Genomic DNA, 279,790 nt, shown 5'->3' with positions numbered 1-279,790 from the left:
AATTGTTAATTTTGATCTTTTAACAGGTTCTTAAATCATTGTTCAATGTTCGCAAAAAAAATTTGCCGATCGTTCCGTGTAAACAGTCGTCGCGCCATAGTCTGGCCACCCGCAGCACTGCCAGCCGCCTGCAGCCCGGCCCCCCGCTCATCCGCAGCCCCCTGCGCCGGCTCGATCGCCACCCCCGCCGCCGCTCTAATCACCACCCCCGCCGCCACTCCGATCGCCACTCCGATCGCCGCCCCCGCTCCGATCGCCACCCCCCCGCCGCTGCTACGATCGCCCCCGCCACGACCATACTTTACCTGCTCCGCGTAGCAGGTCTTCCACATCCCCGGCTCCCCTCTTCAATTGCTTTCTGAGTCGTTTGTCTTTCAACATGTTGAAAGACAAACAACTGCAACGATAATCCGACATCGTTCATATCGGCTGATCTTTGCCTTCTTTTGCACGGGATGATTATTGTCTGAATACTGCCGATAATCGTTCTGTGTAATAGGGCCTTTACTCTCTAGGCTGGTGCTCAGTACATTTGATTGCAGGATTTGGGCTCACTGCAGACTGCACTACGAATTTGCATCAGCAGTGCATGGTAATTCACTGACTGTTACATAGATGATAGTGATCCATGCCGCAAATGATGGTCGTACTAGGAAACATACGGACGTTTGAACGGAGCCATTGAAATACGTTCTGCCCGCAATGGCAAACAGAGGACAATTTGATATTCAATAATAATAATAATAATAATAATAATAATAATAATAGTCCTGCCCCTGCCAATACGACCTGCCCCTCCCCCTTTCTTCTGGTCTGTGAACATGCTTCTGTGTAGTTCGCTTGCGCAGTTCACAGACTGGGAGACAGATATGTGCTGTGCAAGGCTGACAATCATATGACTGCCTCACTCGGGTGCACACATGGGGTAGAACTGCCTGCGTCTCGACCTTTTTTTTTTTTCTAACAGTGTCAAAATTTCTGCCAGTATAAGGCTATGTTCACACTACGAATATGTCCGGCCGCATATTTTTTGCGGCCGGACATATACGTGTAAAACTCCGGCCGGAATTTACGAAAGTTGCGGCCGGCTACGTACGGTCCGCGAACTTACGCCCGTAAGCTACGTACACCTCCCGAGCGGCGTACGTAGCGATCTCACAGCGGTATTTTACTGGGATATCTTCGGCTAGCCCTGGACACCCCACAGAACCTTTTTGATCAGCAAAACAAAGTGGAAAAAAGAAGAAATCACCACTCCGTACGGGACCGCATGTTACGCTACGGGCGTAAGTTACAGTATCTCCGTCCCGAAACAATGGTCTGGTTCATTTTTTACGGCGCCGCATACGATCCGGGCGTAAGTTCGTACGTAGTGTGAACTGTTCAGCCGTAGATCGTATACTTTCCATTGTACGCAAACTTTATGTTTATCCCTGAGGAAGGGTGGTGCTTTTTTTAGTCCCCCGATACGCGTTAGATAATAAATGCACATTTTTATATGACAAAATTGTATACCTACTATTCTTTGAAAGAAGATCTGTGAAACTGAATCCTGAGCTCAGAGAGACGCCCTGCAGTCATGGACAAGGCAAAGCTGAGGTTAAAAGGGCCGGTGATACAGCGGTACATGCGCAGGAAAATGCTGCAGAGAGTTCACTTACAAAACGATCCGGGGGGGACAGTGTGTTACATACTCCCTTCAAACAAGTCAGTTCAATCCAGTAGAATTTTTACTACGAAGTCAGCTTAGGTTGTGATGATTTTGATGTCTATATTTTTATCGCTTATATTTATGCCGGAGGATCCTGGTGTCGATCCGGAAGGATAGCAGTGGATCTTCTTTTCCATTATCTCTGGGCGTTGTCATACAAGGAGTGGTGAGAAGTTCACCACTCACCAAGTGTAAGTGTTTTCACTGATTTGGTTGCTGTTCACACCATAAGATCGGATCCGCTCCCGATTTGTGGGGGGTTTTTTTGTGCTTTTACAGATAGGTTAGAATAGTGATATCTTCGCCTCAAACAATTTAATAAAACAAAAAACAGCAGTAAATATACCTCAACAAGAAAATGGCTCAATAACTTGTCATGTGCTCCTGAGCATTAACTACAGCTTGACCAGTGGCGTAGTGACCGCGGTCCCCGCTGCGACCAGGCCGCTACTAAGGGGGGGCCCCGCGAGGCCCCCACTTGCCACTGTACTGCTCCCCTCCCACTGGGATGGGCCCCCGGCTGTCTTGCGGGTCCCCAGAGAGCTCTGTGTGCGCGGGGTAAGTACTTCCGGCGGAGGGAGCATTGCTTTGGGGGAAAAAAAAAACAGGTCCCGTGAAGCTCTGCCCCCTCTGCGGGAAGCCCGCCAGCGCGTGTTACTAGGAGACTAGAGAAATCATTCAGGTGAGTATAGATTTTTTTGGTTTTAAAGGGGATGATGAGGGGTGTAGTGGTATGATGATGGAACAAGAGAATGATGGGGGTGTAGTGGTATGATGATGAAGGAACAAGAGGATGATGAGGGGTGTAGTGGTATGATGATAAAGGAACAATAGGATGATGAGGATGTAGTGGTATGATGATGAAAGGGCAGGAGGATGAAGGGGTAGTAGTATGATGGAGGTGGTTGTAGTATGATGATGGAGGAGCAGTAGGATGAAAGGGGTAGTAGTATGATGATGGAGGGGGAGGAGGGGACAACATGGGGGGCCATCTATATGGGGATAACATGGGGGGCATCTATAAAGTGGACTACACGGGGGGTGTATACAATAGGGGGATATGTACTATAAGGGTGATCACATAGTGTCAGGGCTACCTACTAAATGAGGGTGTAGAGGGGCCAATACAGATGTGTAGTGTGTAGAGAGATGAGGATGGTGAGGAGCGAGGAGCCTAATATCTTTCTCTGGCAGATTCTGTGGATTTGTGGTTGGGAGAAGTTCTCATAACGGCCCAGGGCAGATGGAGAAGATGAAGTCCCCTGTGAGTCACTTGATATAACTGCACTGTAATATATATGGTGTATAGAGCCTGTGTAGAGTGTGTCCACCTCTATATGACTGTATGAAGTTATATTGGTCTTTGTACAGAGGATTTTATCCAGTAGCAGCGGTGGTTTAAGTCAGTATGTGGTAAGGGGGGGCCCAAGTTGACCTCTTGCACCAGGGCCCAAGAGACATTAGCTACGCCCCTGAGCTTGACGACAACGTTTCATGCTGTTTTCGAGATGACTTTGTCTGCTGAGGCATGGCATCCCACCCTCCTTGAAGGACGGTCAGGGCATGGAGGATCTGTGGTGCAGAGTTATGAGACTCTACACAGCTACTCAGCTCGTGCCATAGGTTTTATTTAGGATTCTGAAGTCTGGAGAACGTGTAGGCCACTCCATTTGCTGTACTCCAGTCTCCTGCGGCTGCTCCCTAATGGTGTGACTTTGATAAGCTGGAGCATTGTCGTCCATGAAGATGAAATTTGGTCGGCTGTGTTGTTCGTAAAGGGGCACAATGACTGGATTCATTATGTTTCAGTAGTGGCAGTATTCAAGTAGTATGGGCCTGTCACTGTACATTGACTAGACACTTTTGCCTACATTGTAAAGTGGTTGATGCATAGCGCCTCTAACATGATAGCATAGGCCATCATGTAAGAAAATTAAAGCTAGAAAAATGTACATTTTTCATTAGAAATTTATAAGGATCACAGCCTAAATTTACCACTAACCTAAAAAACAATATGTCACAAAAAAATCGATTGGATAAGTTCAACATCACGAAACTATAACTGCGTAAAGTGAGAGAGGTCTATTTGAAAAATTGACTCTGGTCCTTAGACCTCCTAAGAGCTAAAAAAATAGAATACTCCTAAGCCTAATCTTACTCAAGTATGCAAAAGAGGAGTCTGTGGAGCCTCATTGAAGAATCTCAAAACACAGGACTAGCCAGATATCCCTCCGGGAAGGACCCAGCCAAGTGGCAGCTCCTGTTAGGAAACCACCAAATCCACCATATTAAGTGGCCCTATAAGTCAGTGTAATGACAAGGGATAAACCAAGGCTAGGTAACCATCCACAGACAGCTGTTTCGGGGTGTTGCCCCTCATCAGTGTGGAGCAGGATTCTGGCTAGGTGGGAGCAATGCCTAGTAGAGCCATAAGAGAAACAGATTGCTGAACTCAGGGAGAACAGCCAAATGACAACACTGCCGGCTGCTAATGAAAGCACTCAATGCAGTGAAGTCCTAGGTGCATTGCCCCCTGGGAAACATGAGTATGCAAAAGAGGAGTCCGTGGAGCCTCATTGAAGAGTCTCAAAACACAGGACTAGCCAGATATCCCTCCGGAAGGACCCAGCCAAGTGGCAGCTCCTGTTAGGAAACCACCAAATCCACTAGGCATTGCTCCCACCTAGCCAGAATCCTGCTCCACACTGATGAGGGGCAACACCCCGAAACAGCTGTCTGTGGATGGTTACCTAGCCTTGGTTTATCCCTTGTCATTACACTGACTTATAGGGCCACTTAATATGGTGGATTTGGTGGTTTCCTAACAGGAGCTGCCACTTGGCTGGGTCCTTCCCGGAGGGATATCTGGCTAGTACTGTGTTTTGAGACTCTTCAATGAGGCTCCACGGACTCCTCTTTTGCATACTCATGTTTCCCAGAGGGCAATGCACCTAGGACTTCACTGCATTGAGCGCTTTCATTAGCAGCCGGCAGTGTTGTCATTTGGCTGTTCTCCCTGAGTTCAGCAATCTGTTTCTCTTATTAATCTTACTCAAGTCACCCTGAGTATTTTAAGCCACCTTCTGTCTTTCTAGCTGCTGCTATTCCTGAGTTACAAGTTTTTCTAAAAGCTAATCTATATCCAAGATAGCGCCAGCTTGGAAAATACATTTCTTATGATGCAGTGCTTCTCCTTGATTGGTCCATTTGTATACTGCCCCTTAGCTAACTTTCCTGCCCACTGCTGTCATAACTATTGCACAGTAAACACAGGACTGTTTTTTTTTTTTTTCACAGATTTTGCACCACATCACCCCAGTATGTACTGTATTCTATACTCGCTAATGTAACACAGCTAATCTGCACATGATCACATTATGTAGCAGAGCTGGTGCATGCATGAACCAAAGCAGTGACAGAGGAGAAGGAGAGGCTGGAGGAGAGACATGCAGATTCCGAACCCGAAGTATGAGAAAAAAACAGGGAAAAGGTTCAGGATATGTATTAGACGTATTGTTTTTGTTACCTGGATAACCTCCTAAGGCCAAATTTCGCCCGGCTCTGAAGGGGTTAGGAAGAGTGGGATAACATACTGTTAATTTGTACCATTATTTATCATTGACGTAAAATCTGTGGGCCCAATACATGTTTTTCCAAACATAACCAAAACAAAGTCACTCATCTTTCCCCAGAGCAGTATCCTTGTAGTGATGAAAAAGATACAAACGCTGTACCAGACTGCAAAACCTTACAATATATTGGGATAGATATATCTAAAAAGACTTTTTACACAGAAATGTGTAGTTTACAGTTTTAGGCTGGGTTCACACTACGTATATTTCAGTCAGTATTGTGGTCCTCATATTGCAACCAAAACCAGGAGTGGATTGAAAACACAGAAAGGCTCTGTTCACACAATGTTGAAATTAAGTGGATGGCCACCATTTAATGGCAAATATTTGCTGTTATTTTAAAACAACGGCTGTTATATTGAAATAATGGCAGTTATTTACTGTTATATGGCGGCCATCCACTCAATTTCAACATTGTGTGGACAGAGCCTTTCTGTTTTTAATCCACTCCTGGTTTTGGTTGCAATATGAGGACCACAATACTAACTGAAATATACGTAGTGTGAACCCAGCCTTAAGTTACTCCGGGCTCTCATACTGTAGGGTTCTTAATAGGTGCAAAACAGTTGTTGAGTCCTGTGCCGGCCCCCTCAATGACACTAAGTAGTATGGGCACTGGGGTGGGTGGTGTGTGAAAATGCCAGAAGCTAAAATGGCCACCGGACTAGAAGTGATAACTGGATATCGGTTTCTGCAGAAACTTTTTTTTTCCCTCTAGTGGCGAGGGACAGGTGTGATGGAATGTGATCCAGAATTATAACAAACATGATGGTAGTTAGGATATTTTCACACCATAAATCCAGTATTCACCTGCTCTCATCTGATACACATATATTATACTTATTATGAACACTTTCTGTTCCCCCATCTGATGCAGGTCTCTCGCTAATTCTGCATCAGTTTGCTTTTCTTTCTTATCTTTTCAGAGCTTTTTGACAACTTCCACCTGCAAGGAGACACGTTACTTTCACAGTCCCTTCTAACTCGCAACATGTTTTTCCCTTCTCTCCAGGCTACCAGCTCGACTGGGCTTTCATACCTTTTTAGGCCAACTTTTGGCTTGAGCAAGGACAGTAGGCTTTCCATCACACTACTGGTTTCTGCTTCCCTCCTGGGGCGAATGTGACTGGTTTCCTTATCTGCGCTCCTGAAATCAGGACACTGCGTTGTTCCAGGTGTCAAGCCTCTCCTACGTGATTCAACTAGAGCTAATCCCGGCTGTCTCATTAGGCAAAAAAAAATAAAAAAAATCCTGCTTATCCCGAGCACCCGACATCCAAATACAGCAAAAATAAAAATCACAACCTTATCAACAGTGTTCACAATCCAGTCACAGTCGTCCCATCAGAGATTGGAGTACAGTAAACTCCCCCCAGAAGCTGAGCAACTGATCAAAATAAAAACCCTACTTTCGCGTCACACCACCAGCCACCCGGTTGTCCTTGTGACGTGACCGTAGCTAATCTAGCAATCTCAACCGGGAGGCGTCTATATGTGGAGTCTGATTAGCGAATTCTCCACAGTGTTAAGCCCAAAAAAGTAAAAGAAATTTGAACAGCGCTCCATAGCACAGATCAGGAGTATAAGGGGTTGGTGAGAGAAATAGTATGAAAAACTCTCACCTGATAGAGTTGTGCAAGAAGAGGCACAACACTCAATAACCGCATGTGTTAGGATCGCTGCCACTCCCAGGTAATACCATACAAGAAGGATAGCATAGAACAAAACGACCTCCCTCCAACCAGGGTAAGTTAGGGCGCAGATCCAAAAAGGAGATGTAAAATAGTCTTTAAAATTTATTGTTAATTAAACATTCATGGCGACACAACGCGTTTCCAAACCGAACTGGTTTCTTTCTCAAGTGTCATCTGCCTCAAAGTGATCTCCACCTACATATATACCCACCTACTTGATGACATCAGTATACAAATGATAGGTTAAACACGAAACTAGCAGCCATTAACCCCTCATTAACCAAGGAAACAAACATCCAATTGTATAAAAATATATAGAAAACATATAAAAAAAAAAACCTCTATAAAGAATGCATAAAATATGTACAAAACATTAATTTCAACGAACAATCTCAATGGTTTCATTCAACCCATGGGGTGATAAAGTGCATAATTTAAAAATCCAGTAAGATTCATGATGAATAAGGTGCCTGTATCTATTAGAACGTGTCTCTGGAATATGCTCTAAAATTGTTAGAGTAAGGTGCCTAGAATCACTGTTATGTTTCAGAAATTTTTTTTGGAGATACTATGTAATAAATATCCTTTACGAATGTTCGATCGATGTTTATTCATGCGGGAACGCACTGTTAAAATATGTGGGACGCACTGTTCAGACATAAACATCGATCGAACATTCGTAAAGGATATTTATTACATAGTATCTCCAAACATTTTTTTCTGAAACATAACAGTGATTCTAGGCACCTTACTCTTACAATTTTAGAGCATATTCCAGAGACAAGTTCCAATAGATACAGGCACCTTATTAATCGTGAATCTTAATGAATTTTTAAATTATGCACTTTATCACCCCATGGTTTATCACCCCATTGAGAATGTTCGTTGAAATTAATGTTTTGTATATATTTTATGCATTCTTTATAGAGGGTTTTTTTATTATGTTTTCTATATATTTTTATACAATTGGATGTTTGTTTCCTTGGTTAATGAGGGGTTAATGGCTGCTAGTTTCGTGTTTAACCTATCATTTGTATACTGATGTAATCAAGTAGGTGGGTATATATGTAGGGGGAGATCACTTTGAGGCAGATGACACTTGAGAAAGAAACCAGTTCGGTTTGGAAACGCATTGTGTCGCCATGAATGTTTAATTAACAATAAATTTTAAAGACTATTTTACATCCCCTTTTTGGATCTGCGCCCTAACTTACCCTGGTTGGAGGGAGGTCGTTTTGTTCTAAGCCCAAAAAAGTGGCACCGAACACAGTAAAAAAAACTAAACAAAAACAAAACTAGGACAACCGTAAAAACATCAACTTAATATCAACAGATAGTCAGTTGGTTACAGCTATATATATATATATATATATATACACAACAGCTATATATATATATATATATATATATATATTTTTTTTTTTTTTATTTATTTATTTTTTTTTCTTTTCTTAGGACAGTACAGCGGAGACACATACTGGCCGTTCAGTGACCTCCAGAGATTGACACATGCACCCCCAGTCTCAATCAGAACAGTCTGACACACTGATAAGTCACAGATTCAAAGAATCAGTAGACGGTGTTTCAGTGGAGGTGATCAGTCTCCTATGTCAGCCAGTCCTGTTTCCTCTGGTGGATATCAGGAGGTCGGTCTCCAGAGCTCAGTGTCTCCTTGAGTACTGTCCCCGTATAGGCCACCAACTGTTAAGGCGAGATTTGCTTTTTATCTGCCTTATTCCCAAGTGACTATCCCTGTCTAAATTAAGTAAGCTGAACGCTAGCAACGAGGATATGATACCCGGTACAACCTCCTCTCTCAGCAGAGTCCGGAGTTCGCACTCAACGCTTTATTTATTTTCACATGAAATATATAAACTTTCATTACAGGTGGGGTTTCAAGTCACAAGACACATACATATCACACTCTTCTAGGTCAATCCATAGATGGTCAGCAGTTTCCTGTCCTGCGCAGTCAAGCTGGCACAATGTGTTGCTTTACCATATACAGTGGTGCCTTGGATTATGAGCATAATTCGTTTCAGGGCCATGCTTTTAATCCAAATCCACTCTTTAACCAAAGCAAATTTTCCCCTAAGAAATCACTGATATGCAGACAATTGGTTCCGCGCCCCAAAAATAATGATTTATTATTCTGAACAACATTAAAAACGGATCAGATGAAACAAACATTTAGAAACAGCAGAATATGTGATATTATTAGTTACTGTACAGTAATGGAGAGGATGGGAAACAAAAGGGCTGACAGAGACTGCAGTGAATATGAAGGAATGAGCAGGGCATATGTGGGCACAGTATAGCAGCATTGTCTGTTTGGGGAGAGAGGGGTTACAGCTATGGAGAGATTACCTCCACAGTCCTGTCCCCTGATTCAAGCCCCAGCCTGAAGTGGATCTGCTATGATTTCGAAGGTGAGGGAGACTTCCATGGTCAGAGTACAGTGCTGTAGACCCCGCTATGCAGACCATGCCCCTCCTACACTCGCGCTCCTACCCAGTAGAGGGAGCTCTTAAACCAAAACAATGCTCTTAAACCGAATCAAAATTTTGAAAAAACTGTGAGCTCTTAAACCAAGGTACCACTGTATTGTTTATACAAAAGTGTCTCATTCTTGTTTCTGTGTTGTGGCTGCGATGTAGGTTCATGGTGCTGTGCTCATCGGCGTTCTGCCAGCATTCCTCTCCTTCTTCCAGAAGCAGTTACAAGACTGAAGCCATTTTAAGGATTACAATGTTTTTACCCAAAGTAATATCACCTTTATGGTCCCCTTCACAATACCTTATAAGACAATAAGTCGACTTATATTCGACCTAAGTGATGCAATGGGTTTTGAGTAGGGATAAGCAAATTTACAGTTCTAGCAAAGCGCTTTGCTAGGCATGGCTGTCGGATTGTGAGACGGCTACCTTTGAACTCCCTGCTGCTATACTCAGCTCCACCAGGAGCTGTGTGGCACAGAGTTTAACATCTTAAGGACCCATGACGTACCGGTACGTCATGGATCACTGTCACTTAAGGACCCATGACGTACCGGTCCTTTAAGAGGGCGCCGCGGACCGGCCGCATGCGATCGAGAGAGATGGCCTGCAGAAATACACTGCAGGCCATCTCTCCCTGTCGGCATGGGGGGTTGTTAACCCCCCCCATGCCGACGATCGCCGCTATTGGCTTATCAGTTCAGATCAGCCAATAGCGGCGATCGGAACCTTTCCGGGCCATCGGTGACCCGATGACCTGGAAAAAATGGCGGTCGGTGCTGTCCGAGGACGGCACCGACCGCCATTACTGTAAAAAGTAATGGTGGTCACGGTGCCACCGGCCCGATCACGGCGATCAAAGTCCCCAAAAATTAAAAATACCTGCTCTGGATCCCTCAGCTAGGTAGCTGAGGGGTCCAGAGCAGGTATTTGTACATTACTCACCTGTCCCAGGGTCCGGGACGGTGGGTGCCAGCTGCGGAATGCACAAAGGGTTATCCTTCGCCATTCCGTAGTGTGCACGTACCCTTAGAGTGTATGAAGGAAGAGACACCCAAATCCAGCCCCCACAATGCCCCCCACCATCCTCAGAGTTAGTGGGGAGATCATTCGGGAACTGATCTTCCCACTGTTGGACAAAGGTCACCACCCGTACGGGGATAACTTTTATACCAGCACCCCCCTCTTCTGGTCCCTCGCTGCCTGAGCTACTGTAGCTTGCGGCACGATCCGAAAATATCAGAAGTAGTAATAGAGCCCTAATATTTAGCAGCCATGGAGCAGACCCAGCGCTTCTGGATATGAAGGACCCCGTATCGCACCAGGGCAACATTTTCCATGTGACGTCCCCCACACACAAAGGAGAACGGGAGACCCCAGAAGAAGTGCAGAGTGTGGGACGCCATTTTCCAGTGTGACGGCTGTCCTGATCACCCCGGCCTCTGCATACTGGATCGATGAGGCTACTGTCGTCTGCCTTACAAGGTTTTTTTTTTTGCCTTCCTCTGGATCAACAAAGGTTGAATTTGATGGACACCTGTCATTTTCAACCTTATAAACTAATAATTGGCCTAATACCCCCAAATAAATTAGAATTGTCCCTTTTCCCCAGCTAAATAGGTATGGCCGCCATTCCGATTAGAGGATACCATGATGCAATTATAAACCCTCTGTGCTGCCAGGGCAGTAGAAACCCCCCACAAGTGACCCTATTCTGGAAACTACACCCCATAAGGAATCTAACAAGGGGGGCAGCGGGTATATGGCCCCCTGGTGACGGCCACATTTGGGACGTGAAAATGAAAAAAATTGTATTTTTTATTTTCACGGCACATGTTCTACACATGTGCCCATCACCAGTGGGGTCCATATGCTCACTGCACCCCTCGTTAGATTCCTTATGGGGTGTAGTTTCCAGAATATGGTCACTTGTGGGGGGTTTCTACTGTCCCGGCAGCACAGGAGCTTTGTAATTGCGACATGGCCTCCATCCTCCATTCCAGCCTCTAAATGGCGCTCTGTCCCTTTGGTGGCTTGACTTATGCGCATATGGCACATTATGTCCACATGTGAGCTATTTTCGTACTCAGGGGAAATTACCCTACACGTTTTGCATTTATTTTCTTCTTTAACCCCTTGTGGAAATGGAAAAAAATCAAGGCTAGACCAACATTTAGTGTAATTTCTTTTAAATTTTTACTCTAAATCATTGATCTTGTCATGATTTTTCATTTTCACAAGGGGCTAAAAGATAAAAAAAAAACACAAAATGTGTAGAGCAATTTCCCCTGAGTACGTAAATACCCAACATGTGGACATAAAGCGCCATGGGGGTGCAGGGTAAGCCTCCAAAGGGAAGGAGCGCCATTTGGTTTTTTGAGGCTGGATTTGGCTGGAATGGATTTCGAGGGGCCATGTTGCATTTAAAAGGCCCCTGTGTTGCCAAGACAGTTGAAACCCCCCACAAGTGACCCCATTATGGAAACTACACCCCTCAAGGAATGTAACAAGGGGTGGAGTGAGCATATGGACCCCACTGGTGACGGGCACAAATGTGGAACAATGTGGCGTGAAAATGAAATATTACATTTTTTACACTATAATGTTGGTCTAGCCTTGAATTTATCATTTTCACAAGGGGTTAAGCAATTTCCCCCGAGTCTGTAAATACCCCACATGTGGACATAAAGCGCCATGTGGGCGCAGGGCAAGCCTCCAAAGGGAAGGAGCGCCATTTGGATTTTGGAGGTTGGATTTGGCTAGAATGGATGATGATCGCCATGTCGCATTTACAGAGCCCTTGTGCTGCCAAGACAGTGGAAACCCCCCACAAGTGACCCCATTCTGGAAACTACACCCCTCAAGTAATCTAACAAGGGGTGCAATGAGAATATGGACCCCTTGATGACGGGCACATTCCAGTGAAATCCAGCTTCCAAAAGCCAATTGGCGCTCCTTCCCTTTGGAGGCTCGTCTTGCGCCCGCTTGACACTTTATGTCCACATGTGGGGTATTTCCGTACTCGGGAGAAACTGCGCTACATGTTTTGTGTTTTTTTTTTCCTTTTATCCCTTTGTGAAAATGAAAAATTGAAGGCTAGCACAACGTTTTAGTGTAAAAAATACTTTTGTCTTTTTTCACGCCACATTGTTCGGAAAATCTGTGAAGCACCTGTGGGGTCCAAATGCTCACCGCACCCCTTGTTACATTCCTTGAGGGGTGTAGTTTTCTAAATGGTGTCCCTTTAGGGGTGTTTTTTAGTTTTTGGCACCCCAGAGCCTCTGCCAACCTGAAGTGGTACAGTCAGAAATGACCAAATATAACGGAGCCATTGAAATTCACTAGGCACTCCTTTATATCTGAGGCTTGTGGTTGCGTCAAATAGCGCAATAGGGCCACATATGGGGTATTTCTATAAACTGCAGAAACGGGGCAATAAATATTGGGGTGCATTTCTCTGGTAATAGGTTCATAATTATGAAAAATATTGGATTACAATAAAATCTCTGCACAGAAAATAAAAATTTTCGAATTTCTTACACACTTAGCTTTTATTTCTGTGACTCCCCTAAAGGGTTAAAAAAACTTTCTGGATGTGCTTTTGCAGAGTTTGGGGGGTGCAGTTTCTGAAATGGGGTGCTTTGTGGGGCTTTCTAACACACAGTCCCCTCAAATACACTTTAAACCTGAACAGGTCCCTAAAAATATCTGATTTTGAAATTTTACTGAAAATTTGGAAATTTGCTGCTAATGTTTTACGCTTTCTATTGTCTAAAAAAAATGAAAGATAGTTTAATAAATGCCGCCAACATAAAGTCAAAATGTTGCTAATGCTATTTAATATATAATTTATGTGGTATAACCATTTTCTGTATAAGCAGAAAAGTTTTAAAGTTGGAAAAATGCATTTTTTCACAATTTTTCACGCTATTTTGGTTTTTTTCATAAAGATTCGTTATAAGTATCGATTCCATTTTACCAGAAATGTAAAGTACAATATGTCTCGAGAAAACACTCTCAGAATCAGCCAGATAGGTAAAAGCATCCCGAAGTTATTAATGAATAAAGTGACACAGGTCATATTCATAAAATTTGCTCCAGTCCTTAAGGGGTTAAAGTGTCACTGTTGTTAAAAATTTTATTACAGAAATCAATAGTACAGGCGATTTTAAGAAACTTTGTAATTGGTTTTATTATCCGAAAAATTAATTTATATAATGAAAAAGCAGTTTGAAGCTCTCCCCCCTGTCTTCATGGTTTTCTTATGGAGAGAGAAAGTAAAAGCAGCAAAACAGGACAACAAAGAGTTAATTTACATTCACATACGGGCTCTTTCCTTTGACAGGCACCATGGACCTCTCTGACCTCTCTGACCCCCTGTGTTATCCTTTGTCCTCGGCTCTCAGCTGCCCGCTAATCTCGCTCCTTCCCCCTCCCCCCTTCCCTCTTCATAGACCAGACAGATCCGACCGATGAAAAAACAGTCGAGATTTTCTGATTCTGAGGAGTGGATGACAGAAAGGAGAGGAGGGGGGGACCTGGGAAAAGGCTTTTTACATGCAGATAATGGCATATTTGGCTAATAAACCCAATTACAAAGTTTATTAAAATCTCCTGGACTATTGATTTCTGCAAAAAAAAATTTTAACGACAGTGACACTTTAAAGGAAGCCGGTTGACAAGCCAACCGCTGAGCCTAGTGAAGAGCTTCTCTAGTACTGTATATTTGACCATTCCTAGTTTTGTGTCATTAGCACTGCAGAGAGGCCAGGTCTTGAGACTGTAATATAGAAGACAAAATAAGTAAAAATGATTAGAGTCCTTAGTTATGAACAATGGGTACACTAGGTGGTGCTGTTTAGTCATACAGGGATGTCACCATTTTTGCTGCACCTAAAACACAACTAATGTAGTTTCAAATGAATGGTGAACACAATGGGGCTCAACAGGGATTGAGCTCCTTGCAAAAGTCAAATTAGATTTTTCATCCATGAGCCCAATAGATAAACAAAATGCCCTTAAGCACCTCCTAAATGCTGGCTGCACGTTGCTAGGATTATTCTGTGCAGAACTGTAGCTTTAAAAATTAAATGATACTAAATGATAGAGATAAAGGGTTTATGGGAAATGCTGCCATATCTCGGTGTGTAGGAGCTACAGCATCACTATAGCCCCTCTTTGCTCCACACTCCTATTAATATATTTACCCAGATTGTTTTGGGCCCCCAGAAGGTTCTGGTTCCTTTCTAAGTATTTATACCTAAAAAATATACAGTGGGGAAAATGAGTATTTGATACACTAATGATTTAGCAAGTTTTCCCACCTACAAAGAATGGAGAGAGGTCTGTAGTTACATTGAGTTTTAGCTCCCTCCAAAGATTTGCTGTTTGGTTTCAGTCAGGATACCGGCTAGGCCACTCAAGGACCTTGAAATGCTTTTTATTGGGCCGCTCCTTAGTTTCCCTGGCTGTGTTTCAGGTCATTGTCAGTGAGGGGTCCAGGACAGGTAATTTTGTAATGTAATATTATATTTTTAGCTTGTCTGTGTGTCGGCAGAGGCTGTATGTCAGGGGGCCGAAGGAAGTTTGAGCTCCCCAAGCCACTGGCCTACCACCTGCAGCACATACATACATTATATCATATGAGACACTGCTGTGGGGGGCTATCTACTGTATGGGACATTATTATAGGGGATGGCTACTGTATGGGACATTATTATAGGGGATGGCTACTGTATGGGACACTATTATGGGGGCTGGCTACTGTATGGGACACTATTATGGGGGCTGGCTACTGTATGGGACAATACTGTGGGGGGGGGCTGGCTTATGTATGGGACACTATTATAGGAGCTGGTTACTGAATGGGACACTGTTGTGGGGGTGCTGGCTACTGTACGGGACACTTATGGGGGCTGGCTACTGTATGGGACACTTTTATGGGGGCTGGCTACTGTATGGGACACTTTTATGGGGGCTGGCTACTGTGTGGGACACTTCTGTGGGGGTGCTGGCTACTGTATGGGTAACTATTATAGGGGCTGGTTACTGTATGGGACACTATTATGGGGGCTGGATACTGAATAGGACACTATTATGGGGGCTGGCTACTGTATGGGACAATACTGTGTTGGGGAGCTGGCTACTGTATGGAACACTACTGTGTTGGGCTAGCTACTGTATGGAACACTACAGTGTTGGGCTGGCTACTGTATGGAACACTATTGTGGGGGGCTGACTATTGTATGGGACACTACTGTGGGGGGCTGGCTACAGTATGGGGCACTATTACCATGTGAGGCACTTTTGTGGGAATGTGTTAGGAACACCACTATGAAAGGGCCAGAAATGCTGCTTGCACGCTTTAATAGATATTTGTTAATTTTGGCCCACTATGTATTTGATTTTGACACCCCTGATCCAGATGGTCAATGGTGAACTTCAAATGGGCCTGAATATGTGCTGGTGTGAGCAGGAGGACTTTGTGTTCCCAGCAAATTTTTATTCCATGATGGTGTAGCTTCTTACTTATAATAATCTTTGAGAGACTGCATCCAGCTCTCTTCAAGTCATTGACCAGGTCCTCCCATGTAGTTCTGGGTTTATTCCTTACCTTTTTCAGAATCATCCTTACTTCACGAAGCGAGATCTTGCATTGTGCCCCAACCAAGGATGACAGTCATCTTGTGTTTCTTCCATTTTCTAATAGTTGCGGCAACATTTGTTGCCTATTGTCCTGTAGCCTATGTCAGCCGTATGCAGGTCTACAATTTTGTCTGTGGTGTCCTAAGACAGCTCTTTGATCTTGGCCATGGTGGAGAGGTTTGAGTGTGATAGAGTTTGTTGATAGGCGTTCTTTTTTTTTAACCTCAGCAAACAAAGAAAATATAAATCAGCTCACCAAACTTAGTTCAGATGGTGCGTATGGCTCTCCCGATTCCGAGCACGAGAGACTTTAAATATTGCGGGCCGTATCCCGTTTAGTCCAACATGAAAGAGAAAAATTTGTCTCCAGCTCTTCAGTAAAATCCAAAGCTTTATTTTAAGGCATCATAAAAAGTACAGGTATTTCTTTTAAAAACACGTTCTTTTTTTTTATACAGGTGATGAGTACAGAGTAAGACGAGTTTCATAAAGAAAAACTAACAGGTCCCTGAGAGCCAGAATTCTTGCTAATTGGTTGGTGATTGAATACTTATTTCTTGGTTTTTATTAAGAAATTTTCCATTGCAAAGTATAAAAACATCCGACCGACAATTTTGCAACCTGCTATGTAGATTGATAGACAATGAGTTGCATGGAAGGACCAATATAGGTGTCCAACCCAGAATGTAAATATAGGAGTATGTGAATTCAATTATCCTTACAGAAATGGGACACTTTTTACGCCTGCCACTGTCGGTCAACTTTTTCTGTTTTGCAAGATCCCCTGGCCATAATTTTTTCGTAGTTATAGGCAGTATTAACTGCATCTATGAATTCCTGTAGTTAAGGAATTTCTATGCTTTTCCAGTATCTTAATAGAACTATCCTAGCAAAGATAATAGGTGGCATGCTAAAGCCCTGCAACTCAACAGAATACTGTCTAACTACATTGATAAACAATAAGATCACTTGCGGTGTAAGGGTAGTTTCACGCGTACCGCATCGCAGCGGATTTTCAGCTGCGCATCCGCAGCAGACCCGCAGCAGATTTGACTAAATGAGGATACGTTCACACTTACCGGATCCGCACCGGATTCGCAGCGGATTTGACTAAATGAATGAACACAGCATCAAATCTGCACCATCAAATCTGCTGCGGATCTGCTGCAGATCTGCTGCGAATCCTGTAGGTGTGAACGCACATTAAATAACTCATATAACACATCCTAGATCTGAATGCATGAAATATTCTCATTGAATACTTTGTTCTGTAAAAAGTTGAATGTGCTGACAACAAAATCACACAAAAATCACCAATGGAAATCAAATTTATTAACCAATGTATGCCTGGAATTTAAGTGCGAAAACACACTCCAGGCTGATCCAACTTTGATGTAATGTTCTTAAAACAAGTTAAAATAAGTCTCAATATTGTGTGTGGCCTCCATGTGTCTGTATGACCTCCCTACAAAGCCTGGGAAAGCTCCTGATGAGGTTGGGGATGGTCTCCTGAGGGATTGTCTTCCAGTCCTGAACTAAAGCATCTGCCAGTTCCTGGACAATCTGTGGTCCAACGTGAAGTTGGTGGATGGAGCGAGACATGATGTCCCAGATGTGTTTAATCGGATTCAGGTCTGGGGAACGGGCGGGCCAGTCCAGAGCTTCAATGCTGTCATTTTGCAGGAAATGCTGACACACTCCAGCCACATGAGGTCTAGTATTGTCCTGCGTTAGGAGGAACCAAGGGCCAACCGCACCAGCATATGGTCTCACAAGGGGTCTGAGCATCTTATCTCGGTACCTAATGACAGTCAGGCTACCTCTGGCGGGCACATGGAGGGCTGTGCGGCCCACACAGTACGCAGTACTACTTGGGTTGGGACTCTCTTGACATCCTCCTCTCTACACTCCTGATTCTTTTCTACCTCTCAGAACGCAACCCAGCCAACTCTCAGTACAGATCTGGACTCTAAAGTGTAACTTATCAAGACGAAAGTATACTGTATTTTCCTGTTTCGAGTATTTTCACATAAACAAGATTATATTTATTTTAACGGGACACTTTCTTGGGTTATCTCCCCGTTCTCTGGGTGGCAGTGCCAATAGTCCGAATGGGTCACTACTCCACTCTGGACCACCGTGATAATTGCCCAAGGGACCCCCAAACAGCCTGGCAGCCTACTGTCCACAGGAGAAAAAGGTATAGCCACCATACCTGTGTGCCCAATCGGCACTGGCGTCACAACAAATTACCACCAGGCAGGGCTGAACCTCGGCCAACAACCAAATCATGTGGCATCACGCTGTTCCAACTAACCTGTGACCATCCATCTGTCACTGCTCACTGGCAGGGCAGTAACAACCAGTACACCCACATGGTGCACGTCCGCAACACAGGCAGCAGATCGCTCTGCACGTCATCTCCAAACTGTTGCGTCTGTCATGTGCTCAGTGTGAACCTGCTTTCATCTGTGAAAATCACAGGGAGCCAGTGGCGAATTTGCCAGTCCTGGTGTTCTCTGGCAAATGCCAAGCATCCTGCACAGTGTTAGGCTGTGAGCACAACCCCCATCAATGGACGTCAGGCCCTTGTACCATCCTCATGGAGTCAGTTTCTAACCATTTGTGCAGACACATTTGTGAGCTGCCGGAGGTAATTTTGGATGCCTAAACCATTGGGTTCAAAGAACCAATTTTCCCCTTAGTCCAAATGGGCACCAGCAAGATGTTGTTCAGATCTTAAAGACCCACATCCCCATTTTCTATCTGCATCCAAGGGGTCGAGATATCCAATGTCCACAATTTCCTTAAAGTAGAGACTAACATAGCAATGTAATATGAATGTAAATCTGGAACATTCATCCCTCCAACAGACTTTTGTAAAGAAATTTCATGGCTATGCATGGTTTTTTATTAGTCCGTATAAAGTGGACCACTTTGTAAATTGCGACGTAACCTCATGAAAGAATTGTGGGAAATTGTCTTTGTATAAGGTGCAATAAGAAGGGGTGATGTTGGTACCTAAGTAATGAATACCGTTATCCACCCACTTGTATGGGTATGACAATTTAAGAGACCCAACCAAAGCATCACGGAGGTTAATGGGTAGGGCTCGGTTTTGTGGAAGTTGATTTTTTAGCCAGAAAGATTCCTGTACTCATCTATAAGGGAGTGCAGGTTAGGGAGCGAGACCAAAGGGATAGTGATAGTAAGTAGAATATCATCTAAGAACAAAGATAGTTTGAATTCTCTGTCCCTAACCATCACCCCTGTATATCTGGCGAAAGGCAGATCCGGGCTGCCAGCGGTTCATTACTAAGGACAAATAAAAGTGGTGATGAGGAAACCCCTGCCAAGTCGCATTTTAAATATGTAATGGTGCTGATGTAGCATGCAGGAGTTTTACTCAGGCTTTGGGGAAGAATACAAAGCTCAGACTGCCTGCAGAACAGGCCCCAATATACCATAGGATTGTAAAGTGGAAAATAGAAAGGGCCAACCCAGCCTGTCAAAGGCCTTTTCTGCATCCAGACTAAGGAGCACCCCCTGGGAGTCAGTTTTATTAGAACTATGATCAGCTCAATAGTTCTCCAGGTGTTGTCACCAGCTTGCCAGTTCCTCACAAAGCCTACTTTGTCTGCATGCACCAGAGTCCACATGAGTGCCCCCAATCTAACCGCCAATACCTTGGTGAATATCTTTAGATCTGCATTGAGTAGTGAGATGGGCCAGTAACCTGCTGGTTCAGAAGGGTCCTTCCCCGATTTAGGGATCACTGTTATAAAGGATTCCAACACAGCTGAGGTAATCTGTTTGTTTCCTCTAAGGAAAGAGTTAAAAAGAGAGAGTATGTGCGACATTAATACTGCTGAAAAAGCTTTATAGTATGCATACGATAAGCCATCAGGCCCAGGATATTTTCCCGATGGCAGATCCTTAATTACTTCAATAACTTCCTCCACCATAATGGACTTAAGCGTTCCCAGATCCACTGCCGAGAGCTTGGCTAGGTGACTCACCTCTAGGTATGCTTCAGTAGGGCTTCATTGAGCCTCCAGTGGCAAACCCTATGGGCTTGCAACAGTGAGGTTTAAAGAAACTGGTGCATGATCTGACCATGTAATGGAATGAACTTCCGAACGTGTAGTAGACCGCAGTCCCAAAACATTCCCCAGTATAAGATCTATTTGAGTATGCATAAAGTAAGAGTGCGAGTAAAATGTATATGTTTTTTCCATAGGATGACAGGTCTGCCAGAGATCAAATAACTGATGTTACCTAATCAACCTGTGAAATGCTGTAGACAGCTGAATTGTGCCTCGGGGAGGTGCAGTTAGAGAGACAGTGTGCTTATCCCAGGTTTTAGAGGGCGGTATGTTAAAGTTGCCACCTACCAACAATAAAGATGGGGGGGGGCGAAAGAATTTGGCCATTAGGGGGAGTAAATGTTGCACATAATAATATGAATACCTTCCAGTTTTTTTGTAAGGATGATATATTGTCCCTGAGAATCTGTCTCACTCATATCCACCTGGAATGGGCAAGTAGCACTAATCATGATGGCCACTCCTGCCCATTTCTTATCTTTCATAGCACAGTATATCACTGGATATTTCTGGTACACAAACCTAAATGTACCCAATCTATCATGGTGCGTTTCCTAATTAAACACTATATCCGCATGTAGTTGAGAGAGCTTGCATAGAAGCAACCTCCTCTTCAAATCAGAGTTAAGACCTTACGGCTACAACTTCAATGACGCTTGCATTACCAGTGTTTTAGCTGTTCCAAAGCCGGAGTGGAAATGCAAAGGTCCTCACTCGTGGACAATCACCCGTAAGACCTTTATGTTAAAGCTTACTAAACACACCATGGTAAGTCTACATAAGAACTAGTAGAAGAGAAATGTAACTGAACTCCGCTAAATAGAGTTGAAGCATAGTCAGGCCGGGGCCCCAGAGAGCCCCTGCCCTTAGGCAATGAGAAATACGATGGACTGTATAACTCATATTGGACGACCAGGCTGCTTCTCACATGGTGCACCAGGTTAAGGTAGATTAGGTCCCTCTGAAAAAAAAGAAGAAACATCACAAGACAAACATACAAAAAAAAACCTAAATACAAAAACCAATATAAGGCTAAAAAGCCAAGTATATTAAAGGAGGCACCAGTACTCCCTCAGTGTCTATTGAGGATAACTGAGAAAAAATAAAGGATACCCACAGTTACCATGGCTCCTCAGAACTAACAATAAGAGAAACAAAAAAAGCCCCAGCAGACCCAGTGGAAAACCTGTCAAAAGGAGATCGAACAAAGCACAGAACCAGAAGGTCAGTGAAAAAGAAAGAATAGGAGCCATTTAGAGATAGAAAATATAACAAAAATCTACTGACTATCAAATCCAACCTAATGCTGCAGGTGTTGACTGTAACTATTTTTGGAGTATGGTTTATATTTCATAGCCTTCTAAAAAAAAAAAATGGAAAAAAAAAATCTGCAAAATGAAGCTAGGACTTTTTTCTGGGTAGGGCAAATTTTTGAAAAACAAAGTAGTACTGGTTTCACATCGTTTTGTGTAATTCACCATTGACAGGAAAAAAACTACAAAATATGTATTGTCTCCGGCTCCCCAGATCCCCTCTCTCTCTCTGTAGACAATCTCTCTGATGTCACAGCATAATAGTGGTAAAAGGAAGAGGTTGGTGGGATTTGTCTGGCGCAAACACCCCTTTTGGAACACCGGCCACGTTCCCCTGTACCTTCTCTGAATGAAGAGAACTCCTGGCACTGGTGGCCGGTGTTCCAAAAGGGGTGTTTGCGCCAGACAAATCCCACCAACCTCTTCCTTTTACCACTATTGTGATTGACACCGAGGATCCACTTTGGAGAATCGGAAGGTGGAAGGCAGCATCCCCCGTTGATCCAGAGCGCTTATTAGAGTCGTGCCTAATTATGTACGACCCACTCAGGTGAGCGTGCATTTGCACACATATGCATGTTTCTCCAAAGTGTGTTTTGACCTGCACATGCAGCGCCGTTTGTGTTAATTTTTTTCTTTGATGTCACAGCATGTTTGTCTATCTATCTATCTATCTATCTTTATTGGGACATTAAGGGAGGAGTTTTAAATCATGCTGCACTGTGCTCAATGATGATACAGAAAGACCAGATAAAGTGAATGCAGCAGGTGCTGCAATGTCCCTGATTGTTTAATAGTTTTGTGTGAAATTATATGTTTTGGTGGTTTCAGAACTGGGACAGACAGGTAAGCAATTCTATATGCTTATGCAGCGTGTTTATTTTTTCCCTGATGTAGAAGTTCCCCTTTATTTTAGAACAATGAAAACTTTTTTTTTTTAATCTCTCAGAAATATCTAATTACACAGAAATTGAAATGTGGCCATATACACATATACAGATGTGTTGAATGGATTTTATGTTGAAGGAAGGGTTGTAGGTGGAGTTAACCATTCCCACTAAACAGAACAGCATGTGCTTGTCAAAAATCCCAGTAGCAGAAATATAAGAATTGTCCTGGTAACAGCATGTGGGGGTGATTTCCCCCCACTTCTTGGCCCTCTAGTCCTTGCAAGTGTCGTAATGCCAAATACCTAAGAGTCTATTGCTTCAGACCTCACTCCCTCTGCGGTCTGTCAGCCAAATGCACAGAGTTGGCTAAGCTTCATTGGATTTTAATGAGTGGAATGAATAGTTTTGCTGGGATGACAGTGACTTCATCCTGCTATCTCCCAGCTGCTTCTACTTTGTAACCTCTGATGTGAAAAACAACTGCTTCTTATTCCATCCAGTTAGTCACATGGCTTCAAAAGATGTTTTTCTCCCCGTCTAGCTGAGGATTCTGTAGACTGAGCAGGGAAGACATTCCACAGCGCACACAGTATTCCTGGATCACAGAGCTGACATTCCAGGTTACAACTGTCTTTTCATTGTAGTCTATAGCTGGGGAAAGTGGCTTTGGCCAAGACAATGCATACTCAGTAAATTAGTCATTTGTTTGTACATTTACAGAACAGTTTTCAAAGAAATCCCCACCCAAAACCAAAAAGATCTGTGAGTGCAAAACTAACCAGAGTGTATTTTTTTTTTTTTGTTTTTTTTATTATAAAAGACATTTAAAGCTTTGACCTAAGTTTTAGTATGTATGTCCAAAAAGTGTATAACCAATGTGATGAGCTCTACTGGTTGTGACAACTACGCAATAGAGACATTAGAGATTAAAATGGTTTGGTTTGTGGAAGAATCACCGGCTTAGCCATTACTATCAAGCACAAATATGATGGTGAGCATACTAACCTCATATCTTCTAAACTCCCATCCAATGAAGCAAGAGATTAGGCGGCAGACTTCTAGCCATGAGCCTCCTTTACATTCATTCTGCACAGCTCATGAATGGGGTGAGGGAAGTATTAGTGTCTTATAGCCCTTTGGCTAAATATTATTAATGAAAAGCTTCCCATGTATTCTTTTTGTTATTTTTGGGGGACACTTACTATGATTGCGCGCCTGGCATATGCCAGGGAGAAGGTACAGATTCACCCTTTCTTCCTGGCATACGCTCACCTGATTTATCAGGATTTACGCCAACTTGCAGGCATAAATCGTGGTGCAAATGGTACTCGGATATGTGGTAGTTAACATGCTTAACCCCTTCACAACAGTATACATGTACTGTATATATACGTTTCTGACTGTGAGCGGGTTTCAATGTGTGCGGGACTGCTGCAGTGTGAGCCGCCCCGCACACATCCGTGTCCCCAGAGCCAGCATACTGACAGGCAGCTGCCTGTCATTAACCCCTTAAACACTGCAATGCATAGAGATAGCAGCATTTAAGTAAGTCAGTAACAGGATAAGCACCTGTCACTGGCTGCGAGGTCCCAATCTCTTGCACTGACATGCGGGGGTAAGACACTTACCTCTGTCCTGTTGGATTGGCAATCTGTAGATAGATAATACTGATACTGAATATGCTATAGCATAGCATAGATCAGTATATGCTATCTAATGATTGCATGTTTAATAGTAAAATAAAAGTGTAATTAAAAACAGTGCAATTAAAAAAAGTTTTTAAAAGTATTAAAAAAAAAAACCTTTAAACCCCCCAATAAAAGATTAAAATACCTCCTTTCCTATTATAAAAATAAGTAATAAACATTAAATAACGTAGCGTACAGAATTGTCCAATCTATTAAAATATAACATTATTGTTCACGCATGGTGAACAGCGTAAACAGAAATAAATCACCAGGATTGCTGATTATTAAAAAATTATATCCAAATTTTTTAAAATAAAAAGTGATTAAAAAATTTCTTTTACACCAATATGATATTTATGAAAACTAGAGATTATGGCGCTAGAAATAACACCCCAACCAGCCCTGAAGGTGGAAAAATAAAAGCGCTATGGCTGTTAGGGGAGAAACATTGCATTAATTTGACCTGGACATCCGTGCATCAATGACCTCGGTCACGAAGGGGTAAAAAAGTTAAAAACTGTAAAACAAAATTAAAATTGGTTCAATAAAGGCATGGACTGAAATATAGGATTCCTGCCTATTCAATATTGTAGTATGTTATAGCCCTAGCACTCATAAGTATCATTATGTACACCAAGTGTCAGTGCATTATTGTCTTGTGACCCCAAGTGTCAGAGTGGTATTGTTTTGTACTGCAAATCAGTGTCAGACTGGGGTACTGGGGGCCTGTCAGTGGATTTGATTCCTAGGGCCCACCAATAAAAAGAAAAAAAAAAAAAACTGTGATAAGCAACATGCTGACCCAGTTCTATCCTGGATTGGTCTGTGTCTACAGCTCACTTGTCAATAACAGCTTTTACTACAACTCTCAGAATGCCCTACACTTATGAAGCTCTCGAGGAACTGACCCCAGAACAGCGCTAATAGGAGATAGAACAAAAAAACACACATATATATATATATATATATATACACATACACAATTAAAGCTCTTTCCTTCAAACTAGTCTCTGCATGATTTTAATTTATTTTTAATGTATTGCTTCTCTTTTATGCATACCTTGTCCCATATAGTCTTTTACTTATTTATTTATTTACTCAATACGGTGATTTCATACTAGTGTAAGGTCCACCCTCTTTAGAAGCATGTTTGGCACTTTGTGCTATTCTATTTTTTCTAATCTGTTTCTACTTTCTGACTGTAATTTTTTTTTTTTTTTTTTTAATTCTCAATTTTATTCATTTTCTTATTTTATAAAACAAACAGACGAGGGCTACAACACAGCCTCCACAGGGAAGCGTAGGCCCAATAACCAAACATGAAGGTACAAAGGAACCAATGAAACCAGTGAACAGACATGTGACAACAAAACCCAGAGCGTCCGCCGCTCCCAGTTGGGCGGTGGTGTCGGCAGCTACTAAAGGTTAGGGAGTGAGCTAACGCTCGATCAAAGTGAATCCTAAGGAAAGAAGCGGGGGGAAGAGAGGGCAAAAGGAAAGAGAAAAGGGAGGGAAGGAAAAAGGAAAGGAGAGCAGGTCCCCGAATTAGAGGGGGGTATGGGGGGGGGTGATGGAGGAGAGAAGGGGGAGGAGAAGGCAGTTCCTCATTGCGCCATGAGAGTCCGGAATTCGGCCGATTCAGTGAATTGGTCCCAGTAAAACCAGGTCTTGTAGAAATGAGAGTCGCGGCCATACAACTGTGCCGTGAGGTCCTCCATACGTTTGATCTCCTCCACGTTACGTATCCACATGGAAGTGGTGGGGGGGTCCGCTTGGCGCCAGAGAGCCGGAATGCAGGCCCGGGCAGCATTGATCAGGTGTCGGAGTACTGAGCGGCGGTAGGTCTTAAGGGTGATCTCCGACAGGTGCAGGAGAAAAAGCGATGGAGAAAAGGGGAGCTGACGGTCGGTGAAGGTGGAGGAAATGCGCCACACTTCCTTCCAAAAGGGCACCACTTTAGGACAGCTCCAGAAAATATGTAAAAGGGAGCCCTCCCCACCGCAGTTTCTCCAACAAAGGGGAGATACGTCCGGAAAGATCCTATGCAGCCGGGTGGGGACCCGATACCATCTGGAGAGAAGCTTGTAACCTGCCTCTTGAAGACGAGAGGAGATGGATGACGAGTGCGTACAAGTGAGAACCCGCTCAACCTGCGCTGCTGTAAGAGTGGTGTTGAGGTCCTCTTCCCATGCGGTGAGGTATGGGGGTGGCGGTTGTTCTGGTGGGGAGCCCAACATGGCGTATACGAGAGAGAGGGTGTGGCGTAGAGGGTCGGAACCCAAGCAGAGAGACTCGAACTGAGTAAGTGACCGCGTGAAACATGAAGGGTTAGGGAGAGAACGGAGGAAGTGGTGAAGCTGCAGCGACCTCCAGAACCCTAGGGGTAAAGGATCAGCCAGGCCATGGAGCGCGGAGATGGATAGCCAAGTCTGACCCGCAAGGAAGAAGGATGCGCGGAAGTTGCCCGCTCGGAGCCAAGTACGGAAAACCGGGTCCTCGACGCTAGTCGGGAAAGAGGGGTTACCCAAGACGGGGAACAATGGGGAGGGATGTGGGGCCAAGAAGCCTGAGGAAAGGTGTTTCTGGCAAACTTTCAGGGTAGGGGCAATAGTGGGATGTGAGCCTACTAGACGGGAGGCGCCAGGCAACCACGGGGCTGCCAACAGAGAAAGAGGAGACAACGCCATTTCTAGGCTTACCCATGCTTTCGTGGGTGCATGGCGGTGCCAGTCAACCACTCGAGAGAGGTGGGCCGCAACGTAGTAATGGTAAAGGTTGGGCAGCCCAAGTCCCCCCCTTGATTTAGGCCGGTATAAGACCATCTTTGCCAGTCTAGGCTGCTTATGTGCCCAGATAAACCTAGTGAGTATTGACGAGAGTTGCCGAAAGTAGGACAGGGGCACCGCCACTGGCAGGGCCTGGAAGAGATACAGCAAGCGAGGCAAAACGTTCATCTTGAAGATCGAACAGCGCCCGAACCACGTGAAGGTGCCCCTGTGCCACCTCAGCAAATCCGACTCAATGCGCCGAAGCATAGGTGGGAAGTTTACTTTGAAGATGTCAGAGGCCAATGGCGTCAGGTGGATCCCCAGGTATGTGAGAGAGGAGCGCGCCCAGCGAAAGGGGAAAGATGACTCTAGAGCGGAAACCCCCGAAGCGGGAAGAGAGAGGTTAAGCGCCTCGGATTTTTGCAGATTGATCTTATAATGGGATAGAGTCTGATACCGGGAAAGTTCCGAGAGGAGATTGGGAAGGGACACAGAGGGTTGTGTGAGAAAAAAGAGAAGATCATCCGCATATGCCGCTACTTTGTGTACCCTCGAACCCACACATACTCCAGAGATGTCTGCATTGTTCCTGACGTGTCGGAGAAAAGGTTCCAATGTCAGAACAAAGATGAGAGGGGAGAGAGGGCAACCCTGCCGCGTGCCGTTCGAAATAGGAAACGAAGCAGAGAGAAGGCCGTTGACCGAGACCTGGGCGGTGGGGTGGGAGTACAAAGAGCTGATCCACTCCATCATATGCGGGCCGAGGCCGATATGTCGGAGCGTGGAGAAGAGGAAGGGCCAACTGACTCGGTCAAAGGCCTTCTCCGCGTCAGTAGACAATAGCATGGAAGGCAAGGGTGAGGAGCGGGCATAGTGAATGATGTTTATTGCCCTGGTGGTGTTGTCTCGGGCCTTTCTCATGGGCATGAAACCAACCTGATCTGGGTGTATAATGGGTTGAAGGAGGGGAGTCAGACGGGCCGCGAGGATTTTGGAAAAGAATTTGAGATCCAAGTTCAGGAGGGAGATAGGCCGGTAGTTTTGGCAGTGGGAGGGGTCTTTACCCTCTTTGGGAATTACAGAAATGTGGGCACGGAGAGAGTCAGCGGGCAGAGTGGAACCAGTGGAGATAGAGTTGTATGCGGCCAGGAAGTGATCTTTTAAGAGGGTGCCAAAATAATTATAGTAGGGCAGGGTGAGACCGTCTGGACCAGGGGCCTTTCCCGAAGGGGAGGTCTTAAGCGCCCATTCCCACTCCGTATCTGTGATGGGGGTTTCGATAGAGGAGATGCTGTCTTCAGGCAGGGGGAAAAGGCCTGAGTCCCGGAGGTATGCGGATATCGAAGAATTAAGCGCCTCAAGACCGGCGCGTGATTTGGTGGGAGCGAGGCTGTATAAATTCACGTAGTATGCGCGGAAAGCCTCGGCTATTTGGGGGGATAAAGATATTTTGGAGCCGGAGGCCGAGGACACCTGGGGAATAAAGGATCGGGCTCTTTGTGACTGCAAGGCCCGGGCTAGAGTCTTGCCTGGCTTGTTGCCGAATTCAAAATAATGACGACGGCAGCGCGCTAGTGAGGCCTTCGCGTTCGCAAAGGTCAGGTCCCGTAGCTTGCCCCGTAAAGTGGCGAGTTCCACCCCGGTGGCTGCGGCAAGCGACCTTTTATGTTGTTTATCTAGTTCCCCGATTTTGGATACCAGGGCCTTTATCTTGGCAGAACGGTCCTTCTTAAGGCGGGTGGCCAACTTAATGAACGTGCCCCGGATAAAGCACTTATGGGCCTCCCAGACCATCAGGGGAGAGGAGTCTGCAGCGGTATTAGTGGCAAAATAGTTGGTCAGATCTGTGCGGATGTCAGCGAGGATCCCGGGATCCCTGAGTAGAGTATCGTTAAGGCGCCAGCGCCACGTTCGGGGTTGAGGGGGGGAAAATGCCAGAGAGAGAGAGATCAATGCGTGATCGGAAAAGGAAATGGGATCAATATTGGTAGCAGTCACGTATTCGAGGTGGGTGTGAGAAAGAAAAAAATAATCAATACGCGAGTAGAGGTTGTGAGGGTTGGAAAAAAAGGTATAGTCCCTATCTCGGGGATGATGAAGCCTCCACACGTCCATCAGCTGATACGAATGCAGGGTTTGTTTAGTGTGGCGAAGGGACAAAAAAAGAAAGTGAGGAGCGACCTGAAGAGGAGTCTACAACTGGGTCGACAGCCATGTTGAAGTCGCCACCGAGAACAACCATCCCCTCCAGGAAATCGTCAACTTCGGCAAGGCAGCGTTCTAGGAAGGCTGGCTGGCCCGAGTTGGGAAGATAGACTGTGCCAAAAGTGCAAAGCGTACCTGCCATTTTGCCTTTCACGAAGAGGAATCTCCCCTCCGGATCCGACACCTGATCAATGAGTTCCCACGGGGCAGAGCGGGAAAACAGAATGGATACCCCTTTCGTTTTGGAGTCAGGCGAGCAGCTATGGAAGACATCAGGGAAGTTGCGGTCCGACAGTTTCTGCACTTGGTCCGCGCAAAAGTGAGTTTCGTGGATGAACGCCACCGAGGATCGCTTGGCCCAGAGAAGGCGCAGCAGGGATGAACGTTTCTCCGGGATGTTCAGGCCCTGTGCATTGAGAGAAACACACAGTACCGAGGACATGGTTCAGTGAGGGACGGCCTGAGGGGAGAGAGAGAAAAAAAAAAAAAAAAAAAAAAGGGGGGGGGGGTGGTAGAGGGAAGGGAGGGAGGTTGGAAAAGGATAACAAGAAGGGGAGAGCAGAGACAGAAGAGCAGGGACCTGCACGAAAGGGGGAAGAGGAAACAACTACGGGTGTCAAAGACCCAAACACTAGGTTTGGCGGGAACCGTAACGGTCACCAGCCAGGAACCTGTGCAGAGAACTCGCGGGGAACGCGGAGGAGCAGGCTGGGCGGGGGAGCTCGGGCAGGGCGCTCCAGGTAAGAGAAACGGTTACCTTAGGGATCAAGGCAACAACCAACTGGTATGGCAGAGTCAAGAGCAAGGGAGAGAGAAAGGAGGAGGCCGGGAGGCCCCAGGAAAGTGCCAGGGAGTACGAGAAGGGAAGGGAGGGAGAAAATACACCCCAGAGAGTGTAAGCACACGTATGAGTGGCTCCAGCTCGGGGTCTGCGCGTGCCTGGACACCGAACCAACCACTGGGGGTGGAGGAAAGTCTCTGCAGCGTTGGCGTGTCCTGTGGAGGACCGACAGGCAACATGGGGCCGAGGGACCAGGGAGGGGAAGGGGGAGGGGTGAAACCGGCAGGGGTGGGTCAGGGAGGGGGGGGAAGGGTGGGGGAGGACAGCATGAGGAGGGGGCTGGGGAGGGAGGGGAAAGGGGGTGTGTGTGGAAGGGAGGAAAGAAGGGGTGGGAGGGAGGGGAGGAGGGATGGAGGGGGGGAGGGTGCAGGGGGGAGGTTTGGCAGCACACACATGGACATCAGGCATTGGAGTACGGTGGTACCCTGTACATAAAGAGGGCGATAACAATATCACTGTACATCATAATGTTGTCATTGTCATTGTCTCTGTAATACGAAAGTCCTTGGAAGCCCATGTGTGGCCACCACATGGTGTAAGTCAGGGTGACTGCATACCCCGAGCCGCATAAGATGCGGAGAGACCCATCCAGGAAGTTAGGGGGAGGGGGAGGGGGAAGGGTCGTAGGTAGGCCCCCAACAGAGGTGTAAAAGGTGAGAGGGAGGGCGGATATGGAGGGAGAATGAGGGGAGGGGGAGGATCTGGCGGCTGAAACTATGGTATGCTGTCACCGACAACTCGTGGGTCTGACTGTAATTCTTGTTAACTTTTTGTACATTGTTATGGGGGTGGCTATATCGCCTGGTTTGTTTTTAATTGCATTTAGTGACATGCTGTACAGCAAGACGTATGGACATAGACGACAATAGACAGTCTTTCCACTTTAAGATGAAAGTGAAGTATTACTAAGCATACTCTGTGACCTTTGAAGAGGTCATTCCACAGGGAACTGCTATTGTCTCCTCTACCTACTGGTCATGTCACATGTCACTCTAAGGCCGAATTTAAACTACGTATAACACTGGCTGTTCTGTGACCCAGCCAGTGTTACTAAAGATCATCCCGGATGATCTTCATTTCTGGTAAATTTGGATGTGGGTGCACCCGTGTGCACCCGCAACCCAATTCACCGCTGCAATGGAGCTTGCGGCCGCTTTTCAATGAATAGTGGCCGCAAAAAACTGACATGTCAGTTTTTCATGCAGCCAGACGGAATCCCAGCCGGAGCATATACTATGTGTATAAACTCCGTCCAGAATTCCGTTCATTCTCATACAACGTATGTTTTGTATAAATCATGGCCGTGGTTGCAAATTGCGACAACAGCCGTGATTTATACAAAACATACGCTGTGTGAACATAGCCTAATGCTATATATGTATAGATCACTTTACAGTAGCTTCCTCTTATCACTGTTGACAGAACAGGAAGTCTCAGCTTAGTTTTAGCCCAGTGGTGAGAATGAAAACTACAATATTTCAGGATTATTTTATAAAAATGTCACCAAAAATTCTTTACAAATATTTTTTACATAAAAACATTATTTAAACAATAGGTGATTTTCTGATGAAACAGTCCCTTTAAACAATCAGAGAGAACTCAGGGAAGAGATAAGTGTGGTGGAAAATCAATTTTCTGGTGCGACTGGTGCAAATAAAGACAAATAATTGAAATACTAAAACAAGGCTAAAAGCACAGTCTCGGGCGTACATAACAAGCAGAGGACCACGCCGAGGTCCGAACAGGCACGGGCATGGCACATGTCTAAAGTGTAACAGGCAGTTCTTTGAATAAAATAAAATATTTTCCGGATAAACAACCATGCACTGACCAGTGAGATTAACCCCTTCCTGACACATTTTTTATTTTTTAAAAATCCCATCCCATAATAAAAGTTTAAATCTCGCCTCTTTTCCCATTTTATAAATAAAAGTAAACAAAATCAACCAAACTATTAAATTATGGCATTCCACAGAAAATGGTGTAAGCGCAAAAAAAGTGCCAAAGTGCAACATTCATGATTTTGGTCACATCAAATCCATAAAATAAAAAGTGATAAAAAAAGGTCACATATTCCTAAGCAAAAATTAAAAGCATTAAGGATGGTAATAGAGCAATTTTAAAAACATTTAGTTTTTTTTTTAAAAAAAGGTTTTAATTTTTAAAAGTCAGATAAAATAAAAGTTATACAAGTTGCATATTTTTGTAATCGAATCGACTTCAGGAACATAGATAATACTGTATGTCAGTTTTACCATAGGGGCAATGGCATAAACACGGCCCCTCACCCAAAATATATGGGTGTGTAGGTGAAAAAATGCAAGTGCTATGGCCTTTTAAACATGAAGAGGAAAAAGCAAATGTGCAAATGCGAAAATTGGCTAGGTCCTTAAGGGGTTAAAGAAAATATGATTTACCATGAAGAAAAAAACAGCAGCATGGGAGAAACCGAGGGTCGCACATGAGCCTTCTGCAGACCCTCTGTAATATATCACTTCATGGCAACTTTCTTTGCTCCAGAGAGGTTGTAAATTCTACCATTATGATATTTTACTCCAGATAATAGATAACTGGCACTGTTGTAAGGTCTTTGAAGGCCTTTAAAAAATTTCAACAAAATCACAGATAAAGGTACTGATTAGAGATGAGCGAAGTTACAGTAGGAAGGAAGCTAATCGCTTTGTTTCTCTTTGCATTTTGCTCATCAGGCCGCTCCTCCCCGGGTGCTGGAAAAAGATGGATCCAGTCCTGGGAAACTTCTCCCAGTTTCCCAGGACTGGATCCATCTTTTCCCAGCTTCCGGGTAGGAGCGGCATAGAGCGGAGCAGACTTCAAAGCCTGCAGCCTGATGAGCTGAATACAGATAGGAACAAAGCTATTTGCTTTGTTTTTACTGTATATTTGCTCATCACCAGTAGGGATCAGTTCTACCTTTATGTTGTCGACCAAAACATCTAGAAAAGCACATCTGATCCCACCTGATCAATTCATTAGAACTCCAATTAAACATGGAAATTTGTCTCTGAAGCCATGGTAACCCCAGAACTACATCTGCGGGTAGACCTTCTGTGGTGGTGTGGTAGGGTGTGTTGTTGGCACCCTTCAGTGTCCAACCGCCGGGATGATATGTTGGTGGTTGGGATATAGCTCAGCCAGGGAGGATGTAGTTGTGATGCCAGTGCTGACTCAGCACACAGTTGTAATGGTATACAGTACCTGCTTTTCAGTGTGTGTGGCTGGCTATTTTGCTCCCCAATGGTCGGTGACCTGCCGGGTTGTGATGGGTCCCTTGGGCTCTTGGGTGGTCCGGAGTGGAGAGATGATCCACCCAGACTGTGAGTACCGCCACCCACAGAAAGGGGAAAATGACCAAAGGATGGTGTAGCCTGTATGTATAGGTGCTGGTGCAATTATCACTGAGTCCCAGTAGAATTAATAAGGTGATCTTTACTGAACGTCTCTGACAATACAGGACGGTGGTGTAACAAGTGACTTCTGAGATACAGGCTTGAGTTCACTGAATCTGTGCTGAGATGCTGATATGCTGAGGTAGGATAGGAGAGTTCTGGTTCAGTTGAGTGCAGAGTAGAGTAGAAGAGCTCAGAAGAGTGGAGAGGAGTTTGTTGATAGAGCCCTAACTAGAGATGAGCGAATTTGCCGAAGTTCGGGTTCGTATGAACCTGAACTATCGGCTTCTGATTCACGCTGTCTGCAGCCTCCGTGAACAGGGTGGATACAGCCTTACGGACCGCTGGGAAAACTGGGATACAGACATTGGCATAGGCTGTATCCAAATTTTCCAGGCAGTCCTTACGCTGTATCCACCCTGTTGACGAAGGCTGCAGACAGCGGCAATCAGAAGCCGATAGTTCAGGTTTATACGAACCCGAACTTCGGCAAATTCGCTCATCTCTAGCCCCAACCCAGTTTAGTAATGTGCTCTGCTGGAACTTGTGAGAAGAAATACGTGAAAGATACTTGAGAAGAGAATACTTGTGCCCGTGTTTTGACCTGAATGTCGCTATAACCACATTCTGACCTACAGTGTCGGGTGATCTGTCCTATGGGGGTGACACAAACCCCGGTCTTGGTTATCTAAGTGTACCTAAGTGTTTAAGTGTGTCCCGGTTTCACCTCTGCTGCGAGATAGAGTATGTAGGCCTTGGATATGGCTGCATTGCTCTATCCGGGTCAGTTCCTCTGTTCAGGATACCACCCTGCTCTGTATAGAGAGGTTCTTGGCGTGGGCTGGGGTGTCCTCCGACTTGTCCTCTTTAGCTGTTTAGCACTGCATCTTGTCCAGAGTAATAGCTTTGAGAGTCTTTGCATTTTCCATACGTGTGTGTGTCCACTACCACAGCTGGTCTGTCTTAGACAGGGGATCTGGCAAAGCCAGGCCCTGGCTAAGTTTAGCAGGGATGCTTGATCTGAGTGTGTCCTACTCCTCAGAGAATCAGAGGGAAACTGACTACATTTCCTCACCCCATGTGACAACTTCCTACAGGGTGTGTAAAAGTCCCTGTGGGTTGCAGAGAAGAAAGTGGGTACAGAAAGGAGGATAGAGATAGGTAGAAGAAGAAGAGCATCTCTGGTGCACAGAATCGCATAGCAAGACCATAACCCTTGGTGCACAGAATCGCATAGCAAGACAGTAACCCTATGGTGTCTACAGCTGTGCAACATATACAAGACTTACCACAGTGACATCTAGTGGCAAAACTCATACACAACTTCATTACCACTTTACTTTAGAGTACAATGCTTTTGCGACGGGTCTTCAGACTAGAAACACCTGTGGTGGGACACCACACTTCAATTACAACTAACATACACCTTTCCGTGTGCATGGACCCAACCAGCATCTGAAGTTTTTGGGGTACAGAGTTGGATAATTCCTTTAACCAGAATAGTGGAATCTATGACCACATCTCACAGAGGTTCAGGAAGGTGGGTACAGGGTAGATGCAGACGTTAATGCATCAATGAAATTAGAGGCAGACCCAGAACCTAAAAAAAAACATCCATTGATACAATATCTTTACAGGGAGCAACATTTTTCTGGACACAATAGGAAGTACCTGTTTGACTAGGTGCCCTCCCTCCACCAGTCACCTAGGCATCGGTGTTTTCCGACTTGGCCTTTCACATATCAGATGTCCTTCTCATCTGCAGTAGTAACAGAGGCCCTGGGTGAGGCAAGCCATCCTGCGTTCTCTGGCGCTTCAACTTCCTACTTCATGGACTCATCTGGGGTTAGTTTTGGAGCAACTTACAGGAGCCTGGGGAGTAGAAGCCTTTTCCTGGAATCTCTCCCTAACTAGCTATCCAACCAAACGGCCAGAGCTAATACCTCATCAAGGGTGATATTGCATATATCTTGTGTTATAGTCATGTGGGGGTTTCCCTTACCATGTCACCCATTAAAGGGGTTATCCAGATATAATCTATACTGTTGCGAATGTATCTAAAGCAATAAAGAAGTTATACTTACCTCTCCATGCTCCCTGGTGTCCTCCTGAGCCCGATGTCACGCCAACATGGTCCGACTGCCACTTCCGAGACGGACACATCTTGGGGGTGACAGTCCACTCAGCCAATTACTGGCTGCTGAGCTATCCTGCCTTATCCAGTGATTGGCTGGGTGGGCTGTCCATCTCAGCACCACACTGGAGACCTGTAGGATGACACCCGAATATCCGGATAACCTCTTTAACCTCCTAGGGACGCTTGCTCATGTGTGACTTGCATGAGACAGCAGCCACATGGATGGACATGAGCAGGATGAGGAGAACATGTTCATAGTCACCAGAATCCACTGTAAGACCTCATCCGCAACTGTTAAATTGAAGCTCTGGTTTCACAGCACACAGCTAATATACAGATGTTAAAGTCCTCTCTATTTACTATGCACACTATGTTCAAAGAATTGAACATTTGTTTGTATCCAACGATTTCATGGTGTGGAGGAACTGGCTGATTTCAGGAGAGAGATGCATGTGTGCTGATTGTTTCCAGATGACTTTTGTACAGATTGGGCCAGTTCTGACCCCTCCTCAATAGTATTGTAGTCAAAACGTATCTGTAGTCTGTGCGAGTGCTTTCAATTCTCCCTGGTAGAAATTGACAAACTCGGAACAACTCATTGATGGCTCATTATTGTTATAACCTATGAGCCCCTGCATTCTCAAGGTGCTCTGACATCAGTTCTGATTAATTGTAGCACAAGTTCTTTTATTGTGGAATTTATAACAGGCTAGTGCCAGACATAAACTAAACTGCTTAAGAAATTACTGAATGGGGTACTGCAAATTGGAATTCTGGAAGCATTATAAGGTTATTTTACCACTATGTCTTTTTTGGCCTTTTGAGGCCAAATAACGGCCATTGTTTAATAATGATGGCTGTTATTGTACAAATGATGGTCGTCATTATGAAATAGCAGCCTGACTTAATACACTGCTTGTTGTCTCATCCCTGGTACAGCACTGATTCTCTCATTGACGACCTGTCTTGCTGACTATGCACAAATAGACATTTTTTGAACTGTGAACTGGTTGTTTCTGGACTGTCTTACAGCTCACAAAATGGACTAAAGTACTGTTTGTGAACGTAAACTAAGAATTTTGCCCATCACACTATGCACAATAGCCAACAGGCTAGGTGCACATTGTGGGAGACATTTATTAACACTGACATACTTGTATTCTGGTCTTAAAATAGGCCCCCATTACTCCACTAAATTCAACAAGAGGGGCACCTAGGTTTGGTACTGGAATTACGCTAAAAATTTACACCTGTTCCGGAGTAGGTGTGAATATTTGCCTGGTTTACACCTGTTTTTCTAAGTGTAATCCTTGATTAATGAGGCGCAGTAGGAGGCCACACCTCCTCCACACCTTGACACCCCCTGACGGCCCAACAGTCTAGCGGGGGTACAGCTGGAGCATGCCATGGAAAAAGGGGCGAATCTGCCTCTTTTCCGTGGTGCACACCTAGGCACATTTTGATAATAACTGTCTATGTGCACAGTAATGCATTTGCTAAGTAACTTTAAATGTTTTTAAGAATGGAACTACACTATACACAATAAAAAAGACTGCATCTCATCTAAAGCCCAACAATGCAGAACAGGAGTTCTCCTGGTTTTGGTACACATAGTATATGATGACACTGTGAGACTGTCACTAGCCTTAAATTATTGATGTGCACTTGTCTATGGTGAAGCTCAATAATACCATGAGATGCAAGATGTCTATGAGTGTCAGATTCCAGAATGTTACCTGTTCTTGACATGCTACCACCAGATATGCACCTTCTCAAGAGTAATGTCTTCTTTCACAGTCTTTTATGGTTTCAGGTATGGGTCAGTAAAACCCCTATGAAATCATATCTCATGATCAGGGCCGCTTCTGCCATGAGGCAAAGTAAAGACTTCACCTTAGGCGGCAGATTATAGGGCCCTTGAGGGGGCGTCACCCGTTACCCCTGCATAATGAGTGGCTAAGCATATATTATATGTATGACCGCTCACTACAGCACAGGAGCAGGGAATTAAACAATAGACGCATATTGCATTGCCTGCTATGCTAATAGTGTACTGCACATTTGAATGTTGAAAGGAAACGATCAACTGACATGCACGATGTCAGCTGATTGTGCTCTTTCAACATTTTGAAAGATAGGTGATGTCTGAAGCACATTGCTCCGTGTAATAGGAGACTGCTGCTGACCTCAATGGGCTGCCCGAATGGAGAAGAAAATCGAACAACTCTGATGAGAGAAGACGTCACCTGTGAGTCACTGAATATAACTGCACTGTAATCACTATACTATAACTATGTGGGTTTACAGCGTTTTTTATTCAGTATCAGTACCGGTGGTATTTTTTAATCATGGTCAGGATGTGACCGTATCACGGTCATTGATAGGGTCCTAAAACATCTCAGGGACTAGCTCTCTGAGTTCCATCGGCACAGGGAGCAGGGGGGTGGGACACTCAGGGCCTGCCTTAGGGTAGATGTCGCCCTCACAATCTAAATCTCGGAATCAACAGGATTTGAGGCCAGAATGTATAAAGGGAGTGCACTCATATACTGTGCAGGAAGTGCACTGCCACACAATATAATGCCTCTCTTAGTGCTCCACATGCAGTGTAATACCCTTAAAATGCCCCCACACTGTATCAAGGACCTCAATACACATATTAATCTTAATACTTCCTACCAAGAAGAGGCAAAAACATATTACACTTATAACATTATTACCACCAGTTATTACATACTGCCTCAATACTGCTACTTAAGAGAGTACTACAAGAGAGTACCAGTTACATCCAGTTACTCACAGGGGGTGTATTCTCAGTCCTTAATTTTCAGTTTTCTTTCCATCCAGCTTTGGCCACCTTGAGAATTTTTTAACCATAAATTTCCTCTCCAGAATCTGCCAGAGAAACATTTTAGGCTCCTTGCTCCATAACATATAGTAGTTAGGTTCCCTGTGCCCCTATATAGCAGTTAGGCCCCTCTGTGTCCCAATGTAGTACTCAGAGCCCCTATGTGCTCCAATAGAGTCAATAGATCTCCTGTGTGACCCAAAAGACTAGTGAGCCCCTCTGTGTATCCATATAGTAGTTAGGTCCCCTATGTGTCCCCAATAGAGTAGTAAGGCTCCTCTGTGGCCCAATCCCAATATTGTAGTCAGGTCCTCTCTGTGCCCCAACAGGGTAGTTGGGTCCTTAGTAGCCTAGTAAGACCCCCCCTTCCCCCACAGTAACAGTACCCCTGCAGATAGTCCCCCAGTAAATATTATTCCCCTGCGCCCTGGTGTAAAGCCCCCATTAATAGCCACATCCATATTGTCAAAGTCACTCAATTTACCTCCCCCTCTTCCATTTTATGCAGTCTACAATACATGTTAATATCACATCACTGGAAGGAGCCACAAAATAGAGCCTTACCAGGTGACCTGGGACCAAATAAAGACTTTGAAGGCGAATCTTCTGTTTGATTTTCTAGATAATTGTCTAGAATTACAGACTCACAGCTAAGAATTTGTAGATTTTCACTCCCCTATTGCAGTCAATAGGGGCCTTAGTATCTGGCCCTTAGTATATGGCCCTCTGTGTAGTCCCTCCATTAGCATATGGCCCTTTGTGTAGCCCCCCCCCCCTTAGTATATAGCCCCGTGTAGTCACCCTGTAAGCATATAGGCCCCTGTGTAGCCCCCCTTGTATATTGCCTCCTAGGTACTTGCCCCATTAGCATATGACTCCTGTGTAGTCCCACCTTGTATATTGCCTCCTAGGTACTTGCCCCATTAGCATATGACCCCTGTGTAGTCCCACCTTTAGTATATGGCCCCCTGTATAGGATCCTTATTAGCATATTGCCCCCTGTATAGTCTCCACTGTTAGCATATAGCCCCCACCACTAGCCTATGGCCCCCTGTCTAGCCCTCCTTAGTATATGGCCCCTTGTGTGCCCCCCTTAGTATATGCCCCTGTGTAGTTGCCCTGTTAGCATAAGGTCCCCTGTGTAGTTGCCCCATTAGCATATGGCCTCCTGTGTAGCTTCCCCTTTAGTATATGGCCCCCTGGGTAGTCCTCTTATTAGTATATGGCCCCATGTGTATACCCTTCACTGTTAGCATATGGCCAAAGGGGTCCCCCTCCTGTGTAGTTACAGTTCATGTGTCTTGCTGGTCAGGAAAGAGACCCTCCTTGTCTTAGAGGATCTTTTCTCATGCAGCAGATAATGGACGGAAGAGTATTATTATTATTTTTCCCTTGTGTAGTAGTAATATTAGTGATAATATTAAGTCACTTAGGGTGGTAACATGTAGTCGTTGCATGGTGGTATCAGATGTTGATCTGAGCACCGTGGGCTTTTTTTGGTAGCAGTATAATGGTAATATGTATAAGAATAATATTTATTCTTTGTAAAGTGGTGTTATTTGTTAACTGTATAATTAAAGGGGTACTCAGCTGTGAGTATACTGTTTGATACTGAGCACTATCTGCACTTAAAACTTTCTTACTTTTTGGGGCGGTTGGGGGGGGGCAGCGCTATGTCACCTTATACAGTACTTCAGGCAGCAAGGAGGCTCAAATCTGCTCTTGATGCATCTATTAGTTTTTTATTGCAATTCCTAGCTAAGCATGTTATTTTTATCCTCAAAAAAGGCTGCTGTTTATGCAAAATATTTTATTAGCTTTAATCACCTAATCGTCATCTAATAATTAGAGATAAGTGAACCGGCCGAGGTTCGGGTTCGTATGAACCTGAACTCTCGGCTTCTGATTCCCGCTATCTGCCCGCTCCGTGGTGAGGGTGCATACAACCTAGGCTGTATCCCAGTTTTCCAGGCGGTCCTCAGGCTGTATACACCCTCTCCACGGAGCGGGCAGACAGCGGGAATCAGAAACCGAGAGTTCAGGTTCATACGAACCCGAACCTCGGCCGCTACGCTCATCCCTACTAATAATACAGTTGGAAAGTTTTTAGTGCTTTTATTACAGAAATGAGGAAAAATACTCAGTTTTTGTGAAGTAATTCCCCCAAATATAATCAGGAGACCTCGCACAGTGCCCCATCCTATCCTAGTTTCATCTGATACAATATGTATTCCTATCTGCAGGCTGCAAAAACGCTACAACATTCAGACCCTTCTCTCTTAATGCCTGCATGTAAACCCACATACTGTTTAGATTGAACTTTCCTAATTTGCATAAAATTTTTAAAACATATCTCAGCACTGGAGTGGTGGATTGAAATAAGAGTTCTATCTCCTCATTCAGGGTAAGAAGCATTAGTGTACACAGTCTTTTCTGTAATCAACAAAAAGTTGCTGACAGATCAATTTTAACAGTAATGGTCAGGAGACCATTGGTGACAAAAGGTGACATTTCATCTTTACACTTACACATGACACATTGTTATTGTTGGAAAAGGACCCAGTAAATAGCTTTATAAGTGACTTATTGGATACATTAATCATTCCTTAAGAGATATTTTTGTGTATTAGTTTCATGGCTAAGACTTATTTGTGTTTAAATTTGTTTCCAAATCTGATGTGGGATCATCTTGTTTAGCAGGAGTCCCACAATATGCTAACCAGGAAATGAGGACCTACGCTTATTTACATGAGATTCCTTTAACCCACTCACTGTAAACTGGCAGGAATGTAATGTTGTGTGACCACAAGAAGAGCAAAGTCCCTGTAATCAGCACTAGCCTAATGCTACCGGCCAAACTCCACATTCCAAGCCAAAGATTTCTCATTAACTCACTGAAACTCATCTGGAAATGGCTGAATTAAAAATCATTTTCATCTACTGAAGTTGAGGTTTTGGTTTAAAGGGGTTATCCAGTGCTACAAAAACATGGCCACTTTTCCCCCTACTGTTGTCTCCAGTTCAGGTGCGGTTTGCAATTAAGCTCCATTTACTTCAATGGAACTGAGTTTCAAAACCCCACCCAAACTGGAGACAACAGTAGGGGGAAAGTGGCCATGTTTTTGTAGCGCTGGATAACCCCTTTAATCCTCCTTTACAATAAAGAGAGGGAGAGAGAAGAGACTAAACAGACAAATAGCCAAGTTTGACAACAGAAAAACGATTATAGGTTACCATTACAGATCGGAAGAATATAAGATATTTGACCGTCAAGGAGGTGCTTCACACCTGTTATTTTAGGTATATAGAGTAATGATGGCCATATCTATTGGATAGCGTCAAATGAATGTTCTATCCCTCATATGCATGTACGCTCAGAACCATCAAGGGTGCATGTGCATGAGAGCTGATACCAAATTCTCTGGTTGTGGTGTATCCCCCAATGACAAAAGGTTTGAATCTTATTTCCTCTGATATTTGCCATTGAGAGAGAGTCAGCTAATCTTGTGAAGGTTGGCAAAATTGGCAGGTTCAGCAGAAGTGTATGGCCATCTTGAGATTATATTCACACATGATAGATTTGTTGCAGGAATGTCTGCGACTGAAAATCTGTTCCATTTATCTGAATGAGAATGTTACTGCTGAGTAACATGCACGGAATCAGAAGCGGAGAGCTAGTAGTGCCAACACTGTTCATCTTCTAGTTGGTTACTGACTCTAGTGACTCTGACGCTACTGACATTTCTAGTAATTATAACAGAGGGACAACACATCACAGAGCTACAAAAACAGGTGATCCAGAATCTTTATAAAAGCCTATTCTGAAGGCATTAGTACAATCTAAAGGCCAATCTAAAGACCTTTCTGTCTAAAAGGCCTCATACACCTTATACCAGGGGTTCTCAACTGTCGGACCGCGGTCCGAACCGGGACCGTGGCGGCCAGCTGTCCGGACCCCAGCTGCGGGGCTGCTCCCTGCACAGTAAGTATCTATGAGCGCTCGTAACGAGCGCTCATAGATACTGAGCGGCAGCAGCACTGACAGAGAGGAAGCCATTGGCTCCCTCCCTGTCAGTCACCTCTCACTGGCCGCAGCGGTAACAAGAGGCCGCGCTCCCCCTCTGGTGTTGGCGCCGAGTGACAATGCAGTGCGGCCACAGGAGGAAGAGAAGAGGATGCCCAGGACTTAGGTGAGTATAAGTGTTTTTTTTGAATGCTATATGGGAGGGGGGAGAACACATGGGGCCTGTATACTGGCGGAGAGCACAGGGGGGCTATATACAGGGAGAGAGAGCACAGGGGGGCTATATACAGGAGGAGAGAGCACAGGGGGGCTTTATACAGGGGGAGAGAGCACAGGGGAGCTATATACTACAGGGGGAGAAAGCACAGGTGGGGCTATATACAGGGGGAGAGAGCACAGGTGGGGCTATATACAGGGGGAGAGAGCACAGGTGGGGCTATATACTACAGGGGGAGAGAGCACAGGGGGAGAAAGCACAGGTGGGGCTATATATACAGGGGGAGAGAGCACATGGGGAGAAAGCACAGGTGGGGCTATATACTGGGAGAGAGCACAGGGGGGCTATATACTACAAGGGGAGAGAGCACAGGGGGAGAGAGCACAGTGGAGCTATATACAGGGGGAGAAAGCACAGGTGGAGCTATATACAGGGGGAGAGAGCACAGGGGGGCTTTATACAGGGGGAGAGCACAGGGGGGCTATATACTACAGGGGGAGAGAGCACAGGGGGAGAAAGCACAGGTGGGGCTATATACAGGGGGAGAGAGCACAGGGGGAGAAAGCACAGGTGGGGCTATATACTGGGGGAGAGCACAGGGGGGCTATATACTGGTAGAGAGCACAGGGGGGCTATATACAGGGGGAGAGAGCACAGGGGAGCTATATACTACAGGGGGAGAGAACACAGAGGGAGAAAGCATAGGTGGGGCTATATACAGGGGGAGAGAGCACAGGGGGAGAAAGCACAGGTGGGGCTATATACTCGGAGAGAGCACAGGGGTGCTATATACAGGGGGAGAGAGCACAGGGGGGGCTATATATAGGGGGAGTGAGCAAAGGGGGGCTGTATACTGGGAGAGAGCACAGGGGGGCTATACACAGGGGGAGAGGACACAGGGGGCTATATACAGGGGGAGAGAGCACATGGGGGCTATATACTGGGAGAGAGTACAGGGGGGCTATATACTAGGAGACAGCACAGGGGGCTATATACTAGGAGAGAGCACAGGGGGGGGCTATATACTGAGAGAGAGCACGGGGGGCTATATACAGTGAGAGAGCACATGGGGGGCTATATATTGGGAGAGAGCACAGGGGGGGGCTATATACTGTGAGAGAGCACAGGGGAGCTATATACTGGGTGAGAGCACAGGGGAGCTATATATGGGAGAGAGCACAGGGGGGCTATATACAGGGGGAGAGAGCACAGGGGGACTATATACCGGGAGAGAGCACAGGGGAGCTATATACTACAGTGGGAGAGTGCACAGGGGGGGCTATATACTACAGGAGGAGAGTGCACAGGGGGGGGCTACATACTACATGAGGAGAGTGCACATGAGGGACTATATACTACTGGGGGAGAGCGCATAGGGGCTATATACTACAGGGGGAGAGCGCACAGGGGGCTATATACTACAAAGGGAGAGTGCACAGGGGGGACTATATACTACAGGAGGAGAGTGCACAGGGGGGACTATATACTACAGGGGGAGAGCGCACAGGGGGCTATATACTACAGGGGGAGAGTGTACAGGGGGGCTATATACTACAGGGGGAGAGTGTACAGGGGGGCTATATACTACTGGGGGAGAGCGCACAGGGGGCTATATACTACAGGGGGAGCTATATGCTACTAAGGGGGAGCTATATGCTACTAAGGCAGTCACCCCCTGTGTACATAATTTTAAAGGGCTGGTGAGAGAGAGAAAATGACAGTTTTCCCACTAATAAGCAGCAATTCGGTAACATAGTAACATAGTAAATAAGGTTGAAAGAAGACAAGAGTCCATCAGGTTCAACCTAGGAGAATCCTACTGTGTTGATCCAGGAAGGCGAAAAACCCCTATGGGGCAGAAGACAACCGCCACACCACAGGGAGAAACTCCCCCCCCCCTCCCCCGACTGCAATGGCAACCAGAACAATCCCCGGATCAACGTATCACCAGAAAACTAATGCCCATAACTTGTAATATTATATTGTTCAAGAAAAGTATCAAGGCCTCCCTTGAACTTATTTAATGAATCGGCCATGACAACCTCATGTGGCAGAGAGTTCCACAGTCTTACCGCTTGTACAGTAAAGAACCCGCGTCGATGCTGATGATGAAATCTTCTTTCCTCTAGACGTAGAGGATGCCCCCTTGTCATTGTTACAGACCTAGGAGTAAAAAGACCACTACAAAGATCTCTGTACTGTCCATTCGTATATTTGTACATTGTGATCAGATCGCCTCTAAGACGTCTTTTTTCTAGCGTAGCGGTATGTAAATAGTTCAACAACGTTTGTGAAAAGTAACAAAACACGTTTACTACTGATGTTCAGCTCGGACCTTCACCTGACAAAAGACCCCGATAAGTGGACCTTCACTAAAAGTTGTTGAGTAACCCTGCCTTATACCTTTGTCAGCCATACCCGCAGCTTACACTTGGCCATCAGCATAAGGTATATGGGTCTCGCCTGATGACAGATGATAACAGTGGAGATAGGGGTCAGACATGATGCAAAATCGCCACCTGACCCCTTTGTTCTGGGAGAGATAAACCACAGCAGAAAGACTGCCGCTTAACCCACCCACATAGAAAACACAAGACTGCTCGGCCTGTATGGAGAGGATGGAGGCATAGTTAAATAAAACAAAAATACTATACTTAGTCCACTTGCTATCTCTGTGTCTGTCCTCTGTTACACTGGACCTCCTTGTGTCTAGGATCTTCTTCAATGGCTAAGATAGAAAAGTGCAATTGTCACTGACTGGCTGAGTGGGAAAATCCTTGTTGGTGGCAGAACCAAGAAAGTGCAGCTCATTGGGGTGCAACATGGAGACAGTGGCAGTGGTGGGGGAGCAAAAAAAAGTATGTTTCTTTATTCTATTTAACTGTGTCCTAAGCACATTTAGATGAAAGAAAAAAGAAATCCTGGAATACCCCTTTAAGGATAGAATAACACCATCTGTTGTGCCCTGTCATTAGAATAGAACAAGACAATAATGGCAAATCCGTTACATACAGGACAATGGTGTTTAACAGACCCCTTTGACTTTGGCGGGGTATGTAGGGATTCCAACATGCTGCACTAGTTTGTGTTGTAGCTTTGAGAGGCAGGCTAGATGGCAAGCTCACAATACACAGATAACGAATAGATGAATTTACATACAAGCAGGCTGGATGGAGCTGGGGGTACCTTATTCTCACAATAGGAGACGTATTCATGGGAAATTCTGTGGAGTAAAAAAAAGTGTCACTTTGCTGACAATCTGCAGCCATATCACACTACACAATCAACCTTTAGTTTAGTTCCATCATTACATTAGATTACTAATAGTAAACACATAAAGGGAGATTTATCAAAGGGTGTAAAATTTAGACTGGTGCAAACTGGCCACAGCAACCAATTACAGCTCCTCTTTCCTTTCACCAGAGCTGGAAGCTGAGCTGTAATTGGTTGCTGTGGGCAGTTTGCACCAGTCTAAATATTACACCCTTTGATAAATCTCCCCCATAGGGTCCATTTACACAGATATTATCTGACAAAGATTTGAAGCCAAAGCCAGGAATGGATTTGAAAAAAGGAGAAATCTCAGGCTTTCCTTTATGACCTGATCTCTGTTTAAAGTCTGTTTCTGGCTTTGGCCTCAAATCTTTGGCAGATAATCTGTCAGATAATCTTTCTGTGTAAATGGACCATTAAAATGCACAATCCTTAGTTTACCACAGCAGTTAAAGGGTTACAAATGTGCAAGGCATCCTAACTACAGACTGCACATGCCAGAGTAGATCAGTCTATTATTCTATATCCTGTCCCTTTAAGAGGCTGAGAATACATGTGTCTACAGTGTCAGTTTCACCAAGGAGATCAGACACTGCAGCAGGAGGAGAAGCTAACACCCACTGCAGGGGGAATCCCTGCTCAACTCAAGACTAGGGACACAGTCCTGCCAGCCTCACATTCACAGCAGCAGTGCCCTGCCCTGCATTCATGGGCAGGAGGGTCGTCTAACCACCCCCAACCTATTCTGCAACACTCAGCTCCAGAACAAAGTCCTCTTTATACTGTCACCATGGGAGCAGCACAGAGGAGCTGACTCTCCCTGTCTGCTGTGTGCTCTACTTATACCTGTCTTCTCTAAACATTTTAGTTTTTACACTATGCTCCCCAGACCCAAGAACACCTTTACTCTCAAGCAGGACCCCAGAGAGATCATGGTAAGTAAAGCCAGCATGCCAAGCCTGTGTGAGCTGTCTGCCAAAGCCTGTGTGAGTTGTGTCTGAGTATTTGTTTACCATAAGTACAAACATTGTAACAAATCCAGAAACATTGTATATCTCCTGTGTAAGACTTCCCAGGAAGCAATGGGAAGTAGGTTCCCATTGGGCTTGGTAATTGTACCCCAGGGTCTTGTGTTTACCTTGGCAGTGTGCTGTTATGTTCTAGCTGAGTATATTGTGCAGTCAGACATAGTCACATGCCATGTCCTGGCATTAATATACAAACCCCCTCTGTTTTAGCTCTGGCAGCCTGATTTCCTCTGCTGATTCAAGGTCCATATTGTTGTTTAATGGGAAATATTACACAATATTCATATATGCATTATCTGTTGCTTTGATGTTTTGTGAATACCCTGCTTTATAAAGGGAGCAGTGAGATGTAGGGCACTACAATATCTATGGCCTTCTGTACAGATGGTGCATTGGTTGTTGTAGTGCAATAGACTTGTTGTTTCTGACTTTTATTGGTCTAATAAGGCATTATGCCTATAGCAGCTGTACAGATTGAGTTGTGGATTGTTAGACAAGATTATCTGGGCAAGTGGCTGGAAATGATATGCCTGTGTTTAATCCCTCATTAAGAAATGGTTAATTGTAGAAGTCTAGCAGGACCACAAGTCCCATGTGTAATCCCCTGTGGAGCATGTCTGGGTAAGCTGCTGATTAACCCTGCCATTACTGGAGCCTTCTGTTGTTGCTGTATTTCTCTAAAAATATTATAATTTTTTTTTTCTGGAAAAAAAAGGGCTAGGGCTTATTTTTTAGGTAGGTCTTCTTTTTGGAGAAATACGGTATGCCCCAACACTGTATGCCCCCCTCTATAGGTAGTTAGCCGCCATACTGTATGTCCCACTGTTTTTAGAGCCCTACACTGTAAGTGCCTGTGTAGATAGCCCTCCATACTGTATACATCCCCCTCTGCAGGTAATCCCCATACTTTACACCTCCCACCCCCCTGTCTTTGGCCCAAGGACGCCCCCCTTCCCCAACATTTAGGGTCCTTTACTGTGCATCTCCTTATCAGCAGGTGTGTGTGTGTAGGGGGGGGGGGGATGACAAATTATTTGACTCTTAAAGATGTTATGAAGGTTTTCTGGGGAGGATATTATTGAGTCATTCTAACAGCTGTAGTGTATAGAGACAGGAATACCAATACTATTCTGCATTGTGCTGTAGTGCTGCTATACACAACAGTACCTGGCTGTGTGCCACAGCTTATGTGGTAACCCAGGGGTCCTAGATGTTACTTCCAAAAGCTGATGTTACAGTACTGTTTTGTCACATGGCTCAGAGCGGTAGTAGCTCTCCTTGCCTGTTAAAAGTGCCTGTCTCTCTGTCATGTGGTGCACTGCAGAAATGCAGAGTAACTGAAACAGATGAAATGTTTCCTAGACTCTCTTAAAGGTACAAGGGTGTGTTTTTCAAGACTGAGTTTACAAGATGCATTTTGTCAGTGTTTTCCCTTTTAGAGGTTTTTGGAAAGATATTGCTTTAGCAATTTAGACTGGTGATAAATATTACTTAAGGCTTGCTAAGTCTCTGATAGTTTTAGGAAGATTTGTTCTTGAAGTGGGAAGGCTACTGGAAGACGGGGCCTATCCAAATACACATGGCACTTTTGGAGGGGATTCTGACAACCTTGGCTGTAGTTGCGATAGACTTTAGACTTAGAGAAATAACCTGTATTTACGGCAATGGCTGATCCGTCTTTGCTGAAGGAGATCACAGAGTGCCAGATCCAGTAGTACAGGCAGAGGTTACATTGAAGATGTGTTTATCTGCCATAACTTGGGCATGGCTGTACCTGTCTGCAACATATAGCATCACCTCTTAATCTACTACCTATATATAAATAGACACTAGGGGGACATTTATGAAAGTTATGACCGGGGCGTACACCAGGGAGAAGGCACAGATTTGCCCCTTCTCCCTGGTGTATGCCTGCTGTATCCACTGCTCGCCCGATGGGCGAGGCAAGGCGGTGGATGAGGCATGGCCGCCACCCGCGTCTCATTTATCATGATTTACGCCAGGAAGCAGGTGTAGTTTTGGTATGCCTGGAGCGCTGGATTCCATAAGAGGCGTACACCTAATTTAAGAACGGTGTACGAGTACGCTGGTCTTAATAAATGTCCCCCAAGATCTATAAATACACCCCAGTGCCTCAGTGTCTTAGTGCAGCTCTGAGTGTATGCACATATCAAAGCACACAAGAGAAAGGATAAAACTATATGTAGCACACACACAGAATGATCACAATGTTCTTCATACCATATTGTGATCATTTTGTGTATATACTAGATATAGTTTTAATCTACTACCTGTGATTTCTAGCATCTATATCTACCATCCTGCCTTGTTTCTAAGTACTACTACTGAATGTGAAAAAAAAACTATACCAGTGCCCTACCCAAATACTGTAATCCAAACTCTGACATCAGGGACAGGCAGTAAGCTCCTACTGTCAGGGCCGATTCTAGGTTTTAGCTGTCTGGGCGAAAACTAAAATAGCGCCCAGTAAACCTTTCTCTACCCCATTCATTTAAAGGGGTTATGCAGCAAAAAAAATCTTTCAAATCAACTGGTTTCAGAACTTATATAGATTTGTATTTACTGCTATTTAAAAATCTCTGCTGCCAACCCTGTCCATGGCAGAACCTGTCCAAAAACGCACCAAATCCCCATAGAAAACCTCTCCTGCTCTGGACTGTTCCTGTCACTGTGTCAGACTGAAAAGAAAAAAAAACATTTCCTGCAGGACATACAGCAGCGGATAAGCGTTTAGAGAAAAAAACAAAAAAAATAAACAGTGATTTAATATGATGTACAATATTATGGATCTGTTAAAGTCCAGCGCAAATTTTTGTTAAAGTATTGCATTGCCCCCCAAAAGTTATACAAATCACCAATATAGACTTATTATGGGAAATGCACAGGGCTTTTTTCACTGCGCTTACTTCTGCATTAAGGATTCATTTCCAGGATAAAATGGTGATGTCACGACCCGACTCCCAGAGCTGTGCAGGCTGTGGCTGCTGGAGAGGATGATGGCAGGGGGACACTGAGAGACACAGGGCACTGGAGAGACACTGAGCATCCCCCTGCCATCATCCTCTCCAGCAGCCACAGCCCCCACAGCTCTGGGAGTCGGGTTGTGACATCACCATTTTATCCAGGAAGTGAAGCCTTGATGCAGTAGTAAGTGCAGTAAAAAAAGCACTTTATTAGCATTTCCTGTAATAAGTGTATATTGGTGATTTCTATAACTTTTGGGTGGAAATTACAATACTTTAATAAAAATTTTCGCCGGACTTTTCCTTTAATGAGGAAGTGTGTGTGATTTACCAACACACACACACTTGAACAGCTTATGTTCAACTTAAGTAAAAAAAAAAAAAAAGAAAAAGAAAAGCATCCACCTTTTCTTTAAAAAAAAAAAAAAAAAAAAGTCTATTATTACCAAATTTTAACTGACCTCATTGGGAATGCATTGAAGTCAACAGAATGATGACCGTCCAATGCACACAGTGTATTACATAACTAATGTTGTTTGCACGGATTTCAAAATAATAATCATGACAATTATTTGCGGACGTCTTTTAAAAACAATGGATGTTATTTTTAGTTGTTCACACACTTATTTAATTTTGCACTGTCCTTTCACCGTCTATACTAGTAAATTCAATGGACTTTTCAATTAGGCACCCAAATGGCAATCAGTCCACCTGAACTAGAATAATGTGAAAGGGCATCCAAAATGCAAAATGACTGACGTAATTTTTTGGGGGTAAATCAAGGTTTATTGAGAGACCAATATCATATAACAAAATAGAGAACATAGTGCACGAGAGGTCAAGGCACATAATTTCACAGTATCACAAGAATTTTGCAATACATACTATAAGGTCAAGAGACCCAAGGAGAAAGACTCAGTATTTCACCCAATGCACTTCCATAGCTCAGTAATATAGAAGAAAAAGGTCATCTCATATAAGGCACTAACTAATAATAAAAACAGAGCCTAACCAGACTAAAAATACACGGTAAGGGGGAGGTAGGGGGGGAGGGAAAGGGGAGGGAGGGGGTGTGGAAGGGGAGACAATACAGGAGAGAGGAGTAAGAGAGAGAAGGAAGAAAGAGCATTAAGATAGCAACTGACATCTTTATAAATGAAGGGCATCACAATAAGACTAACGCCAAAATTGTGAGATCCAGGTCGCAATGCCACCAGAATCACTGAACACCTCCCAACAAAACCAAGTCCTATTGAACAAGGTTGCGGAGAGGTCCTCCATACGCTTTATTTCCAGGAGACAATCCAAAAAGTCCCCAGAGGTAGGGGGAGACGTGGATTTCCATTTACCCGGGATTGCCTGTCTGGCAGCATGCAGAAAGTGGCGAAGGAGACCTCTACGGAAGGATTTCAGGGAATCCACCGAGGGAAGACAACAATGCCAGACCCATAGAGGGAGCAACAGTTTCTGAACTTACCTTGCTATACATAGCAAAGACGGAAGTCCAGAAATTAGAAATCTCCGGGCAAGACCACCAAATATGTTCCAGGCTACCCCGTCCTACCCCACATCTCCAACATACAGGGTCAACAGAGGGAGACAGTCTAGATAGTCTCTCAGGATAATAATACCAATGGGACATAATTTTGAAATTCTTTTCCTGGGTATAACTGGAGAGGGACGATTTATGAACCAGGCTAAAAATCGAGTTCCAATCATTATCAGAGAGCTGTATCCCCAGTCCCCTTTCCCATTTGGCGGCATATGCAGGCCTGTAAGCAACGTCTTTGATATCCAGAAAGAGTGCATATAGCAAAGACATAGCGTGTCCTGGATGAGTAGCTGCAGCACATAATTTTTCAAAGCTAGTCAGCTCCTCCATGACACCCCAACTGTCTTTAACAGTGAGGAAAAGATCCTTAAGTTGCTCATAGATCAACCACTCAGTAGGTTGCAGCACTGCTGCGTCAATGAGATCAGTGAAGGAGCGTACTCCCCTACTGGTGCACAAATGTCGAAACTGCAAACCAGATGCCCTGTTACCCAAGCGCCTGAACCGGTCTGCAAGGTCAGGGGGAATGGCACTGTAATCCAGCAGGGGAGTCAAAGGACCTGGTCTAAACCATAACTGTAGCGTCCTAACCATAATGTCGCTGAAAGATAACAGCACCCTAACAAGAGCCGGAAGGTTGCCTAAAGCAGGTCTATTCCCAGGCTCACTCCACAGAAAAGCAAGAGGGGGGCAGACAGACAGATCCTCAAGCAAAGGTACCCATTGTTTTGTATCTTTAGAGTGTATCAGGTCAAGCAAGCAGGAACCCAACACTGCCTGATGGTAGACTCTAAAGTCGGGCAGACCTGTGCCCCCCTTCATTTTAGGTCTGGCAAGAAGTCTATAAGGAAGGCGGGCCCTCTTGTTGCCCCAAATAAATCTATTTAATAGAGATTTCAACCTCCGCAGGAATGGGCCTATAGGTACCATAGGCAACGTCTGGAAATAATAAAGGACCCTTGGCAGAATATCCATCTTGATCACCGCAAGGCGGCCAAACCAAGAAAGATTAAGGTGTCGCCATCCCTCCAGGTCTTTTTCTAGGAGTTTTAATAATGGAGCAAAGTTTGCTGCATATAAAGAATTCATGTCAGGGATCAAGTGGACCCCTAGATACTTCAGGGAGGTGGATTGCCATTTAAAGGGAAAGTTCGATCTCAAACGGGACACAACAAGGCCAGGTAAGGAAACATTAAGAAGCTCTGACTTTGAGGTGTTAATTTTAAAATAACTGACCTCTCCATAACGTTGTATTTCATCCATACATCCAGAGATATATAAAAGGACGTCATCTGCATACATAGCAATTTTTGGGACCATCCACCCACCACGGGGCCTTTAATAGAATCATTATTCCTGATAGCTTCAGCTAAGAATTCTATGACTAGAATGTACAGTAAAGGGGAAAGTGGGCATCCCTGTCGTGTCCCGTTCGAGATCGGAAAGGGGTCAGAAAGCATCCCATTAACCCTAACCTGAGCTGCAGGGCCCTTATAGAGGGCCATAATGCCTCCCCGCATTGCTGGCCCTAGACCAATATGGTGTAACGCCGCCTCCAAGAACCCCCAGTGCACCCCGTCAAACGCTTTCTCAGCGTCAAGTGACAGGATGCACAGGGGGGCACCAGCCACTCTAGCCCGCTCCATAAGGGTCAGGGTGCGAATCGTGTTGTCCTGTGCCTCTCTCTGCTTCATAAAACCCACTTGATCCTTAGCTATGACTAGATGTAAATATGGGCTCAACCTAGAAGCCAGGATCTTAGAATAAAGCTTGATATCTAAATTAATTAAAGATATCGGTCTATAATTGACACAGACCTCAGGGGATTTCCCAGGTTTAGGGATCACAGAAATATGAGCCAGAAGGGCCGAGGACGGAAAAGACCCCCCCTGCCATACCTCATTAAAAGCAGAGAGAAGCACAGGAGACAGCTCGCTTTCCAAGAGTTTATAAAACCTTGCGGTATAGCCGTCTGGTCCCGGACACTTACCATTTTTAGCCTCTTTAATGACAGCAGCCAGTTCGACAAGGGAGAAATCAGAATCTAACATATCTCTAACCTCCACAGGGAGGCGTGGGATAGGACATTTAGACATATAAGTTTGGATCTTACTATGCACTTGCTCAGTTGGCAAATGGGCCCAGTGACGCTTCAGTGAGTATAAGGAAGCATAAAAGCTGCGAAACTGCGCTAAGATGTCCTTAGTAGCGTATGCTTTGCCCCCCTGAGGACGTGCAATGGAAGAGATAAAGGTATTCTGCTTCCGTGGGTGTAAAGCTCTAGATAAAAGGTGCCCACTCTTGTCTCCAAACTCATAATACCGTGCACGCATTTTGGCTCTGAGACATGTGGAGCGCTGATCTAAGATCTCCAGCAATTTATTACGGGCCAAAGCTAAGTCAGCGTAAATGTCAGGGGCCAACGTTTGCTTATGAGTCACCTCCAAAGAAGCAATACGGTCCGCCAACTTAGGTATTGTGGCACCCCTCTCCCTCTTTAAACGTGAGCCATGGGCAATAAGGATCCCCCTTATGACTGCTTTCAGCGCTTCCCACTTTATGGGGGCAGCTGTCGTGTCCGATTCATGGGTCTCCCTGAAAGAGGCAATGGCTTTCCGAAGGTCTGCCAGACACACCACATCTTCCAATAAGTTCTCATTAAGACGCCAAGAAAACCGGCGTTTAATGTAAGATTGCAGGCAAAGAGACCCATGAACCGGAGCATGATCTGACCACAAGAACAGGGCATGGGAAATTAAAAGAACATCTATCCTACTGTATGTGGAGTGAGCCGGGGAATAGAAACTGTAATCTTTTTCCTTCGGATGTAAGGTGCGCCAAAGGTCAACCAGATGAAGACGTTGCAAAAGGACCTGGATTTTACGTGTCGCCAAACGGGAAAGAGAGGACTTACCAGAGGAGGAGTCTATTCGTGGATCCAAGATGCAGTTAATGTCGCCCCCCAGAATGATGGGGAGAGACTCAGCAAACTTGTCCAATTTGCCTAAAACCATCTTTGCAAACGAGACCTGTCCCTGGTTGGGAAAATATACTTTCGCCAGGATGTATTGGCGGTCCTGCCAGGAGATTTGAAGAAATAGAAATCTACCATTTTCATCTGCAAGAGAAGAAAGAACAATGGGATTGAAATGTCTGTGAAACGCTATAGAGACACCCTTAGGGTGGTATTACACGAAGCGATTATCGTTCGAATAATCGTTCAATCGGTCGTATTTGAACGATTATCTTTAAGTGTAATAGTAGACAACGATTAAACGACGAACGATTGGTCGTTGGTCGTTTAATAGGTTTTGGATCTATTTTTATCGTTTGTCTTTTACACATCGTTCGTTTGAATAAGATGTCGTTAGCCGTTCCCTGTTCATTCGCAAATTGAAAGGGGAGTGTTCTTGAATTTTGTTGCTCCAATATAACCGATAATCTTTCCGTGTAGTAAAACGAACGATTATTAGGCAACCGCTATTGCGATCGTTGGAGATCGTTTATCGTTAATCGTTAATTGAAAAAAATCGCTTCGTGTAATACCACCCTTAGACTTCCCCAGTGGATTAGAGGGGGGGGGAGGGAGGGAAAGAACATTAAGGAGGGGAAAAACACCAAGAGGCCCAAAACATATAACTGAAAACATAGGAAAATGACATAAGTCAAACAGAAACAGATCTGTGTGGCTAGGTCTAGTACGGTGGAGAGCGCCTCGCTCAACACCACACTTGTCAGGATGACGAGTAAGCCTTCGGGTTTGTGAAAGCCGAGTCAGATAGCAACACTCACATACACCCCCTGGAGTCGGCCAATCTGGAAGGGAGACCGTAGGTAGCTCAAAAGTCCCCAGGAACTTAGGGAGGTCACCCAACTGACAAAAAATTCCGGTAACGCCATCTCTGTGCGCTCTTAGATGAAAGGGGAACCCCCAGCGATAAACGATCCCGTTAGATCGGAGCAAGTCCAGCAAGGGCTTCAATGCACGGCGCAATTGCAGGGTTTGGCTGGAGAGGTCCTGTAGCAACATAACAGAGGAGCCATCATAGTCCACGTCCCCTTTCTCCCGTGCTGCCGCCATAATGGCGTCCTTTACTTTGTAAGGCTATGTTCACACTATGTAACTGTGCGGCTGTATTTTTTATGCGGCTGTAAATGTGCGGATGAAACTACGGCCGTGGGAAAAAATAGACATGCGGCTCAAAACATACGGTCATTTACTTGGAAATCTGGTTCAACTAAAAATAACTAATAAAATCTTAAGAAAGTGATGCAAACACCTCTGGATGCATCTGGGAAAGCAGGGAACACAGTTTACATGAATCGCTATTACGGGGGTTTGCGATCCTCTGCACTAATGCCGATGTCTCTCATGGTTAATCTATTAAAATAATAAAACACATTTTCTTTGTAATAAAGTGCCTTTCGTTGTTCAATAATTAAATTTAAAGGAATCCATCATTTTGCAATTAAATATACTGTTAAAGGGGGGGCGTGGCTAACCGCCGAACAGACCAGACGTGCTGCATGTGAGCTCCGGTTGGTAACCGGCTTACTACCTTTATCCTGCCGATATAAGCTGCCAAACTATATCAAACTGTACCTGAATGACAAGGGGTCGCCCCAGCAGAAGAATGAACCGCACACGGCAGACCATCGCCGCAGAAAAGCTGAAGGAGTACTTTCGGCCGACAGACCAACATGGCGCCGAGCAGCCGCGGGCGGCCCGGGATGCCGAAATGGCGCCAAACACAGCAGCAGCCGACTCGGAGGACCCGGACTCCGAACCTACACTCTCTCAAGTCACCGCTCAACTGCTGGCGGCCATACAATCCTCCACCTCTGCTCTGACAGGGAAGATTGAGAAGGTGAAAATCGACGTGGGATTACTACGCCAGGACCTCCAGAACCTCAGGGCCCGGGTGAGTGAGACGGAGACACGAATCTCCCACCTCGAGGACCTGACTGCCCCCATGCCAGCTAAGCTCACAGCCCTAGATAGGTCGGCTGCCGCCTGGGCCCAACAAACTGACGACCTGGAAAATCGCCTCAGGCGTAATAACCTGAGAATCCTGGGCCTTCCTGAGCGGGCTGAGGGGAAAGATCCATGCACATTTGCTGAGCACTGGCTCAAGGATATCCTACCTGATGCGCATTTTTCTATGGCCTTCGCGGTGGAGAGGGCCCACCGGGTACCTTCCAGGCCGTTACCACCCGGCGCCCCGCCAAGACCATTCCTGGTACGCCTGCTCAGTAGCCGGGACAGAGACGCGGCGCTATCTGCGGCCCGCAGGCTCGGCCAAGTAACGTACCAGAATGTCAGCATCCAACTGTTCCCGGATTTCTCCGCTGCTCTCCAGAAAACGAGGGCCTCGTTTACGGCTGTGAAGGCCAGGCTGAGAGAACGGCGCATCATCTACTCCATGTCCTTCCCGGCCCGCCTCCGGGTTATCTACGATGAGCGGGCTATGTTCTTTAACACCCCGGCCGAGGCGGATGACTGGCTTCGGTCACTGGGCCGCGATCGCATGGCGCCACCATCCCCGCGCTGAGATTGCAAGGGGGGCCTCCCGATTGAGCACGCATGTTTATTCTCCACAGGGACATAACTGAGACTTCTTCCTGCACTATACCTCCTGCAGATCTCCGTTGAGGTTGGACATCAGAGACAATGATTCCTGCACTACCGAGGTTACGCCGCGGCAAAGCTAACACCCTGCGGTTCAGATGCACGGTCTTATCCCCCTTTTTTTTTTTTCTTTCCCCCCCCCCCCAAACCCCCCTCCCCCCCCCTTCCCCCCCTCCCTCCCTTCCCCCTCCCTCCCCCCCTCCCCCTCCCTTCCCCCCTATCTCTCCCCCCCTTCCCCATATCCCTTCCCCCCCTCCTCTCAATCTCTCTCTTTCCCCCCTCCCCCCCCCTTCCCCTATTTCTTTCTTTCCCCCCCCCCCTCCCCCCTACCTTTCCCTGCCCTCTCCCTTATCTTTCCCTCCTCCATTAATTTTCCCATCCTTCTCCCCTTCCCCTCCCTCCCTCCCTCTCCCCCTTGCCAATATACATATTTTGAGTTCCTGTTGTGCCAGTAACGTTCGCCTTAGGGCGCATAATGGCTATGCCTGTTTGGCAGCTGATAATACATAGGTCACACCGGTTACCCATTGAAGTACTAAGTCTGAGTACCTGAGAACCCGTTTCTCAGACTTCCCCCGTATAAGAAGCCACGTAGAACTTCTGTGTTCTATTGTCATAGTTTTATTGTTTGCTAGTTACTGTGTATTGTGTTCTTAGTTACATGAGGTGATAGAGTTTTGATATGACTACACGATTAATGTCCTTGAATGTAAGGGGGTTGGGGACCCCGCGTAAGAGGGCAATGGTATTTGAACATGTTAGGAGGTACAATCCACATATACTGTGTCTTCAGGAGACGCACATGTTACTGGAGTCATATAGATTCCTAGCTAGACCTTGGGTACAGTGGTCCCTACATTCCTCGCACTCATCTGCATCTAGAGGAGTATCTTTATTAATCCACAGGGCCCTGCGTTGGGAACCAGGTCACACCTACATAGACCCCGAAGGAAGGGCGGTGTTCGCCCAAGGGAGGATTGCCCAGGTACCGGTGGTCCTCGTTGGTATATACCTACCCCCCCCGGCCCCTATCAGCATTTTACATGAAGCCATAAGGTTTGCGTCGGCGTACCCAAACTCCATAATACTGTGCATGGGTGATTATAATATGACATATGATCCTGTATTAGACAGATTCCATATGGCCATAGGGCCTGACGCTGCCTCCGGGCCTTCCCCGCTGGCGCGACTCATGATGGAAGTGGGATGGCTGGACCTCTGGAGAATGGCCCACCCTCGGGTACAGGAATATACATGCCATGGGGCGGGTGGGCATAGCCTCTCCCGCATTGACTATGTATTCGGTAACCCCCGGGCCCGAGTGGCCATGGTAGATGTGTTCCATGTCCAACGAGCAGTGTCCGATCACTCGGCCATTATAGTAGATCTCAATCTTACCCCTTTTACTGCCCCGACTGGACCGAGGAAAATTCACCCATTTTGGCTGTCATTATTTGGGGACCGGGATAGAATCCCAGACCAGCTGGCCGTGTTTATACAGGCTAATCGGCCTGAGGTCCACAACCCATTATATTGGGAGACCCTGAAGGCCTACCTCCAAGGATGTGTACATTCCTCAATTTCCTTCCATAAACGAGAGGCAACCCGGGTGGAGGATGAGGCGGCTGCCCTATGTGCTAGACTAGAGGCAGAGTTTATTGCCCAGCCCACAGAACATACCAGGAGGGAATGGCTGCTGGCTGGAAGATCCTATATGACTGTGTTACATGAAAAAGCTAAACGCAAGGTGTTCTTTACAAACCAACGTTACTTTGAACAGGGCAACCAGTCCAGCAGTCTCCTTGCCTATCTCATCCATCAAAACACAGCCTCCCCAGCTATACTCCAGGTACGAGACGCCACAGGCCGTCTGGCCACGGGCAGCGAGGAAATCTCAGAGGTCTTCGTGCAGTACTACAGGGACTTATACAGTACCAGACTGATCCACTCCCCGGCAGACATTTCTTCTTTCCTAGCTTCTATCCCCCTCCCTACCCTTACTAATGATTTCATATCTTTCCTAGATGCTCCTATAACACTTGAAGAGCTAGGAGATGCGCTGGCTTCTCTGGCTAAAGGTAAGGCCTCCGGGCCGGATGGCTTCCCCACCGAGCTGTATGTGCAATACCAGGACATCCTTCTCCCTCAGCTGTTGGGGGTGCTTAAAGCATCATTTGAGGAGGGAAGGCTGCCAGACTCATTCTATGAGGCCAACATAGTACTGCTGCTGAAGCCAGATAAGGACCCTTTGATGTGTGGTTCCTATAGACCCATATCACTTTTAAACTCAGATTACAAGATACTAACTAAATTACTGGCAAATCGCCTTAATAAGTTGGTCCCTACTATCATACACTCGGACCAATCTGGCTTTGTCCCTGGCCGCAGTACTTCTGACAACCTAAGAAGGGTGCAGGTGACCGTCCAGCGGGGAGTGTATGATGATAGGGACTGGGCCTTGGCATCCCTGGATGCCGCCAAGGCCTTCGACTCAGTGGAAATTCCCTTCCTATTAGAGGTCCTAAGACGGATGGGATTTGGGCAGAATTTTGTCCGATGGATCTCTATCCTATATGAAGCCCCAAGAGCTGCTATAGCACTGAATGGTATACTATCCCCCTCCTTTTCCCTACAACGTGGTACCCGCCAGGGCTGTCCCCTCTCTCCCCTCCTTTTCATTCTCTCTATTGAACCACTCGCTTCTCTTCTTAGACATGACCCCTCATTGTCGGGTATTCCCCACTCTGCCGGGGAGGATAGAGTCGGCCTTTATGCCGACGACCTTATTTTATTCCTATCTGATCCTGAGAGGTCTTTGCCTGTGGCCATTCGGCTGATAGATACTTTTGGGACATATTCCGGCCTCTCTATTAACTGGGGCAAGTCCTCCCTGCAGTTTCTTAGTTCATCTAGAGATGGTAGTGTGGGCTCTGAGCTGGAAGGTTTGACCGTGGTGGACCATTTTAAATATTTAGGCATCATGATAGCCAAAACCCCCGCACAGTCACTGGCGCTAAATGTTCTTCCACTGTTGGGACATTTTCGCAACAAATTTAGAATTTGGGCCTCACTGCCGCTGTCGGTAGTGGGCCGAATTAATTTAATTAAAATGGTGGTCCTGCCCAAATGCCTTTATACCCTGCAACATATATTTGTCCCAATTCCGCAATCCGTTTTTCGAGACCTTGACTCGGCTATGATCCCCTTCATATGGGGTCCATCACGGTCAAAGCTCCAGTTTGCCAAGCTGCAGCGCCCAAAGGATGGTGCGGGCGTGTCCCTCCCTAATATGTACCTTTACTATCTCGCTGGGCAGTTGAAATACCTGAACCCATGGCTGCAGGTAAACCCGGGACCCTCTCCTGACCAACACCTGTTGGACTTCATCTCCCCGATATCTTTGTGGTCCTACTTGGAGGCATCTTCCTGCCCCCGAGTACAGGCTCTACCCGCCCACAGGGTGGGTCGCATAGTCTGGTTAGCGGCCGGAAACAAATTGCGGTTTTAGGGAACCCCCGTGGAGGCTCCACTATGGAATAACCACTCTCTCCCGCATTTGTTATCCCTCCCTGAACAGAACTATTGGGCACAGATAGGGGTCCTATATGTGAGTGACATGTATGTAGACCATGCCATATGAACCTTTGACTCCCTAAGAGAATCCTTTGGTATCCCGCATACCTCCTTTTTTAGATATCTCCAATTGCGCCATGCCCTGAACGCGCAGTTCCCCAACCCAGCGACCTCATTGTCCTCGCACCCCTTGATAGGGGTAATCAGATCCCAAGGTCCAGGAGGCTTAGTCTCCACTCTCTACTCTCACCTGATCACTGCGGTGGTGGCGTCCAGCCCTCTTCCGGCGCTAGATAGATGGAAAACATATATCCCTACTCTTGATGACGAGGACTGTGAGGCCCTATTGGAGTCTCACAGACACGTATCCCCAGCAGCTAATAATAAGCTAATCCAACTGTATTTTATCCACCAAGCATACTTAACACCCCAACGGCTATTCCGCATGGGGCGCATTCCAGCCCCTATATGTCCCAGGTGCCAGACTGGTCCTGCAGACTTTTGGCACATGGTGTGGACATGCCCATCTATTGCCTCTTTCTGGGGTTCGGTAATACAGCTGCTGTCCTCGGTCCTGTCAATGCTGGTCCCATTGTCACCATCAGTATGCCTGTTCGGCTTGTTGGAGGAGGACGTCTGGACGCCCCACCAGGGCACCTTTTTAAGGGAGACGTTATTTCTCGCTCGTAAGTCCATCGCCATCAGATGGATGGACCCCCGTCCCCCTAACCTTTCCATGTGGAAAAAACAGGTCAACACCGTAATGATGTATGATAAAATTGTATATTTGCACCGTAAATGCCCTAAAAAATTTGCTAAAGTATGGGGCGCGTGGAAGGACTCACACCTGACAACATCCCCTCCGGATAGGACTTAATATGGTAAAGTGTGTCATTGACTCACCTCAGTTATATTTATATTTATATTTATGTTTGCAACGAGTTATTTCTGCATGTAAGTCACCTGTATGCAGTACCTCTTGTCATGCTTACCATTCTATTGACCATGATGGAATTGCTCATGATTCTCCTTTCTTGATGATACCTATGCCAATTCTCTTTTGTACTGCATTTATATACATTTTTAATAAAACTGAGTTTAAAAAAAATATATACTGTTAAAAAAATAGATATATAAATAAATGTATATTTATATATATATATTTTTTTTTTAACAGTATATTTAATTGCACAATGATGGATTCGTCAGAATTAAATTATTGAACAACGAAACTGAATTTATTTAATCGAAAATGTGTTTTATTAATTAAATATTAATTAGTACAGGAAGCTCCATAAGCCGTTAATTCATATTGTCGGCAATAGAGCATTCTGTACTAATCATCACTTTACTTTAATGAAAACATCAAATGTTTCTTCTAATTATGTTATCACAATAGCATTATTAGAAGAAACATTTAGAATTATATGTGCGCTCAGCTGATTGGCTGATCGGCTCAGCGCACATATAATGAGCCGGTCCGCAGCACAGTGACTTCATTGTGCTGCGGACCAGCGAAGAGACAACATCGGGGTGAGTATAGAGCTCTCCCCACCCCCTCCCCAGCACTGCACCCCTCCCAGCAAGGAAGGGGGGTCACTTAACCCCTTCCTTGCTGGGATGGGTGCAGTCTGACATCAGTCTGGCCCCCAAGGGGTTAAGGGGAATGCAATACATCCTCCCTTAACCCCTTGGGGGCCAGACTGTAAGCAGCGATCTGTAAAGATGCTGCATACTGTAAGGAGCACAACACAGCTCACAATGATGGGTGTTGTGCTCCTGTTTGTGTGTTTTTTGTGTGTTTCTCCCTTTTTGTTTTTCAGATATCGGTATCCTGGGGATTACGTCGGATTCCGTGGACTACGTCGATGACCAGCGTTTTTTTATTTTTATTTTTTAATAAAATGGTCAATGAGGGGTGTGGGGGTGTTTTTATTTGAATAAAAAATTTTTTTAACTTGTGTCTTGTCTTTATTTCTTTACTTTATAGACTTAGTAGTGGAAGCCGTCTAATAGACAGAATCCATTACTAAGTTGGGGCCTAGTGTTAGCCGGTATAAAATGGCTAACACTAACCCCCTATTATTACCCCAGTACCCAATGCCACCAGGGGTACTGGGAAGAGCCGGGTGCCAGTGGTCCAGGAGCGTCAAAATTGGCGCTCCTGGACCGGGCGGCAGCAGGCTGGTAAGATTTAGGCTGGGGAGGGCCTAAACCAATGGCTCTTCCCACCCTGGTGTTACCAGGCTGCTGTCGTTTGGTTTTTAACCCGGCTGGTTATAAAAATAGGGGGGACCCTATGCGTTTTTTTTCTAAATAAATAAATAATAAAAAAAAACGCATAGAGTCCCCCCTATTTTTATAACCAGCCGGGTTAAAAACCAAACGACAGCAGCCTGGTAACACCAGGGTGGGAAGAGCCATTGGTTTAGGCCCTCCCCAGCCTAAATCTTACCAGCCTGCTGCCACCTGGTCCAGGAGCGCCAATTTTGACGCTTCGGGACCACTGGCACCCGGCTCTTCCCAGTACCCCTGGTGGCATTGGGTACTGGGGTAATAATAGGGGGTTAGTGTTAGCCATTTTATACGGGCTAACACTAGGCCCCAACTTAGTAATGGATTCCGTCTATTAGACGGCTTCCACTACTAAGTCTATAAAGTAAAGAAATAAAGACAAGACACAAGTTAAAAAAATTTTTTATTCAAATAAAAACACCCCCACACCCCTCATTGACCATTTTATTAAAAAATAAAAATAAAAAAACGCTGGTCATCTACGTAGTCCACGGAATCGGACGTAATCCCCAGGATACCGATATCTGAAAAACAAAAAGGGAGAAACACACAAAAAACACACAAACAGGAGCACAACACCCATCATTGTGAGCGGTGTTGTGCACCTTACAGTATGCAGCATCTTTACAGATCGCTGCTTACAGTCTGGCCCCCAAGGGGTTAAGGGAGGATGTATTGCATCCCCCTTAACCCCTTGGGGGCCAGACTGATGTCAGACTGCACCCATCCCAGCAAGGAAGGGGTTAACTGACCCCCCTTCCTTGCTGGGAGGGGTGCAGTGCTGGGGAGGGGGTGGGGAGAGTTCTATACTCACCCCGATGTGTCCTCTTCGCTGGTCCGCAGCACAATGAAGTCACTGTGCTGCGGACCCGCTAATTATATGTGCGCTGAGCCGATCAGCCAATCAGCTGAGCGCACATATAATTCTAAATGTTTCTTCTAATAATGCTATTGTGATAACATAATTAGAAGAAACATTTGATGTTTTAATTAAAGTAAAGTGATGATTAGTACAGAATGCTCTTTTGCCGACAATATGAATTAAAGTGTCACTGTCGTGAATTTTTTTTTTGCAGAAATCAATAGTCCAGGCGATTTTAAGAAACTTTGTAATTGGGTTTATTATCCGAAAAATGCATTTTTATCATGAAAAAGCAGTTTGAAGCTCTCCCCCTGTCTTCATTGTTCTCCTATGGAGAGAGCTAAAGAAAAGACCAAAACAGGACAACAAAGAGTTAAAGGACAACTCCGGCGAAAAATTTTTTTGGCTTATTTAACACACATTACAAAGTTATATAACTTTGTAATGTGGTTAAATACCCGGTCTGGCCCCCTTCCCCCACTTTCCGACCCCCGACCCCCCACCCCGGAAGTTAAAGAATATATACATTACCTATTACGGTCGTCACGGTCCTCTTCTCTGGTGTCGGGTGATGTCAGAGCTGGGGGCGGTCCGGGTCTTCTTCCTCCTCGACCTCTTCATTGAGAGTGAATGGGAGAGAAAAGGCTGCTGGTGCACATGCGCAAAAGTAGCTTTTTCATTGGCTGGAGCGCATCACATGGCTTCCAGCTTGCTCACCCCTGATTGGCTGAGCTTGCTGGAAGCCATGTGATGCGCTCCAGCCAATGAAAAGGCTGCCGGTGCGCAAGCGCGCTGGCAGCCTTTTCTCTCTCATGGACCCGGAAGAAGGAGACATCGCTGGACGGCGGACGCAGGTGACGGTGAGGCGGACGGCGGGCGAATGGAGTGGCGATCGTCACCGGAGGGATGGTGAGTATGGTGTCTGTGTGTGTCTGTGTTTTTTTTTTTTTGGGGGGTCCCGCCGGAGTTGTCCTTTAATCTACAAATCCCTCGGGATATCTCCTGTGACAGTCACCAGTGACCTGTCTGAGCTCGGATTACAGCTGTCACCCAGCTCCGTGCCTGTAATCCTCTGTTATCTGCTTTCTGCTGCCGGCTAACTCCCTCCTTCCTCCTCCCCCCTCCCCTCTCCCTAGAGCAGACAGGGTACGACTCCTGCAACAAGTCACAATTTTCAGATTTTTCAGAGTGGATGAAAAAGAGGAAGGAGGGGGGGACCTGGGAAAAGGCTTTTTACATGCAGATAATGGCAGATTTGGCTAATAAACCCAATTACAAAGTTTCTTAAAATCGCCTGGACTATTGATTTCTGCAAAAAAAAAAAAAACGACAGTGACTCTTTAACGGCTTATGGAGCTTCCTGTACTAATTAATATTTAATTAATAAAACACATTTTCGATGAAATAAATTCAGTTTCGTTGTTCAATAATTTAATTCTAACGAATCCATCATTGTGCAATTAAATATACTGTCAAAAAATAAATATATATAGAAATATACATTTATTTATATATCTATTTATTTTAACAGTATATTTAATTGCAAAATGATGGATTCGTTAGAATTAAATTATTGACCAACGAAAGGGACTTTATTACAAAGAAAATGTGTTTTATTAATTTAATATATTAACTATTAGAGGCATCGGCATTCGGCATCATTGCCGGCTATTTTTGAAGTACTCCGTACGGACCGCCTGTCAATCCACGGCCGCATGTCCAGCCACAAACAATGGTCTTGTTCATTTTTTACGGGTCCGTTTACGATCGGGCCGTAGATTCATACATAGTGTGCACTGTGCAGCCGTGTATCCTATACTTTCCAGCGTACGCATGAACCACCAAAAATACCGCCGCACAATTACAGCCGCACATACAGCCGCACAGTTACATAGTCTGAACCTGGCCTAAAAATGCACCCTGCAAATAACGTCGCGTGGTCTGCCATTTTGCGGTGGTTTAGGCCCAAGAGCCCTATGAATTCTGTCCAGCTCTACTGGGCTGCCGCTTCTAAGTCAGTCACCGATTCTGCTAGGCCCCGAAGCCGGACATTATTTCTCCGATTGCGGTTTTTCGCATCCTCCTGGCGCACTAACAGTTCCTCTATTTTCAAGGAGTTATATTGAATCACCGACTTCCATGTTTCAGTGTGATCAAGTTGTTCTGTTCACACCTAACTGCTCAGAAACACAATTGGGGAGTTTTATCAAACTGGTGTAAAGTAAAATTGTTTTAGTTGCCCCTAGCAACCAATCAGATTCCACCTTTCATTTTTCAAAGAATCTGTGAGGAATGAAAAGTGGAATCTGATTGGTTGCTAGTGGCAAATAGGACAACTCTACTTTACACCAGTTTGATAAGTCTTCCCCATTATTTTAGCCTAACAAATCTATTAAACCAGTTTCATAGGAATGATGTCCATCAAGTTGGGTAAAATTAGTCTTGAAGACAAGAAATGTGAAGGGCTTCTTCATTGTTATTGTTGTCCTAGAAACATGTTTGGGTGTGTTAGTGTAACTCATCTAGAATAACCTGGCAGTATCATATGACATTGAACAAGTGAAGGCTGAATGTAATAGGCTTGGTCTTATAGGAAGGTGATCAGGTGTTCACAAAGTACACTTTAAATATAGACCTACATTTCCCACATACTGTGCACAGCTACTAAAAGTGTGTCTTTTAGTGTTCACACATCTGTGCTATATTCTCTTATTTATTAATAATCATTTTGTACCATCTTTTTTTAATCGCCCTGTATTTTATTGTGTGCGGCAAAGGCATTGCTAGGATTTAAGAAAAAATACAAGGAAGATACAATTGTCCAAAATGTCTTGGTATGCTGAGGTATTAAGATTGCCCTTCAAAGTAACTAGGAGGGGTAGGCCATTCCCTAAAGGACAACTCCACAGCTTTATTCCTCCTCTACCAAGCCTTACAATTGGCACAATGCAGTCAAACAGGTATCTTTCGTCCCACATTTGCCAAACCCAGATTTCACCATCAAATTGCCAGATATAGAGTGACTCATCTTTCCACAGAACAAGTTCCCGCTAATCCAGTGGTGGCGTGGCTTACATCACTTCATATTCCCATACTTGGCATAGTACAGTTATTAAGTCAGCTATTGTGTGTTGGTTGTTTTTATGCACTATGCCCCTCACACTTGTGACCCCGTCCTCTAACTTTATATGGGTTGCGCTTCGTGGCTGTGGTTCCACCATTTAGTATTGCTACTCACAGTTGATCATAGTTCAAGTAGTGACGACATATCATGAACTGACTTGCAGTGAAGGCATCCTATTACAGCACAGTGCGAGAATGCAGTAAGCTCTTTAGAATGACCCATTGTCTCATAAATGTTACTAGGTGACTGCATTATTGGGTCCTTATTCACTATGGCAGTGATACTAAATACTTGTGGAGCCACTTGTTATGGCCGCCTTCTCCCTCTGGCCACCCCACTGCCTCTTGCAGCCTATGGTGGTGCTGCTGATCACTCTTCTTGTGAAATACTGTGTCCGATTGGCTCACCAGCTATCCAGTTCAGACCAGTCGCCTTCTCGTCCATCCCTTCCTCTTCCAAATCCTTTCTCTGTTTGTCCCCCTTACTTGCTGCCTTAAGAGCACTTACTGACACTGCTTGCCAATCCCCACCGCCATTACTTCTCTGAGACAGCAAAAGGTGACTCTTGGAGGAGTTCCTGGGAGGATCCCAGTGCCGAATCAGTAATCACCTTGGAAAACTGTGTGGTAGAAAACTGACTAGCCATGTTATCCAACAACCACATCAACTCCTGCTGTGGATTCAATAGTGGTGTAGTGTGTCCCCCTACTAACTGGGATCAGTGGCCAGGCATCCTATATGAGTTTTGTTCTTGTTCTCCCTCAGCAGCATGCGGCTCTGTTTCACCATAACAAGGTCCTCACCCTTATCACCATGCTCGCATCCTCCTTTTCCTCTAGTCTTGCCCATGTTTTGCGAGCAGAGTATACACAGTATACAAAGGTATGTACTCACTGACCAGCACCACTACACTGTACCACTATCAGACTGTTTACACAGTATAATACAGGCAGGGTTGGCTCCAGGTTTTTGTGGGCAGTTGGGAGACAGAGCCTTAGCGGGCCCCTCATCCATCCATCCACTATGCACAATCACTTGAGACACCACTAACATACACAAACACACACACACACACACACACACACACACACACACACATTATTGACACTAACTGACTGACACTGACATACAGCACTTCCATCTCAGTGTTCTGCCTCTTCCTCTCTGTCAGGCTACTTTCCTGACTGTAAAGGTTGAGGACCTTCGAGTCATGTGATCAGGTACTTCACCCTTTTCTCTCTCTGTGCAGGTCCTGCTCCGTCTCCTGTGTCTTCTCATGTTCAGCCCAGTCACCCAGCTCACTACAGTGAGCTGGTTGAACATTAGTACACCGGGCCTTTTTATCTCTATGGGCCCCTAGAGGCGATGTGGCATTTGCCTGGGTAAGCCCTGCGCTAACGCCGGCCCTAAATACAAGTACTATACCATATGGCAGATGCTTTTAAAATTATTTTTTTTTTTAAACACCGGGATAACACTCGTTCTAAAGAGAGCTTTTAGGCATTTGTATGTTGTGTGAACAATGTTTTGATCTGGATGGATACAAGGACAAATAGACCTAGCACTAGGCCCCTCAACACTGTCCCTGCCTTCTTGTTGGTCTTGCGCTAGGCCACAAGCGACAAATAGTTGGCGGTCCCTATGCTGGGTAAATGAAACACAGAGCAAGGTGAGATGGATAAAAAGAATAAAATAAAGAATGGTCAAGTAGATGCATAATGGTCAAACCGAAGATGGCAGAATGGTACAAGGAAAGCAGACAAAAATGGAGGTCAGAAGGACAGGAGAAGAGGTTAGAATTCCAAACAAGACAATCCAATATGAAAAGCCCGCTCTATCTACAAAAGGCAGAAGGTCCCAGAGCACAAGTGAACTTCTTATAAGATGTCAAAGTCCCGGTTCAGGGTGTGATTGACCCAGCCCATCTAGTCCACAAAGAACACTGACTGATAGGGAAGGAAATCCATCCATCACCACTCAGTCTAAACTATCTATAGCCCAGTGTAACAGGACAGAGTATACCCAGGTTTATAGTGTCTGCAGTCCAGAAATCCCCAGGGTTATAGTGGCCCAGGCTAGGTTATACCCTGGGTATATTTTGGCCTAGGCCATTTATACCCGGAGGATAAATTAGCCTAGGCAGATTCATACCCCTTAAAGAAACCCTGTACCCACAATCTCTACCCCCCCCCCCCCCAAACCACTTGTACCTTTGGATAGCTGCTTTTAATCCAAGATCTGTCTGCGGTCCGTTCGGCAGGTGATGCAGTTATTGTCATAAAAAATTACTTTTAAAATTGCAGCCCCGTTTCTCATTAGCAAAAAGTCACTTCAGTGTATCAGTCGATCAAAAAGTCACTTCAAGTCGATCAGTGTAAGGGAAAATTATCTGGAACAACAAATCGCTCAATAGTCGTACTGTGTATTGGAACCTTTAGACTAGCAATATATACAGCTAATGGTAAACACTGATAACAACATTAAAATGATCATGCTTTTTTCAAGATAAAATGCAAGTTCTGTGCTCACACAGGTGATAAATAGGAGAAATTGTTCTAGGGGCATTCCTAATGGTGAAGAGGGTGGGTAGGAGGGATGGAGGGGCGTTGTAATCCTAGGGTATGCATACTCTAGGCCACGCCAATTTGACACAGGGCTGCAAGTTTAAAAGTTGCTGTTTAGGTCAAAAACGCCATCACCTGCCGAACGGACCCCGGGACGCATCTTGGATTAAAAGCAGCTATCCGACGGTACAAGTGGTTTGGGGTGGTCAGATTGTGGGTACAGAGTCGCTTTAAGTATGGGACAGTGCCATGTACAGTCAGTACAATGTAAGCATTGTACTGTATTTTCCAACAAAAGAAAGCCGCTGTGTGCATGAGTATGATAAAAAAAACTTCACACTTTTCAACAAATTAGAGATAGTGTTGAGAAAACCAGTGAAGTGATAATATTATGGCCTCAAGGAATATAGTCTGGCCTAGGCTGTTTTACACCCCCAGGTATAGAGTTTATCCCACTGGGTATGCGGTGGCCTGGGCCAGACTATACCGTAGTTCGAAATTAGATGAGTATATTGTGGCTTCTAGGGGTTTAGTTTGGCCTAGGCTATTTTACACCCCAGGGTATAGTTTGGCCTCGGGCTGTTTATCCTACAGGGTATACTCTGGCCTGGGTCAAACTATATCCAGGTTTAATCTAGGAGGGGGTTAATTTGGCCTGCTACACCTGGACTAGGCTAGCAGAAGAAACAAGAGGGTTATGGGGGAACTTGTCAATCACCACACATTAAGTACTAAAATAGACCAGTTAAGACTGGTGCAAAGAAAACATTCATTTAGGGTACAAACCCACTTGCCGGATCTGCAGCGAGTCTCCTTGCTGCGTTTTTACAGCGAGACTCGCTGCAGATCCCAGCCCTATACTTTCATTAGCAGAGAAACTCGCAGCAGGGATGTACATCCCTGCTGCGATTTTGTCTGCAGCCCTCCCCATTAACCCCCTAGCCGCCGGACATTATACATTAGCGGGTCCCCGTTCCTGCTTGCTTCGGGGCTCCTGGTGTCTTCACGGCCAGCCCGGCCAATCAGTGCGCTGCGGCGGGGCATCGCACTGATTGGCCGGGCAGAACGTGCCGAGAGCCGCCGAAGCAAGCAGGAGCGGGGACCTGGTAATGTATATCCTGCCCGCCCCCCCTCCAGCCCTTATTGCCCCCGGCCGCATGATCGCCCCCCGCACCCCCCGGCCGTACGATAGCCCCCCGCAGCCCCGATCGCCGCCAGCCCCCGGCCGCATGATCGCCCCCGCACCCCCCGGCCTTACGATAGCCCCCCGCAGCCCCGATCGCCCCCGGCCGCATGATCGCCCCCCGCACCCCCCGGCCGTACGATAGCCCCCCGCAGCCCCGATCGGCCCCAGCCCCCGGCCGCATGATCGCCCCCCCGGACCCCCCGGCCGCATGATAGCCCCCCCGCAGCCCCCGGACGCACGGGCTGCGGGGGGAGATCGTGCGGCCGGGGGCGATCGGGGCTGCGGGGGGCGATCATACGGCCGGAGGGTGCGGGGGGCGATCATGCGGCCGGGGGCAATCGGGGCTGCAGGGGGGGCGGGCAGGATATACATTACCAGGTCCCCGCTCCTGCTTGCTTCGGCGGCTCCCGACACGTTCTGCCCGGCCAATCAGTGCGATGCCCCGCCGCAGTGCACTGATTGGCCGGGCTGGCCGTGAAGACACCAGGAGCCCCGAAGCAAGCAGGAATGGAGACCCGGTAATGTATAATGTCCGGCGGCTAGGGGGTTAATGGGGAGGGCTGCAGACAAAATCGCAGCAGGGATGTACATGGGATGCTAATGAAAGTATAGGGCTGGAATCTGCAGCAAATCTCGCTGCAAAAACGCAGCAAGGAGACTCGCTGCAGATCCGGCAAGTGGGTTTGTACCCTTAAGGCACTAAACAATAGCCAAAACGCCACAGTCTAGGCAGTGTTTTACAGGCAGAGGACCACAGATGCCAAATACACTTACAATAATGCACCAAGAAGGAGTTGTTGGATTTGAATAAAATTATATATGTGTAAATGTAATGACAATACATGTTTATGATTACAATATTCGAGTGAAAAGATCAAACTATACAATTGAAAAAAGACTCTACTGAGAAATTGTTGGACATAACAAACAAAATAACATTAATGCATATGTATAGAAACTACCCATCATCCATCCCCCCTTCCCTTCATTCATCTCCTCCTTGGTTGAACTTGATGGACATGTGTCTTTTTTCAACCATACTAATAATTATGTAATTATGGAGGCATGCAGGTTTTGCATGACATCCTACAACACATTTGCCCACAGATGTTGCAGCAGGGCAGGATTGAAGCTCTTACTACAACACCTCCATACGCTAACTCGTCACTGGATCCAAAACTAAACCTGGATTCCTTGATAAAGTGCCTTTTTTGTAGCCAACCAGATTTCTCATTCACAACACCACTGCAAATGAAGGTGACAGTGGCTGGCTTTCAATGGCAGGACATGTAATAAGCACTGTCACACTGAATTTCCTTCTACCAAGCATTTGGAACTACATGAAAGCAGTTCTATTCTGATGTGATGAGACTATGCCAGCTAGGAATTGATGAGCAGCCCTGTGAAGAGCCACTATGCCGTGGCCCGGGGTGCTAAGGTGGCAACAGTAAGTAGTACCGTCCGGGATGATCTTAAGTAACACCGGCCAGGTCACAGAACGGCTGGTGTTAGACTACGTGTGAACATGGTCTTTTGATGTAGCTGTGCATCAGCAAAGGTAAAATGTATCAGTCTCTGGATGTGAACATGTATGACAATATTCAAAGACACTAAGCAGAGATATTTTTAAAAAAGGTGAGGGAACTGAGAAAACAGTGCATTTATTGGAGATTTTTAGAAATTAGTCATGTTTTAGTGTGCATTTACACATAGCGAGTAAAATCCACTGTGAGTTTTGCAGCAAATTCGCCGTGATAGCCAGTGACCTTACAGTCTATGGCCTTGCATTCTCACAGCAGATTTTCATTCGAATGCAAGAATGTAGTGAAAGCCATATTTAACTAATTAGCTGCTGGTAAAAATAATAAACACCTCATGCTTACCTGCCCATGCGCTCATCGCGCACCAGCTTCAGTATCCAGGTTCCTGCTCATTGACAGCCATTCAGCCAGTCACTGGCTGTGGTGGGAAAGCTATGTGATTGGCTGAGCGGGCCGTCAGTGAGCAGGCACCCGGAGACTGAAACAGGAACTTGACGAGGGAGCACGGGAAGGATAAGTAGTTGCTGTTTAATAATTTTACCAGCAGCTAATTAGTTAAATATGGCTTTCAATCCATTCTTGCAGTGGGATGAAATCTGCTGTGAGAATGCAAGGCCGTAGACTGTTACCGAGTATTGTAGCGGGTTTGTTGCTCAACTGGCAGTGTAAAATACACTTTGAATCACTATGTGTGAATGTAACCTTAATGCAAAAAAAAAGAAAAGAAAATTAAAATGAAGACATAAAAGGCAGACTCAAATCAAGTTTTGAGTGGTATTGGTGCAGAGATGTGCCCTTAGGGACTGAATTACCTCTTTGGGCCCACTCTTAAATAAGATGAAGGAGATTGGTGGAAGAGGTGTATATCTGACATGAATGTTCTATATTCTGTAATATTTAGTGTGAGTGTTGGAGCAGGCACGAACCTAGCTGACCAAGACTGGAACCACTGACTACATTTCCGTCATTTTTATTTTTACATTTAGTTTCTGTGGACAGAGATCCCACAATGGGAGTTTTCACATTCCAGCAGAACAGAAAACACTTCTCAGTTCCAGAATATAAAGGCTTTAGTGAGTCATAGCACAGTTTTGGAAAGAACATGTACACATACTGTTCTGCCTGTGTTCAGAGAAGGAACTGCATATGTGACGACTAGATTACAACACCATAAGTATGACAGGAATAAAAAACGGGTGTTTGCGTTCTAGAGAAAATTACATACTTACAGGTACATACTTACTTACAGGTAGTTCTGTGCATCTACTGTATGCTTGTACATTTAGAGAATTGCTTAAATAGTCATTTAAATATTGATGAACATGAGCACTTCAAGCAGAACAGGCACACTGTAGTATGCCACAGGGACACCGATGACAACCTCCATACACATAATGTATGGATTGGATGGATTGGATGTATGTATGGATCTTGCTATTGTAGACAATAAGGTTTATTTTTTTCTTAGTCAGGTATGATTTTTATACACATTGCAAAAGGCAAAATAGGGAAAAAAAGACCAGAAAGAAGAAAGTGTGTGACATGAGAGAAGCTGTGCAAATGAAACGTCCAGAATTATCTGCTGTGTGTTTGTCAGTGTATGCTACAGGCTGAATCTGAAGAGCCATAGTTCCAGAGGTCCAGCAAGTAGGGTCTTGCATCACTGAGATTCAAGGGGTTGTCCAGCAAAAACCTTTTTCTTTCAAATCAACTGAGATCAGAAAGTTATATAGATTTGTAATTTACTTCTATTAAAAAAAATCAAGTCTTCCCATACTTATTAGCTCCTATATGTCATGCAGGAAATGTTGTTTTATTTTCAGTCTGACACTCTGCTCTCTGCTGACATCTCTGGCTGTGACAGGAAATCTGTAACATTTTTTTATGAACCCCCATAGAAAACCTCTCCTGCTCTGGACAGTTCCTGTCTCGGCCAGAGATGTCAGCAGAGAGCACTGTGTCAGACTGGAAATAAAACAACACGTCCTGCATGACATATATTAACTAAAAGGTGTGGGAAGACTTGATATTTTTTAATAGAAATAAATTACAAATCTATATAACATTCTGACATCATTTGATTTGAAATAAAAAGATTTCACTGGACAACCCCTTTAAGCCTTATTCATTTACAGAGAATTCATAAAATAGACTGCAAACAACTGCAGATCAACAAGATTACTCTTTGCACAGCCACTGTAAGACTTGCTTGTGCATCTGGCAAAACCAACGATCACTAGAAGATGATATGTAGCAGATAAAAATTTAATTGGCCGCACAAAAGATTCATTTGTTCGCCAGCTTGTTGCTGGTCATGGCTACACAGGCTGGTTATTGGTTATAAGTGTTCCTAGAAACACTTATTTGCAATTTGTACACCAGCTAGCCTTAGTGGCTATCATGCAGATGGTACCCTTGTCTAAGGATTTCAGCTGTGTTCACACCTATTGGACAGACTCCATACTCTGTGCTAAGTGTTGAGCAGTACAAGTGGCATAGGAACAAAACATACATGTGTACAGGCTTGAGGCATCTGACGTGTTTTTGTTATTCTGTGGCGGCTTGCTTGGCCAGTGATGTTAATTGTCGTGACGCCAGTGCTAGTCCAGCACACAGATGTGATGTTGAACCTGCTTTTTGTACGGCCGGTAGTATTCTACAAAATGGACGGTTACCTTCCAGGTTGTTGTGGGTCCCTTGGGCTCTTGTCATGGCAACCTGGAGTGGTAACTGACCCACCCGGATTGTGGGTAGCGTCACCTACAGAAAGGGGAACGATAACCCAAGGTGTGCAGTAGTGTGTGTATAGGTGCAAACATAGATAGGCAGAGTCCTGTGCATTCGGTATAAAAATAAAACAACTTTACTGAACAGTACACATTTTGCAGACAATATCTTGGTACATACTTGGATTTGTAACTTGGTGCTTGAGGTAGGTGCTTAAGAAGAGCAGAAGTATTTGTAGTGCTTTGTAGAAGGTAGAGAGAAAAGCAGAGGAGTTTGCCAGAGGAGCCCTGTGCCCAGTGTAGCCTTGTACTCTGACGGAACCTATGTAGATATCTCTGTAGTGAAGTGATACTCGTACACACGTTTAGACAACTGTCTTACCGCCTTCTGTCCCCTAGTGTTGTAGAACCTGTCCTAGGTGGGTAGCACGAGCCCCAGCTGTGGTTATCTGGGTGTAGCTAGGTGTCCAAGATTTCCAAGTTACCTGCACTGCGCAGTAGGATACATAGACCTTTATTTACCGGAAGCTTTGTCCTACTGAGATCAGCTCCTCTTGTATCAGTAGTCTGTCCTGCACTTTCTAGGGGTATTTCTTGGTGGCTACTCTCCTTTACTGGTGCTAAGCACTGCATAGTCTAAGTAGTAGTTGTTTAGAAAATCTCTTGGTCTCTAGCTGCATCTGTTCACACTCAGTATCTGGTCTAAACTGTACTGAACTGACTCACTTCCTCTCACACGGAGCTAACTCCTCCTACAGGGCTGTGAGTGAAGAGAATGGCTAGAGAAGATAGGTAGAGAATAAAGAGCACCTCCTAGTTGTCAGCACATAACACTTGGTACAAACAACTTTAACCCATTACTTCCTTCAGCTGTGCAAAAGTAATAGTAATACATATATAGAACAGTGACACCTAGTGGGGAATCTGTAAAATACCTCATCCACCACTTAAAGTGTACCGTATAACTTTCAAAATCTAAATCAACAGTACATGTGAAATAAAGCAAGTTTGCAATATACATTCATTATTTTTTTTGTTGTTGTTGTTATAATGCTGTAAAACAAAGCTGAACTTACCAGAAATCCAGGTGAAGTCTCCTGAAGGCAGATTTTTAGACGTGTGCTGTTGGAAAAAAAGAGACTTACCACAGGAATTCCGGCCAGTACAGAGTCACGGCTCAATGTAACGTATAGCGTATTTGGGGCATTGCTTGGTTGCTAAAGTGTAACTTTCCATTAAAAACAAAATTTTTACATAAAGATTATTTTGTTTGTATGTGGTGTACAAATATATCTATAGTGACAACCACTAAAATATCTTATCTTTACCCTGCAGGTCAGAAGCTCAAAGTCTCCAATAATAAACAGCCGTAACTTGGGCCTGAAATGCTTGCCAGGTAAGGAAGCAGAATTACTATGGCAACCCCAGCCAGTGCACAAATCCACAAACGTAGACTTCCTGTCCTGTCTCCCTCTGCTTGTGGTATCCTCAACCACATATTTGCATCCACTAAAGCTCATTTTATAGTCACAATTCTCCTTTTTTTTTTTAATATAACCAAAGCCATGTCTATCTTTCCTCTTTGTAGTCTCCTGCCTGTCCTGTCTGTCAGCAGTGGTTTCTGTTCAGTACTTAAAGTGGTTATCCAGGCAGAAGTTAAAAAAACAGAAGCATATAGCATTACTTACCTATCTATCCCAGTTTTGAAACTACCAAAAATCCATTTGTTTGGGCGTGTTTTTGTTCTGTATTATGTTTCTGTCCTTCCTGGTTGAGCAGTTCCCACAATGCAATGCTTTCCCTTAGCTGATCATCACAGTCCCCACCCATCACAATCAGTAAAATTAGTGAAGCACCTGCTTCCGGCCATTCAGAGATGGTGGATCACTCAGGGGATTGGTAAATCCAGCCAAGCCTCCGGTGAGATCATGCCCTGCCCCCTGTCTGCATCATCAGCCTGTCCTCAGCAAACACACACAATGTGAGACAGAAGCATGGAAGATTTTTCTCCTAAGGGGGATAGCATAAGGAGCAGGAGACAATGTGAATTGGCACAGGGGCCATTTTTTTCACTTCTTGGATTTCTATCAGCTACCAGTGTGGCAGAACCACACAGATACGGTAATACATTGTATAGACACATCTTTATAACTTTTAATATACTTTTAATAGGAAACAAGTTTTTCTTATCCGGAGTTCCCCTTTAACAGCCTAAAAATCTCTCCTGACAATGTCATAGCTCATTAAAGGAGTTATCCAATGAAAATATTTTTTGTTTTTTTCAAATCGACTGGTTTCAGAAAGTTATATAGATTTCCAATACTTATAGCCTTCCCCTACTTATCTGCTGTATGCCCTGCAGGAAATCATCTTTTCTTTCCAGTATGACACAGTGCTCTCTGCTGACATCTGTGTCTGAGACAGGAACTGTCTAGGGCAGGAAAGGTTTTCTATGGGGATTTGCTACTGCTCTTGACAGTTCCTGTCTTGAACAGAGATGGCAGCAGAGAGCACTGTGTCATACTGGAAAGAAAACATGATTTCCTGCAGGGCATTCAGCATTTGATAAGTATGGGAAGACTTGAGATTTTTTAATTGGAGTAAATCACAAATCTATATAATGTTCTAAAACCAGTTGATTTGAAAGTAAAATATTTTTGCTGGATAACCCCATAAGCTGATGTCCCTATGTCTGCCCCCTCTCCTCTGTCCCCTGCTGCTGTCACAGGGGAGAGAGGGGAGGGGGCAGAGCTCACGGCCGTGCGCCCACTTCACAGAGCCCCGATGGACACCAGAGAATTCTCCCTCTATGGTGGTCTCCTGGCTAACACTAATAGCCTTGACCCGCCAGGGTTGACACAGGCGCAGCTTCTGCGCCTGTGTTATCCTCGATGGTAAATTAACGTCACTACAGCCTCAGGGATAGGCTGCAGCGCCGTTAATTTACTGTGAAGAGGTGGAAGGGGGTTAACCAGTTGGACATGCATAGGACAGCTTTTCAGCCTAATGCTGACACCCAATCACAGACAGCATATTGAAAAATTTGCAAATACATGGCAAAAAATCATACCGGTGGAGTTTATGAGCGTGGTCCACCACCAGTTGTCTGAATGAATGGAACAAAATTGGTGACAGAACAGCAAAGAAAAAAAGAAAACAGCATACTGTATAAGCACAGCCCTATAAAAGTTGGTTGTGTCACTGGGAATACTACCCAAGTCCACGTCTGTATTAACTATGTTCTGCGGGACAGTATCATCACATCAATACCCGATTTATATAGTTTTACTTTGCTTTTACTAAATTGCTTTTACTAAACATTTTTTACAAAATAAAAAGAAATGACAGTTTTTCACCTCTAGCATCTACAGCGTTAAACTGCCAGCATCAGACAGAAATCTGATCCCAGCAGTGAGTGTCGATGGTAATATATAACCAGTACCTATCACATATGTAGCTTTTGGACAGCCTTACATGGATTACAAATTCCACCATACAACAAAATTTATTGCAACATGGGCGGTGGTTGTAATCCATGCGAGACTGTCATAAAACTACATATGTGATAGTTACTGGCTGCATATTAGCACTGACGCTCACTGGGATCAGATTTCTGTCCGATGCTGGCAGCTTAACACTGCTTAGGTCGGAATTTGTAACATTTGTAAAAAAAATATGTTACAACTTATTTAAAGTAGTATAAACAAAGCAAAACTATATAAATTGGGTATTGCTGTGTTCTGTATAGCGCAGAGCAGGGGATTACTAACTGCCAGTTAACAAAGGTATATACAGTATGTGGTAAAAAAACAATATTTTTATTCTTATGTATAAGAAGTGAATCCAGAGTAATGCTTTAATTGATGACTTGAACAAATTTGTGTGTTTACTTGCTAAGGGGGATAGCAGTCTAATTTGTATATGACTCTACTGACTGAAGTGACGCTCCCTACCTTCATCCACAGCACCATTTTCCTGAAATCCTGTGTTTTGCCAATATTTTAAATAAAGGAGAAGTCTGGCGGATTATAAAATCCAGCAGTCTGCAGAGGCAAGGGGGAAATGAATAACAAGTACTAACTTAGCTCTCCCTGTGGCTGCGGTGAGCAGCCAAGGGACCTCCGCCAGGTTCCGGGACCTCTGGAGCCGACATGTCACAACCTGGCTGATGGACTGGGGCGGGACGCTGCTCCAGTCACTGATTTGCTGAGTGGCCAGTCCATCAGCTAGGTCAGGCCTTTTCCCCTGAGTTGTAAAGTCATGACAACTCGGGGAAAATGCGTCCTGCCATTGACCGTGGGCATGGGGAGAGGTAAGTTAGTACTTGTAATCAGTTTCCCCTGCCCCTGCCAGCTGCTGAATTTTATAATCCGCCGGACTTCTCCAGTTTGTTGCACTACGGGCGGAACTACAACCCTTGGTGCGGCAATCCACATGCCAGCTTGCCTTTGCTTCATAAATATATATTCATCTGGTGCTCTGCATTGATGAGCGCCAGAGTGACATCACTGCAGAGCGTCGCCTCAGTATTAATGTTGGATTAATGGTGTATTGTTGCTGTTAATATCACTTTAATAATGTACCTTTTCGACAGTGTAATCTACTAACTGCTGTGCAGGGATGGGCTAGCTGGAAGCAACAGGGGAAACAGTAGCGCAGGTGTAGTAGACGGGCTCCCCAGCACCAGTCCGACACAGCTTGCTTCTCTGGCTCCCGGGTCACTGACGGTACTCAGCCAATCAGTGTGTTACTATAGCGACTTTGCACAGAGTTGTGTATGTGACCAATGATGCTAGCTCACTGCTAGTAACTTGCCAGTCACTCTATGCAAACAGCATAGCGTGCCGCTTAAATTTTTTGAAAGAACCAGAAGAAGAAGTACCATGAAACTTACAACATCTCAGGCAGGCAGGGGGGTGCGGAACATATTAACAATATCCGACAGCCGCCGGCCTCCTGCAGCTCCTTCTGCTGCACATACTGGGCTGGTCGTCTACTCAGCCAATCAGTGACTGGGGAGGGACATTGCTGCAGTCACTGACTGGCTGAGCGGGCAATCCATCAGCCACTACGTGACATTGCACCTATAGGAGACGTACACGGAACCCGGCCAAAATTACTTCCAGTGGCTGTGGGAGAGACCCAAGAGCTTCGCTAAGGGAGCACAGGGACTCGTAAGTAAACTTTTTAATTATGTTCTCGGGTGACAGGAGTGCTGGGGGATTATATGTTGTCCTTGAGCTGCTAAATAGGGAGGCCCACCTCCTGCCCAGGGGCCCACCAAAGGGGGATTCCCCTGCTCCCCTGTGGGCCAGTCCGAGACTGCCCGGGAACCAGAGAAGCAAGTCGGAGTGTAGGCAAGTAATGTATGAGGTCCGGCCGCTGATGAATTAAAAAGGCAGAGGGGCTTCATTCTTGTGGCGGATTTATAATCCGAAGCAAGAATGCAGAGGCCATAACTGTACGACATATTGCTGTCGAATTCACTGCCCATGCAGTACGTGTGAACGTAGCCTAATATATAGTTTTGTGGGGAACAATTCAGTATAACTTTTACTTTTAACCCCTTCCCCCAATATGACGTCCAGGGACGTCATGAAAAGCAGTGGCAGAATGCATCATGACGTCCCTGGACGTCATGCTTTCCCTGCCTCCCCCCTCTGTCCCTGGGTGAGATCGGGCAGCAGGAGGAGGCTGTGTCACACAGCCTCCTCCTGCTGCCACTGCCCGGAGGGGAGCCGCGCTCCCCCCCGGGCAGTTAACCCCATAAACGCCGCGGTCAATGCGACCGCAGCGTCTATGGGGAGATTCAGTGTCCCCCGCCGATCGGGCGGCGGGGGGAGGCTGCAGAACGCTGCCTCCCCCACCGCCACTAACAGTGTGTCCCCCGGCCCCCTCCCCTCGTCCTCCGATACCCGGATCGCCGCTACTACCTCTTTAGCGGCGACCCGCCGGTACCGGGCATTACCGGCGCCGCCGATAGCTTTCATCTCCCCCCACCGTGAATCCACGGTGGGGGGAGATGAAAAATGTCCCCTCAGACCCCAGATCAGCCCCCCGATCACCCTACCCGGGCGGCCATCAGATCCAAGATGGCCGCCCCCATCCCTGCGAACAAACGATGTTTGTTCGCAGGGATGGAAATGAATAAGTGATCAAAGCCCCATGCTCTCCGCCACCGGAGGTAGCGGAGAGCATGGGGCAGTGATCGGGGACCCCCCCGTGTGGTCCCGGAGCAGGCGATCGGCGGTATATACTATATACCGCCGATCGCCTGTTCCCAGTGCTGCCGGCACTTTTTATCCCCTGTCACCATAAATCATTGGTGACAGGGGATAAAAAGTGTCACCGTGCCCCCCCCCCAAGTCGCCCCCCACCCCCCCAGTCACCCCCGTCCCCCAGTCACCCCCCCCTTCCCCACATACGTTACCTGATCCACGGAGCTCCGTCCTCCTCGACGTCCAGGCTGATTCTGAAGTGCGCATGCGCTCCAGAAGCAGTTAGCTCTGAAAATTTTAAGTGACAGAGACCAATTTGGTCTCTGTCACTGAACTATGATTACTGTGATAGAAAATATCACAGTAATCATAGTAATACAGTGAAAATTAATGTATAAAGTACAAAAAGTGACAAACATACAAAAAAATAAAACACACACTTTTTATTATAGTAATAATTGCAGTTTACTCCCAGATTACCCCTAGCCCCCCCAAATTACCCGTAACCACCGCAGGTTGCCCATAACCGCCCCAGATTGCCCGTATCCACCCCAGATTGCCCGTAATCACCGCACGTTGCCTATAACCACCGCACGTTGCCCACAACCACCGCACATTGCCCATAACCACCGCACGTTGCCCATAACCACCGCACGTTGCCACTAACCACCGCACGTTGCCACTAACCACCGCACGTTGCCCATAACCACCGCACGTTGCCCATAACCACCGCACGTTGCCACTAACCACCGCACGTTGCCACTAACCACCGCACGTTGCCACTAACCACCGCACGTTGCCCATAACCACCGCACGTTGCCCATAACCACCGCACGTTGCCACTAACCACCGCACGTTGCCACTAACCACCGCACGTTGCCCATAACCACCGCATGTTGCCACTAACCACCGCACGTTGCCACTAACCACCGCACGTTGCCACTAACCACCGCATGTTGCCCATAACCACCGCACGCTGCCCATAACCACCGCACGCTGCCCATAACCACCGCACGCTGCCCATAACCACCGCACGTTGCCACTAACCACCGCACGCTGCCCATAACCACCGCACGTTGCCACTAACCACCGCACGTTGCCCATAACCACCGCACGTTGCCACTAACCACCGCACGTTGCCACTAACCACCGCACGTTGCCTATAACCACCGGACATTGCCTATAACCACCGCATGTTGCCTATAACCACCGCATGTTGCCCGTAACCACCGCACGTTGCCCATAACCACCGCACGTTGCCTGTAACCACCCCAAATTGCCAGTGAGCCCCTCCAGATGGTCCGTAATCAGCCCCGATTGCCCGTAACCCCGCATATTGCACGTAACCACCGCACGTTGCCTCTAACCACTGCACGTTGCCTCTAACTCACACACGTTGCCAGTGACCCCCTCCAGATTGCCGTAACCACCCAAAATTACATGTACCCACCCCTGATTACCTATAAGCACTTCCGTTTATCCGTAACCACCCCAGATTGTCTGTAACCACCCCATGTTGCCCGTAACCACCGCAGATTGTCTGTAACCCCCCCAGGTTGCCCCTAATCACATGTAATTCCCCCCAGATTGCCTCTGACCACCGCACGTTGCCTCTGACCACCGCACGTTGCCTCTGACCACCGCACGTTGCCCCCGACCACCGCACGTTGCCCCCGACCACCGCACGTTGCCCCCGACCACCGCACGTTGCTCCCGACCACCACACGTTGCCCCCGACCACCGCACGTTGCCCCCGACCACCGCACGTTGCCCCCGACCACCGCACGTTACAGGTTCCCATCCCAGATTACCTATAAGCACTTCAGTTTATCCGTAACCACCCCACGTTGCCCGTTACCACCCCTCGTTGCCCGTAACCACCGCAGGTTGCCCGTAACCACCGCAGATTATCCGTAACCACCCCACATTACCTGTAATCTCATTTTTTTTTTGTATTTTAGTAACTGCGCTATTCTAATAACCATTACTAGCTGCGGTTTTGCTCCAGCAAATTGGCGCTCCCTTCCTTCTGAGCCCCGCTGTGTGCCCATACAGTGGTTTATGCCCACATATGGGGTACCGTTGTACTCAGGAGAACCTGCGTTACAGATTTTGGGGTACATTTTTTCTCCCATTCCTCGTGAAATTGAGAAATTTTAAACTAAACGAACATATATTGGAAAAATTCGAGTTTTTCATTTTTACTGTCTTATTTTGAATACTTTCCTCTAATACCTGTGGGGTCAAACCGCTCACTGCACCCCAAGATGAATTCTTTGAACGGTGTACTTTCCTAAATGGGGTGACTTTTGGGGGGGTTCTCTTCTGCTGACACTACAGGGGCTCTGCAAACGCACCTGGCGATCAGAAACTTTTTCGGAAAAATCTGCACTGAAAATGCTAATTGGCGCTCCTTCCCTTCTGAGCCCGGCTGGGTGCCCATACAATGGTTTATGCCCACATATGGGGTACCGTTCTACTCAGGGGAACCTGCGTTACAGAGTTGGGCATGCAGCTTCTCTCCTGTTCCTCGTGAAATTGAGAAATTTCAAACTAAACAAACATATTATTGGAAAAATTCAAGTTTTTCAATTTTACTGTCTTATTTTGAATACTTTCCTCTAATACCTGTGGGGTCAAAATGGTCAACACACACCAAGATGAATTCTTTGAGGGGTGCACTTTCCAAAATGGGGTGACTTATGGGGGGGTTCTCTTCTGCGGACACTACAGGGACACTGCAAACGCACCTGGGGCTCAGAAACTTCTTCAGCAAAATCTGAACTGAAAATGCTAATTGGCGCTCCCTTCCTTCTGAGCCCTCCTGTGTGCCCATACAGTGGTTTATGCCCCCATATGGGGTACCGTTGTACTCAGGAGAACCTGCGTTACAAATTTTGGGGTGCGGATTCTCTCATGTTCCTTGTGAAATTGAGAAATTTTAAACTAAACGAACATATTATTGGAAAAATTCGAGTTTTTCATTTTTACTGTCTAATTTTAAATACTTTCCTCTAATACCTGTGGGGTCAAAATGGTCACCACACCCCAAGATGAATTCTTTGAGGGGTGTACTTTCCAAAATGGGGTGACTTTTGGGGGGGGGGTCCTCTTCTACGGACACTACAGGGGCTCTGCAAACGCACCTGGCGCTCAGAAACTTCTTCAGCAAAATCTGAACTGAAAATGCTAATTGGCGCTCCTTCCCTTCTGAGCCCCGCTGTGTGCCCATACAGTGGTTTATGCCCCCATATGGGGTACCGTTGTACTCAGGAGAACCTGCGTTACAAATTTTGGGGTGCGGATTCTCTCATGTTCCTTGTGAAATTGAGAAATTAAAACTAAACGAACATATTATTGGAAAAATTCGAGTTTTTCATTTTTACTGTCTAATTTCAAATACTTTGCTCTAATACCTGTGGGGTCAAAATGGTCACCACACCCCAAGATGAATTCTTTGAGGGGTGTACTTTCCAAAATGGGGTGACTTTTGGGGGGGTTCTCTTCTACGGGCACTACAGGGGCGCTGCAAACGCACCTGGCGCTCAGAAACTTCTTCAGCAAAATCTGCACTGAAAATGCTAATTGGCGCTCCTTCCCTTCTGAGCCCCGCTGTGTGCCCATACAGTGGTTTACGCCCACATATGGGGTACCGTTGTACTCAAGAGAACCTGTGTTACAAATTGTGGGGTGCAGATTCTCTCATGTTCCTTTTGGAAAGGAGAAACTTTAATCTAAACATATATATTATTGGAAAATTAAAATTTTCGATTTCTTTAAGGCCTAATTGTGAATACTTTCCTCCAGCCCCTGTAGGGTTAAAATGCTCATTATACCCCTAGATTAATTCTTTAAGGTGTCTAGTTTCCAAAATGGGGTCACTTATGGGGTTTTACAGCATACAAGCCTCCTAAATCAACTTAAAAAAAGAACTGGTCCCTAAAAAAAAATCAGTTTTGGAAACTTTCACAAAATGTGATAATTTGCTAATAAATTTCTAAGCCCCATAACAGCCTAAAAAAGTAAAATATGTTTCCCAAATTATGCCAGAATAAAGAGGACATATTGGTAATGTGATTTAGTAACTAATTTATGTGCTGTGACTTCCTTTTTTAGAAGCAGAGAATTTCAGAAGTTCATAAAATGCAAAATTTTCAAAATTTTCATGATATTTTGATGTTTTTCACAAAAAACACACAAAGTAGTGACCAAATTTTGCCACTAATATAAAGTGCCATATGTGACAAAAAAACTATCTCAGAATCGCTAGCATACGTTAAAGCATCACTGAGCTATAAGCGCATAAAGTGAGACAGGTCAGATTTTGAAAAATGAGCTTGGTCATTAAGGCCAAAACAGGCTGCGGAGGCAAGGGGTTAAACCTCACCTAATAGTCTGAGGGTGGTCCTAAGCGACTGACAGCAATCTCTGTGCACACTCATACAAAGAAATACCAATTATAATGAATCTTTTCCTTCAAAACTATATATCTATCTGCTCATCTCTTCTTGCTTTACAACTTGATGCTGATGGATTGCTCTGTATTCTCATATTTACAGGTTCCCTTTAAAGGGGAACTCCAGGTAGAGGTTAAAAAAAGAAACTTCTGCAGAAGCACATAGCATTACATACCTATCTATCCCAGTTTTGAAACTACCAAAAATCCATTTGTTTGGTTTTTTTTTGCTCTGTTTTGTGTTTCTATACTTCCTAGTTGATCAGATCCCAGAATGCAGTACTGGTTCCAGAATGCAATGCTTTCCTTCAGCTGTCCATCACAGTCCTACACCCTACCTATTTCCCGCCCAAATCTATTGCAGAACATCTAGGCTGTGTTCACACATTGCAGTTTCATCGTGTTCATGCATTATTTGCAGTACTTTTCATTGTTGTCCCACCCAAACACACAGCAGGCTGTATTCTCTACCTGTAACGCTAATATTGGAATAAAGTAAAGAACTTTTTGAATTTTTTTTCTTTTCATTTCCACGCACATATTATGATCAAGCATCTTTTATCTTTAAAGCGACTCTGTACCCACTTTGTGCCCCCACAACTACTCATACCTTCCTGTAGCTGATGATAAGTTCTTGCTGGTGGTATGTTTATCATCGCTGGTGTCGCTTTCCTGTGCCCTATTGTGCCCTAGGCCAGCACCGACTGTGTGGTGGTCTTCTGTGTCTCCCCCGCCCCTGCTCCACCCGCTGACCGCCCTCTGTCCGGCGCCCAGTCATCGCATTGATTGCGCATGCGCCACCTCGTAACCCCCCGGCGCTGACGCAATGATGTGTTTGGGTCACCGCCCCCTCTCTGGTGTGGCCGCTCAGCGCCATCCCCGCCCTTTGTTTCAGAAGTTCCTGGCCTTTCCCCGCCTCTCTTGCCTGTCCCCGCCCCCCCCCCCCCCCCACAGCATACCATGGTGCCGTCCGCTGTCATCATCAGCTGGTCTTCTTCCTGGCCCATGCGCCATTGCGCTCATAACCCGCGCACGCACAGTGATGCACGCGGCTAGTCGGAGAAAGCCGGCAGCATCACTGCGTGTGCGCGGCTTGGGAGCGCAATGGCGCATGGGCCAGGAAGACGACCAGCTGATGATGGCAGCTTTATTCTATTTTATGCTTATTTCTTCCCACTGCCATCTAACCTTTACTAAATATTTTAAAGCATTTCCTTGAAATTAATTATAAAGAGGTATTATCGTATTATCATTTGCAAAGGTGTTGTCTCTAGAAAGACATTGATGGTACATTGCTAGGATATGCCATCAATGTCTACTCAGAAGGTGGGGGAGGCTTTTTACAACAATGAAGATACAGTAGTGCTTTTAAAAGCATAGTACATCTCCACTAGGTAACTAAGGTATATATGAGGGTGTGTGTTTCTTCAACTGTTTATATGCCATTTCATTTGAATTCCCGTTCAAAGGTTATAGCGGAAATACATTGTACTAATATTGTACATATGAAGACGGTGATCGCAAGCCACAATAGGAAAGTACGCAATAACGCCACCACTTATCTTGTGAAACACATTCAGCATGTTTTACAGTGACCATTTGCATGCCATGTAAGAAATAGAAGGCCCTTTGTTTATTTTCTACAGGAGGTGTCAACTTTGTGTGTATTTACACTTGCTCCATAGTGGGGTCTGAAAAATCAGCAATGGGCATTTTAGAAGTACTGTGGAGCACTTCTTACTGTCACTGAATGCCTTATGTAACATACAAAATAATATGTTATATGATATGTTTCCTGCTTACAGGAGAACATATACATGAAGAATCCTTGAGAGTTAGGAAACGCCTACATTTTAAAGATGGCTACCATGATGTTTATGGAACCCTGTATTGCACCAACTACCGGATTGCTTTCAGACCTGACAGTTTCAACTGCCCTCAGGTAACATATCTTGGTAAATCAATGACATTTTGTAATCATTGCCATTTTGCAATCATAAGTAGAGATATTGCGAGTTTTATTTATTTTAGGGTCAAATCAAAAAAAAGAGGGCTGTTCCACTATTAAAGGGGGGTATTTCCATCTCAACTAATATACAGTAGTTAAATGTGTAAGGCACGTCAAGTTAAATATTTTTGTAAATACATCAATTTAGGAAACTTGCTGCATTGTCTCCTGGCAGCTGTTTTGCCCTGAATTTTGCAAAATTGCGGTAAAAACGCTTTGGGGGTCCATGGGTCTTGGGGGTCCATAAAAACTCTTTGGGGGTCCATGGACTTCTCAGGGGTTCAGGGCCCCAGGCTACCGCCCGAAACGGACCTTTCTAATCCGCTACTGATAGAAGGATAATTCTACATGCTGATAGATCCTAATAGGAGACATTACACAGAGGAACATAATACCTTTAATATGGTGATTTGGTGTGCTATTTTTATGAAATAAGTTTTATTATCATGCTATTAATGGTGTCTAATGCACTATGGGTGTTCCTTTACCCCTTTGTTCACCAAAACAGCAGTCCGCCACAGCCTCTGTACTCATTGGACAGCAATGTTAGAGGAGTGTGAAGGGGTGAAGGAAAGCCCTCAGTGCACCAAAAGGCCTTATTAGTAATACTGTTACATAAAAACAGTGCACCGTAGCTCCATATTAAGGGTACTATGTGTGTCTGTGTAATGTCCCCTATTAGGCGCTAATCTACACACAGATTCCCTTTAAGATAATTTTATAACCCTAAGAAAACTTTAGATGTTTAATTTGTTACCTTGTCATGTGATGTAAAATAGTTAATACAATGTGTTTGCTGTGTGACAGGATTCTTCTGAGGAGGTCATGTTTGACAGTGACAATGACATTGCTTTACCCTGCGCTGACAGGATCCTGGCAGGTGAGAGCTGTCACATTACTGTGGTCAAAATGAAAAGAATTCAGTAAATTATTTCTCCTGATTGGTTGCATGTATTGTTCAGATTTCCACGCAGTGTAGTGCAGAGATCACAAAGAGATTCTGGATTAATAGACAAATCTGAAAAGCACTATATTGTAATTTAGTTACACTATATGTCATTGGTTCAGCATTGGCATAGAGGCAGGACATGCCGTTGCTATGCCTAGGGCCGGCGTCAGCACAGGGCTTACCCGGGAAAGTGCCAGGTCCTAGAGCGCCTCTAGGGGGCCAGAGAGGGAGAGAGGCCTGGTGTTCTATTGTTCAGCCTGTTCACTGTAGTGCAGGATAAGCGGGTTGAACATCAGAAGACACAATAGACAGAGCAGGAACTGCACGAAGAGAGAAAAGGGTGAAGCTCCTGATCACATGACCTGAAGGTCCTCAACCTTACAGTGTAGAGAGGCGCCAAAGAGGAAGAAGGAGAAGACTGAGCTGTAAGTGCTGTGTGTTAGTGCCCAAGTGTGTCACTGTCAGTCAGTGTCTGCGTCAGTCTGTCAGTGTCAGTAATATGTGTTTGTGTATGTTAGTGGTGTCTCCAGGGATTGTGCGTAGTGTGTGGATGATGGGTGCATAGTGGATGTATGAGGGGCTCGCTGAGGCTCTGTCGCCCAAGGGCCCGAAAAACCCGTAGCCTGCCCTGGCTATGCCATTAGTGAAGGTATGGGTGAAGATTACATGATATCTGCTTTCTCCATTATTACACCTTTGTCCTTGTATAGACTGGATTTTTGACTCTCACATGATTTTCTGCAGATTTCAGGCCACTTGTACAGAGAAAAAAAACATTAGAGACAGCAATGAAAATTTGCTGATTTGGTAAGGGGCCGCTAGGACCCCTAATGATTCTAAGAACAGTGTTAAAAATTTCTCCAGATGAATGTAACGTCTCTCCACTCAATGTCCATGGGACTTCTGAATATAGCTCTGATCAAACTCAAAAGACAAAGGAAAGTAATTTATTTGTTGTAAATATATAACTTGGACAAATGCTTCTTCTTATCTTTGGATTTATCTTTCTAGTGGCCAATCAGAATAAGGTGAAAGTTGTCACCCCTTCGCTTAACCTGAAGTTTGTTCCAGAAGAACTACTCATCTATTGCAGAGGATTTCAGCTGATGCACTTTCATTTCAGTGACAATGGCTTAAAGACAGAAGCTTTTAGTGTAAGTGAAAAGGTATGAATTGATGACTATCAGTGTGTATATCTCAGTATCTCTGTTAAATGGTTTACATAAATCTTTTGGCTGCAACTCACATTGCAAGCTAATGACGCTGTTGGAGAGGCTTTCCCAAGCTCCTGATCTTCTGAGGGCAGTAACACCTATCTCCCCCCACCCATTATCCTGCTTGCAGCTGACTGTCAGTCAAGCAGGTTGGTATGGGAGGAGTAGCTAGGAGGTATTACAACTTGTAGCAGATCAGAAGCTTGGGAAATCCTCTCTCACACTATTCACTGGAGAATAAAAGGATTTTCTGCGTTCTGGAAGCACAGACTAATATATGAAAGGTACCATGCGCCTCCTGTCAACAGTTTGGAACATTAATTGCACCTGACATATTCACTTTTAGGGTGCGTTCACACGTACAGGATCTGCAGCAGATTTGATGCTCTGTTCAGTTATTTAGTTACATTGATATCTGTGCCATCAAATCTGCTGCGGATCCTGTATGTGTGAATGCACCGTAAGGCTATGTTCCTGTCTCTGAAAAGATCATCCTGGCCGGTACTGCATTACCGGCCGGATGATCTTTTGGGCCACAGAGTGCGCACCCGCATTAGAACTCCCCACAGCACACTAGGGAGCTTGTGGCCGGAGCCACTTGCTCCACAGTGTGCACTTACATGGGTTCCTGCGGCCGCTATTCAATGAATAGCGGCAACAGAAAACCGAAAAGTCAGTTCTTTGCGGCGCTGCGAGGGATCCCGGCCGGAGCATTTGCTATGTGTATACGCTCCGTCCGGGATCCCATAGACGGCTATAAAACATATATTTCCGTAATAATCAAGGCCGCTGTACAACGGCCGGGGTTTTACAAACATATACATTGTGTGAACATAGCCTTAGGTTGCAGACTTGCTTTAAATCTTATCTGGGCCATCAAATCTGCGCCATCAAATCTGCTGCAGATCCTGTACGTGTGAACGCTGCCATGCACTAATTGGCTAATGGGGAGCGAGGGGAGCCTCAAGGCCCTATTCCACGGAACGATTATCGTCCGTATTCGGCCGATATCGGCCGCTACAGACGATAATCGTGCCGTGGAATAGAGTGCAACGATCAGCCGACATCGTTCATGTCGGCTGATCGTTGCAGTCGCTTGTTTTTCAACATGTGGAAAAACAAGCGACTGATATAGCAGCGATCTGCTGCCGTCGCTCCGTTGAATAGGAGCATCGGCAGCAGATGCTGCTGTATTTTATGGGCTGCCCGGACGATCAGCAATCATCCGGGCAGCACCCCCCCCCCCCCCCGGCAGCTCCCCGCCTCCCCTCCCGCACTCACCCGCTCGCTGCTGCCGCGCTGAATAGCTGAGAGCGCTCGTTTGCTCCTGTAAACGACCCGTGAAATAGGGGCTTCACACAGCCGCGGAGCCGGGGCTGCGGGCGGCCGGGGGTTAAAGGGGCCGGGTCACATATCTGCAGTGGAATGAAAATTCCACCCCAAAGAACTTCACTATACCAGGATCTGCTGCGGATTTTGTTGCAAACTTGCAGCGTGAAATTCACTGCTGATCCAGTACGTGTGAAGACACCCTTAGAGTACACAGAAAGAACGGGTTCACACGGATAAAATCCGCGGAATTCCGTCGCCTGTACACGCTCACGGCCGTGCGCCTTTCCGCCGGCTCCATAGACACCATTCTATGGGCCGGCTGATTCCGCATTCCGCTGAAAGAATTGTCACGTCGATTCTTTCAGCGGAATCAGACGGCCCATAGAATGGTGTCTATGGAGCCAGCAGAAAGGCGTGCGGCTGTGAGCGCATACAGGCGACGCAATTCCGCAGAATTTATCCGCGAGAATTCCGTAATCTGAACCCACCCAAACATTTGCCATGGCTCGAGGGGAGGGGTATGGTTATTTCTCAGAGAACCATAATGCCCAACCCCCATCTCCACCGACATAATTTGTCAGTGGACAGCTGACAAAAGCATAAGGTGTATGGGGTAGCAAAATCAGCTAAAACATAAAAAATAATCATACTTCAGAAGCATATAGCTTTGTTTATCTGTCTGCTCCAGTTCCGAAATCATCAAAAATCTATTTGTTTAGGATGTTTTGGTTCTGTATTTCTGCACTGCACTGCTTTCCCTCAGAGCTCCATCACAGCCCCCTCACCCTACCTATTGCCCACCCCCAGTACTCCTGCCAATTCTCCACCCAAAGCTGTTTCAGAACATTTCATTTCACTGCAGACTATTGCAGACAGTGTGTTAGCAACACCTGCTGTACTATTACTCTCCCTGAATGTGCCAATTAATATATATATATATATATATATATATATATATATATATATATATATATATATACACACATATATATATATATATATATATATATATATATACATATATATATATATATATATATATATATATATATATATATGACAGAGAGTTGGTGATTTTGGCTGCAATAGCTGCTCAGTGGGGCTAGAGCTCAGAGACAAAATCTGGCCAGGACTCTTGTGACCTCGGAGAATGATGTGTTGTCTACAAAGAGAGGGAGGTGTAGACAATACACATAAAGAGGGAAGTTAACCAAGAAGACAACTCAGAGGAGAAAATTTTATAATATAGGTATGTGAAACTGTCTGGGCTTGGGGACCGTCCAGCTGGAAGAGACTTAAGTACATCTGCTAATTCTTCAGATGAAATAGGAAATTTAAAGCCTCCACAGTCTCCACAGATAATCCTTTATAAGGCTGGGTTCACACTACGTATATTTCAGTCAGTATTGTGGTCCTCATACTGCAACCAAAACCAGGAGTGGATTAAAAACACAGAAAGGCTCTGTCCACACAATGGTGAAATTGAGTGGATGGCCGCCATATAACAGTAAATAACTGCCATTATTTCAATATAACAGCCGTTGTTTTAAAATAACAGCAAATATTTGCAATTAAATGGCGGCCATCCACTCAATTTCAACATTGTGTAAACAGATCCTTTCTGTGTTTTTAATCCACTCCTGGTTTTGGTTGCAATATGAGGACCACAATACTGACTGAAATATACGTAGTGTGAACCCAGCCTAATTAAAAAGTAATTTATTTGCGGACTGCAAGCCTCTGGGTACGAGGGCAGATTGAAGGCCAGAGAATATCATTTAGAGAAATATTTTACAAAAATAAAGGAAATTTCCTTGGGATGATATTTAAAGTGTTAGTGTTGTTTTAACTTTCAATGTCTAAATCAGCAGTATATGGTAAACATAGCAATATAGTTTGCAATATACATTCATTATTATTTTTATTTTTTTTATATCATGCTGTAAAACAAAGTATACGTACTGAAGGCAGCTTTTTATTCTTGTGCTGGTTGAAAAAAAGACTAAACACGTGAAGTCTGGCCACTACAGAATATCACGGCTTAATTCATCAAACAACTGACTGTCTTCTCTGTAAGTGTGCAGATGACTTGGGAAACACAGGACAGACTGTAAATTGCAAAAATGCTTTGTATCACATCTCTTGTTAATTTAAGTTTTGAAACTTATAACGACAGTGCCAGTGCCAGAGGACTAGTGATGTCACGGTACCAGAATTTTTAGTTCGATACCAATACCAACATTTTTTTTTTCAATGCTCGATACCAATTCGATACTTAATAAATTATATTTAAAAAAAAAAAACACAAAAAAACCCTCAATATTAGAAATATTATCAGGGGGATGATGGGAGCTGTAGTCATGTAACACATACCAGCTATCAGGGGGATGATGGGAGCTGTAGTCATGTAACACACCAGTTATCAGGGGGATGATGGGAGCTGTAGTCATGTAACACACCAGTTATCAGGGGGATGATGGGAGCTGTAGTCATGTAACACATACCAGCTATCATGGGGATGATGGGAGCTGTAGTCATGTAACACACCAGTTATCAGGGGGATGATGGGAGCTGTAGCCATGTAACACACACACACACTAGCTATCAGGGGGATAATGGGAGCTGTAGTCATGTAACACACCAGTTATCAGGGGGATGATGGGAGCTGTAGTCATGTAAAACACACACACACACCAGCTATCAGGGGGGATGATGGGAGCTGTAGTCATGTAACACACACACCAGCTATCAGGGGGATGATGGGAGCTGTAGTCATGTAACACCCACACCAGCTATCAGGGGGGATGATGGGAGCTGTAGTCATGTAACACACACCAGCTATCAGGGGGGATGATGGGAGCTGTAGTCATGTAACACACACACACACACACACACACAAACACACACCAGCTATCAGGGGGATAATGGGAGCTGTAGCCATATAACACACACACACACACCAGCTATCAGGGGGATGATGGGAGCTGTAGTCATGTAAAACACACACACACCAGCTATCAGGGGGGATGATGGGAGCTGTAGTCATGTAACACACACACACCAGCTATCAGGGGGGATGATGGGAGCTGTAGTCATGTAACACACACACACACACCAGCTATCAGGGGGGATGATGGGAGCTGTAGTCATGTAACACACACACACCAGCTATCGGGGGATGATGGGAGCTGTAGTCATGTAACACACACACACCAGCTATCAGGGGGGATGATGGGAGCTGTAGTCATGTAACACACACACACACACACACCAGCTATCGGGGGGGATGATGGGAGCTGTAGTCATGTAACACACACACACACCAGCTATCAGGGGGGATGATGGGAGCTGTAGTCATGTAACACACACACACACACACCAGCTATCAGGGGGGATGATGGGAGCTGTAGTCATGTAACACACACACACACACACACAAACACACACCAGCTATCAGGGGATGATGGGAGCTGTAGTCATGTAACACACACACACCAGCTATCAGGGGGGATGATGGGAGCTGTAGTCATGTAACACACACACACACACACCAGCTATCAGGGGGGATGATGGGAGCTGTAGTCATGTAACATACACACACCAGCTATCAGGGGGTATGATGGGAACTGTAGTCATGTAACACACACACACCAGCTATCAGGGGGGATGATGGGAGCTGTAGTCATGTAACATACACACCAGCTATCAGGGGGGATGATAGGAGCTGTAGTCATGTAACACACACACACACACCAGCTATCAGGGGGGATGATGGGAGCTGTAGTCATGTAACACACACACACACCAGCTATCAGGGGGGGATGATGGGAGCTGTAGTCATGTAACACACACACACACACACACACCAGCTATCAGGGGGGATGATGGGAGCTGTAGTCATGTAACACACACACACCAGCTATCAAGGGGGATGATGGGAGCTGTAGTCATGTAACACACACACATACACAGACACACACCAGCTATCGGGGATGATGGGAGCTGTATTCCTGCTGTCAGGGCATGGTGACCACTGACCCAGCAGGGTGACCTGGATTTGGGCAGCAAGGTAAACTGCAGGCTGCAGACCCCCCTCCCCCCATCCCAGTGAGAGCCAGGCCGACCCTCTCTTCACCTCTCTCACATAGCTGATGTCCGCCCCGGGAGTGTCTTGCCGGCCCCGGCCTGCCGCCCCCTCATAGTCCTGTGGCCCCCACCTTACAGTGTAGTGATGTAGTGGCCGCATCTCCTCCCCGCCCTCAGCCTTCTCTTCATGAAGCGCCGGCCGCTCTCCCTCTGCAGCCGCCGACCCTGCTCTGACCCTTTCACTAAAGGGTAAATGACTGCCGGCCGCAGTCATTAGTAGTGGGGGTCTGCTACACACAGTAGCCGACCCCTGCTACATAGGGAGCAGGTTAGGAGAGGGGGATAATGCCTCTGTCAGTGTGACAGCGGCATCTATACAGTTAAATAGCCGGCACATACGATCGCTGTGTGCCGGCTATTGGAAGTTAGCGCCGCCGGGAGCGGAGAGAGTGAGGGCGGGTGGACAGAGGAGGTGACACCAGGGAGGCCACGCAGAGCACATGGCAGGCACTCAGCTCACTGCCTGCCATGTCTTCTGCTGTGTACTTTATGATAAGCCGCACTGCTGCGCGGTTTATCATAAAGTATCGAATACCAGGAAATCCTGGTATCGAACCGAAAAAATGCCCCTAAAATCGATAGTAGAATCGATTTTTCGGTGCATCGTGCATCCCTACAGAGCACTGTTAAACATTCGTGCCAATGGAGTATGTGCTTTATTACCATTTTCATAAAAATGCTGCCTAGAATAGAGAAGTAGACCTTCAGCAATGATAATTCCTAAAAGAGTGCTGATTTCAGCTGAAGACACAAATATACTGTGTGAGAGCTTTTTTCTCAGTCTTCCCCCGTCTCCCCCCTCTCTTCTGAGATGGCTGATGTAAAAAAGTGTTTGGCTGCTGTCTCAACTTTGTAGCTTCTTTGTAATGCTGGGAGGGTTAATCTGGTCAAGTTGCTGATGAACTCACTGTGGTTAATACTCCCAGCATTAAAGAGTTGCTAAAAGATGCAGATAGGGACCTGTTTACATCATCCGTCTCAGAAGGGAGGCGGGAGGAGTGGGAGATGAGAGAAAAGCACACACACAGTTTTTTTTGTGTCTTCAGCAGAAAATAGCAGCTCAGAACTGGGAAAAGGAGAATGGATAATAACAAGTATGGAATGAATTGTAAGTCTCACCATAGACAGCAACATATTGTTAGGGTGCCAGTGTCCTGTGCTTCGGGCCACTGCTGCACCCGCTTGCCGGCTTCCACAGATTTAAAGGGTCAGTAGGTCCCTAATTAGTGCAGCACCCAAAACACTCCCCTGTAAATCCCTGACCCCTGTGTTGGAGCCTCTGCATTCTTCCATATTGTGTGGTACTAGCTCTCCCGTGTTGCTGCCTGTTTGTGGTTCCAGCCTGTGACTGCTGTACAGTTCCGGCCGTGAGTCCTGCTGTGTCTCAGCCTGCCTGCCTACTTGTCTCCAGCTGCACCCGCTCTCCTGGCTCCTCTCCTCCTGCGTTCGTCGGAGCCCACGTGCCCGGGCCCAGTGCCACTTCCTCTTCGGCCCCCTGAGGCACCTCACCGCTCTACACTCCTAGGGCGCGCGGCTTCCACAGATTTAAAGGGACAGTAGGTCCCTAATTGATGCAGCACCCAAAACACTCCCCTATAAATCCCTGACCCCTGTGTTGGATCCTCTGCATTCTTCCATATTGTGTGGTACTAGCTCTCCCATGTTTCCTGCTGCCTGTCTGTGGTTCCAGCCCGTGACTGTTGTACAGTTCTGGCCGTGAGTCCTGCTGTGTCTCAGCCTGCCTGCCTGCCTACCTGTCTCCAGCTGCACCTCACCCGCTGCCACCGCTAGCAAGCCAATCCAGGGGTAGCGACCTGGGGGTTGCCTGCTGCAGCAAGTCCATCCCACCTTGCAGTGAAGACCAGTGGTCCCTTAGATTCCACTCCCTTGTGTACAGCAGATCCACGACTCCATTTGTTACAGTAGGCTCCAACCAGGGATCCCGGCAAGGTGCCGGAAGTCTGTGAAACCGCCAGAGTGGTCGCCTAGCAGACTCAACAGATCACTCAGCAGTCCCGGCAGCTCCAGTAGCTGTCCACCCTGCAGCTGCAACTCAGCAGGCCCCACCAGCACCTCCATCACCTCTGGTGCCTATGACATCTCCTCTTGGCCGAAACTATGCCTGGCCTGGTGGTGATCCAAAAATGTGCAGGGGCTTCATGTCACAGTGCACCATGCACATCAAACTTATGGTGAACAATTTACCAGGTGGCATTTGTCATCAGCCTCCTTGAGGAAAAGGCTTTAGCCACTGTGGGATCTAAATGATCCGTTCACCGTTCCAGGCCTTCCTATTAGAGTTCCGGTGTGTTCGAGGAGTCAGCTTGAGCGTCTTCTGCAGAGACTGCCCTCCTCAAGTTACTACAGAGGAACTCTACTTGTCTTGTCTCATTCTTCCTCAGCTATCATGTTGAATCTTCCTTGGCTACAGCTCCACGCTCCCAACCTTTACTGGAAGACAGGAAAAATCTTACGTTGGTGTTCGGATAGGTTTGACCACTGTCTGCAGGCTTCTCAGGTCTGGATTTCTTCGTATGTCAGATTCCTTCAAGCTGTTGCCTGGCCTCCCGGCTCAATACCAAGATCTTGGTGGATGTATTTTCTTAAAAGGAGGCTGACATACTACTACCACAGTGACCATGGGTGCTATGCCCCCTTGTGGTAGAGTGTCCCCGCTCTCGGTCCTGGAGACTGTGGCCATGTCCGCTTATATCAAGAAGAATTTGCAGAAGGACTTAATCTGTAAGTTCTCCTCTCCAGCCGGTGCTGGGTTCTTCTTAATCCAGAAGGAGGACGTGTCTCTCAGTCCCTGTTTTGACTCTCTCAGTAGCCATCTCACTTCTTCAGAATCTACCTCCTGGTAAGACTTTTGTGTGCTCTTTGCACACCTATTCTAAAATGGGGTCATTCCTCCTTGATCACCGGACATCGTAGGCAGCTATACATTCTAGATACTTACTGTATATGAAGGACCCAAATATAGTAAACACTTATGGGAAAGTGTTTACTATATGCAGAGTGTCCCAGAGACATCATATCTACTCAAGGGGCGGGACCAGTGGCCAGACCAAGAGGCGATGCAGAATCACTTGATCTAGAATGTCTCCTCTTGTGATGGGTAAAATGCCAGGTGGTGGAGGTGGTGAAAGAGAAGCAACAGTCCAGTGGGAGATCTTTGATACAGAAATCTTGAGGGCTTTGCAGAGGTCAGATAGATTCCATGAGATTACAGGGTGTCCAACTTTCGATGTGACAAATGACATCTCTAGGTGCTCCAGAGGTGGGATTAGATTTAAGAGCTTAATGAGCTCTGTCGAACTTGACATTGTGAGAAGATGGCTCTTCTAAGATGGTATTAAAATATGCCCTCTAGAATGGTAGTAAGATCATCATATTATTAGGTTCACCCTTATTGTCCAAATCCTCAATGTGGCACTGCATCAGGGGTGTATCTAGAAGTGGCTAGGCCCCATAGCAAACTTTCCAATGGGGCCCCCCAGTTCGGATGTCAGTGTAAGGTATATGGACTCTCCAGACAGTCCTCTGACAAATGATGTCTGTGGACATAGGAGTTCGGATGTGATGGCAAATCAATGCACAACCTCTTTGGACTGTCAGCGAAGGATTGTTCAGCCAACAGTTATTGAAAGTGTATGGCCACCTTTAGTCACATTTACTCAGCTCAGAAGGTGGCTTGCCAAGACTGTCGCTGGTGTTGTAAAAGACTGACACCAAAAAACTATTTATATGCAATATTTTTTGGTTGATTTTTTAAAAATATATCAGGACCAAGTAATTACTGTTACTGAAGAAAACGCACTTATATAAAGATCAATAATATCTCCACTCTATGACCACTGCATAATGACCCAGAAACACACTATATACAGACCAATATAACCGCCACATAATGACCCAGAAAAACACTATATACAAACCAATATTACTGGCATAGAGTGACCACTGTATAATGGCTCTATATGCACTATATACAGACCAATATTACCGCCATAGAGTGACTGCCACATAATGACTATATACACACTATATACAGACCAATATTACTGCCATAGACTGACCACCACATAATGACCCAGAAACACACTATATACAGACCAATATTACTGCCATAGAGTGACTGCCACATAGTGACTGAATAACACGAAAATAAAACACAGAATTACATTAGTGACATCATCATAAGCTATACATAGGGCGCTGCAGCCAGTCACCGGCCTCAGTGGTCACAGGCAGCAATTACATAGGACTGATGAGGCCACAGAATGGCTGCAGCTCCTATACACAGTACATGGTGACGCTTACTATACACATGACATGTAACACATACATTTATCCATTATACACATACATTCATACACACACACTACATGTACAGTTAATATACCTACTAACTCTAGCAGCATGCAGTGGCGGTTTTTGGCATCAAGCACCCCAAGCGATCGCTTGGGGCCCCCAACATCCAGGGGGGCCCCCACGCCCTGCTCTTGTGCTTAAGACCGCTGGACAGGGCCGCTGTCCCGCTCGCTGCTGCCATCTGAACTATAACTATGAGCACTCGTAATGAGCGCTCATAGTTACATGCAGCAGCACTGACAGGGCAGGAGATATTGGCTCCCTTCCTGTCAGTCACTCTTGTGGCCCCAGGAAGGGTTTTCCCTGCGGTCACAAGTGGCAGCTTTGTCCTTGTGGTGCCGGCGCTCCAGTGACATCACTGGAGCATCGACGCCAGGACAAGGGGAGTGCAGTCTCTTGTGATCGCAGGGAAAACCCTTCCTGCGGCCACAAGAGTGAAGAGAAGAGGAGACGCCCGGACCCAGGTGAGTATAAGTGTTTGTTTTATTGTGTTATATACTATATGGGAGGGGGAGCACACAGGGGTCTGTTTAACTGGGGGAGCACACATCGGAGGTCTATATAAATGGGGGGGAGCACACAGGGGGGCTATATAACAGGGGGAGCACACAGGGGGGCTATAGACTACTGGGGCTTCACAGAGGGGTCTATATACTCCTGGGGGCAGCACACAGGGGGTCTATATACTACTTGGGGCAGCAGAATGGGGTCTATATACAACTTGGAGAGCACACAGGAGGTCTATATCCAAGTGGGGGAGCGCACAGGGGGGCTATATACTACTGGGGGAGCACACAGGGGTCTATATACTACTTGGGGCAGCAGAATGGGGTCTATATACAACTTGGAGAGCACACAGGAGGTCTATATCCAAGTGGGGGAGCACACAGGGGGGCTATATACTACTGGGGGAGCACACAGGGGTCTATATACTACTGGTGGGGCACACAGGGGGTCTATATACTACTGGGGGAACATACAGGGGGTCTATTTACTACTTGTAAGGCACACAGGTGGTCTATATATAACTGGGGGAGCACACAGGGGTCTTTATACTACTGGGGCAGCACACAAGGGGTCTATATAATACTGGTGGGGCACACAGGGGGTCTATATACTACTGGGGGAACCACACAGGGGGTTTATATACTACTGGAGGAGCACACAGGGGTCTATATCCAAGTGGAGGAGCACACAGGAGGTCTATATCCAAGTGGGGGAGCAGACAGGGGGGCTAAATACCCCTGAGGGAGCACACAGGGGGCCTGTATACTAGTGGGAGAGCACACAGAGGGTCTATATACAACTGGGGCAGCACACAGGAGGTCTATATACTTCTGGGGGAGCACACGGGGGGGGGCTATATATAACTGGGGGAACACACAGGGGTCTATATACTACTGGGGGAAGCAAACAAGGGGTATATACTACTGGGGGCAGGACACAAATGGTATATACTATTGGAGGCAGCACACAAGGAGTATATAGTACTGGCAGTAGCGCACAAGGGGTATATACTACTGGGGGCAACACACAGCGGTCTATTGTTTTGGAACGCGTGTCGAGGGGGGGGCCCCAGACATAACTTCGCTTGGGGCCCCAGAAATGCCAAGACCGCCCCTGGCAGCATGCTGGGTGTAGTGGTGCATCCCCATTCTGTCCTTGGCAGCAGCAGTAGGCTGGGCTTCTCACACAGCAGACTTCTCCCCCATCGTCCCGACTGCTGTAACATTACACCAGTTCCAGCAGGGGGGGGGGGGGAAGCCAAGGTGACAGAGGAAGAGGGTCAGATCGTGCATGAAGAGGAGCTGGAGGGAGGGGGAGCTACACAAGGAGCACACACCAGGAGCCCAGCGTCCTGCAGCCTCTATTTGACCCCTGACAGCCATTAGCTGTAGCCAGGGATCACTGCTAGACGCTGCAGGATGCTGCCAGTGCTCATAACACAGACACACCTTAGCCTGCCTGGCTGGCACCCCTGCCTCCCCAGCTCCCCTACAAACTTAGTTTAGTTTGCTAACCTGCTATAGCTGCTGTACTGTGACAGGCAGCTAGCCAGCGATCTCTGTAGCCCCCCACCTCCGCTGCAGATGGTGAAGTGCTCCCCTCAGTCCTGGCTCCTGGAACTCTGACTCCCCCCCCCCCCCCCGTAAGTGTACGGCACAAAAGAGGGGACCTGCGTACATACACTTAGATTGGGGGAGGAGACAGTGCTGTGGTGGCCTGTGCTTCCTGGAACAGCAGACGTAATAAGCAATTAACCCCTGCTGTTCCCGCCCAGCAGTGCAGCAGGAGCCAGCCGAGACGCAGGGCAGGGCCGGCTTCAGTACAGTTTCTCCCCTGGTTATCTAGTTGCAGTACAAACCAGGGAGAGTGGAAACGTCACACATGGCAAACTGACTGTGAGGGGCTCCATAGCAGCCGCAGTAGTTACACCACTGCACTGCATATTGTCAAAGGTAGCTGTTTGGATGGAGATGTTAGATTGTATTTGCCCAGTATAGGCATGGCTAGCATTGTGATCCTCTTCTAGTGTTTCTACATGCAATTTATGTTGGATGTCCTTTCTGGCCTGCATGCCTCCTTGACCTCTTATATCAGTGATTAAAAGTCATTTTTGACAGTAAGCTGGGACAGGAGATTACAAAAACCTTGCTGAAAAGTGGCAGACATACAGTCTGTATGTTGCGACCATGCAGCATCTTGTGGAGTTGGGGATCCAGCACTTTAAGACAGTTGTCTAAGATCTGCAAGTATCAGTAATGGGCTGCTGTCCCTTTAAGTGAGCTTGTGCCCCATCTGTATAGCCCTAATCAATGGAGACACTGGAAACAGGAATACAGCGCCACGGCCTCACTGCCACCCCTGGTGTGGTAAGCAACCACTCGCTCTGCCCCCTCCCCCCCCCCCAAAAAAAAAAAAGTTTTTATATCAGCTGGAGCCAGAAAATCATACAGATTTGACTTCTATTTAAAAACCTACAGCAGGTACTTATCAGATGGTGCAGGAGGTGCTATATTCTTTCCAGTTTGACATGGTTTTACCTGCTGACACCTCTGTATGCCTTAGGAACTGTCCATAGGAGAAGAGGTTTTCTATGGCTATTTCCTACTGCTCTACACAGACAGAGGTGGCAGCAAGTAACACCGTGTCAGACTGTAAAAAATACAACACTTTTTACAGGGCATACAGCAGTCGATAAGTACTGGTAGGATTTAGGTTTTTTTTAAATGGAAACAATCTAATTTTTTTTTCTCTCCAGAATACCCCTTTAATGCTAGACCTCCAAGTAGGCCAGTCTGGGTAAAGCTTAACAGGACTAAAGTACTCCCATGAATAAATATAATAAAGATTTTTACTGGGGCTTCTACCTCAGATTCCATAAACATTGGCAAGATACCAGGTATAGTAGATTCCGGTACCTAGATAGAGAATATGGTATATCTCATACTGACCTGTTTGTATTTCTCATTTTGTTAGATGACAAATGCTATGGCTAAGAACCAACAGGTTATCAGCTCGATGGTGCAACAAGAGGCCATGTTAACAAGTCTAGGTAAGCATTGAAGCATTTATTGTCTCTTTTTTTTTTTTTTTTTTGCTGTTATTTGCTAAGATGTGACATTTGTCTGATGACCTGTTGATCAATTCTGTTCAAATGCTCTTTAAATGCAAGACTCAAACCAAATATATCATAGCTCTAGTTGTTGTTAAGGACCCTATAATATTTGATATCTGCTGGTCCTGATCTGTCTCAGCCCACCCTTTCCTAAGGCTAAGTTCACACAACGTATATTTTCTACTAATCACCGCCGTTGCTGCCGGTTTGCAACAACAGCCATGATTTATAGAAAATTTATTTTGCATTGCAGTCAATGGGATCCCGGTCGGAGTGTATACATAGTATACACTCTGGCCAGGATCTGTAGCGGTCGCAGCGAGAACTGACATGTCAGTTTTGTGCGGCTGCTATTCATTGAATAGCAGCTGCACAGAACTGTCAGTTAACACAATGGAAAGTGTGGCTCCTTCTGCACTTTACATTGTGTGCTATGGTGAATTGGGATGCGGGCACACACTGATTTTCATTAGAATTATCATGTGCAAATTTTCATTTTTTCCCCCTGCAAAATCCTACCCTAGCGTAGCTTTGTAGCCAAGCTGTTTTAGGCTGGGTTTACACTGTTTTTGCAGTGTGAATCCAGCCTTAGGCATAAATTATGCAATAAATTGTGCAAGATGTATCAAGGCACTTGGGTCTAATGGTGATTTTTGCTCAAAAAATGGAACAGCACCATCTACTGTCAGTTCAATGTAAGCAATGTACTGTATATTCCAACAAGAGGAAGCAGCTGTGTATCTGAGTATGATAAAAAAAAATATGCACACTTTTCAACAAATTAGAGAGATTGTGAGAAAACCAGTGAAGTGATAACATTTTGACCTGGAGAGATATATATTCTGGCCTAACCTATTTTACACCCTTCGGTATAGAATATATCCCCTGGGGTATGCTGTAGCCTGGCTCAGAAGTAAGAAAACCAGTGACATGATAACATGATAATTTGGCCTAGACCCCCCAAATATATAGTTTATCCCCTGGGTTGCCTGAGCTAGACTATACCCAGGTTTAGAGTATGGCCTAGGCTATATTATACCCCTGGGTATGAAAATATATCCCCTGGGGTATACTTCGGCCTGGGCTAGGGGTGAGAAAAGCAGTGAAGTAATAACATTATGGCCTGGAGAGATATAGTCTGGCCTAGGCCGTTTTACTCCCTAGGTATAGAGTTTATGCCCCGGGGTATACTTTGGCCTGGTTCGACATTAGATGGATATATTCTGGCCTGGATGGGTATACCAGCCTAGGCTATTTTACACCCCAGGGTATATTCTGGCATGGAGGGGTATAGTTTGGCCTAGGCTATTTTATACCCCGGGGTATACTCTGACCTAGGCCATATTATGCCTCAGGGTATACTCTGGCCTAGGCCAAACTATACCTGGGTATTATCTGGACAGGGGTTCTTCTGGCCTGCTACACCGGCCTTAAAGTGTATATCAATTTCTGAATAACATTTTTATGGCTTACGGAGAGCTACTACTACTGCTTAATTTCTCTTGTGTCAATCCCAAGTTACGGACGGTATAATGGTTTACAAGATTTTGGAACCCAAACCTCCAAATATCCTTAGTGGGCTCAGTGTCTTATTGTCAGTGACTATATCCAATGCCATTCAGAAAACTGTAAGAGTAGCTGTGCGCTATAATAGAGGCTGTAACATGGGATTGCTATACAGTACAATAATCAATAATACATCAAAGTGTTCCCGCCATTTAACAAAATTTTTAACATGCTACAGAGACATGTCAAAGGTTTTGATCAGTCAGGGCCTGACTGTTTAGAGCCCCACTGATTGCTAAAATGAGCAGGGAAAAGGGCACTCCTTAGCTTGCAACCATAAGTTAATGGGGCTTTACTTCTGCAATTAGATGGAGATCGCAGTGATTCGAGAAGTGAAGCATGCAGCCTTGTGCTCGTTGCTCATTCCAATGATTGTCTCTGACTGATCAAAACTTTTGTTTCTTTAATTTATCAAAAGTTTTGCTAAACGACAGGGACACTTTAGGCATAATTGATGACATCTATTGATTTTCTTAGACAAGAGAGAAAGCACGACACTCCTGGACTATCCCACACGTATGTTTGAGTCAGCTTTAGACTGGGAAAATGAAATTGAAAGACTGGGAGCAATGGCATGGAGAGTAACCCCCCTCAATGAGCGTTGTGACACCTGTACCAGGTAAAGTGATTAGGAGATAATGGAGTAATTTGATATATAGTGATATATTCAAAGGAAAGCTAAATATGTTTTTTTCCACCACATTTTCCATGCACCATCAATAGGCCATTGTGAAATGTACTGTAACATTAGTAAAGTAGTGGCCAGTGGAAAATGTATTAAGTGTTTTTACCCATAACCCTTTACTGTATAGGGATGTGTTACCTCAGTGTCATCTCATCTGACTACACTTTGTTAGGAATCCTTTTGACCAGCACTTCATTCTGGGACATCACATGATCTGACATGGCAACGTTCAGTATTTTCCAGCACAAGTTTTTCATATGGCCTCATTCTAAATGTGCTTAACAGAAGCAAAATTCATAATTATGAAACTGGAAAGTAGCTGTGCTTTGGGAACGTTTTCTAGATAGTTCTTGCCTAATTCTGCACTGAAGTTTGAAACGTTTCTTCGCCTAAATGTACTTTGTCACAAATGTGAGTACTACATGTGGAGAATGACACAGATATTTTGCTGCCAAGCTTTTCCCCTTTCTTTAAGGATAGTGCCAATCTAACTTTGGTCTGAGTAGTCGATTAATGTCTGGTTTGTTTGCTTGCACTACCTAACAGCTAGAGATGAGTGAATCACTCGGAAATTCACTTCATGAAGTTCGTCAATCAGACTGTCAATCATTCAATTTCCACCATAGACAATAGTGGACATTGGTCGATCAGCAGAGTAATACCAATGTTCTCCCAGGACAGCAGTGGACATTGGTAAATGAGCACCCAGTGAATTATTAATACGCTTTGTCTACTGTGAATTCCTACAATGCACACCCAGCACCCACTGACATGGTATAATGAACAACAGTCGCCCAGTTACTTGGTATACTGGACACTGGCTTCACTGCTCCCACAGAAAACCATTCACAATCCACTCTCCTCTCTGTCCTTTTATCTTTGTATTTCCCTCCCTGCTCTAACTACCTGCTGCAACCTACTCTCCATTAGACACAGCCGACTGTCTGCTTCCAGGAAGCCAACACCTAATATAGAGGGTGGGGGGTAGCTGATATTACAGTGGGGTTTGAAGCTGATTGCATGGGCACAACGGATTATGGATAATCCCTTACTCCCACCAAAAAAATGTTTTGTAAGCTAACATGTGCGGCCACCATGTTTAGCGATTTTGCAAAGCGAATCTGGTGAATTCACGAATCTCTATGAAGCAAATTTAATGCCTGATTCGCTGCAAATTGAGGATCGTCAGATTCATTTTGCTCATCTCTACTAACAATTACAGAATTTAAAGGGAATCCACATTGCAGCATGTCAGTGTGTCATAGAAGTATTGCTTTATTCACTGATCAAAACTTTTGACAAAAGCCAGAATTTTTGGCAGGTACCTTTAACCCTTTAAGGACGGAGCCAGTTTTTATTTTTGCGCTTTTGTTTTTTTCCTCCTTGTGTTTAATAGGCCGCTGCGCTTGCATATTTTCCACTACAGACCCTAATGAGCCCTTATTCTTTGCGACACCAATTATACTTTGCAATTACAGACTTAATTTTTCCATAAAATATGCTGCAAAACCAGAAAAAAATTATAGGTGAAGTGAAATTGGAAAAAAAAGTGCAATTCTTTTTATTTTGAGGGGTTTCGTGTTTAAGCTGCTCGCCTTACGGTAAAACTGACATGTTATCTATGTTCCTCAAGTCAATAGGATTACAAAGATATGTAACTTGTGTAACTTTTATTTTATTTGATGGCTTTTAAAAAATTAAAACCTTTAAAAAAAAGCTAAATGTGTTTAAAATTACTCCATTCCCATCCTTATAACGCTTTTATTGCTTGGTCTATAGGGCTGTGTGAGGTGTCATGTTTTGCGCCATGATCTGTTCCTTTTTCGGTACCTTGTTTGCATATATGCAACTTTTTGATCACTTTTTAGTACATTTTTTTGGGATTTGATGTAGACACAAATGCGCAATTTTGCACTTTGGCTGTTTTTTTCGCTTACACTGTTTACCGTGCAAGATCAGGAATGTGATAATTTATTAGTTTTGGCAATTACGCATGCGGCGATACCAAATATGTTAATTTTTTTATTCATTTTTATTTATAAAATGTGAAAAAGGGGGTGATTTAAACTTTTATTAGGGGAGGGGATTTTTTTCACATACGTTAATTTGAGATCAATGCTGTGTATATAATAAAGCACTGATCCAATATATCAGTGCTCTATTATTCTGGTCTGCAGCAGAACAGATACAGTGATTGCATAGTCGGGATCAACCCCGGCTGGCTCAGTAGAAGGTATCTTCTCTCTGTGATCACATTGCGGGGATGGGGGGGTGTAGATCCCCCCACTAGACACCAGGGACAAGGGGACACAGACTATTTAAATGCAGCCGTCAGCTTTGACAGCTGCATTTAAATAGTTAATTATTAAGCGATCGGCTAATACATGCAGTACCCAGCTGCACATAGCAACCGGGGACCGCATGCTGCAGAGAGCTGGGAGCCCTCTCTGTATACTCGTCCTGCGTCGTTAAGAGGTTATTGAAGGACTTGTATGCCAGTCTTAAATAAAGACCTGCCCCCTTTTCTTAGCCAAATTTACTAAAAGGTGCATAGTGACTCTGGGTCCGCTGAATTAATATTTTTTTGCTATGAAACATGATAGGGAAAACTATGGCAGCTCAGAGTTGGCATAGGTTTCCCTCCGTGCGCACCAGGGCTGTGGAGTTGGTAAGCCAAAGCTCCTACTCTGACTCCTGAATTGTATCAGGAACGACTCCCGACTCCAACTCTAAATGGCCAGTCAGACACCAGGGTACCTATCTGTCCAACTAGTGTAAAGTGGATCTGGCTTAGCAGCTACAGTGTTATGTCCTACATGATCCTCTGGCGACTTCTGAGTGAATAAGGCAAAGATATATAGCAGATTCTCTTGTTTGTGCTGTGGATGCAGCCAGTCTCCAGCCTCCATGTCCTGAACAACTCAGAACTAGACTAGATGGAGCAGGTGGTCTTTTCCTGCTGACAATCTTCTATGTTTCTAACTAAATATTTACTGTACAGAAAGAAACACTGCTAACAATGCCAGATCTCTGTGATATAGAGGGGTCAGCCATAGTGATATAGAGGGGTCCGCCATAGTGATATAGAGGGATTATTCATAGTGATATAGAGGGGTCAGCCATAGTGTTACAGAGAGGTCAGCCATAGTGATGTAGAGGGGTCAGCCATAGTCATATAGAGGGGTCAGCCATAATTGATATAGTGGTCAGCCATAGTGATGTAGAGGGGTCAGCCATAGTCATATAGAGGGGTCAGCCATAATTATATACAGTATAATGATACATAGTGATATAGAGGTCAGATTTATCAGCTCTCGGTCAGCGTCCGCACTCCTGAATCATCACAACCCCACAGGAACTACTCATTCAGCCACTCAGTGACTGCAGCTGTGTCCTATCTCACTCTCTGATTTGCTGAGCAGGCATTTCTGAGTGGTGTCATGACATTACAGGATTTAAAGCACTGTGGGGGCACGGGACGGGTAAATAGGACTTTTTTTATTATGATCCTAACTCCCTGCCCCCTCTGGATTTTTCACTTATGCCCAGACTACCCCTGCCTCTCTCTCTAATGCACATGCAGCCTGCTGCAGCCATAGCACACACACAGCCTGCTGCAGCCATAGCACACACAGCCTGCTGCATCCATAGCACACACATACAGCCTGCTACAGCCATAGTGTACACACACACACACACACACACACAAACACAGCCTGCAGCATCCATAGCACACACACAGCCTGCTGCATCCATAGCACAGACACACACATAGCCTGCTGCATCCATAGCACACACACAAACACACACACACACACACACACACAGCCTGCTGCATCCATAGCACAGACACACACCCAGCCTGCTGCATCCATAGCACACACACAGCCTTCTGCATCCATAGCACACACACAAACACACACACACACACACACACACACACACAGCCTGCTGCATCCATAGCACAGACACACACCCAGCCTGCTGCATCCATAGCACACACACAGCCTTCTGCATCCATAGCACACACACAGCCTGCTGCAGCCATAGCACACACACGCACACACACGCACGCACACACACACACACACACACACACACACACAGCCTGCTGCAGCCATAGCACACACACAGCCTGCTACAGCCAAAGCACGCACACACACACACACACACACAGTCCGCTGCAGTAAAAGCACACACCCTGCTGCAGCCATGGCACACACACAGCCTGCAGCAGCCATAGCACATACACACACAGCCTGCTGCAGCCATAGCACACTGAAGAAAAACACACAATCTTCTCTCAGACATAAAACACCACACTGAGGATAGAGGTTACTGCTACACTACTTTTGACTTCTCCTTCTCTATATTACATGGGATATCTTCATATTATACTGCTTCTCATATACTATCATCCATCATCCAGGAAGAGAACAGCAGATCTCCCCCCACACACAATGGACTCCAGCTCAGAAACAAGCTGCCAAATAGGGACCAGATTACTGATACATGGAGAAAACTAAATGAATGTGAGAAAGGGTTTTTCTGTTTGTTATAAAGGGCTTAGATTGATATAACATAAACTATATTAATGAGGAACATTTATAAAATCCATATGAAAACTCAATTATAAAATGTAAAAGATTTTTTTCATAGTTTGATTCAGTACATTTTTTCTGACTCCGACTCTTCCAGGTAGTGGGGTGGTGACATTCCATGTGCTTTTGCATTGAAGTTGTACCCTGGTTTGAACCTAAACCTGACCAACTTTCTGATCACAGATAATGCATATGGCACAATGGTCTGTGCCGCCAACGAGACTGAAAAACTACAACACCTCTTATCACAGCGGGCTGGTCTTTGTAATAGGTGCACTGCTTGACAGATGTTGACTGCCGCCGCTGCCTAAGGGTCCATTTACATAGAAAGATTTGAAACTAGGAGAAATTTCAGGCTTTCCTTTATGACCTGATCTCTGTTTATAGTCCGTTCCTGGCTTTGGCTTCAAATCTTTGGCAGATAATCTGTCAGATAATCTTTCTGTGTAAAAGGACCCTTAGGGTACCAGTCGAGTGCCTAGGCCTTCCTGAGCACTCGTCTGCCAACTAGCTGATGGTGTATCCCTTCCCCTTTTGGCTCTGGAATGGTGAGTTGTGGATGAGACCTGATGCTGGCTTGGTGGAATATAGTAACATAGTTAATAAGGTTGAAAAAAGACAAGAGTCCATAAAGTTCAACCTAGAGAAACCCTACTGTGTTGATCTAAAGGAAGGCAAAAAAAAAAACATAGGTCGAACGGAGTAAAACACAATCCCCCCCACTAAAAAAAAAGTGTTTTATTTTTAATTTCACCACACATATAATTTTTTTCTGGTTTTGCATTAGATTTTATGCAAAAATTAAGTCTCATTGCAAAGTACAATTAGTGGCGCAAAAAATAAGGGATCTTGTGGGTCAATAGGTGAAAAAAATACATGTGCTTTGGCCTTCTAAATTGGCTCAGACCTTAAGGGGTTAAAGACAAATGCTTGATCATAAAAATTTGTAAAAATGCATAGAAATAAGACGTAAAAAAGCAGTACTGACCAAATTAAGCCTTAAAAATTCTTTACTTTATTCCAGTGTTAGCATTACAGGTAAAGAATACAGCATCATGTGTGGGACCACAATGAAATGATACAGTACTGCAAATGATAAAGTACTGCAATTTAAAGGGGGACTTCAGCAAATATGTGTTCTTTCAAATCAAGTGGTACCAGAAAGTGACAGAAATTTGTAATTTACTTCTATTAAAAAATCTCGTCTTCCAGTATGTATCAGCTGCTGTATGTCCTGCAGGAAGTGGCTGGAGAGCAGGAAAGGTTTTCTATGGGAATTTTCTACTTCTCTGGACAGTTTCTGACATAGACAGAGGTGGCATCATAGAGTATTGTGTCAGATTTTAAAGAATTCCGCACTTTCTGCAGGGCATACAGCAGCTGATAAGCACTGGAAGACTTGAGATTTTTTAATAGAAGAAAATTACAAATCTCAGGCACTTTCTGGGACCAGTTGATATAATAATAATAATAATAATAATAATAATAATAATAATAATAATAATAATAATAATAATTATATATATGTGTGAACTACCCCTTTAATAATTTAGCAGCTGCATTGTTTGAGAACAGTCTAGATGTTCTGCACCAGCTTTAGGAGGGGAGTAGGCAGTGTGGAGGACTGTAATGAACTGCTGAAGGAATGCAATGCATTCTGGAACTTTTAGTACTGAGCAACTGCTCAACCAGGAAGTACAACCACATAATACAGAACTAAGACCACTAGGGATGGTCCGAACCCGAACCCTCGGTAATGATTCCCACTGTCTGCCCGGGTTCGTATGAACCCGAACGCTCGGCATCAGGTTCCCGATGTCTGCCCGCTCCGTGGAGCGGGTGGATACAGCGGAAGGACCGCCTGGAAAACTGGGATACAGCCATAGCCATAGACTGTATCCCAGTTTTCCAGGCGGTCCTCCTGCTGTATCCACCCGCTCCACGGAGTGGGCAGACATCGGGAATCTGATGCCGAGCGTTCGGGTTCATACTAACCCGAACCTCGGCAGTTTCGGACCATCCCTAAAGACCACCAAAACAACAGAATTTTTGGTGGTTTCAGAATTGGGTCAGACAGGTAAGCAATGCTACATGCTTCTGGGGAATGTTAAAGGTGAACTCCGGATAAGGAAAATTTGTTTTCTATTAAAAGTACATTAAAAGTTACATAGATGTGTCTATAAAATGTATTACCATATCTGTGCGGTTCTGCCACAGTGGTAGCTGATAGAAATCCAGGAAGAGAAGAAAAATGGCCTCTGTGCCAATCTACATTGTCTCCTGCTCCCACTGCTTTCCCACCTTAGGAGACAAATATTCCATGCCTCTGTCTCACATTGTGTGTGCTTGCTGAGATCAGGCTGATGATGCAGACAGGGGGCAGGGCGTGATGTCACAGGAGTGATTCACCATCTCTGACCGGCCAGAAGCAGGTCTTGCACTGATTTCTCTAATTGTGCAGAAGTGTGCACTGAAATTAGGGCTGTGTTCACACATGTTGGAGTGTCATTGCAGTACTGCAGCGTATTCACAAAAATGATGCAGTAACACAAGTAAATGATGCTATATGGCAGAGAGGATCAGAGCCTTATTGTGGAGCTCAACTTCAAAAGATAAAAGATCATAATATGTGCGTGGAAAGGAAAAGATAAAAAAAAAAATCAAAAAGTTCTTTACTTTATTCCAATATCAGCGTTACAGGTAGAGAATACAGCGTGCAGTGTGTGTGTGGGTGTGACAACAATGAAATGATAAAGTACTGCAAATAATTCAGTAACACGATGAAACTGCAATTTGTGAACACAGCCTAGATGTTCTGCAGCAGATTTGGGCGGGGAATGGGCAGGGTGGAGGACTGTGATGAACAGCTGAGGGAAAGCATTGCATTCTGGAACCAGTACTGCATTCTGGGATCTGATCAACCAGGAAGTACCAAAAGACAAAACAGAACAGAACAAAAACCCCCAAAACAAATGGATTTTTGGTAGTTTCAAAACTGGGATAGATAGGTAAGTAATGCTTTATGCTTTAGCAGAAGTTTCATTTTTTAATCTCTACCTGGAGTTCCCCTTTAAGTTATGTAGTTTTTTTTACCTCATGTCAGAGTACCCCTTTAATGTTCCTGTCCTACATATATTTTCAGCCTTTCCAAATATTTTGTGGTTCCTTGCAAGCTGCTGGACAATGATTTGAAAAAAACATTTGCACACTTCCAGCAGAGGCGTATTCCTGTGAGTATCATCCAGCTCTTCCTGTAGAGTACTACTGGTAATGCATGACTATTGTGCAACAATATGATGTTGTCATTTTGTGTCTTATGTTTTAGAGGTGGTCATGGCACCACCCTGGTGGAAGCGATCTGCTAAGATCAGCTGGATTCCAAACAAACACAGACCCTGATAAAGAGGATGTGAGGTAACAGCACAGAGACTGGACTGTCAGTGTACTAGAGGCACAGTTATTTTACACAAGTATGATTAGAAACCTCAAATTCTCAGGCTCAGAATAGTTAGCTGTCATGAGGGCTTTTATATAATGATGAAGAAAATATACTTTGTAAATCTTTAAAAAATCCTAATAGCATTCTATAGTTATTGTATTTATACATAGTAGATTAATAACATACTATAAAAAGATATGGGCGCTGTTGCATTGTTGTCTATGTAAATTATTTTCTGTTGGTGGAGCTAAAAAATGGTATTGCAAAGTTGAAAAGTCAAAACTTTAATATTTGATAGAAACATCTAGTTATAGTCAAATCCCTCATTTTGTAAATTTTCACAGCTTTCCAGCATTTTGATAACAATTATCAGATTCCCTTTAAACCGCATGTCTCTTTAAAGTGTTGTTTGCAAAAACTTTTGATATGTCATATGACGTATCTCTTCTTAATAACCATCTACACAGTCTTGGAAAGATGATATCAAACAATAGCATGGGTACTGCCATTCATTATCACATATATTGCCTATTTTGCAGCGTCCATGCCCCCACAACATATTTCTTGAGTCATCTTTCTTTAGCAACTTAGGTTATTGGACAGTCATGATTTTATACACAAAATGGCTGCACTGTACACCCTCACACTTTCATGTTATATGGTGATGAAGCATTGGTTTATTGCTTACACTAGAGAGTAGCGCCTGTAAGCTAATCCATCCTGTCATTCTCCAATTTCATGTCATGACCTCCTGTCCAGAGATTTCTTTGAAAATACACATCTCCCTTGTATTCTGTTACATCTCATTGTCTCTGTTTTCTCTGTGTCATTTTATACATGAAGCTACAACACTGTGAGCTGTCCAATTGAATATTCACTAACCTTTTGTAACAAAATTCATTGCTTTTTAGAAGAGTTAATCTCCTGGCTGGTTACTAATTATTGATTTGATCTTCCAGGTCTATAAGATCACTGTTATTTGGCAACCACACGCAGTGTGTGGTTATTGACACATGTGAGGACCTGCCTTTTGTAGCCGATATCCAGGCCTCTTTCCTCAAGTTACGTGCCTTGTGTTGTAGCGGTAAGACCATTGACTTCAGTTAAACACTTATGTTTAATATCTTGTATTCCAGTGATGTTTAACATAGTGATACTTGGGACTTTTCCATTAGGCTCAGGATGTATGACAGCGTGTGGGAGGCTAGGGGGGGCATTCATCATGTTAGGGTGCCTTCACACCTACTGGATCCACAGTGGATCTCACGCTGCGAGTTTGCAGCGAGATCTGCTGCGGATCCAGTCCCATTCATTTCTATAGAGAACATACTCGCAGCCGGATTGACATCCCGCTGTGAATATGTGCTTTAACCCCCTGTCGCCCGCAGCCCCGCCATCTGTAGCCCCGCAGCCGAGAGCATACATTACCTGCTCTGGTGACGCGGCTGCATGTCAGGGTCCCGGCTCCGGTCCCGCTCAGCCAATCAGTGCACAGCACTGGTCTGAGAGTGGCGATCATCACAGATGCTATATTAGGTCTCTGTTGACAAAGCAGGACTTAAAGAAATATGTCAGCCGCATCAAGTACACCTAGAAAAAAGAACTCCGTACTCTGAAACAGGATATTCGGGTGCGCTTTGATGACATTGATTCATGATGACATAATGAACTGAGATCACAATAATCTACTCATCAAACTGTTATTCAGTACCTGTTGCTAAAGATAGAATAGATGATGGGGCGTTAGGAGGATGCTGAGAACCGCAACCGCAGAAATAATATTAGGCTACGTGACCGAACATAGCATAGTTATTAAGGTTGAAAGAAGACAAGAGTCCATCAAGTTCAACCTAAGGAAACCCTACTGTGTTGATCCAGGAAAAAACCCCTATGAAGCAGATGACAATTGCCCCATCACAGGGAGAAAATTCCTTCCCAACTCCAATGGCAATCAGAATAAATCCCTGGATCAACGTATAACCAGAAATCTACTGCCCATAACTTGTAACATATTTTTCAAGAAAAGCATCCAGGCTTCAACTTATTTAATGAGTGGAATAATAAAAGCAATTTGGCTCTTAGAAGGCGTGGAGCAACACTGCATTAATTTGACCTGGAAATCCGTGCATCAATGACTGCAGTCTTGAAGGGGTTAAAGACCCTTTTTCCCTTTAGATGGCAATTCACTTCCCTGAAATGTATCAAAGGTGCTGCTGAGGTCCAGATAGGCGTTATCCATGGAACCATCTTTATCCAGCACTTTTGTGACATAAACAAAGAAATCAATGAGATTAGTCTGCCATGATCTGCCTGCAGTAAAGCCATACTGGTTTGGATCCATCAAATTGTTGATTCTTAGATGCACCAGTATCTTGTTTTTTAGAGGTGTTTCCATAATTTTTACCACTACAGATGTTAAACTAACTGGCCTGTAGTTACTGGGCTCTTCTCTAATGCCCTTCTTGTGGATGGGTATAACATTGGCCGTTCTCCAATCATCAGGAACATCTCCTGTAAGGAGGGGTTGGATATACAGAACCGTTAGGGGGGGGGGCAGCAATCACAGATCTGAGTTCTTTAATAGAGATGAGCGAATACGATTCGATCGAGTAGGTATTCGATTGAATATTGCAGTATTCGAAAGATTTGAATTCAATCGAGTAGTGAGGCAAATACGCGGGGAACATTTGAAATCCCTCCCATCACAGTTGGTGCTTTTTTTAATCCAGTGACCATGCAGGGAGGCCGTGAGGGACCCTGGGAGTACGCACGCAGTGCGAAAATGGCGTCTATGATGGCTGAGCCACATGACCTCGAATCTTAAATACTTGTCTCCCGCCTCTCAACCGCAGAGGAGCTTTCAACCTAGCCAGGGAAAGAGCTTGCAAGAGAGAGGGAGGTTTTAGTAGCGTTTTGGTTAGACAGGCTTACTACAGAACCCAAAAGTCCTTTTCAGGGCTAAGATACAGCGAAAAAGTCATCTCTGAATCAAAAGCACTTCTCAATGCTGAGAAATAGATGATATAACAGCAGCATCAACAGCAGCAGCTGTATTCATTCTAGTACCCTGTGTGTACAAGTGACTTATAGTGTCCCTGTTTAACACCAGGGCACGTTATACATATTGTTTCAGTAGCCCACTAAGGGCACTTGATATATACTGTTTCAGTAGCCCAGTAAAAGGCACTAGATACATATTGTTCCAGTAGCCCAGAAAAAGGCACGTTATACACACTGTTCCAGTAACGTTCGTACAGCATTAAGAGTGATACACACGAATAACATGACGCTCTGCGGACACACATTGGAATCATGTATGTAACACTGCACAAGAAATACGAACGAAATGTGTGAGCATTGCCATAAATGTTCGTAAAGCGTTTGTAAATATTTTTCCTTCGCAACTGCAGAGTGGCATTATACTGCGATTTTGGGGTGTTGGGTGCACCAAGGCATGCTCCCCCTAATGTACCTAATGTCATTCTGAAGGTGTTTGCATCATTTAGGGAGGTTTCATGGAGGACTTTTGATTTAGAATTTTTGATTTCCAAGTGCTGCAAATTTTTTCCCCATAGACTATAATCGAATACTTATTCGAATAGTCGAATATCGGTGCCCATTCGATTCAAATTCTCGAAAGTTGAATATTTCACTACTCGCTCATCTCTATTCTTTACGAACTCCGATACTGGAAACAATGGGGCTGATTACGAATACGTTCCTGTTTGATGTTTTTTTGTACATTTTCCCTGTCTGTTTAGTGTTCCAGCATATTTACTACGCGTATGACACAACTTTTGCAAAAACCCATAATCAACCAATAATTTTTCTCCAAAAACCTGAAAAGTGGGCATGTCATGGGTGTGTCATGAATGTGTCCTTTAAAACCAACAGATTTATTAACCCATTGACAACCCATGACATATGGATACATCATGCTGCACCATGATCAGTGCAGTGATTATAGAACTCCTCAAGGGGGACTTCTAGTTACATTGTTAAAAAAAAAAAAAGTTCTTTCATTAAGAAAAAATCCCATCCAGTAATAAAAGTTTAAATCACCCCCCCTTTTCCAATTTTATAAATAAATTAAAAAATAAACATGCAATGCATGCGGAATCACCGGGCCTATTAAATTATCACATCAAGCGCAAAAAAAACTATCTTTTTTGTCACATCAAATCTGGAAATATTGTAATAAAGAGTGATTAAAAAGTCACAAATACGCAAGCTGCTATTGATAAAAAGTATGTACCTTACACAGCCGATAGAAAAATTAGGTCAGTCATTGCAAAGTACAATTGGTATCACAAAAAATAAGGGCTCGTGTGAGTCTGTAGGTGAATAAATGTAAGCGCTATGGGCTTTTAAACACAAGGAGGAAAAACCAAAAGTGCAAAAAAAAAATTGGCTTGGTCATCAAAGGATTCAGCAAACCGTCATTTTTTAACTGACAACATAACAGCTTAAAATTGATCAAATTAGACCAGACCTCTAGTATTGCTGTTGCATCAAAACCATGCACCCCTTCTAGGTCTACATGCTCATCTTTACTGTCTTCTCTATTGTCCATACTGCACATAGTTCCATTTGTGCATCAACCTAAAATGACCATGACTACACCAATGACGACGGTGCCCACTATCTGAGACATCTCCTCTCAATCTCCTTTTCTAGGGCAGGGAGCACTACCCTGGGACCTGAAAGACCGGGAGAGAAGGGGGTACATATGCCCAGTCTAAGTAATGACCCAAATTCACAAGGCTTACAAATTTTTAATTTGACATCTATCTCCCTTAGTCAAGATCATCTTACAGCCTTCAGGAAGGGCCTCGCTTTTACTCCTGTTCCACCTCTAAATAAATTCAGTTGGATAAAGTATTTCAACCTTTTTACCAAAAAACTGGCACTTCATAAGATGTTCAAGTATCTAGTCAGACTTTACAAAACAGAGAAGCTCAAGCATTAGCTATCTTAGTAAAACTCCAATCAGAGGGGGATAGTGGTTCTAAAACCCTGGGTCCCCCATTCTCCAGACAAAGATCGCAGTTGACTCTGCCTTTTAGTCAATATTCCAATGTCAAAACATTTGTACATTTGGTATGCAAGGACATTGAAGAATTAAAACTGAGAAGAGATCTGCCACCCAATCTTACACGTCTCAAAAAAAAAAGTTAAAAGAACTGGAAGATAATACTGAAATTGTCTGACAAAGGTGGAAACATTGTCATAATGGATAGAAAGGAGTACAAACAAATGGTATTACGTTTATTGGATGATAGGGAGGCATAGACAAGATTGCAGACAAATCCTACTACAGCTTACCTTGCTGAGCTCAAAACTACTCCTGAATGTGAAGGATGAAAATCTTATTTCCCGAGACGAGTTAGGTTTTTGTTTAATCTTACACTTACTTTCTATGCTTTACCCAAAATTTATAAGAGGAGTCTTTTTGTCCCTGGTCGCCAGATTGTATCCGGAAATGACAGCCTTATGCAAAATATCAGTGTGTATGTGAATGTCTTCTTGGCCCCTTCCATATTGATTTTACTGTCATTAGAGATGAGCGAACCGGGTTCGGGTTTGAGTCCATCCGAACCCAAATGATTGGCATTTGATTAGCGGGGGCTGCTGAAGTTGGATAAAGCTCTAAGGTTGTCTGGAAAACATGGATACAGCCAATTACTATATCTATGTTTTCCACATAGCCTTAGGGCTTTATCCAACTTCAGCAGCCACCGCTAATCAAATGCCGAAAGTTCGGGTTTGGATGGACTCGAGCATGCTCGAGGTTCGCTCATCTCTAACTGTCATATGTAAAAGATATAAAGGACACTGTGATCAGACTCCAGGAGATCACCTTCCCTAGCAATACTGATAGCGAGTCTTGATGTTGAATCATACGATCATGATATTCAATGCGGTATGTCACTTCCTCAACACAAAACGCACACAATTTCAAAGCACAATGATTTCTTGAAACTTTTACATTACCTTCTCACACACAATAATTTTTTGTTTGATCATCAATTTTTTCTTTAGTTTAAAGGCACAGTGATGGGCACAGCCTGTGCGCCAAATTTTGAAAATCTTTTTCTGGGGTGATGGGAGGACATTGTGGTCTTTTCAGAACAGCATTCGACATATGCTTCACAAATCATGTCTGTAACATCAATACACGCATTTATACGTCACTGGCTAGACATATAAGAGAAGTCCATGGGGGTTCAGTATCGGCATTACAAGTCTAGAGTCTATTACAGCCAAAACTGGGTCCAAGAGGGAAAATTTAGACAATAAGTTAAAAATTAATTGGGTACATGTTTTGCACACATGTCCTTCTAGTTAGTATCAATGTTGGGATCTGAATCTGTACAAGCGAATTGACACTTAGAAATGTTCAATCGTTGACTATTAGCACAGCTCAGTCTGCGCATACATGGTAGACCACATGGTCTGATACAGCCAGTGTGGTGCAGCCCCTGATTGGCTGGATTACTAAAGCCAGCATTGGCCGGTTATTGACATGTGTTAGAGCAGGACTTAGATGCTTGGTATATTGCAATCCTGCAACTCTATTGGTAGCGCTAATATTGTGATATCACCCCAGCGCTGGCGTTTTTGTATTAGAGTCCATTTGGCAAAGGCACTACTGCGCTGAAACGTGTTGGGGGGGGGGGGGGGGGGGCTGGAGCAGCAAAATTCTAACCCCTAATAAGTCTGTATTTACTATATCTCAACTGCAGTGGGGCTGAATCTTTTGCGACAATACTAGCTGAGACGAGATCCATTAATATTACAAGCACCTAGGTGATAGTACCTCAGTGATCCACCAAGGTCTACAGCTCTCCTGTCAGGTACCGTCAGGTTGTCTGTTTAAAAACAGTGTCTGGCGGCAGAATAACTATTATTCACATTGACAGTTATTATTCTGCCTGGCATGGTTTCAAAACAGGCCACCTGACGTAATCTGGCAGCTCACTCAATGCATTAACTTCACCTACAAGAGCTGTGGACAGCGTGTACTGACACACAAAGTGACAGGACAGGAGCCATTTCACAGCTACACAGCTTCTATTACACTATCCTTTATCTGTCCGTGATCAACCTTCTATAACCCTCTCTAACCCTGCCTCTAGCAAGTGTAAATGTATGTGGTCAGTTAACTGTACAGGAGCCGACTTGATCCATTATATATAAAGTAGAGGAGAAAGTGTGACATTACGGGGAGGAGCCTTGCAGGGATTATGGATAACCCCTTGCACCTGGGCTTTTGATATAATGCAATATGTGGCCGCCATTTTGGACTGGTTTGTGCAAACTTTTTGGGAATTTTGGTCCGCTCATCTGTAGTGTCATCATATATGGGTACAACACCATGAGACGGGATACTACTATGACCTTATAAGGGTCTAGATGCTGCTCTGTCGGTACCCCACTGGCTTTTTATACCTAATAAAAAATGTAGTTAAAGGTACAGTAGTTAAAAACAATCTGCAAACAGAATAATAAGCTCTATTAGATGCCAATTTTACATTGATATAATTATAAATCTAGAAAATAAACTTATGAGGTGAATACAGCAGTGAAGGATTTTGTTAGGATACAAAATAGAGACTATAATATACTTAGGGGGTGCAGTGCGTTTACCTCATTAAGTTGGGTGCAGTACTTTATACCTTATTAGGGGTGCACAATGTACTATATTTCATTAAGAGATTTAATAATTTGAATAAAAAACAATGTAAATCTAAGGATTGTATATGCTTCTTCTAGATACCTCTACACCCGTGCCTAATGACAAATGGCTGTCATCTCTAGAAGGAACTCACTGGCTGGATCATGTGAGGTAACTCTTAAAGGGGGCTAAAGTCTAAAGCTGGCATCTTATAAAAGTACAGTAGTGTTATTTGACTAGATGATATCAGTCACGGATGTGTACATGGCAGTTTCTGGAGTAGCGAGGGCAGAGCTTGATTGTCATTTGAATTATTTGTAACTCGGGGGATAGGATTACAACTCCAGGAATTAGAAAATTATGGAAGTAGGAAAGAGGTAAAGCATGAGTCTGTAGCTATAATGTGCTAGAATTGTGGGTACTACTGGACAGAGGTACACCCTAAACAATGGAACTGTAACAATGGAAGGTACTCTAAGTGCCAATGCAGATGACAATGAGAAGATATAAAAAACCATTCACATTAATAGAAATAAGATGTTTTAAGCTCTCTTTAGCAGCATTATCCAATACTGATCTAATTCTGTCGGAGGGAAGTGTTTGATGCATTAGGTTGTCCAACCATTAACTTTTATGATCCAGCAGTCGGACTGGCCACTGTCATACACTTGCAATTTATCCTGTGGGTAAAGGAAATGTTGATCAAGCAGCCAATTTAACATGTGGAATAACTACCCATGTGTCTACTCAAGTTAGCAGAAATAGTCTTGCCCAATACAATTTATGCTGTGCTGGACCCAGTGACATGTAGAATTTTGTCCAACACCCAGTGGTTCCTTGCTGTACTGACACAGTAGTTAGTTGAATATCCGCTCTTGATGCATTATACATTGACCTGATTTGACAACCAGCTCTATTTTCACCATCAGGCATAGTTCTGATAACAGATACAATTTCTAGTAAGCTTCAATGGGTGCTCCATTATCTTTGTTGCAGGTCATGTCTGAAAAAAGCCAGTGAAGTCTCTATGTTATTGAGTGAAGGCAATAGATCCATTGTTCTTCAAGGTAAACTAAACCTTATAGTAACTTAACAAATCTACTGTATTCTCCTACTTAAGCATGCTGTTTTGGGGAAAAGCAATCTCCATTGCTGGCTATTTTAAAGCATAACTGTCATTTAAATGTAATTTTTTTTAGAAATCAATCAATATCAATAGTTTTCCTACCTCCCCCCTCACTTCAGAAGAAGCAGGATGTCTGTGTCCATTATGCTCTATGGAGAAAGGAGGGGTCAAGGGGATGAGTGAAAACAGAGAGGTGAGAAAAGGCAGCCCTGCTCCTGCAATCTTCTCTAACCAAGCTCCTAGATAAGCAGTGATCTTTCTGACCTCTGAATCCAGCTTTTTATGAGCCTCGTCTCCAAACTGTACAGCTGTTTCTCTTTTCTCCCCCATCCCCTCGAGTCCTCCATAGGTTATAATGGACGCAGCAAAACTGTGTTCACTTTGCTCCTTTGTAATGAAGACGGCTTTGCCTGATAATACACAGATAAGAAATGAGAAGGAGGCTAATAAAACCTACTACAGAGTTTTTTAAAACCGCTCAAACTATTGATTTCTGCAGTACCAGTCGGATGATCTTTATCGCCGCTGTGCGCACACGCAATAGAATCCCCCTTTGCTCTCAATGGAGCGTGCGGCTGGAGCTGCACGCTCCATTGTGTGGACAGGGTTTTCCGCTGCAAATCGGCAACAATGGCCGTGATTATTACATAGCTTACATTGTGTGAACATAGCCTAATTTTTTAAACAATAGAACATGGTACTATACTCAACATGATTTCTTCCAAGAACAACAAAGAGGACCAAAGGGAGAATCCCTCAGGTATAGTCTGAAGTGTTCGTCACTGTCGTATTTTTTTATTTATTTTTTTGCAGAAATCAATAGTCCAGGCGATTGTAAGAAACTTTGTAATTGGGTTTATTAGCCAAATATGCCATTATCTGCATTTAAAAAGCCTTTTCCCAGGTCCCCCCCCCCCGCTCCCTCCTCTTTTCCATCCCCTGCAAAAAAATCAGGAAATTGTGACTTGTTGCATCAGACATACCCAGTCTGGTCTATAGAGAAGGGAGGGGAAGGAGGAAGGAGGGAGTTAGCCGACAGCAGAAAGCAGATAACAGAAGATTACAGGCAGGGAAGTGGGTGACAGCTGTAATCAGAGCTCAGAGAGGTCAGTGGTGACTGTCAGAGGAGATAAAGGGTGAGGTATTTGTAGATTAACTCTTTGTTGTCCTGTTTAGTCTTTTATTTAGCTCTCTCCATAGGAGAACAATGAAGACAGGGGGTAGAGCTTTAAACTGCTTTTTCATGATAAAAATGCATTTTTCAACTAATAAACCTAATTACAAAGTTTCTTAAAATCTCCTGTACTATTGATTTCTGCAAAAAAAAAAATTCACGACAGTTGCACTTTAAATACATGTGCTAATGCTTAATAATAAGGCATATTGGAATCTCACTAACTTCAGGGCATGCTGGAAACTCAGACTGGTAAATAATACATGTTTCATCTACTTTGAGAATCACAGAAAGCATATAATGTAGAATTAATGTGACTAGTTATGTACACACACAGGAATGAGTGGTTTAGTTCATATCTAAGGGCCTCTCCTCATTCAGGGGAACTGGGGTCCCATGAATCCTGTTTACTTAATCTGTCTGACTGATGTTCCCATAGAGTTTCAAGAAGAGGTGCTTGCACTTGTGCATGGCTCTCTTCATTGATATCTGTGGTGGTTGTTGCATGTAAACCTTAGGACAACTGAGTTTTGGCTTTTCTGTATTATAGCAATATAAAGTGCATCTATTTTCTTTTACAACACAGAGTTTGAGGACCGCGATTTAAACTGCCTGCTGACATCTTTGGTGCAGGTGATATCTGACCCCTACTCAAGAACTCTGTCTGGTTTCCAGAGTTTGGTCCAGAAGGAATGGGTATTGGCTGGCCATCCTTTCATGCAAAGAATTAATCACTTCAAACAATCAGACAAGGAAGAGGTGAGTGACTGCTACAGACTGCAACAGAAAAAATCTTACTGGTCTATAATCCAAAAAAGGTTATTGGGCAAAATCTTGACAGTGACATGTTGACCAGACACAGAAGAAAAAAAAAAAAAAAAGCATCTGTAGGCTATGTTCCCACACAGTATTTTTGCTCAGTATTTTGCAACCAAAACCAGGAATGGGTTAAAAATACAGAAAGGCCATGTTCACACAATGTTGAAATTGAGTGGATGGCTGCTATTTAATGGCAAATCGCCGTTATTTTAAAGCCACAACTGTTGTTTAAAAAATTAATGACTGCCATCTACTAAATTTTAACAGTGTGTGAACATAGCCTTAGACCTTATTCACACGTCCCGTGAAATTGTCCGTGGTTGCGGATCCGCATCCACAGACAATTTTAGGGACCATTAAAGTAAATGTGGCCATTCACATGATCACATGATCATCCCCCTACCCAGGGCCGTATTTACCACTAGGCACCCGTGGTGCCTAGTTTTTATTGTTTTATTGTTTTTATTATAGTGCTTGAAAAGCACTATATTGTAATCCGTATTCTTCTTCTTCTTCCGTTTCTTTCTTCTTCTTCTTCTACAGCCCGAACCGCTTTGCGCACAGACTCCGTTCAAACTGCGTTTCGAAGCCCTCGGCGGTGTGTGGTGTGCTATCTATTTTTCGTTTCGATCGGATTTGTCGTTTTTAAGAAATTTACGTTTAAAGACCCCAAATTTCCCATAGAAAATAATGGCCCATTGCAAATAATGGCCACACTCTAACCGCTGACAGCCAATCACAGCACATATGCAAATAGCTGAAATATAGCAGCCAATAGGAACTCTAAGGTCTCGTCATGCATTGTATCACACCATCCACAGTCACATGTCCACTATTGGCCAATAGAAGATGTAATATATGGAAGGTCCTTAACGATTTTGTGTCACTGACATGAGGAAGATTGTCATGGTAACCAAGCAATTGTCTTTACCATTATAAGTAGCAGAGTTCAGTCAGTAAAATAGCAGAGCTGAGGCAGCCATGTAGCAGGTACGGGATCCAAGCTGCTCTTAAAGGGACGGTACCCAAGCCGCTCTTAAAGGAACGGTACCCAAGTCGCTCTTAAAGGGACCCAAGCCGCTCTAAATAGGTCCCTTTAAGAGCGAACTAAGTATCTGTAAGAGCGACCCGGGTCCCTTTAAGAGCGATCTGGGTCCCTTGAGGGGGTAAATGGGTCCCTTTAAGAGCGAAATATGTCCCTTTAAGAGTGACCTGGGTCCCTTTAAGAGCGAAATGGGTCCCTTTAAGAGTGATCTGGGTCCCTTTAAAGGAAATATTTCACTCTTAAAGAGACCTGTTTCGCTCGAACTGGGTCCCTTTAAGAGTGAAATATGTCCCTTTAAGAGCGACCTGGGTCCCTTTAAGAGCGACCTGGGTCCCTATAAGAGCGAAATATGTCCCTTTAAGAGCGACCTTGGTCCCTTTAAGAGCGAAATATGTCCCTTTAAGAGCAAAATGGGTCCCTTTAAGACCGACCTGGGTCCATTTAAGAGCGAAATATGTCCCTTTAAGAGCAAAATATGTCCCTTTAAGAGATAAATTGGTCCCTTTAAGAGTGACCTTAGTCCCTTTAAGAGCGACCTCGGTCCCTTTAAGAGCGACCTGGGTCCCTTGAGGGGGGAAATGGGTCCCTTTAAGAGTGAAATATGTCCCTTTAAGAGCAACCTGGGTCCCTTTAAGAGGGACCTGGGTCCCTATAACAGCGAAATATGTCCCTTTAAGAGCGACCTTGGTCCCTTTAAGAGCGAAATATGTCCCTTTAAGGGCAAAATGGGTCCCTTTAAGAGCGAAATATGTCCCTTTAAGAGCGAACTGGCTCTCTTTAAGAGCAACCTGGGTCCCTTTAAGAGAGAAATATGTCCCTTTAAGAGCAAAAATCGGTCCCTTTAAGAGCGACCTTGGTCCGTTTAAGACCAAAATATGTCCCTTTAAGAGCAAAATGGGTCCCTTTAAGAGCGACCTTGGTCCCTTTAAGAGCGACCTGGGTCCCTTTAAGAGCGAAATATGTCCCTTTAAGAGAAAAATGGGTCCCTTTAAGAGCAACCTGGGTCCCTTTAAGAGCAAAATATGTCCCTTTAAGAGCGACCTGGGTCCCTTTAACCCCTTAGCGACCCATGACGTATCTGATACGTCATGGTGCCGCTCGGGGTGTTCAGAGCGGGGTCCCGCCGGGACCGCGCTCTGAACGGCGCTGATCCCCGCTGACACGTGCAGCCGGGCAGTGCCTCTATTAATTAAGCCTCTAAGTGCAGCTGTCAAACCTGACAGCTGCACTTAGAGGCACTGCGCCGCAGGTCCCTGGTGTCTAGTGGGACGGATCTCCCCCCGCGATGCGATCGCGGGGGGGAGATCCGTTCTTCTGCCCGTGCCGGGCCTCAGCGTCGGAATGACGCTGATCCCGGCTCGGCAATAGATTGCTATGGCCTGCAGCAGGCCATAGTAATCTATGACCGATCTAATCGATCTTTGCTGTGTATATACACAGCATTGATCTCTATGAGAGATCAGTGCTGTCTATATACAAGTCCCCCAGGGGGGCTTCTAGTTACAGTAAAAAAAAAAGTAAAAAAGTGTTTTTATTAATAAAAAATCCCCTCCCCTAATAAAAGTCCAAATCACCCCCCTTTTCCCATTTTATAAATATAAATAAATAAATAAACATATTTAGTATCGCCGCGCGCGTAATCGCCCGAACTATTAATTAATCACATTCCTGATCTCGCACGGTAAACGGCGTTAGCGCAAAAAAATTCCAAAGTGCAAAATTGCGCATTTTTGGTCGCATCAAATCCAGAAAAAATGTAATAAAAAACGATCAAAAAGTCGTATATGCGTAATCAAGGTACCGATAGAAAGAACACATCATGGCGCAAAAACTGACACCTCACACAGCCACATAGACCAAAGGATAAAAGCGCTATAAGCCTGGGAATGGAGCGATTTTAAGGAACGATTTTAAGGAACGTATATTTGTTAACAATGGTTTGAATTTTTTACAGGCCATCCGATACAATATAAGTTATACATGTTATATATCATAGTAATCGTAACGACTTGAGGAACATGCATAACAAGTCAGTTTTACCATAGGGCGAACGGCGTAAATGCAAAACTCCCCGAAATCAGAACAAATTCGTTTTTTTTTCAATTTGACAGCGCAAATGATTTTTTTCCGGTTTCGCAGCATATGTTATGGAAAAATAATGCCTGTCATTACAAAGTACAATTGGTATCACAAAAAATAAGCGCTCATATACGTCTCTAGGTGAAAAAATGCAAGCGCTATGGACTTTTAAACTTAAAATGGAATAAGCAAAAGCGCAAAAAACGAAAATAGGCTTTGACCTTAAGGGGTTAAGAGCGACCTGAGTCCCTTTAAGAGCAAAATGGTTCCCTTTAAGAGCGAAATATGTCCCTTTTAAGAGCGAAATATGTCCCTTTAAGAGCAAAATCGGTCCCTTTAAGAGCGACTTTGGTCCCTTTAAGAGCGAAATATGTCCCTTTAAGGGCAAAATGGGTCCCTTTAAGAGCAACCTGGGTCCCTTTAAGAGCGACCTGTGTCCCTTTAAGAGCGACCTGGGTCCCTTTAAGAGCGAAATATGTCCCTTTAAGAGCAACCTGGGTCTCTTTAAGAGCAACCTGGGTCCCTGTATGAGCAAAATATGTCCCTTTAAGAGTGACCTGGGTCCCTTTAAGAGCGACCTGGGTCCCTTTAAGAGGAAAATGGGTCCCTTTAAGAGCGAAATATGTCCCTTTTAAGAGCAAAATCGGTCCCTTTAAGAGCGACCTGGGTCCCTTTAAGAGCAAAATGGGTCCCTTTAAGAGCGAAATATGTCCCTTTAAGAGCAACCTGGGTCCCTTTAAGAACAAAATGGGTCCCTTTAAGAGCGACCTGGGTCCTTTTAAGAGCGAAATATCTCCCTTTAAGAGCAGAATCGGTCCCTTTAAGAGCGACCTCGGTCCCTTTAAGAGCAAAATATGTCCCTTTAAGAGTGACCTGGGTCCCTTTAAGAGCGACCTGGGTCCCTTTAAGAGGAAAATGGGTCCCTTTAAGAGCGAAATATGTCCCTTTTAAGAGCAAAATCGGTCCCTTTAAGAGCGACCTGGGTCCCTTTAAGAGCAAAATGGGTCCCTTTAAGAGCGAAATATGTCCCTTTAAGAGCAACCTGGGTCCCTTTAAGAACAAAATGGGTCCCTTTAAGAGCGACCTGGGTCCTTTTAAGAGCGAAATATGTCCCTTTAAGAGCAGAATCGGTCCCTTTAAGAGCGACCTCGGTCCCTTTAAGAGCAAAATATGTCCCTTTAAGAGCGAAATATGTCCCTTTAAGAGCAAAATCGGTCCCTTTAAGAGCGACCTTGGTCCCTTTAAGAGCGAAATATGTCCCTTAAAGAGCTAAATGTGTCCCTTTAAGAGCAAAATGGGTCCCTTTAAGAGCGAAATATGTTCCTTTAAGAGATAAATCGGTCCCTTTAAGAGCGACCTTGGTCCCTTTAAGAGCAAAATATGTCCCTTTAAGGGCAAAATGGGTCCCTTTAAGAGCAACCTGGGTCCCTTTAAGAGCGACCTGGGTCCCTTTAAGAGCGAAATATGTCCCTTTAAGAGCAAAATGGGTCCCTTTAAGAGCAACCTGGGTCCCTTTAAGAGCGACCTGGGTCCCTTTAAGAGCGAAATATGTCCCTTTAAGAGCAAAATGGCTCCCTTTAAGACCGACCTGGGTCCATTTAAGAGCGAAATATGTCCCTTTAAGAGCAAAATATGTCCCTTTAAGAGATAAATTGGTCCCTTTAAGAGTGACCTTAGTCCCTTTAAGAGCGACCTTGGTCCCTTTAAGAGCGACCTGGGTCCCTTGAGGGGGGAAATGGGTCCCTTTAAGAGTGAAATATGTCCCTTTAAGAGCAACCTGGGTCCCTTTAAAAGCGACCTGGGTCCCTATAACAGCGAAATATGTCCCTTTAAGAGCGACCTTGGTCCCTTTAAGAGCAAAATATGTCCCTTTAAGGGCAAAATGGGTCCCTTTAAGAGCAAAATGGGTCCCTTTAAGAGCAAAATGGGTCCCTTTAAGAGCGAAATATGTCCCTTTAAGAGCGAACTGGGTCCCTTTAAGAGCAACCTGGGTCCCTTTAAGAGAGAAATATGTCCCTTTAAGAGCAAAAATCGGTCCCTTTAAGAGCGACCTTGGTCCGTTTAAAACCAAAATATGTCCCTTTAAGAGCAAAATGGGTCCCTTTAAGAGCGACCTTGGTCCCTTTAAGAGCGACCTGGGTCCCTTTAAGAGCGAAATATGTCCCTTTAAGAGAAAAATGGGTCCCTTTAAGAGCAACCTGGGTCCCTTTAAGAGCAAAATATGTCCCTTTAAGAGCGACCTGGGTCCCTTTAACCCCTTAGCGACCCATGACGTATCTGATACGTCATGGTGCCGCTCGGGGTGTTCAGAGCGGGGTCCCGCCGGGACCGCGCTCTGAACGGCGCTGATCCCCGCTGACACGTGCAGCCGGGCAGTGCCTCTATTAATTAAGCCTCTAAGTGCAGCTGTCAAACCTGACAGCTGCACTTAGAGGCACTGCGCCGCAGGTCCCTGGTGTCTAGTGGGACGGATCTCCCCCCGCGATGCGATCGCGGGGGGGAGATCCGTTCTTCTGCCCGTGCCGGGCCTCAGCGTCGGAATGACGCTGATCCCGGCTCGGCAATAGATTGCTATGGCCTGCAGCAGGCCATAGTAATCTATGACCGATCTAATCGATCTTTGCTGTGTATATACACAGCATTGATCTCTATGAGAGATCAGTGCTGTCTATATACAAGTCCCCCAGGGGGGCTTCTAGTTACAGTAAAAAAAAAAAGTAAAAAAGTGTTTTTATTAATAAAAAATCCCCTCCCCTAATAAAAGTCCAAATCACCCCCCTTTTCCCATTTTATAAATATAAATAAATAAATAAACATATTTAGTATCGCCGCGCGCGTAATCGCCCGAACTATTAATTAATCACATTCCTGATCTCGCACGGTAAACGGCGTTAGCGCAAAAAAATTCCAAAGTGCAAAATTGCGCATTTTTGGTCGCATCAAATCCAGAAAAAATGTAATAAAAAACGATCAAAAAGTCGTATATGCGTAATCAAGGTACCGATAGAAAGAACACATCATGGCGCAAAAACTGACACCTCACACAGCCCCATAGACCAAAGGATAAAAGCGCTATAAGCCTGGGAATGGAGCGATTTTAAGGAACGATTTTAAGGAACGTATATTTGTTAACAATGGTTTGAATTTTTTACAGGCCATCCGATACAATATAAGTTATACATGTTATATATCATAGTAATCGTAACGACTTGAGGAACATGCATAACAAGTCAGTTTTACCATAGGGCGAACGGCGTAAATGCAAAACTCCCCGAAATCAGAACAAATTCGTTTTTTTTTCAATTTGACAGCGCAAATGATTTTTTTCCGGTTTCGCAGCATATGTTATGGAAAAATAATGCCTGTCATTACAAAGTACAATTGGTATCACAAAAAATAAGCGCTCATATACGTCTCTAGGTGAAAAAATGCAAGCGCTATGGACTTTTAAACTTAAAATGGAATAAGCAAAAGCGCAAAAACGAAAATAGGCTTTGACCTTAAGGGGTTAAGAGCGACCTGAGTCCCTTTAAGAGCAAAATGGTTCCCTTTAAGAGCGAAATATGTCCCTTTTAAGAGCGAAATATGTCCCTTTAAGAGCAAAATCGGTCCCTTTAAGAGCGACTTTGGTCCCTTTAAGAGCGAAATATGTCCCTTTAAGGGCAAAATGGGTCCCTTTAAGAGCAACCTGGGTCCCTTTAAGAGCGACCTGTGTCCCTTTAACCCTTTAAGGACATGGCCCATTTTCGTTTTTACGTTTTCGGTTTTTCCTCCTTGTGTTTAAAAGGTCATAGCACTTGCATTTTTCCACCTAGAAACCCACATGACCCCTTATTTCTTGCGTCACTAATTGTACTTTGCAATTACAGGCTGAATTGTTGCATAAAGTACACTGCGAAACCAGAAAAAAATTCAAAGTGTGGTGAAATTGAAAAAAAAAACGCATTTCTTTTATTTGGGGGAAATGTGTTTTTACGCCATTCGCCCTGGGGTAAAACTGACTTGTTATGCATGTTCCTCAAGTCGTTACGATTAAAACGATATATAACATGTATAACTTATATTGTATCTGATGGCCTGTAAAAAATTCAAACCGTTGTTAACCAATATACATTCCTTAAAATCGCTCCATTCCCAGGCTTATAGCGCTTTTATCCTTTGGTCTATGGGGCTGTGCGAGGTGTCATTTTTTTGCGCCATGATGTGATCTTTCTATCGGTACCTTGATTGCGCATATACGACTTTTTGATCGCTTTTTATTACATTTTTTCTGGATTTGATGCGACCAAAAATGCGCAATTTTGCACTTTGGGATTTTTTTGCGCTGACGCCGTTTACCGTACGAGATCAGGAATATTATTAATTAATAGTTCGGGCGATTACGCACGCGGCGATACCAAACATGTTTATTTATTTATTTATTTGTTTACTTTTATTTAAAACCTGGGAAAAGGGGGGTGATTCAGACTTTTATTAGGGGAGGGGGATTTTTACTATTAACAACACTTTTTTTTTTTTTTTACACATATACTAGAAGCCCCCCTGGGGGACTTCTAGTATATACACTTTGATCTCTCATAGAGATCTCTGCAGCATAGATATGCTGCAGAGATCCATGAGATCGGCACTCGTTTGCTTTCGGCTGCTGCAGCCGGAAGCAAACGAGTGCCGAGCCGAGGACGGCGCCATCTTGGACGCGTCCCCGGCCGGCATCAGTAACGGAGATCGCTCCTCCGGGACAAGGTCCCGGAGGAGCGATCTCCCCCACTAGACACCAGGGAAACGTTGCCTCCGGTAATCGGAGGCAGCTGTCAACTTTGACAGCTGCCTCCGATTAGCTAATTAGCGGGCACGGCGATCGGACCGTGCCCGCTAATAGCGGCGGTCCCGGGCTACACGCGGCACCCGGGATCGCGGCACTTCAAAGCGGGGCCGCCGCGCGGCCCCGCTTTGAAGTGCTAATGAGGACATAGGACGTACCGGTACGTCCTATGTCCTTAAGAGGTTAAGAGCGACCTGGGTCCCTTTAAGAGCGAAATATGTCCCTTTAAGAGCAACCTGGGTCTCTTTAAGAGCAACCTGGGTCCCTGTATGAGCAAAATATGTCCCTTTAAGAGTGACCTGGGTCCCTTTAAGAGCGACCTGGGTCCCTTTAAGAGGAAAATGGGTCCCTTTAAGAGCGAAATATGTCCCTTTTAAGAGCAAAATCGGTCCCTTTAAGAGCGACCTGGGTCCCTTTAAGAGCAAAATGGGTCCCTTTAAGAGCGAAATATGTCCCTTTAAGAGCAACCTGGGTCCCTTTAAGAACAAAATGGGTCCCTTTAAGAGCGACCTGGGTCCTTTTAAGAGCGAAATATGTCCCTTTAAGAGCAGAATCGGTCCCTTTAAGAGCGACCTCGGTCCCTTTAAGAGCAAAATATGTCCCTTTAAGAGCGAAATATGTCCCTTTAAGAGCAAAATCGGTCCCTTTAAGAGCGACCTTGGTCCCTTTAAGAGCGAAATATGTCCCTTAAAGAGCTAAATGTGTCCCTTTAAGAGCAAAATGGGTCCCTTTAAGAGCGAAATATGTTCCTTTAAGAGATAAATCGGTCCCTTTAAGAGCGACCTTGGTCCCTTTAAGAGCAAAATATGTCCCTTTAAGGGCAAAATGGGTCCCTTTAAGAGCAACCTGGGTCCCTTTAAGAGCGACCTGGGTCCCTTTAAGAGCGAAATATGTCCCTTTAAGAGCAAAATGGGTCCCTTTAAGAGCAACCTGGGTCCCTTTATGAGCAAAATGGGTCCCTTTAAGAGCGAAATATGTCCCTTTAAGAGCAAAATGGGTCCCTTTAAGAGCGACCTGGGTCCCTTTAAGAGCGACCTGGGTCCCTTTAAGAGCGAAATATGTCCCTTTAAGAGCAAAATGGCTCCCTTTAAGACCGACCTGGGTCCATTTAAGAGCGAAATATGTCCCTTTAAGAGCAAAATATGTCCCTTTAAGAGATAAATTGGTCCCTTTAAGAGTGACCTTAGTCCCTTTAAGAGCGACCTTGGTCCCTTTAAGAGCGACCTGGGTCCCTTGAGGGGGGAAATGGGTCCCTTTAAGAGTGAAATATGTCCCTTTAAGAGCAACCTGGGTCCCTTTAAAAGCGACCTGGGTCCCTATAACAGCGAAATATGTCCCTTTAAGAGCGACCTTGGTCCCTTTAAGAGCAAAATATGTCCCTTTAAGGGCAAAATGGGTCCCTTTAAGAGCAACCTGGGTCCCTTTAAGAGCAAAATGGGTCCCTTTAAGAGCAAAATGGGTCCCTTTAAGAGCGAAATATGTCCCTTTAAGAGCGAACTGGGTCCCTTTAAGAGCAACCTGGGTCCCTTTAAGAGAGAAATATGTCCCTTTAAGAGCAAAAATGGGTCCCTTTAAGAGCAACCTGGGTCCCTTTAAGAGCGACCTGGGTCCCTTTAAGAGCGAAATATGTCCCTTTAAGAGCAAAATGGGTCCCTTTAAGAGCAACCTGGGTCCCTTTAAGAGCGACCTGGGTCCCTTTAAGAGCGAAATATGTCCCTTTAAGAGCAAAAATGGGTCCCTTTAAGAGCAACCTGGGTCCCTTTAAGAGCGACCTGGGTCCCTTTAAGAGCGAAATATGTCAATTTAAGAGCAAAATGGGTCCCTTTAAGAGCAACCTGGGTCCTTTAAGAGCGACCTGGGTCCCTTTAAGAGCTAAATATGTCCCTTTAAGAGCAAAATAGGTCCCTTTAAGAGCAACCTGGGTCCCTTTAAGAGCAAAATGGGTCCCTTTAAGAGCGAAATATGTCCCTTTTAGAGCGAAATCGGTCCCTTTAAGAGCGACTTTGGTCCCTTTAAGAGCGAAATATGTCCCTTTACGGGCAAAATGGGTCCCTTTAAGAGCAACCTGGGTTCCTTTAAGAGCAAAATATGTCCCTTTAAGAGCGAAATATGTCCCTTTTAAGAGCAACCTGGGTCCCTTTAAGAGCAAAATGGGTCCCTTTAAGAGCGAAATTTGTCCCTTTAAAAGCGAAATATGTCCCTTTAAGAGCAAAATCGGTCCCTTTAAGAGCGACTTTGGTCCCTTTAAGAGCGAAATATGTCCCTTTAAGGGCAAAATGGGTCCCTTTAAGAGCAACCTAGGTCCCTTTAAGAGCGACCTGTGTCCCTTTAAGAGCGACCTGGGTCCCTTTAAGAGCAAAATATGTCCCTTTAAGAACAAAATGGGTCCCTTTAAGAGCAACCTGGGTCCCTGTAAGAGCAAAATATGTCCCTTTAAGAGCGACCTGGGTCCCTTTAAGAGCGACCGGGGTCCCTTTAAGAGGAAAATGGGTCCCTTTAAGAGCGAAATATGTCCCTTTAAGAGCAAAATCGGTCCCTTTAAGAGTGACCTGGGTCCCTTTAAGAGCAAAATGGGTCCCTTTAAGAGCAACCTGGGTCCCTTTAAGAGCGACCTGGGTCCCTTTAAGAGCGAAATATGTCCCTTTAAGAGCAAAAATGGGTCCCTTTAAGAGCAACCTGGGTCCCTTTAAGAGCGACCTGGGTCCCTTTAAGAGCGAAATATGTCAATTTAAGAGCAAAATGGGTCCCTTTAAGAGCAACCTGGGTCCTTTAAGAGCGACCTGGGTCCCTTTAAGAGCTAAATATGTCCCTTTAAGAGCAAAATAGGTCCCTTTAAGAGCAACCTGGGTCCCTTTAAGAGCAAAATGGGTCCCTTTAAGAGCGAAATATGTCCCTTTTAGAGCGAAATCGGTCCCTTTAAGAGCGACTTTGGTCCCTTTAAGAGCGAAATATGTCCCTTTACGGGCAAAATGGGTCCCTTTAAGAGCAACCTGGGTTCCTTTAAGAGCAAAATATGTCCCTTTAAGAGCGAAATATGTCCCTTTTAAGAGCAACCTGGGTCCCTTTAAGAGCAAAATGGGTCCCTTTAAGAGCGAAATTTGTCCCTTTAAAAGCGAAATATGTCCCTTTAAGAGCAAAATCGGTCCCTTTAAGAGCGACTTTGGTCCCTTTAAGAGCGAAATATGTCCCTTTAAGGGCAAAATGGGTCCCTTTAAGAGCAACCTAGGTCCCTTTAAGAGCGACCTGTGTCCCTTTAAGAGCGACCTGGGTCCCTTTAAGAGCAAAATATGTCCCTTTAAGAACAAAATGGGTCCCTTTAAGAGCAACCTGGGTCCCTGTAAGAGCAAAATATGTCCCTTTAAGAGCGACCTGGGTCCCTTTAAGAGCGACCGGGGTCCCTTTAAGAGGAAAATGGGTCCCTTTAAGAGCGAAATATGTCCCTTTAAGAGCAAAATCGGTCCCTTTAAGAGTGACCTGGGTCCCTTTAAGAGCAAAATGGGTCACTTTAAGAGCGAAATATGTCCCTTTGAGAGCAACCTGGGTCCCTTTAAGAACAAAATGGGTCCCTTTAAGAGCGACCTGGGTCCTTTTAAGAGCGAAATATGTCCCTTTAAGAGCAAAATCGGTCCCTTTAAGAGCAAAATATGTCCTTTTAAGAGCGACCTGGGTCCCTTTAAGAGCGAAATATGTCCCTTTAAGAGCAAAATCGGTCCCTTTAAGAGCGACCTTGGTCCCTTTAAGAGCGAAATATTTCCCTTTAAGAGCTAAATGTGTACCTTTAAGAGCAAAATGGGTCCCTTTAAGAGCGACCTTGGTCCCTTTAAGAGCGAAATATGTCCCTTTAAGAGCGAAATATGTCCCTTTAAGAGTTAAATCGGTCCCTTTAAGAGCGACCTTGGTCCCTTTAAGAGCAAAATATGTCCCTTTAAGGGCAAAATGAGTCCCTTTAAGAGCGACCTGGGTCCCTTTAAGAGCGAAATATGTCCCTTTAAGAGCAAAATGGGTCCCTTTAAGAGCGAAATATGTCCCTTTAAGAGCAACCTGGGTCCCTTTAAGAGCAAAATAGGTCCCTTTAAGAGCGAAATAGGTCCCTTTAAGAGCAACCTGGGTCCCTTTAAGAGCTAAATGGGTCCCTTTAAGAGCGACCTGGGTCCCTTTAAGAGCGACCTGGGTCCCTTTAAGAGCGACTTGGGTCCCTTTATGAGCGAAATGATTCCCTTTAAAGAGCGACCTGGGTCCCTTTAAGAGCGACCTGGGTCCCTTTATGGGACCCAGGTCGCTCTTAAAGGGATCCAAGTCGCTCCTAAAGGGATCCATGTAGCTCCTAAAGGGATCCATGTAGCTCTTAAAGGGACGGGACCCAAGTCACTCTTAAAGGGACCCAAGTCGCTCTTAAAGGTATGGGACCCAAGTCACTCTTATAGGGACGGGACCCGTGTCGCTCTTAAAGGAATGGGATCCAAGTTTCTCTTAAAGGGAAGTCACTGGTAAAGGTGCGCTCTTTTCAAGAACTATGTATTTTCCTGGAAATGCAAATCTAGTATTGTAATCCGTATTCTTCTTCTTCCAGCCATTTTTCTGCGATTAATACAGCCCGAACCGCTTTGCGCACAGACTCCGTTCAAACTGCGTTTCGAAGCCCTCGGCGGTGTGAGGTGTGCTATCTATTTTCAGTTTCAATCAGATTTGTCGTTTTTAGGAAATTTACGTTTAAAGACCCCGAATTTCCCATAGAAAATAATGGCCCATTGGAAATAATGGCCACATTGTAAACGGTAACAGCCAATCACAGCACATATGCAAATAGCTCAAATATAGCAGCCAATACAAACGCTAAGGTCCTGTTAGGCAATGTCTCATAACATCCACACAGTCACATGTCCACGATTGGCCAATAGAAGATGTAGAAGATGGAAGGTCCTTAATGATTTTGTCTCACTGGCATGAGTAAGATTGTCATGGTAACCGAGCAATGATCTTTACCATTAGAAGTACCGAAGTCGCTCTTAAAGGCACCCAAGTCCCTCTTAAAGGGACGGGACCCAGGTCGCTCTTAAAGGGGCCCAGGTCGCGCTTTAAAGGGGCCCAGGTCGCTCGTAAAGGGGCCCAGCTTGCTCTTAAAGGGATGGGACCCTAAAGTTTCTCTTAAAAGGAAGTCACTGGTAAAGGGGCGCTCTTTTCAAGCACTATGTATTTCCCTGGAAATGCAAATCTAGTTTTTTTTAATCTCCCACCTCCCGGTCAGACTTGCCAGTGAATCTGATATCTTTTTGAGGGGGGTAGGGGGGGAGGTATGGTCAGGTCTGGTGTGGCAGTGTAGTTCAGGTCTGGTATGGCTGTGACGCCTGGAGCTATTACCTACTTATTTCCTTCAGACAATATGCAGACCATGAAAAACGTGATTCAGACAATATTTCTACATGTTTCTATATGGGGAGCATGTGGCCGAAACCACTCTCCCCATGCTCCCCAAGATGGGGCGTCTTCAGGTTTAGTGCCTAGGGCAGCAGCAGCTCTTAATACAGCCCTGCTCCTACCGCCCGTCCGCAGAGATGACAGGAGAGCATGATATGCTCTCCTGTCATCTCATCTCCTCACCTCCCTGCGCTGACTGGCTTCATGTTCACCAGAAGTAGCCTGGACTATGCTGCCTTCTCCTGGCAGCCCAGTCAAGGCCACTTCCGGTGAGCGCTTAAAGCCGGTCAGTGCGGGGAGTAGGTGAGTAGGAGATGCGATGACAGGAGAGCACATCATGCTCTCCGGTCATCTGTGCAGCCCAGCGGCGGGGGGATCCGTGCCGGGCAGCGGTTGGGGCTCCGGCTAGAGGATCCGTGCCGCAAACCTCATCTGGATCGCCACACGGATCATGTGAATGAGCCCTTTCTGTGTTTTCAATCCACTCCTGGTTTTGGTTCATACATATTGAGCAAAAATACTGTTTGGTAACATAACCTTAATCTATTTCCTAAAGGGTTTGTCCAGGACTCCAAAAATGATGGCTGACCCTTACCATATGCCATTAATACAACATCAGTGAGAATCAGACAAGGTAATTCAGCCTAAGTGTCTGGGCCTCCTCTCCTTGTACCAGAATGGGGCATAATATTGACCTTTTACAGCTCAAAATATACTCAGATTTACAAGAAAAGGCATCTGGGTGCTGAGAGGGACAGAAGGGCTGGGCTAAACAATATGTCTTTGTTTCTACATGTTTTTTTTCCTGAAAAGCTGAGTGCATTGATTACAGGCACTACAACAGTCTAATAGGGATGTGTGGTAACCCCCAGTGGTGTTATGTCGGAGGATTGAGCGGTCACCTGCTAGATGGTAGTGTGTGACGCCACTCAGTGGTGGTTGGGCGAGATACAGCCGGACCTTCTGACGCCAATGCCAGAGGGGCACACAGATGTGGTGGCACACCTGCTTTTATTTTGGAGGGCCGGTTGTACCCTTTTTCCCTGTGGACAGTGACCCTCCCGGACTATCGGAACTGCCACCCACAGAGGGGAAACTGCTACCCAAAGGGGAAATGTCCCAAGGCTGTAGTGTATGCTGTGTCGGTGTGAGGTGAAGAATCACAGAGTCTTTTTAGCATAAATAATCTTGGTTTTACTTGAGAGGTAGCTGTGAGCAGCAAGACATACAGCTGTTACACTTGACAGTTCCCTTGATAAAGCACTAGATAATACACTTGATAATACGATAACTAGTTCTGCGTCAGGAATAGAGTGAGGAGTACAGTCGTGCTGACTAAGTAGCGTGTTGAAGGATACAAAGAAGCAGAGCAGCAGAGAGGAATATGTTGTGAGAGTCTCAACCCAAGTAGTACTGTGCTCTGCCGTGATGTTGGAGGATGAGGTAAAAGAATACTTAGAAGAAGAAGAGAATACTTGTGCCCATGTATTGACCTTTTAGTCTTCACACCACCTTATGCTCACTAGATTTGACCGAACCTTCCTAGAGGGTGACACAAGCCCCAGACCTTGTTACCTGGGATAAGCGGAATGCTGAGGGTTCTCGCTGACCGCTGCGAGATAAAGTTCCTAGGCTCTTAGCAACTTTGCTCTATCCGGATCAGTTCCTAGCTTACTGCTGTCTGTGGATACTGTCCTGCTCTGTGACACTCCTAGTCCACGGATTTAGTTGAGGTTATCTCTGACTTGTGCTCTCTTGAAGGGGTTTAACACTGCATAGAGTTGTGTAGCGTTACTGAGGAGAAACTGTTAGCTGGGTACTGTCTGATGTCTTACCCATACGGGGCTCTAAATAAGAATGACCCTTGAGGGTACGGAGATCTGGCAGAGGGCCAGGGCCCAAAGAGGACCACTGTAGAGAGCTGTCTAGCTTGTGTCCTTCCTCTACAATGTCCAACACGAAAAAGACACATGCACTTCCTCCACCCATGTGACCTTCCTTCCCAGTGTATCTAAAGTGCGCTGTGAATGGGTGAAGAGTGCAACAGAAGAAGTAAAGAGAGAGGTGATAGGAGAGAAGAACAGATTTCTGGTGGTCCGCAGATCCATGTGACATACAAACAAACAATAAACCTTTACACACTTCAGCTGTGCAACATCTGAATACATACATCTAATACAGCGACATCTAGTGGTGAAACATATTCATTACCTTCATCACCACTTTGGTACAATAAGTACAGACTTTTCTGAAGGGTGTAACCAATAGCAACACCTGTGGTAGGACACCACAGATGCATAGAGACTGCCATCACATTTGTTCTTTGTGTGTTCAACTTTCTATGGAAAGCAAAGCAACTATAGGAGACTATATATAGACTATATAAGTCTGTAGGAACATCTGCAATTTGGGGACATTACCAAAGTAACATCCACAACATTTGCAAAAATTACAGATCACCTTAAAGGGGTACTTTGGTGAATTTTTTTTCTTTCAAATCAAATGGTGTCAGAATATTATACAGATTTGTAATTTACTTCTATAAAAAAAAACACAAGTCTTCTAGTACTTATAAGCCATTGTATGTCCCACGGGATCTGGTGTTTTTATTACAGTCTGACACAGTGCTCTCTGCTGTCCCCCTGTCCCTGACAGGAATTGTCCAAAGCAGTAAAGGTATTCTATGGGGATTTGCTACTGCTCTGGACAGTTTCTATCACTGACTGAGGTGGCAGCACTGTGTCAGACTGGAAAGAAGGCACACAGGGGCATAACCATAGCAAACTTCCCAAGTGACCACTAAGCCGTCAAGTGTAGTCATAATTGCCTAAATGCAAGCGCTTGTCAGGAGTGCTTGTAGTTAAAAGGACATTTGCAGAACTCGGGAGGCCCGCTTGGCAGCTGGTTGCTGCAAATGATGACAGCTCAGGGGGCCCAGTGTATTGCAAAAACGGGCCATCGGGCCCCCTGGTGGGCAGCCGCTATGTCTGCTACAATGGTAGTTATGCTCCTGAAAACACCCCCTCCTGCAGGATATACAGCAGCTGATAAGTACTGGAAGACTTGAATTTTTTAACCCCTTAGGGACCAAGCCTATTTGGACATTAATGACCAGGCTCATTTTTTAAAAACTGACCTGTCTCATTTTATGCGCTTATACCTCAGTGATGCTTTAATGTATGCTAGCAATTCTGAGATAGTTTTTTCGTAACATATGGTACTTTGTGTTAGTGGGAAATTTTGGTCACTATCTTTTTTGTGAAAAACATCAAAATATCATAAAAAAATTTAAAAATTAGCACTTTACGAACTTTGAAATTCTCTGCTTCTAAAAAAAGAAAGTCGTATCACATAAATTAGTTACTAGGTCACATTAATAATATGTCCTCTTTATTCTGGCTTCATTTTGTAAACATATTTTACTTTTTTAGGGTGTTACAGGGCTTAGAAATGTATCAGCAAATTATCAAATTTCTTGAAATTTCCCAAACTGATTTTTTTAGGGACCAGGTTTTTTTAGTGGGTTTAGAAGGCTTGTATACTTGAAACACCCATAAGTGACCCCATTTCGGAAACTACACACCCTAAAGAATTAATCTAGGGGTAAAATGAGCATTTTGACTCTACAGGGGCCTGAGGAAAGTATTCACCATTAGGCCATAAAAAATGGTCAAATAATATAAAAATTTTCAAATAATATATTCGTTTAGATTAAAGTATCTCATTTTCACAAGAAGAGTACAAAGGTACCCATATGTGGGCATAAACCACTCTATGGGCACACAGTGGGGCTCAGAAGGGAAGGAGCGCCAATTAGCATTTTCAGTGCAGATTTTTCTGAAGAAGTTTCTGAGCATTAGGTGCGTTTGCAGTGCCCCTGTGGTACCAGCAGAGTGAACCCCCCCTATAAGTCACCCAATTTTGGAAGGTGCACCCCTCAAAGAATACATTGTGAGGTGTGGTAAGCATTTTGACCCCACAGGTATTAGAGGAAAGTATTCAAAATTAGACAGTAAAAACTAGAATTTTTGCAATAATATGTTTGTTTAGTTTGAAATTTCTCAATTTCACAAGGGAAGCGTGAACCCCCCCCCCCCCCAAATCTTTAACGCAGGTTCTCCTGAGTACAAAGGTACCCCATATGTGGGCATAAACAACTGTATAGGCACACAGCAGGGCTCAGAAGGGAAGGAGTGCCAATTAGTATTTTCGGTGCAGATTTTTCTGGCAAGTTTCCGAGCGCCAGGTGCATTTGCAGTGCCCCTGTAGTGTTCGCAGAAGAGAAACCCCCCAAAAGTCATCCCATTTAGGAAAGTACACCCCTCAAAGAATTCATCTTGGAGCGCAGTGAGCATTTTGACCCCACAGGTATTAGAGGAAAGTATTCAAAATGAAAAAGTAAAAATGAAAAAATTTAATTTTTCCAATAATATGATTGTTTGGTTTGAAATTTTTCAATTTCACAAGGAACAGGAGAAAAATTGCACCCCAAGATTTGTAAAGCAGGTTCTCCTGAGTACAACGGTACCCCATATGTGGGCATAAACCACTGTATGGGCACACAGCAGGGCTCAGAGCGTCATTTTGCTGGAGCAAAACCACAGCTAGTATCGGTTATTAGAATAGCGCAGTTGCTTAAATTTAAAAAAAAAAATGAGATTACAGGTAATCTGGGGTGGTGACGGGCAACCTGGGGGTTGTTTACTTGCTATCTGGGTTGGTGACGGGCAATCTGGGGTGGTATGAGCAGTCTGTGGCTATCTGGGGTGTTTACTGGCTATCTGGGGTGGTTACGGGCAATCTGAGGGTGTTTACTGGATATCTGGGGTGGTGATGGACAATCGGGGGGGCGGTCAGGGTTACAGGCAGTCTGTGGCAATCTGGGGTGGTTACGGGTAATCTGAGTGGTTACAGGTAAACTGGAGTGGTTATGAATAATCCATGGTGGTGTCTGGTAATCCGGGGTGGTTACAGGTAATCTGGGGTGGTTACAGGTAATGCAGGGTGGTTACAGGTAATGCAGGGTGGTTACAGGTAATCCGGGGTGGTTACAGGTAATCCGGGGTGGGTACAGGTAATCCGGGATGGGTACAGGTAATGCGGGGTGGTTACAGGTAATGTGGGGTGGTTACAGGTAATGTGGGGTGGTTACAGGAAATCCGGAGTGGTTACAGGTAATGCAGGGTGGTTACAGGTAATGCAGGGTGGTTACTGGAGTGGTTATGAATAATCCATGGTGGTGTCAGGTAATCCAGGGTGGTTACAGGTAATCCGGGGTGGTTACAGGTAATCCGGGTTTTTTAACTATAACCACTTTGGCGCATTAGAAACTATCTTCCTAGCAAAAACCCACAAAGAAAATGTCGCCACATTGCAAGATGCATAGCGTTTTTATCTTTTGCGCAACAGAGCTGGTTTTGGGCTGGTTTTGCGGGAAGATGTGTAGTTTCTATTGATACTAAGTTTTACATGTATATGACTTTTTGATCTCTTTTATGATGTATTTTCTAAAGCGGATTGATAAAATACAGCTATTCTGGTACTTTTAAAAAAAAATTTTTTACAGCGTGTACCATGCCATATAATAATTTATATAGTTTTATAGATTGGGTCGTTACGGACGTAGTGATACCAAACATGTATATGATTTGTGTTTTTGATCTGTTTTATGTAATGGTTTTTTGTATATGGGGATTGTAATGCATTTTTATTATGGGGGGGGGGATGTGTTTTGGTGCACTTTTTTTTTACTTTTACACTAGTGTACATTACTGTACACCAGTGTATTACTTTGATCACTTATACAATACACTGCACTACTGTAGTTCAGTGTATTGTATAATGTGACCATCCTGTTGACAGGCAATCTGCTAGGCCATACCTGTTAGCAGGATGGCATATCCATGGTAAGCCCAGAGGCCTTCATTAGGCCCCCATGGTTACCATGGTGACATCGGGGGACCGGATGCCGCTGCGGGACATTGCGATTACATGAGTATACCCGCAGCACCGACCGGGACCCACCTTAACCCATTAACAGGTTAAAATATCCAGAGCGGAGTAGTTTCAGGGGGGTCAGCTGTCACACTGACAGCTGATCCCCCGCTCTGCCGCTCAACTTGCCAAAAAAAGAATTACGGATGCACTACTCCCACATTTTTGCAGATTTCAGACGTAATATGGTCTTGAAAAGCTACTGCATATGTGAATGTAGCTTATAATAATTTATGGAGCATCTGTAATGTTCTCTCTCTCTCTCTTGCAGTCTCCGGTGTTTTTGCTGTTCTTAGACTGTGTCTGGCAGTGTTTGCAGCAGTTTCCATCTGCCTTTGAGTTTACAGAGTCTTATCTTCTGGCTTTACATGACAGTACCTTCAATGTGTTCTGCGGTACCTTCACCCACAACTGTCACTGGGACCATATCAGAGGTAGCCAGGTAATATTCAGAACTGCATTGATTTCTTACTATGACCTAATGGAACGGTTAAACATAATAATTAAAAGGTTTGTTAATTATTAAAACTGTACAGAAAGATTATTTGGGCTTACATAGGGTACATCAAGAACATTTATATCAAGGAATAGAGAAGTAATACAGGTGCCATGTAGTTCTCTGTGAACATAGGATATAACACCCAGGAAACCCTGATATCATATTGTCAGCTGGACGCAGTGTAAAAAAGTTCACATATTTGCTCCTTTTGTATTATTTGCAGTGAGTAGAGATGAGCGAACTTGTGTAAAGTTCGGTTCAGCAGGTTTGCGGAACTTTAATGTAGAGTTCAGGTTCGTGCAGAACCAAACTTTGACGAGCTACTCAATATACTTACTGTACATGTCCACGCTTCCCCGATGTCCTTCTTCTCTAGTCCAGTCCCATTGTCTTCTTTGGTGAAGGCCCGCTCAGCCATTCACAGACTGACTGGGATGGGACAGTATCGCCGTCTGTGAGTGGGCTGTCATTCTAGAGACAAGAGTGACAGCCTGTTCAACCAATCACAGGCTGCAGAGCTGACCTTCACCGGAGAAGATGACAGGACCGGACCGGAGTGCCACAAGAAGACACAGAGGAAGAGCGGACAGGTGAGAATAATTTTTTTTTGTTTTGTTTTTTAGATGTCTCTTTAGATTACTGAACCTGTCTGAACTTTGCAAAAAGTTTGGTTTGCTATCGAAATGAACTTTTTGTAAAGTTTGGAACTAATCTGGGTTCGGGAGACTTAGCTCACTCATCCTTAGCAATAACATAATATTTACTATTTTTTTCAGCGGCACTCATCTAACCAGACTTACACCCAAGTAAATGGCTGGAGAGACATTGTACGTGAGAAGATCTTGCTTAATGGAGACTACAAGTCAGTGGCAGAGGTGAAGTCACCTCCACCAACAGTTTGGGAATGGAATCTATTCTACCATTACTCACGGAGGCAGCAGTTCAACAATCCAATTTATTGCACCAGGGAACAACCAGTATTAAATGGCAATGGGATAATGCATAACGCTGATAAGGTAAGCTTTTTGTCATGAAAGTGATTGTAAGGCATCAATACTTAAAGAGGTTATCCAGGTAACAAAAACAATATTCTAAACGAACCCCCTTCACAACACCACACTATGTCTAATATACATGTATAACCTATCTTGCACCCTTTCCCTGTTTTTTTCTTATACTTATCCGCTCTGGATGTCTAAAATCGTCTTCTCTGTGTCCTCTCTGACTACGCTGCTCCCTCTCTCCCCTTTGCCTTTGTAGACACAGGACAAGTGATCTCCTCTCTGGGGGCTGGGTTAGCTGCCTATTGATTTGCACCTGTTCACTGCTAGTGAAAGTCCTGCTTCCAAAGACTTACATGTGTCCCCAAGCCTAGGTTTCTGTAATATCAAAAGTTATAGTTCTATCTACTTGCTCACAGTGAATGCAGGGATGTGTATCTGTCTTTGCGTCAAAGCTTAAAGTGTTATGGATGTTCTTAGAGTATGGATGGAACTAGAATGTTTTTATTTACAAAGTTAACAAACAGATCCAAACCTACACTACCCCCCCCCCCCCCTGTTATGCAGCACATAGCTGCACCATGCACGCATAAGCTCTGCTACATCATCAGCAAGTATGGAATACATACTGGGTTGATGTGATGCAAAATTAGTGAAAAAAACAGTCTTGTGTTTACTGTACAATACGTATTACAGCAGTAAACAGGAAAGAAAGCTAAGGGGGCGAGTACGCAAATGGACCGATCAGGGCAATGCATGATGGGAAATGTAGTTTCCTGGCTGGCGCCATCTTGGATTTAGATTGGCTTTTAGAAAAACTTGTAACTCAGGAATGGCAGCAGCTAGAAAGACAAGAGATGGCTCAAAATACCCAGGAGGGCTTGTTGAGTAAGATCGGGTACGTTTGGGAGCATTTCATTTTTTAGCTCTTAGATGGATAACCCCATGACCAATAAAACAAGATTCCTAATCTTTGCATGGATACATCCTGCACCGGTGCTCTGTGAATCGTAACCTCCTGATCCCTAGGTTACACACCACCACCTTGTTAAGAAAGGAGCCTCATAGGGAAAATGCCAGTGGGGACTAAGGGCCTTATTACAAGGGCGTAGGGAGGGGGGCAGCTGCCCCAGACGCAAGCTCCCCTGCACACACATCTGTGGTGTAGTAAGACGATTGCCCTGTGCTCCCTGTGTGCAGGGCAGGCATCAAAGCAGTATTGGGTACTGTTGTCAGGGACAGGGAGCCTTGCAACTTCCCACCTGTCAGGAAGAGCGGGGGCTGTCCCATCAGCCTCTGCAAGGCAGCACACAGTGCAGAGGCGGGGACATAGCAGCTGCATGAGGAAGACCAGGTATGTGCAACTGAAAACAAGGGGCTTTTTCAAACATCTCCCCCCATTGTTACAGGGTTTATATACAGCAGTAGCTGTAATGGCAGATCACTCTGCACTGGGGATGTCAGTGTGTCAGCCCAACCCTGCTGAAGAGATGGGAGCTGAGAGCATGGTCTCCTGTCACATCCATCACTAAGCACAGAGCCCTGGGCCTAGTACTGGCTGTATACAGGAAGCTTCCCTCCTGCAGTCAGCAGCTCTATCAGATCCAGAGAGACCTGGAGAACAGTAGCAGGAGGGAAGACATGACCCCCCCCCCCCCCCCAATAGACATCAATGTAGCTGTTATTTAATGTCCTGCAGGTATTATATAACTATATAGTGTGATCTGCTCCAGAAATCCACTGTGTAGGGGTCACTACTAGCAGTTCTATAATGTCCTGTAGGCTCCAGATTCCTATATTCTGTGATCTGCATACAGGGGTTGATGGGATCATGCAGATTGTGTCCTCCCATCTTACACCAGCCCAGGTCAGTTACTGTAAAAGTGAATACATTTATGGAAAACAAACAAAACAATAATTCAAAACCCTTGTATCTTCAGAGGTGGCTCTTTTCACATGGTCACATTATCTGGACATCTAGCACCCTTGTAATAATGCATTTTGAACCGAATAATTAACCCCTTAATGACCAAACTATTATTTTTTTTAATCTTGCATTTTTATTTTCTTCTCACTTTTAAAATGTTTTTATTTTCCCATCTTGTTCTTTTTTTTTTTTTTTTGCTGTACCTATTGCACTTAGTAATGGCACCTTGATTCACTGGCGTAGCTACCATGGGGGCAGGGTACGCCGTTGCTATGGGGCCACCGCGTTAAAACATGTGGCCTGCATGATTGCATCCCATCCATGGTTAGTGCTAATAGTGCTGAGTGTGGCAGCGGTTCGACCACCCGAGACCCCCCCCCGTGAGACATCGTGCAGTGCGCCCGAAAGGGTGACTTCCCGGTCGCGCGGGTAGCTGTCCCGCCCACGGGTCACCTCACCCGGCTGGCAGCTTTTCTTCATTACAGCCCGTCCCCCTACGGACCAGAAGTGCTTCTACACGCTCCTTCTCCCGGCCAGGGACATTGAGGCTGAGGAGTGCATCTTCAAGTAAGCTGTCTCCCCTTGCGGCTCTCGCTCCCATCCTGTCTCCCCCTGCAGCCCCCATCCTGTCTCCCCCTGCAGCCCCCATCCTGTCTCCCCCTGCGGCCCCCGTCCTGTCTCCCCCTGCGGCCCCCGTCCTGTGTCCCCCTGCGGCCCCCCGTCCTGTGTCCCCCTGCGGCCCCCATCCTGTCTCCCCCTGCGGCCCCTGCCCCAGTCCTGTGTCTCCTTGTGGCCCCCCATACAGTGTCCCCTGCAGTGTCCCCAGCAGCCCCCCCCCCATATAGTGTCCCCAGCAGCCCCCCTCCCCATATAGTGTCCCCAGCAGCCCCCCCTATATAGTGTCCCAAGCAGCCCCCCTCCCCATAGTGTCCCAAGCAGCCCCCCTCCCCATATAGTGTACCTAGCAGCCCCCCTCCCCATAGTGTCCCCAGCAGTAGCCCCCCCTGATATAGTGTCCCCAGCATCAGCCCCCCCCATAGTGTCCCCAGTAGCCCCCCTCCCCATATAGTGTCCCCACAGCCCCCCCATATAGTGTCCCCAGCAGCCCCCCTCCCCATATAGTGTCCCAAGCAGCCCCCCTCCCCATATAGTGTCCCCAGCAGCCCCCTCCCCATAGTGTTCCCAGCAGTAGCCCCCCCTGATATAGTGTCCCCAGCATTAGCCCCCCCCATAGTGTCCCCAGCAGCCCCCTGAGATAGTGTCCCCAGCAGCCCCCTGATAGTGTCCCCAGCAGCCCCCCCATATAGTGTCCCCAACAAAAAATATGCTACAATACCGGAAAAAATCTTTGTTGGGTGAAAATAAGAAAAAAAATGCAGTTTAGCAGATTTTGTGATGTCTCACTTACAGTATACACCAGGGGTGTCAAACTCAAATACATAGTGGGCCCAAAATGAAAAACTTGGACAAAGTTGCGCACCAACTTTGAAATTTATAGAAGCATGCAGGCAGCATTTCTGGCACTTTTAGAGCAGCATGCGGAGTTCCTGACACTGTCAGAGTGGTGTGTGTCACCGAGTGCATTGCACTATGACAAATTATATAGTAAACCCCCCAAAAGTGTCCCAAATAGTCAGAGGGTGCAGTATGTGGCAACATTATATTTAGGAGGTACAGTGTATGGCTGTATTATATTCACTGGCGCACTATATGGCAGCATTATATTTAGGAGGTGATGTGTTTGTGCTGTGTTGGTGACAGTTCTGATCTGACATGGGGTGAGAATAAAGTTGCTGAGGCCGCTGATTATTGTGCCATTTCATTAATAGGAATTAGATCTAAGCATAATACTAAGCAGCTTTCATATAGTGGCCTTTAGTCCTGTATGCAGTTACGGCTCTCAATACAGTGTGTGTGTTTGGTGAAGGAGTTGGGGGGGAGCGCCAACCTGAATCTTTGCCCCGGGTGCAGGAAAGGCTAGCTAGACCATGTTAAAAGACATTGATCACCTGATGAAACAATCATCGTTGTCGTTTATTCCAGCCTAAAAATCATTGGCTGTCAGGCTACGTGTAACAGCAATGTATGCCCACTGGCTGCCGACTGTGTAAAAAAAAAAGTAATAATGTCTATACATACCTCACCACAATTCCCAGTGTCCTTTGCACTTTTGCTCGGTCCCTGCAGCCGCCGCTGGAACTTTAGAGCCAGTCTTTGAAGTGACAAGCCCGATGTCTTTCACACTTCTGCCTGGTTCCCACAGCCGCTGCTGGAATTTCAGAGCCAGTCTCTGAAGTGACAAGCTGCTCAGCTAATCACTAGCCGAGCTATGTAAGAGGCTCAGCAAGCAAATAGGCTGTAGCAAATCTGTGCTCGCTTACATTAGTGATCAGTCCGTGTAATATGGCTTTTAGGGTCTTTTTAGACACATAGGGGGAGATTTATCAAAGGGTATAAAATTTAGTCTGGTGCAAACTGCCCATAGAAGCCAATCACAGCTCAGATTTCAGCTCTGGTAAAATGATAGAGGAGCTGTGATTGTCTGCTATGGGCAGTTTGCACCAGTCTAAATTTTACACCCTTTGATAAATCTCCCCCATAGGGGAGATTTATGAAAGGGTGTAAATATACACCTGGTGTAAACTGCCCTTAACAACCAATCACAGCTCCTCAATTATTCTACCAGAGCTGAAAGTATACACAATCATACAGTACCCTGCTCTGCAGTGATCCTCCGGTGGGCCCCCAGCCCGGCACCTCCAGATGAGTCAGTGTGCGTGACCGTGCACATAACCTTAGCAGGGCTCCAGACTAAAAAATTTACCTAGGTGCCATTGGCTCCTAACCTGAAAAATTTAGGCGCCAAATAGAATATTTGGTCGCCAACATTTTAAAACATGTAAAATTAATGTTATGTTAAATGGGACTTACTGTGTGCAGAGGCCAAGGCAGCATCCTCCTCCTTTAGATTCTTTCTTTTCTTAGTTTGAAAACGTTCAACATGGAAACTTGCAACTTGACAACCATATACAGTCTGACTCAGTACTTCAGCTTCACTTGGCTAGCCTTTTAATGAGGCTTACTCTTCTGAACTTGAACTTAAAAACTTGCAACTTGACAACAATATACAGTCCACTAGAATGTGTGAGGTGGTCTACAAGTCAGGTTCTGAGTCAGTGTATATACATACAGACACTGAGTGAAGTGGTACTGTGCAGTGTATATACATACAGACACTGAGGGAAGTGGTACTGTGCAGTCTATACATACTGACACTGAGGGAAGTGGTACTGTGCAGTGTATATACATACAGACACTGAGGGAAGTGGTACTGTGCAGTGTATATACATACAGACACTGAGGGAAGTGGTACTGTGCAGTGTATATACATACAGACACTGAGGGAAGTGGTACTGTGCAGTCTATACATACTGGCACTGAGGGAAGTGGTACTGTGCAGTGTATATACATACAGACACTGAGGGAAGTGGTACTGTGCAGTGTATATACATACAGACACTGAGGGAAGTGGTACTGTACAGTGTATATACATACAGACACTGAGGGAAGTGGTACTGTGCAGTGTATACATACTGACACTGAGGGAAGTGGTACTGTGCAGTGTATATACATACAGACACTGAGGGAAGTGGTACTGTGCAGTGTATACATACACACACACTGAGGGAAGTGGTACTGTGCAGTGTATACATACACACACACTGAGGGAAGTGGTACTGTGCAGTGTATACATACAGACACTGAGGGAAGTGGTACTGTGCAGTCTATACATACCCCCCCCCCCCCGCACTGACTACCGCACCTGGCCGCCATCACAACAGACACTACCAATCAGCCGCCCAGGCCGCGGTCCCCCCACACAGATTAGTGGCCGGCCGCCACCCCTGCCGTCCCTCCGGTTGTACTCACACACACTAGCCACAATCTTGGTGCCGCTGGGGTGCACTTGAAGAACCGCCGGGTGAGGAGAGGCGGGAGAGAGGCGCTGGAGGAGTGTGGCGCCTCTGCGGCCGTCCGTCCAATGAATGAAGGACGTGCGGGATGACGTCACTGGAGAAGCGTGTCCCCGCACACGTCATCCAGCACGTCCGTCATTCATTGGACGGACGGCCGCAGAGGCGCCACGTGCTTCGGTGCAGCGTGCGGAAGTCCTTAAAGAGACAGCCGCCGCCGGGGCCAGTCGCAAATGGCGCCCAGATTAATAAATCTGGGCGCCATTTGCAAGATATCAGTCGCATTGGCGACCATTTTGGTCGCCATCTGGAGCCCTGCTTAGGCACATACTGTCACTTGACTGGGCCCTGGGATCATCATTAAGCACCTCTAGTCAGATGACAGCAAGTGGAGGGGGCCGCAGCGCATGACCTCATTAAAACCTGAGCAGATTGCTGTACTGCAATCCACCTCTTCTCTTTCCTGTACTGTAAGCCGGCGCCCGCAGTTGAGTAGCAGCCTCCATTCACCTCCTGCGCGCTGTCCACCTGCTTGTCTTGTATTGCAGAGCCGAGCACTGTGACACTCGCCTATGTAGAGTGCACACAGCCTGTCAGCAGAGAAAAGCACCACGGTGCATGTGCACAGCCCGTTGCTTAGCTCTGTCCCTCCTCCTGGGCGATGCAATAGAGTGGCCCGCACCCCCCTCCTCACCCAAGCACCTCCCAACATCCATCCCCCATGAAGCAATACAGTGGCCCGCACACCCTCTCCTTACCCATTCCCCCCCCCAATGAAGCAATACAGCGTCCCACAATTCTCCTTCCTCTCACCCTAGCAGCAGCCGAAAGCAATCCAGTGCCTATATCTATACTGGATAGATCTCAATGAGAGATCAGTGTGCATATACTAGAAGTCCCGCAGGAGGGCTTCTAGTATATGTTTTAAAAAAAAATAAAGTGTTATTGTTAATAAAAATCCCCCTCTCCTAATAAAAGTTTGAATCACCCCCCCTTTCCCTATGTTATAAATAAAAACAAACATGTTTGGTATCGCCGCATGCGTAATCGCCCAAAATATTAATTAATCACATTCCTGATCTCACTGTAAACGGCATAAGTTCAAAAAAATTCCAAAGTGCAAAAGTGTGCATTTTTGGTCGCATCAAATCTAGAAAAATTGTAATAAAAAGCGATCAAAAAGTCGCATATGCGCAATTAAGGTACTGATAGAAAGAACACATCATGGCGCAAAAAATTACACCTCACAGAGCCCCATACACCAAAGGATAACAGCGCTATAAGCCTGGGAATAGAGCGATTTTACGTAACATATATTTGTTAACAATGGTTTGAATTTTTTGCAAGTCATCACATAAAATAAAAGTTATACATGTTACATATCGTTGTAATCGTGACGACTTGAGGAACATGTATTTTACCCAAGGGCAAACGATGTAAAAACAAATACCCCCAAAATAAAAAAAAAATGCATTTTTTTTTTTAAATTTCACCATATATTGATTTTTGGGGGGGCTTTGCAGTGTACTTTATGAAAAAAATTCAGCCTGTCATTGCAAAGTACAATTAGTGGCACAAAAAATAAGGGCTCATGTGGGTTTCTAGATGAAAAATTGCAAGTGCTATGGCCTTTTAAGCACAAGGGGGGAAAAATAGAAGTGCAAAAATGCTAATTGGCTCTGTCCTTTTATATATATATATAATATTATATAGTATATATACTCTATATCACTATAGAGGTACACTATATGTATACTGTATATTCATCAGCCCGGCCACTGCTTTTAGAGCAGAGTGGTGATCAGTGACCTAGGCAACAAGCTGTCAAGAAGGAGAGGGAAAGGGTGGGCATATAAGGAGAAGGAGGCAAGTTTGTTTAATTAATGTATTTAACTTGACAAACCCTACAAGTTTAAATATAGTAGTTGACATGGGAATACCCCTTTAAATAGTGAAAATTGGGGACTTGGTTTCATTGTTTAATTTGGATTTACATGTTAGGCTACGTTCAGACGTAGCAAAAGTGGCAGAATTCCGTGGCGGAATGCCTCCAGCCTCCCTGTTCATTCTTTAGCGTGGGGAGAGAAGGTGAACGAGCCTCTCATATACTGTCATTATGACAGGGAATTCTGCCACTTTTGCTACGTCTGAACGTAGCCTTAATGGTTCACCTTTTAGGTACCTGAACTTATTACTGACTTTCACTTTTCTTCTTCCAGTTGGATGTCTCCCACACCTACAGTGTGTATTTACTTTCCAAAGGTGTGCTAGTATTACAGTCTCCATTCTTTCCAAGAAAAAGTGTTACAGTGTCAAGGAGAGGGGCACGCCGCTCTCAATCTGTTGAGAGTTTACTAGAAGAAGAGCGGCAATTTAGGAGCAACATCTCATCAGAACCTTCTACAGTGGACCTTCTACTTCCCCTGTCTGTGGGGCCTTGGATCAGGCTTTGGAAACGTTGTTACTTACGTTGTGCCACAGAAGTTCAGGTAGAAGTCATATTTACTTTTTTTTTTATTTCTTTCAAGGATGTACCAAGTCCTAGAGTAATTTTATGTTTTATTAAAATCTGAAGCAGGTGTAGATTTCTGCCTGGTTTACGCCTGTTAGCAAGGCATAAACCTTCCTAAATCAGGTGCGGGAGGAGACCACATCTCCTGTCCACCTTGTTGCACCCACCTCCCCCTCGTCCACCCATCATGTGGATGTCTACACCATGGAAGAGGGACAAATTTGATACTTTTTCATGGCGTATGCCAGGGGTGCATAGTGATAAATCTCCCCCTTAGGGGCCTATTCCACGGAGCGATAATCGTCCGAATCGGCCCGATTTGGCCGATTATGGCTCAGTGGAATAGAGAGAACGATCAGCCGAAGATTGTTGTCATCGGTTGATCGTTCATTAAGGTTCAAACCTAAAATCATTGGTCGCCACCCACGCATCGCTACGTGGAATAGCAGTGCGCGGCGGGCGACCGACGATTTGAAAATATCATACTTTTACCTCACCAGGCTGCAGGTCTTCTCCTTCTCCCGGTCCCACGCTTTTAAGCGGCCTGTCTGACAGATCGCTTCGGAGCGGAGCTGACAGAGTGCTCAGCCAATCACTGGCCGCGGCGAAGCTGATGCTACCGCGCGGGACCGGGAGAAGGAGAAGACCTGCAGCCTGGTGAGGTAAAGTATAAAACAAGGGCAGCAGGGACATCGGTAACGGTAAGCAAGTTCCTGACGTTCAAACAATAAGCAAATCTATAGGCTCTATTGACTCTTTGTGTCAAAAAATGTATATGACAGAACTTGATGGATCCCATTATAAGTTATTGGGGTCTGTTTGGTGCATCCTTCTGTCGGGTGTCCTCCTGATGTCTACCTGAGGAAATTCCTTACTTGTAGGGCTGTAATGCCCAGTGGATGTGGAAACGCTGTACTACCCAACATTTCAGCTTTTGGCCCTTTAGGTCTTTATCCTTTATCCTGCTCCAGAATACAGAAGCTGGACTTCTGTGGCTAGAGGACACTTGGTCACTCCTAAACCATGGTCCTGGTGTGGGCAGCAGCTGGTCCCCAAAGACCAGACAGTGCTGGTGCAAGACCATGAAGAACAGGCCAAGTAAACATAGTCAGCAAGTTGGGTCATCAGTGGTATCAGAGATAAGAGGGCAGTCTAAGTCAAACAGGCGAAGTATCAGGTAAGGTGGCTTTAGTTTGTGATAACCAAGGGGTCTACAAGGTGTTACATTCAGGAGCTAGAGAAGTTGTGGTACCGCTTTTGTGCTTTTCACAGGGAGTGAGTGGTAGCTAGCTCTCCTCGGGAACCAACAAACGCTCAGAAATACTAATACTTAGGATATGGCTTAGGATAAGGTGGGAACATGAGCCTTGATTTTGACTTTGCATTACATGCTAAGCAGACTCAGGAACACAGGAAGTAAAACAGGCAGTACAGCCGCTTAGGGACAGGCACTGGCCAGCGGCCATGTCTCTGGAAGATGATACCCTGGCTCTGGATACAGCTAGCTCAGCACATACAGGAAAAACTGGTAGCAGAACTGGACTTAGACTGGACTAAGTGACTAAGCACATGGCACTCTCCATCCTTTTATGCTGCAGGGAGAGGGCTCCCATTGGTGGAGAAAGAATCAAGGTAAAATGACAGGGTATTGGTCAGGACACATAAGGAGAGTCTTAGCAGGGCTCAGATAGGTCCAGAGGTTGGGGAGGATGCTGACAGACCACCTCCCCAAGCAGATGGCAGAGAAGAAAACATGCAGTCACATACACAATTAAGCTTTTGGTGTCCTTCAGCATTTGCCTGACAGTGAATAGAATATAGTAGAAAACTAAGACAAATGCAGTAAATACATCCTTCATGCACAGAATACCCTGTTAACCAAAATGAAGATAACAATAGTGCCGCCCTACATATGTACACATACAGCAGCAACAATAAGCAGGCTTCTGGGACACTGCAAACCAACAACACTGAAGTCCATGTGGAGCTGGGACTCAGAAGGAGAGAATTTAGGTAAATTAACATTATAGTAATCCTAGAGGCACATTTATTATTATCTTTGCGCCATTATTTTAGCTAGTTTGGTGTTTTTGCACACAGTTTAAATTTTTTAGCAACATTTATCAAGGTGTTTGCGCTATTTTTGAGCATTTTTTCACTCATAGGGGGCGTGGTTTAAAGGGATTCATCCAGTTAGGTAAAATACATGCTGCCTCATCCCACCTGTGGTGGATTTCTATTACTCGGCCAGTGATGTTATTGTTGTGATGCCAGTGCTAGTCCAGCACACAGGTGTGATGTTGGTACCTGCTTTTGTATGTCCGGTTTGGATTCCCCAAAAATAACCCAAGGTGTGCGGTGGTGTGTGTAAAGGTGCAGGTGCGAGCAGAGATAGTCTTGTGCGGTTGGTATAAAAATAGAACTTTACTGTAGAGCTTTTGTAGATTAACAGTACACTCTTTACAGGCAGCAATCTTGATACAGACCTGAGTGCTTAACTTAGTACCTGAGGTAGGTGTTTGAAAGGAGCAGAAGAAGCAGTTGCAGTAGTGCTTGTAAAGAGTAGAAAGAAGAGGAGAGGAGTTTTCCAAAGGAACTCTAAACCCAGTGTAGCCTTGGACTCTGCCAGAACCTTGTTAGATATCTTTAGTAGTAAAGTGATGCTCGTACTCATGTTTAGACAATGTCTGCCCCCTAGTGTCATAGAACCCGTCCTAGGTGGGTAGCAAGAGCCCCAGCCATGGTTATCTGGTTGTAGCGAGGTGTCCTAGTTACCTGCACAGTAGGATACATAGACCTTTATATACTGGTAGCTTTGTCCTACTGGGATCAGCTCCTATTGCTTCAGGAGTCTGTCCTGCACTTTGTAGCTGTGTTCCTGGCATGAACTAGGGTGTTCCTTGGTGGCTACTCTCCCTTATTAGTGCTTAGCACTGCATAGTATACACATAGCTAACTCCTCCTTCAGGGTGTGAGGAAGAGAGAAAGGCTAGGATAGGTGGAAAAAACCTCCCCCCCCCCAATAAATTTAAATCTCCCCCTTTCCTATTCTACAAATAAAAAATGTAAAAAAACCTGTAAAGTGCAGAATTGTCCAATTTATTTAAATATAACAATATTGTTCCCACACGGTAAATAGCATAAACAAAAAGAGGGAAAAACACACACCAGGAATTGATAAAAAGCAACCAAAAAGAACAAGAATCAATCAGCCAAAACAATAAAACAATACTGTCCAGGCCACCCTTATTCTAGCTGCCTCCTCCTTGCTGACTGCAGTAGTGCACTACAGCTCCACCTCCACACTACATTATGAAGGTAGGGCTGGGGCGAACTGATACCCTGCTGTGGAGCAGTGCCAATTAATTGGAAGTAAATGAGCAGGCAAGAAAATTCTTTCAAACCTTGGAGTCCCTGCTCATGCAGCCTAATGCTGGGATTACACATAGCGATAATTGGCCCGATCGTACGATTAACGATTTAAAAGTAATGATTTTTTTTTATAACGATCAGCGTTTAGACGGAACGATATATCGTACAGAAAAATAGCTTTGCGATCGTTTTGCGATCGCTTAAGCCTATCTCGCACATAGGTTAAATCGGTGAACGACTGTTTACACGGATACGATCTGTGAATTTTTTGCGAACACCGAACGACGATTTAAGAACATGTTGTAGGATCAAAATGAATGATTTCTCGTTCGTCGTTTGATCGTTTGTTGCTTTTACACGTATGATTATCGTTCGAATTTGATCGTTATCGTGCAAATTCGAACGATAATCGTTCCGTGTAAACGCAGCATTAGTCTGTTCATTCTACATATCACTCAGGGCAATTAGAAGAGCACAAAGACCATCGGCAGACGGAAACAGTCATGTAATTCGTTCGGCAGGTATGAGGCGCCTGGCAAATTCTATGAGATTTTTGCACCCCCTAATATTTTTGCACCTGAGGAAGCCGTCCCCATACTTCACCAATGTATACCATGATGCCTTGGACTTTGCAGAGAAATAGAAAATGGAATCTCATAACTGCACCTGCCGATAGAGTCCCATCTAAGTACAGAAAGTGGCAGTGAACTGACTTCTGTCCCCTACCTCTTGTAAACGTCTGTGCAGTTTTCAAATAAAACCATACCTGGCATTTAAAAAAAAAAAAAGTAAAACCTTCATGCTTTTGTTAGATTAACCCTTCTGAATTGCGACAAAGTGATGTTAGTGCTTTCACTGCTGTTATTTATCCCCTTCATGATGCACAACTATTTATCTCAGAAGTACACAAACAAGACACTTCTTCCTTACTTCTTTGGCCCATCAAAGCACAGCACCTAACAATGCTAAAGTTGGATTCTTATTCAAAGAATTTTTTTACATATCTTTTTTTGTATAGAAGTTTTATATTTATCCTTATTTAACCTGAAGTTTTATATTTATCCTTATTTAAACTGAAAACACAGTTTCTTCGTTTTAAAGAAAAAAAGGACTTTGTGCTAATGATTCTGGGTGTAAAATGTGGCATAAAAAACACAGAGAGAGAGAGATGCTTACTACATGGGGGATACTACTTATTGGGATAGGTTTACCTTCAAGGGGATGCCTATCTACCAGGGAGTTTACCTACAGGGGGTAGCTACATAGAGGACACCACTTACTGGGGTGGCCAGCCTGCATAGAGAGGCCTAACTACTATTTGGCTGCACGGAGGGGGCCTAACTATTATATGGTAGCATAGAGGGGCCTTAACTACTATATTGGATCACAGGGGGACTTAAAGGAGACCTGTCACCCCCCGTGCCGGGGTGATAGGCTCCCGACCCCCCGTTACAGCCCCCTATACTCACCTGATCCCGCCGGGTCCCGCTTTTGGATCCGGTTGGGTCACGGAGATATCAGCTTCCAAAGCCCGGCGCGCGCGCTCACAGGAGAGTTCGACGCTCATAGAGAATGACGGAGCATCGGACTCCCCATTCATTCTCTATGAGCGTCGGACTCTCCTGTCAGCGTGTGCCGGGCTTCGGGGGCTGATATCTCCGTCACCCGACCGGTTCCAAAAGCTGGATCAGGTGAGAATAGGGGGCTGTAACAGGGGTCGGAAGCCTATCACCCTGGCACGGGGGGTGACAGGTCCTCTTTAACTACTATATGAGGCACAGAGAGCACCTATAATATATGGTGACATAGGGCCCAACTACTGTATGGAAGCACAGAGGAGGCCCAACTACTGTATGGAAGCACAGAGGAGGCCCAACTACTGTATGGAAGCACAGAGGAGGCCCACCTACAATATGGAAGCATGGAGGGCCCCTATACTATATGGAAGCAAAGTTGGACCTAATATAAGAAGGTACAAAGTGGTCTAGCTACTATATGGAGACAGAGGTGCCTAGCTACTATATGGGGGGCACATAGAGGCATAGCTACCATATGGGAGGACACAGAGGGGATTATCCAGGGCCGCATCTGCCTCAGGAGGCGGATCATAAGGCCCTTAAAGGACAATTCTGTCAGCTCCATCTTGTGTCGATGTCGTCATGAAGAGGGAGGCTGGTCTAGGTCCCATTTTACTTTGCAATGACTACACTACACACTATAAGTATGTGTGTGCAGCTTCAGTGCACAGGCTGAGAACCTGTGTGTTTATTTAGGAGCCTGATTGAAGAGCAAGAGAGAGAGAGAGAGGGCCATGTTTAGTGTAAGACAGGAGTTGAAGTGAATGGAGAGGCAGGCACTTGCAAGAGGGGCTGAAACCAGGAAGTAAAGAAGAAATGAAGACAAAGACTAGAGCTCAGGAGGTAAGCAGACAGTGGGAAATTCAAACAGTGACCACTCAGGAGGGATTAAAAGTATAAAAACTATGGTTTTGATCGTTTTTTTTCCCTAAGCACCGGAGTTGTCCACCAGGTACATAGTCTTGAATTTAACAAACCAATAGATTGGCGCCGTCATGGGGAAGCAGGTGCCGCGGTCCGTTTTTCCAACCGCGGCCCGGTTCCCGTGTACGGCGCCATTCTATCCAGCGGTACCAGGCTGTGCTGAAGCACTGGAGGTAGACCGGCCCGCCCCCAGTTGGAGGGAATTCCCTCCCCTCTATGACACGGTCCATTGATTCTAATGGAGCCGCGTCATAGAGGGGAGGAAATTCCCTCCCACTAAGGGCGGGCCGGCCGACCTCCAGTGCTTCAGCATGGCCCAATACCGCTGGATAGAACGGGGCGGTACACGGGAACCGGGCCGTGGTTCGAAAAACGGACCGCGGCACTGGCTTCCCCATGACGGCGCTGATCTATCGGTCTGTTAAATTCAAGAGGATGTACCTGGTGGTACATCCTCTTTAAGGACACCAGCCACTTCTGCACAGTGAGCAGCCATGCATATATTATATGCATAACCACTCACTTACTACTGGAGCAGAGAAATCAGCAACAGACTGATGTCTGCCCTGTGTGCATACTCTGGCAGAACACTGGACTCCCTGCTCATGTACTCTATGAGGCACCCCCACTGTCAGCTGTATCTGTGTCCTAAGCTGACAGGAGGCAGGAGTGATCAGCTCTCTGCTCACCCCTTTAGGGGTGAGGAGGGTGCTGGAAAAGTGTGGAGCCTAAAATGTTTGTCCTAAAGATGCTGCAGGCAGGGCCGTATTTACCACTAGGCACCCGTGGTCCGGTGCCTTGGGCGGCGCCCTGTGGGGGGCCGCACCCGCAGGACACATTTCCTTTTTTATTTAATTTTTTTTTTTTACCCCCTCCGCCGCTGACGTCCGCGCCAGGGTGGTGTCGGGGGGTGGGGGTCTTGTGATCAGTCGGCCGGGGGATCAGTCGGGCGGCAGGAACCGAGGCAGGCTGGGAAGGAGCAGGGAAGTTTGGGCATCGTGGGGCTGCAATGTGAGCTTCCGGCCTGTGTGACAGTCTGTTGCGGAAGCTCACGCCGGCCCTGCATAGGGGGACCTTCCTTCCCAGCCTGCCTCTGTCCCTGCCGGCTGGCTGATCACAAGACACAAGAGGGGGTAAAAAAAAAAAAAAAAAGTGACCCCAGAACATCACTAATAGGGGATAGGAGTAGATGTTTTTGTTCTATCCCCTATTAGTGATGTTCTGGGGTTACTTCCCTGCACTGAGCCCCCACAGATCTATGTATTCTGATCTTCCACCAAGGCTCCTAGGACCTAACTACAACAGCTGCATGCACTACAACTCCCAGCATGTACTGACAGTCTGCAGCCCTCAGGATATGCTAGGAGTTGTAGTAGTGTAGACAGATGTATTGCTGGACCTTCAGGGCTGATGGTTGTCACCCCCAGATTGCAGCCACCAGGAGACTCTGCACACAGTGATTTATTAAAGGGTTGTCCTCTCAGAGACTACAACTCCCAGCATACCCTGAGAGCTGTATAAATGGAGGGTGTTCTGAGATTTGTCACAGATACAGATAAATCCAGGAAAGGAGCGGGTCAGCATGTCGCGTTTCACTGGTTCTATATTGGTGGGCCCCAGGTGCCCCAGTCCGACACTGGACAGAAGCGGTCCCCAAATTAAGTCCCCGCCCTCCTTCCTTCCTCCATCACGTCTGATGATGAGAAGAGCGGGCATCAAGCAAAAGGGCACCCCAGTACTACTGACAGTCGGGGGGTGATGCTCAGTAGTACTGGGTGCTAGAGTGCCGACCTGCCAGCTGTGCCAGGGTATACACCATGCATGTAACCTGCCAGTGCCGAGGGGAAGGGGGCACTAGTTTGCCGGGGGGGGGGGCCTCGGCATGCAAAGTGCCTAGGGCAGCATGAACTCTAAATACAGGCCTGGCTGCAGGGACAAGTCATGGCTTACAGAAGTCTTCATGATAGTCCGGACCGAATGGAGAAGAAAAGAGAAAGTGAATGATGAGAGAAGACGTCACCTGGCACTAGATGTAACTGCACTCTGATCACTATACTGTCACATTGTGGGGGTTATACTGGACTCTCTACAGTGGTTTTTATTCAGTAGAAGTACTGGGGGTATTGTTCAGTCATTAAGCAGGGGTAGCGTGTTCAAAATGTGGCAGCATTATTTTTCCCTTGTGTAGTTGTAATATTGTTCAATATTTAGTCACTATGGGGTGGTGATGTGTGGCACTATTATATGTTGTTTATATGATGTTGATCTTAGTATAGTGGGCTTTGCTCAGGAGCAGAATTATGGTAATATGTATGGTGTGGTGATTTTCTGCATATACGACTTCCTTACTTTCGGAGAGGGGGCTGGGGTGCTATTTTAGTTCTCACCTAGGCAGTAGAAAAGCTAGAATTGGCCCTTGGCCTATCCACTATATGGGGGCACAGAGGGGCCTAACTATTATATATTTTTTTAATTTAAATTTTATATAAAGTATATATCTTATCATATTATTACAAACTGTTACAAAAAAGGTAATTAAAGCGTAACTGTCATTTAATTAAATGTCACTTTTCAGAAATCAAGTATCAATAGTACAAGTGATTTTAAGAAACTCTTTAATAGGCTTTAGTAAGCAAAAGAGTTTCCTTCTGTTTTTCATCCTCCTCCTTCACTTCAGAATAAGCTGAATTTCTGTGTCCATGGAGGAGGTAGGGGTCGAGAAAGGTGAGTGAGCACGGGGAGTAGAAAAGGCAGTCCTGCACAGCACATTATCCTTCAGTCTTCTCTCACTAAGTTCCCAGACCTAGACCTTTCTAACCTCTAAATTCAGTGTTTTATCTGCCTATACAGTCTACAAACAACAGAGCTGGTTTTCTCTTTTTCCTGCTCACTTATCTCCCTCAGCCATTCAATAGGATATAATGGATTTAGCAAACTCGGCTTCACTTTGCCCCTCTGTAATGAAGGTGGCTTTGCCTAATAATAAGCAGATAAGAAGAGAGGGGGGAGATTTTGAGTACAGTAAGAGTTTTTTTTATGCCTGACCAAACCTATTACAGAGTTTCTTAAAATTTAAAGTGACTGTACCACCAGGCTCTGGCTGAAGCACTGGAGGCAGGCCGACCCACCCCCAGTGGGAAGAAACCCCAGCCCCTCCATGACTTGACTCCATTAGTATCAATGGAACCAGTGGCGGATTAAATGTACCCTGGGCCCCGGGCTGTCCGCCCTACCTGGGCCCCCCTCCTTCCGCTTCGTACACAACCGACCCCAACTAGAAAAAAAATACACTAATTTCTTTATAGTAAACTATTAACTTTTATTGTATGTATGATGCACCTAGGACCCAAGTACAACAGCTGCAGGCACTACAACTCCCAGCATGTACTGACAGTCTGCAGCCCTCAGGATATGCTGGGAGTTGTAGTGCCTGCAGCTGTTGTAGTTGGGTTCTAGTTTAAAAGTTTGCGCTAGTGTACTGTAGTGACCGCAGGGCTGTGTCAGTACACTACCGCAAACAATACACTGACCCATTGAGACCCCAATGGTACACAGGCTCTGCACACTATAGAAGTGATTACAGTGCAGTTACTAATGACTCACAGGTGTCGTCTTCTTAAATTGCCGTTGCTCACTTTTTGCTTTCATCTCCATCTGGCGCAGCATCATGAAGACTTCTCCGTGCAGGGGGAGAGGCTGGGGGGTGCAGGGGGAGAGGCTGGGGGTGCAGAGTAGCAAGGGGAGCAGCAGGGGGTCAGGGGTGAAGCTGGGGGGCAGGGGGAGCAGCAGGGGAGAAGCTGGGGGGCAGGGGAAGTAGGGTGGCAGGGGGAGAAGCTGGGGGTGCAGGGGGAGGGGCTGGATAGAAAGGGGAGACGCTGGGGGGCAGGGGAAGTAGGGGGGCAGGGGGAGAAGTTGGGGGGCAGGGGGAGCATCAGGGGAGAAGCTGGGGGTGCAGGGGGAGACGCTGGAGGGCAGGGGAGAAGCTGGGGGGGCAGGGGGAGAAGCTGGGGGGTGCAGGGGGAGAGGCTGGGGGGTGCAGGAGGAGAGGCTGGGGGGTGCAGGGTAGCAAGGGGAGCAGCAGGGGGTCAGGGGTGAAGCTGGGGGGCAGAAGGAGCAGCAGGGGAGAAGCTGGGGGGCAGGGGAAGTAGGGTGGCAGGGGGAGAAGCTGGGGGTGCAGGGGGAGGGGCTGGATAGCAGGGGGAGACGCTGGGGGCAGGGGAAGTAGGGGGGCAGGGGGAAAAGTTGGGGGGCAGGGGGAGCATCAGGGGAGAAGCTGGGGGTGCAGGGGGAGACGCTGGGGGTGCAGGGGGAGAAGCTGGAGGTGCAGGGGGAGAAGCTGGGGGTGCAGGGGGGAGACGCTGGAGTGCAGGGGAAGTAGGGGGGTAGGGGAGAAGCTGGGGGTGCAGGGGGAGAAGCTGGGGGTGCAGGGGGAGAGGCTGGGGGTGCAGGGGGAGACACTGGAGGGCAGGGGAAGTAGGTGGGTAGGGGAGAAGCTGGGGGTGCAGGGGGAGACGCTGGAGGGCAGGGGAAGTAGGGGGGTAGGGGAGAACCTGGGGGTGCAGGGGGAGAGGCTGGGGGTGCAGGGGGAGACGCTGGAGGGCAGGGGAAGTAGGGTGGCAGGTGGAGAAGCTGGGGGTCAGGGGGAGAGACTGGGGGGCAGGGGGAGCAGCAGGGGAGAAGCTTGGGGGCATGGGAGAAGCAGGGGGAGAGACTGGGGGGCAGGGGGAGCAGCAGGGGAGAAGCTGGGGGGCATGGGAGAAACAGGGGGAGAGGCTGGGGGGCGGTGGGGGAGACGGAGCGGACGAGGGCAGCCGGAGGGCAGGGGGAGCAGAGGCAGGCTGGGCAGGCCCGCTGGGGCGCAGCTTCGGGGCCGGCGTGAGCTTCCAGCAGAGAGAGCCTGTATCCCAGGTCGGAAGCTCACAGCTGCAGCCCCGCAGTCCCGAACTTCTCTCGGCGGCGGCGCGCACATGTGACGTCATCGCCGAGCACTAGAGTTCTGGCATCACGGGGCTGCAGCTGTGAGCTTCCGACCTGGGATACAGGCTCTCTCTGCTGGAAGCTCACGCCGGCCCCTCAGCTGAAGATAATTGCCCGGACTCCAGAGGCAGGAGAGAGGCTGGGCGGGAGCTGGGCGCCGCTGCGGACGGCCGCGGCGTACGCATGCAATGACGTCATCCCGCACTTGTTCATTGGATGCGTACGCCGCGGCGGTACCTGGGAGCTGGCAATGCGAGCAGGCCGCGGATGACTATTAGAGGCCGCGGCTGCTGTTTTTTGAGCGCTGGCGAGCCGCGGGGCGGGTGGAAGAAACTTTCGGGGCTAGGCATGAATATTCGGGGCTTGTGCCCCGAATATTCGTGCCTAGCGATGCCACTGGCGGGCGGTATGGGCCCCCCCGGAGCCTCGGGCCCCGGGCGGCCGCCCAAACCGCCCATATTATAATCCGCCACTGAATGGAACCCTATCATAGAGGGGTGGGAGTTTCCTCCCACTAAGGGTGGGTCGGCCCGCCTCCAGTGCTTCTGCCTGGGCCTGGTGGTACAGTCACTTTAAATGATAGTACATTCAAGTACAGCATGACATATTGAAAATCCCCAAATAAACTCATTGGCTCGGCTTTGTTACACACCTTAATATCTTATTGATAACATGTTTTCTTCTCTTTGATAGGGTGACAACCAGCGCCCTCCATTGGCCAGCCTAGCAGAAGAACTGAAAATTCTTGAAGACAGACTAAAAAACCTACATGTAAACAGCCAGGATCAGATACACAAAAGTTCAGTCACATCACATGTAAATGGCATCTCCTCTTCATCGTACAGATAACAGACACTGCCAGGGATTGTGCGCTTATTATTTCTTCAGAGGAGATGCAGAAATACTGCTTGGACTGAAACAGTGTGCATTGGATGAAATGGACAATCCATTCTTTTGTCACATCACATTTATTCTTGAGACAAAATATTTTTTGAACAATATGGAAATTGCTTGAATGATGGTCTTCCATGGCTTGGAGATAATGTAGTAGTAAAGAAAAGAATCATATACATTATAGATAGTCCATCTTATTTGTACCACTACTATTACAAATAAGACTACTATTAGATCTGAGGTGGTACAAAAATATTGTAACAGATGTTACAGGATGACTTAGACACAATGAGTGTTTGGGCGTCCACTTGGCAAATGAGGTTCAATGTGGATAAATGTAAAGTTATGCACCTGGGTACTAATAACTAATATGTCCTGGGGGGAGTTACTCTGGGAGAGTCGCTGATGGAGAAGGATCTGGGTGTACTTGTAGATAATAGACTACAGAACAGCACACAATGTCAGTCAGCTGCTTCTAAAGCCAGCAGGATATTGTCATGCATTAAAACAGGCATGGACTCACGGGACATGGATATAATATTACCGCTTTATAAAGCTTTGGTGCGGCCTAATCTGGAGTATGCTGTCCAGTTTTGGAACCCGATTCATAAAAAGGATGTTCTAGAACTGGAGAGGGTACAAAGACAGGCAACTAAACTTATAAGGGGAATAGAGCATCTTAGTTATGAGGAGAGATTAAAAGAATTACATTTGTTTCATCTGGAGAAGAGATGTTTAAGGGGAGATATGATTAACTTATTTAAATATATAAATGGCCCCTACAAGAAATATGGGGAAAAGATGTTCCAGGTTAAACCCCCTCAAAGGACAAGGGGGCACTGCCTCCGCCTGGAGAAAAAAAGGTTCAATCTCCGGAGGCGAGAAGCCTTCTTTACCATGAGAACTGTGAATCTGTGGAACAGTCTACCACAGGATCTGGTCACAGCAAAAACAGTAGAGGGCTTCAAAACAGGGCTAGACAAGTTCTTAGACCAAAATAATATAAATGCATATGTATAGAACCTATCAACCCTCCCCCTTCCCTGTATCCATCCCCTCCTTGGTTGAACTTGATGGACATGTGTCTTTTTTCAACCGTATTAACTATGTAACTATGTAACTATGTAATATGATAAAACAATTGTCACATATTTAAATACCATTTTATAATTTGTACACCGGAGCTTCATTCACAATTCTGCTGGCTGAGAAATTTGTCATCAGACGCTTCTAAAACAGTTTAACTGAGCCCATACAATACAAGGGGTGTTAGTTTCAGACAAGAGCCTATTCCTAACAGTCCCTGTTTTAGTAACCACTGTGGACTATACTCTGTGTTAAGGACTGTTAACATGGGACAATTTTTGGTAAATTTTTGCCTCAAGAACGGCTGTGTTCACGCATTGCGTTTTTGCTGCAATTTTGTCAAAGTGGTGCTATTTTACTGCAGTTGCACATATCACAGTTAAATAGCACCATTTTGCCAAAATGCATTAAAAACACAATGTGTGAAACACCCTTAGGCTACATTTAGACGTTCTGTGCACAGTCTATGGATGATATGCAACGGAACAGACTACAGAGTTCCCGGCATCATCATTCATTATGATGACAGGAGCTCTGAATCTATTTAAAACAAATGCACCATCAGTACATTCGCTTTAGGTTTCGCACATAGAGTGGTGTCAGCGCAGGGAAGCCGTTGCTGCGATCCTGTTTTTGAACTGCGGCCCGGCTCCTGCGTATGACGTACTTCTATTCCTAGTCACAGGCCGGGGGTGAAGCACTGGAGGCGGCTGGCCTGGCACTAGTGGGAGGTAACCTCCGCCCTTCTATGACCAAGCTCCATTGGAATCAATGTTGTGCGCCTCTTTGGAAAGGAGAAATCCTTTACAAATAGTAGCACAACACCCATCATTTTGGTTTTCTGCTCCCCTTAGGGGGTTAAGAGAGGGTTCTATGCACAGCATCACAACTTAACCCCTGGCTGGCTGGCAAACTGAGCTGATTCAGCAGCAGCAGTACAGTCAAGGCTCCTTCTGCTTCTGGTCAGGAGACCGCGTTTTAAGAAGCGGAGAATCTCTTTATAAATGAAGGGATTCCCTGCTCTAAACAGTGGTACCTGAACAATAGTTCGGCCAACAGTTATCTCCCCCAGTTTTGTTTGGATACCGAGCAAAGTTCGAGTACCAAACAAAACTTTGGAGGAAATTGTCGTCCAAGAACTGAATAGTTTGTACAGACTGTGTTCAAAAACAGACTTTCCACTGTATAACGTACCACTTTATTAAAGTGATTCTGTACCCACAATCTGCCTCCCCCCAAACCGCTTGTAGCTTCAGATAGCTGCTTTTAATCCAAGATCTGTCCTGGGGTCCATTGGACAAGTGATGCAGTTATTGTCCTAAAAACAACTTTGCAGCCCGGTGTCAAATTGGCGTGGCCTAGAGTGTCTGTGCCCTAGGGTTAGGGCCATCCCTCCTACCCACCCTCTTCACCATTAGGAACGCCCCAGGCAGGATTATTTCTGTTCATCATTTATCTGAACACTGCACATGTGCTGGATAGTTAAGGCACCTGTGCAGTGATCAGACAAGTGAAGAATAGAAGAATTTCTGCCCAGAGGCATTCCTATTGTTATAGAGAGCAGGGAGGAGAGACAGAGAGGCGGTGCAAGCCTAGGGTACAGACACTCTAGGCCACGCCAATTTGACACAGGTTTTTAAGGACAATTACTGTATCACCTGCCAAATGGCCCCCAGGATAGATCTTGAGTTAAAAGCAGCTATCCAAAAATACAAGCAGTTTGGGGGGTGGGGGCAGATTGTGGGTATTAGCAAAAAAAAAAAATGTGTGTGTCTTCGGAGTACCGCTTTAAAAGACCCAGTAATTAGTCATTGAAGGAGTGGACGCTTATTTCTCAGCTGATTGCTGAGATCAGGCAACCCTAAAAGTCAATCACTGTGATTATTGCTCATTTACTGAACCTTCACATGGCTCCCTTAATTTTGTAGCTAATAAAATTTACTGTCAGGGCTCATTGCTATGTGTAGCAATTATTTTAGTGGGTGCACAAAAGATGGTATCAGGGACCAGTTATTAGAAATGAACATTCTTACAAACATTTATCCGATAAGTGTTCCATGTAAAGGAGCCTTTAATCCGCCACACATATCCTACGCAGGAAGCTGCGGGGGAGCTCCGGGCAGCCCATAGGAGATAACGTCGGTCTGCTGCTGCCGCTACTGTTACGTGGAGAGACAGCAGCAGATCGTTGTTATCTTAGTGGTTTGTCTTTCAACATGTTGAAAGACAAGGACAGACGATCATGTTGGCTGATCGTTGCCTTCTATTACACAAAGCTTTTATCATCTGTAGTGGCCGATAATCGTCCAAATACATCTCATAATTGCTTCTTGTAATAGGGCCTTTAGTCAGATGAATATTTATATCAAAATCAAACATTTTATTACTAAACATTACACAGTACAGTGGTAATACAGCTTTATTATATCAAATTTATTGATAAATTAGGAGCTACTTCACAATTATGCAAAAACAAAACCCTGATGTGAAAGCTGACAGAAGACTTGTCATGTAAACCTGCTCTTGACCAGAGTTTATTTGCACAAACTTTTGCTCCCAAATTAAACACTTATAATTTATAGATTTGCCTTCGGATGTTCTGATTGATGGAAGATGCCTAATCTTTTAGGTGCATTTCAAAAGTGGCATTGTGTTTTAAAAAGTCACACAATTTAGTATTTATGTGCGATTTATGTGCGAAACCTTGATACATTCCCCTCATAGTACAGTCAGTGACAAAATGTTTGTCAAAACAATCAAGGTACTGACTATGAACCCATTAAAAAGGAACCAGTGTGCCTACTGACTTTTTTCTATGTTAAAGAGGTATTCCGGCCAGGAGAAAATTCTGTATTGCGCCATTTCCTTTGTACTGGTGCTAACTCACCCCCTCTAAACGGGCAAAATCTGCAGAATCCAGTCCTCTCAGTTTTTCTTCTGAGAAGGGCACGTGACCTCCGTCTGTGAGCTGCATTAGCTATACAAATCAATCGCTAAACCGATGACATCATGACATCACATTTACCTCTTCTTTCTGGGCCAGGTTAACTAAACAAAGTGATCGCTAACTCGGCCCACAGATGACTAGCAGACAGGGGCAGGTAGATGTTAAAGTACACAAGCTGCACGGTATGCTGGGAATTGTACTTTCATTGTCGGTTGCATCTTAAAAACCTATGCAGATTGAGGCTATGTTCACACTACGTACATTTCAGGCAGTATTTGGTCCTCAAGTCAGGTCCTCATAGCAACCAAAACCAGGAGTGGATTAAAAACACAGAAAGGCTCTGTTCACACAATGTTGAAATTGAGTGGATGGCCGTCATATAACGGAACGGCCGGTCTCTTACGTAGTGTGACCATAGCCTTAGTATAGTTGTAAAGGGACGTTAAGAGCAGCCTAGAAGCTCGAGGAGGCCTCAAGAAGACCTGTGGGGAGCAATGAGGAAACCCAGGGGGGTTTGGGAGCTGTTTATTTTTTAGGGAATCGCCAGAGTACCCCTTTAATGGCTTCCACTGTATTATTTTGACTCTCTGAATTCCTTTCTCTGTGAGAAATTAGCTATTTATCCCACTACAATGTTTTATACTATATGGAAGTCCATGAGTTACCTGCTGCCGCCATTGTTGTTACAAATAGTTATTTTGAGCAATTTATGATCTATATCTGTTTCTGGCTGTTGTCATGAGATGTCACAGAGCTTTTCCTGAGTCCTGAGTGATGATATGCTGGATTACAGACATTTTTGTAACTGTAATAGCAGGCAAATTAGCTCTGTTTCCGGAAGGCTCCAGACTTTATTATCTGGCGTTTTTAGAATCTTCTTGTTATGCTGCAATATGTAAAAGTGGTGTATTGCTGCCTAAGAGGGCATATCTGTCATTCAGGGGCCTGGAAAAGCTAAGTAAGAAAATTCGTAGGGATTGTGATGACCGCCATCTTGGTTGCCCAGAAGGAGATATAGCTAAAATATATCTCATGAAGGCAGATCCTGTCAACTATGCGTATTAGCTAACAAGGAAGACACACAGCTATTGCCCAATGAACTCTTCTAGCTGCATCGGTCCGTGTTTTTTATGACCATTCACATTACTAGGTGTTGTGTATTATTACTTTATTGCTGCCAGACTGCAGTCTGGTTGGGGTTGTAATAAAAATAGTCATGGGCTTCTATTTGCTGGTGATTTGTCCTCAGTGGCTTCATGTGCTCTAAGTATGTTTCCCAGTATGCTGACAGCCTAGTTGCGAGATTACATGTACAAAACATTATGTATTTGATTCATATACATTTGTGTAGTGATGTAAAAGCTTATTACAAGATATTTATAATAAAATCTATTTAGCAATACCTACGTACAATGTGCAAAGGTGTATGTGTCCTGGGCATTTATGCAAACACTTTAAAGTTCGGGAACTTCGGGAACATAATGGGGGGAAGGCGGCAGTCTCGGAATATAGGCTAATAATGACCATCTGGGAAAATCCAGAGGAGGCAAATGAGATAAGACCAAAATTGAACTCTTTGGTATCAACTCCACTATCCGTGTTTGGAAGAAGAAGAGGGATGCAGTCCCAACTGTGAAACATGGGGTAGAAATATCATACTTTAGAGGGCTTTTCAGCAAAGAGAGCAGGAAGACTGCACAGTGTTGAAGGGAGGATGGATGAGACCATGTATCGCAAGCTTTTGGCCAACCTCCTTTCTTCAGTAAGAGCATTGAAGACGAGTCATGTTGGATCTTCCAGCATGACAATGACCCAAACACACAGCCAGGGCAACTAAGGAGTGTCTCTGTAAGAAGCATTTCAAGGTCCTGGAGTGGCCTAGCCAGTCTCCACACCTGAACCCAATGGAAAATCTTTGGAGGCAGCTGAAACTCAAAACCTGACAGATTTAAAGATTTGTATGGAGAAGTGGGACCAAATCAGGCTGCAGTGTGTGCAAACTTGGTCAAGAACTACAGGAAACATCTGATCTCTGTAAATTATTTTGTGCAAGTAATTGTTTAAGATGCGAGTAATTATTATTATTTAAGATCTTAAGAGCTGTATGCGATAGCGATCAAGTGTCGTGGGAGGCATGGCGATAAAAGCACTATAAGCATGGTAATAGAGCGATTTTAAGGAACATATATTTGTTAAAAATGGTTAGAATTTTTTAAAAGCCATCAAATAAAATAAAAGTTATACATGTTACATATCGTTGTAATCATAACGACTTGAGGAACATATATTACAAGACAGTTTTACCCCAGGGCGAACGGCGTAAGAAACAAAGACCCCCCTCCCCCCCCCCCCCCAAATAAAAAAATGTTTTGTTTTTTTTTCAATATTACCACACATTGAAATATTTTCTGGTTTTGCAGTGTACTTTATGCAAAAAATGAGCCTGTCATTGCAAAGTACAATTAGTGGCGCAAAAAATAAGGGCTCATGTGGTTTTCTAGGTGGAAAAAATGCAAGTGCTATGGCGTTTTAAGCACAAGGAGGAAAAGAGGAAAACGCAAAAATTGAAATTGGCAAGTCTCATCCGGCGTCCCAGCCACCATTTACCATTTGATAAAGGCATGACAAGTTTAAATTACTATTGCTATGTCAGGGAGTAATCTGCAGTTTTTCACAGTTTATTTGGATACAGAAGTGATAAGTGACAGCTTAGTGTGTTTTAAGCTTTATCACCCATGATAGGAGCAGTACACTGAGTACCCCCAGCTGGGTGGACCTGCTTTAATCAATAGAGTCTGTCTCAATCAGACGGTAATTCACAGTAGAGAACATACAGCACTAGAATTTTAAATGCAATATACAAGCCAGCTTTTGAATTCTAATAAAGAAATAATAAAAGTATTGTTTTCTGTTCAATCATATAAAAGGATAATCTTACACTTGTATAATCTTTGGCGTTTAGGGTGCCTTCACACCTACCGGATCCACAGCGGATCTCACTTCTGCGGATTCGAAGCGAGAACCGCTGCGAATCCGGTATCAATTCACCCCTATGATAGCACATATTTGCAGCGGGATTGACATTCCGCTGTGAATATGTGCTTTAACTCCCTGGTGCCCGCATCCCCGGCGCATCCCCCCATCAGCCCACCCCTGGCCCGCGGCTGCAGTGAGGCTGCCGGCTCCGGTCCCGCTCAGATCAGCTGGAGCCGGGAGCCTCACTGCAGCCTCACTGAAGCCTGTGCCAAACGGGAGTATCTGTGCCCTAACTTTGCACCTCCCCTCCTCCCCACCCTCTCCATCATTAGGAATGATACAGATAATTACCCGCCTAATGTTAGAGCTATACTACTTCACACTATAACGCTAGCAAGATTAAAAATTGCAAGGAACTGGGGCTCTAATAATATTCCAACCATCTCTTTCATAATTAACATTTGAACCTAACCTGCTGGTATAAATATGAATTTGCGTTAGCCTCCAATTCCATCACTAAATTTTATTTATGCTGGGATATCTGGTTGTCTAGCACCTACAATACAACTCACACAATAAGAAACACCGCAACTCTTTATTGGAACTTGGTACGAATATTTGTGCTACAATGTAATGATGGTAAATTCATGACCTTGGTTAATTGTTTATTTACCGTTACGTTTTTTTCTGTTCCCCTTCCTCTTGATTTTACAGGGAATGTAATTGTTGTAACTCACTTATTGTTTAATTTTTGACATGATTTTTTGACATGATTCTCGTTAGGGATGGTCCGAACCTGCCGAGGTTTGGGTTCGTATGAACCTGAACTCTCGGCATCAGATTTCCGGTGTCTGCCCGCTCTGTGCAGCGGGTGGATACAGAGGGAGGACCGCCTGGAAAACTGGGATACAGCCTATGGCTATGGCTGTATCCCAGTTTTCCAGGCGGTCCTCCCGCTGTATCCACCCTCTCCACGGAGCGGGCAGACAGCGGGAATCATTGCCGAGAGTCCGGGTTTGTACGAACCCAAACCTCGGCAGGTTCGGACCATCCCTAATTCTCATACAATGTTCTAATTGTAAAAATTGGAAATTCTTTAATAAAAATGATTGATGATTGTGCAGTACAGATTCACACAGAACGGATTTCATGCTGCAAATTCGCAGTGAAATCAGCTACGGATCCCTTACCTGTCATTTTCAACCAGATTACATAGTCGCAGCAGGATTGACATCCTGCTGCGTGTATGTGAGTGACAGCCTCCTGTCCCCTTGTCCTTTCCAGGAACTAGCCTGGATAGGACAAAGCTACCGAAAGAGGTCTACGTGTCCTATCACACAACACAGGTAACTGGGAAGCCCCGGAAGCTTAGCTACACCCAAATAACCACAGCTGGGTCTTGAATCACCTTATTAGGATGGGTAGCTCGACATTGTAGGGCACAAGGTGGTCAGACATAGTCTAAACACAGGTACAAGTACAAGTATTTCACTCTAAAGTATTTCTTCAAAGTTCTGGCAGAGTAAATTGCTACACTGGGTTGGGGCTCCTTCGACAAACTCTTCTCATCTACTCTACTCAACTCTCTAAGCACCGCTACAACTACCTCTCTTCTACTCTTCTTCTCCAAGCACCTCCTCAAGCACAAATGAGTTTACGCACTAAAGTCTGTATAAAAGATTTATCTACTGGTTAAAATGTATTGTACTACTTAAGAACTTTATAGTAAAGCTGTTCTATTTTTACAATACTGGGACTCTGTCATGCTTCATACGCGCCAGAACCCATACACACCATCCGCACACCTTGGGTAATTTTTTCCCTTTTCTGTGGGTGGCGGTACCGATAGTCAGGGTGGGTCAGTTGCCCCTCAGGACTAACATGACAAGAGCCCAAGGGACCCACTACAACCCGGCAGATTACCGACCATTGGGGAACATAGCCAGCCACACAAAAACAAGCAGGTACCAACAACACACCTGTGTTGTCACAGCGAAGACTACCATCTTTGGCTGAGCTATCACAACCACCAGTAATAACATCACCCTGTGGGTCACCACACATAAGTACCATTTGCTGCTGCTGCCACCACCTCCTCAAGTATGTGTGTGTGGGAGCATTTTGCATATAGGGGAAGCAATAGCACTAAAATTTAGAAATAATATAATATATGACCTGGGGTCAAGGAGGAGATCAACCCCCCTTACAATCCCCTTAGTATTGCTGGATTGAAGGGAAATTCCACAATAAGGCTGGGTTCACACTACATTTTTGAAATTCTGTTTTTGTAAACGGATGAAAAAAATGGATTTGTTTCTCCATTGACTTTCAGTATAAGAAAAAAAACTGATCAAAACAGGTCCGTTTTTGTTAACGGACACAAACTACGTTTTTGTCTACGTTAAAAACAATGGTTCTGTTTTGATCCCTTTTTTACAATAAAAGTCAATGGAAAAACGTATGCACACAAATGCATCTGGTTTTTTTTATCCATTTTTTTTAAGAAGAAGAAAAAACATTGCAAAAACAGTGTCAACCCAGCCTAAGTAGTAACATCTAAGGGTGCCTTTACACAGACAGATTTATCCTACAGATTTTTAAAGCCAAATCTAGGAATGGATTTGAAAAGAAGAGAAATCTAAGGGTCCTACTACACGGAGCGATTTTTAACGATTAACGACTAACGATAAACGACCGCAAACAAGATTGTTTATCGTTAACCTGAAATCGTTCACCATATTACACAGAATGATGGTTGTTAGTTAAGTTATTGCGAACGTTACTATGATCGTTTATTCCTTCTGATCCCAGCAAAACAATGAACAATGTGCAATTACACGGAACGATTAGTGAAAAAATGCGGAACTTGAGCGAACGATTGTGGAATTACAGCGAACGATTAACAATAATTTTAGGTTCAGATCTAAATCAACGATCAACGACATATGAACGATTTTTCGATAGTTGCCTGCAATTACACAGAACAATTATGGTTTAAATTTGAACGATTTAACTGTTTTTCGCACGACAATCGTCCCGTGTAATGGGGCCCTTAGTCTTTCCTTTATGACCTGTTCTCTGTTTATTGTCTGTTCCTTGCTTTGGCTTCATAAAATCTGTCAGATAAATCTCTTTGTGTAAAGGCAACGTTGACTTCACATGGACACTGCATCTGAGGGAACAGTGTATAGTGTAAAAAGCTAATTGTCATACCTCCTTGGTAAATGAGGCATTCAATTCCCCTTCCCAAAACCTTAACGGATATAACTTTGTAAAAGTATGGTGCTCATCCATAAATTTGTATAGATTTTGTATCCCTTTTTTTAATCTCAAATCTTATTTTTATTAGGGTATATTCACACGGGCGGGCTCGCAGCGAGATTCTCGCTGCGAGCCCGGCAGGTCCTGGCAGTTCCCATACACTACATACTTGCTGCGGTCTAAACGACCGCAGCGAGTATGTAATTATACCGCCCTTAACCCCTTCTGCTCCCCCGCTGTGTATATACTTTACCTGTCCTCGCTGCACGGGTCCGGCGTCCTGCTCTCCCGCCCGGCCAATCAGTGGCTGCGGCTGGGCAACACACTGATTGGCCGGGCGGGAGAGCAGGACGCCGGACCCGTGCAGCGAGGACAGGTAAAGTATATACACAGCGGGGGAGCAGAAGGGGTTAAGGGCGGTATAATTACATACTCGCTGCGGTCGTTTAGACCGCAGCAAGTATGTAGTGTATGGGAACTGCCAGGACCTGCCGGGCTCGCAGCGAGAATCTCGCTGCGAGCCAGTCCGTGTGAATATACCCTTAAGAAAATCTTTAGAACACAACAGAAACGTTAATAGACATAACAGAATGTGAGGATTCAGCAACACAATCAGGTTTTAGTTGCATTGTATCTCTTTAACCCTTTGAGGACCAAGCCCAAAATGACTCAGTGGAACGTGCAAATTTTCATTTTTGTGTTTTCGTTTTTTCCTCCCCTTCTAAGAGTGTAGTGCTCTATTGTCACCTGATTCGTGTTGACCCCCGTCTGCCATCTTGTGACAATGATGTAATCTTCAGGCGGCCGGCCGAACCGCTCCGACCGTCCCTAGTGCCGGCCACCCTCTGCCGCATCATCAGCTGCTCAGCCGTGATTGGCTGAGCACAGTTATGCTCAGCCAATCGCGGCTGAGCAGCTGATGACGCAGCAGAGGGTGGCCGGCACGAAAGAAGGTTGGAGCGGTTCGGCCGGCCGCCCCGAAGATTACATCATTGTCACAAGATGGCAGACGGGGGTCGACACGGAACAGGTGAGTATAGAGCACTACACTTCTGTACCCGTACGGCATATGTCCCCAAGAGGAGTTCAGAGGGGGGCCGTGCCGCGACCCCGCTCTGAACTGCCGCAATCCCGACTGCTATTTGCAGCACGGGACCACGGTTATTAGTAGGAGCGGGCCGATCGCAGCTCCCGCTAATTAACACCATTAGATGCAGCTGTCAAACATGACAGCTGCATCTAACAGTGTTATTTGCAGCTCATCCCTGGTGTCTAGGGGCAGGATCCGATCGCAGAGGAGGGATCCCTTGGTCTTACCGGGCCGGGCCTCAGTGTCGGAATGACGCTGCTCGCGGCTCGGTATTCTATTGCAATGGTCTGCAGCAGACCAAAGCAATAGAGCACCGATCTCATGGATCGGTGCTGTATAATACAGCTACACTGATCTATATGAGAGATCAGTGTAGTTGTTTTAGAAGGGAGGACTTGTAATTAATGTGTAAATATAAAAAAAAAGGTCTTCATTAATAAAAAATAAAAAAAAAAACTCCCATAAAAGTCTAAATCACCCCCCTTTTCCCATTTTATAAATAAAAATAAATAAATAAATAAACAAACATGTTTGGTATCGCCGCAATCGCGCAAACCATTAATTTATCACATTCCTGATTTTGCGCGGTAAACGGTGTAAGCGTAAAGATCCGCCAAAGTGCAAAAATTGCGCATTTTTGGTCGCATCAAATCCAGAAACATTGTAATGAAAAGCAATCAAAAAGTCGCATATACGCAATCAAGATACCGATAGAAAGAACACATCATGGCTCAAAAAATGACTCCTCACACAGCCCCATAGACCAAAGGATAAAAGCGTTATAAGCCTGGGAATGGAGCGATTTTAAGGAACGTTTTTTTTCTGTCGGTTTTATTTTTTTAAAAGCCATCAACTAATATAAAAGTTATGCAAATTGCATATCGTTTTAAATCGTACCGACTTGTGGAACATATATAACACGTCAGTTTTCCCTTAGGATGAACAGCATAAAAATGAAAAAACCCCAAAGAATTGCGGTTTTTTTTTTCAATTTCACTGTGCATATAATTTTTTCTGATTTCGCAGCATATTTTATGCAAAAATTAAGTACGCCATTGCAAAGTACAATTAGTGACGCAAAAAATAAGGGCTCATGTGGGTTCAAGGTGTAAAAATGCAAGTGCTATGGCCTTTTAAACACAAGGAGGAAAAAAACGAAAACGCAAAAACGAAAATTGGCTCTGTCCTTAAGAGGATGTCCAGCGAAAATCTTTTTCTTTCAAATCAACTGGTGTCAGAAAGTCATAGATTTGCAATTTACTTCTATTAAAAAAATCTCAAGTCTTCCCTCTGTCCTGCAGGAAGTGTTGTTTTATTGTCAGTCTGACACAGTGCTCTCTGCTGACATCACTGGCCAAGACAGGAAGTATCCAGAGCAGGAGAGGTTTTCTATGGGGATTCATAGAAAACTGAGACAGAGTTCCTGTCTGGCCAGAGATGTCAGCAGAGAGCGCTGTGTCAGGCTGAAAATAAAATATTTCCTGCAAGACATTTAGTAGCTAATAAGTATGGGAAGACTTGAAATTTTTTAATAGAAGTAAATTACAAATCTATATAACTTTCTGTTACCATTTGATTTGAAAGACATTTTTTTTGCTGGACAACCCCTTTAAGACCCAGAATCTGTGATTGGGAAGGGGTTAAAGTCTTATATTTTTTTTATTCAGGCTCTAGGCTAATGCATTGGCACATACATAGTAGGTGTTGTAAGAAAAAGAAAAAGTGATAAACTCAAATTCATTAGCATGGGATAGCCTAGGAACGCCCCCAAAATTGCCCAGCTTCATCCATAAACGCCCACTTCAGAGCGCCGCTGCATAAACCCCGCCCCTTTGCGTAGTAGCATAAAATTTAAATAAGAGACTATTTGTTAAGCTCAGTCAAGACATGCTGTGACTTACAGTTCCACAAGCACTTTCTCAAATAAAGATATCCTAGAACAACACTACTTTGATTAGAATGTACAAGAATTATGTGAGTCACTTCGGACGTTGAAATGTTCGGAATATCAATAAAACTCTTCCAAATTAAAAAAAAAAAAAAGAGGGACGGAAGTGACGTAGAGGATGTAGGGAAGGAAGCGCGACAGTTGCCTTGTGGTGGCGGAGTAAAGATGGCGGCGGGCCCGATTTCGGAGCGGAACCAGGGTGAGGATGACGGATGGGTTTAGAATGCTCTGTTGCTGCGGGCGGGTCTTTCCAGCATCTTTAATGTTGACCGTTCGGTAGTGAGGACAGCAGAATGGAGATGTTGGTAGCAGGAGCTCCTTTATATACAGTTTATTGTTGAAGTCATGCCCCATACTAAACACGGACAAGCGTGGTATGCCGGTTATAAAGGTGCAGCCATGCATCACCATGGGGCTGTCCTCGCCATGCTGGAGTTTGTAGTTCTAAAGGTGCTGCTAGCTGCGGATAGTCTGTATGTCAGCAGGCCTGGCTGAGTGCGTGCCTTGTAATGTTGCTGCAGAGCCCCATGTTTGGGATCACTGTAAGACCATGAGAACTTCATATGGAATAATAATGTTCTTCTTACGGCTGTCTTGTCTCCTGCTTCTGGGAAAGCTGGGTGGCTAAAGCTATGATGGCTGCCCAGTTTTCCTGCATTCTACAGCAGCCTTCCTGCCGGGTTATACAGGAGTGAGGCATCTCTCTATTACATGGGTGGCAGTTTTGTCATTCTGGGCAATAGGAAAGCTGAGTGGTTGCCTTTATTCTGCTTAAACAGCTTGCAGAAAACTATAGATGGTTCTCTACTGCAATTTTGTCATCTGCTTAGTCCTTTTTGTAGATCCCTTAACCCTTTAAGGACGGGGCCAATTTTTGTTTTTGCGTTTTCGTTTTTTCCTCCTTGTGTTTAAAAGGCCATAACACTTGCATTTTTCCACCTAGAAACCCAAATGGGCCCTTATTTTTTGCGTCACTAATTGTACTTTGCAATGACAGGCTGAATTTTTGCATAAAGTACACTGCGAAACCAGAAAAAGTGTGGTGAAATTGAAAAAAACGCATTTATTTTATTTGGGGGAACTGTGTTTTTACACCATTCGCCCTGGGGTAAAACTGACTTGTTAGGCATGTTCATCAAATCGTTACAATTAAAACGATATATAACATGTATAACTTTTCTTTTATCTGATGGCCTGTTAAAAATTCAAAATTCAAAAAAAAAAAAAAACACCAAAAATGTGGACATAAAGTGCCAAGCGGGCGCAGTACGAGCCTCCAAAGGGAAGGAGCGCCAATTGGCTTTTGGAAGCTGGATTTTACTGGAATGGATTTCAAGGGCCATGTCGCATTTATGTCGCCCTTGTGCTGCCAAGACACTGGAAATCCCCCACAAGTGACCCCATTCTGGAAACTACACCCCTCAAGGACTCTAACAAGGGGTGCAGTGAGCATATGGACCCCACTGGTGACGGGCACAAATAGGGAACAATGTGACGTGAAAGTGAAAAATTTCCTTTTTTCATTTTCACAGCACAAATGTGCCCGTCATTAAGCGGTCCATATCTTCACTGCACCCCTTGTTACATTCCTTGAGGGGTGCAGTTTCCAGAATGGGGTCACTTGTGGGGGGCCTCCACTGTCTTGGCAACACAGGGCCTTTGTAAATGCGACATGGCATTCACCATCCATTCTAGCCAAATGGCGCTTCCTCCCTGCGGAGGCTTACCCTGCACCCGCCTGGCGCTTTTATGTCAACATGTGGGGTATTTTCATACTTGGGGGAAGTTGCGCTACACATTTAGTGTTTTTTCTTATCTTTTAACCCCTTGTGAAAAAGAAAAAATAAAGACTAGATCAATGATTTAGTGTAAAATTTTTTTTTTACACTAAATGTTGGTCTAGCCTTAATTTTTTTCATTTCCACAAGGGGTTAAAAGAGAAAATAAATGCAAAACATGTAGGGTAATTTCCCCTGAGTACGAAAATACCCTAGATATGGACATAATGTGCCATATGGGCACAGGGCAAGCCACCAAAGGGACAGAGCGCCATTTAGAGGCTGGAATGGAGGATGGAGGCCATGTCACATTAACAAAGCTCCTGTGCTGCCAGGACAGTAGAAACCCCCCACAAGTGACCCCATTCTGGAAATTACACCCCATAAGGAATCTAACAAGGGGTGCAGTGAGCATATGGACCCCACTGGTGACGGGCACATATGTGGATCATGTGCTGTGAAGATGAAAAATACAATTTTTTTCATTTTCACGGCATAAATGTGCGAGTCACCAGGGGGCTTGTTTGTACTGTCCTGGCCACACAGGGGCTTTCTAATTGCATCATGGTATCCTCTAATGGGAATGGCGGCCATATCTATTTAGTTGGGGAAAAGGGACCATTCTAATTTATTTGGGGGTATTAGGCCAATTATTAGTTTCTAAGGTTGAAAATGACAGAAGTCCATCAAATTCAACCTGTGTTGATCCAGAGGAAGGCAAAAAACCCTCGTGAGGCAGACAACTGTAGCCTTATTACAGGGGAAAAATTCCTTTCCGACTCCATAATGGCAATCAGAATAATCCCTGGATCAACGTGACCCCTGAAATAGGAATAAGGGACAGAATTTAGAAAATTTAGAACTCCAATGACGTGTGGTGCGCCTTGAAGCAATCCTTTATGCAGAGGTCGGGGGGATCAGGACAGGTGTCACACTGGTAAATGGTGTCCTTCCTGATCCCCCTTTTACGGCACACTCTGCACTACTTTTGGGATCTCCCCTTTTTTCCAGTGTGGGGAACTTCACCTGGAAAATGTTGTCCCTGTACGATACGGGGTCCTTCATATCCAGAAGCGCTGGGGCCCTCTCTATGGCTGCCGAATATCAGGGCTTTGATCACTGCTTCCTGGAATTCAAGGAATTTCCCTGGGTGGCCGGCATATCGGTACAGCACAAAAGCGTTGTACATCGCTGTCTGTACCAGATATATGGCCACCTTTTTGTACCACCGTCTGGTTTTTCTCGTGGCATTATATGGTTTCAGCATTTGATCTGAGAGATCAACTCCTCCCATATACTGATTGTACTCTAGAACACAATCAGGTTTGTACACCACGTTTGTGGTACCACGTACAGTGACAGGGGTGACGCTATTCCTGTGAATTGTGGTCAGAATAAGGACATCGCGCTTGTCCTTATATTTGACCAACAACATATTTTCACAGGCATAGGCCTTGCTCTCCCCCCTTTGCATTAGTTGTCTAACAGGGTGACTTGGGAGGCCTCTCTGATTTTTTCGAATCGTGCCGCAAGCTACAGTAGCTCGGGCAGCGAGGGACCGAAAGAGGGGGATGCTGGTATAAAAGTTATCAACATACAGGTGATAACCTTTATCCAGCAGTGGGAAGATCAGTTCCCAAACGATCTTCCCACTAACTATGAGGATGGGGGGGCGTTCTGGGGGCTGGATTTGGGTGTCCCTACCCTCATATACTCTAAATCTGTAAGTGTACCCTGAGGTACTCTCACAGAGTTTGTATAGTTTCACGCCATACCGTGATCTTTTATTGGGAAGGTACTGGCGGAAATGGAGTCTTCCTTTGAAGCTCAGGAGGGACTCATCTACTGAGATGTATTTCTCTGGGATATACATCTCAGTAAATTTGGCTGAGAAGTGCTCTATGACCGGCCATACTTTGTACAGTCGGTCATACGAGGGATCATCTCGTGGGGGGCACCTTGCATTGTAATGCAAGAATTTTAGGAGGGCTTCAAATCGAAATTGTCCCATGGCCATACTGTAAAGTGGGGTATTATACATAATATCCCCACTCCAGTATTGCCGAATTGTGTTTTTTTTTTTTTTTTTACTAGGCCCATGTGCAGCAGGAGCCCCCAAAATTTTGTCATTTCGGCTGCATCAGTAGGGGTCCACGCCATGGGCCTAGCAAAAGAAGAGAAGGGGTTCTGGGCCAGGAATTGGTGCGCGTACAAGTTTGTTTGCGCCACCATCAAATTTACAAGGTCATCAGAGAAATAGAGCTTGAAAAAGTCTATTTCTCTGAGACCTGTGGGGTTAATTTGGATTCCCGCCGTTGCCATAAAGCCAGGAATCCAGGGCTGATAATTTTGGGGGTCTGGGGTCCAGATGGGGTCACCTATCTGGGGGGTGGGGGGCAGGATGGGATGACGTGTCTGGGGGGCAGGGGGTGGGTTGGGATGACGTGTCTGGGGAGCAGGGGACGGGATGGGGTCACCTGTCTGGGGGGCAGGGGGCGGGATGGGATGACGTGTCTGGCGGGCAGCCCGAGGCGTCCTCCTTGGACGCCTAGGTGGAAAGTCATCATCACTGGATGATGATGATGATGATGATGATGATGATAATGATAATGATAAGGATGAATGGAGGAAAGAAGGATCCCCCCATTCATCCTCACTGGCCGTTTCGGTGTCGGAGGCAATAAGCGCGTATGCCTCCTCCACCGAAAACACTCTCTGGGACATTATTCGGGGATTGGTGTGTGGGGGGTATGTAAATGTGATGTAGTGTAGTGGTGTAATGTAAAACTTTATTTCAAGTAGTGTAGTGTAATGTAGTGTTTTTTATACATGTTTTTCACAGTAAGGGGCGGGGGAAAACCTACGCCAAAAAAAGGAGTTGCTGATAAATGCCGCACTTATGTGCGGTACTTATCAGCAGACAGTGGCGGTAGGATATAGAAAAAAAAGGGGGGGAGGGGAAAAAAAACCCCACGCCAAAAAAGGAGTTGCTGATCAGCGGCGCACTTGTGTGCGATGCTGATCAGCACTCAGCGGCGAAAGGGCGCAAAAAAAATTAATTGGGGGAAAAAAAAAGCTACTTCTTTACCCCAAAGCCACTGATTAGTGTATTATATACACTAGTCAGCCGCTAGGGGGCAGTACAAGTACCTGGACGAAGATTTCCGAAGAAAACCGACGGGAGCGGAGATGAGGGAAGACGGAGAACGACGTGGGACGCCGCGGGACCGCAGATCTTCTCTCCAGCGCCCGGATCCAGTGAGTATGGTGTTCACACACCACACACACCATCTCTGCACCTCTTAGCTAACTAGCTGAGGGGTGCAGAGAAAAGTAATAATAATTATTTTTACTTGGATCACCGCTATTGGCCGGCCAATAGCGACGATTTGGGGGGTGGCACCATGGCCCCCTTCAGTATACACACTAATGATGATTGGTTCTGTCTCGGACAGCACCAATCACCATTGATTTCCGGGGCCCCGGGTCACCGATGACCCGGGAACCGGAAAATCGCTGTAGTTGGCTGATTTGAATAAATCAGCCAATTACAGCGAACGTCAGCACGGGGGGGTGTAATCCACCCCCCGTGCCGACAAGCTACGATGGTCTGCTGTGTATTACAGCAGCCATCGTTACCGGATCGCCGTGTGTTTACACACATCGATCCGGTAAACATCGGGCGTAAGTGTACGCCCGTTTGCGTTAAGTACCACGCTGCGGGGGCGTACACTTACGCCCGATGTCGTTAAGGGGTTAATTAACCTACGTAAACTTGCAGGACTTGTCAAGGTCATTGTTTTTGCAAATACATTCATTTAGCAAACTCAATCAGGATGATGTTTGGGCGGGTATTTATCTTCTGAATTTTTCAAATTTACTGGGTAATGTTTATAAAATTTGTAACTTTTAATTATACTGTGGGTGACCTTAAATTTTTTTTTTAAGGGAACAAATTAACATAAAAATCTAAATCTAATATATTGCTAATGCAGCTCCTTACACCTCATCAATATATATGAATTGCCAGAGTCCCTGCCACCCATGCCCTGCAAGTGTACTCTTATTAACTCCCGTGCTGTATACTAATTCAGTACAACTAGGTGTTCCTGGGGCTGTACTTAGCTGTAATCGTGCCTCTCTGGGAGTGATTCATAGCTCAGTTCGTCACACAGAGGCGGGCCTGGCCACGTACACCTACTCTGATTTGTGTATTTATGCGGGCATGTGCACTAGGGTGGCGTCCTTTCCCTGGTGTACTGCGCATGGCCAAAATATCCTTGAACACATTCCCTTTCAATGAGCATTGCTGGAAGCATCCCTGGGACCATGCTGCAGCAGAGATGATATGAGACAAAGTTTTTGCTAGCAATGATCTTGGCTGCAGCATGGTCTTAGCGATGAACTGGAATGCATTAGAGGCTTTTTTAGGCATGCGCACTAAAGTGAGAAAAGGACACCACTGCAGTGCACATGCCCACCTGAATACAGGTGTTGTAGCGGGTACACGCAACCAGGCCCATCTCCATTTGATCAACCAAAGAAACTGTCTGTGAATCACGCCCAAAGGTGGTGATTACAGCCCCAGGACCATGACTGCATCAGCCCCAAGGACCTAGTTGAACTGAATTAGCATATAGCACTGGAATCTGTCAGATGCACTTTCCAAACTGCTGACAATGGTAGATAGCTGTTAGGGCCATCTGTGTTTTCAGAACATAGAAAACTATTTTATGAGAAGTTAAAGAGGCTCTCCTGAGCTCCTGAAGTTGAGTAGGCTGTAAAACCTTTCATATGTGACTCTGTCTTGCTTTTAAGGAGGGAGGGGGAGGCATTCCAGCTTGCTGTAATTCAGGTGCTTGGAAAAGCCACTGACTTGTGGCACAGAATAAAAGCATTTTTCTACAATCTCTAGAAGTACAGACAGAGATATGAAGGGTACCATGTGTCTCTTTCCACAAACAGCTATATAACAGTGTCAGCCGTTTGGAACATGAATTACAGCTGAAAGATTCCTTTTAATAAAAGTACGTTTGCGGGGAATAGCAGTGCTGATTGGGTCCCTTTGGAAGGGTTGTCTCTTGAAGACTATGTTAGCCCGCACTCACGTGTTCCGCATGGAACATGGACGTGGAAGGCCTGTAATGGACTAAACCTGGACAATTATATGCAGGAGCAGGTTATTGGACTGTATTTTGTATTGGACAAGAAAATAATGAGCTAAACTTATAAACCTATTGTTTGTAGATGCTACAGTATATGTTGGAGGTCTGGATGAGAAAGTAAGCGAGCCGCTGCTATGGGAACTCTTCTTACAAGCAGGACCGGTGGTGAACACTCACATGCCCAAGGACAGGGTGACAGGACAGCACCAGGGTAAGGAGGTGACTGTGCCACCCCAAGCTTGTCAGCGCAAGGATACTGACATAAAGTGGCACAGCTGACCAGAACAACCAGTTGGATTGCTGTCAGTTTTTAACTAGTTCCTGACCGGTTGCTAATCATCAGCTGTATATAATGCTTGCATTAGTTTTCTCATGTTGGGGCAGTACCGGACGGAATAAACTTCACTGACACCAGCCGTTCTGTGACACAACCAGGTAACAGAACGGCCGCTGTCTTACGTAGTGTGAATCCGGCATAAAATATTACCAAAAACTCATTGAGTAAAATAAGCCCTCTGTAGTAAGAATATTGACAACGTTTTAGGGGTCAGAATTTGGTGTTTTTATTAAACATAATAAAAGCTATGAATTGGGTATTGCTGTAACATGACTTACTGAATGGTGTAAAATGCCAGGTGGTTTACAGTGCATAAAACAGACTGAAATCCATATGACGTTTCTGGTTTATGCAGGGCCGGTCACAATAAATTATAGTTAGATTGCAGTTGCACTTGGCAGTATGCTGTTTTTCTGAACAAACTTGTTAGTCACTCACAAGTAATACTTTAAAGTGTAACTGTCATTTAGAAACAACTTTGCAGAAATCAATAGCACAATTGATTAAAAAAACTTTTTATTAGGTAAGAGTTTCCTTCTGTACCCAAAAACCTGTTTTCCAGCCTCCCCCCTTACTTGCAGAGAAGCAGGTTTGTTGTCTCCATTATGATTTATGGAGAGGGAAGGGGTGAACGGGGGGGAGAAGGTAGAGGGAAGAAACAGCCTGTGTATAGGAGCCAGCACAACGCAATCCTGCAATCTTACCTCACCAAGTTCCCAGACCAGTACTCGGCAGTCACCGCAGTGAATCCAGTGTTTTATGTGGCTAAACATTCTCCAAACGGCAAGGGCTGTTTGTTTCCTCTTCTTGCTCGCTCGCTCGCTCACTCACACTCTCTCTCTCACTCACTCCAAACCCATCTTCACTTTGCTCCTCTGTAATGTAGATTTTTGCCTTTAGTCTTTGCCTTGTTTATGAACAGATAAGAAGTGAAAGGGGAAGCTGGAAAACAGCCACAGTGAGACCAAGATCCAAGAAGGTTTGCAAAATTTAATATGGCTTACTAGCCAGGATCTTGTTTTCCACTTAAAGTGACACTGTCACCCCCTTTGTGCATTCTGACATCTCTACACAGGTGTAAAGGTTAAATTTAGCAGTTTTAATACTTTATTTCATATCATACGTCATGTTTGTTCAAGTAAAAAGTGTCCTTTTATCAACTGCAGTGTGTATTAAGTGGGCGTGACCTCGCGGCATTAGCGACACTTAGCCCCGCCCACAACTGCATCGTCACCCCGCCCCCTTGACGCCCATTGGTTGGCTGACGTAAAGGGGGTGGGCTCTAGACCTTTCGGCCAGCCTGTCCAGTGGCCGGCGAGGGGGCGGGGCCAACTGTGATGTTGTGGGCGGAGTTACGTGGCGCTAATGCCGCGAGGCCCCGCCCACTTAACACAATCTGCAGTTGATAAAAGATGACTTTTTACTTGAACAAGCACCATGACGTATGATATAAAATAAGGTATGAAAACCGCTTAATTTACCCTTTACACCTGTGTAGAGATGTCAGAATGCAAAAAGGAGGTGACAATGTCACTTTAAGTTATGACATGTAGCTATAAATGGGGCAGTGACAAAGGCAGTGTCGTACACATAAAAATATAAAGAGACCCCTGTGTTTTACTAGCTCAGTGATGGGCAACTTTTTGAGCTTGGTGTGTGCTTGGTGTTTTTTTTCGGCAAAAAACTATTATAACTCGGTTGGTGTCACCTCGTGAAAAAACACCATAATTTTGCGATATTTATAGTTTAAATAACTATTATTAATTATTACTACTATTATAATAATTACTGTGTGAAGCAAACTAAAAACCACAAACACTACCCTACCTGACCCTTCCACATACACTACCCTACCTGACCCTTCTACATACACTACCCCACCTGACCCCCATCCACACACACACACACACACACACACACACACACACACTACCCCACCTGACCTCCTTACCCACACACATTACCCAACCTGACCCCATCCCTTCCCACACACACACACTACCCCACCGGACCCATCCCTCCCCGGGTGATTTCACAGTAGCTGCGTCCAGGTGGTACGTGGTGCGGGGAATACGTGGGTTCAGGCTGCGGGGCTGTCCTGGAGTTTGCAGGCGGCCGCATACTTTTCTTTATGCAGCCGCGTGTCATAGGTTCGCCATCACGGTACTAGCTGTACGGCTCCTGTTTACTGTTTGATTTGTCGAGTTCCCAGAGGTTAGAGCCAACCCTTCTCAGCCATATCCTAATGATGCCACATAACATATTGGTAGAAAACTGCATAAGATGTTGCATTACTCTGTGACAAACTATCACCACTTTCTTCCTCAGGCTATGGCTTTGTGGAGTTCCTAAGTGAAGAAGATGCAGACTACGCCATTAAAATTATGAATATGATCAAACTATATGGGAAGCCCATCCGAGTAAATAAAGCTTCAGCACACAACAAAAATTTGGATGTTGGAGCAAACATATTTATTGGAAACCTGGACCCTGAGATTGATGAAAAGCTTTTGTATGACACCTTTAGCGCTTTTGGGGTCATCCTACAAACCCCAAAGATTATGCGAGATCCAGACACTGGGAACTCCAAAGGTTATGCTTTCATTAACTTTGCCAGCTTTGATGCTTCTGATGCTGCCATTGAGGCCATGAATGGACAGTATCTATGTAACCGTCCAATAACAGTCTCCTATGCCTTTAAGAAGGACTCCAAGGGTGAAAGGCATGGGTCAGCTGCAGAGAGGCTGCTGGCTGCACAGAACCCACTGTCACAGGCTGACAGGCCTCACCAGCTTTTCGCAGATGCTCCTCCACCTCCTACTGTCCCTGCAGTCATCACCTCCTTGACTACTGCTGTTGCAGCAGGTGAGTAATCATTTACTGTCAATGCAACAAGGTAGGCCAAATACAGGTTTAATAAATGGGGCTTAATCCAGCACAGCTGAGAAGGGCAGGCTTTTACCCAAGACCATGTGTGAACTGCCCCCTATATTCATGTCCATACACATTGGTGTGGACAGCAGACTACATATTGAATTGTTAGTATTTTTAAGTGTGCACTGTACCCTTTAATACATGGTTGAATACGTGCTTAGGGTTGTTGGCAATATGCATGATATGTCCTAGATATGGGCGGATGCATCTTAATGTATAGGTGAACTTTCCTTAAAGAGGACCTGTCACCCCCGATGACGGGCTCCCGACCCCCGCTAGAGCCCCTCATACTTACTTGATCGCGCCAGGTCCTGCTTCTTCGGCCGGTCCCGGGACTGAGATATCCTAGTGGGAAGCCCGGCGCGTGCGCCACTGAGATAACTCCGATGCTCATAGACAATGAATGGAGCGTCGCACTCACCATTCATTCTCTATGAGCGTCTGACTTATCTCAGTGGCACGCGCGTGCCGGGCTTCCCGCAGGGATATCTCCGTCGCGGGACCCGGCGCGATCTAGTAAGTATGAGGGGCTCTAGCAGGGGGTGGGGAGCCTGTCGCATCGGGGGTGACAGGTCCACTTTAAGAAATGGATTCCTATATACTTTTTTTTTTTCAGAAAAAAACATCATACATAGGATAGGCTATCAATAAATAAAATCTGCAGTGCCTGCACGCTGCAGATGATCTGTTCAGCGCCCACCGTACAGAGAGAATGGAGACAGAAGCAGTTAGGTCGTACTGTGTGGTGGCAGCCCTGTGCTACAGTAGCTTTGGCTTCAATAGGAGCTTCTGTCACTGGAGGTACAGGTAACAACAGTATGGATATTACATTGTATTTTTTGCTAACACAGTGGTACCTTTGTTCTCGAACTTAATTGGTTCAGGAAGACAGATTGAGAACTAAGCAGTGACTTCCCATAGGAAATAATGTAAATGTGTTTAATTGGTTCCAGCACCCACTACAGCACTCATTTATTACATTGAAAATTGCCCAGTTTAATCACTTCAATACAGATCAGCACTATACTTTTACATTTCGAACAAGAAATGTTAAAAAAAACTAAACAGCAATTATAGTACAGTAGTGCATTAACTCCTCTTTCATGCTTTACTGTATAGTGCACCCCCACCCCGGCACTGTAAAGAATGCAAGATGGTGGTGCACTGACTTTAATACTGTACTGTATATATGCACTGGAGCAGCCTTATACATTACTGTACTGTATGGGAAACATCACCAGTGCAAAAATCACAATCCAAAAAAAGTACAACCCACAATCCATGCTTGTGAAAATGTTTGAATTCCGAACATTACTTCTGGGTACACTTTTGTTTGACTACTGAACAGTTCAAATTCAAATGCGTTTGAGCACCGAGGTTTTACTGTACTTAAAGACTGGGTGCCAAAGTGTTTAATTGTGCAAGTGTTTGAGATCTGAAGCAAACTTTCCTTGAAAAGAACTGAACTGTTGGGAGTTCAAAGCAATTGGAAAACTGCTAGTTATATTCCATAGGGACCCTGCTCTGCATAGTGCTGTTCGGCAGCGCTAGAAAAGAGCAGGGGATCGTGAACTACAGGATAGCCGTGCAGTTCCCAACACATGTTGTTGGCAGCAGAGGGGGATGTACTGCTGCCAGTCTCTGGAAGTCTATATGTAAATAAAAATGTTTATATTGCAAAGTAATATAACTTTATTAAAGCAATGCGTTAAAAACAAATTTTAGTCTCTGCAGTAACCCTTTAGGCATTTACACCCAGTGTACCGATAGGAAGATGAATTCTCAGTGCAGATTGAAACTTTGTGGCCTCTCAATCATTTGCTACCTTTGCTCCATTCAAAATTTTGGGGTAAAGTCAAAACAAAGATGCAGTAGAATTTGGGCTTCTATAGGGAACAAATTTAGTTCACAGCAAGTGCAAATATGGTGGCACATTCATGTTCTTAGTGAGGCATAGGCCAGTCAGGTTCACTACACAATACTTCCGCTCCCCAATGAGATTAATGGTGAATTTGTCCTCATAGATGTTTGTCCCTGCCTAGAAAATTGGTGCAAGGGTGCACAATGCTCTGTGATGGACAAAGAGCTATGCAGTGCTGCTGTCTTGGCATTGGGGAACTGCACTGTGGAGGTGTGGACTAGGAAGCATGTTTGTATCCTGTTATTGTGACCTGCTTTTTGTTTCTTACAACTCTTGTTTTTTTATTTCAGGCATGCCTGCGTTTCCCCCAGTCCCTCCACCTGGAGCACTCCCCCCAGGAATCCCCCCTACAATGCCTCCACCACCAATGTCTCCTGTCACTGGCGCAGGTCAAGCTGCTGCAGCTGCTGGTCATCCCCAGGTGCCAATACCTTTCCAATCTGGAGCTTTGCACCCTGGTAAGTAGAAGTGATGCTATAAATCTCCATAATTATCTTTTATTTATGGTCTGCTTTTATAAAATGGATCCCTATTTTTGCTTCTTAGTAGACAAGTTCTTATAGGGCCACTGATCTTTACCCTGATCTTGGTGGTTAGGGCACATTATTGCAAATTTTACTTTTGCTAAGGCACCAGTATTTTGACATAATTTGTGCCAGACTGGCTTACCTGATGTGCACTTCATACATTATCATTTAAAGATGCACCTGTACTTGCTTCCGACCCCAACTGTGGCCTAGTATTCTGTAGTGTGGAGCCAACTAAAGATATGTGCACACGTCTAAAGTCACTGAGCTGTGGTCCTGTGATGATCTCACATTTTGTTCTACGCATTTCCACATCTTCTATTGGAATCAATGAGTGTTTTTCTTTTTTTTTTCTTCTTTAAGTGGAAATTGGTGTGCTTTTCACATAAAATGCCACGCCATATTGTCTGTGTGCACGTGCACATACCAGCTGTAACTGTCTAGTTTAACCCCTTAATGACCCATGACATATCTCATACGTCATGTCGCCTTTACGGGAGATCAGAGAGGGGCCGCGCCCCCCCTCTGAACCACTGCAATCCCGCCTGCTTTCCTGCGGCTATTAGCGGGCGTAGGAGATCGCTGCACCCGCTAATAAGGACATTGAAATGCAGCTGTCAAACATGACAGCTGCATTTAAATGCCCTTCATAGCTTCTCCTTGGTGGTCTAGTGGGGGATCCACACACACACACAGCGGAGGGGGATCCCTTCTCCTCACCTGGCCGGGCCTCAGCGTCGAATGACGCTGATCTCGGCTTTGTGTTCTATACAAAAACACAAAAAAAAATGCAATAGCTCACCGCAATGGCAAGATACAGACCCACTGCAGACATGAAAATAGTTAGAAGCAGCCCCCCCAACTGCCAAAAAAGGTCCACAAAAATTAGGCTCTTTGTTACCATTTAAAAATGGTGTAAACTACCCCACCACGTTACGGTGGCCTCATACACGGGGCAGTCCTACACTGTACTATGGCCTCTCCATGGCATGAAATACGCCTATGCTCTGGGCATGCAAGATCTGTCTTATACCGGCACAAGTAATTACACCACCTGGGTGGGGTAGGTGGAGTGCACGACCAAGTAGAGGCAGCCACTCCCCCATCTGGAACACAGGAAAAAAAAAGGACAAATTTGGTCAGCTCTCCTAGAACACCATTCACACTAGGCAGGAGCATGTTGCTATGGCTGAAGTTGCAAACACACAAAAAAATGCAACAGCTCACCGCAATGGCAAGATACAGACCCACTACAGACATTTTCTATAGATGTGGTCTGCAGCAGACCAAAGTAATAGAGCACCGATCCAATGGATTAGTGCTCTATTATAGACACAGCATTGATCTTAATTGGAGATCAGTGCTGTGTATATAGAAGTCCCCCAGGGGGCTTTTTTTAAAGTCCAAATCACCCCCCTTTTCCAATTTAATAAATAAAAATAAATAAGTAAACATATTTGGTATCGCCACATGCGTAATCGCCCGAACTAGTAAATGATCACATTCTTGATCTTGCACGGTAAACGGCGTAAGCGCAAAAATGCGCCGAAGTGTGAAATTGCATCTTGGATAGAAAGTATAGATCATGGTGCAAAAAATGACACTTCACACAGCCCCATAGATCAAAGGATTACAGCGGTATAAGGATGGGAATAGGGCAAAATAAGGATTTTTAAAAAAAAATTTTTAAAAGCAGTCAGATAAAATATAAGTTATGCAAGTTACATATCGTAATCGTACTGACATGAGGAACTTATATAACATATCAATTTTATCTTAGGGCAAATGGCGATTCGCAGCATATTTTATGCAACAATTAAGTCTGCATTGCAAAGTACAATTAGTGACACAAAAATGAGGGTCCATGTGGGTCTGTAGGTGAAAGTGCTATGGCCTTTTACACATGAGGAAGAAAAACTGTGCATTATCTAACATTGTTAGTAAATGTGGACCATTGTGTTTTATCAGGTTTGCAGATGCAAGTTCCACATCACACTCTAGGACCTTCGCCAACACAGCTGGCAGCACGCCCACATGGCATGAACCAACCAGGTCCTCCCCCTATGGGCATGCCACCAAGAGCGCCACCTTTTGGAACCATGGGTAAGTTACAACTCAGCATTTGGAATAAAGGCTTTTGGTCTTTTCTTAACACTTTGTGAACTGATTTACATTTTATAAAGTATGCAAGTTCACAGTGAAAAGATGAGGGCACTCAGCGCTTCATGTGATCTTCTTTTTATTTTGTTTCTTTGCGTGCATAAAAATTACAGGGCATACCGGGCTTCAGCGTGGATGTCAGACACCCAGCAGATCGGATAACAGCTGTTTCACGCACATGCGTGCTTCTACAGACCCTGTAGGTCTGTAGAAGCGCGCATGTGCAGGAAACAGCTGTTACCCGAAAAAAGATCACATGAAGCAGTGAGTGCCCTCATCTTTTCTCTAGGAACTTGCTAAGTTTAGATACACCTAATATCGTAGTGAGCACCAACCAGTGATCACTGTCTAAATCTCCATTCATCTGTGGAAGCCTAAGCTTAGCAGTGCCTGCTGGTGGCTATTTGTCTTTTCAAGTATTTTATAAAGTATATTACAGACTTACAATGTACCTGTACATTAGAAAGAACTTTTGGCATGTCACACAGACCTGTGAAACATTTTCTCGGGGGCAGAGAGAACGAGCCTGGAGAGGTCCACGTTCAGCACCTTCTCTCCTGTTTTTTTTGTCATTTTACCTGGGCGGGCTATTGTAAGTCTGTGGGGGCCGTCCAGGTCAGACACAGAGTGGGAGAGGAGCGACAGATATGCTTTTATTTATTCAAAAAAATGCATAAATAAAAATGACAAAATACTTGCAAGACTATAACTGAGTGCACATCAGAAGTGTAAAAGAAAATCAATCTGAAAGTCTAAAACGGAGTATCTAAATATTATCTGTCAGTTTTAGGGTACAAACACACACACCGTATACGCAGCGTATTTACTGCTGCGATACGCAGCAAATACGCAGCAGATTAGATCTAAATAACTGAACACAGCATCAAATCTGCTACAGATCTGCTGCATATTTGCTGCGTATCTGCTGCATATACGGTGTGTGTGTGTTTGTACCCTTAGATATTTTCTGGGCAGCTAGTTTTTAGCTTTAAAATGCCTAAGATTTGTCAACAATAATGACATAACATAATGATCAGTAGTTACAATTCTGCATATTGCCATACAATTTTATAAAAAAATTATTCACAAAAATATTTGCTGTTTATATACAAATATATACACACACCCCCTTTCCTGTTCATGTGCTAACATAATGTAAGCAGACTTAACATATATTTAAATTTTTCCATTTTGTTTCTTAGGGCACCCAGCAATGCCTCCTGGTATGCGACCACCTCCTTTAATGCCACCACATGGATACAATGGACCACCAAGGCCTCCACCTTATGGTTATCAGAGAGGTCCTCTCCCACCACCTCGCCCTGCTCCCCCACGCCCACCAGCTCCCCGCCCTCCTGCGCCCATGAGGCTACCAATGACGCAGTAAACAGGAAATCGGTCCTACTGCCATACTGTACTGTTGGACTGGACTTTACTGCAGTCTGGCCATAAAACTACACCTTCCACCTGATGTCTACTCTAGAAACCTAATATGGCTGTTAATGCGATTTTTAGAATGTTGACACATACAGATTTCAAAAGGAATTGTCCCAGAGTAATAACATACCAGCTGTCCACAGGAAATATGATGGTTGTCTGATTACCGACACTTTCACTGATCAACAGGGGTCCAATGCCCTCCCATTTGAATTGAGCAGTGGTTGAATATGTCAGCTGCTGTTTGTTTTAACTGATTGAGACAGCTGAGTGCTGTACTGTGCTTTCTCCCTAGCTGCCCCCATAGCCCTTGAATGTAGTTGCAGTTTACGTTTTAAACTGCCAGTGTAGTAGAGAGAGCCTAATGTTGAGGGGTGGGGTGTTCATCAGTTAGTCACTGATAAATTATACAAATTACAAATTAAATCACAATTTGTTTTACAGGGGCAACTGTGGTTCCCACAGTGTATATAAAGGGGTTGCCTGGGATTTTCAATAAACTACCACTGCATTGACTTTTGTGGGTGTTGTATGTTCACTCTGCCTGTGATTTGTTTAATTCCTGCATTGTCATGTTCACTATCTGTTTCCTGTTTCTTCCACTATACATGATCATGATTGGGTAGGGTAGGCGTCCCTCCCATGGGATGGCTGGAATTTCACATATGCTAATATTAGAGCATAGTAGAAGCTGTAGCATGGCATGGAGGAGAGCAGAAGCTGAAAGCTACCATGTTGGTGGCACAGTGCTTGGTCTTGCTGTCTTGTGTTGTTGGACACAAGGTGACTATCAGCCCCTGCTTTCCTCCAAGTCATCCTGCCCTTTTCGCTACAGCCTCTACTAAGCTCCAATATTGGCTCTGCCTACAGGCACAGGACTTAAAGGGGTTATCCAGTGCTACAAAGACATGGCCACTTTCCCCCTACTGTTGTCTCCAGTTTGGTGGGGTTTTAAAACTCAGTTCCATTGAAGTAAATGGAGCTTAATTGCAAACTGCACCTGAACTGGAGACAACAGTAGGGGGAAAAGTGGCCATGTTTTTGTAGCGCTGGATGATCCCAGGTGGAGTCATCAGGTGGGTGGGCCAGGTGTCTCTCCCACAGGCTGGCTGGAATTCCACAATGATTTAAAGGGGTTAAATCATTGTGGAATTCCAGCCAGCCTGTGGGAGAGACACCTGGCCCACCCACCTGATGACTCCACCTGTGATCATGTTCTTTGGAAGGAACAAGAAACGAATATTGAATGTGAGAACACAGGAACTAAAATCAGGTAGAGTGGTTATGTGACTGAGCCTGAGAACACAAGAGGAGCTAGACATAAATAATGAAAGTCAATGCAATGCTAGTTTATTGGAAAGTCCTGTACTATTGATAAACGAATGTCAGAAAAGTGTCTGGGTTCGGCCATGTAGAACTCTGCCTCTGACTTTAGCCATTTTTTCCTGGACTTCCTAGGGCAACATCCAACTTCAACACTTGGCATTCAATTTCCAACTTCTGGAGAACACTTTTCTGACTTTGGCTCATCACTATCACCGGACAACCCCTTTAATGGCAACACATTCCACCTGTGGGAAATAAATGTGAATTGTATGTTCATTTACTTTATTTTCCGTATTGAAAAGAAATGACAAATGCTGTGTAAGGCTGAAGAATCTACTTTTTATTTGATGTTTTTGGTAACGCTCATTTGTAAATGGTAGATTGTAATAAATTACCAGAACCTCTGTTTACTTAGATGAAGTTTACATGGTTAATCATTAAAACCTTCCTTAGTAGGGTTATAGCATAGAGAGATTAGCATGAAAGCTCTGAAACTGTACAGTGTCACACAGGTGGTGTCTGGTATTGCAGCTCAGCCCTAGTTAAAAGGTTATTTCCATATCAACTAATCATCTGTGCCTGGTTCCCATTGCCTCCTCTGTGCCTCCTCGGTCTTCTGATCTGCGGTGGCAAAGTGACAGGGAGATCAAGCTAGCATTGCCCTGCATGCTGCTAGTGGTCCCTCTGTCTTTCTCCCTCCCCTGCTTCTGACTGCTCCCCCCCCCCCCATCCTCCTGCCCCTGATTCTTCTGCACTCTCCTGCCACTGCTCCTGCAGGGCGATTAAGTAGTGCTGCCTGCCTGATCCCCTATACTTTGTCCACCTCCCTCAGTCTCAGATCTGGTGCTGTAGTCTCCTCTCCTGCCTCCCTTGTGCTGATCAAGTAGGCGTAGTTTATTTAGCAAAAAAGAAAAATATTTTTTTATGTGCCCCCCCGGGGAGCTTTGGTACCTTGAAGTATATTACAGGGTGCATATGGCCAACAGCCCTTTGTGTGGCTGATCCCATGTACCAATTTACCTTCTGTGCCAGTTTTTTTCTTTTCTTTTTTTAGGTTACAAACCCACTTGGCGGGTCTGCAGCGAGTCTCCATGCTGCGTTTTTGCAGCGAGACTCGCTGCAGATCCCGGCCCTATGCTTTTAATGGCAGACAAACACGCAGCAGGGATGTACATCCCTGCTTCGAGTTTGTCTGCAGCCCTCCCCATTAACCCCCCGGCCGCCCCGATGTCTTCAGCAAGCCGGAGCGGGGACCAGGTGAAGTATATGCTCCAGCCAGCCGCCCGCTGCCCGATCACCCCCCCGCAGCCCTGGCCGCGATCGGGCGCGCGATCGGGTGGCCGGGGCTGCGGGGGGGGGGGGGCGATCGGGCGGTCGGGGTTGCGGGCGGCTGGCTGGAGCATATACTTCACCTGGTCCCCGCTCCGGCTTGCTGAAGACATCGGGAACCGCCGGAGCCGGGATCAGGTGAAGTATCAGCTCCGGCGGCCAGGGGGTTAATGGGGTGGGCTGCAGACAAACTCGCAGCAGGGATGTACATCCCTGCTGCGTGTTTGTCTGGCATTAAAAGCATAGGGCCGGGATCTGCAGCGAGTCTCGCTGCAAAAACGCAGCATGGAGACTCGCTGCAGACCCGCCAAGTGGGTTTGTAACCTTAAAATAATTTGAGGATCCCTTTCCATGCCATCAGCAACCATCTATTTCTGCGTGGCCAATATGGCTGCCCTAGCTGTTGGGTCCCTTTTAATAAAAAGTAAAAGTACTTAAAAGTAGTTAATCCTCCAAATCCCTTTGTTGTTTGTGCATTCATACCAATTACTAATTTGTAAATACCGTAAACTTTGTGCATTCGTGATTTGATTTCCTCAAAAGATAATTGCCTCCCATCCTTAGTGATCTGAGATTTGCGTATCCTCTATTTCTATGAAATCAGTTAAATTCCCATTTCCCCATAGCTGCTGGTCATGAGCTCATACTTGAACCTTATATTGTGGTTAGGGGACAAATATGTTTACATTACAAACCTCTTTAACCTCTTCTTTTCTGGTCCAGGCAGGAAAAGGGGAGTTGTTTTCCCCCCCGCTATGCTGTGCATCACATTCTGGCAAGTGAGGAGGTTAACTGACTTAACCAGCTCGGGCGTGGTTTAAAATACAGACCCAGGGAAGAGAAAGCAACTTCCCTGTGCCTACATCTACATCGCACAGCCTGAGCCAGGAAGGAAGGGAGTTAATAGCCTTAACCCCTCCCTCCCTTGGTCAGGCTGTAAGTAAAGCTATAAGTACGGCATACTCACATCGATTCTGGTGGTGCCAGTCGTTCTGAAGTCTGCTTCTTTGTTCCAGAGTTACTTTGTTCTCAAAGAGCAAGGGTGTGTTCTGAACTCAGGGCGAGGCTAGCCAGGAGCCCAAATCTGGGCTATCACTGAAGGTCAGCCATACCATTCACGTTCGGTTAAAGCGGTCATTACGATTGGCATCCTCTGCCATCATCTCTTCCATTCGCATAATGTTGTTGACCTCAGAGACCCATTCCACAAGGGAAGGAGCAGTCAAGGATCTCCAATGACTAGGGAGCACCACTCTAGCGGCAGTCAAGAAATGCCAGAGTAGGCCTTTTTTAATTGAGGAGATAGCGCCCGGGATCATGGAGAGGAGGCCAATTTGGGGCAGTACCGGTATTGAGTTGACTGTCAGGGTGTTATAAAGTTGGAATATTTTAGGCCAATATCCGTCAAGATGTGCGCAACTCCACCAAATGTGCAACATGGTACCAGGTTCTGAGGAGCATCTCCATTCAACTCATGTTCCCACGCCTGTGTAAAACAGAGATGTGGAGCATGTAGGAGAGCCAAGAATGGCATATAGCTCAGAGAGAAGGCCATGCGGAGGGCTTGTCTGCGTTATAACCACCTCCAAATCAGTGAGGTTCTGATGCAAAACCTGCGACAGCCACAGGATGCGCCTATCCGGTTGAAGGTCTTTAAGTTGCATAAATGATTGGCAAAGAGTTTTAAGGCGGATGCGGGGGCGAGAAGTACCCCAAATGAATTTGCTAATGGCTCTATTTAGTTGGACAAAGAAGGCGTTGGGGACCTGTATAGGTATCGTCTGAAAAATGAAAAGGAATTGTGGCAGTATATCCATTTTAATTACATTTCTGCGGCCAAACCACAACAATAATTTGAGATTGTATTCCTGGAGGGAAGATTTAGTTTTGCTAAGAAGGGGTTTGTAATTCAGCTTATACAAAAGGGTGAGGTCAGTTGGGATTTGTGTGCCTAAGTATTTAATCGCGGTCTTTTCTCACTTTTCTCAAGGAAAAATTGGCTTTTAGGGAGACCACCGTAGCCGGAGGAAGGGACACATTCAATGCTCCTGTTTTGGTATAGTTAACTTTGAAGTTGCTAACCTTGCTAAATTTGTCCATTTCTGAGATTATGGACGGGAAAGAGGTATGTGGGTCTGTAACATATAGCAAGAGGTCATCCGCATACAAGGCCAATTTATGGTGGTTAGGCCCCAAGGTTATACCGTGGATATCAGGATTTTTGCGTATGGCCACAGCTAAATGCTCCATCACCAGGGTGTATAACAGAGGTGACAATGGGCACCCCTGTCGAGTGCCATTGTGGATAGGGAGGGGATCTGAAAGGATTCAATTTGCTCTAACCCTCGCGGAGGGGTTACAATATAGTGCCATGATCCGAGATACCATGAGGGGGCCCATCCCAATTTGGCAGAGAGCATGTTCCATAAAGACCCAGAGCATTTTTTCTCCTCTCGCCCTATGACGGCACCCCTGGAGAGGACCACCTCCTCCCATTGGACAGGAAACAAGACCACTGGACCTTTAAAAGAAGCGCTCCGCCCCAAACACACCAGTCTGTCAGCAAGAACCTAGGAGCGAAGGCTTAAAAACACACATGTAGAAAAACACACAGCAAAAAGTGTAACACGTGTCAACCAGACCAAATTATAAGTCTGTTCAAATGAAAGTATTCTATTTTATATACATATGAATCTATATTAAATCTAGCTTTACATTATATATGTAAATTCCCCTAATGGGTGGGTTTAGGCGGGGTGCCGTCATAGGCTCAAAGAAAAGAAATTACCGGTTAGTAATTTTATATTTTCGGCATCGACTGAAACCAGACACATAGGCACTTTTCTTTTTTGGGCAAGTGAGACCAATAGCAGAGTTTTATTGGTATTGTCTCTCGCTTCTCTGGATTTGATGAAACCCACTTGATCATTAGATACAATAGAAGGGAGCAAGAGAGAGAGACGGTTAGCTATGAGCTTTGAATACAATTTGATATCAGTGTTGATCAAAGGAATGGGTCGAAAGTTAGAGCAAGCGGTCGGTTCCTTCCCCGGTTTTGGAAGTACTGTGATATGGGCTTCCATAGCCTGTGCTGGAAAGGGGGACAGTCGTGTAACTGCGTTAAATACCCTGACGAGAAAAGGAGAGAGAACAATTTATAAAAACTGATAGTGTAGCCATCCGGGCCAGGGCTTTTGCCCGTTGGAAGAGATTTAACAGCATCAGTAATCTCAATTTCTGTAAAGTCTTCCTCAAGAGAATCCACCTCTTCAACCGAAAGGGTAGGCAAGGCCGTGTTTGAGATGTAATCCTGTATATTATGTTGGAGGACGTGTGGTGGGGCGTCGTGAAAGTGGCCACGAATATTGTACAGTTCATTATAATAACCTCTGAAGGTGTCCACCATAAGTGTCGGGTCATGAATAGGGGGTCCCTGTGGGGGATGAGGTTTGGGTATATAGACTGTATTGTTACGAGGATGAAGCAACCTCGCCAGTGCTCTACCGCATTTGTCTGCATTTTCATAAGCATAACGTCTCATCCGGTACCTAAATCTGGTGTACTTCTGATTCAGTAAGGTCTTTAATTTGTCCCTGGCAGTTGTTGGTCAGCTAATGTTTAGGGGGGTCAGAGTGGTTTTAGTGAAGCTTCCAAGTCCTGTATTTGTGTCAGGAGGCGGGATATTACCACTGCTCGTTCTTTCTTCAGTCGGGAACCATACTTAATAAGTACCCCACGTATAACGCATTTTAAGGCCTCCCATTGGTATGGGAGAGCAGTGTCGTCATTGGCATGGTCAGAAATTAAGTCTTTTATTGTATTCTGCACCTCAGAGACACACAACTGGTCCTTAAGGAAATTCTCATTTAGCCTCCAGGAATGAAAAGCTGTGGCAGAGCCCGGTATCTCTATGGAGCAGAACACCGGTGTATGGTCAGACCAAAACACCGACCCAATGTGGGACTGTGGCTGCCATGTGAGTAAGTGATGACTTACCAAGAAAAAAAATCTATCCTGCTATATGACGCGTGCAGTGGGGAGTATAGGGTGTGGTCCCGATCAGTTGGGTGCAAAATTCGCCAAATGTCCACCAACTGAAGTGAGTCGATAGTGGTCGTCAGTTTTTGCATATGGGATAGTGGTTGACGGCCTCCACCGGAGGAAGAATCTAGGGCCGGATCAAAAATGAAATTAAAATCCCCTCCAACAATTAGAAGGCCCTCCGCAAAGCCTTCCAACAGTCGCAGGTACCGACGACAGGTTTTAACTTGGTCCTGATTAGGGAGATAAAAGCAAGCAAGCGTGAATATTTTAGACTGGACAGGCAACTTTAAAAACACATACCTTCCCTCCGTGTCGACCCCCGTGTCTAGCACCTCGTGACGTAACGATCTATGGATGCCAATACTAGCCCCTTTAGACTTTGATTCAGGGTTCGTGCTGTGAAGCCACACAGGATAGTACCTATTGGAGAACTGGGGCAGGTGATGTGTTTTAAAATGAGTCTCTTGTAGAAAAAGGAAGTGGACATGTTCCTTATGCATATTGTAGCAGATTTGAGAGCGTTTCTCGGGAGTGTTAAAACCCCTAACGTTCAGGGAGCACAGCTTGGGGGATGCGGCCATGTCAGATAAGGTTTAAGGATGGGAGGGGGGGGGGGGGTAAGGAAGGGTTAGGCAAGTTAGGGAATAGACAGAAGTGAAGAAAAGTAAGTAGAAGAAAGAAGAGAAGCCAACAGAATAGGTAAGTATGAAAGACAAAAAAGGAAAAAAAAAAAAGAGAGAAAAGGGATAAGCCTTCCAGCAACCCCCCTAGCAACTAAACTAAAGGGGTAAAAGAAGTACAAAAGGACCACAATATAGCGGTCTACCCTAAAGCGGGGGAGCTGCCTAGGTAAGCCAAAGCATTCCCTCCCGCCCGGCATCAAGTAGAATTAGACAGAGAAAATATGTAAACACACAACACATGAACAACACCCACCCCATCTATAATAGGACGTTCCTATTATTTAAGTAGTGACTACCGCTAAACAGAATTATGCTGAAAATAACTACCTCCCACCCCCCCAAAGCATAAATGCTTCAATCTATTATAACTGAGAAAAGCGTCAGTTACATAGGGCGAATGGCATATCCGGCAGTCTCTCCACATTCCTAACTGAACATGTCTCAGCTAGACAAAACATTGCTGCAACAAGGTACTTATCACCACAAGTCCACTTAGACAGCCTCTGCCTCTCGGGGGTGATCATCCTCTCCGGGTGGGCCTCGGCGTCGTCTGTCTCTGCGACGAGGCTGCCGCTGAGGAATTAGAGGAGTAGTATACGGCCATTCAGCGATTCGAGTAACCGGGAGATCCAGAGATTCACAGAAGAATTCCACATCGGCTGGCGACTGTAAAGCATGTAGGCGACCATCCTTTCTCACTTGCAATTGAAATGGGTGTCCCCAAGAATACATTAGATTATGGTTGCGTAGTGAGTCCAGTAGCGGTTTGAGAGCGCGCCTTTTTGCTAGTGTGAGGCGGGAAAGGTCTGATAGCTGTATACGATGACCATCCATGAATAGATTCTCATTGTCCCTAGCTCTGCGCATAATCTCCTCCTTTATTTGATAGAAATGAATACGACAGATGACATTGCGCGGTTTGTCAGCATCAAGATTGCGAGGGCCAAGTGCACGGTGCGCCCTATCAATTTCTATCACATTGTCAGCAGGCCTCCAATAGGGTGTTGAAGAACGTTTGTAATGCAGGGAACAAGGCCGCAGCGTCCACAGTCTCAGGAACTCCTCTAAGCTGGACATTATTGCGGCGGTTGCGATTTTCCTGATCGTCCACCATGTTAAAGAGAGAGTGAATTTGCTGGGTATGTTGGGTGAGCATGACCTGTTGATCAGACTGTACATTATGCTGAGCAATTTGTGCAGTAGAAATAGTGACAACGTCCTCCTCCAGGCGCTGCACCTGATCAGTCAGTTGAGAGAGATTAGCAGAAAGAGCTTTTATTTCAAGCTTATATGTGGATTGTAGGCGCTGCACATAGCCCTCCATATCTGCCTTGGTGGGCATGGCTGCCATTTGCTACCTGAGCTCCCTAAGATCTTCCCCCATGGCAGGAGCTGCAGGGGAGACAACTGAACCTACAGAGGGGACACAGCCTGTAGCTAAAGGGGGGGACACGACCTCCTGAGAGAGGCAGTCTCTGTGTGCAGTGGCTAATGTGCAGGGAGCTGTGAGGAGCAAGTCTGCTGCTGGGAGGTCCGGACCGCTATACAGCAATGGCGGCTGTGAGGACGCAGGGAGCCACGTGGTTTCTGAGGTCCGTGGCGGATCCCCGATCAGGAGAAGTGCTGGAGGTGACTGACTGACTATTATGGGGAGTCTGCGAGCCCTGGTCTGGGATGCTGGAGGTGGGCGGCAGGTAGGAGGCAGAAGCAGGGGAAGCTGTAGGTGGGAGGCTCCTGCTCCGTAATGGCGGCGTGGAGACCGTGGGACTCACCCCCGTGCTCCGCAGAAACCGCCGGATAGGTCCTGTGGAGGGAGCCTCTACCAACTTCTTCGTCCTCCGTGGCTTGCCGGTTCTTGGGGTTGCAGGGCGGGACATGTGGTACGGTCTAACCGATGCTTATGGGCTCGGTGCCGGGAAGAAGGAGCGCGGAGCTCTTACAGCTAAAGCTTTGGCTTTCCAGGCATGATGGGACTTGTAGTTTTTCAACAGCTGGAGGGCCTGAGTTTGACATCCCTGAGCTAGAGCATCTCAAGGACGTTGGGATGCTGATCTTTTACCGCCAAGTCTCTATTACCAACAACCTAGGTTCCTAAGGGGCACCCCCAACGGCTAGCTCTCCAACTAGGTGCACCTGTAATCCCTGATCGTGTGTCACTCAGTGTCCACGGTATAGCTCAGGCATATGTTCATTTCCATGGATACAGGACTCCTCTAATGGCCCCTGCTGAGTACCTCATGTCTGAATAGGCCCGCAGACAGGACCCTTCAGTCACAGGCAGGAATTCAGAAGCTAAAGCACAGGAACAGGATTGGGTCAGGCATTTATAGGGGAGTGCTTGGTGCGATTAACAATTTAAGGGCATACTGCCCCTTTACTCTGCATCCCCTACATGACAGCACCAGAATGAAGGATGCCCCTCCTATCGCTGTAGGGACAGGAAACAGAGACGATAAAAGGCAGTCCTGCTTTCTTGCGGGATTTGTACTCCTCGGGGCAGGAGTCCCCTGGCATTCCTGGGGTTGATCAGGCCTCCTTCATGTGGCTCCCTTCTCCCCTAGGGCCATGCACTGTATACAGGGCAGTTATCCTGAAGCCTGCAGCATGCGGAGCATGGTGCTTGACGTCAGTGCCAGATGTGCCATGGCTTCTAGTGGTCGACGTTGCCATCCGGGGCTGTCTCTGTGTAAATGCACCATTACTGAATTGTATAAGATCCTTATTAAAGATAAAGGTAATTCTTCCCTTGCTGAGAGACTTCGGGTGAAGTCTGTGGTCCGTTCTCCACCCGTGTAAGTGCTGACTCCGCAGAGGACGAACTAGAAAGAAAATTCTTCTTTGACTTTGGGGTCACGGACACTTTTAAAAGCCATATATAATACCTTGATCATTGAAGAAGTCAAACTATCTGTATATATACGTTCCTACTGCACATACCCCGTGCAGTAGGAATGTATATATACGTTCCTGACTACAGGGGCTTCTGATGTGTCCGGGACCGGAGGTAATGAGAGGCAGCTGTGTTTACTAACCCCTTAAACACCAAGATCTATAGCGATCGCGTCCTTTAAGGTATTCAGTGTAAGATCAAGCATCTGTTACTGAGTGATCGCTTGTGCCGACGGGCGGAGGTAAGCTTTTTACCTTTGTCCTTTCGCATCGGCGATCCATGTATGCTCTCAGGCAACAACTAGGGGGCGCCTCACTGGTGAGGCCCGCCTCACAGTTTGAGAAGCACTGCTCTATACTGTACATAGACTGCCGATAACACTGATCTATGATATGCTATTAAAATACTCCCTTGCCCATTATAAAAATATAAAAAAAAATAAACATATTACATATTGTAGCGTGCGGATTTGTCCGATCTATTAAAATATAACATTATTGTTCCCGCACGGTGAATGGCGTAAACTTAAAAAAAAAAAACACCAGGATTAATGATTTTATTAAATTTTATATCAGAAAAAAATAAGTGATCTAAATTTTTCTGTTACACCAATATGATATTAATAACTAGAGATCATGGCACAAAAAATTACACTGCAACCAGCCCTGTAGGTGGAATAATAAAAGCGCTATTGCTCTTAGAAGGCGAAGAGGAACATTGCATTAATTTTTTTCTGGTTTCGCAGTGTACTTTATGCAAAAATTCAGCCTGTCATTGCAAAGTACAATTAGTGACGCAAAAATAAGGGCTCATGTGGGTTTATAGGTGGAAAAATGTAAGTGTTATGGCCTTTTAAACACAAAAACCGAAAAAACCGAGGAAAAACCGAAAACGCAAAAATGAAAATTGACCCCGTCCTTAACCCCTTAAGGACAGAGCCTGAAATGGCCTTAATGACAGAGACAAATTTTATGAATATGACCAGTGTCACTTTAGTCATTAATAACTTCGGGATGCTTTTACCTATCCGGCTGATTCTGAGATTGTTTTCTCGTGACATATTGTACTTTACATTTCTGGTAAATTGGAGTCGATACTCATAACAAATCTTTATGAAAAAAACCCAAATAAGGTGAAAAAATGTGAAAAAATGCATTTTTTCCAACTTTGAAACTTCTTTGCGTATACAGAAAGTGGTTATACCACATAAATTATATATTAAATAGCATTAGCAACATGTCTACTTTATGTTGGCGGCATTTATTAAACTATCTTTCATTTTTTTTAGACGATAGGAAGCTTAAAACATTAGCAGCAAATTTCCAAATTTTCAGTAAAATTTCAAAATCAGATATTTTTAGGGACCTGTTCAGGTTTAAAGTGTATTTGAGGGGCCTGTATGTTAGAAAGCCCCACAAAGCACCCCATTTCAGAAACTGCACCCCCCAAACTCTGCAAAAGCACATCCAGAAAGTGTTTAAACCCTTTAGGGGAGTCACAGAAATAAAAGCCAAGTGTGTAAGGAATTTGAAAATTTTAATTTTCTGTGCAGAGATTTTATTGTAATCCAATATTTTTCATAATTATAAACCTATTACCAGAGAAATGCACCCCAATAATTATTGCCCCGTTTCTGCAGTTTATAGAAATACCCCATATGTGGCCCTATTGCGCTATTTGACGCAACCACAAGCCTCAGATATAAGGGAGCGCCTAGTGAATTTCAACGCCTCCGTTATATTTGGTCATTTTTGACTGTACCACTTCAGGTTGGCAGAGGCTCTGGGGTGTCAAAACCTAAAAAACACCCCTAAAGGGACACCATTTAGAAAACTACACCCCTCAAGGAATGTAACAAGGGGTGCGGTGAGGATCTGGACCCCACAGGTGCTTCACAGATTTTCCGAACAATATGGCGTGAAAAAAGAAAAATTTATTTTTTACACTAAAACGTTGTTCTAGCCTTCAATTTTTCATTTTCTTAAAGGGATAAGAGGCAAAAAAAGACAAAAAATGTGTAGCGCAGTTTCTCCCGAGTACAGAAATACCCCACATGTGGCGATAGAGTGCCAAGGGGGCGCAGGACGAGCCTCCAAAGGGAAGGAGCGCCAATTGGCTTTTGGAAGCTGAATTTCACTGAAAAGGATTTCAAGGGCCATGTCGCATTTACAGAGCCCTCGTGCTGCCAAAACACTGGAAACCCCCCACAAGTGATTCCATTCTGGAAACTACACCCCTCAAGGAATCTAACAAGGGGTGCAGTGAGCATATGGACCCCACTGGTGACGGGCACAAATGTGGAACAATGTGACGTGAAAGGGAAAAATTTCATTTTTTCACTTTCATGGCACAAATGTGCCCGTCATCAAGGGGTCCATATCCTCACTGCACCCCTTGTTAGATTCCTTGAGGGGTGCAGTTTCCAGAATGGGGTCACTTGTGGGGGGTTTCCAGTGTTTTGGCAGCAGGAGGGCTCTGTAAATGTGACATGGCGTTCATCATCCATTCTAGCCAAATCCAACCTCCAAAATCCAAATGGCGCTCCTTCCCTTCGGAGGCTTGCCCTGCGCCCACATGGCGCTTTATGTCCACATGTGGGGTATTTACGGACTCGGGGGAAATTGCTCTACACATATTGTGTGTTTTTTTCTCTTTTAACCCCTTGTGAAAATGATAAATTCAAGGCTAAACCAACATTATAGTGTAAAAAATGTAATATTTCATTTTCACGCCACATTGTTCCACATTTGTGCCCGTCACCAGTGGGGTCCATATGCTCACTACACCCCTTGTTACATTCCCTGAGGGGTGTAGTTTCCATAATGGGGTCACTTGTGGGGGGTTTCAACTGTCTTGGCAACACAGAGGCCTTTTGAATGCAACATGGCCCCTCAAAATCCATTCCATCCAAATCCAGCCTTCAAAAACGAAATGGTGCTCGTTCCCTTCGGAGGCTTGCCCTGCACCCGCATGGCGCTTTATGTCCACATGTGGGGTATTTACGGACTCGGGGGAAATTGCGCTACACATTTAGTTTTTTTTCTCCTCTTTTAACCCCTTGTGAAAATGATATATTCAAGGCTAAACCAACATTATAGTGTAAAAAATGTAATACTTCATTTTCACGCCACATTGTTCCACATTTGTGTCCGTCACCCGTGGGGTCCATATGCTCACTACACCCCTTGTTACATTCCTTGAGGGGTGCAGTTTCCATAATGGGGTCACTTGTGGGGGGTTTCAACTGTCTTGGCAACACAGGGGCCTTTTGAATGCAACATGGCCCCTCGAAATCCATTCCATCCAAATCCAGCCTTCAAAAACCAAATGGCGCTTCTTCCCTTCGGAGGCTTACCCTGCACCCGCATGGCGCTTTATGTCCACATGTGGGGTATTTCCAAACTCAGGGGAAATTGCTCTACACATTAAATGTTTTTTTTATCTTTTAACCCCTTGTGAAAATGAAAAAACATGACAAGATTAATGATTTAGAGTAAAAATTTTACAAAAATTACACTAAATGTTGGTCTAGCCTTGATTTTTTTCCATTTCCACAAGGGGTTAAAAAAGAAAATGAACACAAAACGTGTAGGGTAATTTCCCCTGAGTACGAAAATACCCCACATGTGGACATAATGTGCCATATGGGCACAGGGCAAGTCACCAAAGGGACAGAGCGCCATTTAGAGGCTGGAATGGAGGATGGAGGCCATGTCGCAATTACAAAGCTCCTGTGCTGCCAGGACAGTAGAAACCCCCGACAAGTGACCCCATTCTGGAAACTACACCCCATAAGGAATCCAACAAGGGGTGCAGTGAGCATATGGACCCCACTGGTGACGGGCACTTACGTAGAACATGTGCCGAGAAAATAAAAAATACAATTTTTTTCATTTTCACGTCCCAAATGTGGCCGTCACCAGGGGGCCATATCCCCGCTGCCCCCCTTGTTAGATTCCTTATGGGGTGTAGTTTCCAGAATGGGGTCACTTGTGGGGGGTTTCTACTGTCCTGGCCGCACAGAGGCTTTGTAATTGCATCATGGCATCCTCTAATGGGAATGGCGGCCATACCTATTTAGCTGGGGAAAAGGGACAATTCTAATTTATTTGGGGGTATTAGGCCAATTATTAGTTTATAAGGTTGGAAATGACAGGTGTCCATCAAACTCAACCTGTGTTGATCCAGAGGAAGGCAAAAAAAAACCCTCGTAAGGCAGACGACAGTAGCCTCATCACAGGGGAAAAATTCCTTCCCGACTCCATAATGGCGATCAGAATAATCCCTGGATCAACGTGACCCCTGAAATAGGAATAAGGGACAGAATTTAGATAATGTAGAACCCCAGTGACGTGTGGTGCGCCTTGAAGCGATCCAGTATGCAGAGGCCGGGGTGATCAGGACAGGTGTCACACTGGAAAATGTTGTCCTTCCTGATCCCCCTGTTACACCACACTCTGCACTTCTTCTGGGGTCTCCCTTTCTCCAGTGTGGGGGACGTCACCTGGAAAATGTTGCCCTGGTGCGATACGGGGTCCCTCATATCCAGAAGCGCTGGGTCCGCTCCATGGCTGCTAAATATTAGGGCGCTATTACTGCTTCTGATATGTTCAGATCGTGCCGCAAGCTACAGGGCAGCGAGGGACTGGAAGAGGGGGGCGCTGGTATAAAAGTTATCCCCGTACAGATGGTGACCTTTATCCAGCAGTGGGAAGATCAGTTCCCGGACGATCTTCCCACTAACTCCGAGGATGGGGGGGGAGGGGGCATCTGGGGGCTGGATTCGGGTGTCCCTTCCTACATACACTCTAAGGGTACGTGCACACTGCGGAATCGCGACAGATAACCCTTCGTGCATTCCACAGCTGGCACCCACCGGCGGACTGATGCAGGCGCGCGTCTCCACACGTGTCATAGACTCCATTCTATGCACGGGCGGATTCCGCTCTCCGTCCAACGTGTTCATTCTTTGGATGGACGATGGAATCTGCCCGTGCATAGAATGGATTCTATGACACGGGTGGAGACACATGCCTGCATCAGTCCGCCGGCGGGTGCCAGCTGTGGAATGCACGAAGAGTTATCCTTCGCCATTCCGCAGTGTGCACGTACCCTAAATCTGTAAGTGTACCCTAAGGTACGCTCACAGAGTTTGTAGAATTTCACTCCATACCGTCATCTCTTATTGGGACGGTACTGGCGGAAAAGATGTGTCTGGGGGGCAGCGTACACTACGCTACCCCCCAGACATGTCACTGGATGATGAGGATGATGAGGATGAATGGAGGAACGAAGGACCCCCCATTCATCCTCACTGGCTGTTTCGGTGTCGGAGGTAATAATAACGTATCCCTCTGACGCCGAAAACACCCAGGGGGCCATCTTTATACGGGGAATAGTATATGGGGTATGTAGTGGTGTAGTGTCAAACTTTATTCAATGTAGTGTGGTGTAATGTAGTGTTTTTTACGTGTTTTTTTACAGTAAGTATAAAAAAAAAACCTACGCCAACAAAGGAGTTGCTGATAAATGCGCACTTATGTGCGGCACTTATAAGCAGACCGTGGCAGTAGAATATAGAAAAAAAACACCCTACGCCAAAAAGGAGGAGTTGCTGATTAGCAGCGCACTTTCGTGCGATGCTGATCAACACTCAGCGGCGATAGGGTGCGGAAAATAGAAAAAAAAAAATTTGAAAAAAAAAAAAAAAAAAATTCTGAACATCCCTGTAGCTGCTGATAAGTGTATTACACATATCAGCCGCTAGAGGGCAGCAGAGCGCAAAATACGGAAAGAGCCGACGCTGGAGCCGAAAATAGCCGAGAGAAGCCGAACGTGACGTCACGGAAGAAGCCGAAGACCCGAACGAAGACGAGGATGCCGCGAACCCGGAAGACGCCGATCAGGAGCCCGGGACAGGTGAGTAATGTACAAATACCTGCTCTGGACCCCTCGGCTGCCTAGCTGAGGGGTCCAGGGCAGGTATTTACTATATTGTGGGACTCTGATCGCCGTGCCACCGGCCCGATCGCCGTGAATGGCCGGCCGGTACCGGCCGGCCGTTCACGGCGATCGGGCCGGTGGCACGGCGATCACCATTACTTTTTACAGTAATGGCGGTCGGTGCCGTCCTCGGACAGCACCGACCGCCATTTTTTTCCGGGTCATCGGGTCGCCGATGACCCGGAAAGGTTCCGATCGCCGCTATTGGCTGATCTGAATTGATCAGCCTATAGCGGCGATCGTAAGCACGGGGGGTGTTAACCACCCCCCGTGCCGTGAAGCTAAGATGGCCTGCTATGATTTATAGCAGGCCATCTTCCCCGACCGCTGTGTGTGAACACGCAGCGATCGGGGGAAACATCGGGCGTAAATTTACGCCCTGATGCGCCAAGTACCAGGGCGCGAGGGCGTAAGTTTACGCCCGATGTCGTTAAGGGGTTAAAGGGTTAATGATCACAATTCTAAAATTTGAAAACACCTATAGATCCAGGATCAATAACTATGTAAGGGACTGTGAAACTGTCCTCACATATCAACTTAAAGGAGAAGTCCGGCCAAAATTATTTTTTTATATGTTATTACTTATGAAAAGTTATACAATTTTCTAATGTACATTAATTATGGGAAATGCTCATATACTGCTATTTCCCTTAATTTAGTGTTTCAGGAAGTGTTAGAATTATCTCAGAAGCAGTGACGTCACGACAAAAGTTGTAATTCCTATGGAGTGTCCAGCAGGGGCGCACTATATATAGAAGTCAATGGTACTCATTGACTTCTATATAAAGAGCGCCCCCTGCTGGACACTCCATAGGAATTACAGTGTATGTAATGTTATGTTATGCACTGTACTTTTGGGGACTTCATGAATACATTTATAGAATACTTTGGGGAGCAAGTGTCCTTGCTCCCCAAAGTATCCCATAAATGTATTCAATGAATAGATTTGCAGGGCACCGAGCAGGGAGGGAGAGGAGTGCCATCTACCTCCCCCCTCCCTGCTCGGTGCTGGGCACATATACAAAGTACTACTCCCCCATTATCTGCAGATAATGGGGGAGTAGTACCTGTGCTATGCCTATCGCCGCCGTTCACACAGGGGCTGGTTCTGACTGCCGCTCACTCCCACCCGCACGGGCCGCTACTCACTATCCGGCCGGCCGCGCCGCTCCTCACTATCCCTGACACCGGCCGGGGACACCCGGGAGCACGGCACTTCCTGGTGTCCCCGGCCGGGGTGGGGGCGGGCTGACGCGGCCGTCATGCATGAGCAGAGAGCGGCGGCCAGATAGTGTAAGAAGCGGTGAGGAACAGGGCATGCGGGCGGGAGTCAGGGATAGTGAGGAGCGGCGCGGCCGGCCGGATAGTGAGGAGCGGCGCGGGTGGGAGTCAGGGATAGTGAGGAGCGGCGCGGCCGGCCGGATAATGAGGAGCGGCACGGGCAGGAGTCAGGGACAGTGAGGAGCGGCGCGGGCGGGAGTTAGGGATAGTGAGGAGCGGTGCGGGCGGGAGTCAGGGATAGTGAGGAGCGGCGCGGGCGGGTGGGAGTGAGCGGCAGTCAGAGGCAGCCCCTGTGTGAGCGGCGGTGATAGGCATAGCACAGGTACTACTCCCCCATTATCTGCAGATAATGGGAAGTAGTACTTTGTATATGTGCCCAGCACCGAGCAGGGAGGGAGGGGGGAGGTAGATGGCACTCCTCTCCCTCCCTGCTCGGTGCCCTGCAAATCTATTCATTGAATACATTTATGGGATACTTTGGGGAGCAAGGACACTTGCTCCCCAAAGTATTCTATAAATGTATTCATGAAGTCCCCAAAAGTACAGTGCATAACATAACATTACATACACTGTAATTCCTATGGAGTGTCCAGCAGGGGCGCACTATATATAGAAGTCAATGGTACTCATTGACTTCTATATAAAGAGCACCCCCTGCTGGACACTCCATAGGAATTACACCTTTCGTCGTGACGTCACTGCTTCTGAGATAATTCTAACACTTCCTGATACACTAAATTAAGGGAAATAGCAGTATATGAGCATTTCCCATAATTAATGTACATTACAAAATTGTATAACTTTTAATAAGTAATAACATATAAAAAAATAATTTTGGCCGGACTTCTCCTTTAACCAAACTACACCAAAATTATATATGGGGGACCTCAAGTATGAAAATGAATCAATCACTGATTGCAGAAATAAATGTTTATTTAATCAATCACAGAAAAACAACATTAACCCGTTAACCTCTTAAGGACCCATGTCGTACCGGTACGTCATGGATCACTGTCACTTAAGGACCCATGACGTACCGGTACGCCGATCCTTTAAGAGGGCGCCGCGGCCGGCCGGGTCCCGATCGGGGGAGATAGCCTGCTATAATACATAGCAGGCCATCTCTCCCTGTCGGCATGGAGGGTTGTTAACCCCCCCCATGCCGACGATCGCCGCTATTGGCTGATAAGCCCATAGCGGCGATCGGAACCTTTCCGGGCCATCGGTGGCCCGATGACCCGGAAAAAAATGGCGGTCGGTGCTGTCCGAGGACTGCACCGACCGCCATTACTGTAAAAAGTAATGGTGGTCACGGTACTCACGGCAATCAAAGTCCCCACAAGTAATAAATACCTGCTCCGGACCCCTCAGCTAGGTAGCTGAGGGGTCCAGAGCAGGTATTTGTACATTACTCACCTGTCCCGGGGTCCTGATCGGCGTCTTCCGGGTTCCCGGCGTCCTCGTGTTCTCCTTCGTTCTTCGGCTTCTTCCGTGACGTCCCGATCGGCTTTTTCCCGCTCCAGCGTCGTCTTTTTTCGTATTTTTCCGGCTCCAGCGACGTCTTTTTTCGGATCTTGCTCTCTGCTGCCCCCTAGCGGCTGATAAGTGTAATACACGTATCCGCCACTACAGGGATGTTCAGAATGTAGTAAAAAAAAAAAAATGTTCCCAATATTTTTTTTTTTCTATTTTCCGCACCCTATCGCCGCTGAGTGTTGATCAGCATCGCACGAAAGTGCGCTGCTAATCAGCAACTCCTCCTTTTTGGCGAAGGGTGTTTTTTTTTTTTATATCCTACTGCCACGGTCTGCTGATAAGTGCCGCGCATAAGTGCGGCATTTATCAGCAACACCATTTTTGGCGTAGGTTTTTTTTTTATACTTACTGTAAAAAACACGTAAAAAAACACTACATTACACCACACTACACTACATTGAATAAAGTTTTACACTACACCACTACATACCCCATATACCAATCCCTATATAAAAGTGGCCCCCGGCGTGTTTTCGGTATCGGACGCATACGTTATTATTGCCTCCGACACTGAAACAGCCAGTGAGGATGAATGGGGGGATCCTTCTTTCCTCCATTCATCCTCATCCTCCTCATCATCCAGTGACGTGTCTGGGGGTAGCGTAGCGTACGCTGCCCCCCAGACACGTCTTTTCCGCCAGTACCGTCCCAATAAAAGATGACTGTATGGCGTGAAATTCTACAAACTCTGTGAGCGTACCTCAGGGTACTCTTACAGATTTAGGGTACGTGCACACTGCGGAATGGCGAAGGATAACCCTTCGTGCATTCCGCAGCTGGCACCCGCCGGCGGACTGATGCAGGCGCGCGTCTCCACCCGTGTCATAGACTCCATGTTATGCACGGGCGGATTCCATCATCCGTCATTCCATCAACACGTTGGACGGAGAGTGGAATCCGCCCGTGCATAGAATGGAGTCTATGACACGGACGGAGACGCACGCCTGCATCAGTCCGCCGGTGGGTGCCAGCTGCGGAATGCACAAAGTGTTATCCTTCGCGATTCCGCAGTGTGCATGTGCCATTACAGTGTATGAAGGAAGGGACACCCGAATCCAGCCCCAGATGCCCCCTCCCCCCATCCTCGGTGTTAGTGGGAAGATCGTCTGGGAACTTATCTTCCCACTGCTGGATAAAGGTTACCACCTCTTCTGGTCCCTCGCTGCCCTGTAGCTTGCGGCACGATCCGAACATATCAGAAGCAGTAATAGAGCCCTAATATTTAGCAGCCATGGAGCGGACCCAGCGCTTCTGGATATGTGGGACCCCGTATCGCACCAGGACAACATTTTCCAGGTGACGTCCCCCACACTGGAGAAAGGGAGACCCCAGAAGAAGTGCAGAGTGTGGTGTAACAGGAAGGACACCATTTTCCAGTGTGACACGTGTCCTGATCCCCCCCGGCCTCTGCATACAGGATCGCTCCAAGGCGCACCACACGTCATCGGGGTTCTACATATTCTAAATTCTGTCCCTTATTCCTATTTCAGGGGTCACCCTGATCCAGGGTTATTCTGATCGCCATTATGGAGTCGGGAAGGAATTTTTCCCCTGTGATGAGGCTACTGTCGTCTGCCTCACTAGGGTTTTTTGCCTTCCTCTGGATCAACACAGGTTGAATTTGATGGACACCTGTCATTTTCAACCTTATAAACTAATAATTGGCCTAATACCCCCAAATAAATTAGAATTGTCCCTTTTTCCCCAGCTAAGTAGGTATGGCCGCCATTCACATTAGAGGATGCCATGATGCAATTACAAAGCCTCTGTGCGGCCAGGACAGTAGAAACCCCCCACATGTGACCCCATTCTGGAAACTACACCCCATAAGGAATCTAACAAGTGGGGCAGCGGGTATATGGCCCCCAAGTGACGGCCACATTTCTACACATGTGCCCATCACTAGTGGGGTCCATATGCTCACTGCACCCCTTGTTAGATTCCTTATGGGGTGTAGTTTCCAGAATGGGATCACTTGTGGGGGGTTTCTACTGTCCTGGCAGCACAGGAGCTTTGTAAATGCGACATGGCCTCCATCCTCCATTCCAGCCTCTAAATGGCGCTCTGTCCCTTTGGTGACTTGCCCTGTGCCCATATGGCACATTATGTCCACATGTGGGGTATTTTCGTGTAGGGGTATTTACCCTACACGTTTTGCTTTTATTTTCTTTTTTAACCCCTTGTGGAAATGGAAAAAAATCAAGGCTAGACCAACATTTAGCGTAATTTTTTTTTTAATTTTTACTCTAAATCATTGATCTTGTCTTGATTTTTTCATTTTCACAAGGGGCTAAAAGATAAAAAAAAAACACAATGTGTAGAGCAATTTCCCCTGAGTACGGAAATACCCCACATGTGGACATAAAGCGCCATGGGGTGCAGGGTAAGCCTCCAAAGGGAAGGTGCGCCATTTGGTTTTTGAAGGCTGGATTTGGATGGAATGGATTTCAAGGGGCCATGTTGCATTCAAAAGGCCCCTGTGTTGCCAAGACAGTTAAACCCCCCCACAAGTGACCCCATTATGGAAACTACACCCCTCAAGGAATGTAACAAGGGGTGTAGTGAGCATATGGACCCCACTGGTGACGGGCACAAATGTGGAACAATGTGGCGTGAAAATGAAATATTACATTTTTTACACTATAATGTTGGTCTAGCCTTGAATTTATCATTTTCACAAGGGGTTAAAAGAGAAAAAAAAAACACAAAATGTGTAGAGCAATTTCCCCCGAGTCCGTAAATACCCCACATGTGGACATAAAGCGCCATGTGGGTGCAGGGCAAGCCTCCGAAGGGAAGGAGCGCCATTTGAAGTGCCGCGATCCCGGGTGCCGCAAGTAGCCCGGGACCGCTGCTATTAGCGGGCACGGTCTGATCGCCGTGCCCGCTAATTAGCTAATCGGAGGCAGCTGTCAAAGTTGACAGCTGCCTCCGATTACCGGAGGCAACGTTTCCCTGGGGTCTAGTGGGGGAGATCGCTCCTCCGGGACCTTGTCCCGGAGGAGCGATCTCCGTTACTGATGCCGGCCGGGGACGCGTCCAAGATGGCGCCGTCCTCGGCTCGGCACTCGTTCATTTTCGGCTGCAGCAGCCGAAAGCAAACGAGTGCCGATCTCATGGATCTCTGCAGCATATCTATGCTGCAGAGATCTCAATGAGAGATCCAAGTGTATATACTAGAAGCCCCCTCCCCTAATAAAAGTCTGAATCACCCCCCTTTTCCCAGGTTTTAAATAAAAGTAAACAAATAAATAAATAAATAAACATGTTTGCTATCGCCGCGTGCGTAATCACCCGAACTATTAATTAATCACATTCCTGATCTCGTACGGTAAACGGCGTCAGCGCAAAAAAATCCCAAAGTGCAAAATTGCGCATTTTTGGTCGCATCAAATCCAGAAAAAATGTAATATAAAGCGATCAAAAAGTCGTATATGCGCAATCAAGGTACCGATAGAAAGATCACATAATGGCGCAAAAAATGACACCTCGCACAGCCCCATAGACCAAAGGATAAAAGTGCTATAAGCCTGGGAATGGAGCGATTTTAAGGAACGTATATTGGTTAACAACGGTTTGAATTTTTTACAGGCCATCAGATACAATATAAGTTATACATGTTATATATCGTTTTAATCGTAACGACTTGAGGAACATGCATAACAAGTCAGTTTTACCCCAGGGCGAATGGCTTAAAAACACATTTCCCCCAAATAAAAGAAATGCGTTTTTTTTTTTTCAATTTCACCACACTTTGAATTTTTTTCTGGTTTCGCAGTGTACTTTATGCAAAAATTCAGCCTGTAATTGCAAAGTACAATTAGTGACGCAAAAAATAAGGGGTCATGTGGGTTTCTAGGTGGAAAAATGCAAGTGCTATGACCTTTTAAACACAAGGAGGAAAAACCGAAAACGTAAAAACGAAAATGGGCCATGTCCTTAAAGGGTTAAAGGGACCCAAGTCGCTCTTAAAGGGAACCAAGTCACTCTTAAAGGGACACAAGTCGCTCTTAAAGGAACACAAGTCGCTCTTAAAGGGACCCAGGTCGCTATTAAAGTGACCCAGGTTGCTCTTAAAGGGACCAAGGTCGCTTTTAAAGGGACCCAAGTCGCTCTTAAAGGACAAGTGCCATGAAAAACTTTTTCACAGTAATTAAAGCACATTACAAAGTTATATAACTCTGTAACATGCTTCAATCACCTATCTGCCTCCCTTCCCTGTCTTTTCCCCCCTCCACCCCCCACCAGGAAGTGTCCTGACTCACACAGACCTGATTACTGTCACCAAGCTCTTCTCTCAGCTCCTTCTCCTGTTACACTAGTCTTTCCCCTCCCCTGCCTTGTCAGGTGACAGGCTTGCTCAGCTCCCATTGGCTGAACAACTGCAAGCCATCACTTGTCACATCTCACTTGCTTATCTTCCCTCTGACTGACTCCGGCACATAGGCAGCTCCCCCCTCCCCTCATACTCTCTCTCCTGCTGCCGTGGACTCAGTGAAGGAGTCATGTCACTAGAGAAGATAAGCTGAGCAAGCAGAGTCACCTGACAAGGAGGTGAGGGGGTGGCTGGTGTAACAGGACCTCGAGCAGCCCTCCTGCTGATGACTCACAAGAAGGAGCTGCCTGGTGACAGTGAAGACAGTAATCAGGTCTGTGTGAGTTAGGACACTTCCTGGTGGGGGTGGAGGGGGGAAAAGACAGGGAAGGGAGGCAGATAGGTGATTGAAGCACATTACAGAGTTATATAACTTTGTAATGTGCTTCAATTACTGGGAAAAAGTTTTTCATGGCACTTGTCCTTTAAAGGGAACTATTTCGCTCTTAAAGGGAATCAATTCGCTCTTAAAGGGACCCAGGTGGCTCTTAAAGGGAATCAATTCGCTCTTAAAGGGACCCAGGTGGCTCTTAAAGGGAATCAATTCGCTCTTAAAGGGACCCAGGTGGCTCTTAAAAGGAACCAAGTCACTCTTAAAGGGATAGAAGTCGCTCTTAAAGGGACTCAGGTCGCTCCTAATGGGACCCAGGTGGCTCTTAAAAGGACCCAGGTGGTTCTTAAAGGGACCCAGGTGGCTCTTAAAGGGACCCAGGTCGCTCTTAAAGAGACCCAGGTGGCTCTTAAAGGAACCCAGGTAACTCTTAAAGGGACCCAGGTCGCTCGTAAAGGGACCCAGGTCGCTTTTACAGGGACCCAAGTCGCTCTTAAAGGGACACAAGTCGCTCTTAAAGGGACCCAGGTCGCTCTTAAAGGGACCTAGGTCGCTCTTAAAGGGACCCAGGTTGATCCTAAAGGGACCCAGGTCGATCTTAAAGGGCCCCAGGTGGCTCTTAAAGGGACCCATTTTGCTCTTAAAGGGACCCAGGTGGCTTTTAAAGGGACCTAGGTGACTCTTAAAAGGACCCATTTCGCTCTTAAAGGGACTCAGGTCGCACTTAAAGGGAGGCATATCGCTCTTACAGGGACCCATTTCGCTCTTAAAGTGACCCATTTCGCTCTTAAAGGGACCCAGGTCGCTCTTAAAGGGACCCAGGTTGCTCTTAAAGGACCCAAGTCGCTGTTAAAGGGACACAAGTCGCTCTTAAAGGGACCCAGGTCGATCTTAAAGGGCCCCAGGTGGCTCTTAAAGGGACCCATTTTGCTCTTAAAGGGACGCAGGTGGCTCTTAAAGGGACCCAGGTGACTCTTAAAGGGACCCATTTTGCTCTTAAAGGGACTCAGGTCGCATTTAAAGGGACGCATGTCGCTCTTACAGGGACCCATTTTGCTCTTAAAGTGACCCATTTCGCTCTTAAAGGGACCCAGGTCGCTCTTAAAGGGACACAAGTCACTCTTAAAGGGACCCAGGTGGCTCTTAAAGGGACCCAGGTCGCACTTCAAGAAACCCAGGTTGCTCTTAAAGGGACCCATTCCTCTCTCAAAGGGATCCAGGTCGCTCTTAAAGGGACTCAAGTCACTCTTAAAGGGACCCAGGTGGCTCTTAAAGGGACCCAGGTCGCACTTCAAGAAACCCAGGTTGCTCTTAAAGGGACCCATTCCTCTCTCAAAGGGATCCAGGTCGCTCTTAAAGGGACTCAAGTCACTCTTGAAGGGACCCAGGTGACTCTTAAAGGGAACCAAGTCACTCTTAAAGGGACCCAAGTCGCTCTTAAAGGGACCCATTTTGCTCTTAAAGGGAATCAATTCGCTCTTAAAGGGACCCAGGTGGCTCTTAAAGGGAATCAATTCGCTCTTACAGGGACCCATTTCGCTCTTAAAGTGACCCATTTCGCTCTTAAAGGGACCCAGGTCGCTCTTAAAGGGACCCAGGTTGCTCTTAAAGGACCCAAGTCGCTCTTAAAGGGACACAAGTCGCTCTTAAAGGGACCCAGGTCGATCTTAAAGGGCCCCAGGTGGCTCTTAAAGGGACCCATTTTGCTCTTAAAGGGACCCAGGTGACTCTTAAAGGGACCCATTTTGCTCTTAAAGGGACTCAGGTCGCATTTAAAGGGACGCATGTCGCTCTTACAGGGACCCATTTCGCTCTTAAAATGACCCATTTCGCTCTTAAAGGGACCCAGGTCGGTCTTAAAGGGACCAAGGTCGCTCTTAAAGGGACACGAGTCACTCTTAAAGGGACCCAGGTGGCTCTTAAAGGGACCCAGGTCGCACTTAAAGAAACCCAGGTCGCTCTTAAAGGGACCCATTCCTCTCTCAAAGGGACCCAGGTCGCTCTTAAAGTGACTCAAGTCGCTCTTAAAGGGACCTAGGTGGCTCTTAACCCCTTAGCGACCCATGACGTATCTGATACGTCATGGTGCCGCAGGGGGTGTTCAGAGCGGGGTCCCGCCGGGACCCCGCTCTGAACGGCACCGATCCCGGCTGCAATCTGCAGCCGGGCAGTGCCTCTATTAGCCGGCGCGGGTCCCGTTGCCGCGCCGGCTAATTAAGCGCTTCAATGCAGCTGTCAAACCTGACAGCTGCATTGAAGTGCTTTATGCACACTATCCCTGGTGTCTAGTGGCACGGATCTCCCCCCGCGATCGCATCGGAATGACGCTGATCCCGGCTCGGCAATAGATTGCTATGGCCTGCAGCAGGCCATAGCAATCTATGACCGATCTAATGGATCTTTGCTGTGTATATACACAGCATTGATCTCTATGAGAGATCAGTGCTATGTATATACAAGCCCCCCAAATTGCAAAACTCCCCGAAATCAAAACAAATTCTTTTTTTTTTTTCAATTTGACAGCGCAAATGATTTTTTTCCGGTTTCACAACATATTTTATGGAAAAATTATGCCTGTAATTACAAAGTACAATTGGTTTCGCAAAAAATAAGCGCTCATATAAGTCTCTAGGTGAAAAAATGCAAGCGCTATGGACTTTAAAATGGAAAAAGCAAAAGCGCAAAACGAAAATTGGCTTTGACCTTAAGGGGTTAAAGGTACCCAGGTGACTCTTAAAGGGACCCAGGTCGCTCTTAAATGGAACCAAGTCACTCTTAAAGGGACACAAGTTGCTCTTAAAGGAACACAAGTCGCTCTTAAAGGGACCCAAGTCGCTCTTAAGGGGACCAAGGTCGCTCTTAAAGGGACCCATTTCGCTCTTAAAGGGAATCAAGTCGCTCTTAAAGGGACCCATGTGGCTCTTAAAGGGACCCAGGTCGCTCTTAAAGGGAACCAAATCACTCTTAAAGGGATAGAAGTCACTCTTAAAGGGACCCAGGTCGCTCTTAAAGAGACCCAGGTGGCTCTTACAGGGACCCAGGTAACTCTTAAAGCGACCAAGGTTGCTCTTAGAGTGACCAAGGTCACTCTTAAAGGGACCCAGGTTGCTCTTAAAGGGACCCAGGTCGCTCGTAAAGGGACCCAGGTCGCTTTTAAAGGGACCCAAGTTGCTCTTAAAGGGACCCACGTCGCTCAGAAACCACTTGCCGCAAAATGACATTTGGGGAACGTCATGTAAATCAAGTAGTTCCTGCAACATGACGCTCCCCAAACGTAATGCTTTCCCTGCCTCCCCCCTGTCCCTAACGGTGATCGTGCAGCGGGAGGAGGCTATGTCACACAGCATCCTCCCGCTGCCTCTGCTCTCCCCGCGGGCAGTTAACCCCATAAACGCCGCAGTCAATGCGACCGCAGTGTCTATGGGGAGATTTGTGTCCTCCCACCGATCGGGCGGCGGGAGGAGGCTGCAGAACGTTGCCTCCTCCCGCCACCACTTCTTCTATGTCCCCCGGCCCCCTCCCCTCGTCCCACGATACCGGCGCTATTACGCTACCAACGCTATTACCGTTATAGCGGCGATACGCCGGTAACGGGTATTACGCATGCGCTCCACAACCAGCCAGCTCTGAAAATTTTAAGTGACAGAGACCACGCCCGTAAGGTTGCCCGTAACCACGCCAGATTGCACATAATCACCGCACGTTGCCCATAACCACCGCACGTTGCCCCTAACCACCGCACGTTGCCCCTAACCACCGCACGTTGCCCCTTACCACCGCACGTTGCCCATAACCACCGCACGTTGCCTCTAACCACCGCACGTTGCCCATAACCACCGCACGTTGCCCATAACCACCGCACGTTGCCCATAACCACCGCACGTTGCCTCTAACCACCGCACGTTGCCCATAACCACCGCATGTTGCCCATAACCACCGCACATTGCCTGTAACCAGTGACCCCCTCCAGATGGTGCGTAATCAGCCCTGATTGCCCGTAACCCCCCAGATTGCCTCTGACCACCGCACGTTGCCTCTAACCACCGCACGTTGCCTCTAACCACCGCACGTTGCCTCCAACTCACACACGTTGCCAGTGACCCCCTCCAGATTGCCGTAACCGACCAAAATTACATGTAGCCACCCTTGATTACCTATAAGCACTTCAGTTTATCCGTAACCACCCCATGTTGCCCGTAACCACCGCAGATTGTCTGTAACCACCCCATGTTGCCCGTAACCACCGCAGATTGTCTGTAACCCCCCAGGTTGCCCCTAATCACACGTAATTCCCCCCAGATTGCCTCTGACCACCGCACGTTGCCTCCGACCACCGCACGTTTCCTCCGGCCACCGCACGTTGCCTCCGGCCACCGCACGTTGCCTCTAACCACCCCAAATTGCCAGTGACCCTCTCCAGATTGCCCGTAACCACGCCAGATTGCCTGTAACGACCCCAAATTACAGGTATCCATCCCAGATTACCTATAAGCACTTCAGTTTATCCGTAACCATCCCACGTTGCCCGTAACCCCCCCACGTTGCCCGTAACCACCCCAGATTGTCTGTAACCACCGCAGGTTGCCCGTAACCACCGCAGGTTGCCCGTAACCACCCCAGGTTGCCCATAACCACACCAGGTTGCCCATGACCGCCCCAGGTTGCCCGTGACCACCCCACATTACCTGTAATCTAATTTTTTATTGTATTTTAGTAACTGCGCTATTCTAATAACTATTACTCGCTGCGGTTTTGCTCCAGCAAATTGGCGCTCCATTCCTTCTGAGCCCTGCTGTGTGCCCATACAGTGGTTTATGCCCACATATGGGGTACCATTTTACTCAGAAGAAGCTGCGTTACAGATTTTGGGGTACGTTTTTTCTGCCATTCCTCGTGAAATTAAGAAATTTTAAACTAAACGAACATATTATTGGAAAAATTTGAGTTTTTCATTTTTACTGTCTTATTTTGAATACTTTCCTCTAATACCTGTGGGGTCAAACCGCTCACTGCACCCCAAGATGAGTTCTTTGAGGGGTGTACTTTCCTAAATGGGGTGACTTTTGGGGGGGTTCCATTCTGCTGACACTACAGGGGAGCTGCAAACGCACCTGGCGCTCAGAAACTTCTTCGGAAAAATCTGCACTGAAAATGCTAATTGGCGCTCCTTCCCTTCTGAGCCCGGCTGGGTGCCCATACAGTGGTTTATGCCCACATATGGGGTACCGTTCTACTCAGGAGAACCTGCGTTACAGAATTTGGCATGCAGCTTCTCCCCTGTTCCTAGTGAAATTGAGAAATTTCAAACTAAACAAACATATTATTGGAAAAATTCTAGTTTTTCAATTTTACTGTCTTATTTTGAATATTTTCCTCTAATACCTGTGGGGTCAAAATGGTCACCACACCCCAAGATGAATTCTATGAGGGGTGTACTTTCCAAAATGGAGTGACTTTTGGGGGGTTCTCTTCTACGGACACTACAGGGGCACTACAAACGCACCTGGCGCTCAGAAACTACTTCAGCAAAATCTGAACTGAAAATGCTAATTGGCGCTCCCTTCCTTCTGAGCCCTCCTGTGTGGCCATACAGTGGTTTATGCCCACATATGGGGTACCGTTGTACTCAAGAGAACCTGCGTTACAAATTTTGTGGTGCGGATTCTCTCATGTTCCTTGTGAAATTGAGAAATTTAAAACTAAACAAACATATTATTGGAAAAATTCAAGTTTTTCATTTTTACTGTCTAATTTTAAATACTTTCTTTTAATACCTGTGGGGTCAAAATGGTCACCACACCCCAAGATGAATTCTTTGAGGGGTGTACTTTCCAAAATGGGGTGACTTTTGGGGTTTCTCTTCTGCAGACAGTACAGGGGCGCTGCAAACGCACCTGGCGCTCAGAAAATTCTTCAGCAAAATCTGCATTAAAGAAGCTAATTGGCGCTCCTTCCCTTATGAGCCCGGCTGTGTGCCCATACAGTGGTTTACGCCCACATATGGGGTACCGTTGTATTCAGGAGAACCTGCTTTACAAATTTTGGCATGCTTTTTTTCTTATGTTCCTTTTGAAAATGAGAAACTTTAATCTAAACGTATATATTATATGAAAATTTAAATTTTCGATTTTTTTACGGCCTAATTGTGAATACTTTCCGCCAGCCCCTGTAGGGTTAAAATGCTCATTATACCCCTATATTAATTCTTTAAGGTGTCTAGTTTCCAAAATGGGGTCACTTATGGGGGTTTCCAGTATACAAGCCTTCTAAATCCATTTAAAAAAAGAACTGGTCCCTAACAAAAATCAGTTTTGGAAATTTTCACAAAATGTGATAATTTGCTAATAAATTTCTAAGCCCCATAACACCCTAAAAAAGTTAAATATGGGGGGGTGGAGCGAGCTGGCGATGTGAGCAGACGTGCTGGCTGAGACCTCCGTCCACACAGCTATCTTATAGGCCGAATTTGCTGCCCTGCTGCCTGTAATCTTTATGGGGAAGATTGTCGGAGGTGACCCTCAACTGGCCGAGCCCCGCACACGCTCCAAAATTGCCGCCCGGACACTGGACCATTACCTGCTCCCACGGCACTCCGGCTCCCAGTCAGCACCGCAGCACACCCGGCGGTCCGCGGCCTCTTCACCTGTTCTCGCACTCCGAGCTTCCAGTCTCCCTCCTGCCTCTAGCCCTCGGTTGGTTCCCGGCCCGGCGGATCGCACAGAGCGGGACGCGGCCCCAGTGAGAGGTGAGCAGCGCGCCGCAGACTCCGCTTGGACCACGTGTGGCGGGCCGCGAGCGCCATCTTGCCTAGCAACACAGCAGGCTCAGGAACTCAAAGGTGGGAACGCTGCATCACCCAGCATCGCACTGCCGGACACTGAGGTACTGTCTCCTCCCCTGAGCTGCCTGACTGTCTGCCAGGAGAGTGCCTCACCCCCCGCTACGATACTCTCTGTCCTCCCTGCCGAGTCATTATACCCTGGCACACAGGATCTTCCAAGCCGGGTCCCATCACAGCCTGCCCCGCCATTATTGCCCCTCCCTCAGCCCCTTGCGCTAGGAGGCGCCATGTCAGCAGCCCCTAAACCCCCCAGAGGGGAAAAATCTGCCTCCAACCACTCTGCTACCCCCCGTAAATCCAAGAACAAGGGGTCCCCTGCCCATGAGGCAACCACTCAGCTGGATGTATGGCTGCAGCAGGGGGAGTCTGACTCTGATTCCTCTCTCCCCGGTGAACAGATGAGGGGAGACAAAAAAACTGCTATCACTGGTCCGCCTGCATAATTTGTATGATTTGTGGCGTGTTGAGCATCCTACTGAGGCTACTTTCTCTTTCTTCTCCCATCCCCACAAAACCCATACCAGGATTGACTATTTTTTTGGCAATGTCCCTACGTTGCGGCTACTTCGAAACACTGATATCGGGCCTATTTCTTGGTCAGACCATGGCTTGGTCTCCATATCTTTAACCTCCCTTCACGCTCCCACTCGCCAATGTCACTGGAGACTTAACGATTCTCTGCTGAAACATCCAATCTCTAGGGATTCCATTAAAACCTCACTGACTACCTATTTCCAGGAAAACTGGGTCGGTCTCTTCTCAGGCGATCTTGTGGGAGGCGCATAAAGCGGTCATCAGAGGCTACTGTATAGCCTTGGGATCCCGTCTGAAAAAAAATCGTCAGTTGCAAATAGTAGAAACTAAAGGGAAAATTAAAGACTTGGAGGGGAGGTTGGCGATACACCCCACTACAACGACACTGCGCAGACTGATAGCAGCTCGAGCAAAACTTAGAGACTTACTGATGTACAAAGTGGAGCATTTGCTGTTGTATTCACGGCAACGCTTTTATGAAAAGGGCAATAAGGCTCATACTTTATTGGCCCCCATGCTGTCAGAATGCTCAGCTGCTCAGTCTCCGCAGGCCTTAAGGGATGCCGCGGGTACTGTCACTTACCACCCTTCAGCTATCTCTAAACTCCTCCTAAAATACTTCTCAGATCTTTACTCTCTCCCTTCCTCCTTACCGACTGATCCCGACACGCGCTCCCGAAAAATTAAAGACTTCCTCTCCGCCTGTACACTACCCTCTCTCCCTACTGAAGCGCTGGCAGACCTTAACGCCCCTGTAACCACAGAAGAACTAGAGGAAGTGCTCAAAAATCTCCCTTCCGGAAAATCACCTGGTCCGGATGGATTTAGCTATCTGTACTATCCGACTTTCTCAGCTGAGCTTCTCCCTAGGTTAGTCCCACTCTTTAATTCTTTTCTTGATGGTGCCCCAATACCTTCCTCTATGTTCCATTCTCTTATCACTTTACTTCCCAAACCTGGCAAAGACCCCCTGGACTGCGCGAGCTATAGGCCCATAGCCTTATTGAACTCGGATCTGAAGCTTTTCACTAAAATTTTAGCGAATCGCTTAGGCTATTGGCTTCCTTCCTTGATAGACGCAGACCAGGTGGGCTTTGTACACAATCGGCAGGGGGCGGACAACACACGGCGGGCAATAGATTTAATAGATGCAGTCAATCTGAAGATGGAACAGGCTCTGGTTTTGAGCTTAGATGATAAAAAGGCGTTTGATCGCCTAGGGTGGCCTTTTCTATTTGAGACACTGAAGCACTTTGGACTTCGGGGCCCCTTTCTTAGGGCCATCCGCGGCCTCTACTCTGGACCGACTGCGTCTATTAAATCAGCTCATTCTCAGTCTGATATGTTTACGCTTTCTAATGGCACGCGCCAGGGGTGCCCTCTCTCTCCGCTACTGTTTGTACTGTGCATCGAACCCCTGGCGGCGGCCATCAGAAATCACCCAGATATTCGGGGAGTGAACATCTGAGGCAAAGAATTCAAAATTATGTTATTTGCGGATGATGTGCTATTGACTTTAACTAACCTTCACATATCCTTACCTGTATTGCATGATCTCTTGAGTTCCTACGGGACGTTGTCAGGCTAGGCTACAAGGCTAACACAGCTAAAACGGAGGCCTTGCCTCTGAATATCCCTAATGATACTTATCACCACCTCACAACAAACTTTAAATTTCGTTGGTCCTCTTCTTCTATTCGCTATTTAGGCATTCGCTTGACCCCTACTTACACCTCACTATACTCCACCAATTACCTCCCTCTATTTAATGACGTAAGGACCCTTCTGGCAAAATGGAAGGATCACTATATCTCCCTCCTGGGTCGTATTGCAGCGGTTAAAATGAGCATCCTACCGAAGCTGCTCTACTACTTTGAGACGCTACCAGTAAGAATCCCTAAATCTGCCCTTAAATCACTCCAAACAGCAATCTTCCGGTTTATATGGAACGGCAAGAGGCATAGGATTCCCAGAGCAGTTATGATGCATAGTAAAGCGCAGGGAGGGTTAGCGATCCCGAACCTCCTATACTATTATTGGGCTGCGCACCTGCGTCATGTCTCCTCTTGGTCTCAATATCATGCTTACAAAAAGTGGACTGAGATCGAGAAACGTTGGTTAGCGCCTACACACCCTAATTCTCTCCTGTGGCACTCCTCCCCCCCATCCCTGTCACCGGGACCTCTTCTGGGACCTATTGGGTTCTCTGCATTCCACCTTACTTCCTCAGCCTCACCACTAATTTCCTTCTTGCTTCACCCACCCTTTTCCCCGGGTTTGGAGTCAGCGGTGGTACAGACATGGGGGGGGGGGGCAGAAAACTGTTTCAGTTCGCAGATATCGTAAACCCTGTAACCCGAACACTCCTGCCTTTTGAGGAACTGGCAGATAAATATGATCTCCCTCGCTCAGAAGTGTACACTTATCTGCAGCTGAGACACTTTATGAGTGCAACTCTGGGGTCCCTCACAGTCTCCAAACCTACCATGTTTGAGCAACTAATGCGTAAAGGCCCCTCTACTAAAGGCCTAATAACAGACATTTACAAGATCTTACACTCCCCTGTGGATGGCTCTCCAACTAGACACAAATATATGATTAAATGGGAAGCTGCCCTTTCTAAAGATATCTCCCCAATATGCTGGCAAATCATTTGGGACAGAGCGGCTAAGTCGTCCATTTGCACGACCTATAAAGAAACCCAATATAAAATACTCATGCAATGGTACCACACCCCAGAGCTCCTCCATAAGCTGAATAACACCATTTCTCCACTGTGTTGGAGATGCTCCGGGGCTGTTGGGTCCTTACACCATATCTTCTGGTATTGCCCAGGCATCCAACCCTACTGGACTGCAGTTTGCGCTTTAGCTTCAGCAGTTTTACAAAAGCCGGTCCCTCGTGACCCTGTGGTGTGTCTGCTTAATCTCACTCCCAAAACTCTGGGCAAAGATTCTACTAGGCTATTGGTACAGATATTGGGGGCAGCGAAAACGCTCATTGCTCGGCAATGGAGACAGCCGGCGCCTCCCTCCCAGTTGGACTTAGTTGCTAGGATTAAAGAGATGAGGTCTTTGGAGCATCTTACTGCGTCCTTAAACAGTAGGTTAGAAAAGTTCGATAGAGTTTGGGCCCCCTGGGATGCGTACTCATCTCCACAGGACAATCCTGCATAGGTACCTGCTTCTTCCCTCCTTTCCCTCTTGTTCTCCACCTCTCAATGTGTCTTGTCTGGTCTCGTCAGTTTGTCATGGTTGTTTTTTGTTTGTTCTTTATTTGTTTGTTTTTTGCTACTAGACGAGGTTATATTGGAGGACGATTTTCTTATGTCTTCCGCCCTAATTGCCTTTCATCGTAAACAAGCCTTCTACCTTAACCCCTTAGTGACCGCCGATACGGCTTTTTACGGCGGTCACTAAGGGTCCTTATTCTGCTGCCATCAGCTTTTTATGGCGACGGCAGAGAATAAGGCTGCCCCCCCTAACCGACGATCGCCGCTATTAACGTTATAGCGGCGGCCGTCGGTAAAGGGGATTACCGGTGCTGCCGCCGCCTTTCATCTCCCCCCGCCGTGAATCTACGGCGGGGGGAGATGAAATAAGTGTCCCCCAGACCTCAGATCAGCCCCCCCTAGTAGGGCGATCACTAACCCCCCTCCCCCGGCGGCCATCATTTCCAAGATGGCCGCCGCCATCGCTGTGAACCGACTAATGTCTGTTCACAGCGATGGAAAAGTTAAAATGAATGAAAGCCCCATGCTCTCCGCCACCGGAGGTAGCGGAGAGCATGGGGCAGTCATCGGGGACCCCCCTGTATACTATATACCGCTGATCGCTTGTACCATGTGCTCCCGGAACTTTTTATCCCCTGTCACCATGAATGATTGGTGACAGGGGATAAAAAGTGATGTCCCCCCACCCCCCAAGTCGCCCCCCACCCCCCCTGTCACCCCCATCCCCTAGTCATCCCCCCCTTCCCCATATACTCACCTGATCCTGGAGCTCCGTCCTCCTCGACGTCCTGGCTGGTTATGAAGTGCGCATGCGCTTCACAACCAGCCAACTCTTAAAATTTAAAGTGACAGAGACCAATTTGGTCTCTGTCACTGAACTATAATTACTGAGATAGAAAATATCACAGTAATCATAGTAATACAGTGAAAATGAATATGTAAAGTACAAAAAGTGACAAACATACAAAAAAATAAAACACACACTTTTTATTATAGTAATAATTGCAGTTTACTCCCAAATTACCCCTAACCCCCCCCAGATTACCCATAACCACTGCACGTTGCCCGTAACCACCGCACGTTGCCCGTAACCACCGCACGTTGCCCGTAACCACCGCACATTGCCCGTAACCACCCCAAATTGCCAGTGACCCCCTCCAGATTGCCCGTTACCACCCCAAATTACATGTACCCACCCCAGATTACCTATAAGCACTTCAGTTTATCAGTAACAATCCCAGATTGTCTGTAACCCTTCCAGGTTGCACATAACCCCCCCAGGTTCCCCGTAATCATGCCAGATTACATGTAACCCCCCCAGATTGCACGTAACCACCGCGCGTTGCCTCTGACCACGCCACGATGCCTCTGACCACGCCACGATGCCTCTTACCACCACACGTCGCCTCTGACCACCACACGTCGCCTCTGACCACCACACGTCGCCTCTGACCACGCCACGGCGCCTCTGACCACCCCAAATTGCCAATGACCCCCTCCAGATTGCGGTGCCCATGTCAGATTACAGGTACCCACCCCAGATTGCCTATAAGAACTTCAGTTTATCCGTAACCACCCCACATTGCCCGTAACCACCCCACGTTGCCCGTAACCACCCCAGATTGTCTGTAAGCACAGCAGGTTGCCCGTGACCACCACACGTTGCCCATAACCACCACACGTTGCCCGTAACCACCCCACGTTGCCCGTAACCACCCCACGTTGCCTGTAACCACCCCAGGTTGCCGTAACCACAGCAGGTTGTCCGTAACCACCCCAGATTACCTGTAACCACCTCTAGATTACCCGTAACCACCCCTGGCTGTCCGTAACCACCCCACATTACCTGTAATCTCATTTTTTAAATTTTATTTTAGTAACTGCGCTATTCTAATAACCATTACTAGCTGCGGTTTTACTCCTGTAAATTGGCGCTCCTTCCCTTCTGAGCCCTGCTGTGTGCCCATACAGTGGTTTATGCCCACATATGGGGTACCGTTGTACTCAGGAGAACCTGCGTTACAGATTTTGGGGTACGTTTTATCTCCTGTTCCTCGTGAAATTGAGAAATTTCAAACTAAACCAACATATTATTGGAAAAATTCGAGTTTTTTATTTTTACTGGCCAATTTTGAATACTTTCCTCTAATACCTGTGGGGTAAAAATGGTCACCACACCCCAAGATGAATTCTTTGAGGGGTGCACTTTCCAAAATGGGGTGACTTTTGGGGGGAATCTATTCTGCTGACACTACAGGGGCTCTGCAAATGCACCTGGCGCTCAGAAACTTCTTCAGAAAAATCTGCACTGAAAATGCTAATTGGAGCTCCTTCCCTTCTGAGCCCGGCTGTGTGCCCATGCAGTGGTTTATGCCCACATATGGGGTACCGTTCTACTCAGGAGAACCTGCTTTACATATATTGGGGTGACATTTCTCTCCTGTTCCTCGTGAAATTGAGATATTTCAAACTAAACGAACATATTATTGGAAGAATTCGAGTTTTTCATTTTTACTGTCTTCTTTTGAATACTTTCCTGTAATACCTGTGGGGTCAAAATGGTCACCACACACCAAGATGAATTCTTTGAGGGGTGCACTTTCCAAAATGGGGTGACTTATGGGGGGTTTTCTCTCTGCTGACACTACAGGGGCACTGCAAATGCACCTGGCGCTCAGAAACTTCTTCAGCAAAATTTGCAATGGAAAAGCTAATTGGCGCTCCCTTCCTTCTGAGCCCTGCTGTGTGCCCATACAGTGGTTTACGCCCACATATGGGGTACCGTTGTACTCAAGAGAACCTGCATTACAAATTTTGGGGTGCTTTTTCTCTCATATTCCTTTTGAAAATGAGAAACTTTAATCTAAACGTATATATTATTGGAAAATTTAAATTTTCCATTTTTTTACTGCCTAATTGTGAATACTTTCCTCCAGCCCCTGTAGGGTTAAAATGCTCATTATGCCCCTATATTAATTCTTTAAGGTGTGTAGTTTCCAAAATGGGGTTACTTATGGGGGTTTTCAGGATACCAAACTTCTAAATCCATTTAAAAAAAACTGGTCCCTAAAAAAATCAGTTTTGGAAACTTTCACGAAAATGTGATAATTTGCTGATATATTTCTAAGCCCCATAACACCCTAAAAAAGTAAAATATGTTTACCAAATTGTGCCAGAATAAAGAAGACATATTGGTAATGTGACTTAGTAACTAATTTATGTGCTACGACGTTCTTTTTTTAGAAGCAGAGAATTTCAAAGTTCATAAAATGCTATTTTTTTTAATTTTTCATGATATTTTGATGTTTTTCACAAAAAACACACAAAGTAGTGACCAAATTTTGCCACTAACATAAAGTGCCATATGTGACAAAAAAACAATCTCAGAATCGCTAGCATACGTTAAAGCATCACTGAGCTATAAGAGCATAAAGTGAGACAGGTCAGATTTTGAAAAATTAGCCTGGTCATTAAGGCCCAAACTCGCTGCAGCACGAAGGGGTTAAGATGATATTTGATTGTTATTGAATGGCTATTATATTTCAAAGTACATCATTGATAGACAATATTTTGCCTTTCGCTACTGTACTTTCCCCTGCGTGGGACCTGCTTCCTTCCTCCTTTCTTGTACATTGCTGTCATTGTTATGAAACATTCATAAAAAGTTTAATAAAAATTACATTTATAAAAAAAAAAAAAAAAGTAAAATATGTTTCCCAAATTATGCCAGAATAAAGTGGACATATTGGTAATGTGATTTAGTAACTAATTTATGTGCTATGACTTCCTTTTTTAGAAGCAGAGAATTTCAGAAGTTCATAAAATGCAAAATTTTCAAAATATTTCACAAAAAATACACAAAGTAGTGACCAAATTTTGCTACTAATATAAAGTGTCATATGTGATGATAAAACAATATCAGAATCGCTAGCATACGTTAAAGCACCACTGAGCTATAAGCGCATAAAGTGAGACAGGTTTTGAAAAATGAGCCTGGTCATTAAGGCCAAAACAGACTTTAGAGGCAAGGGGTTTAAGGGACACAGGTCGCTCGTAAAGGGACCCACGTCGCTCTTAAACGGACCCAGGTCGCTCTTAAAGGGACCCAGGTGGCTCTTAAAGGGACCCAAGTGGCTCTTAAAGGGACACAGGTGGCGCTTAAAGGGACCCAGGTGGTTCTTAAAGGGACCAAGGTGGCTCTTAAAGGGACCCAGGTCGCTCTTAAAGAGACCCAGGTGGCCCTTAAAGGGACCCAGGTAACTCTTAAAGCGACCAAGGTCGCTGTTAGAGTGACCAAGGTCGCTTTTAAAGGGACCCAGGTCGCTCGTAAAGGGACCCAGGTCGCTTTCAAAGAGACCCAAGTTGCTCTTAAAGGGACCCAGGTCGCTCTAGCGACATGGGTCTCTTTAAGAACGACATGGGTCCCATACCTTTTGGAGCGACTTGGGTCCCTTTAAGAGCAACATGCGTCCTGTCCCTTTAAGAGTGACTTGGATCCCTTTAAGAGCGACATGGGACCCTTTAAGAGCGACTTGGGTCCCGTCCCTTTAAGAGCGACTTGGGTCCCTTTAAAAACGACTTGGGTCCCTTTAAGAGCGACTTGGCTCCCGTCCCTTTAAGAGCAACTTGGGTCCCTTTAAGAGCGACTTGCGTCCCTTTAAGGGTGACATTGGTCCCTTTAAGAGCGACCTAGGTACTTATAATGGTAAAGATCATTGCTCGGTTACCATGACAATCTTACTCATGTCAGTGAGACAAAATTGTTAAGGACCTTCCATATATTACATCTTCTATTGGCCAATAGTGGACATGTGACTGTGGATGTTATGATACATTGCCTGACAAGACCTTAGAATTTCTATTGGCTCACCTCACACCGCCGAGTGCCTCGAAACGCAGTTTGAACGCAGTCTGTGCGCAAAGTGGTTCGTGCTGTATTATGCGCAGAAAAATGGCTGGAAGAAGAAACAGAAACGGAAGAAACGGAAGAAGAAGAATACGGATTGAGTCCACCTTACCGTGGTGGGGCAGTTTACAGTAGTAATAGTAACCAAGAGACTAGGGATGGTCCGAACCTGGTTCCGTTGGGGTTTGTATGAACCCAAACTCTCGGAAATGATTCCCGCTGTCTGCCCGCTCCGTGGAGGGTGGATACAGCGGGAGGACCGCCTGGAAAACTGGGATACAGTGATAGCCATAGGCTGTATCCCAGTTTTCCAGGCGGTCCTCCCGCTGTATCCACCTTTTGCACGAAGCGGGCAGACAGCGGGAATCTAATGCCGAGCGTTCAGGTTCATACGAACCCAAACCTCGGCAAGTTCGGACCATCCCTACAAGAGACTCATTATTTTTGTGGAAGTTGTTTTGTGGAAGTTTTGTGGAAGTTGGGGGGCTTTTTTTTAACTATTTTCATGTCTATGGTGGGTCTGTATCTTGCTGTTGCGGTGAGCTGTTGCATTTTTCTGTGTTTTTGTGTGTTTGCAATTTCAGACATATCAACGTGCTCCTGCCTAGTGTGAACGGTGTTCTAGGAGAGCTGACCAATTTTGTCCTTTTTTTTCTGTATGACAATATAGTGCTTTTCAAGCACTATAAAAAATCAAGTCAGAAAGAAGGCTTGTATTTGTTGTGTGTTGTAATGGTTTGTATTGTCATGACATGTAGTTGCATGTGTTGTTGCACTGCAGAAAATTTTTATGTTTATTTGTATTCTGGAAATCAGGGTGAGACTTGAGCAGGTAATAGTTTTTGTTTAGCTTCTGGGACTGATGTGTTGTCTATATCTTTGCTATGGAGTTGGTCGAGTAAAGTTTCACCTTTTAGGGTGCCTTCACACGTACTGCGTATTTAACGCTCCGTTTTTATCGCTGTGTTTTTGGTGCAATTTTTACATGCCAGTTTTGATTGTCATATGATTTTCATGTGAAAATCCAGCGATAAAATCGCAGCGATAAAAACGCAGCGATACGGTACGTGTGAAGCTACCCTTAAGAGTAATGGTTTTTAAGTTACTAGATATTCATGTTTGAAACTAATGAAGGAAATGAACACGGGTGTGGCAGCCACTTTAGAAAGGTATCAATGCAAGTGACAGAAGGTGATTTGTATTTGGAATCTCCAGAATATTGGACTTGGTTTGTATTTTGAGTAGTAAGCACGGTACAGACAGATACTTTTGCTCAGTAATAGCTCAAAGCCTGAGATTGGAATTGTAACAATTGTTGGGAGAAGTGAAGCTGGGAATTGAGTTCTGTGGACTTTAGAGTTAACATTTGTGTTGGTATTTAAAAAAAGTTTTTGTGAAGTTTAGTTTCACGGCAAGATGACTAGGAATGTGTATTTTTTGCTGCTCTAGGAAAGTGCTAGTTTTTGTTTTTTGTGTGTTCTCTCTGTGGAAAAAGAATGGTTTGGTACTGTGTGTTTGTCAGTTGAAGGAAAGTGTATGGCTATTTTGTCTTTGAGAACAATAAGCTTAAAGGGGTGCTCCAGCATGGGGGCACTTTCTGGGGGGGACCGTGGAGGAGGTGGCTGAAATAAAAGACGTCCACTCACCTCCCCTGTTCCAGTGGCGGGTCACTCATCGCAGCACCCTGGTCCCTGGTTCTCGGCCGCTTCCTGGTGTCTGACGCCGCCCGAGACGCTACGTCTCAGGGCCGCTCATCCACTCAGTGAAGGAGGTGGGATCTGAGCGGACTTCAAACGGACTTCAGGAAGCGTCCGGGAACCGGGGACCGGAGCGCCGCTGGAACTGGGGAGGTGAGTGGACGTCTTTTATTTCAGCCACCTCCTCCCAGTCCCCCCCAGAAAGTGCCCCCACACTGAATAACCCCTTTTATCTCTATGTAAACGTAGGGTTATGGTCGTACTTTGTCCATTGTTTTGGTACTTGTATTTTCTGTTGGTCTGATGGTATAAGGAGACTTCATAGGATTGTTTATCTTATGATATAACTAATATATCTGTGTTTCCTCTACAGGTTCTTGAAGGAGTATTGATGTGTATGTATGTGTGTATATATATATATATATATATATATATATATATATAGTATGTGTATGACCTGCTGTAATGGATCTATTTACATTTGTGATGATGATATTGATTGAACCTTATTAGTTTTAAAAATTAACTATTTTGTTTTGTTTGCTTCCACAGCTGTAGGAGAGTTTTGCCCTAATTAAAAGTTTTGTTTATTGCACAGTTGTGCAGGATGGAGACCAGTCATTAGACCTGTGTGATCTGATCATAAAGATGTTTTCTAGATACAAAATGAGGTAAAAACATGGAAGATTGTTGGCAGAGAGAGACCACCCTAGTCTGCCCTATTAGTATTTCCTTTCAGTTATTTCAGATCTACCTACCTCATCTGCTGATAGTTTGTTCAAGCATCTACTACTTTAAATAAAATATTTCCTTGTGTTGTTTTCGGCCTTTTCCCCAACTAACCTCAGACTATGTCCCCTTGTTCTTGTATTCAGTTTCTTATTACTACCACCCTCTTCCTCTTGCTGATATGAAATAAGATGGAGGATTCCTCCTCACCAAGTGCATTATTTTACATTTGGAAACACTGAACTACAGAGTCCCTGGCAGATTTGACCCACATATTTATAATGATACCTTAGGGGTGTACCCGATGATATTAAGGCCGGGGAAAAGCTGGATTTAAAGCACTGATCCCTATACAAACGGTAACAAGAATGTAGATGGGATAAACTACACCCGAGAGGCTAATACAAAGCTGATAATACCGCCAACAGGTAGAGCGGGTGGGGAGACACTTCTCATTTCTGAATCTTATAAAATTATGGGTATAGGAGGGCGACTTATATGTATAGGAGGGTGGCTTATGAGTATGTGTGCTAATATGTGTACTTCAACTGTTGTGGCTTGCGCAGTCCAGCAAAGAACTATAAAGAATGGACAGTGGGGGTGAAGGGGAGGTGGACGTGGGTTCAAATGGGGGAAAATGTGGAGTTGAGAGGATATTTTGTCTATGTTCCTCCATTCTATAGTCTTAAAATGTGTACAAGGGTACAAACCCACACATTGTATACGCAGCAGATACGCACCAAATACGCAGCAGATACGCACCAAATACGCAGCAGATTTGATGGTGCAGATTTGATGCTGTGTTCAGTTATTTAGATCTAATCTGCTGCGTATTTGTTGCGTATTTGCTGCGGATCACAGCAGTAAATACGCTGCGTATACGGTGTGTGTGTGTGTTTATACCCTAATGCTGTGTATGAAACACAAGGAGAACTTGTTTTTCCCAGCTCTTTTGTTAACTTTAGGGTCTGAGGATCCTTGACTATAGATAAGGGCAAGGACAGCCAGGAACAAACATCATGGCAGCTCTTGCAGAATATGTAAACAACCTGGGTCCTCCTACCTTTTTTCTAAGTTCTTCTGTAAGGATATAACTAAGGGCCCTATTCCACTGGACGATTATCGTTTGCATAATCGTTAACGATTATCGATCTCGAACGACCGCTATTGCTAAAGACCTGAAAACGTTCACTCATTTCCATGGAACAATAATCGTTACTTATGATCGTAATTGCGATAGTTTTTTCTTTGCTATTTATTCGCTATTGCGTTCGTATCTATTGCGAACGACCGAACGATGTCTCATTCAATGTGAACGATTTGCGAACGTTTTGCGAACGGGCAACGATAAAAATAGGTCCAGGTCTTATAAAGCGATTAACGATTTCTCATTTGGTCGTTAATCGTTAACTGCATTTCAACCGAACGATTATCGCTTAGATTCGAACGATTTAACGATAATCTGAACGATAATCGTCCAGTGGAATAGGGCCCTAAGATTTTCACTGAATAAATCAGATCAGCTTGAACACTGAAGGAGCTTTCACATGTCTTGGTTGATACTCACGGACAGCTGTCACATCACTTCCCTGATTAGGCAGCACCCAAGTATAGCTGGGAGACTTTATACTAAGTCGCACCCTAACAATGTACTGAAATGCATAATTGTTTTATGCTTTATTACATGTTTTTACTTAATTTTGTATCAACCAAATAAGCCAATGTCAATAGTGGTAAAAGGAAGAGGTTGGTGGGATTCGTCTGGCGCAAACACCCCTTTTGGAACACCGGCCACGTTCCCCTGTTCCTTCTCTGAATGAAGAGAACTCCTGGCACTGGTGTGAAGATAAATTCAGGCTTTTATTTGATGCAACATGTTTCAAGGGTGCAATCCCTTCTTCACCAGGCATAGTACAGGTAACAAACAATCTTTCATAGTAAAACAGTAATGGATGACCCGGAAGTGCTTCCTGCACTCAGGTGATCTCTGACATCATCATCCCACATTACACTGATACTAACAAACATTTGGCTAAAACCATCAAGCAAAGTTTAAATTGTAAATCTTGCTATGTAATCTACGTGTTTGAGTGCCCGTGTGGACTCCAATACGTGGATCGCACCACACAACCTTTGCACTGCCGTCTCAATGGACATAGACTCAATGTAAAAAAGGGTTTCTTAAAACATGGGGTCTCCAGGCATTTCTATGAAATGCATGATTCTGACCCCAAAGGTTTGACCGTTTGCCCTATTGATCAGATCAATTCCAGTGCCAGTAATCGGTTTGACCAGTTGGTCAAACGAGAAATGTACTGGATCTACCGTTTGCAAACACTACAGCCCTCAGGGTTGAACGAAGAAACAGAACTAATTGTTTGAATCAACTGGTTCAACCATGCGATCCAATCGAGTAAGAGAACATACAGTAGAACAACATGGTTCCAGATCCCCATTAAGAATGTCAGATGGGAGGGGTTAAACATCACTTCCATGTGTAGAATGTATTTCATGTCATATTGAGATCTATGGGACTGCACTACTGTATTGATTTTGGCTTTTGTGCCTTGCAGACTAGTGTATATGTGTACATGAACTTTACCATAAAGTAATGTTGGCCTGTATGCAAGAAAGATTATACAGCTGTATTCTTAGTTTTAATTGGACGTAATATGGTCACTATTGGCCAGCGGCAATTGTCTGTATGTTATTAGACCTAGACTTACACAGAGTGATCACGATTAATGGAAAACTTTGGATTTATGGAGGATTTGAACCCAGGAGTGTAGCACTGTGATTGTATTGTGCTGGGAGGTGAGCCACAGACTCTATGAGGTCTGTCAGGTGAAGATTCACATATACTTATACCTATGGGTAGTGTTCGACGATCACAAATAGTACATATTATAGAGGTATTTAGCAAATGCCGCTTTTATATAATTTTTTTATATATATCTTTTTATATTATATTTTATATTATAATGATTTCCGAGTAGCGGAGATCTGATGTATGTTTTAAAGTTATAATCAATCACACAATATAAATTCATAATCACTCATTGTAGGGTGGATTTACCTTGTACTATGTAGTATCAATATAGATACATATAAAATGACATTTATTATACTCTTAAAAATGTCAACATCAAAATCTCTCTAAAACCTCCCAAGGGGCTTGAACCCATGATTTCAGCTAGGATCATTAATTATAGGCCAGACACTTACCACTAAGTAGTAGTAAAATCCACGGCACTCAATGTTATGCAGAAGTGAAAAAGTTTATTGTACAGTGAAGAAAAAATTATTGGTGTATACTCCGACCACCAATAATTTTTTCTTCACTGTACAATAAACTTTTTCACTTCTGCATAACATTGAGTGCCGTGGATTTTACTACTTGTTGGATACATGGTTGAAGAACCACAACCCACTGAGCACCTATCAGCGAGAGGTGTGCAACACTGATTTGTTCTACGTAAGACACTTACCACTAGACCATTTAGACATTCTGCCTCCTGCAGTTGATATTGGTAATGATCTATGTCCAGCACTATAAAGCCATATGGGATAGAGATAGTGATCTTGTAAGTCTGGAAAACAGCAGAGAAGCATTTCCACTAAATGTAAAGAACGCTTTTTATGAGGATGTGTATTTGTATTTTTATTTTACTCAATCTCCGGTATATACATGGATTGAAAGATATATGTTTTTAGCCAAATGTTTGTCAGTATCAGTGTAATGTGGGATGATGATGTCAGAGGTCACCTGAGTGCAGGAAGCACTTCCGGGTCATCCATTACTGTTTTACTATAAAAAAATTGTTGTTTGTTTGACCCCCGGACGAAGGCAACGAAACGCGCGTCGGGGTGGTGGCGTCCTGGAGGATACATACGATATTACACTGTAAAAGGTATCTGACTGGCTGGATCCCTGGATATGATGGGGTGGTAATATTTAGGTGAAGGGTGGATAAGAGATTAACTAATTGGCTGTGGGTTTGTTTATGAATTGAATGCACTAGCACTTTATTTGCAATACAAGTATCATAATACCCTACTGTATGAGATTTCAGAATTCATCCCCCTGGTTTGTGATGCAAGTTGTAGGTCAAGAGATCCCAGCACATGTGATGTGGTTACAATAGAAATACCTCCAGGATAGCCGCCGTTCTTTTTTTAATGTTTGGTCTATCTCTCTTGTTTTAAATATATATGTGAATTGTTTTAAATGTGTATTTAATAAAGACATGTTTTTGCTACGTAAAATCAGTATTTGTTTTCTTTTTTTGGTCATATGTTACCTGTACTATGCCTGATGAAGAGGTGATTGCACCATCGAAGTGTTGAATCAAATAAAAGCCTGAATTTGACTTCACACCAGTGCCAGGAATTCTCTTCATTCAGAGAAGGAACAGGGGAATGTGACCAGTGTTCCAAAAGGGGTGTTTGGCCAGATGAATCCCACCAACCTCTTCCTTTTACCACTATTGTGATTGACACCGAGGATCCACTTTGGAGAATCGGAAGGTGGAAGGCAGCATCCCCCGTTGATCCAGAGCACTTTTTAGAGTCGTGCCTAATTGTGTACGACCCACTCAGGTGAGCGTGCATTTGCACACATATGTTTCTCCAAAGTGTGTTTTGACCTGCACATGCAGCGCCGTTTGTGTTATTTTTCCTCTTTGCATATACAAATAAGCCAATGTAGCCTTTTAAACATTCTCTACTACAACACTGTTTTAGAGACATCTGTTTGTGCCAGTGCCAGGAGTCCTTTTTGCCTTGTAATGGCCTTGAAAGAACATGGCCCCTAGTGGTAGCATCCCGACGTCTGGGACACCCAGCCAGCAGTCCTTTCCATGACTAATAGTACCTCACATCCATGTTGGTGATATGCACAAAGATGAGAACCCACCTGTAATACCATCTTAAAATATTATACATCAACGGGATTACATGAGGCGCCATCCTCCTTGTTTTTTTCGTCTTTCCTCACATACCTCTGCTGTAGGGCAGTTTCTAGGTCATTTTGGTAACAGGGCGAATTTTGATAAAAGCCTGCCCCCCCCCCCCGACCCCACTCAGTTCAGCCCTGGGGAAGGAAGGGGGCTTTTATCAAGATTCGGATTACTAGGAAGAAGCAGTGTGTGTATTACGGCATAGAGTAGTGTTGCACCTCTAACAGATAATGTTCTGCTGAATACAAAAGGCAAAATCCAAAAACAAAAGAACTGGAATGCAAGACCAATATAAATATGAATGTTTTTTATTATTATATCAAAAAAAGATTATTAAAAAGTACATAATGGGGGGGCTAGAGCTAATACAAATCCCCATAAAAACGGTGGATCAAAGAATTTTTATACATAAAATGCTATATCATAAGGTAGGAGATAAATAAATAACCTACATATACAAATATATATACTGGGCACTGGGTTGGTACTACATACAGAGAATACATAAATAAATAATCCCCACAGTGGGTATATGGCAGAAAAACATAAAGACACCATCAACAAATAATAAATATTACCCATACATGTCCTTAGTATATAGGTCCACCTCACCGTACACCCAACGCGCGTTTCGCGTGTTGCTTTATCGAGGGTGATGCCCCAAGTACTGAGCTCAGACCTTATAAACCCCAAATAGCCAATCAAACATATGCCCACCATGTGTATCAGATGGAGCAATCAGCCATACCGAGAAACCGGAAGTGGCGTCACTCGGACATGTGACCATGTTTCATCACATGACGGGCATACAACCTCTACATAGATATATTCCCATATATATACACCCCTACCTAAAGTCCTCCTTTTCAGAACTAACTATTGACCAGTCTCTCTTTTACAAATGGACCCTGTACCTCTGTTATATCCGCGGACAGTATTGCAAAAACCGGAAATGACGCGCGTCACGTGACCACATCACATGACCGCGTCATTCCCGGAACCCCAGACGCCGGAACTGACGCTCGATGAGCGTCATCCAGCGTGAGTTGTCAATTGTGAATGCGGACACGTGTCATCTAGCGGGTCACATGACCGGCCCGATGTCACATGACCGCATGTAATGTAAACAAAGCCCTAAATCGGATGGACACTAATAGTCCAGATCTGGTCCTACATTGTATGTATATACCGATATACATATACATTAACAAATAAATACATGCCCAACAATGAATAGAAAAAAATAATAAAATTATTAAAAAGGGAAATGCCCACCAGGGGATGAATACTGTGCACATGATAATAGTAAAAGTGTGTGTAAGATAATTAAAGTGTCAGTGCCAAAAAAGGTTAACAAAGTGCAAAACGTGCAAAAAAGTGAATACCAGTGCAAAAAAGGTGCCGTGCTGTGAAAAGTGACTGAAAATACTTACCTAATAGATTAGATTAACTACATTTACTGCATAATGACATAAATTGATTAATTGCACATGCCTACATAGACAAATATCTTAAAAAAAAAAAAAAAAAAAAAATTTTTTAGTTAAAAAAATATATATGGAAAAGATGCGAAAAAATACGTGCATGAACACATGTACACACATACCCTCGTATACACATACACACAGATACACATAAAAGAAAAAAGAAAATATATATAAAATATAGATATAATAAATATAATGTATGTATGAGCAAGTGGGAAATATACACATATATACATACACATACACACATACACACATAAACACACACACATACACGTAGATACCATTCAAGTGATTCATGTGCATATATATCAAGGTACTCCAATGTGTGTGTACTCCATGCAGCCATTGAAAAATACTGGCCAATTTTATTGACAGATGCTGCGCTGAGAAACGAAATTAGTGTAAAGCCCTCAATCACATACAGAAGATCCAGAAATCTACGAGATCACATGGTAAGAAGCTTTTACGATCCTGCTCCAATTAAAAATGTATTTGGGTCTAAAGGTCCCAGATGGGGATCACGAGCATGTGGGAAATGTATTGCCTGTCCCAATATGGACTGTGAAGAAAGATTTTGCAGCTCAGATGACAAAAAGGAATATAGGATATGTCACTCCATTACCTGCGAGACTAAGGGTGTGATTCAAGTGATTCATGTGCATATATATCAAGGTACTCCAATGTGTGTGAACTCCATGCAGCCATTGAAAAATACTGGCCAATTTTATTGACAGATGCTGCGCTGAGAAACGAAATTAGTGTAAAGCCCTCAATCACATACAGAAGATCCAGAAATCTACGAGATCACATGGTAAGAAGCTTTTACGATCCTGCTCCAATTAAAAATGTATTTGGGTCTAAAGGTCCCAGATGGGGATCACGAGCATGTGGGAAATGTATTGCCTGTCCCAATATGGACTGTGAAGAAAGATTTTGCAGCTCAGATGACAAAAAGGAATATAGGATATGTCACTCCATTACCTGCGAGACTAAGGGTGTCATATACTATGCTGTATGTCCCTGTCTGAAAATATATGTGGGGATGACTTCACGCCAACTTAAGAGAAGAGTGAGAGAACACGTTTTGGATATACGTGCCGCAAAAAACACTACAGATCTTGCTGGCTTGAAGACAATACCCAGACATTTTAAGCAAATGCATAATTGTGATGAAAACCTGCTGAAATTTAGGGGCATTGATCGAGTCTATCTAAATGCTCGCGGAGGTGATCTTAAACAACGCTTGGCCCAAAAGGAAACCAAATGGATATATTTATTGAATACAATAGCCCCGAATGGATTAAACGAGGGCAATAGTTTTGTATCATTCTTATAACACTTCAACAATTTTGAGTCTTTTTCTTGTTCTCCTCCATGGACATATGGGCTCCCCCTTTTCCTTTTCTCTTCTCTTTGTCCTCAGATTCGATCATGATGATACGTAGTGCGAACACCTACACGGAGATATTCGGGATAGTCCCTCTTCTTAAACCACAGATTCACTTTCTCCAAGTAATAAATCGCCAAGTACGGTCCTTTGTACTACCTTTATGTCAAAGTAAGGGGCTCTCCTTTACTTTATTTTTACTTCCTTTCCCCTTTTCCCTGTTTTTAACATGTTTTTACATCTGCTTCTTTTGAGGCATTTTATCTTTGCTTTTCATTAAAATTGTTTTTATGCCTCTTTTCATTCGTAGGTGTTCTATGGCTCAGGGATAGACCAATTGGACATTCCTCCGCTCCTCCTTCCTCCGTTCATTCCTCCTATGAGGCCTATTAGATCTAAAATATCGTATCCGACATTTGGACTTATTTAATCCCCTTGCCCTATTGTCAGGGTGTACTTGGAATTAGGGATGTAACTCTATACTGTTTACATATAGCACTTGACACTTTTTGGTCTTCATAGATGAGTTTTAAGACCATACCCTCACTTTATCGGAATATTACAATAATGTTGATGTATGTGGTATCTGCCATGTATCCTGAAGAAACAGGGTTTAAATATTTGCGGTCCCTTGGGTACCGTACTGTGGCACTGGGTTGAATATTAAATGCAATACTGTTCTATTATGGATTATGGGCTTGTATGTGTTTTGCATATTTATTTTATTATTAAACACTTTTACACAACACATATACACACCTATGGGACATTGTCAGAGGACACGCAATTTTTTATCACTTATTTTTGCACTCATTTCGACATGCCATACATAGAAATAACCATTTACTGGTGTTTTTACTATTTTCACATCACATTCACATTCACTCGTTGGATATTCACGTTTCCATCAATCATGTTTCCACAATAATCTCCTTCTTTCCTTATATTACACACTTTGCACATTTTACACCATTTTCTTACACTATTTATTTATTTTGGTCTTGTATATGCACATGTGTGTGCATATGCACGTGCACACGTTTATATATTTATATATGAGTGCACATATTTACACACACATTGGAGTACCTTGATATATATGCACATGAATCACTTGAATGGTATCTACGTGTATGTGTGTGTGTTTATGTGTGTATGTGTGTATGTGTATGTATATATGTGTATATTTCCCACTTGCTCATACATACATTATATTTATTATATCTATATTTTATATATATTTTCTTTTTTCTTTTATGTGTATCTGTGTGTATGTGTATACGAGGGTATGTGTGTACATGTGTTCATGCACGTATTTTTTCGCATCTTTTCCATATATATTTTTTTAACTAAAAATTTTTTTTTTTTTTTTTTAAGATATTTGTCTATGTAGGCATGTGCAATTAATCAATTTATGTCATTATGCAGTAAATGTAGTTAATCTAATCTATTAGGTAAGTATTTTCAGTCACTTTTCACAGCACGGCACCTTTTTTGCACTGGTATTCACTTTTTTGCACGTTTTGCACTTTGTTAACCTTTTTTGGCACTGACACTTTAATTATCTTACACACACTTTTACTATTATCATGTGCACAGTATTCATCCCCTGGTGGGCATTTCCCTTTTTAATAATTTTATTATTTTTTTCTATTCATTGTTGGGCATGTATTTATTTGTTAATGTATATGTATATCGGTATATACATACAATGTAGGACCAGATCTGGACTATTAGTGTCCATCCGATTTAGGGCTTTGTTTACATTACATGCGGTCATGTGACATCGGGCCGGTCATGTGACCCGCTGGATGACACGTGTCCGCATTCACAATTGACAACTCACGCTGGATGACGCTCATCGAGCGTCAGTTCCGGCGTCTGGGGTTCCGGGAATGACGCGGTCATGTGATGTGGTCACGTGACGCGCGTCATTTCCGGTTTTTGCGATACTGTCCGCGGATATAACAGAGGTACAGGGTCCATTTGTAAAAGAGAGACTGGTCAATAGTTAGTTCTGAAAAGGAGGACTTTAGGTAGGGGTGTATATATATGGGAATATATCTATGTAGAGGTTGTATGCCCGTCATGTGATGAAACATGGTCACATGTCCGAGTGACGCCACTTCCGGTTTCTCGGTATGGCTGATTGCTCCATCTGATACACATGGTGGGCATATGTTTGATTGGCTATTTGGGGTTTATAAGGTCTGAGCTCAGTACTTGGGGCATCACCCTCGATAAAGCAACACGCGAAACGCGCGTCGGGTGTACGGTGAGGTGGACCTATATACTAAGGACATGTATGGGTAATATTTATTATTTGTTGATGGTGTCTTTATGTTTTTCTGCCATATACCCACTGTGGGGATTATTTATTTATGTATTCTCTGTATGTAGTACCAACCCAGTGCCCAGTATATATATTTGTATATGTAGGTTATTTATTTATCTCCTACCTTATGATATAGCATTTTATGTATAAAAATTCTTTGATCCACCGTTTTTATGGGGATTTGTATTAGCTCTAGCCCCCCCATTATGTACTTTTTAATAATCTTTTTTTGATATAATAATAAAAAACATTCATATTTATATTGGTCTTGCATTCCAGTTCTTTTGTTTTTGGATTTTGTGTTGGATAGTTTTGGGTGCGCATAGACCGCACTATCTAGGCCTCTTTGGTAGGATTATTGAATACAAAAGGTGTCACTTTCCTTTTCCTCTCCATCCGGCCGCGGAATCCATGACAGTTTCTTGCAGCTACAATTCATCTCTTCAGAACCTGCCAGACAAACATCTCAGGCTCCGCACTTCCAGCAACTTCCTTCCCTTTTGCCACCCATAAACAGGGCCGTATTTAAAAAAAAAATCTTAACCCCCTCCGCCGCCCAGCCGCCTCTGACGTCCGCGCCCGGGGGGAGGGGTCCGGGCTGCAGCTTCAAGTGCCGGCGTGAGCTTCCGGCACAGACAGCCTGAAGACAGGTCGGAAGCTGCAGCCCCGCAGTGCCTGAACTCCTCTTCTGCTTGGCGATGACGTCACAAGCAGAAGAGGAGTTCGGGCACTGCGGGGCTGTGGTTGTGAGCTTCCGGCCTGCGTGACAGACTGTCTGTCTGTGCCGGAAGCTCACGCCGGCCCTGCATTGGGGGGACCTGCCCAGCCTGCTGCCCTTGTGTTTCCCCTGCTCCCTGGCTGCACCCCCTGCCCCTGAATGCTCCCCCTGCTGCCTGTGTGTTTCCCTGCCCCCCTGTCCCCTGACCGCTCCCTCTCTACCCCCAGCTGCTCCTGCTTCTCTATTTGCCCCATCTGCTCCCCATCTACTCCCCCTGTCTGTCACCTTAGCTGCCCCCCATCTTCTCCTCCTGCCCCCTAGCTTCTGCCCCTGTCGCTTGCAGCTAGCTGTGTACCATTGAGGTCTAAATGGGTCTGTGTATTGTTTGCGGTAGTGTACTGACACAGCCCCGTGGTCACTACAGTACACTAGTGCAAACTTTTAAACTAGAACCCCACTACAACAGCTGCAGGCACTACAACTCCCAGCATATGCTGAGGGCTGCAGACTGTCAGTAAATGCTGGGAGTTGTAGTGCCTGCAGCTGTTGTAGTTGGGTCCTAGGTGCATCATACATTGGATGTTTTGTGGCATATAAGAATACATAGATCTGTGTGGACTCAGTGTGACCCCAGAACAGCACTAATAGGGGTAGACGTTTTTGTTCTATCCCCTATTAGTAATGTTCTGGGGTCACTTCCCTGCACTGAGCCCCCACAGATCTATGTATTCTTATATGCCACAAAGCATCCAATGTGAGATGCACCTAGGACCCAACTACAATAGCTACAGGCACTACAACTCCCAGCATTTACTGACAGTCTGCAGCCCTCAGGATATGCTGGGAGTTGTAGTCAGGGCCGAACTGGGACTTAAAATCAGCCCTGGCATTCAAACCCCAGCAGCCCACATAACATATTGTCCCCACATATCATGGATAGCAGTATACAATAAACGCTGTAGCAAATTCTACTTAAATTCTTGCAAAACCAGTGACACCCCTGTCTCTGGGTTGTGAAATGAGCTGAAAAGACACCTTAATTGAAGACAAAAGTGGTGCTGTTTCTGGAAAAAAGTATCCCAGTTCCATGTTTTTCTAAGCCTGGATAACCCCTTTAAATATCTGAACACCCCTCGTCAAAACATAAAAACAAAGATCTAACATAATCCGTTGTAGAATCGATGCATATTTATTTAAACTGAACAAATCAGCAGAATCAAATCCACAATGGATTAGGTATTAAAGTACCCTTAGGGTGCGTTCACACTATGGAATTCTCGCCGATAACATCCTGCTGCTCGCTCCTGTGCTCCATTCTATGCTCAGGCAGATTCCTCAGATTCTATGCTCTGGTACAATCTGTGAGGTCCACGCCAGGCACTGAGCTGTAGTTCTTGGCATACAGGTGTTGGGGAGATATAAATGACAAGATCTTTAGTCCAATGTAAACTTTTATTTTCATCCTTTTAATTACAAGTAGAAGTGTCATAGCGACAGAACCTAGCCACAGCGGCAACTCCTGTCTCCGCCCCTTCCTGCGCTGACTGATTGACATACAGGGCGATGCTGCTGCTATTGCTATGACACTTCAGCTGGTAGTGAAGAGGACGATTATAAAAGTTTACACTGCTGGGATGTACAGTTGTGTACCCTTTAAAGGGGAAAAACATGGCCATTTTCTTCCAGAAACAGCACCACTCTCTTACTCCGGTTGGCACTGTTATTGGAGGAAAATAATTATTTTTGAATGCCCTTTCTTTATCCTGAGTATCTCTGCTTACATATAAAGGCCGTATGGGTAATAAGCTTTTAGTCATTACAAGACGTGAGCCGGGTTATGTTCTCATGTTGGGATTGTAGGTGCAATCCAAGATACACAATGATCTGCTAGATATCTGTTTCAAACTAGATCTGTCTGTCTGTCTGTCTGTCTGTCTATCTCCTATCTACAGTATCTATCTCCTATCCATCTATCTATCTCCTATCTATCTATCTATCTATCTATCTCCTATCTACAGTATCTATCTCCTATCTATCTATCTATCTATCTATCTATCTATCTATCTATCTATCTATCTATCTATCTCCTACAGTATCTATCTATCTATCTATCTATCTATCTATCTATCTGTCTGTCTGTCTGTCTGTCTGTCTGTCTGTCTGTCTGTCTATCCATCCATCCATCCATCCATGTGGCTACATGCTACAACTGTGATCAGAGGTGTAAGTATGGCCCTGGAGCCCATTTTAGAATATATATATAAAAAAAAAAAAACACAAAACACCACAATTTAAAAAAAAAAAAAACAGTAAAAACATATTGTATGTCAGGAGGCCGTGATGTAACAACGCCCCTTATGTACAAGAGACCCTGTGACTATAACACCTTCCAAATAGAATAGCCCCCACCCCAGGGGCTGGTAAACTTTGGCCTGGGGAGCAAGCACACAGCAGTGGCCCATGAGTAGCGGACAATCGTTAAGGCAGATATACTCAAAGGAGAACTCTTGTCGAACCTACACATCCCAAGCAGGCAGGGGGTGAAGGGAACATGATAAATAATCCATACTTAGCCGTTCCTGTGCCCCCGCAGTGCAGCGTCACTGCTCACAGATTTGTTGTTGCAGCTCCTGGTCCTGCAACATCACATACTGGGGCAAGTGGGTACATCCCGCCGGGACATGACAATGCAGGAGTGGGAGAAACGGGACAATGGCAACTGTGAGAGAGGTGGTTACTCCGTGCTGCAGGGGCATTAGGATGGGTAAGCAAAGATTTTTTTTTTTACGTTGTCTTCACTCCTGCCAGCCCAGAATTTTTATATAAGACCATAGTTTAATCTGCTCTGGATTGGATTGTACCTGGTATGGACATGGAAATCATACTATTACTGACCAAACCCTGTATACTAATATAACCAATAATACTAGTATACAAGGGACCAATAATACTGCCACACCATGACCACATACTACAATCACATAGTAACTACATTATAAATAGTTACTTAATAATACAGTCACACCACGAGCACTACTACTATACTGGTACTACACTCCACTGTCCTCTTTAATGTACTGTACCACTGTCCCCTCTAATGTACTGTACCACTGCCCCCTCTAATGTACTGTACCACTGTCCTCTCTAATGTACTGTACCACTGTCCTCTAATGTACTGTACCACTGTCCTCTCTAATGTACTGTACCACTGTCCTCTCTAATGTACTGTACCACTGTCCCCTCTAATGTACTGTACCACTGTCCTCTCTAATGTACTGTACCACTGTCCTCTCTAATGTACTATGCCACTGACCCCCTAAATTATTGTTTCCCAACCAGTGTCTCCTCAGCTGTTCCTAAACTACAACCTTCATTATGCCAACAGGACATGATGGGAGTTCTAGTCGTGCAGCGACTAGAGGGTCACATGTTGGAGAACACTATACTATATAAACTACCCCCCTAAATTATTGTTTCCCTACCAGTAGCAATACTACAACTCCCATTGTACCCTAGTAGCAGGATGTAACAGCTGAGGAGCCATTGGTTAGGAAGCAATCATTTAGGGGTACAGTTTATTAATATGGAGTTCTCCAACATGTGACCCTCCTGATGTTCCTAAACTGCAACCCCCATTATCTCCTGGTGGCAGGGCAAGATGTGAGTTGTAGTTTGGAAACAGCTGAGGAGCCACTGTTAGGAAGCAATGATTTAGGGGTACAGTTTATTAATGTAAAGTTCTCCACCATGTGACCTTCCTGCTGTTCCTAAACTATATTCCCTATTATCTCCTACCACCAGAGCATGATGGGAGTTGTAGTTTTGCACTAACTGAGGAGTCACATTTTGGAGAATGTTACTAATACCACTGTACCCCTAAATCGTTTCTTCTTAACAGTGGCTCCTCAGCTGTTACCAAACTACAACTCTCATCATGTCCTGTCAGCAGGGTACAATGGGAGTTGTAGTTCTGCAATAACTGGAGTCAAATTTTGCAGAATAAAGCAAAATGCCCCCTCCTCCCCAATATACTCACTAGATGGTCCGTGCTGCTCTGCTGTTCTGGCCTCTTCCTGTCAGGTCTGGCCACAGCAGAGGGATACAGGCAGTGCTAATCACACTGTCTGAATCACATAGGAGAAGCTGGCCGGACATTACAGAGGAGATTGGCCGGACAGGGAGGTGAGTGTCCCCTGCTCCAGCCAGTCCTAGGCTATTGTATAGTGGTGGTGTCTTACAGACCCCAGTACTATACAGTAACCCCCCCCCCTTCCCCCACACACACACACCCCAGATACCAGTCAGGACAGTGAGCGGCTCCTCTCCTGGCAGTCCTCTTCTCTCTCCTTCACCCTCCTCCATGTGCTGTGCACTGCTCTTTACTCCTTGATGGAACAGGCTGCCTGCTCCACCAATGAGTGACGGGAAGTGTGAGATCAGAGTCAGGATGGCTTTCTGTCACCGCTGCTGACTCTGGGAGTGGCAGAACGGCATTTATAACATCCGGCCGCCGTGGCCCTTCAGTGTACTAGGGGGAGACTGTCCCAGGGGGCATATGCAACCCTGTCCCCGGCCCAGCCCGCCCCTGCCGCACCCCCTGTAATAGGCCACCCTGCTCTGCAGTCCCATGTTAAGACAAACAAAACAAGAACATACTCACCATCACACATCCCCAGCAGACTCTTCCTCCTTCCTGAGCTCCGGTCCACAGCAGCTGCGATTTTGCCTGTGCGCTCTCCTCCTCCTGGATCCTCAGTGGAGTGTCTGCCGGAAGTGACGTCTGCCACCGGAAGTGACGTCGCGGTAGCAGACGTGCCAGCGCGCGGCAGGTCTGCTTGTAATAGAGGCTGCACTGCCTTTCAGTGTTCTGTGCAGGGGAGCGGACAGGAGCAGCTTAGCAGACGTGCTTGCGCACGGCACGTCTGCTAATGATAGGAATGTTTTAAAGGGGCAGAGCGGCAGTAAAGGCCGCGGCCCCTAAATGTCCGGGGGAAGGAGGCGGGGCTGACCGACGCGGCCCGGCAGAGGCTGAGCGGATAGCGCGGCAGCCGGCCGCGCTGTTCACTCAGTCACTGCAGGTGTCTCTGCTGTATCAGGCGGCCCAGTGACTGGTAATCCGGGCGGCCCAGCGGGCATTTGCCCGGTCCGCCAGATTACCAGTCCGGGCCTGGTTGTAGTACACTGTAGACAGATGTATTGCTGGACCTTCACGGCTGATGGTTGTCACCCACAGATTGCAGCCACCAGGAGACTCTGCACACAGTGATTTATTATAGGGTTGTCCTCTCAGAGACTACAACTACCAGCATAACCTGAGAGCTTTATAAATGGAGGGATTTGTCACAGATACAGATGAATCCAGGAAAGGACCGGGTCAGCATGTTGTGTCTCACTGGTTCTTTATTAGTGGGCCTCAAGGATCATTTTTTCTGGTGGGCCCCAGGTGCCCCAGTCCGACACTGGGCAGAAGCGTTCCCCAAACTAAGACGTCCCCGACCTCCTTCCTTCCTCCATCAGTAGTACCAGATATTGGGTGCTGGGGTGCCGGCCTGCCAGCTGTGCAAGGGTGTACACCATGCATGTAACCTGCCAGTGCCAAGTGGTGGGGTAGGGTGCCTGGACACTAGGGCGCCGGGTGGGGGTGGGGGGGCCTCAGCATGCAAAGTGACTAGGGCAGCATGAACTCTAAATACAGGCCTGCCTATAAGGTCCCAAACTGTAGTAATTCTGCTGTCTGGTGCAGTAACGTCAGCTGGAAGCTGTGTGACCCCCATTACACTGCCATACAGGATGCTGGGAAAGCTGTGTGACCTTCATTACACTGACAAAGGATCCTGGGAAAGCTTTCTGACCTCTATTATACTGACATACAGGATGCCGGGAGAGCTGTTTGACCTCCATTACACTGACATACAGGATACTGGGAAAGCTGTGTGACCTTCATTACACTGACACAGGATGCTGGGAAAGCTTTCTGACCTCTATTTTACTGACATACAGGATGCTGGGAAAGCTGTGTGACCTCCATTACACTGACATACAGGATGCTGGTAAAGCTGTCTGAACTCTATTATACTGACAAAAAGGATTCTGGGAAAGCTGTGTGACCTCCATTATACTGCCATACAGGATTCTGGGAAAGCTGTGTGACCTCCATTACACTGACATACAGGATGCTGGGAAGGCTGGGTGACCTCCATTATAGTGCTATACAGGATGCTGGAAGAGTTGGGTGACCTCCATTACACTGACATGCAGGATGCTGGGAGAGCTGGGTGACCTCCATTACACTGTCATACAGGATGCTGGGAAAGCTGGATGACCTGTGAACTTTTGTGCCGGGGGGGGGGGGGGGGGGGGGAGGGGGGCTTATCATCGCGGGCTTATCGGGACATATCCGGGGCGCCCTCTGTGCAGGATTCCGCCCATCAGCTACTCACCTCTCAGACTGATCCCCACAGCTCCTTTTCTGGTCCCTCCATCCTCTTCTGGCTTCCGGTGCAGGCAGCCACCTGTCATACAGATGCCGTCTGCACAGGAAGCCCCTGTGTCTCTGCCCCGGCGCTGTTCCCTTTAGCTGTGCGTGCATCTTAAAGGCATACACATGGCTAAAGGTCGCTCTGGGAGCCCTGAGGAGCCCTGAGGGTGCAACCCCTAGCTGTGAGCGCCCGGCCCTAGAAACGGCCCTGCTCTGCTCTATCTGAAAAAAAATAGTGTTTATCAAGCACTTGAGTATTGAAAAATACTTGAGTAACAAGCATTAAAGCATTTTAGTACTCGCTCGACTCCTATAGTCACATCTTTAATTTTTAGATTATAGGGGCATCTGTGGCTGGCACCTTGTTTTATAGACATGTGTGATTTACTGATCAGGCACCTCTAGCTGGCACATCTATGGCTGGCATGTTGGTGTAGGGATATCTGTGGCTTTTACATTGTTATAAGGGCATCTGTAGCTGGCACACTGTAATGGGGGGGGGGGGGAGGAGGGGGGGTATGTTATGATGCTGCAATGACAAATTATCCTCCATTCGTATACTAAGTGTCACTATTATTTCACCCCTTTGACTTGTTGCCCTTCCCCAGTTGTATGTTCTCTCTCCTGGTTGTCCTCTCTTTCCTGCCTCACTGTACATGTTCCCCTCCATGCAGCAGGCAGTGGAAGTTGTCAGCTGGAGAATCCTAATAATAACATACAATTTTTCAGGTTCAGCTCCTTCAGTGCATTTCAATGAGGAACATTAGTTCTGGCACTGCTGCATGGGGGAGGGGGGCACACTGTGGTATGCATCTGTTTTCAAGTGGAAAGTGGCTATCTTCAGCCTTCTCCCCTGCTGACTGCTCTGGGTGTGGAGAATAAATCAGATGTCAGGCACTGCAGCCTTGGGAGACTCTGTAAGGAAGGCTATAAATGAATCCTCTGTGCCCTTCCCCCCTATTTGGCTGTGCTGAGTGGTTTAACCCAGTGCTGCTTTGTAAGAGCAGATCTCAATCTGGTACCCAGAGCCTCAGCATCCGTATCCCTCCTGCATCCTCCCAGTGAGGCGCTGCCCCAGCTCTTACACCTACTATTACCTGCAAAATCTGGCATTCTGGACCCAAGGTAAAGAGAACCACACATTTTAACAGTTTGTTTAAGCGCATGCTTTTCTTAGTATCTTACTTACTCCTTCCTAATAGTGAGGCCATTTTGTCCTGTAAATCCTTGGCTCCTTATCTATCTATGTACTTATATGTAATGTTCCTATGCGCTCTTCTCAGATGGCATTGCGTTTTATGTCTGTGGCATGACCTAGGGTGCAGAAGTAGGCATTAACCTGGTTCATCAGAACCATGCAGTATACTATGACCTTGGGATTTATCACAGATATGCAAAAAAGTAATGTCACCAGAGCACTGGGAGGTAGACGGGTGTGAATGTGTGCAGCATGTGGGGTCATCTTTGTGTCCCTACATGGGTGACACTTGCTGCTGATGTATTGGATGCAGTGAGATAGTGACTTAACCTTGGCCGTATCTACATATTGTGTATGGATTGAGAATAATCAATCTAATTCCTATGGAGGGATGAGCACAGGTAATCACAAAAGGGTTAATTTAGTGTTTCCTGTTGGGTTTGTTATTATGTTACTGAAAAATCCTTTCAATCTAAATAAATTAATAAATATATATTGTCTATCTATCCATCCAAAATGCATCTAGCCTTACATCCTCTATTTTTCTATCTACCAAAAATTCATTCAACATCTATCTATCTATCTATCTATCTATCTATCTATCTATCTATCTATCTATCTATCTATCGCTATGCCCCTGTTCAATCTGGTATGACCTTGACTTTCATGGAGACTTAATAGTAAAGGTATACTGCTTTTAATAGCTTGTCTAAGCTTATAGCAAGGCGCTGCCTCCATCACTTGGTTTGGGAATATCCAATTCCCCAGCACACGATGAGGACGGCTGAGACTGAGGATAAGGTTGTGATGCATTTCATTTCCATTGCCTGAGGCAAGATATACATAATCATAATGTCTTTACATGTTTATAAAGCTATAAGCTATGACAGATGAGAAAATATAACCTATGTTCTACAGTGCCATTGGCAGAAATATTATTTGCATGCTGGAAAAAAAATTAGTTGAGACAGCAACTTTTTATTTATATAGCATTTAAAGGGCCACAGTGAACCCCATATATTTATAGATTTATTCCCATTTTCCTAAATTTATTCAGTAGGCTGTGCATCTACCTTCACTTTTCTTGGCATCCTTTGTCTTTTGAACCATGTATAACAAAATGCGAATTTCCTCATTTGATGCCTGAATGATCTCGCCCACGACATATCGCTGCCTGAGGTAAAATGTGAGAAAAAAAAATCACCCAGGCTTGTCACACATCATAAATGTGTAGTCATTGGCTTTAAAGTCTCAATAACGTTGATCGCAACAATTTGTCAGCAGGGTCTGTGTTTCTGTTTCATGGGGGAGGGGGCACACTGTGGTATGCATCTGTCTTCAAGTGGAAAGTGGCTACCCTCAGCCTTCTCCCCTTCTGACAAGGGCAGCCATGTCTTGTCCCACTTGTAAGTGAAAAAGGGTCAGATAGCTTAGAATTAACGAGAACTCTAGCTCTTGTATCCAATGAATGAAATATTTTCCAAAGCCCATATGAACGAGAACTTGCCAGAGGTATGTCCATTGGATGCAGTCAAAGGCTTAGACCACATCAAGGGTTACCATAACCTTATTAAAAGGTGCCCCCCTCCCTCAACATTCTCATATATCCGCCGTATATTAGAATAAAGTCCCTTTCCATGTATAAACCCTAATTGGTCCTCGTGCACCAAGGATTTTATAACATTAGCTAGCTGTTTCGCTTAAACCTTCGCCACCAGTTTAACATCCCCATTAATCAGAGATATGGGTCTGTATATATTGTGTCAGTCACATGAAGAATCCATAACTAAGGCTGTATGCATACAGTGCGGAGCGGAGGGAATTATGCATCATAAGATGTTGGTGACGTATGTTTACCATACTGTATTCTTTAACCAAATGCAATGTACGGATGTTCCCATCGTATGCGTTGTTAAATGTCAAAATTTCAGGCATGCCTAAAGCCACGAAACAATTTGCGGCCTTCCTTTTCTTTAGCAGCTAAAATAGGACCCATTGGATTTGGTTGAATCGAAATTAAATTGGATCATGCTTAATGACCGCTTTCATTCTATCCTACATGATCGGGAAGACTGGTTCCAGATGGAGGGAACAGGGGGAACAGGTGCCAGTTAGGTAGGTTTGAAAGATGTAGAGTAATTGGTTAGTTTTTGTCTGGTTCTTTTATGTTGTGTGTCTCTCTGTTGTCTTGTCAGGTGTTGTTGGTTGTTTTTAATGTTCCATGTCATATTCAATATTGCTTGGAATAATGGTATGGTTGGAGACAGGAAGGTCCCTGGCTGCAGAGGGGACCTGAATAGTGCTGTTTCTTTTGCACTATTTTTCTTGGATTTTGTCTTATTTCATGCCTCTAACTAGATTTATCATGTTGGCCTTTGTTTGTCCCTTTGTGTTTAGGCTATTGGACTATTATATGTATCTATGTGAGGATCACAGACAACACTGATCAATGCTATGCTACCCACTCCTGACCAAAACACTGAGAGAAATGTTTGAACATAACCTAATGATGATCTTTGAATTTCTTGTATTACTTATAGTTCCTTTTACAACCAAATGTAATACCACTTATCTAAAACAATGTCATTTATGTCCACTACTCTAGTTTAGGGGCCTATTACATGGGGTGATTATCTGCCCAATCAGGCCAATTTGTTCCACTAATGGTGTGTTTATACAGACAGATTTATTTTACAGATTTTGAAAGCCAAAGCCAGGAATGGATTTGAGAAGAGGAGAAATCTCAGTCTTTTCTTTATGACCGGTTCCCTCTTTATAGTCTGTCCCTGAATTTGGCTTAAAAAATCTGTAAGATAAATCTCTCAGTGTAAACGCACCATAAGAGTAGGAGGATACCCCATGGGAAAATGTTAAAATGTAATACAGTTGAAACTTGCCAACATGGTTCTGATGCGTTTCCCCTGTAAAATAAACCAGGTTTATTGGAATCAATTGAAGGATAGTGACAAGTGTAACACATTTATTTATAGAATGCAATCCCAAAATTTCACGAAAATGTTAAAACCAATAATTTTTTCTGTGACATATGCCGGCGTGCCTTTGATAAATGTGCCCCTCACTTTAATTTAACTATTGGTTTATAAATTCAATGAGATAAGAGGAAAATATTATTTTTGTAGTTTTTACCCAATCATGTAAAACGCAAATGTGTGTTAGCAAGTGACACACATGTTATAAGGGAGCACATTGCAAACTGTTGCTCCTTGCAAATCATTTTGCTGTTAGGAGCGTGCTAGTGATCTATTCTTAGAGGTGCCGCAGCTTAGGAGGTGAGAAGATTGTGTGTAACAGTGTGTACAAAGCATGGAAATCAGGTATTTATAGGTATCGCGACCTGCACCAATGCAGCTGCCTTATGCTAAATTGTCAAGTCTTGTATGATTAGAATGGTGCCAGGCCACAGGCCTTTCCAGATTACTGGACCTCTGTTTAAGTAGAATGCATTTTTTATCTAAAATATATATCTATATATACAATGTGACAAAAGATGTTTTTTCATAATTTCATTTCATTTTCCACCAACTTGGTAATAAAAAAGTTAAAGTAATTATAGTGCTTGAAAAGCACTATATTGTAATCCGTATTCTTCTTCTTCTTCTTCTTCCAGCCATTTTTCTGCGCGTAATACAGCCCGAACCGCTTTGTGCACACACTCCGTTCAAACTGCGTTTCGAAGCCCTCGGCGGTGTGTGGTGTGCTATCTATTTTTCGTTTCGATCGGATTTGTCGTTTTTAAGAAATTTACGTTAAACGACCCCAAATTTCCCATAGAAAATAATGGCCCATTGCAAATAATGGCCACACTCTAACCGCTAACAGCCAATCACAGCACATATGCAAATAGCTGAAATATAGCAGCCAATAGGAACTCTAAGGTCTCGTCATGCAATGTATCACACCATCCACAGTCACATGTCCACTATAGGCCAATAGAAGATGTAATATATGGAAGGTCCTTAACCATTTTGTCTCCCCGACATGAGTAAGATTGTCATCGTAACCGAGCAATGATCTTTACCATTATAAGTACTCAGGTCACTCTTAAAGGGACCCAAGTCTCTCTTAAAGGGACGGGAGCCATGTCGCTCTTAAAGGGACCCAAGTTGCTCTTAAAGGGACGGGAGCCATGTCGCTCTTAAAGGGACCCAAGTCGTTCTTAAAGGTACCCAAGTCGCTCTTAAAGTGGCGGGACCCAAGTCGCTCTTAAAGGGACGGGACCCAAGTCGCTCTTAAAGGGTCCCATGTAGCCCTTAAAGGGATCCAAGTCGCTCTTAAAGGGACGGGACCCAAGTTGCTCTTAAACGGACGGGACACTCCAAAAGGTATGGGACCCATGTCGCTCTTAAAGAGACCCATGTCGCTAGAGCGACCTGGGTCCCTTTAAGAGCGAAATTGGTCCCTTTAAGAGTGAAATTGGTCCATTTAAGAGCGACCTGGGTCCCTTTAAGAGCGAAATATGTCCCTTTAAGAGCGAAATATATCCCTTTAAGAGCGACCTGGGTCCCTTTAAGAGCGAAATATGTCGCTTTACGAGCAAAATGGGTCCTTTTAAGAGCAACCTGGGTCCCTTTAAGAGTGAAATGGGTCCCTTTAAGAGCAAAATGGGTCCCTTTAAGAGCGATCTGGGTCCCTTTAAGAGCGAAATGGGTCCCTTTAAGAGCGACCTGGGTCCCTTTAAGAGCGACCTTTGTCCCTTTAAGAGCGACCTTTGTCCCTTTAAGAGCGACCTGGGTCCCTTTAAGAGCAAAATGGGTCCCTTTAAGAGCGACCTGGGTCCCTTTAAGAGCAAAATGGGTCCCTATAAGAGCAAAATATGTCCCTTTAACCCTTTAAGGACGGGGCCCATTTTCGTTTTTACGTTTTCAGTTTTTCCTCCTTGTGTTTAAAAGGTCATAGCACTTGCATTTTTCCACCTAGAAACCCACATGACCCCTTATTTTTTGCGTCACTAATTGTACTTTGCAATTACAGGCTGAATTTTTGCATAAAGTACACTGCGAAACCAGAAAAAAATTCAAAGTGTGGTAAAATTGAAAAAAAAAAAGCATTTCTTTTATTTGGGGGAAATGTGTTTTTACGCCATTCGCCCTGGGGTAAAACTGACTTGTTATGCATGTTCCTCAAGTTGTTACGATTAAAACGATATATAACATGTATAACTTATATTGTATCTGATGGCCTGTAAAAAATTCAAACCGTTGTTAACCAATATACGTTCCTTAAAATCGCTCCATTCCCAGGCTTATAGCGCTTTTATCCTTTGGTCTATGGGGCTGTGCGAGGTGTCATTTTTTGCGCCATGATGTGATCTTTCTATCGGTACCTTGATTGCCCATATACGTCTTTTTGATCGCTTTTTATTAAATTTTTTCTGGATTTGATGCGACCAAAAATGCGCAATTTTGCACTTTGGGATTTTTTTGCGCTGACGCCGTTTACCGTACGAGATCAGGAATGTGATTAATTAATAGTTTGGGCGATTACGCACGCGGCGATAGCAAACATGTTTATTTATTTATTTATTTGTTTACTTTTATTTAAAACCTGGGAAAAGGGGGGTGATTCAGACTTTTATTAGGGGAGGGGGCTTTTTACTATAAACAACACTTTTTTTTTTTTTTTACACATATACTAGAAGCCCCCCTGGGGGACTTCTAGTATATACACTGTGATCTCTCATTGAGATCTCTGCAGCATAGATATGCTGCAGAGATCCATAAGATCGGCACTCGTTTGCTTTCGGCTGCTGCAGCCGAAAACGAACGAGTGCCGAGCCGAGGACGGCGCCATCTTGGACGCGTCCCCGGCCGGCATCAGTAACGGAGATCGCTCCTCCGGGACAAGGTCCCGGAGGAGCGATCTCCCCCACTAGACCCCAGGGAAACGTTGCCTCCGGTAATCGGAGGCAGCTGTCAACTTTGACAGCTGCCTCCGATTAGCTAATTAGCGGGCACGGCGATCAGACCGTGCCTGCTAATAGCAGCGGTCCCGGGCTACTCGCGGCACCCGGGATCGCGGCACTTCAAAGCGGGGCCGCCGCGCGGCCCCGCTTTGAAGTGCAAGTGAGGACATATGACGTAGGGGTACGTCATATGTCCTTAAGAGGTTAAGAGTGAAATATGTCCCTTTAAGAGCAAAATGGGTCCTTTTAAGAGCGACCTGGGTCCCATTAAGAGCGAAATGGGTCCCTTTAAGCGCGAAATGGGTCCCTTTAAGAGCGAAATGGGTCCCTTTAAGAGCGACCTGGGTCTTTTTAAAAGCAAAATATGTCCCTTTAAGAACGAAATATGTCCCTTTAAGAGCAAAATGGGTCCCTTTAAGAGCAAAATGGGTCCCTTTAAGAGCGACCTGGGTCCCTTTAAGAGCGAAATTGGTCCCTTTAAGCGTGAAATTGGTCCCTTTAAGAGTGAAATTGGTCCCTTAAGAGCGACCTGGGTCCCTTTAAGAGCAAAATGGGTCCCTTTAAGAGCGACCTGGGTCCCTTTAAGAGCAATCTGGGTCCCTTTAAGAGCAAAATGGGTCCCTTTAAGAGCAAAATGGGTCCCTTTAAGAGCGAAATGGGTCCCTTTAAGAGCAAAATATGTCCCTTTAAGAGCGAAATATGTCCCTTTAAGAGCAACCTGGGTCCCTTTAAGAGTGAAATGGGTCCCTTTAAGAGCAAAATGTGTCCCTTTAAGAGCGATCTGGGTCCCTTTAAGAGCAAAATGGGTCCCTTTAAGAGCGACCTGGGTCCCTTTAAGAGCGACCTGGGTCCCTTTAAGAGCAAAATGGGTCCCTTTTAAGAGCGATCTGGGTCCCTTTAAGAGCAAAATGGGTCCCTTTAAGAGTGAAATGGGTCCTTTTAAGAGCAACCTGGGTCCCTTTAAGAGTGAAATGGGTCCCTTTAAGCGCGAAATGGGTCCCTTTAAGAGCGACCTGGGTCCCTTTAAGAGCGACCTGGGTCCCTTTAAGAGCGACCTGGGTCCCTTTAAGAGCGACCTGGGTCCCTTTAAGAGCAATCTGGGTCCCTTTAAGAGCAATCTGGGTCCCTTTAAGATTAAAATGGGTCCCTTTAAGAGTGACCTGGGTCCCTTTAAGAGCAAAATATGTCCCTTTAAGAGCGAAATATGTCCCTTTAAGAGCGAAATTGGTCCCTTTAAGCGTGAAATTAGTCCCTTTAAGAGAGAAATTGGTCCCTTTAAGAGCGACCTGGGTCGCTTTAAGAGCGAAATATGTCCCTTTAAGAGCAAAATATGTCCTTTTAAGAGCGACCTGGGTCCTTTTAAGAGCGAAATTGGTCCCTTTAAGAGCAAAATATGTCCCTTTAAGAGCGAAATATGTCCCTTTAAGAGCAAAATATGTCCCTTTAAGAGCGAAATATGTCCCTTTAAGAGCAACATGGGTCCCTTTAAGAGCGACCTGGGTCCCTTTAAGAGCGAAATTGGTCCCTTTAAGCGTGAAATTGGTCCCTTTAAGAGTGAAATTGGTCCCTTTAAGAGCGACATGGGTCCCTTTAAGAGCGAACTGGGTCCCTTTAAAAGCCATTTGGGTCCCTTTAAGTGCAACGGGGGCCCTTTAAGAGCGACCTGGGGCCCTTTTAGAGTGAAATTGGTCCCTTTAAGAGTGATCTGGGTCCCTTTAAGAGCAAAATGGGTTCCATTAAGAGAGACCTGGGTCCCTTTAAGAGCGACCTGGGTACCTTTAAGAGCGACCTGGGACCCTTTAAGAGTGATCTAGGTACCTTTAAGAGCGACCTGGGTCCCTTTAAGAGTGACCTGGGTTCCGTTAAGAGTGACCTGGGTCCCTTCAAGAGCGAAGGGACCCACGTCGCTCTTAAAGTGACCCATGTCGCTCTTAAAGGGACGGGAGCCAAGTTGCTCTTAAAGGGATGGGACCCAAGTCGCTCTTAAAGGGACGGCACCCAGGATTAAAGTTAAATGGAAGTCACTGGTAAAGGGGCGCTCTTTTCAAGCACTATGTATTTCCCTGGAAATGCAAATCTAGTTAACATTATTCTCCCTCTAGAGTACTTCCTTATTATCCCCATGTGGTCATGTTTTTCTTGCTTAAACTTGCTTAACTATAAAATATTTTGACCATTTAGTTTTAGTTAGCTCAGGCCATAACAATTTTTACAATATACATTGATAAGCTAAAATGAACAGTTTTTCTTTTTAAAGAGAACCAATCATGGACGTAAGTTAAAAAAATTTTATTCCCTAATTAGATGTAAATCAACATTTTATTGACATTTGTAAATATAATTCATTATTTTTATTGCCACGTTTTTTAATTATTCACTTTTTACTTTCCTGTCTCGAGCCGGCTCTTGTCAAAAGTCCCGTCATGCAGAGCGGCAGGAAAGGTTCCCATGATCCTTTGCCCGCCGCTCCGTTAATACACAGTGATCTCGCGCTATACAGCGCAAGATCGCTGTGTATTTTCTAGTCCCTCTTCTCTAATCTATTTATGAAGATACAGACTGCCTCTGCAGTCTGTATCTTTATACTTTACCTATCCTCTTCTTCGGTGCAGCAAGGCCGGCGCCGCCATCTTGATTACGTCACTTGCGTTCCAGCGGTGGAACGCAAGGCCCGTAATCAAGATGGCGGCGCCCGGCCGTGCGGCACTGAAGCAGAGGATAGGTAAAGTATAAAGATACAGACTGCAAATACAGTCTGTATCTTCATGAAGTCTATCTATGAAGATACAGACTGCCTTTGCAGTCTGTATCTTTATACTTTACCCGATTCTCTGTTCCCTGGCTGTTCCGGCGGCGGCGCCATCTTGATGACGTCACGCTGGAACACACCGCTGGAACGCAAGTGACGTCATCAAGATGGCGGCGCCCACCGGAACAGCCAGGGAACAGAGGATCAGGTAAAGTATAAAGATACAGACTGCAAATGCAGTCTGTATCTTCATTTAATAGACTTAGGGAGAGATATACTTTCATAATAGGGACAGTTACATTTAGGTGATTGGTTCTCTTTAAATACATGAAGCTGAATGTCCTGTCAGCTCTGTGTCTTATGTGTTTAATTGTGCAGTCCTGCTTGCCATGCCCCTCCCTGGAAATCTGTACTTTGTAGCAGCGACTCTGACAGCAGCATCAGATAACATACAGCACAATATGGGGGAGATTTATCAAGCATGGTGTAAAGTGAATCTGGCTCAGTTGCCCCTAGCAACCAATCAGATTACACCTTATTATTTAAAAGAGTCTGTGAGGAATGAAAGGTGGAATCTGATTGGTTGCTAGGGGCAACTGAGCCAGTTTCACTTTACACCATGCTTGATAAATCTTCCCCAATGTGTAAGCCCACAGTACACATCCCCTCCCCTCTCCCCCTCATGGACTTCACTAAGAATCAAAACACCCTCCCCCACCTCCTCCACTTACCAAGCACATTCTCCCCCCCCCCCTCCCCCCACAGAGGTCACTTAGCAGAGCTGAAGTCCCGGGTGTTTCGTGAGGAGCAGCGCAGTGGAGGAGCTGGATGGAGGGACAAGTGTATCCAGTGCTTCACCCAGGGGGAACATTCCAGCCATGACTCCAATGTACTGCATATGGGAGAGTGGGTGAGTCACTGAGGGGAGGACTACAAGTCCAAGCACAACACAGCTGTAGTCCTTCCAAAGTACATATAACATTCACTATCAGATGTCTGCAGCAGGTGCCCCGCCTCCATGTATCTAATCTCACTGTGTGATACCATTTGCTGGGGCTCTGTATCTGATCCCACTGTGTGTGATACCATCTGCTAAGGTGCTGGTCAGTGAATGGAGGGACGCAGCCAGGGAGATAAGAGGGACAGGCCACGCCCACTTTCAGTCAGCCAGAAGAAGAAAAAAATCATATTTCTAATGGTGCGTTTACACAGACAGATTTATCTGACAGATTTTGGAAGCCAAAGCCAGGAATGGATTTGAAAAGAGGATAGATCCCAGTCTTTCCTTTATGACCTTATCCCTGTTTATAGTCTGTTCCTGGTTTGGGCTTCAAAGATCTGTCAGATAAATCTGTCTGTGTAAACAAACCATTAGCCAAACCACTGGGGATATCTCAGCAAGCGCACAAGCTATCAAGGCAGTTTAGGGCTCTTTTTAAAGAGAACCAATCACTGTAGAATTTTAAAAAATTTTTATTCCCTAATTCAATGTAATTATTTATTTAACATTTGTAAATTTATTTTATTTTATTTTTTTTGGCCGTGTTTTTATTTTATTCACTTTTTAATTCACTGCATCGCGCCTTCTCTTTTCAAAAGAGCCGGCGCGAGACAGGAAGCTCCTGACATCCACAGCGGCAGCAAGGCGGGGCGCCGCCATCTTGATTACGTCATTTGCGTTCCAGCGGTGGAATGCAAGTAACATAATCAAGATGGCGGTGCCCTGCCTGAATAAGAGGATTGGGTAAAGGCAGTCTGTAGCCAAGCCAAGGCAGTCTGTATCTTATACTTTACCTGATCCTCTTGTTCGCTGCAATAAGGCCGGCGCCGCCATCGTGATTACGTCATTTGCGAAATTTAGGTGATAGGTTCTCTTTAAAGGGTAACACGTGGGCTTTTTTTTTTTTTTTTTGCAGAATTTCATTTTTTGGCTACTTTAATTATAGTTGCGCTTTAAGTCAGCTTTTCTTGAGCAATACTGAGCAAGTGTGAGCAACATTACAGCGCTGTTTGCTTTTGTGTGCATGCTCTGAATGCAGCAATATAAAATACATTGTACTATAATAATTTCAACACATATAATAATCATTAATGTACTTTCTTGACTAACTGTAAAATAAACATCTGTTCTCCTGACAATGATATTACCCATCCTTCCTGCAATAACCAGGAATTGACAGATAATTACCTTATGTGGGCTGGTAAATTCTTCTTTTCTACTACTTGAAAAATAAGGAAGCTCCACCTGGCCATTGCTGTGAGCAGGACGATCCCTTCCTCCCTCCATAACCATCACTGTAAGCAGACATTCCTTCCTCCCTATAAACAGCTGATTGTGGCTGCAAAGATCAGGACTTTTGGGATATGTATGTTAACACATGCAAAACAGTTGTCACACACTGGAGAGGAGGTAGTTTTGGCGTCTAACATGGAAAATATCCTGCACAGTTGAAGATTAATAAACTGCAAAAGTGGTGAGTGTCTTTCGACGACTTTGATTTTATAAATGTTATTGGATTAAACATTCACAGAAAGCAAAACCCCACTATGTATGAAATCATAACTCCAAGCAAACATAATGCATTTTTCCATTTAGGGTAGTGCCAGTACTGTCTCGTTATTTGCTAGAAAGTTATAGAAGCTTTATTAGGAATAAGGGATACATAGAGGAGACTGTGAGGAAAGTTGCAGTGGAATCTTGATATACATCTTGATATTGCATACACAGATTTCCTAGGTGATTTTAACCCTTTGATTTACCTGTCAGGTCATATCTTCAGTCCTTGAATCAAACTGTCTTTGGCAGTATAAATAACTGTGATTGTATGCCAGTGATCCATCACTCTTTTTATTAAATCCCTTGATCCCCCCAGTCAGGTGATCCATTGGTTGTGTGTTGACCAGCCAGCCTGAAGTCCTGGATTGGTTAACACAAAGTTCCAGCTTTACGCTAGGCAGTAGCCAAGCAACCATCAACCTCCGGCAGGATCCTCATACAACACAATTCTGTGACAAAGGGAAACACTTATCTCTACCCCTTCTCCTGACGTGAGTGTGCCTCTGACATTCAAAGCACCATGAGCCCGAGAGCTTTAAGCCCAACATTTGGTTGGAAGGCAGGAGTGAGATCGAGGAGAATGTTCTGACTGCAAGCAGTCATTGGTGAGGACACGGCACTCTCTCCTACACAGTGCTTTCTTGGGGCAGACATCATCTGCCTCCACCTCATCCTCTCATCACTCTGGAGTACACCCTGCCATACTACCGATGCCAGGGCCATCGCTGTCAGCCTGGGTCAAGTCAGCCCCTTTGGGAAGGAATTGATTTGCTGCATTCATCATGAAATCTCCATCTGTCTGAGCCCTTGGCAACTGCAAGTCAGAACCGTAGTTACTGACAATGGAAAGAACATGGTTTCTGCACTGGGGAGGATTGACTCACACACCATGTCTGGCTCATGTGATCAACCTTATCGTGCAGAGATTTCTTGGATCCTTCGCTGGACTGAAGGAAACTTTGTACGCCATTCGTATGTTGCACAGAATGCCTCCTCAACATTCAGAAAGAACTCGGTCTACAGCAACATCAACTGAACTGTGATATTCCAAAACATAGGAACTCCTCCACATGTTGGACCAGCTATATGAGCATAGATTGTCCGTGACTGACTTCCTTATGGGCCATTTGGGCAGTTTCACGCTGCACTGCAATTTCGTTTCAGCTATTGGCTGGAGAGAAGACTACTGGCTGCCCATCCTGTCCAGCAGAGAGGGGGGCCAATATGGGGTACTACCATACTCTGCAGTTGCTTGGTTACGGCATACCATCAAGACCAGCCTTTGTCTCCAGTAACAACTCCTCAGGGGGCCCTATGCAGTCAACTCCTCCTGCTAGTGGAAGTATGACATTCAACATTCACAGCTGCAGTCACTCATGAGTGATTTTATGAACCCACCGGCAGTTGACAGCAGAAAGCACCATACCTCCGCATCCACCAAGAGCAGCTGAAACACCAGGTGGTGTCATATTTGGATTCACCACTGACCCTAAGTGTAAACGACAATGTAATGCAAAAAAAAAACTCCCCAAGTGCCAATCCTCAATCTGGTATTAATGCAGGAGATTGTCAATCCTGCTCATAATCCAACAAATAGCATGTACCAGAAAACCTTAGATCGTTGCAATTTTACTTCATATACAAGTTGTACTGATACATCTTATATTCACCCTTGAATGCACAATTCAGACGATGTAGATGCAATACCAAGGTATTAGCTTAGCTGAGCTTCACATGGGATATTCCACCAAAGGTATTCAGCATCAGCACACCGATGCTAGTCTACGCCGTTTCCTGACCACATTCTTTGTAAACTACTTTGTTCAGGTCTGGGCACAGAAGCTCTTGACATTGGTTGTACCTTGCAGAGTTTTCTTTGTCTCTGCTGTGCAGCCAGCAGTATTGTACCGGAGAGAGTATTCCGAGGTATTGTCATACCAAGGAGACACAGCTGTCACAAGGTGGAGACGCTCACTTTTATTAAAATGAACCAAGCTTGGATAATAACGCTTTTTCACACCCCTGTGCCTGCTGTTAATGACTAAATCAACACTCGTGAAACATGCCCATGAAACTCTCTATCCAAGTAAAGTGCAAAGGGTAATATGCGCCCACAGTAAAAATTCTATTATGTAATCTTCCTCCCGTTATATCATAATGAATATATAATTAATAAGATTGAAAAAAGATAGGAGTCCATCAACAAACCCTACAGTGCTGAAGGCAAAAACCCTTATGAGGCAGATAGCAATTGCCCCATTACAGGGGGAAAAAATACTTCCTGACTCCAATGCAAACAGCACAAATCCCTGGATCAGCATCACATGAAATCTAGTGCCCATAATATTATATTTTTCAAGAAAAGCATCCAGGCCTCTCTTGAACTTATTTAATAAATCAGCCATGACAACATCATGTGGCAGAGAGTTCCACAGTCTCAGTAAAGAACCCACGTCTGTGCTGGTGGTGAAACCTTGTAGAGGATGCCCCCTTGTCTTGGTTACAGGCCTAGGAGTAAAAACATCACTACAAAGATCTCTGAACTGTCCATTCATGTATTTGTACATTGCGATCAGATCGCCCTTAAGATGTGTTTTTTTCTAAACTAAATAGCCCCAAGCTTGATATCCTGTCTTGGTACTGTAACCCACTTATTCCTTTAATGACCTTGGTCGCCCTCCTCTCCACCCGCTCTAAATCAGCCATGTCCTTCTTATATACTGGTACTCAAAACTGTACTGCCTCTTTTGATGCATCCTATGATTTTATTAGCCTTGGCAGCTGCTGCTTGGCAATGATCACTAAAGTGGAGTTTACTGTCCACCAATACCCCCGGGTCCTTTTCTGAAGCAGTTTTACCCAGTGTTTTATTATTAAGCAAATAACTCTACTTATTATTTCTATGGCTAAAAAGCATAACCTTACATTTATCCACATAGAACTTTATTTGCAATTTCTCTGCCCAAGCTTCTAGCTTTTCCAAATCCTTCTGTAATATAATATTATCCTCCTCTGTGGTGATCACTTTACCCAGTTTAGTATTATCTGCAAATATGGAGATTCTACTCTGTAGCCCCTCTGCAAGGTTGATAATAAATATATTAAAAAGAAGTGCATCCAATACTGACCCCTGCTGTACCCCACTAGTAACTGAGACCCAATCTGAGTATGCCCCATTAATTACCACCCTCTGTTTCCCCTCACTCAACCAGTTACTTATCCATTTACATATGTTTTCCCCTAGTCATAGCATACTCATTTTTAAGACCAACCTTACATGTGGCACAGTATCAGATGCCTTTGAAAAGTCCAGATACACAATGTCCACAGCCTCCCCCAAGTCCAGTCTATAACTGGCCTCCTTATAGAAGCTGATCAGATTAGTCTGGCTGGACCGATTGCTCATAAACCCATGCTGTTGCTGTGTTATAAGATTATTTTCATTAAGATACTCCAGTATTGCCTCTTTTACAAACCCTCAAATACTTTACTTACTATAGATGTTAGGCTTACAGGCCTATAGTTTCCAGGATCACTTTTTGACCCCTTTTTTATTATCAATACAACATTAGCTATGTGCTAGTCTTGTGGAACAATGCCCGTTATTATAGAATCTTTAAATCTTTAAATATTCTTTAAAGGGAACTTGTCACCCCAGCTGCCAGGGAGAAGCCTGACCGACCCCCCCCCCCCCCCCCCCCCCCCCCCGATGGAGCCATTTATACTTACCTCTTTCTTGAAGTCCAAGAAATCCCCATCCGAAGCCGTGCATGTGCTCACCAGAGATCGGACTCATCTCTGGTGAGCGCACGCATGGCTTCCAACGAGGATTTCTTGGCGGCGGGACGGGGTCCGGGACCGGGACTTCGAGGAAGGGTAAGTATAAGGGGCTCGACCGGGGGTCGGGCAGGCTTCATCCCGGCAGCAGGGGTGACAGTCTTCCTTTAAATATTCTTAAGTTTTCATTGTCTTCATTGTTGCTGCTTCTCCCATTTAAATTTATAATTAAAATTAGGTTTTAGCAGTAAAAATAACATGTTTTGTGGGCATTTTTGCTGCAGAAGAGCCCTGATAGTCCCACTTTTGAAGCTGCAATCGATTAGCTGTTTTAATGCGGTTTGTTTCGTACGTGTGCCCTTTAACTTTCATTGTTATCCAACACATGTCTCCTCTTTATACACAGTGATGTGTGGCCACTAACGATGGAATGATGCATCTTTTGTGCTGCAGTGACACATCTGTAGAATTCTGTACAAGGACGTGTTCTGCAGGCCGTACCTGGGATTCCGCCAATTGCCCACGCTTGCGCGCATCTTCGCCCATGACTCCACTCTATGCACAGGCGGATTCCGCCATCCGCCCAAGGAATAAACAGGTTAATTCTTTGAGCAGATGGCGGAATCCGCAGTGGGTTATCCGCCTGGAGAATAAAGGAATAGGAAAATGTTTTCTCCTCTGGTGTTGTGCACATGTTATAGTAAAAGGCTGGGTTCACACTACGTATATTTCAGTCAGTATATGTATATTTCAGTCAGCATATTTCAGTCAGTATTGCAACCAAAACCAGGAGTGGATTAAAAACACAGAAAGGATCTGTTCACACAATGTTGAAATTGAGTGGATGGCTGCCATTTAATGGCAAATATTTGTGCCTCCTCTCTTCTCCTCAGCAATTCATGCAGCATCCGGAATACTCTGCCCCTGCTGTAAGTCTGATGATTCTTCTCTCCCCTCTGTCTAGCTCTTTATCCACCCTCCTATCTCTCTCTCTATCTATCTATCTCTATCTATTATCTATCTATCATCTATCTATCATCTATCTATCTATCTTATTTTTCTTTCTCTCCATCTGACAGTGCAGAGTCTGTATATACTGTGGCAATCTACTTCATGTACACTGACCCTGGTGCTGTGTATACATGCACTGCCACAGTATATACAGACACTGACATCTCTCCTCTCCTTGCCTTCTTGGAGTTTTTTTGTAAAATAAAAAGATTTAAAAAGTGAATTGACCATAATGTTATAAAGCAGTGCATAACTACTACGCCCATCATACCCCGACAGCTAAAACAGTGCATAACTACTACCCCTAGCATCCCTGCTAGCTGAAACACTGCATAACTACTACGCCCATCATACCCCAACAGCTGAAACACTGCATAACTACCGCCCCAGCATACCCCAACAGCTGAAACACTGCATAACTACCGCCCCAGCATACCCCAACAGCTGAAACACTGCATAACTACCGCCCCAGCATACCCCAACAGCTGAAACAGTGCATAATTACCGCCCCAGCAAACCCCAACAGATGAAACACTGCATAACTACCGCCCCAGCATACCCCAACAGCTGAAACAGTGCATAATTACCGCCCCAGCATACCCCAACAGCTGAAACAGTGCATAATTACCGCCCCAGCATACCCCAACAGCTGAAACACTGCATAACTACCACCCCAGCATACCCCAACAGCTGAAACAGTGCATAACTACCGCCCCAGCATACCCTCATAGCTTAAAGGGGTTATCCAGCGCTACAAAAATGTGGCCACTTTTCCCCCTCTCTTGTCTCCAGATTGGGTGGGGTTTCAAACAGATTTCCATTGAAGTAAATGGAGCTTAATTGCAAACCACACCTGAACTGGAGAAAAGAGAGGGGGAAAAGTGGCCATGTTTTTGAAGTGCTGGATAACACCTTTAAACCGTGCATAACTACTACCCCTGCATACCCTGATATCTGAAGTGTTATTATCTGAACTATAAAATGATCACATTCCTGATCTTGCATGGTAAATGGTGTAATCGCAAAAAAGGCCAAATCACATTCCAGAAAAAAATTCTAAAAGTGATGAAAAGGTCACACATATAACAGTCGGTGGTGGCGCTCGTTGTAGTAGGATTTAGTCTATCAAATCTAAATACTACAGCCTCCCATCTCGTTTGTGGTTTTATTGTGGGAGATGTCTGAGGGGTGGGAGGCTGTAAGATTTAGTCTGTCACTATTGGGGGTATCACAGGTGTTTGTGTGTGTGTGGGGGGGGGGGGGGGGGGGCGCCAAAAGAAAGTTTTGCACAGGGCGCCATCTACCCCAAGGCCGGCCCTGCTGTTAATGCTCAGTTCTGATTTTTAATGCTATGATCTTTGTACCTGGGGGACACCAGCCTGTATAAGGCATGGTGTCTTGGACTGCTTGGGCGGTTAGGAGAGCAAGGGGGTTAATGGGCTGTGTAAGGGGTGGAACGGGTTAACTGCAGGACGTTGGGTTTTCTGGTTGTTAAGGGAGGAGAGGTTGACAGGAAGAGGCAGGTTAGCAGGAGGAGCTTAAGGGGTATATAAGGCTGGTAAGGGGCGGGCTCACCCTCTTTCCCGGTTTCCAGCGAAGAGTTTGTCCCTCCCTCCCTGTGTGAAAGGCTAAGTTCAAGAAGTCAGTGTTGTCCGTAAAGCGGTGGTGTGTTCCGGGGTATATGTTGGTCTTATGTGCAAATAAGTCACAGCTGGCGGAGAATGAACAGAAGAGAGTGAGGTGGCAGTGCCCGTCGGCCTTCCGACGGCTGGCACGACCCCAAAGAAGACAGTTCTGTTGTTATAAAATTGGTTAATAAAGCTGTGGCCGACCCCGTCCACTTAAGTTGGAATAGTTGTCCGTACAGTTATTTCATGAGTTCAGCACCGACACACTATAGTGGGTTATCCTAGCAGTCTGGAAGGTGTCTTTGCTTGTCTCCTCTTGCTATACTTCTACTGTATAATTCCACGTAAGGTTTATTTCAAAATATTTTCTGCAGAAGGTGATATTAACGCTGGATTAATTTTTAATTACAAGAGGCCCACCACACATTGAAGGCACCATAAATATTGTCCCTTTATGTTATACTTTAGTTGCATATAGCTTATTTTTGGTGGGACCCTGAGTGATGTGCTGCACTGCAGCACCATCCTGAGATGTGTGTAGCCTTTTAATGAGTGCTGACATGCGGCCGGGACTTCTGGCACAGAGAGCATCTGTAAGACACCCATGTACCAAAAGAGAAAAGCATGCTTAAAGGGGAACTCCAGGTAGAGGTTAAAAAAATCAATCTTCTGAAGAAGCATATAGCATTACTTACCTATCTATCCCAGTTTTGAAAATAACAAAAATCCATTTGTTGCTTTCCCTCAGCTGTACATCTCGGTCCTCCACCTGCCTCAGTCCTTCCCCTGTTAATTCCCTGACAAAATCTGTTCCAGAACATCTAGGCTGTGTTCACACATTGCAGTTTCATTATGTTACTGAATTATCAGAATTATTTGCAGTACTTTATCATTTCATTGTTGTACCACCCACACAGCACACAGTTACTACCTGTAACACTACAGTCATGGCCAAAAGTTTTGAGAATGATACAAACATGCCTAGTGGGCGGAGAGAAGGAGATAGAACCAAATGGCAAAACAGATGTATGTATATAATATTGTTAACATACAGTATATTACTAATGTCTAAATTTATGACCATATGGGGAGTGCTAGCTGTCTGAAATCTCGCTAGCACTCCTACGTAGATATCCAGCGCCGTGTGGAGCAGTCACGGAGCGCAAAAGGGGTGTGACCAGCGGACTCTCACTTGAGATAATATGCTGGCTGTGTGAAACAACGTAACCACTATTGCATTCTAGCGCCGTGCGGCTCGGGGAGAATCCCCATAGAGCCGTCACGGAGCGCAAAAGGGGCATGACAGAATTGGAAATCGACAGAACGGAGAAGTGGCCGTAGCTGTGAATTCAAAATAGTATCATAGTGCTAGTACGCCCTATAGTTATATAGGAATGCATATTAAGTGTAATAGTGGGACCAAAATAAAATATAAAAAGATAATAAGAGATAATAGCAAGTGCCGCTGAATTGGAAATGACAAGGGATATGTGTCTAAAAATATAAATATCTATAGAAAGGCATATTAGATATATGCCTGATTTATTCAATACCAGGCAGATAAGTATAAATAATGATGATATTGATAGTAGTAAATACACAATATTATAATGATGTAAGTTAATCATGTAAAAAGAATGATAATATGATTAAGTAAGAATGACACCACTAGACACTTTAAAAGGAGGCTGGTGCTTGGCATCATTGTTTCTCTTCTGTTAATCATGGTTATCTCTAAGGAAACACGTGCAGTCATCATTGCACTGCTCAAAAATGGCCTAACAGGGAAGAGTATCGCAGCTAGAAAGATTGCACCTCAGTCAACAATCTATCGCATCATCAAGAACTTCAAGGAGAGAGGTTCCATTGTTGCCAAAAAGGCTCCAGGGTGCCCCAGAAAAACCAGCAAGCGCTAGGAACATCTCTTAAAAGTGTCTCAGTTGCGGGATTGGGCTACCAGCAGTGCAGAGCTTGCTCAGGAATGGCAGCAGGCAGGTGTGAGTGCATCTGCATGCACTGTGAGACCTAGACTCTTGGAGCAAGACCTGGTCTCAAAGAGGGCAGTAAAGAAGCCCCTTCTCTCCAGAAAAAACATCAGGGACAGACTGATATTCTGCAAAAGGTACAGGGAGTGGACTGCTGAGGACTGGGGTAAAGTCATTTTCTCTGATGAATCCCCTTTCCGATTGTTTGGGACATCTGGAAAGCAGCTTATTCGGAGAAGACGAGGTGAGCGCTACCACCAGTCTTGTCTCATGCCAACTGTAAAGTATCCTGAAACCATTCATGTGTGGGGTTGCTTCTCAGCCAAGGGAATCGGCTCTCTTACAGTCTTGCCTAAAAACACAGCCATGAATAAAGAATGGTACCAGAATGTCCTCCAAGACCAACTTCTCTCAACCGTCCAAGAGCAGTTTGGCAATCAACAATGCCTTTTCCAGCATGATGGAGCACCTTGCCATAAAGCAAAGGTGATAACTAAATGGCTCAGGGAGCAAAACATAGAGATTTGGGGTCCATGGCCTGGAAACTTCCCAGATCTTAATCCCATTGAGAACTTTTGGTCAATCATCAAGAGAAGGGTGGACAAACAAAACCCAACAAATTCTGACAAAATGCAAGCATTGATTGTGCATGTATGGACTGCTATCAGTCAGGATTTGGTCCAGAAGTTGATTGAGAGCATGCCAGGGATAATTGCAGAGGTCCCAAAGAAGGGTCAACACTGCAAATATTAACTTGCTGCATTAAAGGACAACTCCGGCGAAATTTTTTTTTGGCTTATTTAACACACATTACAAAGTTATATAACTTTGTAATGTGGTTAAATACCCGGTCTGGCCCCCTTCCCCCACTTTCCGACCCCCGACCCCCCCACCCCCGAAGTTAAAGAATGTATACATTACCTATTACGGTCGTCACGGTCCTCTTCTCTGGTGTCGGGTGACGTCAGAGCTGGGGGGCGGTCCGGGTCTTCTTCCTCTTCGGCATCTTCATTGAGAGTGAATGGGAGAGAAAAGGCTGCTGGTGCACATGCGCACCAGCAGCCTTTTCATTGGCTGGAGCGCATCACATGGCTTCCAGCTTGCTCAGCCCTGATTGGCTGAGCTTGCTGGAAGCCATGTGATGCGCTCCAGCCAATGAAAAGGCTGCCGGTGCGCAAGCGCACTGGCAGCCTTTTCTCTCTCATGGACCTGGAAGCAAGAGACATCGCTGGACGGCGGACGCAGGTGACGGTGAGGCGGACGGCGGGCGAATGGAGTGGCGATCGTCACCGGAGGGATGGTGAGTATGGTGTCTGTGTGTGTCTGTTTTTTTTTTTTGGGGGGGGGGGGGTCCCGCCGGAGTTGTCCTTTAACTTATTCTAACTGTCAATATAAGCTTGTGTTGCAGATAATATGATTGCAATTATATTTCTGTATGTGCAAAAAACATCTGACAAATACACATAAAAACCAGATCTTGTGAAAATATATTTGTGTCATTCTCAAAACTTTTGGCCATGACTTTACACAGCACAGCGGTATTCTCTACCTGTAACGCTGATATTGGAATAAAGTAAAGAAGTTTTTGGTTTTTTTTTTTTTTCTTTTCTTTTTCCTCTCCACAAGGACTTTATCTGATATTATTTTACATGGGATATACTGTTTATGCCTCGTTTTTTTCCCAGGTGGGATTGGCAGTCCTGGCTCTGATCCTCTGTGCCGTTTACTAATCTCACTGCACACTTCCGCACAATCAGAGAAATCAATTCAGAAGCTGCTTCTGGCCGGTGAGAGATGGTCAATCACTCATGGGATTGGGGGATCCAGCCAAGCCCCCTGTGACATCACGTCCTGCCCCCTGTCTGCATCATCAGCCTGTGCCTAGCAAACAGACACAATGTGAGACAGAAGCATGGAATATTTGTCTCCTAAGGTTGGAGAGCAGTGGGAGCAGGAGACAATGTGAATTTGAGCAGAGGCTATTTTTGTTCACTTCCTGGATTTCAAACAGCTACCAGTGTGGCAGAACCGTACAGATATGGGTAATACATTGTATAGACACATCTATATAACTTTTAATGTACTTTAAATAGAATTTTTTTCGTTAACCACAGAAAGCTGCAGCAACAGGGGAGCATGTGGGAAGTCAGTTTGTTTTAAAATACATTATATATTTTTTTTAAATCTAGATATCATTTTTATCTAGACATCATGGGGGCAGTTTACTATAGGGGGACTATTCACAGAAGGCAGCAGCACAATGGGGGCCATCTACTATAGGGGCAGCAGCACAGGGGGCATCTATTAGAAAAGCATGCTTAAAGGGGTATTCCGGGGAAAATCAATAAATTGGCAGTAGAAAGGGTTAACCAAGGTTAACCCTTTCCTAATATACTTACCTGTCCTGTATTGGCCCAGTGTCCAGCCTGCGACTCGCGGATCCTCTGTCCTTCCGGTTCGGTGACGTCACCCAGCCGGCGTCCGCTCTCCTTCTCTTTAGCAGCAGAGCACTGAACCCTGACTGGCTGGCTAGCGTGTAGCCAATCAGGGTTTAGTGCTCTGCGTCCCCTAAGGCTCACGCTCCAGGTCCCCTGACAGGCGCTGTGCAGGAGAGATTTCTAATCGATAAAACAGGTGCTGTGTAAGGAGCAAGGAAGAAATCTCTCCTGCACATGCACAGCACCTGTCAGATGAGTACGGCCGGCTGCTTGAAAAAGGTGCAGAGACCGGACCAGCACGGCAGCACACTCCGGGGGGTGGGGGTGAGTGAGCTTTGAGTTCACACAGGGAGGGGTGGGGGGGGGGGCAACAGCACCACTCTGCAGGATTTCCCTCCCGGGTGTCAGCACTGCTGACCATGAGTCCCGGGAGGGGAAGGGATGCGGCGGGCGGCCTTAGTTCATTCATGGCTCTGCTCCGTGTGTCTGCTAGTTAGGAATGAAGTAATGCCGCATCCCTTCCCGGGACACGGTCGGCATCGCTTTGGGGGCGGGGGGAATGTGATGTTGGATGCCGCAGGGACACCTCACATAATGCAGTGCCGGCCCATGTAACTGGTGACCGGCACTGAGCCCCCACAACCCCTGGTACAGCAGCCTCAGGGGGCCTGGAGCGTGAGCCTCAGGGGACGCAGAGCACTAAACCCTGATTGGCTACACGCTAGCCAGCCAGTCAGGGTTCAGTGCTCTGCTGCTAACGAAGGAGAGCGGACGCCGGCCGGGTGACGTCACCGAACCGGAAGGACAGAGGATTCGCGAGTCGCAGGCTGGATGCTCACGTGACTGGACTGGAGATCTCCTTGGGGGGCCAATACAGGACAGGTAAGTATATTAGGAAAGGGTTAACCTTGGTTAACCCTTTCCACTGCCAATTTATTGATTTTCCCCGGAGTACCCCTTTAAGGGTGCCTTCACACACACCGCATCTGCAGCAGATTTGATGCTGTGTTCAGTTTGATCAAATCCGCTGCGGATCCGAAGCAGATCCACAGCACAAAATCTGCTTCGATACGGTGTGCGTGAAGCTACCCTCAGCGGAAAGCTGCAGCAACAGGGGAGCATGTGGGAAGTATGTTTGTTTTTTATTTTATTTTTATCTATACATTATGGGGGCAGTTTACTATAGGGGGACTATTCACAGAAGGCAGCAGCACAATGGGGGCCATCCACTATAGGGGGCAGCAAAGGGGGTCATCTTCTCATCGTTCCAGGGCTCTGTGGTGGAGCTGGCGCGTATATAAAAAAATTTGTCACTCTGTTTTTTAATGTTTAGAACTGAAAGAGTGGGACAGAGATATATTGACTTTATTTCTCTAGCAGTTAATTTTTCACTGAATAAGCAAGTCCACATCAAGCTGAAATAGATGGTCTGGAGCCCAGTAAGTGAGAAAGGGGCATCAGCAAAAATCGAGAAATATTTTAAATCAAGAAGTACCTCATGTTTGGGGAAAACAAGAAGACATGGTCCCCCTTGGGCAATCAGGAGGCCACAGCAGGCTCTAGGTTTGCAGTATTAGAGGTGGAGGATGGGTTAGGTGAAGGAGTGGCAAAGAAATTTTGAATGAAATTTTTGCTGGTATTCATAAAATAAAACCCTTGATGACCTACCACTCCAGATTGGCAATCTAACCAGTGTAACGTCTCTGATCCGGGTGGTTATGTCTAAAATCATGTAAAGAGTGGAGAAGGTGGAAAATAAGATCCTGCAGATAACAAAAGATAACCAACTCAAAGCCGCAAATACAATAGTTACAAAAATAGAATGATTGGTTAAAAAACAAGGTAAATGACCTCTAAAGTTTTGAACGCACATGTCCAATTGTTCAATGCCTCTGCCTCTTGCTGTTTTTACCTGTGGAGGCGCCATTGTCTCCGCTCCCGCTGTCCGTACCTGTGGATTAGGAGGCAGAGTTTCCTGATTCATCTCCAGCTTGAGCCCCAATATTATGTTATTTTATAGCACAAGGCTTGAGCCGGGTGTCATCAAGGGGTTAAAGTATAAAATAAATACCTAAATAAAGATACTAGACCTCAAAAATCAATTCAGACCTCAAATTACATCATAATACCCCCATTCCTCACACACACACACACGCACACACACACACACACACACACACACACACACTGATCCTATGACCCTGCTCTATTATATCCCTACCCTCACCCCAGACTTGTCACTCTGTACCCCCCTGCCCCCACCCCAGACTTGTCACTCTTTTTCCTCCTACCCCCACCCTGGAATGATCACCATGTACCCCTCTCTTCACGAATTGTCCTTCCTGTCCCTACCTGTAGCTTTAGTATTCCTCTTCCATTGTGTAGATTGTACAGGACCTACAGTGACATCATAGTCACATGATAAGGTCCTTTTAGTATTTTCTCTAATGTTACTAAATTGAGGAGATAACACACCACTG

General features: G+C 45.2%; 3 protein-coding genes across 6 annotated transcripts in view; all 3 read left to right on the top strand.

The window, feature by feature from the left end:
• The first annotated feature begins 46,484 nt into the window (after window positions 1-46,484).
• Window positions 46,485-170,809, top strand: MTMR11 (myotubularin related protein 11). 2 transcript variants are annotated; one of them, XM_069950988.1, is made up of 17 exons: window positions 46,485-46,829; window positions 76,294-76,354; window positions 87,438-87,574; window positions 88,448-88,520; window positions 89,601-89,743; window positions 103,136-103,211; window positions 105,318-105,459; window positions 113,269-113,356; window positions 113,452-113,540; window positions 114,525-114,649; window positions 121,342-121,414; window positions 122,240-122,310; window positions 124,130-124,302; window positions 143,989-144,159; window positions 144,993-145,232; window positions 153,338-153,607; window positions 165,174-170,809. In XM_069950988.1, exons 1-17 carry the CDS (start codon window positions 46,773-46,775, stop codon window positions 165,327-165,329), a joined length of 2,145 nt encoding a protein of 714 aa, XP_069807089.1. In that variant the 5' UTR covers window positions 46,485-46,772; the 3' UTR covers window positions 165,330-170,809. The 2 variants fall into 2 exon arrangements, with proteins under 2 accessions (XP_069807089.1, XP_069807087.1); XM_069950986.1 differs by having other exon boundaries at window positions 89,601-89,755.
• Window positions 170,810-178,797: 7,988 nt separating this feature from the next.
• Window positions 178,798-195,966, top strand: SF3B4 (splicing factor 3b subunit 4). 2 transcript variants are annotated; one of them, XM_069950577.1, is made up of 6 exons: window positions 178,798-178,881; window positions 185,708-185,836; window positions 188,291-188,827; window positions 191,108-191,275; window positions 193,313-193,447; window positions 194,707-195,964. In XM_069950577.1, the coding sequence occupies exons 1-6, from the start codon at window positions 178,848-178,850 to the stop codon at window positions 194,889-194,891; spliced, it is 1,188 nt and encodes a 395-aa protein (XP_069806678.1). In that variant the 5' UTR covers window positions 178,798-178,847; the 3' UTR covers window positions 194,892-195,964. The 2 variants fall into 2 exon arrangements, with proteins under 2 accessions (XP_069806678.1, XP_069806679.1); XM_069950578.1 differs by lacking the exon at window positions 185,708-185,836 and having other exon boundaries at window positions 178,841-178,881; window positions 194,707-195,966.
• Window positions 195,967-264,685: 68,719 nt separating this feature from the next.
• Window positions 264,686-279,790, top strand: part of SV2A (synaptic vesicle glycoprotein 2A) — a 620,870-nt gene continuing 605,765 nt past the window's right edge. The window contains exon 1 of one of the 2 annotated variants that reach the window (XM_069950896.1): window positions 264,686-264,824. The gene's annotated coding sequence lies outside the window, so the exon portion shown is untranslated. Of the gene's footprint in view, window positions 264,825-266,367; window positions 266,389-279,790 lie in introns of those variants that run through there. The other variant, XM_069950897.1, reaches the window with a different exon arrangement.

The sequence above is a fragment of the Dendropsophus ebraccatus genome, chromosome 13, assembly GCF_027789765.1.
Source record: "Dendropsophus ebraccatus isolate aDenEbr1 chromosome 13, aDenEbr1.pat, whole genome shotgun sequence".
Classification (NCBI taxonomy): domain Eukaryota; kingdom Metazoa; phylum Chordata; class Amphibia; order Anura; family Hylidae; genus Dendropsophus; species Dendropsophus ebraccatus.
The sequence above is the reverse complement of the archived record's forward strand: the minus strand, read 5'-3'. Positions and strand labels throughout refer to the sequence as shown.

Coding starts and splice junctions, on each gene's coding strand:
- MTMR11 (XM_069950986.1), top strand. CDS start 46,773: ATGCTCCCCAGACCCAAGAACACCTTTACTCTCAAGCAGGACCCCAGA. Junction 87,575..88,447: donor ACAGTTTCAACTGCCCTCAG/GTAACATATCTT, acceptor GCTGTGTGACAG/GATTCTTCTGAGGAGGTCAT. Junction 114,650..121,341: donor ACGTGCCTTGTGTTGTAGCG/GTAAGACCATTG, acceptor TGCTTCTTCTAG/ATACCTCTACACCCGTGCCT.
- SF3B4 (XM_069950577.1), top strand. CDS start 178,848: ATGGCGGCGGGCCCGATTTCGGAGCGGAACCAGG. Junction 178,882..185,707: donor GATTTCGGAGCGGAACCAGG/GTGAGGATGACG, acceptor TATTGTTTGTAG/ATGCTACAGTATATGTTGGA. Junction 185,837..188,290: donor GGTGACAGGACAGCACCAGG/GTAAGGAGGTGA, acceptor TTTCTTCCTCAG/GCTATGGCTTTGTGGAGTTC.